This window comes from Peromyscus leucopus, chromosome 2, assembly GCF_004664715.2.
Source record: "Peromyscus leucopus breed LL Stock chromosome 2, UCI_PerLeu_2.1, whole genome shotgun sequence".
Taxonomy (NCBI): Eukaryota; Metazoa; Chordata; class Mammalia; order Rodentia; family Cricetidae; genus Peromyscus; species Peromyscus leucopus.
The window spans coordinates 137,306,543-137,550,335 of record NC_051064.1 but is presented as its reverse complement, the minus strand read 5'-3'; the positions used below and the strand labels follow the sequence as shown (position 1 = coordinate 137,550,335).

Below are 243,793 nucleotides of genomic sequence, written 5' to 3'. Positions count from 1 at the left end.
GCATATTGCTTACTGGGAGAGCATCTGCTTGCTAGCACACATGAGGCCCTGGGTTCAATCTCCAGTACTCGTGTGTGTGTGTGTGTGTGTGTGTGTGTGTGTGTGTGTGTGTGTGTGTGTGTGTGTGTGTGAGAGAGAGAGAGAGAGAGAGAGAGAGAGAGAATGCAACCCCTAACTTTGCATTGGATTTAACAGGCATAAATCTCATGAAAATGTTAAAACCCGGCAGGTGCGGTGGTGCACACCTTTAATCCCAGCTCTTGGGACGAAGAGGCAGGCAGATCTCTGTGAGTTTAAGGCCAGTCTGGTCTGTCTACAGAGCTGGTTCCAAGATAGCCAGGGATGTTCACAGAGAAACCCTGTCTAAAAAAAAAAGTTAAAACTCTGCTCTTCAAGACACCATTAAGAAAAGGGGCACATAACTATGATCTCAGCAACTCGGGAGGCCAAGGCAGGAAGATTTCAAATTCAAAGGGAGTCTGCCCAACATAGTGAGACCCTGTCTTTAAAATTTTAATACCTGGGGTGAGAGAGCTGCAGAAATGGCTCAGATGTTAAGAGCACCTGGTTCAATTCCCAGCACCCACGTGGCAGCTCACAACTGTCTTTAACTCCAGTTCCAGGGGATCTGGTACCTTCTTCACACAGACACGTATGCAAGCAAAACACTAATGCATGTAAAATAAGAATAAGTCAATCATTTTTTAAAAAGGAGTTCACACTGCTGTTGCAGAGGACCTGAATTCAGTTCTCAGCACCCACACCCACAAGTTCACAGCATCCTACCCATGACACCCTCTTCTGGTCTCCCAGGGACTCTACGTTCATGAGGACATAACCCAAACTACCATATACACATGTGAACATTGTTTTTGAAACTTACAAAGAACAGGGGTTGGGAGTGTAGCCCAAACAGAACAGTTTGCCTGGCATGCACAGAACCCTGAGGGTTTGTACCCAGCACTTCATAAACAGGTGTGATGGCACATGTCTATAATCTTAGCACTCAGAAGGTGGAAGCAGGAGAATCACAAGTTCAAGGTCACTCTGGGCTACATTCTGAGTTCCAAGGCAGCCTTGACTACAGGAGATTGTGTCTCAAAATACACATATAAATACTGACTTATATAAAAAAGGAAAATGAAAAATCAATCCAGAGTGGGGAGAACTGTATCTAGAGAGATAGTGTGTGTATATATAGATAGCTATCTTATATACATATATATCTTGTACAATTCAATAAATAGAATTTAGTTAAAACCACAGTGAGATATGCTGCCTTCAGAACTACCAGCGTGGCTAAAATTAAAAGGCTGACAGAGCCAAGTGTGGCCACATACGTGGGCAACAGAACCACCACACACTTCCACGTGGGGATGGAACGTGGTACAAGGCTTTCGGAAAAGTGCCTGGCATCTGGAAACTTACCCAGGGCAATGAAAGCCCTGCACAGAGGAGGAACTTGCACAAACATCTTTTCCTAACAACCTCCATCTGGAAACAACCCAGTGCCCATCAGCGGACACAAGGATAAATAAAGCGGCACAGCCATACCGTGGAATAAAAAGCAATGAGCTATGGATGCACGTAAAGACTTGGACCTCAAAAACAGCACACTGTACCCAAGGAGATGCACACACAACCTCCACGGTGTGAACTCATTCACACCAAACTCAAGAGCAGGCCCAGCTAATCCTAAATAACAGGAGGCCCATCCGTGGTTGCCTGGGGCTAGGGGAGGGAGGAGGGGGAGGGGACTGACTGCAGAGCAATAGTAGGGGGGTAGTTTGGGGGTGATGGAAATCTCATGGATCTTGACTATGGTGATGGGTATAACTATTTCTCTAAATTGTCCAAACTCAGGCTGGGAATGTAGCTCAGTTGGTAGAGCACTTATCTAGCATGTGATGCCCTGGGTTCTATCCGCAGCCCCACTAAATAAATATATAAACAAACTGTACCTAATGGTGCCTTTAATGTTAGGCAAATTGTAACTCAATTACAAGCAAAACAACTGTTGTCCTTTTAAACAGCGTCTCATGTGGCCCAGGCTGGCCTGGACCTCCTGACTCTCCTACCTCCACCTCCCCAACAGTGGAGGTACAGGGATGTACCACCACCACACCGTGTTCATGCAGCCTTGCACTAGCTCTCTACCTTCTGAGCTACACTCCCAGCCCAGTAAGAGTGCTTTTTAAAAGACAACACCGATCATATTTTGTATTTGTTTCAACAGACACACAAAAAAGTTTCAGTATTTCATTGTTTTTGAAACAGGGTCTCCTGCATTCCAAGCTGGCCTCAAACTCCTGATTCTCCCAAGGACTAGCCTGTATATCACCGTGGCGGGGCAATGCCTAAGTGTTCAAATGCTTACTGTAAAGTCCTGTATAACTTTTCCTCCCAGGTGAGTAAGGGCAGTTTGAAACCAGCAGCTATCCAAGAAAGACCCCACTTTGTCAACTATTGTGTTCTCTGGCAGGCCTCCCTGCCAACCTCGGGTGGGAAGCTGGAGGAAGGGCAAGACTGGAGCTGGAGAGACATCATGCAGAGGAGAGCTGCAGGCCGGTAAGGACAGGCTGAAGACATAAAGAGGGTTGCATGCCTGGGCAATGCAAAGTCATGGGTGGGCGCGTGCGTGGGGGCTCACGCGCAGGGGGAGGGGGGAATACCCAGCTTACTGGGAGCCGAACACCGGCCTGCGCTGCAAGCGTAGCACGCCATAAGTGTTGAGTCCCGGCACGTCGAAGCCTGGCGCCAGCCCGTGGCGATCCAAGGGGTAGAAACGCACCAGCTGCCCGTGCTGCGCCTCCAGAGACAGCCAGGCATCTGCGAGCGGCAGCGTGCATGGGAACTCGCGCGCCACGTGCAGCTGGAAGACGCGGCCGCGCACGTGGCGCAGGGCGAGCGATCGGAAGGCAGCAGGCACGAGCGCCTCCACGCGCGGCCCAAACTGGCGCAAGCGCAGCTCGCCCCGCGGCCCCGCGGCACGCACTTCGTAGAAAGTGCGATTGGCGAAGGTGAAGAAGCCAGAGAACGGGCGCGCGCGGGGCGGGGGCGCGGGGGCGCGATTAGCATCGCGCAACGCGCGCTCCAGAGCAGGCAGCAGCATGTCCAGGGCGTCGGCGACCAGGTCCTGCGTGGGTGGGCGCGGCCCAGCCAGCAACAGCACAAACCCTAAGCGCAGCGGTGGCACGAGTGCCAGGCTGGCGGCGTAGCCATCCAGGTCGCCGTCCTTGCGCGCCACTCGGTATCCGCGCCGCTCGTGGAACTCCCAAGGTGTGCCGGTTTCGCGAGCGAAGTAGCCGTGGGCACAGGCGCGCAGCGGTGACAGCAGTGTGGCCAGGCTGTCGGGCCGCAGCAGCCATCGGGGTCCTGCACCCAGTAGCGCGGCCGCCAGCCTGGCCAGGTCTGCAGCCGTCGAGTACATCTGGCCCGATGGCCGGTACCAGCCCAGATCATAGAGTGGCGCGGACCGGCCGCTGCCATAGAAGCCGGCAGCCAGGCGAGAGCGCACAGCTCCGGTCAGTGCAAAGCCAGTGTCGCTCATCCCCAGCGGCTCCAGGACCTGCTCAGTTACCCAGCGTTCGAAGTCGCCCTGTGCTGTGTGCGCAGCCAGCACATGGGCCAGGAGCGAGAAGGCCAGCGTGCTGTAGTGGCATCTGGAGGGGGAGAAGGGGGCATCGGGATGGTGTCCTGGATGTGATCGCCAGGACAGTGTGGTGGCACCGGGAGGGAAAGAAAACTACAGTCCACTATTTGGAGAAGCAGAGGGAATCTGGCCCAGGGTGGCAGAGGAGCACCAGCCGCCTCTGTCTGATGTGTGTTGTCTGTCCCCCAACTCCCTCCGCCCCACCCCCTCACCCACACCCACTCCACCCCCGCCTCGCCAAACTCTCAAGGCTACACTTCTTGTTCAGTGGTCAGCCCTTTATCTGCAGCCCATCCTGGCCTCAGTCTTTCTAGCTGTAGGATGGACTCTATTCAGTGATTCCCAAAACCCTGCTGACTGACACTGACCATCTGGGCAAGCACTTCCTCAAGTGTGGCTAAACTTCAGGGCACACTCCTCACCTGGTTCCTGGGTCAGCCACCAGGACATCATCCCTGAGCAGGCTCAGAGCCTCCTGGGTGCTGCCTCTCCACAGCAGCGAAGTGCCCCGCAGCCTTCGGGGAAGTCCTAGGGAAGAGCAGTGGTCAGACCCCTTCCCTAGCCCGCCACCAAATCACCTTTCCTCACATCTTCCCCGCCCCCTGCCGGCCATGATTTCCCCTTCCTGGAAGCAAACTCTTTCCTCTCTACTCGCTGGGATTGCAGGCAGGTGCCACGGAGACCAGTCCTTCCAAAGGCATTTAATATATCCTGAAATATTTCATATTTAGGCTGGCAAGATGGCAGCCTTTATCCGGCAAAGGTGCCTGCTTTTTATGCTTATTTCTGTAGCAGCATACAATAGATGTACTTTTCTCCTACTTATTTTGTATCAGTAAACAAAGAACCTCATTTAGAGCAGTAGTTCTCAACCTCTGGGTCGAAACCATCAGAAAGCCTATTTCCGATGGCCTTAGGAACTGAGACACCACTCAGTAGCAAAATTCCAGTCATGAAGTAGCAACGAAAATAATTTTATGTTTGGGGGTCACAACATTCGGAGCTGTGTTAAAGGGTCACAACCAGGGTTGAGAACCACTGGCTTAGAGCTGTATGGTATTTCATTGCATAGCCATTCCCCTAGTGATGAACATGTAGGTTATTTCTTCTTGTTTTGGTGTTTAGAGAGGGTCTCATAAGAGCCCAGGCTAGCTTTGAACTCACTATGTAGCCCGATGTGACCTTGAACTCCTGATCCTCCTGCTTCCATCTTGGAAGTGCTGGGCTACAGGTATGTACCCCCACACCAGCTCCTCTTGTTACTATAAACACTATACGGCGAATAACTGTGAACACACTCTATGCCACCCAGAGTGACCACATCTGCAGTAGAATTTTCTAGGAGTGAAATTTCTCAAAGGGAATATATACTTTTTTTTTTCTTTGTTGCTGGGGCTCAGCCCAGAGCTTTTCACACACCAAGTGCACACTGTACTGCTGACCTCTAGCCTAGGTGTGGTGGCAGCATTCAGGAGTGGGAGGCAGGAAGATCACTAGTTCAAGGTCGTCTTCAGCTACATGGAGTGTGAGGAAAGCCTGGATTATTTGAGACCCTGTCTCAAAAAGACGAGAAAATGATTGCAGTAAATATTTGATTTTCCTTCATACAGGTTTTATCCATTTGTTTGTTTATTGGGGGGTGTCTTAGGGTTTCTCTTGCTACGATGAAACACCATAACCAAAGCAACTTGGGGAGGAAAAGGTTTATTTGGCTTACACATCACAATTCATCGAGGGAAGCTGAGGCAGGAACTCAAACAGGGCAGGAACCTGGAGGCAGGAGCCGATGCAGAGGCCATGGAGGGGTGCTGCTTACTGGCTTGCTCTGCCTGCTTTCTTACGGAACCCAGCACAACTAGCCCAGGGGTGGTGCCACTCACAATGGACTGGGCCCTCCCATATCAGTCACTAATTGAGAAAATGCCCTACAGGCTTGTCTACCACCAGATCTTATGAAGGCATTTTCTTAACTGAGGTTCTCCTCTCTCAGATGACTTTAGCTTATGTCAAGTTGGCATAAAACTAGCCAGGACAGGGGTGTTAAATTTAAATCAATTTAAATTCCCTCCACTGGAGTAGATGAGGACATTGTCTCCATGGTTTCCCCCCAATCAGGGCACCCACTTTTTTTTTTTGCTCTTTGCCAATCTGACAGGAACAGTGTGTCTCAATGTAGTTTTCTTTCTTTTTTTTTTTTAAAAAAAAGAATTATTAATTTATTTATTATCTATACAGAAGAGGGTGCCAGATCTCATTACAGATGGTTGTGAGCCACCATGTGGGTGCTGGGAATTGAGAACTCAGGACCTCTGGAAGAGCAGTCGGTGCTCTTAACCTCTGAGCCATCTCTCCAGCCCCTCAATGTAGTTTTCATGTGCATGTGTGTTTTGATGAACAAGGGTTGGCATCTTTCAATATTCACAGAGCCTTCTCTGTGCCATGTCAGGTCATTCCCTGTCCTTCACCTGTGTCCTCTGTGGGCTGTGGCTTTCCACATGTTCTTTATATGTGTGTTCAGGGAGTCTGGGTCTTCACTATAGAGCTCCCTACCGGTCTTACTTGTTGTCTTGCCCTTGGCATGATACACAGATCCTGACTCCGTTTCTCTGCCTGATCTGTATTCCCAGGTTCAGGCCAGGCACGGAGCATGGCTGGTACAGTGCTCACTTAGCATGTGTGAAGCCCTGTGTTCCCCCCAACAACATACAGACGGGATGTAGTGGCACATGCCTGTAATCTTAGCACTCGGGAGGTAAAGAAAGAAGGACCAAAAGTCCAGGGTCATCCTGAGCGACACAGTGAGTCTGGAGCCAGCCTGGGCTACAAGAGACCCTGTCTCAAATAAAATGAGTCCCAGTGCTGGAGGGCTGGCAGCCAAAGCTGCTCTTCCCAAAGACTCAGGTTCGGTTCTCAGAACTCACCTGTGGCTCCAGCAGGGGCGGATCTGATGCACACCCCTGTGGACACCCGCACACCTACAGCATCTGTGGACACCCCCACACATGTGGCGTATACTCATGCACACACATACACACATTTTTAAAAGCACCCCAGGCTTCCCTCAGTTCTTTCCACCATGGCCACCACGGCTTGTGGGTTGGAAGTATGGCCATTCAGGAACTGAGCAGAGTCCTAATGGATGGGAATCTGTGTCCCGTGCCTATCCCCAATCCCCCCTGATGCGGATTGGCTCAGCTGGGCAATTCCGAGGCTCACCTGACAGCTGACTGGCCATTCTCCGCAGAGTGACAGAAGAAGGCCTCGGGAGGGAGCCCATCTCTTCAAATTCCCCCATTGGGCCCTGTGGTTCGGGGTCTTGGGCCTTGCCCAGCGGGTTGTTGATGGAGAAGGTGCTGGCATAGCGCTCCAGAGGGTCGTCCAGGGAGGCCACGATGCCCTCCTCCCACAGGCGGTACAGCATAAGCACGGGAAAGAGCTTGGAGATGCTGGCAATCCTGGGGTGGGGGGTAGGAGAACAGAGGGCAGCCTGTCAACCTCACGGCCCACTCCCCACCCTGGGCCCAGCCTCCAGCTCTTCATAGTCAAGAGTCCAGCCTAGTCTGCATCTCCAGCTGAATCCCCAGGCTCTGTAGAGAGCCGTGGATGTTTAGAATGTACCAGAAGCTGGGATAGGAGGAGCAGTTCTGCTCCTGCCCCAGGCTCGGCCTTTTACCAAGACCCTTTTGTACTGGGGCGGACCTGGATTTAGTGAGTCCTATCTCTCATTGACTGTGTGGCCTTGGGTAGGTTACTAGACCTTCCTGAGAGTTTGGCTGTTGGTTTCATGGAGTAGGAGATATGTGCGCACATGCATACAGGTATACGTGTGAGTGTGTGTGTGTGTGTGTGCGCGCGCGTGCGCGCGCGCACTCACAGAGCACTCAGCACGGCAGACAGGTGATGAATATGCAGTAAGCAAGACAAATAGAACCCTGAGCCGGGTAGCAGTGGCACACGCCTTTAATCCCAGCACTCGGGAGACAGAGCCAGGCGGATCTCTGTGAGTTCGAGGCCAGCCTGGTCTACAGAGCGAGTTCCAGGACAGGCACCAAAACTACACAGAGAAACCCTGTCTCGGAAAAATAAATAAATAAATAGAACTCTGGGTGTTGTGTCTAGCACCACAAAGGTGCAATATGAGGCTAAACTCCATCAGACCCTGAAGTCCCCACAGCATCCCTGGGATCAAATGTGTCCAGTGTCGCAGCTCTGAGGACTCTGCAGACAGCACCTGCGAGGAGAGGCTCTGGGAGTGCAGACAAGTGTCCCCAGCTGCTCCCAACTGGGCCATGGGGCTGGTTGTCACTCCTGGGTGGCACACTGAGAGGTGAGGAGATGGATCCTTTTCTCATTTGGCCTGTGGCCCCTGTGGTGTGACACTGGGCATTCATACTTCCTGGTTCTCTCTGGACCTCTGTCTCCTACAGAGTTATCAGGACCGAGCCATAGGCCCTGGCAGCTGGGACCCCAGCCACGATCCTCTTGAATGTCCCTGCCTCCTGGAGGTCACCCCACTCACCGGTACATAGTATACTCATTAGGGGTTCCAGAATTTGGATCTGAGCTGTTCTTCTTTCCGAAGTTCCCAGTCCAGAGCACGGTGTCGTTGTGGATGACAAGAGCGGACATGGCAGCCAGGCCTGGGGCCAGCATTGCCTTGCGCAGAATTCCATCCACCTTGTGGAAAAAGAAAAGGAGCTCAGAATGAGGCCCCTGCCTCAGCAGACCCACCTGTCCCCACAGCTGTCACCACCCCCCCCACAGTACCCTAGGAGGCTCCAGATCTTGCGACCCCAGCACCACGCCCCTGTGAGGGTCTGACTCAGCAGCCTCTCCCACCTGTTTTAGATAGAGGTCCCCAAAGGACTGTTTGTTTAGCGTGTGTATTGATGTTCGTGTGTGTGTGTGTGTGTGTGTGTGTGTGTGTGTGTGTGTGTGTGTGTGTGTTTCTGTTCATATGGGAGGGGTGCACACGTGTGCAAGTGATCTAGAAGCTAGAAACCGACATTGGGTGTCTAAATCACTCTTCATCTTTATATATTGGACCAGGGTCTCTCACTTGAACCCAAACTCACCAGTTCGGCTAGTCCAGCTAGCCATCTTGGTCTAAGGGAATCTTCTCTCCACCTGAGCACTGGGATTACAAGCAGGCCACACGTACCCAGCATTTACACCTGTGTAGAGAATCTGAACTCCGGTCCTCATTTTTGCACAAACCACTGAGCCATCTCCCAAACCCCTCTACTTAATCAGCTACCAGACACCTTGCCCCTCGGCTTTACCTGCCCTGTGCATCTCCCTAAGTCGGTCTTTCGGGGCTCAGATTCACTGGTATAGTCAAGGATCCCCTAGACATGCATACAAAGGGGGCACACAGCCCATGGCTGATACCGCAGTGCTCAGTGGGAGGAGGCTGCTTTGTCAATGAGTCCTGTGACCCTGGGTCACACATTATATTGGTAAATTGTCATGTGTTATTTGAGCTCACTGAGAAGCTGGTTGTGGAAGTGGGGTTATCTCCTCCACCATTTTGGACTCAAGCATGTTTGTCTCAAAGTGTCTCCCAAGACCCTTTGCCCGGGATGGGCTGCCTTCCCTTCTCCTGTAAGGGACTAAGAACAGCAACTCAGTCCAGGAATGGAAACAGTATGGCTTTGGCAACACTAGAAAAGACGCTGTCATTTATCTTAGGGTATAAAACTTCTGCGAACTTGCCACCCTTCTCCTTCTGCCGGTCCTCAGAGAGTGCACAGCTGCCCAGATGTTTTTGACCCTGACCCCCTTTGTCTCTCTTCTCCTAAGGTGAGTGGCCCACACCACATCTGACTAGCACCAAGGAGAGCCATCCTGAAGTGATGTGAATTGTGCCCTGGTGTGTGTGTGTGTGTGTGTGTGTGTGTGTGTGTGTGTGTGTGTGTGTGTGCTTGACCATATTACAGTGGCCTCTGTGACATGGGCTCTGTCACTCTTTCCCGTTTCCTCTTTCCCCACCTCTCTGTGTGCCCTGTGCTCACTGCACTGCCCCTGGGCCTTTTCACATGATGGCCCCACTGTTGGGAGTGCACACCCACATCCTTCAAGCTTCTATACATCATGGGGGGTCCCCTGCCCACATCTCAGCCTGGACCATGCAGGGCCCTGCCAGCCTCCAAGACCTTACACCTCAGCCCCACAGTCCCCAAAACTTTCCTAATTGTGGTAGTTTGAATGTAACTGGCCCCCATAGGCTCATGGGGAGTGGCACTATTAAGAGGTGTGGCTTTGTTGCAATAGGTATGGCCTTGTTGGAGGAAGTGTGTCACTGTGGGGGTGGGCTTTGAGGTCTCATGTGCTCAAGCCACACCCAGTGCCCCAGACCACTTCCTGTTGCCTGTGGGATCAAGATACAGCTCCTTCTCCATTCACCATGTCTGCCCGCATGCTGCCACGTCCTGCCATGATGGTAATCGACTAAACCTCTGAAACTGTAAGCCACCCAGTTGAATGTTTCCTTTAGAAGAGTTGCTGTGGTCATGGTGTCTCTTCACAGCAGTAGGAACCCTAACTGAGACACTAATCTTCACTCTTCCCCCACCCACCTCCAAGACAAGATTTTTCTGTGTAGCCTTGGTTGTCCTAGAACTCCTGCCTCTACCTTCTGAGTGCTGGGACTAAAGGTGTGGGCCACCACCCCAGGCTCCTAATCTTCACTCTTGCCCCTGAATCAGAAATATGTGTTATCTTAACTGCTTCCTTCACCTACAGACTAACTAGGAGTCCGTCCCTCCCCACCCCTTCTTAGAACTCACGATATAGCCCAGGCTAGCCTCAAACTTGTAATGATCCTCCTGCCTCTGCCTTCCAAACACTAACATTCTAGGCACAGAACAGGCACTCAAGAAATTCATGTTGAAAGCTGGGTGTAGTAGCTCACACCTTTAATCCAAGCACTTAGGAGGCAGAGACAGGTCGATACCTGTGAGTTCAAAGCCAGCTCAGTCCACAAAGCAAGTTCCAGGCTAGTCAGGGCTATTATGCAGTGAAAACATGTAGAAAACCAAAACCAACCAAGCAAAAAAGCATGTTGAGTGAAAGAATGAATGAATGAGTAAATGAATGAATGAATGTCACAGCACAGAGGGAAATCCCTCCTCTGCCAAGCTTTACCACATTCCCAGCAACCTCCTGGGCTATCTGTCACTAACCTTCTCCAAGGCCTCCTTCAGCACCGGGAGGGGGTGAACCAGAGGCACAAGCTCAGGGTGCCGGGGACACATCTTCACCGGGGCTGGGGTCACCGCTGGCTTCAAGGAACCTAGAGGGCGTGTCAGGAGGTGAGTACAGAAGACGTCAGGTCAAGGGCAAAGGGACATAGCAGAGGACAGGAAGGCTGCAGCAAAGGCCAGAGCCGTGCCTTGGAGGCCCTCCCACCAGCAGGAGGCTTCCCAGAAAATGTTCAGTCACGGGCCAGCCAAGGGACCAAGGGCCAAGGCATAGCGTCACCTTTAGGATTGAGTCCCTTCAGGTCTCAGCTACTGGTCCCCACCCTCCCTTCCTCCTGACAGGCTCAGCCTCGCCCATCCATCTATCCATCCATCCATCTGTCCGTCCATCTATCCATCCGTCCATCTGTCCATCCATCTATACCTCAAGCTAGTTTTGAATGTTTGGGTGACTTGGACTTGAAACCCCACTGGGGCTTCATGCCTGAAGCAGCAGGGACAGCTTATTCTGTTCCCAGAACTGAATGCAGGCATTGGTCATGGAGTGAGTCTCATCTGTCCTTGTCCAGAGAGTGGCCATCATCACATGGACAAATCTGGGAAATTAGCCCTGAGAGCACAAGACCTGAGGGAGGCTCCGATCCCAAGTGACTTGCATTGAAGAGAGCAGGTTAGACCAGCAGCAGAACTGCCAGTAAGGCCCCAGAACGTGAGAAGTAATCAGCTGGTGAGTTTGGTGTGTTTGTTTATTCCCTTGCAGTGCTGAGGATAGACCCCAGGGCCTTGCACACTGTAGGCAAGTGTTCGGTAGACACTAAGCTACATGGCTGGGGTGGTTTATTCCTTACACTGATAAATAAGTAGATGGTGGGGGTTTGGCCATTGGAGTAAAGTCTTGGATAGAGCCTCTGTCAGCTTGGGACCTGGGTGGGTCTGCCATCTGTAGCCAGACAGATGACACATCAAAACGTGTGATGACGTTAGCAAGTCTGGGTAGGGCCTGAACGTGCCCACATTTGGGTGGGGCTTGGGGGTTGCCACAGCATGAGTGTGGAGGTCAGAGAACAAGTCTGTGGAGTCAGTTCTCTCCTTCAGCCTTCACATGGGTTCTGGGGATTGAACTCAAGCCATCAGGCTTATTTGGCAAGCGCCTTTACTGGCTGAGCCATCTCTCCAGCCTCTGTTGAGCTTCTCAGGAACCCCGAGTTGACCCCCAGGCTGGATGACTTGTGAAACCCTGAATAGGATTCTCACTTTGTTTATAAGAGCTTGAGCGAGCCCAGGGAGCTCTTGTAACCCGGCCAGAGATGGACAGTGTGATGGGGAGTGAGGAGGTCTCTGCTCCTGAGTCGAAATCGCAACTGTCCTCCTTCACCCTCACGTCCTTGGCTGCTGCAGGCCCAGTGAGGACCCATGCCCTCGGGGTGGTTGCCATGGCTTCTTCACTCACCGGTCTGCAGCTTGGGGAGGTGGTACTGCCATAGGAAGCAGCCAGTCATGGCCACTGAGAACAGGAAGAGGAAGGCGCTGAGGGCCTGCAAAAAACATTTCTTTTTCCCTTTGAGGAGACGGGGCTGGTAGCAGGCCTGAAGAAGCAAAGATACAGGTCATGGACTCCAGGGTCAGCAGGAACAGGATGGTACCCTCATTGTAAAGCTGTGAAGCCTCCTCAGGGTAAGTGCCTCCTCAGCTCTCCATGCCTGATCTGGCCAGATGCCCTCACCCCACCTCACTTCACCTCATATGTGCTTATCAAGATATCCTGAGTCCCAGTGAAATGCCACCTCCTCCAGGAAGTCTTTCCCAACTCTTCTCGCCTGTGTCCCTCCCAAGGCTACACCCATAAGGGAGAGCAAATCGAAGTTCCTTAGTGTAGAACAGTGCCATACCTCCCCACCCCTCCCACGGTCAGCTGGCCTCCCTGATGGGAGAGCCCTCCACACCAGGGGCACCTGTCCACTTTCTGGTCTGCAGCCTTTGGTGTGCTGGTTACTCAGTACATGCCGGGGGTGTGCACAGTGCGGACCTTGCCACACCCCACTTCCAGGGTACCGGCCTCTCCCGCACCTCCAGGTTCCTGATCTTGAACCTAGGATAGAACACCCAGCAGGCATGCCTGAAGCCCCCAGCACGTGGGTACTGCTCAGTGTGGTGGATGGTTCTAGAAGACTATTCATAGCATCCTATCACCATGCCACTCTTCCAAAACAGGTAGAAAAGCCTATATGATGAACAGAATGAAGCTAGGACACCCCTGCTCCTGTGTGGGACCCCACAAGCTCACTAGTTCACTGAACTACGCTTGGGTGGGACCATTTCTTTGGTCTGTCATTGGTGCTTTTTCTGGGGTGAAGAGATGTTTGTTTGAGTCTCCCCAGGAAATTATATAACAGTGGTCAATCCATTCTGCCCAGTTCTCAACCCTTGAATCTGACAAGGTGGCTTATATCTAACAGGGTCTCTTCCTTGTCTGTGTCCTAGCAAGACCTTTTTCCTGAGCGGCCACCAGGCACGAGGCACTGTGCCAGGTTCCTGGGGTGAGGCAGGGAGTCAGCTTCAGGGATCTCCACCCTCATGGAGCTGCTACCCATGTCGTGCCTGCTGCCTGGGATTCTTGTGGGTGCAGAGCATCTAGGGCACTTAGCTTTCTGACTCGGTCATTCTCACACAGCAGTAACAGCCACCATATACACAAGCCGGTCCTGTCCTAAGAGTTTTATCGGCATCCCTGTAATTGACCCTTGTACCTCAACACAAGCGGTTACTGCTATTTTCCTGCCTCTCAGAAAATGCTTTGGAGTTAAAGCGTTTAACTTCTGTTCTGCAGGTTAAAAGACCAAAATTTAGCCCCATTGAGACCCTAGACAGCACTTGGGGGGCGGGGGCGGGGGGGGGGCTCGCTCTTCAGTGTGAAGGAGAGGATGGAATTCTCTGTTGAATTTTTTTTCATTTGATTGTTTTTCAAGGTTTCTCTGTGTGATGCTGGCTGTCCTGAAACTTGCTCTGTAGACCAGGTTGGCCTCGAACTCAGATATACACCTGCCTGGAATTAAAGGCATGCATCACCACTGCCCCAGCCAAATCTTTGTTTTTATAGCTGGAAATCCCACTGGGCTTCATATTTTTTTTTTTTTTTTTTTTTTTTTTTTTTTTTTTTTTTTTTTTTTTTTTTTTTTTTTTTTTACCTCTAGAACTTGAGGTCCATATAGAACCATTCTTTATTGAATCTCTTTCTGTGTGTGTGTGTGTGTGTGTGTGTGTGTGTGTATGTGTGTGTGTGTGTGTGTGAGGGCATGTGTATGCTGTGTACATGTAGAGGTCAGAAGCCAAAATCAGGTACCTTCTTTTATTGCTCTCCACCTTGTTTTTTGAGGCAGGGTCTCTCCCTGGGACATGAGGCCCAGTGACTAGGCAAGGCTAGCTGGCAAGAGGACTCCAAGATCTACCCGTGTGTGCCCCCTCAACACCAGGATTGAAGGTGCACACCACTGCACCCCGGCTTTTTTACGTAGTACTGGGGGTTGAACTCGGGTCCTTGCTTGTACATCAAGCACTTTACTGACTGAGTCATCTCGCTTTCTACTTACAAGTTTTCAAAGGCCTGAATCAACCCAAATGTCCTTCAACGATGAATGAGAAAACAAATTATGGTCCATGCATCCATGCAATGGAATGTTATATAGTCATGTAAAGAATAGAGGATTGATTTATACAGTAACGTGAATGAGTCTCAAATGCATGGTGCTAAGTGAAACAAGACAGACTCCGAAGGGTGACAGACTGCAACATCACTCCTACAACACCCCGAAAAGGGCAACCAACAGAACCCGACTTCGGCTCTATTCATAGCATCCTACCACCATGCCACTCTTCCAAAACAGGTAGAAAAGCCTCTATGATGAACAGAATGAAGCTAGGACACCCCTGCTCCTGTGTGGGACCCCACAAGCTCACCCTCCAGCTTTAGACAGACGACCTTGCCTCTCAGAGCCTGGCAACTGCCCCCCCCACCCGAGAGCTCAGATGATAGAAGCCCCCAGAAAGCTGCGCAGGAAGCCTGGACCAGTGAACGGTCTTGTAACAATAAGTGTTAGCATAGCAGCTATCATCTTTGCTGTGCTCGTTCCACAGAGAAACAGGCAAGGACAGAGGCTCTGGTGCCGGGTGCAGGTGAACCAGCCAGGGTGGGAAGGAGGGTGGAGTCCCTGAGCAGGTGGCTGGGGAAGAACCGGGATGCTGACAGAGATGATGTGTGATGTGTGATTTCCGGTTTGAGCCTCACCCGAGTCTTCATCCTCCCCAAGGCATGGAAGATCCCAGCTCCTTGAGGATTCAGGCCGGCAGCCCAGGAGACCCTGTGGGCAGGTAAATGCAAAAGGAGGTGGGAGCGGTGGGGAGACAGGGCCTGGAGAGATGGCTCAGGGGTTAAGATCACTGGCTGTTACTCCAGAGGATCTGGGTTCAAATCCCTGCACCCAAACTCACAATTGTCTGTAACCCCAATTCCAGGGCATCTGACCCCCTCCATGGGTACCAGCTATACACATGATAAAAACACACACACGTAGGCAAAACACTCATACACATAAAAAGGGGGGAGGTCCTGGGAGAAAGGGGGACAGAGAATAACTAGAAAAAGGAGTAAGATTTAAATGTTGGGGGAAGGGGGCCATTGCCGAGCTCAGAAGCCCCATCACAGCGCCCAGTTGTCCAGACCTGTCCTGGTTTTTGCACTGGAAGACCCAGATTCCCAAAACCCTCCTGTCTCAGACAAACCTAGACTGATGGGCACCATACCTACTCCAAATCTACCAGCAGACCCAAGCATTTAATCCCAGGTCTCCTTCCCAGCCTGCCCCACAACGACCTGCCCCAGACTCTCACATCTTACCCACTTCCAGAAGGATCCAATAGGACCCACAATGCAGGCCTTTCACAGGGTTCCCCGTGTTCCGAGAGACAGGAGAGTCCTTCTGGGTTCTCAGCATGGGCTTTACCAAATGCCCAGAGGCAACAGATGTGGCCCTCAATTCTCCAGTGCTAATCCCCCCCCCCGTGCTCCCCTCCACCCTCTGCCTACAGGATTAGCTCCCAGAAGCCCCAGCAACAGGGAAGCTGGACAGATGTGCCAGAGTAGTGTTGGATACTCCATGTGACCTCAGAAGCTATAGATGAGGGGGTGGGGGTGGGAACTCTCCCTCCGGGAATCTCTGTGGGCCCAGGGTAGAAAAGAGGTGACAACGGACAGCCACCAGGATCTGACCCACAGGCCTCTAAGACCCTTTTGAGTCGGTTCACCTGTCTGAGGAGCATACAGTGAGGCCTCACTATGAAATGTTCAGGAGCACCATTGTGACCTGGGAGTGGCACTCTCTTGGTTTCTTTGTAAATGAGGACAATAATAACCTCACCTAATTAAGCAGCAGGGTGTTGTAAAGCAAGAAGCCTGGGACCTGGCACCCAGGAAGGGCTCTGCCAAGGCTGGCTCTCATGAGCTGGCTTTGGTATCAAACCCCGGACCTGATCCTAAGGCTGATTTTAGATTTTTCTTAGTGGACTTTCTGGAATGTCAGAGGACAGCTTGCCAGAGTTGGTTTTCTCTTTCCACTGTGTGGGTCCCAGGGATTGAATTTGGGTCGTCAGGCTTGGCGGCAGCCACCTTTACCTGCCCAGCCATCTTACAGGCCCTGTCTGTGTCTTTGACCTGCACTGCAGTTGCACAAAGCAGAAGCTATTCCATCCACAGAAGCTGATGTCCAGAGAAGTGAAGTTCCCAGGAAGTGCCAGGGCTAAGGTTGGAGCACCGGAGCCCCCCTGGGAATCTGACCGACCATGAGGTCCTCCAGGGCAAGCATAGCATGTCAAAGCTAGGGCTGATGATCTGAGTCAGCTCTCTGCAGGACCTGCGAGCCTCCCCTTCGGAACACCCACCAGCCTTCTGCGGGGCTCCTCCTGGATACTCGACTTGGCCCAGCTCTGGAAGCAGCTATTTCTCACCTGCAAGCCAGGGTTATTCCCAGTTCAGCCAGAAGAGAATCCACACCATGTCATACAGAAATGTCACCACGAGGTGGCAGCAGATGTACATGGGTAAGATCTCGGTCCCAGCTTGCTCCTGTATTTTACTAGAGAATCGCTCTTCAAGTTCTGTACCCAAGGAGGATCTCTCTCTCTCTCTCTCTCTCTCTCTCTCTCTCTCTCTCTCTCTCTCTCTCTCTCTCACACACACACACACACACACACACACACACACACACACACACACACACCTACACACACACACACCAGCCAGGAAGGGAGGAATTATCTATCCTCTTTCTGCATGAGATATATCATCCTGGCTGTCTCTCCCTCTAAAGTATTTTCTTTTTAATTATGTATTTGTGTGTATCGGTGTATATAGCTTTGTGCACATAAGTGTAGTGCCCTGTGGAGTTCAGAAGAGGGCGTCAGATCCCCTGGAGATGGAGTTACAGGTAGCTGTTAGCTATCTGACATGGGTCCTGGGAGCCAAACTCAGGTCCTCTGCAAAAGCAAGTGCACCACAGAGCCATCTCTCCACCCCCTCCACCCCCCCCACCCCCCACCCCACCCCCGCTGTCTCTTGATTTTTGGGGAAATGTAAGTTCCTTGGACTGCACAGTTTAGGCTCCACCCACTGCAGGACCCTCGGGCCAGACCACAGAGTTCAAACCCCGAGGTGCTCCTTAGTAATGGTGTGACTTTGATCAGATACCGTCTTTTCTTGGACCTCGAGCCGTGCATGGGTGATAAAGACACTGCCCTAGTGGTGTGGGAGCAGAAGCTGAGTCAGACAAGAGTCACAGGTAGAGCAGGCAGGCCGCTGCATACCAGGAGTGCCTGAGGAAGTCACTGTAATTATCACTCTTTTGTGGGCCTCTTCTCAGCGGGGAGATAACATTCAAAACATGGGCTGGAGAGATTGCACAGTGGTTTAGAGTCTTGGCTGTTCTTCCAGAGGACATGGATCCAATTCCCAGCACCCACATGACAGCTCACAACTGTCTGTAACTCCAGTTCCTGGGGATCCAATGCCAGCTTCTGGCCTAAAGAGGTACCAGACACAGAGGTGGTGCATGTATACATATGCAGGCAAAATACTCATACATATTTAAAAAAGGAGAAGAAGATAGAATGAAAAGAGGTGTGATGAACTGAAATGAGTTTTCTAGCTGAGATTCCTAGCCACAAACACATGTGGGAAGTCGCATGGAAGGCCCTGGCTGTCACTCAGAGCAGTGACAGCTGTATGTTACTACATTCACTCGAACCAGGTACTGGAGGAAAAGTGCAGCATCTGCCCCTGCCACGGCGATCTGATGACAGAAAAGAGCTGAGAAACATGTCCAAGGAGGCACCGAACACAAAGTTCAAAAGTACAATTCAGGGCCAGCAAGACATTCGGTGGGGGCAGGCACGTGCTGCCCAGCCTGACGATCGGGAGTTGGAGCCTCAGGATGCATGCACACACATAAATAACTAAAGCAAAACGTTTTAAGATTCCTTTTTAAATGTATATGTGTGTGCCTGTGTGTGTGTGTGTGTATCCCACATGTATGCAGGTACCCAGGGAGACCAGAGAAGGGTGTTGGATCCCCTGGAGCTGGAGCTGCAGGCAGTTGTGAGCCTCCTGATGTGGGTGCTGGGAACTGGACCCAGGTCCTCTGCAAGAGGGGTGTGGCGGCTGATCTTAGTCATCAACACAACACCTGGGAAGAGGGACCCTCAGCTGAAGAATTGGCTCTACCAGGTTGGTCCATGGGTGTTTTCTTGATTGCTAACTGATGTACAAGGGCCAGGTTCACTGTGGGCGGCAGCATCTCTGGGAAGTGGGTCCGAGCTTTATAAGAAAGGTAGTTGAGGGCTAGATATAGTGGTGCACGCCTTTAATCCTAGCACTCAGGAGGCAGAGGCAGGTGGATCTCTGTGAGTTCAAAGCCAGCCTGGTCTACAGAGTGAGTTCCAGGCCAGTTCGGTCTATATAGTGAGACTCTGTCTCAAAAGAAAAAAATACAAAGAAAGGTGACTGACTGAGCCAGTAGGCAGGGTTCCTCCATGGTCTCTGCTTCAGATCTTGAGCAGATTCCTGCCTTGGTTTCCCCTGATGATGGACTGTAAGCCAAATAAACCCTTTCCTCCCCAGGTTGCTTTTAATCATGGTGGTTTTTTTTTTTTTTTTTTTTTTTTTTTAACCACATCAACAGTCTGGTGCTGGACTGGTTACCTCAAGAGAAGGAGAGAAGGTATTTGCTGTTTATTTATTATTTTGTGTGTGTGTTCATGTGTATGTTCACGACAAGTGTGGAGGTCAGAGGACAATTTGCAGGGGTCAGTTCTCTCCCTGAACCATGTGAGTTCTAGAAATTGAACTCAGGTTGTCAGGGTAACCTGGTGGGAAGTGCCTTAACTTGATGAGCCAAAGAGAGTGTTGTTTTGTTGTCTTCTTTTTGGAAATACTGGGGATTGAACCCAAGACCTTATATATCCTAGGCAAGTGCTCTACCACTGAGCTACATCCCTAATGCAGGAGAAGTTGTTATAAAGCAGCTTTGGCTTTCCTGGCTCTCTTTTACTTCCTTTCTCACCAAGTGATATCTCTATGTGTCTTTGTCTCTCTCTCTCTCTCTCTTTTTCTCTCTCTCTCTCTCTCCCTCTCTCTCTCTCTCACACACACACACACACACACAATGAGTTGCTATCTTCTTTGAAGTCCTCACAAAAAGCTACTGCTAGCATCACGTTCTTGGATATTTCCAGTACTGTGAAATAAATGAAGCTCTTTTCTTTATAAGTTCCCAGGCTTCGGGCATTTTGTGAGAGCAGCGGCAACAACAAAACCAGACTCACACACAGGGTGAAGACACATCAGCAGAGGCTAGCCTATTTCAGTTGCATTCAGTGAGGGTATTGGCAGTATAGTTAGACATGGTGGAAAAAGTAGAGTCATTCCTTCTTGTCCTGAGCGGCCTCCTGGAGAAGTTACGGCGTCTGCTGGTCCACCGGCGGCGGCGACTCATTTTATTCCATATGATGAACATCTGATTTTCCAAGACGTTCAGCTTCATCTCACTGAACAACAGCCGTTCAAGGACCTTATCCTGGAGGGCGAAGCAAGCATTCATCTTCTCCAGCTCTTTGTTGTTCATGGCAGTGTCGTTGGGAAAGAGTAATGGAGCCACCGCTGTTGGTTCGGCCACCTCCTAAGAGCCCCGTCAGGAGAAAAGAGTCAATTCATAATGATAATTCCTTCCAACATAGAACATCTGCTCCAGACCAGGTTAATTTTAATTTTCATCTTTGGGACAGGCTCTCATTTAGCCCAGGATGGCCTGGAACTCACTACATAGCCCAGGATGACCTTGGACTCCTGATCCCTCTGCCTCTACCTCTCCAGTGCTGGGGTTACACATGTACATCTAGTTTATGCAGTGCTGGGAATCGAACCCCGCGGCCCCCCCCCCCCCCCCGGGCTTCATGTATGCAAGGCTCTACCAACTGGGCTACATTCCTGCCCTCCAGGCCATGTAATTAATACTCAGGCCCTCCACCAAGGAGAGAGCATCTTTGCCATGATTTGTGGTTGGGAGAATTGGGATCCAGTGAGGGAAAGTCACTTTCTCATCACCCTACAGCCAAAACTTCCTTCTCCAAACATCTAAGACCCAGGGGTGTCTTTGTTTCATAGGAATGATCAGCAGTTGTAGAAGACATAAGTCCTGTGGGTCGACAAGATGGCTCAGTGGCTAAAGGTTCTGGCCAAGTCAGACCTGAGTCTGATCCCCAGGACCCACCCAGTGGAAGGAGAGAGCTGACTCCTGCAAGTTGTCCTCCCAACATGCACCGTGGCACAAGATTACCCACACACATTAAAGAAAATGTTAAGGCCCTTGGCATAAATTTATATGTGTCTGTCTCCAAAGTCTTCATTTTTCAATATCTTTCTGAGCATTTTGTCAGAATCAGTAAAACCTGAAACTGCAGTGCATCAGTGGTCTCTAGACATCCTCAGCATTCAGTCCTCACAAGTCCTCATGGGCCCCCCCAGTTTATAGTAACATCCCCCCCTTAATCCTATAAACTACCGGTCTTTAACAATTGCACACTTTTAACAGGGTGGTGGTGCATGCCTTTAATCCCAGCACTCGGGAGGCAGCGGCAGAAGGATCTCTGTGAGTTCGAGGCCAGCCTGGTCTACAAAGTGAGTTCTAGGACATCCAGGGCTACACAGAGAAGCCCTGTCTCAAAAACAAACAAACAAACAAAAAACACCAACAAAAAAACAGAAAGAAATACTTTAAAACTCTCTCAGGATGGTACCTAGCTCAGGTGGTGGAGAGTTTCCTTGGCATAACTGAAGTCTGGGGTTTGAACTCCAGCAGTATATAATCTAGTTGTGGTTATATAATTCCTATAACACCTATAATTCCAACATGCAGGAGACTGAAGCAGGAGGATCAGGGGTTCAAAGTCAGCCTTGGCTACGCAGTGAGTTGGAGGTCAGCCCAGGCTACAAGAAACCCTACCTCAAGAAAGAAAGTCAAAAGATGAGGGAAAAAATGGTAAATATCACACCAAATTCCCATCTTCCTCATGTTAACTTAAGAAATCAAATAAAGTGCTCAGGATGCAGCCCAATGGGAGAGCAGGGAGGGAGGGGCAGGGAAGGAGGGGAAGGCAGGGCAGAGGGAGGAAGGAAATTTCACAACTACAATTGAAATGTCTGTGAACGTCTCCCCCTGGGGCTCCCTTCCCCTGGTGTCACTTCCTCAGTTAGAGTCCTGAATTGGGTAGTTAGTGTTTTATACGGGTTTTTTTCCCTTTGCAAATGTGTATGTTGATGGTGTGTATATGTGTTTGCATGCTAGAATGTGTATGAGCATGTGTGTTCATGTGTGAAGAGGCCCCAGGCTGACATGGGGTGTCTTCCTCATTTATTCCCCACCATATATATATATATATATATATATATATATATATAATATATATATATATTTGGTTTTTCAAGACAGAGTTTCTCTGTGTAGTTTTGGTGCATGTCCTGTATCTCGCTCTGTAGACCAGGCTGGCCTCGAACTCACAGACATCTGCCTGGCTCTGCCTCCCAAGTGCTGGGATTAAAGGTGTGCACACTGCTGCACCGTGTGTGTGTGTGTGTGTGTGTGTGTGTGTGTGTGTGTGTGTGTATACATTTTTTTTAAAGATTTATTTATTTATTATGTATACAGGAGAGGGTGTCAGATCTCATTACAGATGGTTGTGAGCCACCATGTAGGTGCTGGCAATTGAACTCAGGACCTCTGGAAGAGTAGTCGGTGTTCTTAACCTCTGAGCCATTTCTCCAGCCCTATATTTTTTAAATAACTTATTTAACTTTATTTTATGTTCATTGTTGTGAAGGTGTCAGATCCCCTAGAACTGGAGTTACAGACAGTTGTGAGCTTCCATGTGGGTGCTGGGAATTGAACCTGGGTCCTCTGGAAGAGCAGCCAATGCTCTTAACTGCTGAGCCATCTCTCCAGCCCATCCACCCTATTTATTGACAAAAGGTTCTTCCTGAACCCAGAGCTCACCATTTTGGCTAGCCTGGCTAGCCAGCCTATTCTGGGGATCCTCTGTCTCCACCTGCTACAGTCTAAGATTGCAGGTGGACCGCCACACCCACTTGCTTGTAAGTGGGTACTGGGTACCCAATTCCAGTCCTCACATTTGCTCAGCAAGCACTTTGCCTACTGGGGCATACCCCTAGTCCTCTGGTGCTTTTTTATTTAATTTTTTAATTGCATTTTTAGATTTAGATTTATTTACTTTATGTTTATGAGTATGTATGTGTACCTGTGCATGCAGTGCCCAAGGAGATTGGGAGGGGGCATTGGATCCCCTGGAAGTGGAATTATGGATGGAGAAGCCACCATATGGGTGCCTGTGGAAGTCAGAAAAGGGAATTCAATCCCTGGAGTTATAAGCAATTGTAAGCTACCATGTAGGTGCTGGGACCTGAACTCAGGTCTTCTGCAAGAGCAGCAAGTGCTCTTAATCACTGAGCTATCACTCCAGCCCCAAATCATTTATTTTATGGGTGTTTTTGCCTGCATGTGGGTGCTGGGAACCAAATCTGGGTCCTCTACAAGAACAACAAATTACCTTGAAGGATGGACCATCATCTCTCTAACCCATTTGTTCATTTTAAAGAGGACACTATTTTGCCCTCTCCAAGTAACATCTGGCAATATCTGGATATTTTCTAGGTTGTGACAAATGGAATGGAAAGTGATATTAGTGTTTCCTAATGTAGAGGCCAGAGAAGCTGCTAAACAATGTCCCCTCCCCTCTTACACACACACACACACACACACACACACACACACACACACACACACGAACCATCCCACCCAGAGATGTCCTTACAGCACTTCCTAGGGTAAGACATCTGCTATAGTGAGGATCCAGAACATCTCCCAAAGACCCACGAGTTAAATTGAAGGCTCCATCCCTGGTGTATTTGAGAAGTGGCGGAACCCCTTAGAGAAGGACCTTTACAGGCATGCCTTCACCGAGGGTCATGGAACCCTGACTTGTTTTCTTTTCCAGAGCTCCTGTTCACTTCCTGGCCATATGTGCTCAGTTTTGCCTTTTCCACCCCATAACCCATCTGCCAGAGGGTTCAAAGCAATGGATCCACCCAGGCAAGAGTCAGAACCAGAACCTCTAAAACTGTGAGCCAAAAGAAACCTTTTCTTTCTAAGGTGACTGGTTCAGGTAGAGGTTATAAGTAAAATAAAACTAACTGACACAATTTGTGCATTTCTTATGTCTTCATTATTCTATTTTAGAAAAAAATTATACATTATATATGTACATGTATAGCCATTTAAAGTTTTTGCCTCTTGAGCCGAGCGGTGGTGGCGCATGCCTTTAATCCCAGCACTTGGGAGGCAGAGCCAGGCGGATCTCTGTGAGTTGGCGGCCAACCTGGTCTACAGAGCAAGATCCAGAACAGGCACCAAAGCTACACAGAGAAACCCTGTCTTGAAAAACAAAACAAAACAAAACAGTTGTTTCCACTTGAAATAATTGGTAGTGTTGTGGAAACACGGTGGAACATGGTGAGCGAGAGTCTGGTGTGGCCCCTATTTCACAGCTGAAGCACACCCTATTGAAGGGATTCATCCACCATCCCAGAGGAAACCACAGAGCAGGGACTTAGCCCAGAGTCTTAAATTCTTCAGAGACCTCATTATCCTGACGCCCCATTAACCCTCTCTGAGTCCCCCCACCCCCACCCCCGCCCCAGCCAGCTCTGCGTGTCCATAACCCACAGATGAAGCTAAGCACCCTCTCGCTCACCGTCTGGGGCTGGAAGGGAGCCCGACTGAGCTCATGCTTGACCAGCCAGTTGCTGAGCAATAGCAGAAGAAAGAGGAAGCCAAATAAGGCTGGTTTAGAGCTTAGCAGCCAAGCCAAGACTGCTCCTATCGTGCCAGAAGAGGCCAGAAAGGCATGGAAGCTCCTCAAAAGAAACATCAGCTCCCCCAACATGACGGCAAAGAGGGGCCCAGGCCCAGGCCCCTGCTGCAGTGCCCTCCATGACAGGAGGCAGGGCCACCCAATCCTCTGATTCATAACCAGCTCCCCCCCCCACCCTGGCTGTCGCATAACAATAAGTACTCCTATGTCTTAAGGGCCCACTGTGTGTCAGGCATCATCTCAGGACATGTTCATGGCAGCCGAGTGATAGAGGCCTCAGCAGGACCCCTCTCATTGAACATTTCTGGGGGCCCCTTGTAACAAAACAGCCAATGCCACAGACCACCTGCTCTCAGAATGGGGGAGATGGCAAAGAAAACTTATCCATAACATGGAGATAAGGCAAACAGACTGCTGTGTGCACTTTTTTTTTTGGGGGGGGGGACTGAGGATCGAACCCAGGGCTTGGCAAGTGCTCTACCACTGAGCTAAATCCCCAACCCGTGTGTGCACTTTTATAGTCACACTAGAACACTGTCAATAAGTCCGTGGAGATTTATGCTTGATTTACTTTAAAAATTATACTTATACCAGGCGGTGGTGGCACACTCCTTTAATCCCAGCACTCGGGAGGCAGAGGCAGGCAGATCTCTGAGTTCGAGACCAGCCTGGTCTACAGAGTGAGTTCTAGGACAGCCAGGACTGTTACACAAAGAAACCCTGTCCCAAAAAAAGAAAAAAAAATTATACTTACTATTTGTGTATGCATGAGTATGTGAAAACATTCCACCACGTGGGTCTCACTTGGGATCCGACCCAGGTTCCCGGCTTGTCAGCAATGCCTTTATCCACTGAGTGGCACTTTCTCCTTGTTTTTGTTTTTAGTTATATGTGTGTATGTGGAGGCTAGAGAACAACTTTGGCTATCATTCCTCAGGAGCCATCCACCTTACTTTTTCCCCTAAGACAGGGTCTCTCACCCGGACTTGGGGTGCACCAGTTTGGTTTGAATGGCTGGCCAGCAAGCCCGGGGGATTTCCTGTCTCCACCTCCCCAGTGCCGGGACCGCAAGTACACACCCCACACCTAGCTTTTCACGAATGTGCAAGGAATCAAACTTGGGTCCCCGTGCTTGCATGGTGAATGCTTTACAGACGGAACCATTTCCTCAGCCCTTAATTAGCTTCTTAATGTTGATTAGTGACCTTACTCTGTAAAGTTAGATACTAGCTTGCTAAGTGTGCTGGATAATTTATATTAACTTGACATAAGCTAAAGTCATCTGAGAGGAGGGAACCTCAATTTAGAAAATGCCTCCTTAAGATCAGGCTGTAGCCATGCCTGCAGGGAATTTTCTTTTTTTCTTTTCTTTTCTTTCTTTCTTTTTTTTTTTTTTAAAGATTTTATTTATTAATTATGTATACAGAAGAGGGCGCCAGATCTCATTACAGATGGCTGTGAGCCACCATGTGGTTGCTGGGAATTGAACTCAGGACTCCTGGAAGAACAGTCAGTGCTCTTAACCTCTGAGCCATCTCTCCAGCCCTTTTCTTTTCTTTCTATTTTTTTTTTTTTAAGATTTATTTATTATGTATACAGTGTTCTATCTGCATGTATTCCTGGACGCCAGAAGAGGGCGCCAGATCTCATTAGAGATGGTTATGAGCCACCATGTGGTTGCTAGGAATTGAACTCAGGACCTCTGGAAAAGCTAGCTGCCTCTGAGCCATCTCTCCAGCCCCAGGGAATTTTCTTAATTAGTGATTTATGGGGGAGGGACCAGCTCATTGGGAGGGGCCATCCCTGGGCTGGTAGTCCTGGGTTCTGTAAGAAGGCAGGATGAACAATCCAGAGAGAGCAAGCCAGTGCGCAGCTCCCCTCCATGGCCTCTGCATCAGTTCCGGCCTCCAGGTTCCTGCCCTGTTTGAGTTCCTGTCCTGACTTCATTCAGTGATGGACAGTGTGGAAGTGTAAGCCAAATAAACCCTTTCCTCCCCACGATGCTTTTGGTCATGGTGTTTCCTCACAGCAATAGGAACGAACTGAGACACTAACTTTTTTGATTTTGTTTTATTTTTTGAGAGAACTCTTTCTATGCAACCAGGCTAGTTTAGAACGTGTGGCCCTCCTGCCTCAGGCACCTGCGTGCTGGGATTACAGGCATGCGCCACCATGCCTGGCAGATGTCAACTTTTTAAAAGTGGAGAAGTTAGCTGCCCCACTTTGAGAATTCCCTGAAAGAATTGGAAGAATGATCCTTTAAAAACTTTTAAACACGATTACACCATTCTCTGTTCATTTACTTATTTATTGCAATACTGGGGATTTAACCTAGGGCCTTATGCATGCTAGGCCATTGCTTCATTATTGTGTGTGTGGGGGGGGGCAGAGGTCAACTTTGGGTGTCATTCCTTGAGGCATCCACCTTGTTTTTTGAGACAGGGTCTTCTCATTGACCTGCCCTCACCAGTTAGGTAGACTGGATGGCCAGGGATCCCAGGAATCTGCCTGTCTCTACCTTCCCAGCACTGGATTACAAGTGCACACAATTAGATCTGTCTCTTTTACATAGGTTCTTGGGATTTGACTGCTGTGGCATGTCTTTCCTATGCTGTGAATATGTGTGGCTCCCATTGGATAATCAATAAAGCTGTTTTGGCCTATGGGAAGAAAGCTTACAGCCAGGCAGGAAATCCAAGCAGAGATACAGAGAGAAGAAGGGCAGAGTCGAGAGAGATTTGAACCTACAGCCCAAGGAGCAACAAGATGTCAGCAGACCAGTAATGCCATGGCCAAGTAGCAACACATAGATTAATAGAAACAGGTTGAGTTAAGTTATAAGAGCTAGCTAGAAAGAAGCCATAGGTCATACAGTTTGTAATTAATATAAACATCTGAGTAATTATTTTATAAGGGGCTGTGGGACCACAGGTGGGAGAGATTCGTCTGGACCTCGGGTCCTGGCAGGATTGGACAAACTTCCAGCTACAATTGACCATGTCCTCAAGCTTGTACAGTAAGCACTTTACCAGAAGAATTATCTTCCCAAACCCCTCCCCACCTCTCCACCTTGCTACCCCACTGAGTTACACAATCACCTTGAATTCTGACTGAAGCCCAGGCTCACTTGCAAGCCAGTTTCAAAAGCAAGGACTTGGAGAGAGAATTGTACACCCACATTCACAGCAACATTATTCATAAATACCAAAAGATAGGCTGGGTGGCAGTGGCGCACGCCTTTAGTCCCAGCACTCAGGAGGCAGGGCCAGCTTGGGCTACAGAGCAAGATCCAGGACAGGCACTAAAACTACACAGAGAAACCCTGTCTCAAAAAAAGCCAAAAAACAAAAACAACAACAACAATAAAAAACAAAAAAACCAAAAGATAAAGCCAGGTGAGGTGGTACAGCTTGTGACCCCAGGTGAAGGCAGAGGATCAGGAGTTCAAGGCCATCCTTCACTATAGAGCAAGTTGGAGGCTAGCTTGGGATATTAAGGTTCTGTCTCAATAAAAAAAGAGGTGTGTGTGTGTGTGTGTGTGTGTGTGTGTGTGTGTGTGTGTGTGTATTAGTGAGGTGGCCCAGTAAACCTGTCGAACTGAGTTTAATCACTGAGACCCATATTGTGGGAGAGGAGAACTGACTCCTGCAGTTGCCTATGACCTCCATACCTATGCTACAGCAGGCATACACACACACACACACACACACACACACCTACCTCTCAAATTTTAAAAAATATTTTATTTATTTATTTATTTTTAAGACAGGGTTACTCTGTGTAACAGCCCTGGCTGTCCTGGAACTTGCTTTGTAAACCAGGCTGGTCTTGAACTCACAGAGATCTGCCTGCCTCTGCCTTCCCTTTGTTGGGATTAAAGGCGTGCGCCACTGTGCCTGGCTTGAAAAGCTTTTACAAATAAGGAAAAGGAATAAGAGCCAAATGTTTGAAGCCATCAACTCTGCATAGACAAATGAACGAATAAATAAAATGTGGGGAGCTGGAGATGCAGTTCAGCAGTAGTTTGCCTGGAGTGATGGTTAGTGTTAGCCGCAGAACCTAGACTCCCCTCTGGGGGAGGGGGTATTTTCACTCCATTAACTGAAGCGGGGAGACTGGCCTGCTCTGGGTTGCGCCTTTCCTGGACTCCTGGACTGTAGATGTAGAAAGGGAGCTGAGTAGCACGCACATTCATGGCTCTCTGCTTCCTGGCTACGGATGGGATGTGGCTAGCTTGCTCTAGCTCATGCTGCTGTGGCTCCCCCACCATGATGGTGTGCCTTGAACCAGGAGCAAGTTCAAATTCAGAGGCAGAAAGTAGAAGAGTGGCTGCCAGGCAGCAGACGGAAGGGAGAGCATTGTGCTTACATTTTGGGGCACTATGCATTTTAGATGGGAGAGCAGGGCTTAGCTAGCACCAGGCAGCCTCTCCCACACTATCAACCCTTCCCTAAATTGCCCTCATCTCTTCCCCACAAACTCATCTCCATTCCCTCAGTACAATTCTATCACAGTCACGGATGTTGTTGACTTTGGCCAGGTTAATATACTTCACACATAAGACATATCTTGTACTGTGTTTTTTCTTGCATAGCTTTTAAAAAAGGCCTATTCTGCCGGGCGGTGGTGGCGCACGCCTTTAATCCCAGCACTCGGGAGGCAGAGGCAGGCGAATCTCTGTGAGTTCGAGGCCAGCCTGGGCTACCAAGTGAGTTCCAGGAAAGGCGCAAAGCTACACAGAGAAACCCTGTCTCGAAAAACAAAAAAAAAAACAAACAAACAAAAAAAAAAAGGCCTATTCTATTCATATAGATCAGTGAGTTTCGACGGATTACTTACACCCTGTATCCTAATCACCCTAATCGCAGTGCGGAATTTCCCCCAACAAATCCCCCCCCCCCTACTGTTTTGCAGTCAAGTTCCCCACCTTGGAAGAATTAAATAAGTAAGCCACCTGTAACAGGGCCCCAGGCATTAGTAGGTCCTGGGACCCTAGCACAACCGACTCCATGGTGGAAAGTACCATTCAGGCTATAAAACTCAGCACATAGCACCATCTGCCAAAACTAAAACAAAGGCTTAATCCATCAAAGTCCATAGTTGTGGAAAATGTACTAACCTTGCTTTTTGACTTTGTAGTTCTACTTCTGGCTAACTGTTCTTGTTAACTGAAGTATGTCAACCCAGGAGATGGTTTTTGGGCTTAAAAGCTCACCCCAAGAAAGGCTCAGGTATACACTGGGATCCAAAACACCCCGTAGTCGCCAGCCAGCTCATAAAGATTTTCTATTAGCTTAAACCCATATCGGAGCAGTCTTCTCTGATGAATGCCCTCACAACACCACCCACACTCAACTTCCCATACATCTCAACATTCCACAAATAAAACATCCACCACCACAACATTAGAAAGAACTGACAGGTAGAAGAGGTGTGTGTTATGTGCCTGGAGATGAGGGACTTGAGGAGGCATGGTGGGGAGTGTGAATGTAGACGGTATGCTTGCTGAGCCAAGAAACGAACAAGGCTTGGCGGCAAGAGAGAGTTCGCTTTGACTCAAACCAGGATTTCTTCATTTCTCCCTATTTTATTACCATGGAAATTCGTGCACACTTCATCCACCCCCCACCCCACCCCCGTCCAAGCTGGGCGGTTATGAAGTCCCCCAGCGCTAGGGATAACCCAGGGCCATATACCTGCTAGGCAAGTGCTCTAAGGTTGAGTAACAGCGTAGCGTAGGATAATTAAGCGGTGTTCCCCTGTCTCAATTAGGTGGTAAGCCGAAAGCCAGAACCCTTGTCCTGCAGTTAGAATGAATGGGCTTAGTTGACTCCCTACCGCAGGGGGCGCTCTACGTCGGCCTCGCGCTCGGCGCTCGGGTTCCGCTCTAGCCTCCAGGACGCCGCTCTATGGCTGCGGGGAGGCCCGGCTGGGAACAGCTGCGGCTTTTTGTCCCGACGCGGCGGGAGCGCGCAGCGCGCGTGCGCACGCGGAGGCGTCGGGCTTCTCACGGACCGTGCGAGGTGCGGTGCGGCGGGGCTAGGCGGCTGCGGACCCACGGAGCGGCAGACCGAGCGGCCCCTGCGGCCCGCGGCGGCCAGGCGGCCCGAGATGTTGTCTGGGAAGAAGGCGGCGGCGGCGGCGGCGGCAGCGGCAGCAGCGGCGGCGGCGGCGGCTGGGACGGAGGCCGGGCCCGGGGCGGCGGGCGGCGCCGAGAACGGCTCTGAGGTGGCCGCGCCAACCGCGGGCCTGGCGGGCCCCACCGACGTCGCCACGGGGCCGGCGGGCGAGCGCACTCCGCGAAAGAAGGAGCCTCCGCGGGCCTCGCCTCCCGGGGGCCTGGCCGAGCCTCCCGGGTCCGCCGGGCCTCAGGCGGGGCCCACGGCCGGGCCCGGCTCCGCGACGCCCATGGAGACCGGGATAGCCGAGACCCCGGAGGGCCGACGGACCAGCCGGCGCAAGCGGGCGAAGGTGAGGCCAGGCCCAGCCGCTGGTCCCTGGGAGTGGGTGGGGGTGGCGGGGGAGGGGAGGCCCGGCCTTTGTGCGGGGACCTGGGGTCTCGGGCACGGGAGGGTGTGACCGTGATCTGCTTCTGACTGGGAAAGATGGCTTCCCGACGCGTTGGTCCACCTGGGTGGCTGGTGTGCACCGACATCGGGCGGCTTTGGGTCTGGGTGCGTGTGGGAGCTGGAGGTGATGCTCGAGAGTCAAGGAACACGAAAAGGAAGGGTTTTTTTTTTTTCTTTTGTTTTTAAAAGGTCTTGCTCTACGCCAGGTTTTAAAATTATTTTTCTCTCACAGTGCTCTTTTGGCGTAGATTTTTTAAAAAAATGGTTTATTGTCTGTGTGCTAGTGGAGATCATAGGACAATTCCCTCGAGTCGGTTTTGTTTTTCCACGATGCTCAGGAACCGAACCGAGGTGGTCAGGCTTGGCGGCAGACGCTATCTCCAGCCTCGGGTAGACTTTACAGATGTGGAAAGCGGATGAAGAATGCACATACCGTTTGGTCACGTTGCAGATGCAAATATTAAGATTTGATAAGCAGATAACCTCAGTCTCACACCTCTCTGTGCCAGATGGTGCATTTGGCACACGGCCAACGTTTTCGTTTTGCCAAACACCACTGAACGGGTATTGTTAGCTTCATTTTAAGAATAAGTAAACTGAGGTTTACAATGTAAAAGTTTTGACAAGGTGTCATTCAAAACAAAGAACCACCTGGGTCAGTGACATTGCCAAGCACACTGGTGTGGCTTTACTGCACGGACTTTGGCGTTTTCTAGAGAGATTTTGTTTGTTGTTTGTTTGTTTTTTCGAGACAAAGGTTTCTCTGTGTATGTAGCTTTGGAGCCTGTCCTGGATCTCACTTTGTAGAACAGGCTGGCCTCTGCCTCCTGAGTGCTGAGATTAAAGGCGTGCGCCACCACTGCCCTGCTTCTGGAGAGTTCTTAATCCGATAGGGAAAACTGGAAGTACATGTGGGTATATGTTGAATGCATGAAGTAGTCTAGGGATGTAGCTTGATGGCACAGCACTTGCCTAGCATGACCCAGGCCCAGGGTTTGTGTCCACAGCACTGCAAAATAAATAGATCAGTACAAGTGTTTAAAGTTGTTCGACTTAGGTGCCTTTTCCTTATACGTGTTTTCTCCTGCTGTACTTGGGAGCTGTATGTGCTAGACAGGTTTTCTACCACTGCACTGTATCCCCTTTTTATATTGAAGCTATTGAAGCCCAGATTAGCCCTGAGTTTATTTTGTGGTCTACATAGGGCTTGAACTTGTGATCCTCTTGTTTCAACCTCCCAAGTTACTGAGATTCTAGGCCTATCTTAGTAGGCCTGTGCTTGTTTTGGTTTTGATCTCACATCTTGTTATGTTGTGCAGTTTCATCTCAAACTCTGGAATGAACACATCCACCTAGGCTTCCAGAGTATCCAGGATGACAGGTGGACATCCTTGTGCCAGGCTGCTGTGTATGGTTTTTCTAAGTTGGTGGGATGAGGAGCATCTTGAGAGGAGTGTTTTACCAGAGAGCCCTCAGCTTCAACTACCTGCTTGAGAGATCTCATGCTCTCTGCCCAGTAAAATGAATTTGGAGGGAAGGCTTTTTTCTGTGGGCTTTCATCAGAACACGGAGTAGAAAGATGGAGTACTGGAGCTGGAATGGTTTCAGTCCAGATGGAGGAGAGGAAGGGCATAAGGAGGGTCAACCAAAACCAATTATGTGTGAAAATGCCATAAGGAAACCTAGCGAACATGCTTTTAAAATCCCCAAAACTAGAATCCTGTTTTTAACTTCCAAATAAAAAGTGCATGTGGTGAAGGCAAAAGACGTAAGTGGAAACACCCCCTCCCAACCCCACTCCCGCCCAGTACCCAGATAATCTGAACATATTTCAATCAGCCTGCATTATTTTTTGTTGTTTTTGTTTTATTTTAGAGGCATTAAAAAGCACAGAGGTTGATGACTTCAACCCTTAGAAATGAAACAAGGCAGAGCCCAGTAGGGTTCCGTTTTATCAATTCAGTTGAAAGTATGGCCAGAAACAGATTTGAGATCATTTAAAGCAGATTCGAGATCATTCATGTGCCATTGTTGTTTTTTAAATATGTATTCATAAGATAAATCAGCACCACAGTCAGTGTAGAACATTTTCACTGTTTCCCAGAGACATCTGTACCATAGCTGTTTTTTCTCATCCCCACCTCCAACCCCTGGCAGCTATTAGTCTGCATTCTGACTACATGGAGTTGCTTATTCTGAACATTCTGTATGGTGTCTCAGGATATGTGGCCCTGTATTTTTGCCATTATTATGGGTTTGTCATTTCTCCATTAGATGGACATTTTTTGGGGGGTCTCTACTTTTTTGCTGTTATGTATAATTTAGCTGTGATGTACAACATGTAAGCATAAGTTTTCAAGTCTTGTAGTACCTGGGATTATAATTGCTGAGTCATGTGTGAATTCTGCTTTTCTTTGATGAGGAAATGGTACCAAATGTTTTTCTAAAGTAGCAGCTACAGTTTCACCTTTTCATCGACAGTGTGTGTGCGCGTTCATTTTCTCCATATCTTTGTATTTAGCATTGTCTGTCTTTTACTATAGCCACCTTTGTGGATCTGAAATGGTATCTCATTGTACTTTGACATGTATTTTCTTAATGGCTAATGATGTTGAACATGGTTGGGGTCGGCTTTTTTTGTTTGTTTTTGTTTTTGTTTTTCAAGATAGGGTTTCTTTGTATAGTCCTAGCGGTCCTGGAACTCACACTGTAGATCAGATTGGCCTCAAACTCAGAGATCTGCCTCTTTTGTCTCCAAGTGCTGAGATTAAAGGCATGTGCCACCTTCACCCCTTTGCCTTTTGTATATGAGATATCTTTTTTTGTTGTTGTTGTTTGTTTTTCAAGACAGGGTGTGGTGATATTATGTCCCCCAATATATTGTCCACCTTGATAAACTTACCTGGGGTCAGAGAACAGAACAGCCGCTAGATAGACATAGAGGCCAGAAAATGGTGGCACACAGACCTTTAATCCTAGCATTCCGAAGGCAGAGATCCATGTGGATCTCTGTGAGTTCAAAGCCACACTGGAAACAGCCAGGCATGGTGACACAGGCCTTTAATCCCAGGAAGTGATGGCAGGAAGCAGAAAGGTATATAAGGCGTGAAAACCAGGAACTAGAGTCTTGTTAAACTTTTAGGCTTTTAGCAGCAGTTCAGCTGAGATCTATTTGGATGAGGACACAGAATCTTCCAGTTTGAGGAAACAGGATCAGCTGAGAAGTTGGCAAGTTGGCTGATCTTTCAGCGTTCACCCCAATACCTGGCTCCAGGTTTGTTTTTATTAATAAGACCTTGTAAGATTCGTGCTACAACAGGGTTTCTCTATGTAGTTTTGGTCTCTGTCCTGGATTTACATGACAGGAAGGGAGATGGTCACAGAGCCACACCGTCTAGACAGATAGGACAGACAGACCCTGGATGTTCCTCTACTAGACAGACCCTCCGAGTTCCTTTACTAGACCAAGCTGGCCTCAAACTCCCAGAGATCCGCCTGGCTCTGCCTCCTGAGTGATGGGATTTAAGGTGTGAGCCACCATTGCCCAGCTCATTTTTTTTTTTAAAGGACAGTTTAGGCCTTAAACTGGTCTTAAACTCGTTATGTAGTTGAGGATGACCTTGAGTTTCTGATCCACCTGCCTCCATCTTTAGTACAGTGCTGTGATTACTGGTATGTGTCACTTATACCCAGTTTTATTTGGCACTGGGGATCAAACCCAGGGCATCCCGTGTGCTAGGCAGGCACTCTACTAACTGAGCTACATCCCCAGCTCTACCTAGTCACATTCTTGGCTCATTTTTTAAAATGGGTTTTTAAATTGTTTTATAGCAAGATTTATTTATTTATTTATTTTAGTTTCAAAAGTTTTAAACTTTGATGAGGTCCAATTTATGTTTTCGCCTTGTTTCACTGCTCCCAGTGTTACACCTAAGGAATGTCATTTTGTCCCCTGATGTAGTTTTCTATCCATATGTCACTAACACTGTTCTGGTTATTGTGGTTTTGAAAAATATTTTTGAAATCAAGATGTGTGAACTCTGTGAACTCTTCAGCTTTGTTCTTTTTCAAGATCATGTTATTTTCATAGGAATTGTAGAACTACTTTATTAAATTCTTTTAAAATTCTCACCAGGCGATGGTGGCTCAAGCCTTTAATCCCGAAAAACCAAAAAAAAAAAAAAAAAAAAAAAAAAAAATAGAAAAAAGAAAAGAAATTTCTCGAGGACGTGTGTGTGTGTGTGTGTGTGTGTGTGTGTGTGTATGTATATATATGTATGTGTACGAACCTGTGCTTACGTGTTCGTGTTTGTGCGTGCGGGTTCATGGTATGTATGTTTGTGTAGAGGTAGAGGTTGATCAGTTGTCCTCAGTCATTTCTCTGAATTATTATTTCAGATTTATTTATTTATTATGTATATAATATTCTGCCTGCATGTATGCCTGCATGCCAGAAGAGGGCGCCAGATCTCATTATAGATGGTTGGAAGCCACCATGTGGTTGCTGGGAATTGAACTCAGGACCTCTGGAAGAGCAACCTGTGCTCTTAACCTCTGAGCCACCTCTCCAGCTCCTCTCTGAATTATTTTTAATCTAGGATCTTTCTCTTTCTTTGAGCCTGGAGCTCACTGATTTGTCCAGATGACTGACTGCAAGCCTCCAAGATTTTCCTTTTTCTGAATGTTACTGACTAAGCCATTGTCTTTGTAATTCTCTTGGGCTTAATTCTTGTTTTTCCTTCTCGATTAGCTCTTTTTTCTTTATATGTGCATATGTGTAGCGAGTGTGTGTGTGCTTACGTTTGCGTGCATGTGGAGGTTGGTATAGAGTGTTTTTCTTTATCACTTTCCACTGAGGCAGGGTTTCTGACTGAACCCCAAACTTTTGTGATTTGGCTTGTCTGTCTTACGTACTCCAAGGATTCCTGTGTCTCCTGAGCACTAGGATTACATGTGGGCCGCCATTCCTGACAGCCTTTTATGTGGGCGCTGGGGACTATGGTCTTCATTTCTGTTTGCTGTTTGTGCTTTTGTCCCAGGAGTCATCTTCCCAGCCTGTGATCACTTCTTAAACTTTCAAAAGGAACATGAGATATGTTTATTTTGGGGACAATAAGAAGCAAGGATGTGGGGCTAGAGATGGCTCAGTGTTTAAGAGCACTGGCTGTTCTTCCAGAGTACCTGGGTTTGATTCCCAGTACCCACATGGTGACTCACAACCATCTGATCCAGGGGATCCAATGCTCTCTTCTGGTCTATGTGGACACTGTATGCATGTGGTGCACAGAAACACTCGGATGTTAAAATGCCCATAGCAAAAAATAAATTAAAATGCAAAAAGGTAGCAGCAGCAAAGAGGTCAGAAATTTTACCCATTCATAGCCAGACTTGGTGACTAGTGTAAATCATAGCTTCAGTGGATGATTATCTGTTTAAAGAATAAAAGGTAAGCTGATGAGTGTGGCCAGCGTTGGGGGGGGGGGGAGTGGAAACAGGAGGCTCTCCAAGGCTTATTGACTGCTAGACAAGCTCCAGGTTCAGTGAGAGACCCTGTCTCAAGGGAAGAAAGCAGAGAGTAATAGAACAGGGCATCCATTTTTCTACTTTGGGCTTAGAATGTGCAGGAGTACATATACCACACAGAATTTTTTAAAAAAGGAGCTGAGGCCAGTTTATATAGGCTTTGCTTTAAGAGTTTTGAGATGTATACAGACAATATAGCAGTTTTGTTGCTTGGAGATTTGTCTAATGTGGGGGTGCCTCTTTTAAAATAGCATGAAATTACATAATCAAAATTAGGTTGAAGTTTTGTAAAGGTATTATTGAAGATGGCAGGTTCAACGCCTAGGCTCTGGCAGTGACCTAACAAACAGGCTGGGCCATCTGTCCTCAGTATTTGTCAATTTAAAGAGACAAATAATAGCAAAAGCCGGGGGGGGGGGGGGGGGGGGGGGAGGAGGGATACTCAAAGTGGCCACAGTGGGAAGAGAAACTAATGCCTGAGCTACGTCCTCAGTCTTTAATATTCTAAGACAGGATATTTTGATGTAGGCTGCCCATGAAATTGTTGGTTAGCCTAAGTACCTGGGTTCAAGAACCTGGGTGCTAGAATTATAGGCATATATCATCATATCTTGTGCACTAGTTAACTGTATTTTTGGATGAGTGTGGTGGTATTGTGTTCCCCAAAATATTGTATACCCTAATAAACTGATCTGAGATCAGACAGAAAAGCCACTAGATACTTAGGATAGGCAGTGGTAGCACTCACGCCTTTAATCCTAGCATTCCAGAGGCAGAAATCCATGTGTTCAAGGATACAGCCAAGCATGGTGACTCAGGCCTTTAATCCCAGAAAGCAAGCCTTTAATCCCAGGGAGTGATGGCAGAAAGGAAAAATATATAAGGCGTGAGGACCAGAAACTAGAAGCATTTGGCTGGTTAAGCTTTTAGCTAGTTAAGCTTCAGGCTTTCGAGCAGCAGTTCAGCTGAGAGCCATTGGGATGAGGACACAGAAGCTTCCAGTCTGAGGAAACAAGATCAGCTGAGAAGTTGGCCAGGTGAGGTTAGCTGTGGCTTGTTCTGTCTCTCTAATCTTCCCTCTCTAATCTTCCAGTGTTCACCCCAATACTTGGCTCCAGGTTTGATTTTATTAATAAGACTCTTTAAGATTCATGCTACAGATGAGGGCTATTTTAATTGAAACTTTAGTGTGTGAGCTTGATAATATACACACTGAAAAAAACTTGAAAGAGAGCTTGAGTCAGAGATATGTGACCAGCATTATGGTGTAAGTTACAGATTGGAGTAAACCTAAACTGACACTATATTCTTCCTTGAGGCCTTCTGTCTTTAATAACTAAGTTGGTTAGAGCCTTGTGAAGTTTGAAATCAATTAATTTCCATTAATGGTTCCAAATAGAGCCCCTGATTGAAATTCTCCTTGTATTTAGTTTTTTCTGGTATACTCTCCACATAGGTAGAATACAGAGAAATGGATGAAAGCTTGGCCAACCTCTCAGAAGATGAGTATTATTCAGAAGAAGAGAGAAATGCCAAAGCAGAGAAGGAGAAGAAGCTTCCCCCACCGCCTCCTCAAGCCCCACCTGAGGAAGAAAATGAAAGTGAGCCCGAAGAACCATCTGGTGAGTTGTAGTGACCAACCGTGGTTTGTTTTGTCTTAGAAATAAAAATCAGTTGTTTGTTCCTATCTTGCGGTGTTATTTATGTCTTCATCTTTGGCTTATATTCTGATTCTGGGGCTCTTTGCTGTGTGTCTTTTTATGTGTGTGTATACATGTATGTATGGGTACATGTATACATAGTGCTGCTGATAATTTTTTGTGCATATATGAAGAAAATGAAGGATGGTGATAGATAATAGTAGTGTATGTTGGCTAGAATTAGGAGAAAAGAAATGGTTAGAGAAAACACAGAATGTCAAGTCCACAGAGTCAGTCTTGTCGGCAACAAGTTGACTTCACAGCTTCAAGTTTTGGTTTTTTAGTGTTATTGTTTTTGTTTTTATTTATACATACTTGTTAGTAAAAACTTGTTTTCCTGATGAACATATATAAAAAATTCTGAAGCTAAAAGGACCAGGCCTAAGATTTTGTAATTTTTATTATTGAGCTTTCTAGTCAAAGGAATGGTATAAGAAAAGACCATGGGGCTGGGGAGGTGTTCAATCAGTTAAGGACTTGCTGTGCAAGTCCAAGGACCCGAGGTCAATCCCCAACACCTGCGTAAAAGTTGAGTGTGGTAGCACGCCCCTGTAATAGCGGTGTGAGGAGGCAGAGACATGATGACTGCTGAGGTGTGTTGGCCAGCCAGCCTAGTTGAATCTGCCAGCTCCAGGATCAGTGACTGTCTTAGAAAATAAGATGGAGAGGGACTGAGGAAGCCAGGCACCGTTGAACTCTGGCATCCTTATGCACACTCACACACCCAAGAGAAAGGGCCATGAAGAGACACTGGTTGCACTTCAGCTTCCTTAGCCCATGAATTGGGCTAAGATGATTGGGTTTATATCGTTATAAGCTTCAGACAGCCTTTAAAGAACTCGGAACTGTTGTCCGCCGTGAGCCCTAGCTTTCTGAGGATATCCTAGCCAGTTCTGGCTTGTTTTGGAGAGACAGTATAAAACAAGAGTCTTAATTAATATTTTGTGTTTTCTGCCCTGAATAACATTTCATTAGCTCATTTTGACTTTGGAAAATCATAGCGTTCCTCTCCTTGAAATGACTTTAAATTTCTGTTAGCTGCCCATACTTCGCCAGTTCTTTTACTTCTGTACCCTTAAAACAGGAAGCTCATTTTGGGTCACTTCTGCTCTCTTTTGTGTTCCTTTTAGAGTTAACCAGATTAAAATTCATTCTGACAGCTTTCAGCTTTGGACATAGCATCTTTTTATTTTTATTATCCTGGATGTTTCTCCTCTTTGGTGTCATTTTAAATGACTAGAACTTATTTTTCTAAAGCCTACTATTAATGCTGGTACTCCACTTGAGAGTATTAGAAGTCAATTGTTAATCTAAATTTAGGTTTAGAGCTTAAATTCTGACTAAAGCTCTTAAAAATAATGTATAATTGAAATAAAATATTATAAAAATACTTTCTGAAAAAGAGAAAGATTAAGTTCTAAATTCATTTCATCCCAGTATCCAGGGGTTTTCCTAAGACTTTCTTAAAATAATTTGTCAGGCAGCTCATTATTGGAAGGCTTCTAGTCTGGTGCCTTACATTTGCACATGTTCTTGAGGCAGCAGAGCCTTCTCCGTACCTCAGCAACACCTTCTCATTGTTGCATTTTCTTCCTGCCCTTCCCAAATCTTGTATTTAGCTTTCTTTGTTTAATCTGTATCTCCCTCTCTTCTTTTTATGCCTCCTAATACAGTCTTTTGGATTCTTATCTATAGCCGGAAGTTTTCCTGTGTCTTGCCTGACCCATAGTAGCTTATTAAAAAAAAAAAACAGAGGCTTATATTAATTACAAATTGTTTGGCCTATGGCTCAGGATTCTTGCTAGCTAGCTCTTTCATCTTAAATTAACTCATTTCTATTAATCTGTCTTTTGCCACAGCCATGGTATTACTGATCTGCTGACATGTTGCTCCTTGGGTGGAGGGCTAGTGTCTGCTCTGACTCTTCCCTCTTCTCCCGCTATCTCTCTTGGATTTCTCTCCTGGCTCTTATCCTGCCTTACCATAGACCAAAACAGCTTCTTTGTTAGCCAATGGTAGCAACACGTATTTACAGCATACAGAAAGACCATCCCAGGCGCTTATCTTTTTCCTCTGCCTTTGCTGGGCACTTGCTGTTGAAATGCTTGCTATAGCTCATGAGGCTACAGATTCTCAACCTAAGAGTTCTTAAGTATTATACAGTGATGATCTGATATGTCAGAGTTTGTTTTTTGGTGTGGTATTCTGTGGTCCCAGTAGATAAGACTTATCTTAAGTACCAACTTGATACATACTTTCTCTGTCCTTTAAAAACATAAACTAAGTCTTTGTTTTTATGTGTTTTTGTAAGAGTTTTATTACATACATATCAGGCCCTGGTCCTACAAAATGTGTTTTGAAGGGACTCAGGGTTGGAGGCACTGTCTTTACTCCATTATGTTGCAGTAATCCAGTGCTTTAGTATAAAGAAGGTGTCTTAGTATTTTTGAGAAAGGTAGGTTTTAAGTTAAGGAAATAACTAGAAGTTATGTTTCAATGTTTTAAGTGTTGCTTGCTTAATTTTATTCTTACCTACTTTTAAATTTGTTTACACAATTTTGCTTTGCTTTCTGAAGTGTTCATTTGAGGGGGAAGGCTTTGTTATTTATAGATGCCCAAGGTGTTCCAAAGATTGATCAAATGATGTAATTGGAGAAGTTCCTTTAGATGAGAAATTGGATAAGGAAGCTGGAAAGCAGATTGGAGCCTGGCTTGACTGGTAGTCTGATTGAAGTTACTCAAAGTATCCAGGTTACTTTGTTTTTGCAGAACTGGCATCTAAGCCAGGGCCTCCCCTAGCCAGAATTGTGTTCTACAAGTTATTCACTAGCATTTTCTCAGTCTCTCACTAGGTACTACACTAGTGAGAGTACGAGGGTAGTACTGAGTTACTTGTTGTAGAAAAGTCAGTCTGTAGAGGGAACTAAAAGCATAGAGAGGAACATTGGAGAGAGAAAAGTTTTAGGAGAGTTGATTTGTAATGGGATGCCTTTCTCATACTAAGTGATACTTCATCCAACCCCCATAGTTAATTTTTAAAAGTGAAAATAAGATATTTTGTTTCATGTTGTTTGATTAAATTTAATTTATTGGGAGGAAGTTCTTTATTTGGACTTAAACATTGCCCCCCTCCCAATTTTTTGACATTGCACTATGAATGACATTGTAGTCCTTCCTGTTAAGAGCATATGGGTAAATACAGATTTTTTTTTTTTTTTTTTTTTTTTTTTTTTTTTTTGAGACAGACTCATTGAGATCCACCTACCTTGCCTCCCAAGTGCTGGGACTAAAGACATGCGCCACCACCGCCCAGCTTACAAATTTTTAAATATTAACTGTTGTTTATATTTAAACCTATATTATTTTGTTTTCTTAAAATTTCCATGTTGTTTATATTTGGTTTAACAACTGATAGTTTTGTTTCATCTCCCAGTGTCTTTTCTATGAAGATTAAACTTTGTTTTTGTGACTGGAAACAAACTGCCTTTGGATCGTATGTATTGGTTAACAGTGGAGCTTCTGTAATAGAAAACTCATTCAGTTGACCTTCACCCTCCCCTGGGTTGATCTAGTAGAAATGCACTTTATTTGGAGCTTGCCTCAGCTTGTCTCATGTACTTCAGATCATCATCCCTTGGCGTTGGTCAGGCTTTACCCTGCTAGCTGCTCTGCTGCTACTAAGCCTTTGTGTACAAAAGCCTCACTTGTCCCATTCCACTACTTTACTATTGCTGACTTGATATTTTCAGTAGAGTACTCTGTTTTAGGAATATAATATTCTGTTTTGATAATAGAATATAAGTAGCTTTGTTGTGCATAGTTTGAGACATTTATGAAAACATACTTCAAAATAATAAGTAAAAGCACATTGAAAATGGGCCATTAGATGCTTTTCCAAGGCTTCTTCAAGTTAATGTGTGTGAGCTGTTTTCACAGAAGCTCTGCTTAAGCAACTGCTCAGTTAGATGGTTAGTGGATTGGCAGTTATAATCTATCTGTTAAGTATGAAAAGAATATTCTATCTTATTTACATTCTTTTTTTAAGCCAGGTGAAGGTATCTTTGCAGTAGAATCAGTTCTTTTGTACTTGGAATGTGTGTGTTTGGGGGGAAAGCTGTTAAATTAGCAAAATTTATTTATGTGATAATTGGTATAACAAAATTTTTGTGTGCGTTAAATAATTTGGAGACCCTTGGAATAAACTGTTGGCTTAAAAATTAAGTATCTTAATTCACTTTGGATTGTAAAGTGTAGTTCAGTAGTAGAGCATTTGCCTAGCATAACGTAAGGCTCTGGGTTTGCTCCCCAGAACTGCCAACCCCGTCTCCCCCAAAACAACAACAAACTAAAACAAAAAACCCCTCTAAAACAAAGCGCACATAAAAGGATATCCAGGAGCTAGGGAGATGGTTCAGTCAGTAAAATGCTTGCCTTGGAAGCATGAGGATCTGAGTTCAGGTCCCAAACAACCCAGGTGCAGTGGTTTATGTCTGTAATCCCAGCACTGGAGAAGCAGACAGGATTCCTGGGGCTTGCCAGCAGTCTAGATGAATCACCAAGTTCCAGGTTCAGTGAGACTCAAAATAAGGTGAAGACTGCTGGGATAGTGATAGATACCTTTAATCCCAGCACTCTGGAAGGTAGAGCCATATGGATCTCAGTGAATTCAAGCCTAGCCAGGACTGAAAAATGATGAAACTCACCCAACCACCCCCTCCCCAAAAAGAGGAGGAAGAAAGGAAGAGAACAGTTGAGGATGATACACATATGCACATACACCCAAAAAATAAAAAGTATACCCAACCTGGATTAGTAAAAATACTAAGTAATCTAAAAAATAAGTATAGAAAAGATAGGAGTAGAAGAATTTAATTTGTTTCAGTGACATTGGATCACAAATTCTGTTATAGCGAAAATATGTGACAAAAATGGATAAATATTTGATTAATTGATTATTCGGTGTAACAAAAATTTAAATGGTGGAATCTTGTATTGTGGGTTTTGGAGGTGGGGGGGGGGTTCGAGGACAATTTGTGGAAGCTAGTTCTTACTTTCTACTATGTAGGGCCAGGGATTAAACTCAGATTGTTAGGCTCGGCAACAAACGCCTTTACCCAGTGAGCCATCTCTCTGGCCCTGGAGAAGAGCTTGGTTTGTAATGGACCTCATATAGCCCAAGCTCATTTTGGTTTCACTGTGTTGAGGCCAAGGTTGAACTCGTGATCCTTCTGCCTGTACTCCCAAGGGCTGGAATTATAGGCATACATTATCACACTCAGCTGGTTTTCTTTACTTTAAAAGAAAAGGAGAAACCGGCAGTGGTGGCCCACGCCTTTAATCCCAGCACTCAAGAGGCAGAGGCGGGCGGATCTCTGTGAGTTTGAGGCTAGCCTGGGCTCCAAGTGAGTTCCAGGAAAGGCGCAAAGCTACACAGAGAAACCCTGTCTTAAAAAGGAGAAAACAGAGGCCAGTGAGATGGCTCATGGGATAAATTTCCTTGCTATCTGTGCAAGCCTGATGTGATGACCTGCTTAGACCTTCCTGATCTATGATAGTGAGTTCCAGGACAGCCAGAACTATGTGGAAAGACCCTGTCTTTAAAAAAACAAACCAACAACAACAACAACAAAAAAACCCTAGAGAGACTTGGAAGCTGAAAGTGTAGAGAGTACAGGGTTGGTATGTAATACAGAGGCGAAACTTTTGAAAAGTAAAATGGAGCTGGAAGGTGGTCCATGCCTTTAATCCCAGAATTCAGAGGAAGAGGCAGGTGGATCTCTTCCAGGCCAGCATGGTCTATATAGTGAGTTCCAGGACAACCAGGACTACATAGAAACATCCTGTTTCAAAAATAAAACAAAACAAACAAACAAACAAAAAAATTCAAGGTTAGTTAGTTATAGTTGAAGATTAACAGGGTTGAAAGTGAATTAGATACATTTTGGACTTAACCAAAATAGGATAGATAATGGAATTATTTTCTCTGATTTGTCAAATACAAATGGACTAGGCATTGTTTAGGTATTTATTACTTGTATATATTGTATATAGTTATTGTACTTTTGTATATAGTTTTTCTCATGTTAGGTATAACCTTTTGCTTTTTTTCTTTTTATTAAAATAGAAAAGGGGAAATATGGTGGTATTTTATTTGTACTGAAATGTGATTTTAATTGTATGTTAATAAATAAAGTTGCCTGGGGGTCAGAGCTATTAGAGCCATAGAAAGAGCGTTGCAGTGGTGGCACATGCCTTTAATCCCATAAGATCTCTGTGTGTTCAGGGATACAGCCAGCATTGGAGACATATGCCTTTAAGACCTGGAGGGCTGTACTTACAGGCAGTGACAACAGGCAGTGACAAGGCAGTCATATGCTTGGGTTTACAACCAATGAGAAGGCAGAACAGAAAGACTATGTAAAGACTTACACACAGCAAGTAGGTCTCTTTCGGAGAGCTAGGAGCACCTCAGGAGGAAGGGTAAGATTTTAGCTCTGAGCTCTGACCTCTTGGCTTTCTCTTTTACATTGGTTCTGTGTTTCTTATTTTAATAAGACGGTTGGTTACATTTACATTGCTGGAAATAAGGGCTCCTTCTGCTCTGCCATAACCTTTGGTGAATCTCTTGAGTCTAAGGCCAACCTGGTCCACAAAGCCAGTTCCAGGACAGCCAGGGCTACACAGAGAAACCCTGTCTTAAAAAAATCAAAACAAAACAAAAAGGTAAAATAGAGAAATTCTCTACACAAAATAAGATTTTTCCAAATGCAGTAGTTCTTTATTCACTTTATTCATCACACAACTAATTGTACAATTGTGGTCCTTTGTTGCAGGTGTGGTTCTGGAGTCTAAGAATTCAAAAATAAGACTAGATCCTCCACCACAGTATTCAATCCAAAGGACTACAGATGCTAGCAGCTGGCTTGGCTGTAGGAGTGAAGTGGCATAATAAAAGTATTGAAGGAAAAGTGTAGCAAGAATCCAGGAGTTCATTTTATTTTCTAAAGTGGTAGATAAAATTGTATGAAATTATTTATATCAGATATGTGTATAATCTGTTTTGAAGTAATCTTTTGTGTATTTGTAGAGTGTCAGAATCTATCGAGTGTCATATATATTACCTTGATAAGATAGATCATTGTTGTGAGACTGCCTAGCACTTGCTCTTGGTAGTTTTCAGTACTACACAGCTTTATTGTTATTTACTGTAGTCATCATGTTGTGTCATAGATTTTGGGTTTTTTTTTTTTTTTTTTTTTTTTTTTTCCGTGACAGGGTTTCTCTGTGTGGCTGTCCTGTAGCTGTGTTGGCTGTCCTGGAACTTGTTCTGTAGACCAGGCTGGCCTCAAACTCAGAGATCCACCTGTATCCACCTGCCAAGTGCTGGGATTAAAGGGGTGCACCACAACTTCCTGGCTGTTCCATAGGTCTTCTAGAAATTGTTTGCAAGCTAATGTTTCTGCCCCAGATTGGATTTTAGAAATTTTACATTAAACATGAAGAACTGATGTTTTTATGTGAAGTAGTTTTAGATTCTTGATTTTGAACTGTTAATTGCCTTTGGCTAGTAAGAAGAACCATCGAATCCTATGTTTGGCCTTAGAGAGATTACCCTACTTTCTTAATGAATGGGTTCATTTACTTGTTTATTTTGTTTTGATTTTTCAAAATAATAATAATTTTAGCCAATAGTTTTAGCTGAGCAACTTTATTGTTATGACTTTGACTTCTCTTTGCTACCATCATTTATTTGGTCTGATCACATGGTAATACAACAATGGGGTAATTTGAGGATTTTCCTCATTTGCCAAATGAGGCTTTCTGTGAAGAATCCATTGGGAAAATGTAAACTCTACTATTATGTATGAACATGTTGTATTAAATATACAGTTGAACTAGGACTAGGACAAATTGATAAAAAATGAGGTCAGCTTATAGCCTTGATAGATTTTTTTTTTTTAGAAACTGGAAAGTCATTTTTAGTACTTCATTGTCAAATATGTGCAACTATGAAGTAGAATAGAAAGCATCTAGTATGGAATGTTACAGTGGTATTTTTAATAGTGGCCAGAATAAAGTTTGATATTGTCCATTTTAAAACAGGTAAATAAGAAAAGTAGGCTTTGTTTTTTACTGCTCGACACACCGGAAGCTTGTAGCTAGGCAATATAACAGGATCTTATGTTTTCTTTGGAACATTTTTAAAACTTATACTATGAATCAAGACTTTGCACAAAAATAGGGAACAGGAAAATCCCTACTGTGGAATGTGGGTAAATAGTGTGTGAAAACAGTCTTTCTGTTGGTTTCTGAAAGGTTTGCTTTCCTCAGCAGCTTACTGTGGATGGACTTCTTACTTTGTCTCCATGGTCCCTGCTGCTTCTGACTTGTGGTCCTTCTGGCATCATGAAGTTCCAGGCAGATCCTGCTTTCAACAGAACCCCCTCTTAGTTCTAGACATTATGAAAGTTGCTTGTTTTAACTCACTTTTTCAATGATGGTGTAACTTTGGGATTGCTATTCCATTGAAACCTATGGATTTTATTGATATTGTTGCTCAAATACTGACCATGATGAACAGTGTTAAAAGGCCTCTAGTGTGCTTGAAAATTCTGGTTATTTTTGGCTACCTTTGTGAACCTAGTTTACTTTGTTTTACATTTATTCTAACAAGCATAGATCATTTATTCTGTACAAAATTGGGTCAGATAGGTAATAGGAAAGAACTGTATTGAGTTTATTAACGATGCTTTAGATTATTTTTACTATTTTTATTTATATGTATGAGTGTGTGTGTCTCTCTCTCTTTCTGTATACACATGTATATTTGGTTGCCTGAAGGCATCAGATCTCCTGTAACTGGAGTTACAGACAATTGTGAGTCACTTAATGTGGGAGCCCTTACCTTTAGCCTCTTGAATGTTTTTTTTGTTTGTTTGTTTGTTTTTGTTGTGGGGTTTTTGTTTTGTTGTTTATTTGGTTGGTTTTTTTTTTTTTTTTTTTGTGTGTGTGTGTGTGTGTGTGTGTGTGTGTGTGTGTTAAGACAGGGCCTTTCTATGTAGCCCTGGCTGGCCTAAAATTCAGCCTGCCTCTGCTGGGATTGAAGGCATGCCACCACCGTGCCCAACTTTTGAACGATGTTTAAAAAGTCATTTCTTAAAATGGAGATAGCAGAAAGTTAATACAAAATAGTGATAATCACTCTCAATTTTTTTTTTTTACATTTTTGTTTATTTTATGTGCATGTACCTATATGGCACAGAACAGGTCAATCCACCATGTGGGTCCCTTAGCTCAAACGGAGGTCATCACATGTGGCAACAAGTGCCTTTATTCACTAAGCTGTCTTTCTCTCTTAACTGGTTTGCTTTTGAAGTTATGGCTTTGTTTACTCTCCTAAGAGCAATCATATTTATTTATAAGCTCAAACTTGATGAGCCTCTTTCTACCTCCATGTAGTTTTAAAATCTTTAGATTCATTGTTCCTTCTATGTTGTATTCTTTAATTTTTAGCCATCTTTAGAATATTTCCGTTTCAGCTTTATCTCTTTCCATTTTATGAATTGTATTACCATTCTCCTGAATTAAAAGGGAATAATCTTTAAAGTCCTTTATCCTTTCTATGTCCTCCTATGCACAGCCTTTTTGATTTAAGTCTTGTCCACTTATTCATTTGTTACAAGTTATTATTTTATTTTATTTTACAATACTATTCAGTTCTACATATCAGCCACGGATTCTCTTGTTCTCCCCCCTCCTGTCCCTCTCCCCTTCCCTCCAGCCCACCCCCCACTCCCACCTCCTCCAGGGCAAAGCCTCCCCTGAGGACTGAGGTCAGCCTGGTAGACTCAGTCCAGGCAGGTCCAGTCCCCTCCTCCCAGGCCGAGCCAAGCAACCCCGCATAAGTCCCAGGTTTCAAACAGCCAAGTTACAAGTTATTTTACTTCACATATAAATCATTTTGTTGACATTTAATTGCATTTCCTTTCTCTAGGTCATTCTTCCTTCAAGACATGTTACAAAGTGGTTAAATTAAAACACAATTTGTTTTTTGTGTTTTGTTTTCTTTCTTTTTTTCTTTCCTTGAGACAGTGTTTCTCTGTATAACAATCCTGGCTGTCCTGGAACTCGATTTGTAGACTAGGCTGGCCTCAAACTCACTGAGATCTGCCTACCTCTGCCTCCCATGTGCTGGGATCAAAGGTGTGCGCCACCACCACCTGGCTAAAATACAATTTGTTTTACTGTGGTGTTTTTGTTTGTCTGTTTGTTTGTTTTTGCTAAAGATCAGTTCAAGGCCAGCCTGGAATACATGACAGCTTGTCTTAAAAAATAAAAAGACATCTGGGTTGGGGATATAACAGTGATGGAATGCTTGCCTACCATGTGTGAGGCCATAGGTTCAGGTCCCAACACTGGAAAGCAAGCAAGCAAACAAACAAACAAACAAACAAAACACTGTGGGTCTAGGCAGGTAGCTCAAGTGATAAATGTAGCTTTTCATTTAGTAGTGATGCAAGTAGAATCCAAGCTCTTGGAAGGGAACAGCAGGTAGGTCAGAAATTCAGTCTTCAGCTACATAATAGCAAAGGGTACATGAGATCTTGTCTTAAAAAAATAAAGCAAAGAAATTTTTTCTCAGCTCCTTTGAGAGGTGGGTAAATATACCACAAATACATTATGGTTAGAAAATAACCACATCCTTTCACTTCTAAACAAATTAAACTTTTAGGCCAAGAGCTAAATCTTTCTAAATCTTATTAAGCATGTTTTAGTTTTGTTTTCCATCAGTTCTATTTATTTGTTTTTGTTTTGTCAACAAAAACAAAGGGTTTCTCTGTGTTGACTTGGCTGTCCTGGAACTAACTCACTGTATAGACCAGGCTGGCCTTGAACTCAGAGATCCACCTGCCTCTGCTGCCTCCTGAGTGCTGGGATTAAAGACTGCCCATCTGTTTTCCATCAGTTCTTATGCTGTATATTACCTTTTGCATTCATCCTCTTACTTCTTTAAGTAATACCTTGTATTTGAAGTTGTGTCATATTATGAAAGAGCTTTTAAAAATATTTCCAGGATTTTGATAGCTTCCAAATTTCTCCTATATATTCTTATCAATTAACAGTATCTTTTTAAGAACAGAATTTTCTTTGTAGACCAGACTGGACTTGAACTTGGCATCTTCCCACTTCCGCCTTCCAAGTAGTTTGGGGTTATAGGCATGTACTACTATTCTTGGCTCAATCAGTGTCTTTATAAGAATTTTTAAAATGTAATTTTAAAAGCAGAAGCAAGAAAGACTGCCTTACCTTGTTCTTTCGTTATGCTTTGTAGCACAGTAATCATGATTAAGAAATGTATCTTTTTTTGTTGAGTACCATTGACAATAGAAAAACAAGAGATGAACTGCTTGTAGCTTAAACAAATTTGCTTGTAGTATGGCTTGTAGTTGGAGAAAAGGAAATGATAGAAACAGGAAGGATGGAATAATTGAGGCTCAATGGCCAGTTGAAAGTGCTTTTGCTTTTCTGTTAGTTTTGTTTGTTTGTTTGTTTTAAGTATGAAATGTCTCTACAATAAGAAACCTTCATTTTTGCCAAGTTAGGAACATCATTTGAGAGAGAACTGCTAATGTCAACTCCTCTCTCTCTCTCTCTCTTTTCTTTTGGTATTTTGAAACAGTGTTTCTCTGTGTAGCTCTGGCTGTCCCCTGGAACTCACTATATAGACCAGGCTGTCCTCAAACCAGGAGATCCACCCCTCTCCGCCTTTTGGGTGCTGGGATCAAAGGTGTGCACCACCACTGCCTGGCTTAAAATGTTATTCTTAAACTGTATTTGTTTACTGTTATGAGCCTTTTTTCTCTCTCTTTTCTAAGTATGATTTAATATTCTAATCAACTTTGGTTCTGTTGGGAATTAAACCAACAATGATAACTTTTTTTGCGGGGAGGGGTTGAGTCCAGGTTTCTCTGTGTAGCCCTGACTGCCCTGGAACTCGCTCTGTAGATGCCTTGAACTTCCTTGAACTCACAGAGATCTGCCTACCTCTGCCTCCCAAGTGCTGGAATAAAAGGTGTGTACCTCCACCGCCCAGCATTTTTTTTTTTTAAACCCACAATTTTAGGGAATAAAAGATCATGTCAAGAGTGAATATTTCTGATTTAAATTGTAGGGCCTGTGTTCTCAGGAATAGTTTGCAGATTAGGTTTAGCATTTGGATCTTCTCATCATGTTTATGTTCCCTAGGGGCTCTAAACAACAAATACATATTGTCTAAGCAGAAGAGCCTTCTAGAACCTAGTGGGTCCTTTAGACAAGCATAGGAAAATAATCTTTAATTAAAACAATGTCAGCACATTTTGTTGTCAAAATCACTGCTTGTGTTTCATAAACCTGGAACATTTTTATAAGGGCTGTAATTGTTCAAACTCAGTGCTGGACTCTGCTGTTGTATGGGTATAGTTTAAAATAAACTGTCTAATGTAGCTTGTCTAAGTTCAGATCACTGGGAGATTACTTTCAAAGGCCACACTGTGATCCCCCTGCAGTGTACCAGGGGCTTGGAAGCTCAAGATCATGGTGTCTGTCTTGGTGATAGATTGGAGAAGACAGTCTGTTAATGATATTTTCCGACTGAATTCAAAGCTTTGATTCTTGAAGTTCTACACAGTACCACTGAGGAGATTTTTTTTTTTAAAGCAAGGCTTAGTATATAGCTTAAGGTAGAAGTTCCCTAGGATGTTGCCTGAGTCCCTCCATCCTCCCACAAGTGTGTGTGTCTGTCTGCCTGCAGCTTGACCTCTGACTACATGGTGTCTTTACTGAGGAAGCACTGGTGTATTTAGTCCAGTCCTATCTACCGTGTATGGTAAACAAAACTACTTACATCCCCTGTTTTGATGAGGACAGGATTTTTACTAAGATTGTCGGTCATTTGCTTGTTGTCTTTTTAGATAGAAAACTAAGACTTTGATGCTGAATTGCTGCAGTTTCAGGTCCTGTAGCCCATGTCAGTCTAGCAACAGTTAGTTAAAAGACATTGGACTCCATCTCCCATCCCATCCAGACTTACTCACCAAGACTGGCAGCAAGAATTTAGGAATTAAAATACTATGTACTTTATTCTACTGCCTTTCAACAAGGATCAGCATGTGAAGTTGAAATTTCCTGACCAGAATTTGAAAGATGATGTAATATTCTGGGCCTTAATTCCAGAAGGAGCTCTCTGATACCGGTTTACTAGTTGGTGGTAAATTCTTGAGTCGCCAACTATTAGGCCTTTATGTCCAGATATTATCTTAATTTATGGAGTAAGGTCCCTGAGTTCTCCTCTTTCCTTCCACAGGGCAAGCAGGAGGACTTCAAGACGACAGTTCTGGAGGGTATGGAGACGGCCAAGCATCAGGTGAGGGTGGCATTAGATGCTTGCCACTTTAGCAAGAGCCGCCAAGTCAGGGAGTGATTGATGCTTGCAAGTGTTTTTGGCTATGGTATTCTCATTGTAGCCAGAAGCGCAGGGGTAGTGTAACCCACAGGGCAGAGTAGTATAAGTAGAGAATGTAGCCAGAACAAAGGCAAGCAGACTGTTGAAGTCCTCAGGCCGATCTCAGCCCTCCATTCTTCTTCATGTTTTTGAGGAGATGGCGGGTACTTTTCTCGGGAATCATGGGACCTTTAGAGAGAAATGTAGCACTAGACACAGACAAAAAGCCATGGACTCAAGTCTTAAAGCTGAGGTATTCTAGGACTAGACTGTAGGTGACATCTTATATAGGTATGATTGTTGATGTTGGGTATTTTTCCCAACTAATAGTATGCAATCTCTTTACAGTTGAATTATTTTGTTTCTAGGTAAAAATTACCCTTTAAAAAATTATTATACAAAGGGCTTTCTCTTCTCAGACCAAACTATGGATTTTTACTTCTAGGAAAAAGTAAAGGATTTAAGGGTCATCATTTGGAACAGTTAAGTTTGTTCCAAGAATCTGAAGCAACATGTTTGTGTTTCATCCTTTTTGTCTTTGAAGGGTGTGTGTGTGTATCTATGTGTGTGTGTCTCTGTGTGCCAGGGCCCAAAGCTGGTTTATTTAGATACTTGGATAAAATAGGAATATATATACTTACTGTTGAAGGCTGTCTACTCTCATTAAGTATAATTTTAAGATTATTTGTCTGTTAAAGTTTGTGTCTGGCAGGCTCAGGACATATTTGTGTTTTATTTTGGACCAGAGGTAGTTCCTTGGAGATACAGCAGTTGGTAATTAGTAGTCCAGGGGATTTGGATTGTTCAAAGTGGAGATCTTTCCATTACTGACCCAAGGACCTGCTTACCTCAGAGAATTATCTTTTCTCTTTCAAAGAGAATGCCTTTACTGAGTGATCAGGAGATCTTCCTTGAAACTTGATCAGGAACAGCCTCCAGAGTCTTAATCTCAAGGAAACCAAGTTTTGTTAAGTTTTTTATTTGTCTTATGAAATGTTCCTCTTTGGTTAAAGAAACAGATACTGTATTGCTGGTATAACAGCAAACTGTCATGTGGAACTGTAGAGCCAGGGACCTGAGTATTGCCAGGAGGGTGATGAATGTTGTGACTCCTCCGACCCTTTGTTCATGTTCAGAAGCATACACATGTGACATAATCGGAATTTTGTTTTGTGTTTCGAGACAGGGTTTCTCTGTGTAGCTTTTGGCGGCTGTCCTGGAACTCACTCTGTAGACCAGGCTGGCCTCGAACTCACAGAGATTCACCTGCCTCTGCCTCCTGAGTGCTAGGATTAAAGGCGTGCGCCACCACTGCCGCCCAGCCGACATAATCAGAATTTAAAACATGCCTAAGTGGTCAGCATTCTTCTCCAAATGAAGCCAGGTAACCCTTGAGGGTTTCTTGTGGTCAGGATTGTATCTTGGTTTCTTAAAATCCATGTTGATGGGTATCTTCTAAATCTTAGAGCTAGAAGGGAGCTTGAGGTCATCTTGTCTAGCTTCCTGCCTTCAAACAGTAGTGTCGTGTATCTCCTGTTTACAAGTTAGAACCTGAAAGAAACCCAAAGAAGCTTTATGAGTTGGCCAGCGGTAAACCAGCAGCTGTGAAGAGCCCAGTGACTTTGCTTCTTAGAGTAGAGACTGTTGTGTGGATTGATGGCAGTGCACTTGCCCTAAAGACAAACCGTGTAAGTAGGAGAACTCTGGACTTCGCTTTCTCCTCCTGTCTTCGCTCTTGCTGTTTTAGAACTATTGTAGGACTTGACACACCTGCTGATTTTAAGAAAAGACTTGTTATGTAGATCCCATCAGGCTTTTGTTTCCACTTTCAGCCTGGAATCTAGTTAATTTGTCTCTTTTATTTAAAAAGTAATCAGAGGCAAACATACATGGAGGCCTCCTTTCTCTAACTTCTCTGTTACTAGTCAAAATGCCATTTGCATCTCATAAAAATCAGGGCAGAATAATTTTGTAGCATAAAATACTTAAGAGTCCTACCTCCCTGCTTCCTTCTTTTCTAGTTGACTCACCCTGCAAAATCTAGGTGGTTCCTTTAAAAAAGAAGATTTTGTGTGTTTCCAGAGGCAGCATCAGATAATCAGAAAGGGCATTATATTTCAGTGTGATTGCAGTCTGGAAGGACGGCCGTTCTAGAACTTAACTGTGTGAGGCGGGGAGACAGGACTGAAGCAAGGCAGACTGGGGCTTTTTAAAAATGTAGAGAGCATCTTTGTAACTTTCTGAGTTTCTAGAATAATAGATTGTATTATGCACACCCAAACACAGCAGTGAAAAATATTCCAGAGCCAAGTGCTAATTACTTCTGAATTCTACGTACTATTGGTTTCTTAAACAAACAAAAGACATTATCCAAGTTGGCAGGTTTCCTGTAAAGGAGACTGATGTGAGTTGTGAGAGTTTTGATTTGTCTTGTTGGCAGTACTGAGTGCTGGGCTGTGCTCTTGAGCAGTCAACTTGAGATAGATAGATAGATAGATAGATAGATAGATAGATAGATAGATAGATAGATAGATAGTGTTCTTGAGCAGTCAACTTGAGATAGATAGATAGATAGATAGATAGATAGATAGATAGATAGATAGATAGATAGAGCGAGCTGTAAAAGCAATATTCTTCCTGATATGTTAATACCACCTTTTTAGTTTCTTTTATTGCATTTGTATAATGTTTTTGATTTCTGATTTAGAGAAGTACTTTGAAATTGCCATGTCAAGTAAATAACTTCTCTTAATTGTTTACATACTCCTCAGATGCCCAAAGTTAGCCAAGTGTATGAGGATTTTTTTTTCTTTTTTTTCCCCTAAGAACATTTGCATCTTGAACCAAATGTCATATAAAATTTTGGGGGATTTTTCTCCATATAGTTTTTCCTACTGTCATTGAAAAATTATCTGTTGTATAAGTGTTAAGTAATTGATCACTTTTTAAGTATACAGAATATAATACAGTATAGCTAGGAAAGAAAATGATTTTTGGCAGGCCAGAAGAGGGTTTTGTTTGGGTATGTGGTGGGGTTTTGCCATAGCCCAGGTTGGACTTAAATCTATGATCCTCTTGCCTTAGCCTCTGGAGTGCTGGCATTATGACACACACTGCCGTGGTCAGCTGAGAAATGGAGTTTAATGAGGATTTAAGAGAGATCATTCATTTTCATGTTTATAGTGTACACATGAACTATACAGGAGTAGCCTAGTATTTGGTTCAAGTACTAAATTGTAATGAGTAGATAACTTTTCATTAGAAAGATTTAAGTTATTTTGGGGTTTGGCTTTTGTTTTTTGTTCGGTTGTTTTGGTTTTGGGCTAGGGGCTAGGGACATCAAAGCTGTATCATTTAGAAAATGTCTGCCCCTGCTCGCACCTCCTCCTCCTCTCCCTCCCCCCTCCTCTCCTAATGTCAGGTGCCACCTGCAGCAGGGCAGTTCTTATCTGGTCCCTTGAGGAATAGTGAGTTGTTCTGACAATCTTTGATTTGGGATTGGAGGTAGTTAGACAGGATTGTTGATTTTTATTTAGAAATGTGCAACATATGGTTTTTGTTCTTATAATCTAGCAATATTTAATGTGTGGCCTCTGTCAGCACTGGTTAGTTTTACTTGGCCTTTTTGTTAACTATTAGTTTCTTTAAGTAGTGATTGTCATTTGAACGTCATTATGGAAACAGATCCCTTAGAGTAGCTACAGTCTTCAAGTTAAATTTGTACCTGCTGTGTTCTTAATTCTAGTCTTTACTAATCCCTTTTATCATTGCTTCCAACTTCTTGTTTTATGACCTTAAATATTAAATATAGGTACTTTTGCTTTGTTACTTACTATAATACTTTATGATATTGAATTCAGAAACTCTAAAATTGTACCATTTCTTGTCCCTTTCCTGTTTCTGGAGTAGAGGTTTGCTGGGAATTGGACCTAGGGCTAGCTAAGCACATGTACTGCTTCTGAGCTGCACCCACGCCTATCTGGCTGTTCAGATGCTGTGCTAGTGTTTTTAAGGTGTTGGGGTTGTAACCCCAGGGTGTGCCTGGCTTTCCAAGAATCCCTTACAAAGATGAGTTTACCCCCTAGCTTATAAAATATTTAAAAGCCAATTAAAATAATCTCAGAATAACTCACTTAATAAACTGTTGTATGTAGCAGCATTTCACTTGTATAGAGTGAAGTATTTCTAATGTTGCTGACAGAAAAAAGTCGATTCTTGGACCTTCTGACTTAACCATTATAGTCTGCTTAATTCTCTGCCTACTTGCCAACACTAGATAATAAGGACTGATATACCTGCTCTTGATGAGATTGTGTATTTTTCTGTTTTTGAGTTTTCAACCTTCAACTTTGCATTCCATGCTGTGATTTCAAATGCAGTCTTGTGACTATATTCTTTACTCCTGGCCTCTGTTAGTGTACTTTAACTTTTTTCTTTAAATTTTATTGTATGCTATCTATGGTGCTCATTTTAATTAGAATATAATTTAGCATTACCTATTTGATGAATGAAAATATTCTAAATGACTTGTTATAAAACAATTCATTAATAAACTTTAAACTTTGAGATGTTAAGCTTGAAATAGTACCTGAAATTTTAACCTTTGAGGCAAAATCAAAACCACAAACAAACACACTTTTAAGGTAGTATCAGTCTGTGAATTAAGCAAAGCTTTACAAAGCCTCCTTGGGCAGAAGAGGCCTTTGAGGTTTCGTCAACACTAACTAGTCTGTGCCCACTTGCACTGTTCTAGTGGTCCTCTGCTTCCTTTGCTAGGTGTGGAGGGTGCAGCTTTTCAAAGCCGTCTTCCCCATGACCGGATGACCTCTCAGGAAGCAGCCTGTTTCCCAGACATCATCAGTGGGCCTCAGCAGACACAGAAGGTTTTTCTGTTCATCAGGAACCGCACAGTAAGTATCTATGCCTTCCTTTTTTTCACTTGGATTTTGAAAATTGCCTATGACTTTTATAGAGAATATAGAAAACAAACATAGAAGGACAGAAAAAAATTTGCAATATTTTTATTCTGTTTATAACCATGGCCAGGGGTAAATTTTTTTCCTTTAGGTATTTAAGATTTATTTTTATTGGTTTTGATTCTCTGTGTACACACACACACACACACACACACACACACACACACACACGCACGCACGCACGCACGCACACACGTGCATGCCTGCTTGTGTGAGTATTTGCATGTCCATAGAAGCCAGAGGTATCAGATGTCCTAGAGCTGGAGCTGTACACAGTTGTGAGCCATCTAATATGGGTACTGGAAACTGATGTGTATAAAGTTTTATTCCTACAAGTTGGGATTCTATTTGCGTGCTTTTTTTTAGGATCCTTTTATACCTCATAAATACACTAAGAATATACATTGAAACAAAATTTGTCTTAACTCTTTTTTGGTGTGGGGTGGGGTGGGGAGGAGAGAAGTGCTGGAGATTGACTTAAGGCTGTTTATGTACTACGCAAGTGTTCTATCACTTGAGCCATATCCCCAGCTGGATATAAATTACTTGAAGCAATCACTTTGCCTTTCTCTTCAAAGCTGCACACTTAATTCTGTTCTGTCACCTGGCTTAACTTCTTCTAGCTTTAATGATTAAAGCTTTATAATATTTCTCCTGATAGTTGGACCATAATTTAACTATTAAAGTTAAACTTCCATTTTCACTTTGCTATAATTAAACTCTGACTAGTTTTAATGTGTTCTTGGTTCTGTGTCTAGCAATTAGTTACCTACTATGTTCATGATTCCCAATTCATTTAAATAGAATCTCAATTTGTAAAAACCAAAAATTTGTATACTTTTTTTTTTTTTTTTTTACCCACTTTAACAGTGGTTATACCTGGAAGTTGAAAATATTAGGAACATCTTCAGCATTTTGATGCAGATTATATACCAGAAAGGCTGCACTGTTAAATACTCTCACTGCCCCCATTGTTATTAAACGATGCTGTGCTATTGTAAGTCAAACCCATCTTCGGTTGCTTAGATTACTGAGGCTGATTGCCTTCTTTGCATTTATTAGTCATTTGTAATGCTATAATTTTTTGTGTTCTTTGCCAAAAAGTTCTTTAGCTATCAGGCATGGTAGCCTTGTCTTTAACCAAAGCACTTAGGAGACTGAAGCAGGAGGATCTCCTTCAGAGTTAGCGTAGGCTACATAGTAAGATCCTATCTCAAAACAAAACAAAATTTTTAAGCGGGCAAGATGTTATTTATAACATCCCTACCATTTCCTCGAAGTATCTACAGAATTTCTAGGTATTTTGAATATATCTCCGAGATGTCTTAAGCATGCTTTCTTTTAGCCACCACTTACTTCTTTAGTTGGTGCTACATTTGGATCACCAAGTACAGGATAGCTGAGGTGACGGGTACACTGGAGTTTTGAAACACAGGAGAGTCAGGGTAATTTAAATGAATGGGTGGCCTTAGTTTCTATAAATTGAATTTGATCTTCTCATGACTGAATTAGCAGGTCTTAAGCATATCAGTATTTGCTTTTAGGGGAAATTTTAGATAAAATTGCCATGGTTTTGTTTCATTTGAGGAGAGTTTTCACTTCTTACATAAATTTGAGTGATGGTTTTAAAAGTGATTTCTGTCTTTTCTGGTTCGTTTTCTGGGACACAAAGTCAAGATTTGATGAAGGGTTGGCTCAAGTTAGTGTTGAGTTTCTGGCTAGGGGTTGCTTTCTGCTGCAGTGATTGTATCTGTTCCCTGGCCTTGGGCTCCATCTTCTGTCTGTCTGACTTGATGGTTGAAGTAGAGCTCTGACCTGAGCTTTATCCCAGGGTGGAAAGAGGAAGGAGCTGTGAGGTGGAAGAGCTTGAGCAGTGTATATAGAGTGATTGCATTCTTCTTTGATTGTAGCTCTCCAAAAAATGGAGTGTCTATGTAGCTCTAGCCATAGCCCTTTGTGATTGGTTTATTTATATCTAACCAAATTAAATTCCTTGGTTAGAACTTAATCTACAAAACAGTGTTTGTTAATTTTTAGCAGGACTTAAATATGATGGTATTTATCCTGTTTTGCATTTTGTAAATATGTGTATGTGTATATATATGTGTGTGGCTATTCACTTTGATGGAAATTCATTGAGAACCATTGGCTATACTATAATCATTTCGTTCTTCATCTGCAGGCTTTGAAATAATTCGCTGTTCCTTTTTTCTTAAACATACTGCTCTCTTGGCTTCACAGTGTATTGATTTTCTCCTGTATCTCTGCCTTGTAGTCAGATGCTTCCCACCTGGCCATTATGTGACATCCTCTCCCTTCTTCTCCTCCAGGAGTCTTCTGTACATTGACTTCATTATCCTACTGCAGACCTTCCCTCCTCCCAGCTCCCTACCTTGTGTCTCCTCTTAGTTGTCTTAGAATTAGACTCATGGTGTAGTCTGTGTTTGTCTTCACTGGCCCCATTCACCTACTCATTTAGCTGTACAACCTAGAACTGAGGGATCATCACTGACACTTTTTAGCCCCTGTATACCTGAATGATTATGATTCTTATCTGCTCAGTATCTGGAATTACATAATCCCAGGTTTAAATCCTAGCTGCTTCTTACTGGTTCTTAGGCACTTTTCTCTAGGCCAAATAGCCTTTAGCTTCAATAATTTACTAATACTGTGCAGTTTTATGTCACACAATAGTTTCCTTGCCAGTACTGTAACTCTTGCTGTTTATATGAAAATAAGAAACTCATTGGTGGTATGTGTCTGTGGGCATGTAATACAACTTCTGTCATTTAAATACAGTTGCAGTTATGGTTGGACAACCCAAAGATTCAGCTGACATTTGAGGCTACTCTCCAACAGTTGGAAGCCCCTTACAACAGTAAGTGCTGTGTTCCCTGGAGAAGGCCTCCAGGGGCCTCCTGCTTTGGAAGGATTCTTTTTTATTGACATTATACTTCATCTCGTGATGTGCATAAATAACCCTTATAAAGTTTGTTTGTTTTCCTGATCTGTAAATTGTATTGATGCAGATTTCTAAATGCTTTCCCAGATCTATTGTTTCACTTATATGATTGGCTAGTTATCTGGTTTTCTTTGTTTTTACCATCATCAAAGTCTTAGGAAGTTTTTGCCAAAATATATGAATATTGTTCATACCTTGTAAAGATTTGTTCTCTATTTTATCTGTAATGTAATATCATTTTAAAAATGCCAGTTTAGCCGGGCGTTGGTGGCGCACGCCTTTAATCCCAGCACTCGGAAGGCAGAGCCAGGCGGGATCTCTGTGAGTTCGAGGCCAGCCTGGGCTACCAAGTGAGCTCCAGGAAAGGCACAAAGCTACACAGAAAAACCCTGTCTCGAAAAACCAAAAAAAAATGCCAGTTTAGTCAGGTATGTGGGCACATGCCTATGACCTAAACATTCAGGAGGTGGAATCAGGAGGACCAGTAGTTGAAGGTTAGCTTCATCTATATAGCAAGTTTGAGGCCAGCCTCAACTTCATGAAACTCTGTCTCCAAACAGCAATACATGCCCCTCCCCCCAAATTTCTGTGCTGAGCATTTTGTACTGTTACAGCCTAATAGTTCTGTGACTTAGTTTGCTAAAGGTATCACATGACCAAGGGTCACATGAGTTGTGTATAGTGTGACTTCACATTGGAGAAAGAAGAGTTAGAAGAGCTTTTTGTTTAAACTGTTTTAAGTATAAACATGTTTTTAATTTACTCTACAGGTGATACTGTACTTGTCCACCGAGTTCACAGTTACTTAGAGCGCCATGGTCTTATCAACTTTGGCATCTATAAGAGGATAAAACCCTTACCAAGTAAGGACTCATCTACCAAATGAACTAAGTGATTTTTAGTAATCCTTGAGGCCTTTGTTTAATAATCATGATGCTGTGACATTTTACTTTTATTTATAAGATTCCACTAGTGAAAATATTCCCAATCTCATAAGTTAAATTTAAAATAAGATAAATAAATGTATATTTCCCTGGATTTCCTGTTTGAAAGGCCTTAGGAAAAGATTAATTTCCAATTTTTAAAAATTGGAATTATGGTCGGGGTGGTGGTGGGGTGGTGGTAGTGGAGTGGCGCACGCCTTCAATCCCAGCACTCGGGAGGCAGAGCCAGGTGAATCTCTGTGAGTTCAAGGCCAGCCTGGTCTATAGGGTGAGATCCAGGACAGGCACCAAAACTACACAGAGAAACCATGTCTCAAAACTAAAAAAACTAAAAAAAAAAAAAAAAAAAAAAAAAAAAACTATTAGAAATGTGGAAAGTCAGTTATGCAGGCAGGAAGTTTTGAGGCTTTCCTCTTAGATTCTTTTTCCTTTCTAAGTATTTGCCCTTTTCATGCTGTTTGAACAATGTCTGCCAGGGACCTAAGAGACAAAGATGTTCTAAAAAGAATTGAATAATTTTCAGCAGAAGTAAAACCCTTGAAGAGAAAATAGCTTATACTATTACAATTGGGAGTTAGGTGAGCAGGCCTGCCAGAGGTTAGGCCACAGAACTTCCCATTCCTGGCTAATGCAACCCTTAGAGTGTTGAATTCATTTTTTACAAGTTTCAGACATTTGTTATTTTCACAGTTTCTACAGTTTGAAAGTAACTGAATTATTTAAGGCATTATGTTAAGAAACCAGAAATTTTCATGAGGGGGAAATATACAAACTCGGAACTACAACAAAATATTGTTATTTTTTTGTTCTTTTTTTCTCCCTTTTAGCTAAAAAGACAGGAAAGGTGATTATTATAGGTTCAGGGGTTTCTGGCTTAGCAGCAGCTCGACAGCTACAGAGTTTTGGGATGGATGTCACACTTCTGGAAGCCAGGGTAAGAACTGTACTTGGGATTAGAGACTTGACCTAATGGAAGCATGATAAGGGGTACCTGTTGCAAATTAAAGAATTGGACAATTTGTGCTCGCCAAGTACTGTAATGTACTAGAATATTTTGGGATACCGTGTAGTGGGTAAAGTTGTTCCTGTAGCTTTTACTTACATTATGATTGTTTGATGCTAGGAATCAAACTGAGCCTTGCACATAGGAACCAGATTTTCTACCATTGATCTATGTTTCTCAATAGAGTATTTTTGACAACAAATTTTTAGAAAATGATCAGTGAGTATGTGTAAATAATTTCAGATTATTTTTTACCATTAGCACTACTTGTCTGTGTCTTTTTCTCTGTTTTGAGATTTATAATTATGTGTTTTATGCATATATCTGTGTGGATATATGTACATGTGAGTACAGGTTCCCAAGGAATACAGGAGAGGGCATCAGATCTCCTGAACTCGATTACAGCTGGTTGTGAGCCACTCAATGTGGGTGCTGAGAACTGAACTCAGGTCCTCTGCAAGAGCATCCAGTGCTCTTAACCCCTAAGTTATCTCTCCAGCCCCTGTAGTTACCTAGCTTTTTAATTTGGAGTGTTCATAAACTAACTTTTTGTAGGAGACCATACGTTTCAGTGATATATTATATTGTTTGCTAGACGGGGAGAAGGAATTTTCTTAGGTCTTTTAGAAAAGACCTGGTAAAGCCCAGAGAATTGGTTATATTCAATATTATTCCTGGATCTGGAAATGGAAACTTCAGGTAGGAAAAGTTGGTGGCACATCACTTCAGAAAACTGTTATGAAAATGATTTTTATAAATTTAAATTCATAATTTTTTGTATTTTACCTTCCAGTGGCTTAAAGATTTTAGTTAAAAAAATAAAAGAACCCTTACTTCTTAGTAACCTAACCACTTTCAAAATTTTTGTAAAATCCTTAAAGTATTATGTATATTTCATTCAAAATTACTTTTCATAAAGTGTTAATTTTTTTTAAGTGCTCTTTTTTTTTAAAGATTTATTTATTTATTTATTTATTTATTTATTTATTTATTTATTATGTATACAGTGTTCTGTCTGCACATATCCTTGCAAGCCAGAAGAGGGCACCAGATCTCATTACAGATGGTTGTGAGCCACCATGTGGTTGCTGGGAATTGAACTCAGGACCTCTGGAAGAACAAGCAGTGCTCTTAACCTCTGAGCCATCTCTCCAGCCCCTTTAAATGCTCTTCTTAAATAGAATGTGGAGAAATAAAAATCATTTCCCCAATATACTGTTACTGGAAAAACCTTTTAATTTCAGAGACCTTTTTTCTATGTACTCTATCTACTGTGTGTTAAGAGTAAAGGAATGCTTTACGGGCCATTTGTGATTGTTCCCACATGGATTATAATCTAACTTGCAAGGTTTTGTTTTGCCTTTTTTGTTGTGTGTTTCAAGTTTGTGGAATACTTTGATATTTTCCATAATTTTATCACTATAGCTCAGTAAAGTTTTTTATCCCTAAAACCTTAATCGACAGACGTAACCCTGGGCCTCTTAAGGAGTAAATGCTATGTTACCAGTTTGTGTTCAGTAGACATGGTTCCTGGGTTGCTTGGGAGAGAACATTAGAGAAGTAATCCACCAAAAGATCCAGTTACAACAGCCAGTGTACCTGTAGTCCAGACAGCTTGGACTTATGTGAGCCCAGCAGTTTAAAACTAGCCAGGGCAACTTGGTGAAACAGCCCCATTACAGGTCCTCCCTCTCCCCATTGCAGGTGTTCCCTCTCCAATTACAGGTCCTCCCCCCATTACAGATGGTAGTGATTCCACTGCGAGCATCAGATCATGGTGGTAGAAAGTTGATGTTTAGTGTTGGATTTTATAAGCATGGAGTTTCTCTCTGAATGGGCCTTGTGCGTCCTGGACAGTTAGAGCAGCTGGGCAGGATGTGGAACTGTCTGACTGTCAACATTGTTTCCTTTCACATCATTTCTGACATTCATGCTTGTTGCTACCTTTCTTTCCCTCATCTTTTTTTTTTTTTTAAAGATTTAAATATTATGTATACAATATTCCTCCTGCATGTTGCCTGCAGGCCAGAAGAGGGCACCAGATCTTATTATCTATGGTTGTGAGCCACCATGTGGTTGCTGGAAATTGAACTCAGGACCTCTGGAAGAACAGCCACTGTTCTTACCTCTGAGCCACCTCACCAGCCCCATCCTTCATCTCTTTCTTTCCCTCATCTTGAGGTTATCATTGGTTTGTGTTTAGTGCACACGGTACTGTTTATTGATAAGTGTAAACTCAGAATAATACTTTTCTTGTTCTATTATGAAAGATTAAATCCTGGTATGCTGACTTACTGTGGTTAAAACAGAATAAATGACTTTGGTCATTTGATTTCTAAAAACAGGATCGTGTAGGTGGACGGGTTGCTACATTTCGAAAAGGAAACTATGTAGCTGATCTTGGAGCCATGGTAGTAACAGGTCTTGGTAAGTAGTTTTAGTTTGATACTGTGATACACAATCTAAGACAGATAGACCTTAAATTTAAACCATTAGTTTTATAATATACTGGTTATGGTGTTGTGTTAGTTTTCTTTGCCAGTAACACACCACAGACAGTGAGTCATAGGACACACCACAGACAGACAGTGAGTCATAGGACACACCAAAGACAGACAGTGAGTCATAGGACACCACAGACAGACAGTGAGTCATAGGGACACATTGCAGACAGACAGTTGAGTCATAAGGACATCTCAGAGACAAAGAGTCATACAGATACCACAGACAAATCATAGGGACATGTCACAGACAGTGTCATAATGAATAAGTTAAGCCAAGCTTGGTGGCACACACCTTTAATCCCAGCACTTGGGAGGCAGATCTTTGTGAGTTCGATGTCAGCCTGGTCTACAGAGAGAGTCCCAGGACAGCCAGGCTTCTTATACAGAGAAACCCTGTCTCAAAAAACCAAAAAGAAAGAAGTTTATTTTCCTTATAGTTGTACTAGGCCAAAGGGGCAGTGATCTGATAGACTTCTTACTGATGGTCTTGAGGTACTTAGGTCACATGGCAGGAAACAGGGCCTTTAGGTCTGTATGTGCCTTTAGTTTCCACCTTTCTAACCAAGGCTAGTAAGATTCAATGAAGGAACTATGATAGTTTGTCTTTTTTTGTTTGGTTGGTTGGTTTTGTTTGGTATCTCAAACACACAGAGTCCTGGGGTTAAACGCATGTGTCACCACATCCCGACTTTGCTTTGTTTTTTGAGACAGTTTCTCTGTGTAGCCTTGACTGTTCTAGAACTCACTTTGTAGACCAGGTTGTCCTCGAATTGGGAATTAAACTCCAGGCTGAGTAGTTGTTGTTTTTGTTGCTGTTGTTTTTGTTTTTTTTAGAATTATTTATTTATTATGTATACAGAAGAGGATGCCAGATCTCATTACAGATGGTTGTGAGCCACCATGTGGTTGCTGGGAATTGAACTCAGGACCTCTGGATGAGCAGTCAATGCTCTTAACCTCTGAGCCATCTCTCCAGCCCTCCAGGCTGAGTTTTGAGGGGGCAAAATATATTCAAATCATAGTAAGTCCTTATAGCCTATTAATAGGAGGTAAATTGCTAAATATCTTTTCTGAAAGCTGAAAATGTAAATTGTACAAGCCTTTTGATACTGGGTGTCTTTTTCTAATTCAAAGAAATTATCCTAAGGAAACACAGACAAGTGAACAATGTTGTGTTTGAATCATTTCCAACATGACATTGTTTATAATGGCAGAGCATTAGAAACCATATTAGAAGATTAAATTACTATATAGTAAAACATGTGTATCCACTAGCTCGATAGCATACATAACATAGTGTTTATAATGTATTACTAAGTTAAAACTTTCATAGAATGGGTTATAATTCTTTTATGTAAAGTCTAACTCTATACTCCTAAATTGTAGAAGGATCTGTAATAAAATGTTAACTTAGAGAATTATGAGTATTAACATTTAGGGTTCCTCTGTGTAGTCCTGGCTGTCCTAGAACTCACCCTGTAGACCAGGCTGGCCTTGGAACTCACAGAGATCTGCCTGCCTCTGTCTCCTGCGTGCTGGGATTAAATGCATACACCACCACTGCCCAGCTAAGTTAACATTTTTTGTTGTTGTTGTTGGCCTTACACGTTTCTTACTGTGAGCTTTAAAATAGAAGATGTGATCGACACCCTACATTTTCAGCTGTTTTATTCCTTTATTATTTTGGCTGCTGGGGGTCCAACTCAGTGCCTTAAAAATGGGAGACAAGCTCTAGTACTGAACTCAGTCCCTAGCCTTTGCTTACTTGACAGGTTGTCTCATTACATAGCCAGAGCTGGCCTTGAACACTCAAACCTCCTGCCTTAAAAGTGCTGCAACACTGACGTAGGCCACCAAGGCTGGGCTTAGCATTTTTTTATTTTCAGTAAAGAAATTTTGACTTTGAGGTTTTTCTTTTCAAGGATAGGCTGAATTTGTTTGAGTTTTTTTCTAGGAGGAAATCCCATGGCTGTTGTCAGCAAACAAGTAAACATGGAACTGGCAAAGATCAAGCAAAAATGCCCACTTTATGAAGCTAATGGACAAGCTGTAAGTTGATGACAAACAGAGCTTTTCAAAATTTCTGTGATTCAGTTGGAAATAATTTCAGGGGATTCTGTTACTGAGCATGACATGAATCTACAGACTGAGAAACAATTGGCATTTTTCTGACTATTTTCTTAACTCTGAGCAATATAGGAAGGGATGATGGTACGTGTGCAAATTTACATGTCTGCTTAGGCATTTGTCTGTAGGTATTTACTGAAGGCTGGCCACCTCGTTCATTGGCCCTGGCCACTTACTGAATTAAACCTGCTTCTTCATATTTGTGTGCTGTGCCTCCATCGTGTGCTTAAGCTCTGTGTGCTGTGTCCATCCACTTTGTACAGACTCAGGCCTCTGCCAGACTAGTATGCCGCCAGATGGTGATACTCACCCAGAAGTAGAGCAAGGTTAAAGTGTCTATGGTCAGAGGCCTAGGAGCTTCTTGTCCTTGATGTGAGAGTAGCAGGGACGTAGTGATTGGTCTGAGAAATGTGAGGGAGTGAGGCACGGTCAGGCAGGCTTAGGTTGCCCTGGCAGTCCTGATTTTGCAGGCACGAGTCAGATTCAGAAGTTTGTGTTTAGCAGAAATTTTGCCAACTCCCCTGTCAGGATGAGAGTCCTTTGAGACTGTAAGCATATTGTTAACTTTGTATTTTGAGGAAGAAAATTTTGCTATGTATTGGATATGTCATGGTTTAGCTATTGTTACTACTTGAGTTTTTTGTGATGATCTCAAGGGACATCCTTATTTATCCTAGCTGCTTTGGGTTTTTATGGCTTGATGTTCCTGAAATGCCTCGGGTCGTGTCCACCACATGTCCAGAGCTTGGGAGAAACACCTAACAAAATAAACAGGGTAGAATGAGAGAGAGAGAAGAGAAGAAGAGTAGAGGTTAACTTACTGAATTATTTGATAAAGGTCAGTAAAGGATATTAAAGTTGAGGACCGTTCTCTACTTCACTCTAGTGGGACTCGGTTGGAAATAACCCTCCTCCGTTTTTTATTATGGAAATTTAAAAATATTACAAAAGTAAGAAGAGTACTATAGCCGGGCGGTGGTGGCGCACACCTTTAATCCCAGCACTCGGGAGGCAGAGCCAGGCGGATCTCTGTGAGTTCGAGGCCAGCCTGGGCTACCAAGTGAGCCCCAGGAAAGGCGCAAAGCTACACAGAGAAACCCTGTCTCAAAAAAAAAAAACAAAAAAAAAAAAAAAAAAAAAAGAAAAAAGAAGAAGAAGAAGAGTACTATAATGAACTCCAATTTGTTTAATTTGTCCTGTTTCTGCTTTGGGGAGAGAGAATCTGAAGAATCTATTACCCAGAAGTCTATCAGCAACACTAAGTTGAAGCAGATTTGCTAAGGGTTAGGGAGAACCAATTGCTACAGAAGAGTCAAGGGGCAAGAGGGTGGGGGTGTGGGAGTGACTGGTGGGACAGGGTGGAGAGGGAGGGAGCACGTTTGTGAGATCAGAGTAGGACTTCAGTCTGTGTTGTAGTCTGGGCCTGAGGAAGGTGAGTAGGTGCAGAGGTCTCTGAGGGAAGGATGGAGCTCATCCTGGTGAGGCAAGAAGACAAGCTGCAGTGTAGGACAAGGCCTTGCTGTGGAGGTGCTGGGAGTGGAGTTTGGCGCAGGGGAAGTGACAGGATGAGATAGGTGTTTGAGGTCAGTAGCAGGAAAGAGCCTGGCCGGGGTAAGGAAACAAGGCACCAGTAGAGATACCCAGAGAAGTCCTTTTAGTGTAAGATAAGCTTTTCTGTGACTGGCTCCTGAGCCTCCTACCTGAGCTGCCCAAGTGCTGAGATAACAGGCCTGTGCTACCTAGTACAGATCAGCTGACATTGGTGTTTGCTGTGTCCAGGAAGAGACCCAGGCCCTCAGGCTTCTAGGCAGTTGCTCTATCACTGATCCTTAGTGCTCAGTGCTCTGCCTCTTGTGAGTTTGTTACTGGTGATTGCATTTCTGTGTTCAAGTTCTCTCTAAGCATGGTCGCCATCTGTCCTGACACAGTATGGGATAAGATAAACAGCTAGCATAAGAACCTAAGTGTGCAACACCAACCGTGTTATAGAAGGCTGTGTGCTGTGTTCTAGCTTGAGCTCCCCATCAGAGGTCCAGCCCTTTGGGGAGCATTTGATAGTTTGAACCAGGGATATGGTTTTTCCCCCATTTATTTTTTTAGATTTATTTATTTTATTTTATGTGTAGGGCGTTTGCCTGTATGTATATCTATGCACAGTATGTGTACCTGTTGCCCATGGAGGTCAGAAGGTGTTGGATCCCCTGGTACTGGAATTACAGATGGTTGTAAAATATCATGTGGGTGCTGAGTATCGAACCTGGGTCCTTTACAAAAGCAGCATCTGCTCTTAATTTCTGAGCCATCTCTCCAGCCCAGGGTGGTTCTTTTTTTTTTTTTCCCCCTTAGTCCATTTATTTGTATTTGGTGCACTGGTGTGAGGGTGTCATATCCTCCAGAACTGGAGTTAGACAGTTGTGAGCCATCATGTGGTGCTGGGAATTGAACCTGTGTTCTCTGGAGGAGCAGCCAGTGCTCTTAACCACTGAGCCATCTCTTCAGCCCCAAGTGATGATTCTTTAGGCATTTTAGTTTTGGAAAGAGTTCTTCGTGGCTTTGAGTTCCTCTTGCCTTATGTAAGAAGCCATGTTAATGTCTGTTTTTCTCTGTCTCCAGTGGTATAGCTCAGTGAGAATTCGGAACTACTGACCTGTAGACTAGCTTTTCACTTAAATGACAGGTACAAAGAACCTTGCTTGTATGCTTATTATTAAAAATGATGCTTTGTGCCTTTAGAAATATAAAGAGTTAAGTGGGTAAGTTTTTTTTTTTTTTCTTCTCTTTTTGCAGAATGGATAACTGTAGCTCCCATGTATTTCCCTAAAGCCACCATGGTCAGTACCCAAGAAACAGTTTGTTGCTTGGTGTTCTAGCTCAGGTTCCAATGCTTGTTAAGTTACATCTGCCTGATTTGTCAGCAAGATAGATGGGCCAGAGTAAGGGTGTGCAGTAAGTACCATGATTGCCTGTGTGACTGTATCTGCTAAGTCTCCTCTTCAGAGAGGGCATGGTGGTGCACGCCTTTAATCCCAGCATTTAGGGGACAGACTCAGGTGGATCTTTGTGAGCTCAAGTCCCGCCTGGTCTACAGAACAAGTTCTAGAACAGCCAGGGCTACAAAGAGAAACCCTATCTTGAAAAGCCAAGATTTTAAAAAAGAGTGTAGAGGGTGGAGTGTTACGGAAATCACAGGTAGTGTTGCTTAAGGACATAGCTCCATACCCAGCCATTTTTTGTTTTAAGAAACAAATGTAGATGGTTGTTTGTTGTTACTATTTATTTTTTGTATTTGTGTGTTATATATGTGTGTGCAGGTTTTATACATGTTTGGGGCGTGAGTGTACATAAGAGGTTGGTGTCTCCATCTCTCACTCTCCACCTTATTTTTGAGACAGGCTCTCTCACGGAAGCTGTTTTGGCTGGCCAGCAAGCCCTAGGGATTCTCCTGTCTCTGTCTCCCCTGTACAGGATTCTATTTTTATGTGAATTCCGGATTCATGTCCTCTGCTTGTGTGGCAGACACTTTACAGAATTAAGCATCTTATTCCCCCTGCACCTGTTGTTAAACTATTAAAAACATCCTGAGAACGCTCTCTAAAACAATAGATCACTATTCTGTGTGGTCCTCCATGGGCAGCTAGACTGTTGGGCTTCAGTGTTTGCCTTGACAGTGAAAGTTTTAATTGTTGGACATGTAAAATAGAACATTTGGAACTGGCCTTTTAGCAATGGATTCAATATTTCAATGCATTAAAAACACATTTGGGTTTCCCCGGTCAGTATTGGTTTGCCAATGTATGTTACTTGCCATTCATTTCCAATGAATGCTAAAGTTAATGGAGAACAGCCCGGCTTCAGCACTTGCCCCTACTTGCACTGGCAACGTTAGCATCACTGTAATTGCTCACCTGGGCAGAAATGCCTGGTTGCCTGTATAATCCCATAATCTGGTTGCCTCACCTAATCTCATAAAGCTGAGCCTTGGGTCTAAGTGGGTACCGGACATGCAGTCTTGTCATCTGGTGTCAGTCAAACGTGGCAGTACTCCTGTGGTTTGAGTTTGATTTGTTTGATTTTCTTGTTACTGTTGTGTGTTTTCTGTTCTTTGAGTTTTGCTTTTATTACTCACTGCTTTCTCACCACTACTCCCCACCCCGCCTTTTTTAAATTGCCCCCCACTCCCTGGCCATTTCTATGCCTTGACTTTCCCATTTTAGTCTCTGTACAGTCTGTTCCTTATTTCTCCAGCGGTTGCAGCTTCTAAGCTAACAGAATGCTTCTGTCATGCTATGTGTTTAAAGCCTTGATTTTACTGCTGTCATACAAAACTAAACTTGACGTGGCTGTTGGGCTGTTATTTACAGTTTATTTCTCCCTCTGCTGCACTGGTTAAAAGGACACTGTCAAGGTATTTTTTCATAATTTTTCAAATCATTTTCTCACTGTTTACAGTAACCCATTAAAAGCTTAACACAAATCTTTTCCTTTTAATGATCCTCTCCATCACACATTCACACTGGTTGTTGTTGTAGAGTTGCGCCTGTATGTTGGACTGGTGCTGTTTGAGTTTTTGTCATTGAAAGCGCATGTAAAACATCAGTTTTTTGTGGGGAGTGTGGGTGGGAAAGGGGGAAGTGTAACGAATCAAGCAGGCTGCTCAGAAAATAGAGGGAAGAAACAAAAGGTCAATTTGGTCCCTCTAACCTTGACAGTGTCCCTTTAAATATTTCTCTACCACCACCCTAGACCCAGTTACTGAACCTGAGTGCTGGGTGTCTCTCAGTATAAACTCCCTTATGTGACTGTCACCCTAACCACAAAGATTAAAGCTTGTCTGAAGCAAGCCATCCAGTTGGCACTAGAAGAGCTTTAATCTGTCCCATTTGCGTTCTTGTGTTTTGGCACATTGCGCCCCATGGTAGAGGCATATGTGGTCTAATCCCTCTTGCTAGAGCATCCTCTTGTAGGGCATTTTAGAAATCTGCATAGAAACACTCCAGGAAAAGCAGTCTTGCAAGTAACATTGGACAGCTGTGTAGAGTTTATATTCAAGTGTGATTGTCTCCCCTTTGGAAGGAAAGATTAACTGTAGAGTGCTAGGACCATCCTCTGTAGTACATTGCAGGGTTGCACTGGAAAGAGCAAGTTCCTGGGCAGAATTTCATTTTGAGTTACTCTATACAGGGCCATCACATCTCGGAGAAAAAGTAACTGATGAGCACTGAATGAAATTCATGACAAGAGGGTCTCTGAACAGCTCTAATAGGTGCAGTCAGAGCAAACAGGACCAAGAGCTCTTTCCCTGTGGAAATGGGTCAGCCAGATGCTCTAATCCCCCAGCCCCGGCCGGGGACTATAGCACTGCATAATGACACCAAGCATCTGAAGCCTGGTTCTCTACCTCCTTTCTCTCCACAAGCCAGAGTACTGGAGTTGAGATTTCCTTTGGTCTGGGAGTAGCTAGTTCTTGGTGAGAGCCTCCTCTGTCCTTGAGGCATTCAGCATGGCTCTGGTTGTCACTTGTATCTGTGGTGTTCACAGAACCAAAGCAGAGCTGCTTTGGCCCTCTTCCCCTTCTCTTTTAGTAAAAGTTACCCTGTTTTGACAGGTCGTCTTTGCCACACCAGTCGCCCATCTCATGGGGTTACCTTCAAGGGGTGTGGTCGAGTGCGTTCCTCCATTATATTTGCAAGTGCAAAATTGAAGTGGCCTCTTCCATGGTGATCTTGTCAGTAGTCACTTCGTACCAAACACCTCAGGCTTGGTGCTTACTAGAGCTTATTTTAGTGCTCTGTTTTCTCGTTCCCTATTTTAGGTTGATTGCAAAGTGAAGTCTGTATTTTAAATCCTCTTTCCCACCTAGTGCCCAGTCCTGGCAAAAGATGCTTCTCTTAGACGTGCTTTGTTGTCTGCCACTGTTGCTGTGAATCCAGCAGTGCAGATAGACTCCTCGGGCAAAGCTAAGATGTAACAGGGGTGATGAACTGATGCTGTCAGTAGGCTGCACAGAATGGTCTAGGTCAGTTGGAGGACTGCTTCGAAGTGTGTTCCCTTCCTCTACCACAGCAAGGAGCCAGACCTTGTGGTAACTGAGTTTATTCCTAGTCTAAGCTTTGACGTTCACCTCTGAAGCTGAAATCCATTATTACCATGTGAAAGAGAAAGGTGCTGGTGTGTTATTGTCAACACCATGAATTTGACTTCTGTTTCCTACATCTTTGAACAGGTAACTGGAGCCTCTTCTTCCCCTTTTGCTCTGATTTTGGAAGGTCTTCTGGTGTGTGGTCATAGTCTTTGTTCTCTGGGACTTTGCCAGTGTGTCCTTTGCATGTCAGCGCAGCTCAGCTCGGTGCACCTTGTGCTTCATGTAACTTCAGCTAGTGCCGCTGCAGGTCTTGTGCCTGTGACTGTAGGTTGAGTCCTAGCTCTGAGGGAACAAGTGGGAGAGAGGGAAATATTTCAGGCCTGAAACATCTCATATCTCATTTAAATGGATTTAACCACTTCATAGAAAAAGTCAAATCATTGTCCTCAAAGGTTTTCCTTTGAAATACATATTTTGCCCTCTTAAACTGTAGAACATTTTTGTGTGTTCATGGATGACTGTGCTTAGTTTGATAAGGACCAACTCTGCTATACTTCATATTTTCAGGTTCCAAAAGAGAAAGATGAAATGGTAGAACAAGAATTTAACCGATTGCTAGAAGCCACCTCTTACCTTAGTCATCAGCTAGATTTCAACGTCCTCAATAATAAGCCTGTATCCCTTGGCCAGGCCTTGGAGGTTGTCATTCAGTAAGTACTCTGAAACTTTATCATATAGTGAATTCCATTTACAGAGAGATCGCTATTTCTAAGTTTTTTCATGTCTTATTTGATCTAATTTTTACATATATTCATGTGAACTTTTAAAGTCTGAAGTCAGGGCTGAAGAGATGGCTTAGTGGTTAAGAGCACTGGCTGCTCCTTCAACCAACCTGGGTTCCTAGCGCCCACTGTGAGTGGTAACTCATAACCGTCACTCTCGTACCAGAGGAGCTGACGCCCCCTTGCCTCCTGCCTCTGCAGATGTTGCATGTATATGGTGCACAGACATACACAGGCAAACACTCATAAAATAAAAATAGATTTTAAAAAGTAAAATGAATTCCAAAGTAAAACATTTCAAGTACTTTTTAAAAGATAATTATAGACTCCCCAAGACCACTTTCAGTTCTAAGATGCATCACTTTACTGCGTGTTATTTTATTTAGGTCAGGAAGCAGACACAACCAGCTAACTTTCTTGTCTGAATGTTCCATAGTCAGTGGGTTTGGGGCCGCGGTGTTTGGCGGGTGCCTGTTTTGTGCTATGGAGCTGGCTGTGCAACCGGGCCACATGCATTGTCTCTTACAGGCTACAAGAAAAGCATGTCAAAGATGAGCAGATTGAGCACTGGAAGAAGATAGTGAAAACTCAGGAGGAGTTGAAAGAGCTTCTTAATAAGGTAGAGCTCTGCATTCATGGCTTCCATAGTCCAGAAACCGAAAACAAGGGGGCTCCTTTCACTTAGAAATGGTGAAGGCCTTTCTGGCCGTGGAGAGGAGTTGCCCGGCTGCTCTCCTTTCCCTTCCTAACTGCAGTGGATTGGTCAGCACTGCTGCTGCAGTCTGGGATTAGAGCCACATACCCCTTGATAAAGAAGATCAAGTCAGCTCATCCATCACCATAACTGTTTCTCTCGAGACACCAACATTTCTACCTCTGTTCCTTGAGGTTTCTGTCAGCACCTTCTGAGTCCCGAGTTCCAGATGATACAGATAAAGTCTTAGCCTACCAACTGCACAAGATAGCCACTTAGGGAGAAATGATTCATCAGCTGGGGAGGGGCAGGAACTCACTCCTGTTACTCTAGGAGCTCCAGGCACCTGTGTATAGACTGTGGCAAAGACTAAACATCTGTAGGCCAGGCTTCAATACCCTGTTGTACCTGAAAAAGCTAGCATTAGGAATGAGCACATAAAATTCTGTGTGTGATAATTTGACTTTTTACATGTTTTTTTAAAAAAAGGAGAGGGGCTGGAGAGATGGCTCAGTGGTTAAAAGCACTGGCTGCTCTTCCAGAGGACCTGGGTTCATTTCCCAGCACCCATATGACTGTTTTGTAACTCCAGTTCCAGGGGTTCTGACACCCTCACACAGACACACATGCAGGCAGACACCAATGCACATAAAATAATAATAAATTTTAAAAAAGAACAAAGCTGGGCATAGTGGTGAACCTGTGTTATTTCAACACCTAAGAGGCTAAGGCAAGAGGGTCTTAGGTGGAATATTCTTTTCCCTCTCCGTTGTGTTGGAAGACAAGAATCTATCTTAGTTATCTGATAGGGTTGTGGAAACCTCTGTTAAATTCTTTTTTTTTCCCCCAAATAACATGATACAGAACCAGGTATTCAGAAACTGCAAGAATCTTTCATAACATTGTGCAGGGAGAGCCAATGCCAAGGGCATTTGTTCTTTGGAAAAGAATTACACTGCTATCTAATACGAAAAAAATTGTTCCGTTTTTTAAGACAGGGTTTCTCTGTGCAGCTCTGGCTGTCCTGGAACTCGATCTAGAGACCAGGTTCACCTCGAATTCACAGAGTTCCACCTGCCTTTGCCTCCTGACTTCCAAGTGCTGGCTAGTATGAACATTTTTTTTTTCCATTTTTAGATGGTAAATTTGAAGGAGAAAATTAAAGAGCTCCATCAGCAATATAAAGAAGCATCAGAAGTGAAGCCACCCAGAGACATCACAGCTGAATTCTTAGTGAAGAGCAAGCACAGGGACCTGACCGCCCTTTGCAAGGTTGGTGCCATGCTATGCCGAAAAGTAGAGATGGGAACCCTGAGAAAAGAAAGAGCCTCCAGCCAATGGCAAGTGTCTGTACCTCACAAGCCATGGAGATTTAATGGCTCAGTACAGTGTGAGATTGGTATTTCCCGCATAGTTCTTATCCTGACATTTTAGGATGGTAATGTAATGCATGTGGAATTTCAAGTGAGACTGTGGTTTCAGTATCTCACATAGTGTCTCCTAGCACCTTGGCTTTCTTAGTCTCCTCATCTGCAGTATGGTATTCGGGATACATAGCTTGGAGAGTCCTTATGAAGGAAGCTTAAATGAACTGTGTTTCTAAGGAACCCCATACCAGGGCCATGAGAGTGCTGAGAGCTTCTGTGTTTTCACATCCTTACTTGGAGCATGGCCAGTGCTTTTACCATTTTCCCTCCTGCCCCATCTTATCCCAGATTCCTAACTTGTTTCCAAACACTCCTGAGGTTTGACCCCAACCTTAAATTGAATCCCACTTTGTACACATGATCTGAGCAGAAAACGTGTTGTATATAAACTAGGTAAATATCTGACCATTGAGGCAAAATCACATTCACTTTATTTTTTAATTTCTGTTAGGAATATGATGAATTAGCTGAAACACAAGGAAAGCTAGAAGAAAAACTTCAAGAATTGGAAGCAAATCCCCCAAGGTAAGGAAAGAAAACCAGACATTAAGAATGACAGCTTTGCTGTTTCCTTTTCGGTCTGGAAGGAAGACGACAAACAGTGAGTGTATGTGATGGTGGATGGGAAGTGTGTGTGAAGATGGTCTCTGTATCTAAAACTAGCCCTTCTCTACAAAACCTGATATTGAGATAAAGCTGACCTAGATGGAAATTGTTTTGGGGTGATTTTTTAAAAAGGTACTGTTGTTTTACACTTGAAAGATTTGGGGGACTAGGACCTTACCTTTTTCTATTGGGGTTCAAGCAGTGACAGATGCTCTCTAGATATAAGGGATAGAGCAGTTAGTAACACAGGTGAGAGCTTGTTCTGTGACTTGCATATAAGGCAGTCCCAGTCCCCAGCTGAGAGTTCAGATTGGCCGAGACCATCCAGGTGAGCTCATTGAGTCTTGTAGTGATGTTTTCGTTAACACTGTGCTCCCTTATTTTTCAGTGATGTATATCTCTCATCAAGAGACAGACAGATACTTGACTGGCATTTTGCAAATCTTGAGTTTGCCAATGCCACACCTCTCTCTACCCTCTCTCTTAAACATTGGGATCAGGTAAGATTTCTCGACCATTTATTGAGTTGCACATACTTGAGGACTATTAAAAACTCACCCTCTCCTCTTTCCTCTCCCTCTCTCTCTCTCCATCCCCCTCTCTTCCCCCCCCCTCTCTCTCGTGTGTGTGTGTGTGTGTGTGTGTGTGTGTGTGTGTGTGTGTGTGTGTGTGTGTGTGTGTGTTCTTGTAGACAGCTTCAGTAGGAGACAGCATTTGCTCACGCAAGCAGCTTGATGATTTGCCAAGCTCGCTTTGCCATGGGTTACCACCACAGTCAGGACATAGAACATTTCAGCCTGCTGCTGTGGTCCACTCCTGTCATCCCAGTGCTTTAGAGGCTAGGGCAGAAAAATTGAGCCCAGGGTCAACATGGCCAATATCAGGAGGCCTTTGACTTTAAGGAACCAAAACAAAAGATCATTATCATCCTGCTCTTTTGCAGTAAACCCTTCCTCTCGTCCTGCTTATCCTTGTTCTATGGTTTCACTGTAAGTGGTCTTTGTGTGACTGACTCCACTTACCTTGAGGCACCTTATCTCTTTGTTATTATAATTCCATTGTAGAGATAAACATGATTATTAAATCATCACTGGTGCCCTGATGGGGTTAGGTGTGTGTATGGGGTACTATTACTGAAGGTGCTCTGAATATTAATATTTTTCTCAGAAAAAAATTAATAGTGAACCGGGTGGTAGTAACACATGCCTGTAATCCTGGCTCTTGTGAGGGAGTCAGCCAGGTGTCTCTGAGTTCGAGGCCAGCCTGGTCTACAAAGCGAGTTCCAAGACAGGGCTATATAGTAAGACCCTATCTCTGACTCCTTCTTGCCAAAAATTTTTTTGAGTGAAATTGCTAAGATCTTACAGAAAGTAGTTTCTGCTTGGTTGGTTTTTGGTGATATTAGGGATCAAATTTATAGCCTTGTACAAACCAGATGAGAACTCTGCCTCTGAGCTGTTCCCCTGGCCCTTCTTCTACTTCTACTCATGTAAAAACTTCCAAACTGCATGCCAACCCCACCCCCCTTACATCTGTGACAGCCCATGTGCTTCACATCCTCAGAGATGCTCAGTGTCCGACCCGGAGGGTCCACCATTCTAGTGAGTGTCAGGAGTCTCTTCCTGTGCATCTCAGTTGCTCTGTGTCTTTTAGTAAATGTCTTCATGTATTTGGCCCCTTTGAAGAAAGTCTAGTTGTTTTCTTTTTGAAGAATTCATAAGAACTCATCTGTCAGATACATACTTACATTCTCTAGTCTTTGAAGGCTGACCCTAGAGTCTCGTGTGTGTGTGTGTGTGTGTGTGTTTGTGTGTGTGTGTGTGTGTATGCGCATGCTCTGTCGTTGTTACCCCTCCAGCTCCATCTGTCCTTGTTACATTCTGAAAAATTGACTTACCCGAGCTTATAATGTTTTAACATGTAATTCCTAAGAATTACAAGACACCCCAGAGAGTTTCTAGACTCAGTGGGATGCTTGATACTCTGTAGATGTTTGGGGCTTCCTTTTGTGGATGGGCTGCCTTCATCTGACTTGACCAACTGGTTTAGAAATCTTCCTCAACTTTAAAATCTGTCAGTTGAAAGACTGAAAATGGGCCGGGCGGTGGTGGCGCACGCCTTTAATCCCAGCACTCGGGAGGCAGAGCCAGGCGGATCTCTGTAAGTTCGAGGCCAGCCTGGGCTACCAAGTGAGCTCCAGGAAAGGCGCAAAGCTACACAGAGAAACCCTGTCTCGAAAAAAAAACAAAAAACAAACAAACAAACAAAAAAAAAGACTGAAAATGGACTTTGTTCTTTACAAGAAAATGTAATTGTGCACATCTATAATGCTGTTAAGAAGGTAAATGGGGTTGGGCGGTAGTTGGTGGTGCATGCCTTTAATTCCAGTACTCGGGAGGCAGAGGCAGTGACAGTTGGATTTCTGTGAGTTCCAGGACAGCCTGGCTACACAGAGAAACTGTGTCTCAAAAAAAAAAAAAAAAAAAAAAAAAAAAAAAAAAAAAAAAAAAAAAAAAAACCACGGGAGGGGGATGGGAAGAGGGAAATGAATCAGCTTTTGTGTTTTCTGGTCATCTATCTCTCCGTGGATGGTCTGAACTTGGTATTAGAGTACTGTGCTAGTAACTGTCTAGAGACAATAGAAACTTCTTCCTGGAGATGAGAGACATATCAGTGGTTTTTCCTCAGGCAGTTCAACTTGAATATGGAGTAACTGTTTAATTCTGGTCTTAAAATACTGTTTGGGGCTGGAGAAGTGGCTCAGCAGGTTAGGAGTACTGGCCGCTCCTACAGAGGAGGTGGGTTTGATTGCTAGCACCCACATGGCACTTGTCGGTCACTCTGGTCCCAGGGTATCCATCACCTTCTTCTGCAGACACTGTATGCATATGGTACATAAAACACATGCAGGTAACAACCATACACATAAAAGGTTTTTAAACTTGACTAGTCTACAAGCTTTTACTCTTCAGCACTGTCATACAGAACTTGATGCAAATGGCATAGTGTAAATTGTATTTAAAAAGTGTAGTAATAGGCCTTTGTTTTCCCCTGGCTAGGATGATGACTTTGAGTTTACGGGCAGTCACCTGACAGTAAGGAATGGCTACTCATGTGTGCCCGTGGCTTTAGCTGAAGGCTTGGATATTAAACTGAATACAGCAGTGCGGCAGGTTCGCTACACAGCCTCAGGTATGTGCCTGCTCTATAGGAAGGTAGAGCACCTTCCCTGAAACAAGATTAGTTTTTTTACAACTTTGTTTTTGGTAACTTGATTGCATGGTTCATGAGTGTAAACTTTTGTAAATGCCTTTTGTAAGTAGATGGCAGAGTGGCAGAAACTGCAACACCATGTTCGTTCTGGGTCTACAGAAAATGGGCCTGGGTTGTCTATCATACTTAAGAGGTGCCATATTCTCAGAATTCATAATTATATTTACAATGAATTGATCAGAAAGACATATGCATATGTAGTTATGAGCATTTGTATAAAAACATACTAGGGCTCATCAGCCAGCTCTTTGTTGGAGACCATTTTGTTGTTGTTGTTTTGTTTGAGACAGGGTTTCTCTGTGTAGTTTTGGTGCCCATACTGGATCTTGCTCTATAGACCAGGCTGGCCTGGAACTCACAGAGATCCGCCTGACTCTGCCTGGGATTCATGGCACCACCGCCCAGCTGAGCCCATTCTTTTGTGGAGTGTATTCTATGTTTTTACTCCCATTGTTAGTAAATCTGTATTGCTATTTTAAAAATACATTAGGTAAAATAATAGTGACATAATTCTGATGTCAACTCAGAGGTCAAGCTGAGCATTACAGTGAATTTCCAGAGTTTGAGGTTTTGTGCCTGTCTTGAAGTTGTCGTCCTTAGTGAACAGGTAACCACTTTAGTCCAGTATATCGCTAGTGTAAGATGGAGGCAATCAAGGGTTCCTTACTGACTGTGAGCATTTAAATCCTGGCAGCCTTAGGCTCACTTCTTCTGGTTTTTGTCTGAAAAATGAAGGAAATGGCATGTCTTTTGGTGCTGTGCTCACTTCCCTCATTGATGCCATCCTCATCACCAATAAAGTTTTCTAAACACTTTGTCCAGGATGTGAAGTGATTGCTGTGAATACACGCTCCACAAGTCAAACCTTTATTTATAAGTGTGATGCGGTTCTCTGCACCCTTCCCCTGGGAGTGTTGAAGCAGCAGCCACCAGCTGTTCAGTTTGTGCCTCCTCTTCCTGAGTGGAAAACATCTGCAGTCCAGAGGATGGGATTTGGCAACCTTAACAAGGTGATGTGCTCTCCTTCTGTCACCAGCCTAATGTTGAGTGTCCAGTAGCATCCGTGAGGAGTGGGGTCTGCAATGTAACCATAGTTACCCATACCCTCAGCTGTGAGTCCAGGCCTGAGCCCCCAGAGTTCATATACTCATCTGGTTGTATTATATAGTATTTAAGCACACTTAATCTTGCTATATAACCCCAAATCTACTAAAGGTCTTAAGTCGCATCATATATAATGTAATGGGGATTCTTTTTTTTATACCGAAAGTGGACTAGTAGTAGTCAGTAAGTCTTAAGTATGACCTGAAAGGACCAGCGGTGCTTACAAAAAGCCATCTCTCTGAGGCCAACTCATATGATTCCTTCCTGTGGTAGGTGGTGTTGTGTTTTGACCGGGTGTTCTGGGATCCAAGTGTCAATCTGTTCGGACATGTTGGCAGTACGACTGCTAGCAGGGGCGAGCTCTTCCTCTTCTGGAACCTCTATAAAGGTAACCGTTCGCTAGGCTTCTTTTTTTTTTTTTCATACTTCTTGAAACATACAGAATTAGAAATATTGGGAGTTTTCTTATTTATATGCCGTAATTTTTTTTCAGTAACTTAATATGCAATTTTAAAAAAAAATGCCTTCAAAGTAGTTTGAAGAAAACATAAAAATGAAGACACATCATAGCCAAAAGGGACAGGCCAGGGAGTATTCCTCATTCTGAGACTGTTAGATCCAGCCTGCCCTCAACCTTAGATAGATCACTTCCTTAAAATGTGTTTATGTTCCTATTTCCCATCCTATTAGTTTATATTTAATTCCTTCTTCAAGAAGAGAATGGAGAACACACAAGTGTTTCTCATGCAGCAGTTGTAGGCCACTGCTTACAGTACAGGCATGTTTCTCACCCAATGTCGTTCTATCCCTGGTGAAGAGGTGTTCCTACACTGAGGTGGTGCCATGCTTTTCCCCAGCTCCATCTAGGCCATCTGGTCCTGTCAATACCTCATGGTACTCCTCCCCACCCCAACATCCCTTATTCACCACCTGTCCTTGTCCAGGCCACTGTCACCTCCCTGTCATGCTGGCATCCCTGCTTCTGTTAATTGCGTTGCATTTGTTGGTTGCTTTGTATTGTAAAAGGGAAATACAGATTTCTTACCAAGGCTTCCACTAAGTCCCTTATAATATTCCCATCTTCCCTGTCTACTCTGCTCCCAGCTTTGTTCGGAGTGTCTGTGCATTTCTCTTTTTTCACTGGCTCGCTTTGCTCAGCTTGAATGTATTTGGAAGAAGCCTTTAGGGTATACATTCCTATTGCCTAGAATCTGAATTAAATCCCTGTATTCTCTTTCCTCTGTCCTATATTGTCAACGCTTTATCAAAGGTCATGATTCTATGTGTGTGTAGTTATTCACCTGTTAACTCTTGTGATTTGTATCTTTCATACCCCCAGGAACTAGGTAGCCCTGGGCTGTCGTGCAAGCTTATTATATACTAGCCAAATGATGACTGAGGACAGTGATAGGTATGAAGGGTCGGAGCCAGGTAGAAGGGATGTTGCCATTGCTGTGGAAGCACCTTAAGTGGCCAGGACCAATAATTCTATACCTAAATACAGAATGTTCCTTTTGACTCCTGGACGTCATAAGCAATGGAGTGCCCATTGATCAGTTTATGGGGACAGCATTCAGAAAAATAGCTTGTATCCAGCTGTGTGGTACTACATGGCTATTGACATTTGACAGCACCGAGAACAAAGCAGGCCTGATAGGAAAAAACCTGGAATTGTCCCTTCTGTTTCCTCAGCTCCAATACTATTGGCCCTGGTGGCAGGAGAAGCTGCTGGCATCATGGAGAACATTAGTGATGATGTGATTGTTGGCCGGTGCCTGGCCATTCTCAAAGGGATTTTTGGTAGCAGTGCAGTACCACAGGTATGTGAGTGAGTGGACAAGCAGGGATCCAGCTTACAGCTGAACGGAGGTTTGGCTTAGTTGCAGTTTGCAGCTTAAGTCCTTGATCAGGACATTTATGTGAGAATGGAGGTATGTGCTGAGTGGGCCTGAATTTTAATGTTTGGAACTTTAAGGTAGGTATTCAGCAGACTCTAGGACATGACCCTGAGAATGTCAGTTGCTAGCTGCATTTCTTTTATATGTAGGGTCACACCACAAGCAGCTGAGCTTGGTGAATACACTGGGGAGTTTTGTGAGAATTTCTTTGTAACCTATTTTTTAGGGCAACTGCAATACTTTTAGCCCCTTGTAAGACTCAGGTGAATTAATGAAAGAGTAAGGTCAAGTGCTGTGTCATAGAGGAGGAAACAACATGGATCCTTGTGTCTCTGCATCCAAAGCAGCAGCATCCGTCACCTGGCTCCCTCACCTTGCCTCTCTTACATAGGTCTTGCCTACTTTTCAGCCATGGCTGGTGTGTCCTGCTATCAGTAACATGGTTCTCCTATATCTAGCCCAAGGAGACTGTGGTGTCGAGATGGCGTGCTGATCCCTGGGCCCGGGGCTCCTATTCGTATGTGGCTGCAGGATCTTCTGGAAATGACTATGATTTGATGGCTCAGCCAATCACTCCTGGCCCCTCGATTCCAGGTGCCCCACAGGTGAGAAATTAGAAAGAAAGAAATCTGTGTCTAGACCTATTTGGTGAAAGACCAAGAGCTTAGGGTAGAAATGGTATCTCTAGTCACTCCATCCTTGGACACTTTGCTCAGCTTTTCCCCCTTTAAAAGTCCTATTGGGACTAGAAAGACAGTTCAGCATTTAAGAATGGCTGCTGCTCTTCCAGAAGACCCAGTTCAGTTCCCAGCACCTACATTGGATGGTTCACAGCCTCCTGTAACACCAGCTCCAGGGGACCTGACACCTTCCACCTCCACAGGCACACAAACTTTTTTTAAAGACCTACTTTTAATTGTACCTAATTTTGTGGCAGCTTGTAGGGTTGCAGAGGTCTGAGTCACTAGGGCCTTGTAGAGCCTGCTTGGGAGTCTTATGTAGACTATGCTAGACCTTGTCCGAGTATTTTTCAGTATCACAACCCAAAGGCTTGGTTATGCTCAAACACATTCCCGCTTAAGGAGGCTGTACTCGTTGTGGCTCAGAGTTTAGGATGTCCTGTCAATCTTAGCCAACAGGTACTACGTGAAATAAAACTAGAATGTTTGAGCATCTATAAACTGATCAAGAGAGACTTGGGTAAACTAATGGTGGAAACAGATCAGCCTTCAAAAGTCAACAGGAATTTGGCAATTCAAACACAATAAATTACTTGCTGATTTTTCTCCCCACCTACCCCCCAAAAATAGCCAATCCCACGACTTTTCTTCGCTGGAGAACATACAATCCGGAACTACCCAGCTACAGTCCATGGTGCTCTGTTGAGTGGGCTTCGAGAAGCAGGAAGGATTGCAGACCAGTTTTTGGGAGCCATGTACACTCTGCCTCGTCAGGCCACAGCAGGTGTCCCTGCACAGCAGTCTCCAAGTATGTGAGACAGACGGTTCAGAAAGGCGACCCAGTGGACGTGTAATCTGCCGTGGAAGCAAGCTCTTCTAGCAATACTCCATCCTACTGAGGAACTCTGTCATCAGCTGCAGGACTCCTACTTTGACAGCAGAGGCTGGCTCCTTTGGCTGACAGCACAGAGAGGAACTTACCCATTAATTTGGAATTATGTCTCCATAAAGACTGAGACAAGCAAGTGCTGTGAGATAACCTTAGTCTATTGGTGTTTGGCTTTTTTTTTTTTTTTAATATATTTTGAGAATAAAACTTTAAAATAATTCTATGTGAAGATTTATTTAATTATGTGTATGTTTTATCAGTTTAGGTATATGCACTTATGTGGGTGCCATGGAGGCCAGAGGCATTGGATCCCCTAGAGCTGGTCACAGGAGGTTGTGAACCATCCAGTCTGTGCGCTGGGAACCAAACTGAGGTCCTCTCAAAGAACAGTATGTGTTTTTACCACTGGGCCATCTCTCTCCAGCCTCATAGAAAATTAGTTTGATCTTTTGGATTAAAGCTTTATATACATAATACACAAGTGTTGCTCCCTTGGAAATGCCAATCCTACCTTGGACAATAGCACACATATTTTCTCCACAGGTGTAAGAAGGAAGCCATGTAAAAGACAAATGGTTTGGTCAGGTCCCAGGGCTCCTACTGAGTTACACTGACAGCTCCTCTTGTTTTAAGGTCCTAGGTTTCCCGTGTTTGCCTACATGTGTGTATGTGTACTACACACATGCCTGTGAGCTTCCTTACAGGCGCTAGGAACCAAACCTGGGTCCAGTGCTCTTAACCATGAAACCATCTCTCCAGCCCCATTATAATTTTTTTTTTAATACATGGGATCTTTTTAAAGATTCATTTATTATGTATACAGTGTTCTGTATCCCTGCAGGCCAGAAGGGGGCACCAGATCTCATTACAGGTGGTTATGAGCCACCATGTGGGTGCTAGGAATTGAACTCAAGACCCCTGGAAGAACAGCCAGTGCTCTTAACCTCTGAGCCATCTCTCCAGCCCTGCCCTCCTCAATAATGGCAGCGTATTAAATGGGAGGCTCCAAAGGGATGTTTCTTTCACTTTTCATGTACTAGTGCCCATCTGTGTTGGCACAGAGCACCTTGTAGTTGAACTGTTTCCTTCTCTAAGGCTGGAAAGTACTTAGAACCCTAGTCTAATCCCCGCATCTCAAAACTCTTCCTCTAGTGGTGTGTGAAAAAATGGAATGGGGCTTTTCCCCTAGTTTCACTGAGTGACAGCAGTAGGGGAAAAAAAATTGTTGAAAACATAGTGTTAGTGATGGAAAGGTGATTACTGCTGCGGTGGAAAGTGCTAGAAATACTCCCTAAGGGACCTAGTATCACTAGGGTGTCTGCTGCAGTCAGTGGCTGATGCTTTAAGAGTGCGGTTTGGAGCCAGGTGATGATAGCACACATCTTTAATCCCAGCACTCAGGTAGAGGCAGGAGGATCTCTGTGAGTTCGAGGCCAGCCTGGTCTACAGAGAGAGTTCTAGAATAGAACAGTCAGGGATACACACAGAAACTGCCTCCCCCCCACCCCCACCCCCCAAAAAAAAGGCTGTTTGGAGACAGGGTTTCCTTGTATAGCCCTCGGCTATCCTGGACTCACAGGAGATCCTCTAGCCTCTGCTGGGATTAAAGGCACGTAATTTGAGACACTTTCTTCTTTTGGTTTTCCAAGACAAGGTTTCTCTATATAATAGTCCTGGCTGTTCTGGAACTCATTCTGTAGACCAGGCTGGCCTCGAACTCACAGAGATCCACCTGCCTTTGTCTCCTGAGTGCTGTGATTAAAGGCGTGCGCCACCACTGCCCAGCGAGACACATTATCTTTGACAACACATAAGCCTAAAAAGAAAATAGAGCAAAGAGGCAGCTGCTGTTTTTAACTCTGGTTCATTCACTTAGAAAAGTTTTAAAGCATAAATTATTTGCTAGGTAAAATACTTAAATTTGTGAAACTTCATGCCAACAGCACCAATTCAGAGATAACAGCTATTTCCAGAAATTATATTGACAAAATTGGCATCACTGACTCAAAGGAGCATATGGAAATGAGGGAGCTTTATTGGTTACAATATTGTGCTGCAGAGCCAACAGAGAGCATTACAGCCTAAGGACACATGCAGACAGGCAGCTTCAACTATACACATGCACCCAAGGAGCCCTGAGCCACGGCCCGTGGCTGTGCCCTGCTTTCCAGAGGCAGGTTCTGGCCTCTCTGGTCCCATACTTGGAGCAGGAATGTAGAAGCTGCTGCATCTAGACTCCAAGGGGCAGAGGTGAAGCCAGAGCCACCTGCCTGGGCAAGTAGGTGTGGACCAACAGAGCTGAGGCCCCAGCAAAGGGCCTATCATGCGTACGTTTATTTAAGGGCTATCTTCCTAGCCCTCCCAATCTTTAAAATACAAAAAATAGACTTTATTCTCTTAAAAATACATTCCGTTCAATACATGTTCTGAGCTGTGAAGCAGCAGGAAAATAGGACCTCTTTCCTATGACCTTGGTTGAGGTGTTGAGGAGAACCCTGTTCCCCATTCAGGGTGTTCAAAAGATAATCCCTAAAAAGCAGCTCTTACAAAGCAGTCTTTGTCAGAAGAAACCCATGCCGACACAGGTGGCCAGGGGCCAGCCTCTGCGTCCCTGCTCCTTTACTGACCCACTAAATCTAACAACTAACACTGCCCAGGACAAGAAGTCCACTATTCGTCTAGGCACCAGTCCCTGCTGCATGAGAGGGATGACTGGTATGCAAGCTTGCCTGTAGCCTTGGCCCCACACAAATCCCTTTAACTCATATGCTGAACTGTTTCGCTGCCACAGGAACAGATTTGGCACAGCTCCCTGCCTGCCACCCTGCAGCTTTTCTTCCTGTGTCAGTACCCATGGCAGGTAACAGCAGCAGGTGGAGGACACCAGCTCCTGGCATTTAGCCAGCTCTTCATCCTCCAGCCAGGCAGTTCTAGAACCAAGTTCCTCTACTCGGAATTCTCACAGACACACACCTGCTGGCTCAGTTTAGCTGTCTACCCAGACTACTAAAGAAAGCACTTGTCATAAAAGTGAGTCTGTTGTTGGGGACTAAGGGAATATTTGGCTTGATTAGACAACAGTTTGACTATGGGTCTCCCTTCTATTTGGAGGCTTCCTCTAGCATCCAATTTGGGCCCAAAGGTTACATCTTGGTGCTTTTTTTAAGGACTGATGTGCCTTCCAACCTTGGAATCATAGCTAGCCTATTAATCCATGTGAAGCCCAGAGGAACCAAACCCTCCAAACTTCACTTGCTTGGTATAAACGTTGTCTGCAATGCTGAAGGCATTTAAAAATAAAACCTACTTTACCGCGGTTCTACAAAGTGTGCAGATTAAAGAAATAATATCCTGAAATAATTGTTACAATCAAATGCTATTGCACTCAGATTTTCAAAATGGCAGCCCACCGCTGTCCCTTTTCCACACAACATCTTGAATAGCAGCAGGTGTTGGTACTGCTAAAATGTGGAACGATCCAGACTTTGGCACCAGGAGCTACAGCACCAGAATCCGGGGCTCAACACCCAAAGACAAAAATTATTGTCGAGATCTTTTGAGGCAGGGCTTGGTGCCCCTGTTTTATCAGCAGAGAAGAGCCACAGACTTAATTTCTTATACTCTCCAGTGGACCACCACAGAGGTCTGTTTCCTTTGAACTCTTAGGGCTGCCAATTGGTACAGGAGAGTGGGGGGACGGAACTACAAGTGAGAGGTTGTGCAGCTTTGAATGAAGGAGTTTCTGGCCAGTGACCCAAAAGCAGCAGCAGGAACAGATCTTGAAAACACTATCTTAGTTGTACATCAAGTTGGGATGTGGAGGCAAGACACATGGCAATGCCCTCGGGTTAGCAAAACTCCATTAAAACAGAAGTGCTAGAGAGCTGTTCCTGTCCCTGGGGTTTAAAACAAAAAATAAAAAAACAAACAAGTAGATCTCCCCACACCCTGGCAGGATGGCTGAGTCTGATGCAGACTTGGGCAGGTGAGTGCCAGTGTGTGTGCTGAGTAAGGGTAGAGGAGACTACTTAGTCCTCCTGAGGATGTCCTGAGTCTTCTCTGTCGCCAGGGAATTCACAGGAGAGGCACGGAAACAGGAATCAAACAGACTTGTGTTATAGAAAGCACCTAGCTTGAAAGCCAGGAAAGGTGGCACTGGGAAACACTGGTGCCACATAGACCTGAGACCACGCAATCTAATCCCTTCACCTCAGACTTAAGACAGGCCTTACAGAGTTCATCCCCATGACAGAAACACGAGGAAAGGAGAAAGAAAGTATAAGACCCAGAAGACAACTGAGGGCAGAAAGACATTCCCCAGACTCCTGTGGATACCACCTTCCAAAAGCAAGAGTCAGCTCACGCAGAATGGTGAAAACAAGTTTGGAACACCAAAATTAAGGCCTTCGAGGTCATCCACTCCAAAGAACTCATTTTGAGCTGTGAAGCAGCGGTGGCAGAACTTGCCTAGCATGCCACATCCTAGGTTCAACCCCAGCATGCACTTGTGTACAGACATGTGAGCAACAAATGAAAAACCAACAAAGAACTCATCTTAAAGATAGGGGAAACTGAGGCTCCAAGAAGACAATGATTTGCCAAAGATCACAGAGCAAGGAGTGACAAAGCCAGAAGGGATGGGAAAATGGCTTTCCAGACTCCTAGTCCAGTGACAAGGCAATGACATCCACTTCACATAGGTAGCCATGGAGGATCCCTTTGAACAGAAAGAATGCTTCAAAAAATTCAGCAACAAGCAAATAGTTAACTTCCCCATGTGGCTGGTATAAGGAGATAAAAGTTTTTTTTTTATTTATCTGCCTTCCTAAAAGGCTTAATGCACTTTGAACTGCATAAATCTGTGGCCCTCAACAGGCAGGTATTGGCTTTCCTCCAATGAAATCACTGAAATAATGATCTACTCGTAGATACCAAGGGCTTGCTTGTGTGGGAACGGTGCGTCAGCAGTCAGCATGGTAAAGTGCGAGGCCTCCTCCACGGGATGGAGGAGGAGTGGGAGAGAGCAGTCAGTCCATGCCTTTCATGGAGCTATTGCTTTGTGGAGTGACTAAAGGAATTGGCTTGTTCTTGTTTGCTTTCCCATTTGCTGGGCACTTCCTAGAAGGCAGAGTATGCTGGGTCAAGCCAGCTCAGTCTAGGGATTTTCCCAAGATAAGAATGATGAAGTCAGCTGAAGTTTTCAGCCCCCAACGAGAGCAGAGGTGATGCCAGCAGCAATGTTGGTGCCCAGGAAAGGAGATGCATGAGATCTGCATGAGATCTGTCTGTTTCTGATGCCTTTGGAAGGTGAGCTGAGAACTGAAGTTGGAGGATGGTATCATTCCATTTGGTATCATGCTCTGCCTCCAAGAAACTGGTTAGCCAAAGGCTGAGTCAGGAAGCTTCAGCGTAAAGGTGGTCCCATAATCATAATTACTTAGAGGCACAGCACAGACCCTTTTTCTGTTTCCAAATTCTCAAGAACTCAAAGACAGGAATGTAGGCCCCCTAGATGGAAATGATGGCTGATGGTTCTTGGGTGGTCCCTTAGGGCAAACAAGGAGCCAACTGGAAATGGTAAGGAGACAAATCGGCACGACTCCATAGCGAAAGGGGCTGGGCTTTGATATACAGACAGCTCACCAAGGAGCAGAGAAGAGCGCTTTTGGCTGCCTCTATGGTGGTGGGTTTCTGTCACTTCCCATTTTGGGGTCTGAGAGTGGTCCATGCTTCCTTGGGGGCAGGGTTAGGAGAGAGGACTACTCATGCATCAGGGAAGGCTGGGCTTGAGTGACTGGTTTGTAGTCTGATCCTATCTGGACAACTGGCAGAAATTACCTGAGCCATAGCCTGGCTCTCTACAGTCTCCCAGCCAAGGCCTTTGTGTCTAGCCTGATTAACTGGCCTTGGATCTTTCTCAGGCCAGGAAAGGGGAGGAGCTGAGAAGCAGGAGGAGGGAAGAAAGCAGACGTCACCTAGCTGGCTCAGTCTTCCTCAGCATATGGCCTGGCCGGCTGTAGTCGCTCCTCAGCCCAGACTTGCTCAGACTCTGGCAACCCCTGCTTCCCAGGCAGTTCAGAATGCTCCAGGGCGTTGTGCACTCGCCTGCTGATAACAATTGTGCCGTCCTCCCCTTCCTCCTGTGCCAATGAGCAACAAAAATAGAAAGTGAGCTGCAGAGAGTACAGGAGGAACGAGACACCCCAACCTTCCACCCTGGCAAGCTCTCCCACCTGGGATAAACACTACATAATAACTGTAGGGTTTCTGTTGTTGTTTGTTTGGGGGGTGGGGTGGGGGTGCACTAATCAGTATAAAACCCTTTGGAAATAACTGAGGAGACCAAGAGGCTCACAACTGACAGAAGCCTATTATAGGCCAGAGCCCAGAACAGGAACATGGGACCAGGATCCCCAAGGGGCAGGTGTGAAAGCCTCTTTCTTGCTGCATGGCAGGAGCATGCTGAAGAGAAAGTTAGTTATTTCCACGTATGATCTGTGAAAAAGCCACGCGCCTTCCTCTTCTGTCATTCTGTCCCTTGGCTTGTGTCTCCCTGGAAACTCAGCCAAATCTTTAGGACCCGAGATAGGAATCTTTCTCCCTACTCTTAGAATTCTGCCTTGCTGATGGTATTCTTTGTCAAAGAGTAATAAGTATGAGCAGAAAAGGCAGGCAATCAGGGTAGAGAGGCATTCCTACAGAGGAATCTTAGGTCCCAATCCGCACTCTTTATTCATCTGAATGACCTTGAATAAGGCACTCTGTGACCTTCATCTTTACTACTCACATGTGAAACTAAGGACAGTACTGTTCACAGGGCTGTTTTAAGGGACACTGGGTGAAGCCAAGTGTCAATCTAAAAGATTGACAGGCTTATCCAGTTAACCCAGTTGCCTGCCTTTTAAAAAAGTACTAGTATGGGCTGGAGAGATGGTTCGATGGTTAAGAGCACACTGCCTATGCTTCCAGAAGATTTAGGTTCAATTCCTAGTGCCCACATGGCAGCTCACAACCGTCTGTGACTCTAGTCCCAGGGTGCTGACACTCTCCTGGCCTCTGTGGTACCAGGCACAGACTTGGTATATAGACATGCATGCAAACAAAACCCCCATATGCACTAAATAAAATTTAATGTGAATTTTAAAAAGGTACTAGTGTGTCTAGAGGCAAGGCACTTTCATGGTCATGGGGACCAGGTCCAAGACACTCCTGGGGCCTTCTCTAGGCTCTGTTCTGACACTCTGGCTCTCCAGTCAGTTGGTTCTGGACTCATCTGGATTCATGAGCCATAGGGAAGCACTCTCACACAGACAATACAACGGGTCAGGCCTAGCTGGGACAGAAGAAAATGACATTGGGTGTAAAGCTTCTAGAGCAGGTCCAGGGTCAGCTCTCATTCTCCCTAGCCGCTGGCTGCCCAACAGGCAGCAGGGCAGGAAGAACCTGTTCATTGCCATCCCACAGGCACCCAAGAGCTTCCTGTTCACTGCTCGGGAAGTCTCAGGCAAACCAAGGAACAAATGCCACTTTCTCTCTGCCTCCCCTTCCCTGTGGAAGCAAATGAAGAAGACAAGCTAGACGAGGGTTCGGAAAGCCATGCTGCTTTTTGCCAAACTTACCTGAGACTCTGTCCCCAGCAATCCTAGGCCAAACAGATCAAGGCTGAGGGAACTAGAAGAGGAAGGAAAGTGAGACTCACCATGCTTGCCGAGTGGTTCCAGGAGACAGCAGTGGTGGCGTCTCCTATCCGATTCCTCCGGGTGAGAACCTCTGATGCGGTGAGGCTACTTTGGGTCCTTCTAGAGGAGAGTTCAGGAGCATCCCCTGCATTTCCTACCTTTCGAGTGCCCTGTTCAGAAGGGAGGGACCTGGGCTGTTCAAGCTCTAAGAAGTCTGTGGAAGACCTCTGTGTGTAGGCATTGGTAGATTCCATGTGCCTACCTACTCGAGTTGGGGTGTCTTCTGAACATTTCAAGTCTCGCTTACTCTTCCAAGCATTCCGCACAGTGACGTGTCTGGTATCTGAAGAGCCTACCTCTGAAGAGGCGCTATGGCTTTTCCACCTGATTGTCTCCGCTGGGGGGGCATGACTATTCCTCTCCACAGAATCTGATGGCTTAATTAGAATGCTGCTCCGAGAGACCACTGTCTCCGGTCTATTCTTTGGAGACCCATCTCCCATTCTTTCAGCTTCTGTGAGCTGCAAGGTGATGTCATGTTTATGAATAGAGAGCTCAAGGGGGGAGCTGACATGGTTGCTAACTGATGTGAGCTCTGAGGGCCCCACCTGGATATTGCTGGTGGAGGTATGCCTCTCCCTTGGGGCCTCTCCTGGGATGGCTCTAGGGCCACTGCTGTCAGAGGGGTAGATGGTGATGCTGCTTGTCACTTTGCTTGGCACAGGTTTAGAGGTGGACCTCTGCTTCTCCAGGACAACCTCAGATCCAGATCCTCCCATGATTTTTTTCACATCCTTATCAATGATAACAGGTTTTATAATCGCTCTAGACCGCAGGGCCTCTCTGGGGCTGAAGGGCCTTTGGTTTTTCACCCCAGCACCATTGGCATCTGGGAATTCTACAGCATTGGAGGAAGCTCTGGTAGATTTCACAGATTCGTTTTCTATTGCAGCATTTTTATTATTTTCCAATAGGGCAGTTCTAGGTCCCCCTCGGGACTTGGCCTTTTCTCTAGAGTTTGGCTGTTGTTTGGGCTCTGGCTCTGGAGTGATAGTTGTGCTCACCAACTTGGCAGTGACAAGAGATTCTATGTCCAAGTCTTCATCTGAGTCCATCTTCTCTCTGCCACTGGATTTGATCACACGGCACCTCAGAGCTTCATGCTGACTGCTGTCTTCCATCACAACTGCTACAGACTGATCAACTCCTTCTTTATTTGGCGTTGAAAAGCCCTGAATGATATTTTCTTGGCTTCTTAAACTATAAGGATACTTTGATAAAGTAGGAGCTTTAGAATTTGGAAAATTAGCATCAGCTTCCAGTCCATTAGCAGTCTTTTTGCCCTTAGGAATCCCTTCTGAGGAGGCTCTCTGAGAGGACAGAGCTCCAGTGGCCTTAGAACAGCCCACATCTGCAGCCTGAGTTACCTGACTTCCACTGACAGGCATCTGTCCTCTCTTGCCATAGTGGGCCTCAGAGGTGATCTCAGAAGTCTTGTCGCCTCTACCCACTGTATCATTAGGAACAGATCCATGGGTGGAGTCACTAAACGTTCGCGTTGTCTTCTCTACTTTCCCCTTCAGTCCACTCTCAGCGCCTGGCTTGGGAGTTCCCTTCCAAACTTTACTGTGCTCCTGGGCAGCAGGGGGGTAACGGCTAAGCACCGATGGCTGTTCCCTACTCTTTTTCCCTTCACTCTGAGAGGAGCCAGGTACAAATCGGTCTTCAGCTCTCTTTGTCTCCTGAGGTCCACTGTCTGCACCCACTCCAATGTTGGAAGCTTTTGCTGCCCTTCTGTTGGCGAAAATAGGAGAAGCAGCCTGCTTGTTGCTTAGAGAATAGTTTTCATTATTGAGTGCAAACTCCCTGTTCCGGATCCTTTCCCGCTTATGTTGAGGGGACAGTTCCCGGGGTGTGTGCCTGGACATGGACGCCTCACCCCCATGACCTCTGAACTTAGTCCTCTCATGCCTGCCTCTGCCCAGTAGGAAAGCATCTTCCCCTTCTATGTCCCCATTTCCTAACTCTTTCTGTTTCTTGACTTGCAGCTTTATCTCCTCTAGCTGGCTAGCTAAGATTCTGTTTTTATTCAGTTCAGTTAGGTAATTATCCTGAAGGTCATTGTTTTTAGCCCTCATTTTCTTAAGCTCTTCTTCCAAAGATTCAAAGTGTCTGATTTGTGTCTTGAGTTTCTGAATCTCTTGGTTGAGGTCTTTAACTTTGTTATCCTCCTGGTTCCGATTCTTTTCGTTTTCTGATTTGTCTCTGCTTTCATTCTCCACCTGCTTTAGGTAGTCCAGACTGCCCTTCCTTCTCAATTCTTTGGATGGCAAGGTGGAGGAGATGCCGTCCTCAATGCGCAGGTCACTCCTCTCCGAAAGAGTAGAAGCATTCCTCGTGTGATCTCGGCTCATTTTCTTGTTCTGCTCCAGTTTTTGAGTAAGCTCTTTTATTAGTTTCTCATTTTCTTTGTCCTTTTCATTCAAGTATTTTCTCTCCTTTACGAAGCTCAGGGTCAATGATTTTAGCTTTTCTAACTCTGACACTAAGCTCTGCTCAGTTTTATCCAAGCGGTCCTCTGAAGACTCCAGTTCTTTCACTTTGACTCTGAGCATTTCCAACTCAGAAGAGATTTTCTTGGTCAGATTTCTCTCTTCATTCAGGCTCAAACAAAGCTGGGAACATTCATTCTTGCTCCTGCTCAAGGCCTCCTCCAGCTTCTCTAACTCAGCCATTCGTTTCTGAAGCCACTCGATCTCAGATTTTAGCTCTCGGGTAAGGCTTTCCTCCTCTTCAAGTTTCTCCTTCATCATATGACACAGGTCCTCTGCTCTCTTAATTTCCTCATCTTTACCTTCAATCTTCAGTACCCGCTGACGCAACACCTCAATCTCAGCCAGCATGCTGGAGTTGCTGCCCTCCGCCTGAATCACCTTGTCCTGGAGGTCCAGGAGCTCATCCTCAGCTTTCTGGAGGTTTTTTGTGGCTTCCTCCAATTCATCGAGGCGGCGGCTCAGGCTCTGTAACTTAAACCGCAGATGGCGACTGGAGGCAGCATCCTTGTAGCTGGCCATGTCTGCCATGTCTACAGCCAGCCAAGGTGGACTGCTAGAGGCATCCAACTGCACTGGAGAAACTGGTTACCTTTCTCTTGGCATCCACAACCTTCTTTGGCAACTGAAGACCATTATAAATCTACAGAATGAAAGCAGAAAACACATCAGTAAATTTTAAAAAATGCATGTTAGTTTGATTGTAAAAAGAACTCAAACCTGCAGCCCTTGTACAGAGGACACAGCAGCTACTCAAAATTTTAATGGATCAACTTGAATAAACCTGCAAAAATCGTCTGTTCTTCATGGCTGACAATGAGCTAATATCTAAGCACAGCATGGCATTAGAGTGCAGGGAACCCCAATTCTCATGGCAGAGTACAAGGACATCCACCACATGCACGATCTCTACCCTTTCTGTATTCATCAAAAAACAGAGCCTTTCTTCCTGAGCTGTAAAGTGAGCAGTCCTCTCTACCAGTGCCCTTGTGAGAACATGTGGTGAGCTCTTGGTAACAACACACTAAATAATCCTGAAGTGGGAGGAGGGGAAGGGGGAGTGCAGACCAAAGGAGGAAAGAAGTCATATTTGAAACAAGTTGGTGAAAGAACCTTACATTAAAAAAATACTGCCCCAAACAGAATAAAGTTAAATCTGCTCCCAGACATAAAGATACAAAAGAAATTGTCTCAACCAATTGGCTGTTCTAATGAAAGATCTGACACCGGATCATTTATAAAGAATGACCAGATGAGGTTCTAGAAGCTGGAAAATGCAAGCTCAGGCCACCAGCAGGTTCTTCTATGCCTAGGAGACTATCTTAAGTCTTTGGACTTGAATGGTGGAAGGACAAAAAAGGTTAAAAGCCCTTCTGTAAGGGTGACAAGTCCATCACCTCTTGGGAGGATTAAATTTGAACAAGAGTTTCCTGGGACACACAAACATTCAAATCTTAGCAACAATCTTTGAAGAAACAATTAAACCTTAACTGAGTGTCAAGAAGAAGACAAAAGACACCGTATGGTGATACTTAAGAAGTAAGCTATGGGTTGGGGATTTAGCTCAGTGGTAGAGTGCTTGCCTAGCAAGCACAAGGCCCTGGGTTCGGTCCTCAGCTCCGGGGAGGGGGGGGAAGTAAGCTGTCTATCTAGAATGATAGACCCCTCAAATTTACCAATCAAACATGAGTGAGTTAATGAACTCTTGAGCACCATCAATGAAGTGGAGAGAAGGCATGGGCACAGCATATCCCAACACTACCTCATGCCAATCTCAAGCTCACATTCAAGGCTATAAAAAACTATTGTGATGGCTGGTGTTAATTGTCAACTTGAGAAAATCTAGAATCACCTGTACATGGGGGTGGGGAGTTGATTAGGTTAATTGCTGCCCACTGTGGATGGCCTTTCCTTGGCAAGGCTCCTGGACGACAAGAAAAGAAGAAGGAGGAGAAGGAGGAGGAGGAGGAGGGAGAGGAGGAGGAGGAGGAGGAGGAGGAGGAGGAGGAGGAGAAGAAGTAGTAGTAGTAGTAGTAGTAGTAGTAGTAGAAGAAGAAAACTGACATGATACCACAGAGAGAAACTCAAGAAACTCAAGGCCTCCCTGCTGGGATGAGGGACAAAGCAAGAATGTCTTCTCTCATCATCTCTTTCAACATTGTACCAGAAGCTTAGATAACATAATTAAGCAAGAAAATAAAAGATATGCTGACTGGGAGGAGAGAAAAAACTTTGAGGATAACATGTCTGTCTATGTAAAAAATTCAAAAGAATTAGCAAAAGAAAGTCCCCTAAAACAATTAGTGGTTACAAGATGGTTGCAGACTATAATAATAGATAAATAGATAAAAATTTCAAAGCTGATTGGTGGTAGCGCATACCTTTAATCCCAGCACTTGGGATGCAGAGGCAAGTGGATCTCTGTGAGTTCAAGGCCAGCCTGGTCTACAAATCGAGTTTCAGGACAGCCAGGGCTACACAGAGAAACCCTATCTCAAAAAACCAAAACCAAAACCAAACCAAACAAAATAAAAAATCCTCAACCACTTCTCAGTGTACCAACAGTGAGTAAGTGGAATTGGAAATTAAAGAACAGTATAATTTTTATTAGCACTATAAAAAATGAAATATAGATATAAGCCCAAAAGGTACATCTGTATTTCATATATACTTTTTGCACACTGTAAAACTTCTGACCTAAATAAGTTCATGCTCACTGGTGGGAAGACTTAATATAGTCTGGATGTCAGTTCTACAGACCCAACATACTCACAATCAAAGTTCCCAACAACTATTGTGTGGACACTGACAAACTGATAAAGTTTTGGTAGAGTCAAATGACCAGAAGAACTAACACAATATTGAAATTAACAAAACTGAGAACTGATGGATGATACCTAAACTAAGAAAATTATCAGTCAAGGCAGTATGTATAAGAAAAAAATAAACAGATAAAGGAATAACACCACCCAGATACTGTCCACTGATCTCTAAGAGCAAGACAATAAAACAGAGCAAAAATAGTCTTCTCTATAATTGTTGATAAAACCAGACCCATAAGCATAGTCTTAAGTATAAAATGTAAAACTATCAACTCCTAAAAAATTAAAAAGGAGAAAAACCAGATGACCATGAGTACAGTATAATCTCAGGTACTGTCCCAAAAGTACAATCCATTAAGGAGAGAACTGGTAACCCAAGTTTGTTAAAGTGAAAGACATCAAGACAAGCCAAAGACTGGGAGAAAATAACTAAAATATATTTGATAATACCAGGAATGGTGGTGTACACCTTTAATCCTATAACTTGAGAGACAAAGACAGATGGATCTTTGTGGGTTCAAGACCAACCTAGTTTACAAAGTGAGTTCCAGGACAGCCAAGGCTACAAAGAATAGACTATTATCCAAAATAGACCTCAGTAAGAAAAACTTGAGTGAAAGACCAAAGGACATATACAGATTGCAAATAAGCACATGGAAAGATCATGTTGATTTAGAACTGGAAAAGAGACAAAGAGACAGACAGACAGACAATATACCATAAGTCGGGCATGGTGGCTCATGCTTATAATCTCAACACTTGGGGGGCTGAGTCAGGAGGACGGCACCTTGAACCAGAGGCCAGCCTGGGCTACATAATGGGTTGCAGGCCAGTCAGGGCTACACAGTAAGACCCTGTCTTGTGGTGATATTTTATTTGTGAACCCCAATAAAGTTTATCTGGGGATCAGAGGGAAAAGCCAGCCACTATATTAAACATAGAAGTCAGGCAATGGTAGCACACATCTGGATCTCTGTGAGTTCAAGGTCACACTGGGAACAGAGCCAGGTGTGGTGACACACACCTTTAATCCCAGCACTAGTTACCCATAGAGGTCTGGAGGTCTTAACAGATAGACAGGAAGTGATAGAGCTGGGTGGAAAGAAGAAGTAATGTAGCTGGGCAGAGAGAGGAAGTAAGAAGGCAGGGCACAGAAAGGATATAGGTGTGAGTATACAGGAAGTAGATCTCTCTGGAGGCTGAGGAGTTGGTAAGGTGAGGTTCACTGTGGCTTGCCTTTTCCTCAGATCTCTCAGTTTTCACCCCAATATCTGGCTCTGGGTTTTTTTTTTATTAATAAGACCATTTAGCAATTTGTGTTACACTCTGTTAAAAAAAACTTTAAAGGGAAAAAAAGTGAACCATAATACATAGATGTTGGGTGATAGCAATTATGACCTAAATAAAGATGAGTCAAAATGCCATAGTTTTTAAAAGGCTCCTGAAGAGAAGAGTGGGACCAGGAAGACCAAACAAGAAGCATTGTGGTGATCCAGGCAGATACCACTGTGGCTAGCAACAGAAGAACTGACAAGTGGCCAGAATGCTGGTCATGTGAAGGTAGAACTCTCCATGCTTTTGTTCCTGGACTGCATGTGATGTATGAGACAATGCAAAAAATTAGGGATGACTCCAAGGTTGCTGGCCTGAATTTTCAGGACAGTGCTGTCCTACATTCAATACAGTTGAGTGCAGATAGAACAGTATGAGAAGGAAGATCAGTTTAAAACATTTGTGAGAGACTTAGTGGTCATCCAAACACAACAGAGGCCACACATACACAAGCACAGAGAGGTCAAGGGAGAGGTGGTCTCAATGTAATCTGTGAGTCAACAAAAACAGATGGCTTATAAAAGTAATTGACATTGCCAAGTAATTGAGTGAACACAGAGAAAACAAGAAATCAAAGGTCTAAACCCCAGTATTTTTGTTTGTTTGTTTTTTCAAGACAGGGTTTCTCTGTGTAGTTTTGGTGCCTGTCCTGGATCTCGCTCTGTAGACCAGGCTGGCTCACAGAGATCCACCTGGCTCTGCCTCCCGAGTGCTGGGATTAAAGGCATGTGCCACCACGGCCTGGCTTAAACCCCAATATTTTATTGGTAGAGATGAAGAAGAGCAAAGAGACAAAGCATCTGTGAGGCAAATGGAAAACCACAAGCGTACACAGCATGTGGTGTCATGGAAGCCTCCCAAAGCTAAAAAAAAAAAAAAAAAGCAATGATCAGCTGTGAAGTAAGACTGACAAAAATGGAACTATCAGGACAGTAATGTCACAGTATCACCACTGGGGCTGAAGAATGTCTCAGTGGTGAGCCATTTTCTCCAGCCTATATGAAAGCCTGGGGTTCCATCTCCAGCACCACATGGGAAAGTGGCAAGTGTCCAGCATTAAGTAACAGGAATGGTATTGGAAACAGTGACAGAATCACTGAGGATTTGAGTCATTGAGAAATTAAGGACAGTGACATGGTGAGTGACAGCAACAATGAAGATACTGCTGTAGTCTGCGGAAATTAGACTCAAAGCTAATTGGAAAGGCAGCAAGAGCACAGTCTGAGCTATAAGAGAAAGTCCCGAGTCTATAGTTAAACTGACTCTCGACAATCCAACAACAACCGCAAGTGAGGCTTGAAACACCAAATGCCTCTGAAGACTTCGGGCCGCTGGCCGCACTACATGGGCAGAACCACCAGATGGAGTCTGTGCACAACCCTTACAGAACAGCAACACTTGGGAGAAACTGCTATCACCAAGGCTGGCTCTCTCCCTCCCATCCATCACTCTGCTCCACTCTCTTGGTACAGCTCTTTCCTCTCATCTAGGCTTTTTTAGACTCTCTCCTATCTTTCCCTAGCCTACATGCTTCCACACTCTCCAAAACTGGAGGGGCAGGGGAAACTTTTCTTTGGGCATTTGTTTAGTGGCGCAGCAAAAGCCTTACCTATTTATACACAAGGTGGGGGGTTAGGGACTCAACTAATTTTCTATATTCAGTGATACAAAGGCTAAAGGGTTGAAAGATTTATACTACCATGACAGTTACTGGGAGACAAACGGCACCATGTGTCTACAAAGTGCCTTAGAGTAGTGTGTCATTGTAAATATGCTTGTATAATAATGTAAAGAGATGACTTCATATGATATAGCTCAATAATGCGGGTTTTTGGGTTTTGTTTTTTGTTTTGGTTTTGGGTTGTGTTTTTTTTTTTTTTTTTTTTTTTTTCCCCAGACTGGGTTTCTTTGTGTAGCTCTAGCTATCCGAGAACTCACTTTGTAGACCAGGCTAGTCTCAAACTCAGAGATTTGCCTGCCTCTGCCTCAAGATGTTCTAGGATTAAAGAAATATAGCACCATGCCCAGTTCAATAATGCTATTTTTAAAAACACACACAATTGGGCATAGTAGCATTCCTGTAGTTCCAGCTACTCAGAACTTTAAAGCAAGAGGATCCTTTAAACTAAGAAACTCAAGATGAGCCTAAAAAACATAGTAAGGACACCATACAAAAACAAACCAAAACCCAGCCTATCCTCAACTATCACTCTCAACACACTCCCTTTTTACTAGTTTATATTGCACTTATCATGAACAAATCTCTTCTTTAAGAGGAAATTATAACAGTTAATACTGTCAACTTGACACCCTTTGGAATCCAGAGACAAGGCTCCAGGCAAATCTGTGAGGGACTGTCTTACAGATGAACTGAAGGGAAAGCTCACACTAGAACTGGGTGCCACCATTCCGAGGGTTGGTCTGTGGATTCAGTGATCAGCCTCCTCACGAGGATTCTGGGGCCTTCACCTCCTCACCACGATGGGCTTCCCCTTCAGAGTGCAAGCCAGAGCAATCTTTTCTCCCTTAGCATTTTTTGTCAGGATATTTTATCACAGAAACAGGAAAAGTAACCAAATTCTATCACACTGCATGAGGTTCTATTTACTCAGTCTATCTCTCCCTATTGCTTTCTTACTTGTATTCTGAATTCTCAGTACCCAGCAGGGAGCCTGGCACACAACAAATGCTTTAAACTTGGTGACTATGAGCGGCTGAATGAACTTCCTAATGATTCAATGGCTGGCCAGACACTGGCCATTAACAGAAAACATTAAATAATGCCAAGGAACTGTTCATGGATTACAGAGGAGGAAATGGCTAGCAAGAGTGAATCCAGATGGAACAGAATATCAGGTCCTGGGGTAATGTTCTAAAAGATCACACCCAAGCCCTGCACCACTTGCTCAGTGTCTCGGCCACCATACTTCCCTTTATAGCTTGCAGGTCAGTGCCTTTGGAAACAGGGCCAAACTACTGAAACCACTCCTCACAGGCTGCCTAAATATCACTACTGGGCCAGATAAGAATGTAAAATATTTCTGGATCTTCTTCCACTCCTTAGAATAGGGTTTTAAAACCTCCAATACACATTTCTTTTATTTTCTTTTTCTGTTTTTGTTTTTTGAGACAGCTTCTGAATAGCCCTGGTGGTCCTGGAACTCACTCTGTGTGTGGTGATATTTTATCTGTGTACCCAAATAAAGTTTATTTGAGAATGAGAGGAAAAAGCCAGCCACTATAGTAAACACAGAGGTCAGGCAATGGTAGCACACACCTTTAATCCTACCACTGGAAGGCAGAGATCGTCTGGATCTTTGTGAGTTCAAGGCCACACTGGGAAGAGAGCCAGGCATCGTACATACCTTTAATCCCAGCACTAACCATAAAGATCTGGAGGTCTGTACAGACAGACAGGAAGTGACAGAGCTGGGCAGGAAGAGGAAATGAGAAGGGAGAACAGAAAGTAGGTCTCTTTGGCTGAGGACCTCCAAGTGGTAATAATGTGACTGGCTTCTTTCTGCTTCTCTGATCTCTTGGTTTTAACCCCAATATCTGACTCCGGGTTTTTTGTATTAATAAGACCATTTAGTACTTCGTTCCACACTCTGTAGACCAGGCTGACCTTAAACTCATGAAGATCCTCCTGCCTCTGCCTCACAGATTGCTGGGATTAAAGGTGTGTGTCACCATGCAGCTAAATACACATTTCTTATCTAGAGGAAGGTGGGGGTGGGGGGGTTGGTGCTATTTCCAGGGCTATTTACAAAGAGATGGGGTAGATTCTTCTCTTCCTAATGTTTGTCTGCTCCCTGGGGAGAATTCATTATTTACTAAATATTTATGAAACACTTAATATACCCAGGCTTTTGTGAAGTGCTAGAATAAAAAATTAGAACATCTTCCTGTCTTGAAGAAATCAGACAGACATAGCCAAAAGTAAAACAATGGTTTTTAAAAGTAAAGCCTTCTTCTCTACAGGCATAATGGCACTCTCGGAAGTTCCCAGCGAGCAGGAAGATCAAGAGCTCATAGTGAGCTCCAAGTGAAGAAACAAGGAAAGGAAAAAGGGGAGGAGGAAGCAAAGCCGCAGGAATTTCCCCTGACCGTCTCCTATGATGTCATGGACAGCCCCCATGTACCTTCTTACACCGCTTTTCTTCTTCAGCACACTTGACCCCATACATATACCCCAGGAGATCAGAAGTGGCAATTAACTGTACCTGAGAGCAGTATCTGGGACAGAACTTGTCCACGTTAAACCTTAGAAAAATCACAGAAAAGTAAAGGGAAGGATGAATAGTCTCACTTATTTGTGTTTTGTTTCGACAGAGTGTCACCCTATACCCAAGTGGTCCTGGAACTTAGCATGTAGCCCACAATAGCCTCAAATTCACAATGTTCCATGTGCTGGAGTCACTCACAGGCCAGTCCCATCTCTTAAAGTCAGTGTCTCCCACATCAATATCTACCTCAGTTCCAATTAATATTAGAAAGATACCAACTGTCTTTCACTTGGCAGCTCATTTCTGCCAAACTTTTTAGAACAAACAAACAACAATAACAACAAAACAAAAAACCAGGGCCTCTTGTATCTCATGCTGGCCTTGAACTCAGTATGTAACCAAGAATGATCTAGAATTTCTTATCCCTCTGCCTCTACTTCGCTAGGACAACTGGTATGTGCCATCACAACTGGTTTATGTGGTGCTGGGGGTTGCTAAACAAGCACTCTACCAACCTAGCTACATCTCAGCCCCTTAAACCTGTTTCTAAGTAGCTCTATCTAGTACTTTAGAAACTTGCTCTTTTTCCTGTCCTGGCAGATCAGGAAGGTCTGAAATAGAACATAATAAATCCTGCCTTGCCCCTTCTCCCAACATAGCTGCCATGATTCATTTCCTGTTCCCAACAGTCATTTAATGCAGGGGTCGGCAAATGTCTTCGAAATTTGACATGAAACTATACAGACTTAGATTGGAAGTACTTTAGGTTTTGTGAGACTAAAAGTGCCTGTTCCAACAATTTTACACTGTAGTGTGAAGCAGTCACACTACAGTTGAAACATAGCCATGCTTTAACTATTTTACTTACAAAGTCAGGCAAGGGGCCTTCAGTCCAGAGTGTGGCATCCCCTGATGCACAGTCAGAGCACTGTTTTTAAACAGTCTCCTCTGAACCACTCCTAGTAACCAGTCTTAAAGCCTGAGGCCTTCCAACAGTGTATCTTAACACCACTTCCTGAGTGTGTCTATTTCATTACTGGGTTTTAGTGAGTTTTTTTCCCCAGAATCATAAATTCATGTACTTTAGACTCACAAATCTCAGGGTTAGCACCTCGGTAGCACTTAGAAGTTCTTCAAGGTGGAAAGAATCCAATGCATAAGTTGCTTAGTAAGCATCACCCAATTCTCGTCCAAGCACTTCTAATGACAAGGACATACACTTTCCCACCAGACAACTCATTCCATCTTTGAACAGCTCTAAGACACTACTTTTCAGCCTCGAATGTCTAACCACATTGTATAAATCTAATACTGTCTGACTCTTCCACCAGTGTAAAGAACGTGTTTGTATGTCATCCACTATCTCATGAAGAGTTCCTTTTTGTCCTTATGACAGTCTTTTGCATGAGTGGGTTAACATGAGAAGTGTTACTGAGATTTTTCTCTGTACCCAGTCATTTCCATGACCACTGCTCATGCTCCAAACTTTTTTTTTTCAGACCTTTCTCTATCCATCTCATGCCAGCAGTGACCAAGACCACTAGGTCCCTTAGTCACTCCTGCTCATGTTCTAACTTCTCTCAATCCTAGTTCATTGATGCTCTCCATGGCTTTCATGGGTGCCACCAATAAAGACTGGCTCAAAAAACCCAGAGAGAGCAAAAGGAATTGGTTGTTATTCCAAGTTTCTTTAATCTATTTGTTTGGGTATACTTCTTTTTTTTTCCCCCCCAGAGCTGAGGACGGAACCCAGGGCCTTGAGCTTGCAAGGGAAGCGCTCTACCACTGAGCTAAATCCCCAACCCCTTGGTGTGCTTCTTAAAGGTAAGTCAGCCACCATCTCAACTGAGAAACTACTTTCTCAAAAGGGGAATGTGATATGAAGAAAAGGACCTAATTTGAAACCTTAACCTATTATTTGCTGTTTGAGTGAACTTGGAGAAGTTATTTGGCCTCTCAACTCACTTTCTTGCAGTTTAATAAAGCACTAACCTCACAGTTAGAATAGGAGCTAGGAAGAAAATATATGACAAACAGGCCTGACACAGTAAATAGGTTAGACCAGCTCCTTAAAGTTTTGGGCTTCAAGAGTGGACTACACCCTGTCACTCTGGCTCGTGGGCTAATTAAAGAGAAAACATGTAAAGTGCTTAGCCTGGTTTTGCCTCATATATGGTTCACACAGGCATCAACCAACACTGATGGTGCCCCCTTCACTTGCTAGGGTGGAAAATTGTACAGGCTTCAGAAACCACCCAATTCTACTGGTCTGCTAGACATCACTGTATAATATACTTACCATTTAAGTAATGGGAGCTTTCCGTGGTGACTTCTTGTTGCCCTCCCCACTGCCTGCTGTCTTGGAAACAGTCACTGTCTTTCACTGATAGCTGTCTCTTGCCCTAGACAGATATAAAAGAAGTAGGTAAAGCATGAGTCACACCAAGGCTGAGCTGACTCAAAGATCTTCATGTATAGTCCAGCATCAGAGAAGAAGCAAAGTAAGAGCTATACGTATACCCTCGCTATGAAGGAAGCCACCTATGTCTCTGAAGCAGAATTAGGCTCCATGCCACTTCCCCTTCTATCAGATTATATGATTCCCAAGCCAGATTGTCTTTACTTAAATTAATAAATCTCTATTTCCCAATATTCCCAATATTTATTACATCTTGCAGCTGGGAAGCACCTCAGAAGTCATCTAAATGCTCACACGAGGAAGGAAACCAGAGCTTGGAAAAGGTGAATCATACAATGACTTAGGAGTGAAGCTGGAATTATACTAAAAATAAGATACTTGGAAGACAAGCAGAAAATCCACTACATCCTGGGCATTATGTTTTATATATGTGATAATGTCACTTACTTATAATCTAAATCTCAAGAAGTCAAGTGATTTGTCCAAAGTCTTATAGCTTACTCAGTAAACAGTCAAGACAATCTCAAGTGGGGGGGGGGGCATTTCACAACACTAACCCTCAAAAGTCATAATTGCCTTTTGACTCAGTCTTCAAAAGGGCCCTGAACTACCCAATATCAATTAGAGCTAAAAGTAGAGTTTCTACAAATGGCTCTCTAGTTTTGAAGGGAATGGCTTCCTAAAACAAAGCTGAAGAGCCAATCAATCTGAAACTTACTGCTGAAATTAGAGAAAAGTTATGGGAGGTAGAGGACTTTGGTCAATTCTTCCTGTCTATCCTGGTCTTGAAGAATGAAGGTGGCTTATAGGTCAACACTAACCCAGGATTTTGGATATAGTTTCACATTTAAACATCCTCTTACTTGAACCATAACCATCCCTATAGACAACCTTCTGGCCTCCTTCTAAGACTATTGGTCCCTTTAAATCTGAACTCCACATTCCTAAAATTTATACATACCACAGAACCAACTAACTGCCTCTATTCTCTTAGAAAGCTAGCACAGAAACAGAGATAATAGTTCGTTGTTTGTTTAACAACTTAAAAGATGACAGTAAAAGGAGTACCTGAAGCTACAAAACAAAAACCTGAGAGTTGGCTAGGGGTGTAGCTCAAGGCAGAATGCTTGCCTAGCATGCATGAAAGCCCAGAGTTTCAAACCCCAGCATAATCTGGGCCCACAGAGGCCAGAAGAGAACATCAGATCCCCTGGGACTGGTTCTGAGCCACTACGTGGGTGCTGGGAATTGTACAAAGGTTCTCCTTGAAAGCAGCCTTTGTTCTTCACCTGCCAGCCATCTCTCCAGCCTAGAAAGAATTTATTTTTTTCAAAGGATCCATACCAAAGGAGGACAGCATCCCAAGGATGGCTTGCACATGGGGATTTCTCCTTCTACCATGTGGGTTCCAGGGATTAAACTCAGGTCATCAGGCTTGATGGAAAGAAAGTGTCTTTACCTACTGAGCCCTCTGACCAGCCCAAGATGACTATAGTAAATACCAAACCCCAGTGCTAAATTAAAGCTCCTTCAGAGAGCTTTCTGCTGGCCCTGCCAGTGATATAAATGGTAAATTCAAGTCTGTCTTCAAAGTGGAGGTGAAAGAGAGAGTCCTTACACAGTATGAACAGTTCACCAACTGCCTCTTTTCCTGAGGAGTAAGCAAGTTCCAGACAGGAAAGACATGCCTAAGGTTACAAAGCGTGTTAGCATGAACATAGTTGTGTCTTTCTGTGTTCCCATAATTCTTCTGTAATGAATAAAAATACCATTAGAGAATTCTGCTTCCAGCATGACTCTCCCAAAGATTACAGCTATAAACTGGATAAAACAGAAACAACCATCTGAAGTGAACAGAAACTGGCAGATCCAGGAAAACTCAAGAAGGGACTGGAGTGGGTTCCAGCTGATGGTATCCAGCTGGAGTTCTAATTAAAAAGCAAATCTTAGGCTTCTGTAGGAATCAGGAGAGGCTGGACCAGCCAAAGGATAATGGGAAATAGGAAAAACAAGAGCCAGAGAAGGAGAGGGACCCAGCTGATTGTGCAAACTTGGCCCTGCACTGGCTAACAACCTGAACTATGCTATGCAAAAGGCAGAATCCAAAGACCTCAGTTCAAGACAAAAACTATAAAATAGAACTGCACCCCCTACAGGTGTGATGGCAAAGACCGCAGTTTGATTAACTGTGCTAAAATTAAAAACACCAACAGAAAATACTTTTGCATCCAAATGTGTAAGATATAACCCCAAATTATGTAAAGACTTAGAAAAATGAAACCTAGTAATCAAAGGCAATCAACAGAATGCAACACTAAGATAGAGCCATGGTTGAAATCACCAAAGACAGAAAATACAAATTTAATGAAGCAAAAGAAATGTTCAAAACTAAAGACAAATGGTAAATTTTGGGAGAGAAATTGGACATTCTTTAAAAAGTGGGAACTTAAGAACAGCACTATAGTATCTAATTTTTAAAAATTCACTAAATAGAATTAAAAACAGAATGGAGTACTGGGGAGGTGGCTCAGTGGGTAAAGTGGTTGTTACACAAGCATTAGGATCTGAGTTCATGGTTATCTTAGGTATCTTAGCGATCGATCTCCAGCCCCTATAAGCAAAAACCTAGTGTGGTGATACACACCTGTTACCCCATTCTGGGTAGTTGCTGGTTAGCCAGTCACCCAATCAGAGTTCCAGTTCAGTGAGAGACAATCTCAAGAGCAAGGTATAGAAGAAGACACTTGAAGTTGACTTCTGGCCTATACACATACATACATGCACACATGTACTTTTGCATAGGCACACACACCCATGCACATAGGAAAAAAATTTTAAAAATTAAATAAATCCCCAGGCAATGGTGGCTCACACCTTTAATCCCAGTACTTGGGAGACAGAGATAAGGATATCTCTGTAAGTTTGAGGCTAGCCTAGTCTACAGAAAGAATTCTAGGACAGACAGGGCTACGAAGAGAAACCCTGTCTTGAAACCATCACCACCCCAAGAAAATTAAGTTAAATAAATCTAAAGCTTTGGAACAATAAACAGAACAGAATGGGTAACAGTGGGAGTTGGTAAAACATGGAGCAGAATACACGATCTGAAATAAGACTAGGTTATCTGGCTTCCAGAAAAGCTACCATCAGACCCTTCACCAGAGTGTACAAATTAATTAATTTCTATTGTAAGAAAAACTGGTAACAGAACATCCAATGACTTGAGATCAGAGTTGCACAAACTATTACCCAAAATTTTATTGGACCAGGTCACCTTCATCTACTTATTAACCTCTAGGAGTCACCCAGATAAAAGCAAAATAGAAAGTATGAAGGTGGAAAATAAAAGGGCAGGAAAAAAATTTAAACAATGTCCAAAGTAGCTCCATGGTATACTGGGAAGCAAAGGCAGTTGAGTGTGAACCCCTGTAATTGCTGATGCAGCACTCAGGACTGTTAGCAAATAGAGCTGAGACACTTGAACATGCAGTCTCTTCACCAAAACCCAGTATATGGTGGGACAGGTAAGCCTGAAGCCTCTTGTTGCCAGATGCTTGGTGAGAGTCACTCCAGAGTCACTAGAGTTGCTGAGGCAGGCAACCTGAGTTTAGATTAATTTTTAAGAATTACTTTTTCCTGTGTGTGGTGTTTTATATTCGTGTGCAAAGGTATGTGTGCTTACGCAAATGTGGTGTAAAAGCTGGTGAAGCAGCCGACCCAAGTGCAGTCACTAACTTTACATATTGAAGTCACTGCATGCTGGAGCAGGACATCTTAGGCAAACATGGAAAAATTAAACCTAAGTTGCAGGAGGCATGTCATTTTGGTAATTCTGCCTTTTTCCCTAATCCTGCTCACTCTGCCACCTCACAAGGGAAAAAAGAGAATCCCGAGTAAGACACACCTTCAGTGGCAAACACAAATGGCAATCCATGTTCTGTTACTAACATACATTGGGGCCAGAAGTCTCAGATACTCTCTAAGTCTCAGTTTACTCATCCAACAAAAGGTTCCACTAAATAATATGTAGCAATGACCTAACACTCTCTTCTGACCTCCAAGGGAGGGTACCGGGCATGCACATGGTGCACATACATACAAGCAAAACACTCATACACATTTTAAAAAGGTAAATAAATAAAATATGGTACAAAATTTTTGTTTGTTTTTCAAGACAGGGTTTCTCTGTGTAACAGTCCTAACTGTCCTAAAACTCAATTTGTAGACAAGGCCGGCCTTGAACTCACAAAGATCCGCCTACCTCTGCCTTCCAAGTGCTGGAATTAAAGATGTGCACTACCACCACCCGGTACAGTACAAATTTTTATGAATTTTTTTTTAGTTGACTAACCTAGAGACACATACTCATAATCCCAGCACTTGAATTACTGAGGTAAAATGATGGTAAATTTAAGGTCACCCTGGGCTACACATAGTGAGACCCCATCATGTCACCACAACAAAAAAAATTTTTCAAAAAAACTGGAGCTGGAGAGATGGTCCAGCAATTAAGAATGCATACCACTCTTATAAAGGACACAAAGTCAGCCCTCAGCACCTACATCAGGCAAATCACAAGCTCCTTCCTATTATCCCAGCTCCAGGGGATCTGGCACCCCTGGCCTCCAAGGGCACCTGCACTCACATGCACATATTCACACACAGATGTACACCTATACACATAACTAAAACTAATAAAATATTTTTTAAAACAAAGGAAGTGAAATCTGTTCCAATATGTGAGATCCCAGGCTCATCCTTGGCATCTCCCAACAGCCACTAACATTTGGGGTCAGTCAGATGGTTCGGCAGGTTAGAAGTAATTGTCAAACCTTAAGACTTGAGCTCTATCCCTGAAACCCACATGATAGAGAGAACTCCTAGAAATTGTCCTCTGACTTCTACATATGCACTGTAATAGTGAAAAAAAAATACTTTTTTTTAAAAATCTGAAGTGCAAACTGGGTCCCTTAACCTCTCTAAGTCTGATTATCAAGGGTTGCAGCAAGAATAGCAAAAGTAGTTAAACAGCAAGTCACAATTACCCTAAGGAAGGGAAGAAATTACAACTGCTTTTAATTACCATCAATTTTCGTAATAACTGTAGTCAGTTAACACCATCATACATTTTTTCTTTTTGGTTTTTCGAGACAGGATTTTTCTGTGTAGCTTTGGTGCCTGTCCTGGAACTCACTCTGTAGACCAGGCTGGCCTCATAACTCAGAGATCCACCTGGCTCTGCCTCCTGAGTGCTGGGATTAAAGAGGTGCACCACCACCGCCCGGTTCATACTTCTCTTTTAATGAAGAAGCAAAGGCTCAAATCACACAGCTGATGAATGACTCTCACACAGGTTATTCTGCTTCTCCTCTGGGGACTTATCTCAAATTTTGACCACAAAAAAGGCAGTCCAAACATCACAGACCATGCAGATGACAGCAGTTATTGCGTTCATTTGTTCATTCACTCAAATAACAACTAACTTCCTATGGATTCTGGAGCTCTAAGGTCAACACCGAGGATGAACAGTGAACAGAAACGGTCCTTGTCTTCATAGTACTGAGAGCAGACTGTCACAGGAGAAAAAAAAAAAAGGAATCTTAAAGTATATATAAATCATATGCACTATGACTGAAGAGAAATTATCGCCAGGTGGTGGTGGTGCACACCTTTAATCCCAGCACTTGTGAATCAGAGGCAGGTGGATCTCTGTGAGTTCCAGAGCGAGTTCAAGGACAGCCAGGACTACACAGAGAAACCTTGTCTCAGGAAAGATTGATTAGCAGTTAAGAACACTTGTTCTTGCAGAGGACCTGGGTTTGGTTCCCAGCATCCACATGAAGGCCCACACTGTCTATAACCCCAGTTCCAGGGGATCCAAAACCCTCTTCTGACTTTCAAGGGCACAAAGCACACACACGGTGCACAGACATACACGCAGGCTAAACAGTCATATACATAAAGTGAAATAATCTTAAAAAATAAAAAGAAAGGGGTGGGGTGTGAGGAAAGAAAGAAGGAAGGAAGGAAAGAAAAAGAGAAGAGAAAAGACATTTTTTTTGGTCACTATTTCTACGCCCAGCAACAACTGTCTTTCATTTCACAACCTCTGAAGAACAGCCTTTTGTCTCTATTCCACACTTTCTCTACCCTGTTTGCTGCCCAGGCAACACACCACAGTGGAAAGAGCACACAGTCAAAGTCAGAGGAGCTGGGTCCCAACTTTAATTCAGTTATACAGCAATGTTGAAGATTAAACTTTACCATCTCTAGTTTTCGATTATATATAGAAATCATAGCTAAATTTCATAAAACTGCTGTAAGGACAGTATAAAAATAGACATATCACCAAGCCACATACAGCTGGAATGTTTTTCTTTACATATGAAACGTCATGCTTTAGGTTAGACAATAACTTCTTTCTTAGTAGTATGTTCATTTACACAACTGTACTCTCTCACACACACACAAGATATTTAAAATTTGCTTTAATATATGGGATGAGGGCTTGAGAGGACACACAGAAAGGGAAGGAAGATGAAAGCAAATATGAACACAGGATGGAGCTAAGTATATGGAAATATGATGAAAAAGACTGGCCATGGTTCCCTCCTGTTGAAACTGGGAGGGAAGGAATTCATTAGGTGGTAAGATGTGGGCTGGCTAAGTGGTGCAGGCCTGTAATCCCAACTACTTGGGATGGACTACACGTTCAAATCCTTAATGTGATAAAAAATGAGGTCTGTCTCAAAAAGTAAGGCCTGGAGAATGGTTCAGCTGGTTAACTGTTTGGCCAGGAATTCAATCCCCAGCACCCACATAAGAAGCCAATGTGACCCAGACCATGAGGAGGCAGGACATACACATATAAATGTAATTTGTAATTGAGGCCAGGCAGAGTGATGCACACCTCTAATCTTAGCACTTGGGAGAGACAGGCAGGAGGATCTCTGTGAGTTTGAGGCCAGCATGGTCTACATAGTGAGTTCCAGGACAGCCAGGAAAATATAGCCTCTGTCTCAAAACAACAAAAGGTAATTTAAAAAAAAAATTGTTAGCAAGTTTAACCAGAAATAAATCATACCTTCTTTTTCTTTTTTTCTTAGGCTGGAGAATCAACTCCTAAATATGGTGATATTTAAGACCGTTTAGAATTTCATCTACACCTAAAGTTTCCACCAAGAGTCCTGTTTATTTTTATTTATTTTGGGAAAGGAGGTAATCAAGAATCACCCCAGAGTCTTGGACAGATATATATGCTAGGCAAGAGCTGCATCAGTGAGCTACATCCCCAGGCCTTGAACATACCAAATGAGAAGACTCATACAATTAAGTCAAACTGATGTAAAGACAAATGGAAACTTAGTAACTAGTTCACACACTATTCATTGGGGTATACTGTTGGGATAATCTTTTTGTACACTTTGTAAAGATGTGTCTCTATTTAAACTTACCTACCTTCTGATTGGTTTAATAAAGAGTTGAATGCCAACAGCTAGGCAGGAGAGGCTAAGTGGGACTTCCAGAGAGAGACAGGAACTCTGGAAAAGAATCTGAGGTACAGGAGATTCGCTAGCCAGACAATGAGGAAATTGGACATACAGTACTGAGGAGAGGCCATGGATTAATATAAATGGGTTAATTTAAGCTTTAAGAGCTAGTTGGGAACAAGCCTAAGCTAAGGCCAAGCTCTCATAATTAATAAAAGGTTTCTTTATCATTATTAGAGAGCTGGTGATCCAAAGAAAGACCTGTTACAATATATCACCATTTCTACTGCCATATCTCATTTCTCAAGTATCCATACAATAATCATACCTGGTCCATTGTCTCTTATTCCCATGGAGAATATGGTACTCATCAAGCATAATAAAACATGCCTACAGTCCCAGTTACTTAGGAGGCCAACGCAGAAGGATCACTGATATCAGGAGTTCAAGATTGGGGTGGGGGTGGGGGGTGCTCAAGCAATTAAGAGCACCTATTTTTTTTTTGCAGGGGACTCAAGTTGAATTTCCAACACTCATTCATATCAGGTAGCTCACAACAGCCTATAACTCCAGGTCCAGGACGGACGGGGAGACACACACACACACACACACACACACACACACACACACACACACACCCCTATTAACTCCAGGACCAGATGCTCTCTTTTGACCTCTGTGGATACCAAGCACATACACAGTGCACAAACATACATGCAGGCAAAACACTCATACACATACAATATAAATAAATCTTTGCCTTTTTTTTTTTTTTTTTTTTTTTTTTGGTTTTTCAAGACAGGGTTTCTCTGTGTAGCTTTGTGCCTTTCCTGGAACTCACTCTGTAGCCCAGGATGGCCTCGAACTCACAGAGATCTATTTGCCTGCCTCTGCCTCCCGAGTGCTGGGATTAAAGGTGTGCGCCACCAAAGCCCAGCATACAATATAAATAAATCTTAAAAAAAAAAAAAAGGTATGACCAACTGGGGCAACATAGCAAGGCCTAGAAAAGTGGTTCTGAGATACACTATTAGAGAGATGTTACCCTGACCTAATCTCTGCAGTAGGTCAGTGGCAGGGCAAAAAGGGCAAAGAATCAGGAAAGGGCAGCTCTAGATGAGAAGAACCTAGTACACTGTAAAGATTGGACTGAGGCCCTATTCTAAGTATAAAGATACTTTGAGATACCAAGGAAATTTGATTATGAAACTAAAATTGATAGCCGTACCATGATTACATTAAGAAAATGCCCATATTTGCAAATGGATATGGAAAAGCAGATGAGATTTGCTTTGAATTTCCTCAAAAAGAAAAAGGAATGTGTGAAATATGGCAAAAATCTTATAAAACTAATTATCTAGATATATGCAGACTCACTATATTTGCCTTCCTGCTTTTGTTGTTTTGTTTTGTTTGTTTTTGTTTTTCAAGACAGGGCTTCTTTGTGTAGTCCTGGCTGTCTTGGAACTCACTCTGTAGACCAGATTGGCCTCAAACTCTGAGATCCACCTGCTTCTGCCTCCAAGTACTGGGATTAAAGGAGTGCACTACCATCTAGCAAAGTTCTTCATAATTAAAAAAAAAAAAAAACAAAAAACAAAAAAAGTCAAAAACTATTACAACCACAAAAATGTTTAGCAGTGGGGCTGGGGATTTAGCTCAGTGGTAGAGCGCTTGGCTAGGCGCAAGGTGGGGGAGGGGGGATTTTTAGCAGTATCTATCAAAGCAGGATAAATAACCTACCAATTCTATTCCTTTGCATATAAAACCAAAAGAAATACATCCACCAAGACATATACTAAAGCAAAAATGTCCATGGCAACTTTCTCACATAGCCGAAGTGGGTATGATCCCAAGTATCTATCAACAGTAAAACCAAAAACTATGGTATATCCACACAATTCAACAATTCAATATTCAATAGGATGTTGGGGGGGGGCAGTGAGCCAGAATCAAAAGAATGTAGACTGTCTGACTCTATATAAAATTAAACAAAGCAGCCAGGCCTACTGAAGTATAACTATAAACTGAGCCATTCAGGAGGCTGAGGCAGGATCTCTGGTTCAAGGCCCCCCTAGGCTACAGAGAGAACTCAAGGTTAACCTAGGCAACTTAGTGACCCTTTCTCAAAATAACAGTGAAAAGTAACAGGGGCTGGGGAATATACTCAGTGACACGGTGCTAGACTAGCACACTCAAGGCCATAGGCTCAATTCTAGTCCTGCGACAACCAAGACAGCGCAAAAGCCAGATTTACCAGCACAGCACTTACTCAGTCCTGTAACTGTCTGTTTGTTTATCTCCTGTACCAAGCCCCACTCTTAGTCTCTGAACATACCTCTTAGCTATTCAAGAAAGTAAGGCAAAAGGATCACTTGAGCCAAGAATTCAAAACTTGCCTTGTCAACATACCAAGACCCCATCTCGGAAAACAAAACAAAAGAAATAATATACCTCCTATTGCCCAGTGCTTACACCGTATTTTATGGTTCAGATGTCCAACTTCATAGTCACACTCACACACATTCTCAGTCCTCAAAACAATCCTCTCAGATTCCAAGATTATCAAATCCATTTTATATAAGAGGACACTGAGGTTCAACTTTTAAATAATTTGCTAATTTGAGGCAAGCTGATCCCAACTAGAGAAGGGCTTTCACTGTAGCTTTTCAGGGCCAGAAGAGAGAGAAATGATCACTTCCTCCACTCTGGCTTCCCCAGATGAAACAGAGTAGCCCTCTAGCTGTGGCTGCAAGCTTTTCTTGCCCCCCTGAGAATCAGCTTTATAGGTTACTTTATTATAGTTTTGTTTAGTTGTTTTTATTTCTTTTGGTGATGATAGACATTGAATGTGGGACTGTGCACATGCTAGGCAAATGTTCTGCCACTGAGCCACAATTCATTTTTACTATATTTTAAGAAAAAAATAAGGCCAGTCCAGGAAGAAAAACTCCAAGACTTCAAACAGCTATACTCATAAACTTACATTATGTATAAAGCTAGAGAAATTAGAGTAAGACATGTTCCAGCAGGAAGGTACATTCCCACCAGCCCTCAGCAGTCAACTGGTTTAGAGGACACTTGTTTTACTTATGCCTATTGTTTTTTCCACACCATTCTAAATTCTTCCAAGAGTTGGAGTGACATGCTCATGAGTCTACATTCCCTCCTGTACAATGACATAAAGTACCTAAGTCAAAACTAAGCCACAGACCATGTTTTTTCTAAATTCTAAAATTAAAATTAGTTACTTAGCCAGCTATTCTCCAATGAATAACATAAGAAATGCTAAGAAAACAAATACCAAGAATACTAACACCTACAATGGGCATAAATTTAAATAGCACTCAATGAAGGTGTGCTACATGAACAGTAACTGGGAACTTAAAATCAATTAAAAAAAAAATACTTGTGGGAAGTAAAATATCTAGGACAAGAACCAAGAGAGTGGGCACGTGTGTAAACAAACTAGGTTCTAAAACAGTTTTACCAAAACATGCCTAGTCTGCACAGGTTTTAAGTACCATATACAGTACCTACAGCCGTCTGCCACAACCCAGGTAAACACACTAGAGCAGAGCACAGCATGCATGTTCACTTTCTCCTCAGGCCACCATCTAAACCAGCAGCAGCTCACCCTCATCTTCCCTGACACCCCTAACAATGTTCTGCAGCTGAGCCACAGGATTGTAGGAGTTAAGCCAAACAGTCCTAAAACTTAGGAGGAAATGAGCATGCCACCTGACACTTTTCTGGCATATAAGCCGATTAGTTTGAGTTATAAACATGACTGCAAGATTCCAGTATGATGATGAAACTGCTCTTTCCTACAAACTAAAAATAACTACTTTATTAAAACAGGAGCATTCCCCAAGTATTTCTGCCCTGTCAGCAATCCAAAATTCTATTTTCCCAAATAATTCATCTAATCTATATATAGTGTCTTACTGGACCCAAGAATCCACATTTCCCCTACGTTCCCATTCCTCATCCTAATGCTGCCCTGTGAACAGAACAGTCCTAAACACCTTCCTACCTCGTGCATTTTAAGTTTCTATTCCAATAAACAATTATGTACCAAGTTGTGGCTCATGTCTTGTGTTGAGCAGCAACTGGAAGAAGAGCTGAGCTGCAGCAAACCAAAATGAAATGCAAACAAAAAATGAAAGACAAGACAGGGCATGACTGGAAGTTGGCAAAATGCTTTTTATTCAGACAGGAACAGAAAACACTCCACCCACCTAGAAGAATACAAAGCAAAAGCAAACAGTGTCCAGTACAGAGCTAGACTGTGCTGCATAACCTTAGAACACAGCCATCGAGCCTGTTCTAGAGACAGATGTACCCAAGTAGCTCTGAGTACTCTACAAGAATTATGAAGCTACCCTAAGTTGAAGCAATTTTTGCACTGAAAAAAACTACCATAGTTAAAGCTAAACAGTTAAGTTTGAATTGCAGATTTTTCTAGTCATACAAAGCTGAGAGGCTCTCCTGAGAAGTAGTAATTACAAAAAACCAGAAAGCTCTCAAGCTCAGTCATAAGTCACCACTCCTTTTCCCAAAGCAAAAGCTGACTAGACTTTGAACTTCCTTGTTCTTTGCAACTGGCATCAGAAAAATGCCACAATGCTGTGCCACCCTATAAAGACCTAACAAGGCATTTGTTATTAAAACAGTCACTTGGGACACACATTAATGCACTTCCTACAGATCCAAGTTTCAAGTACTCTTCCCTAGTTCTTTTGCTGCTGTTTGGTTTTTATTGTGGTGATTGGTTTGTTTGTTTTTTCTTTTCTTTTTTTTTTTTTTCTTTTTTCCTCCGGGAGACAGGGTCTTATATAGTCCAAGGTGGCCTCAAACTCACTATGAAGGTAAGAATGACCTAATCCTCCTGCCTCTCTCCTGAGTGCTGGAATTACAGGTGTGAATCACCACACCCAGTGTATGTGTGTTGGGATAAATCCAGGGTCATGTGCATATTAGGCAAGCTCTCTACCAACTAAGCTACAATTTCAGTCCCTGTGGCTCTTTTAACATTTTATCATCTCAAGCAAAACTAAAAACAGGTTAGCTATAAAATCTATACTCCCAGAAACACTTCTCCAAAAACAAAACAAACAAACACTTAGCCTCAGACAACCCAAGAAGCATCATGAAGTTCCAATGCAGAATCCGTGGCCTCCCGGTCTATAGTCTATCCACCAAACTGCAGAGCCATGGAGGCCAGAGAATGGTATAAAAGCTGAAAGGTGACAAAGATCTCAGCATGACCAAACAGAAGAAAAAGTCACATCAAGGCAAGGTTAAGCCACTGGAAGTGATGAGGCAAGTAAGGAGGAGAAGAGACCCTGCCAAGATAAGTGGGCCTGGGCAGCCAGTAGGGAGTCTCAAAGAAGCATCCAGAACACACAAGGAGAATGCAAAGGACTTCAAGGCACCTCAATCCACTCAGAGCACTACCACATCCTCTAAGGCAACAGGACCAGTGGCTCTACAGGGTACAGCTATGGGGGGGTGGGGGCATGAGAAGAAACAGAAGTCAAAATAAGGATTACTTTGGGTCTCTCTGGTATTCTGTAGAAACTTTCTTCAAGATGTGTTTTTTGCGCGCGCGGGGGGGGGGGGGGGGGATATTTCTGTGTATGGGTATTAGCCTGCCATACATGTATACCATGTACATGCAGTGCCTATAGAGGCCTGAAGAGGGCATCTGTTCCCCTGGAACTGGAATTAGATAGTTGTAAGATGCCTTGTTGGGCTGGTTTTTCTGCTTAGTTCTAAATAGTGTATTCATTTTGCTTGTACCATTTACTGCATTTACTTTCTTTTACCTTCTTTCCTCAGTCATTTACCAATGACAGTCAGTCTTGCAAAGAGGTCTGATGTGTCAAAGGTACTAGAGTTGGAGATCTGGATACTTAGGTCTGACTTTAAGCCTCTGTTTCCTCTGGAACTTATTTTCCCATCTTCACTTATTTAAAATGGCAAGGAATTCTATTTATGTCTCCACAGACACCAGGCACAGAAAACTCCTATATGATTAAAGGTGTGCGCCACCAATGCCTGTCGACATGAAAACTCTTAAACAGATTAATAGCAGAGTAAGGAGATTAATTCGGGGTAAGGAGACACTTTTAATTTATTTTGAGGTTGTTTGTTTGTTTTGTTAGTTTTGAGGCAGGTTTCACCATGCAACTGTCCTAGAACTCTATGTAGATAGAGCTGGCTGGCTTTGAACTCAAAGAGATCTGCCTGCCTCTGCCTCTTGAGCATTGGGATTAAAGGTTTACACACACACTTGGGAATGCTTTCCTAAAGCATTAAAAAACTAGATGACTCCTATGGTGGTATTTTATTTGTACTGAAATGTGATTTTCATTGTATGTTAATAAATAAAGTTGCCCGGGGGTCAGAGCTATTAGAGCCATAGCAAGAGCGTGGTGGTGGTGGTGGTGGTGGTGGTGGTGGTGGTGGTGGTGGTGGTGGTGGCGGCGGCGGGGCACACCTTTAATCCCAGCACTTGGTAGAAGAGCTAGGTAGATCTCTGTGTGTTCAGGGATACAGCCAGCATTGGAGACATACGCCTTTAAGACCTGGAGGGCTGTACTTACAGGCAGTGACGAGGCAGTCATGTGTTTGGGTTTACAACCAAAGAGAAGGCAGAACAGAAAGACTATTTAAAGACAGACACGCAGGAAGTAGCTCTTTTTCGGGAGCTAGGAGCACTGCAGGAGGTAAGATTTTAGCTCTGAGCTCTGACCTCTCGGCTTTCTCTTTTACATTGGTTCTGTGTTTTTATTTTAATAAGACAGTTGGTTACATCTACAGACTCCACCAAAGAAAACTACATACCATCTTTATTCCAGTACTTAGACTTTGGGAGAAAATAATTTCTCTTCATTGACTCTCAGCTTCTCTGATAGAAGAGAGGTATGTATTTTCACTCTAAAAAGCCCAACTTAGGAGGAGCTGACTATACAAGACAGTGTCAAAGTCAGACTTTCCCGAGGGCCTGGCATAGCCCTGGCAGAGAAGCTTCTTGGCTATAAGATCTCCTACAACATAACAGTAACCGTGGTGCTGGGGCAACAGTATACTTCCTTCAACAGTGTGCCCACTGGAATGGTAGCTGTGACACTCTCACCACCCAGTCCAACATCTACAGACAACTTACATTTGCCATGGATGATTTCACTCTCCTCAAATTACTTATTATTTACCTTCTCAGTGCCCTCATTCAGTTTAGTCTCTTACTAAGATATTTGCATGTTAGAGGCTTAATGATGTGTGATAAACTCTTTTTTTGGGAGAGGATGGGGGGCTGGGTTTTTTCAAAACAGGGTCTCACTATGTAGCTCTAATTCACAGAGATCCACCTGCCTCTGACTCCCAAATGCTGGGATTAAAGGTGTGCGCCACTTATGCCTGTCAAAAACTTAACTATAGGTAAATAACTGGAATTTTCAATGAACAGAAAATTCAGGAGGTACCGAATGTAAGCAAGTTTTTGTTTTGTTTTGTTTTGTTTTTGATACAGCACATCAATCTACAGACAATTTGGCCTTCTCTATTCAGAGATTTCTCCTTCCCAGGTATATGGCTAAAGTAAAAATTAAAATTTATATGGGGAAAGAGGACAATGGCTTTTTTTCCTCCTATGATATCAGTACATCTTAAAATAGAGTATGCAATAGTCAGAGACTAAAGCCAAGACTTAAATCTCTATAAAAGTAAATATGAGATCCACTGTACATTATAAAAGAATGGGTCTTAAATAAGCGGGTACTGCATTGTAAAATAAAAAAAGTAAATAAAAGAGAATAATAATTGAAAAAAAAAAAAGCAGGTACTTGCCTGCCCACCCATTAAGACCAGGGTAAAGATGACTTCTACCAACAAGAATACAAAAATAAGCCAGGCAATGGTGGCATGCGCCTTTAATCCCAGCACTTGGGAGGCAGAGGCAGGCAGATCTCTGAGTTGAGTCCAGCCTGGTCTACAGTTAGTTTCAGGACAGCCAGGCCTACACAGAGAAACCTTGTCTTGAAAAAAACCAAAAATATGGGCTGGAGAGATGGCTCAGAGGTTAAGAGCACTAGCAGCTCTTCCAGAGATCCGGAGTTCAACTCCCTGGTGGCTCAGAACCATCCATAATGAGATCTGGTGCCCCCTTCTGGCCTGCAAGCATACATGCAGAACACTATATACATAATAAACAAACAAACAAATAAATCTTAAAAAGAAAACCAAAAATATACAATAATAATTTTCAACCTGGTAAGATAGTTACCTCAGTACTTATTAGTATTACAAACTTCCAGGTACCGTCCTCAAATGTTCTTAAGTGTTATCTGTGGTGGAGTCAATACATTTTTAATTTGCGTTCTGATAATGGAAAGACTACTTTTTTTTTTTTTTTTTTTTTTTTAGTTTTTCGAGACAGGGTTTCTCTGTGTAGCTTTGCGCCTTTCCTGGAGCTCGCTCACTTGGTAGCCCAGGCTGGCCTCGAACTCACAGAGATCCACCTGGCTCTGCCTCCCGAGTGCTGGGATTAAAGGCGTGCGCCACCACGCTGGGCTCATGAGCTTTTTTTTTTTTTTTTTTAGAGAAAGACTACTTTTTTATGTTTTTAAAATTACATTTATGGGAGAGAAGGAACTATGGCTTGTATATGGAGGGCAAAGGAAAACTTGTGGGAGCCATGTCTCTCCACCAAGTAGGTCTCAGGGATCAAACTCAGGTCATCAGGCTTGGTAGCAAAGTGTCTTTACCCACTGAGCCATCTCATCAACCCAAGACTATTTTTATGACACTATGCAATAGCCAGGGTGTGAAAGCACACACCTTTAATCTCACCACTCAGGAGGCAGAGGCAAGCAGATCTCTGAAGTTAGAGGCCAGCTTGTTCTACATAGTGAGTTCCAGGATAGCTAGGGCTGTTACACAGAGAAATCCTGTCTTGAAAAAAAACACACATACATAAACACACACATGCCCGCGCGCGCGCGCGCACACACACACACACACACACACACAGAGGGGGGGGGGTTTCATGCGTGCATACAGACACCAAAAACAAAAAACAAAAACTATGCAGTAGGGCAAAAATCACTGCAACTCAACATGCACCTAAATACACATCTTCTGCATCATACAGCCTATAATGTAATATGTGTTCAAAAGTTGGCATACAGGCTGACTTTCAACAATGCCAGATCTACTCCCTCATTTTAGTAGTCATTTTTGAGAATAAATACTGGCTCATTTCAATAAACAGTGGTTCTCAACCTGTGGGTCACAACCCCTTTAGGGTTGGATGACCCTTTCACAGAGGTCGCTTAAGACTATCAGAAAACACAGATATTTACATCTCATAACAATTCATTACAGTAGTAAAATTACAGTTATGAAGTAACTACAAAAATAATTTTATGGAATCACCCCTACTGGCACACACCTTTAATCCCAGCACTCGGGAGGCAGAGACAGGCAGATCTCTGTGAGTTCGAGGCCATCCTGGTCTACAGAGCGAGATCCAGGACAGGCACCAAAGCTATACAGAGAAACCCTGTCTTGAAAAACCAAAAACAAAATAATAATAATAATAATAATAATAATTTTATGGATGGGGTCACCACAACATGAGGAACTGTATTAAAGGGTTGCTGCATTAGGAAGGTTGAGAAACCCTGGTTTAAAGTAATCACCTCCTCTTTTACCTACTAAAGTAACTTCTGAGTCAATTATTCCTATTCCTCATTCCAAGAAACTTCCTTTCAGTGACTAAGTGGATTCTTTTCTTTGGGGATCACTTACTGGCTTCATCCTGGGTTCTGTTCATAATCTCAATGAGAAGTCTTCCATATAATTCTATTTAAAATAAGATCCTACTTAAAATTAGCACTCCTACTGTGCACAGTAATCCCAGCCCTCAGGATATTGAGACAGTAAATTTGAAATCAGCCTAGATTCTTAATGATTTGAATCTGGATATTCTCCCTGACAAACTTGTTCAGGTCTCTCTGTCCCAGCTGCTGGTACTGTTTTGTGGAGGTATGAAGATTTAAGACATGAGGCACTAGTAATAAGCCTTTGAAGGTTATAATACAGCCTAATCTATGTTTCATAATAAGCCAAAATATGAGATGTCACCTCAGCTCTTGCCATCACAGGTAGAAATGTTACTGTGGCCATGCTTTTCTGGCCATGAAATACTGTATCATCTGAAATCATGAGCCCAAATAAACTTTTTCTCCTTTAAGTTCATCTGTCAGATATCATAGTGACAAAATAAGTAAAAATGAATTCCAAGCAAGTCTGGACTATAGCAAGATCCTTCTCAAAATATTAGTAATCATAATAACAACAAAAAGCATCTTTCTTAACTTGATGCTTGCTCTTTTCCTGTTTCATTTTTCTTCATTGTTCTTAGCATTTCCTAAGATTTAATATTTACTTACCCCCCTCACTAGATTGTAACTCCATTAGGAAAGGGGTATCCCCACTACTACTACTGTATTCCTAATACCCTCAAACAGTCCTGGAAAGTAACAGGTGCTCTTTCTAAATGTTTATAAACATAAGACTATTTCAGAAAACAAACTATGTTCTTAATCTTTCATGCTGTTTACTTTACTGGCCTCATTCACTTGTTAAACTCTAGGCAGCCACCTTCCTGCTTTTGCTGGTGACAATGTTTAGCAAAGTGAATCTAAGGACTATTCCAGAAAGGGCCCTGACTTTCACTACTCTGTGGTGATACAATTTTCTCCCCAGCTGAACTACAACAGAGGTTCATGTCCAACCTATAGAAGTTTCCAAAGGACTTACATTCCACAGGAATGACTTGTCTCCTACTGTATGAGAAGGCAATTGCAATGCTGGGAACACCAATGTGAGAGATCCAAGTCTCAACAAAAGCAAGACAGCACACTGCAGCAAAGATTGCTGCATTTTATTCTGCAGTTGGCCAGCCAGACACATCCTGCCCAGACTTTATTAACATTCACTACATGTCCTAGTTAGGGTTACTATTGCTGTGATGAAATACCATAACCAAGCAATTTGGGGAGGAAGGGTTTATTCCACTTACACTTCCAAGTAACAGTCCATCACTGAGGGAAGTCATGGTAGGAATCTGGAGGCAGGAGATGATGCAGAGGCCATGGAGGGGTGCTGCTTACTGGCTTGCTCCTCATGGATTGCCTGGTCTGCTTTCTTTTATTTTTATTATTATTATTATTATTATTATTATTATTATTATTATTTGGTGTTTTTGAGACAAGGTTTCTCTGTGTAGCTTTGCACCTTTCCTGGAACTCACTCTGTAGCCCAGGCTGGCCTTGAACTCACAGAGATCCGCCTGCCTCTGCCTCCCAAGTACTGGGATTAAAGGCGTGCGCCACCACTACCCGACCTGGCCTGCTTTCTTATAAAACCTAGGACCACCAGCCCAGGGATGGCCCTTCCCTATCAATCAATAATTAAGAAAATGCCTTACAGCTGATCTTATGAAGAATTTTCTCCATTGAGATTCCCTCCTTTCAGATAACTCTAGTTTGTGTCATGTTGATATAAAACTAGCCAGCATACTATGTATATGTCTATATTCCACCTGTGGGCAGAAATGCCTTGTGTAGCACATACTAAGGTCTTTCTATGTATCACCATATCCCTCAAAACAATCCTGGGGCTGGAGAGACAGCTCAGTGATTAAGAGCATGTACTACTCTTCCAGAGTCCAAATTACAACCAACTGTAACTTCAGTTCCAAGGAATGATACCCTCTTCTGGCCTCTATTCACATGTACATACCAACCCACAGGCAGGTAAGCAGGCGGGCGGGCGCACACGCGCGCGCACACACACACACACACACACACACACACACACACACAAGTTTTTTTTTTTTAATTCTGACAGGTGTAGTGGTCAGGAAGCAGAGGTAGGTGAATTTCTGTGAGTTCAAGGCCAACCTGAGCTATGTATTGCATTTGAAGCTAGTCTGGGCTACATAGAGACCCTGCCTAAGGAAAAAAAAAGTTCTGACAATACTATCCTCATTTGATTGGAAAATCAAATCTCTAAGGTTTAGCAATTAGCAACTAATAACATGGCTAAGATTTAAGTCCAGATTGGAACTTAAATTCTTGCTTTCCACTTAAATATTTTAACCCTAAGCCCTCCTCTTTCACACTCTCCATACTAAGACTGCCAAAAAGAAGACATTTAATAAATGTTTATTGAATCTATGAGAGCTGAAAATGATCATTTTAAAATTCAAACTCAGAGTGATGCTTAGGATCAGATTCTTCAGTTCTAATTTTACTTTGGGGTAGTGAGGTGTGAGAATCAAGCCAGGCAGCCTGGATTGAATAGCAAAACCTCTCAAATCAGAAACAAGAATGGAAGGAAGGAGGAAGGTAGACAAGATAAGACCCAAACTCATAAAATTCCCTTTGAATAGTAAGTAGTAACAGAAAAACAGCTTTTCCAGTTCAAAAGAAAAGACTGGGCTTATTCCAAAATTGTACTGAATATAATCCATTATTATGTAAGTTGGGAAGAAATGTTTTTTGACGGGTTTTGTTGATTGAGATGCAGTCTCAATACTTTACCCAGAATGGCCTTAAATTTGTGGACTTAAGCAATCCTGCCATCTCACTGGCCTAAGTGCTGGAAGTACAGGTATATACCACCAAGCCAGAAGGGAATTTGGATATAAAATAAGCCACCCCATAAAAGGAACTGTGATTTGGTACACTGAAAGAGAGATGGAAAATAAAATCTAAGCTTAAATTATTAAATTTAATTTAAGCTTAAAAATGATAAATTCTCGGGCTGGAGAGATGGCTCAGAGGTTAAGAGCACTGCTTACTCTTCCAAAGGTCCTGAGTTCAATTCCCAGCAACCACATGGTGGCTCACAACCATCTGTAATGAGATCTGGTGCCCTCTTCTGGCCTGCAGGGATACATGCAAACAGACCACTGTATACATAATAAAAAAAAATCTTTAAAAAAAAATGATAAATTCTCTTGCTCTTTCATCTAACAATGGTACCCTATAGTGTGAATTTAACAATACCTATAAAAACACAATTATAATGTTATTATCAAGTGTGCACTGAACCTTGATAGTAAAGCAAAAACCTACTAAAAAGACACAGCCCACAAAGGCCAAAATTACAGCCCCACTACATCTGAAGTACTGACATAAGTATCTGAAATTCCAACTCATTTGTCCTTCAGAAAGGATATGGTTTACTCTTCAACTTTTTTTCCCCAGTGTTATCTCTCCAACAGCACCAGTGGGTCTCTCAATAGTCAAGACTGGGATGTACATCTAATCACATACTGTTTTATTTTTGAGAAGGATTTTCAGCAATAGCCTTACAGCATACTAGGGATGGAAGATGATGGGAACTGCACTTCTCTATATCCAAATAATAATTCCCTCCTTTCATCTTATGGCTTTTACCCTCTTGAGACATCAGTTGTCAGATCTATTAAATTCGGGGGGGGGGGGGGGGGGGGGGGGACAATGACAACTCCAGATGACTTCTGAAGCTCTCCTTAGGGTAAGACAATAAACACTATCAGCATACACCTAATGTTGGGCTTATTCTTTTATAAGCATGTAAATAAAAAATCCTTCTCAAAAATAAAACAGTATGTGATTAGATGTATATTATGTCAACATGTCAGGACTTAAGTGACAAGCTAAGCAATTAGACTTTGTTCTGTATCTTTGTGAATACTTCTTTATAACTTATTTGTATGTTATAACTTGTGTGTTAGATCTGCTTATTCAGTTAACACTAATGCCTACTGTGTATACTTGAGTTCTTTGAAACTTACAGCCTAGATCACTTACATAGACAAATCTAATTGGATTGTTACATGATTTATACATAGATACAAAAACACATTCTGAAAATGAATGGGAAGGATCTTTTAAGTGATGTATCTTTAGGAAAGAATTCCTAATTAGGATAGAATTCATATTATTAGTAGATGCTTAGTAGTTGGGGTTTTTGGTGTCTAGAGATGGATGGGTAAAGTTGAAGGTAGTTGTTGAAATATTTTGCAAGATTTACTATCCTTGCTATAAACTGAGTTTTGTTTGCGGTAAGTCTTAGTCTTTATTTAAAATATAAAACACGGTCCTAGTAGCTCCCAAACAATTTCTCTTTCTGGTTTTAAAAAACATTTTATTGCTTGATTCCAATCTCAATAGTGTTATCAATAGGAAAGAGTACTTTGAGGCATTAATTAGAACTGATGTTTTCTTTTCATGTCAGTGACTTATTATCCACATACTTTATAGGAAAATGAATGTTCCGAGTTATATTGAAAACAGATTCAGTTTTGTAAATGTTACTGTTAATGTGTTGGAGCAGGGCTTTCCCATATGAGGTACACGCTGCACTTATTGGATGCACCCTTGCAGATGCAGCCCTGGACACATAGGTGGTAGGAGCATTGGTCCTCCTACAGGAGGTACATTTGCACTCTGCCTCTGCTGGAGCCCATGCAGATACAAGCACCACCATCGGTGGGATTCATTTTAAGTCCTGTTGTCCAGAGAGAGAAAGCAAGTGGTAAAGAGATAACTGGGCTAGTAGAAGGCACTTTCTTAAATTTGAGATTATTGGATGTCGTTTTATGACTGGCTGACTTGCTTTTTTATTTATATGCTTATAAAAGAATAAGCCCAACATTAGGCGTATGCTGATAGTGTTTATTGTCTTACCCTAAGGAGAGCTTCAGAAGTCATCTGGAGTTGTCATGTGTCCCCCTCCCCCCACCCCCCGCCCAGAATTTGATTTAATAGATCTGACAACAGATGTCTCAAGAGGGTAAAAGCCATAAGATGAAAGAAGGGAATTATTATTTGGATATAGAGGAGTGCAGTTCCCATCACCTTCCATTCCTAGTATGCAGTAAGGCTATTGCTGAAAATCCTTCTCAAAAATAAAACAGTATGTGATTAGATGTATATTGTTATCTTCTTCCTTCCTTGGACAGTCTGGTCTCATTTGGATAAATTCCTTCATGTTACACCTTTGCCTAGGCATTCCCCTTGCCTAAAATGATTTGCTAAATAATCAAATCTATCCAAGAAACAAATCAACGTTATCTCTTCTTCAGTAGAATGTTCCATTCTCATTAACTGCTCATAAACTCTTTCGTTGTTGAGTATCTTCTGTCATTTGATACACATACACACACACACACACACACACACACACACACACACACACACACACTTCACTCAAAGATCTTTGTTTTTACACCACGGTTTTAGTATTCTAACTACAACCCAAACTTAAAATTGTAGAACTGTAATCTTCTTGTAATTCTACTAATAAGACATTATGAACATACTATTATTCAGTAAAGCTACACTGAAAGAAAAAAGTGAAAAGCAATGAAACAAGAGACTCTTCAGGATTCAGCAAGTTAAAGGTTTTTGATTTGTCTCTGCTGGGTTAGTTTCATTTGGTTTTCTTTGAAACAGCATCTCCCTATTTAACCCAGGCTAGCTTCTAACTAGCCTTCTCCTGCCTCAGCCTCATAAGTGCTAAAATTGCAGGCATAAGGCTAACAGTGAATAGTTTCTTACTATCAAGCACAGACACACAGGTGTGGTGGTGCATCTATCTGTACTCTCAGCACTTGGGAAGCTGACCCAAGAGGATTTTGAATTCAAGACCATCTAAATCATCACCATCACCAACATCAGGCTGTATCAATGGACTGAATCCTTCAGCTGTTTTATGGAATTCAACTTGGATTCATACATCACATAAAGTAACACTACTGTGTAGCTGATATTTTCTCCAGTCCCACCCGGACCCAAAGCTGCTCAGACCCAAATAAACACACAGAGGCTTATATTAATTAAAACTGTATGGCCTAATGGCTCAGGCTTCTTGCTAGCTAGATCTTACATCTTAAATAAACCCATTTCTATAAATCTATAATTTGCCACATGGCTCGTGGCTTACTGGTATCTTTACATCTTGCTTCTCATGGCGCCAGCGGCTAGCAGCGGCTCCCTGTTCTGCCTTTCTCCTTCCTCCTCTCTAGTTAGAATGTCCCACCTAACCTATTCTGCCTCACCACTGGCCAAACAGCTTTATTTATCAACCAATCAGAGCAACATATTTTCACAGCATACAAAAAGACACTCCCATCATTCCCCCTTTTTTTCCTATTCAAAAGGAAGGTTTTAACTTCAACATAGTAAAATTACATATAACAATAACAGTTATCAAGCAAGAATTATAGTTATAATATCTAGTCTATTTATATTTGGCAAAATTAAAGAAGTTATCCTATCTATCCTATATTTGTGAGTCTAAAATTTCATATCTAATTTACCTTTTATCATAACCAAAGACAATTATAACTAGTCTTCAACTACATCAAAGACCTCAGAAGGATATAATATTACCTAAGAAAACAGGAAGAGCATTGTAAACAACTTCCAAAACCCTGGAAACAACAAAGACAGCTGCCTGTCTGGACAGTCATCCAAAGTTCCTCTGCAGCGTTGGGACATCCATCTTCAGCCCATAGGCCTAGTCTCTCAGCCACTTTTCTCTGTGTCCTGTAGAATGTCTGGCAGTCTCCTCTGAAAAGCAGGAACCTGAAGGACCATCTCACCTTGCAAAATTCAGTGGTCACGTTCCTATGGGTCCTGCATGTTCAGTTGATACATTTTGTCAAGCAGTCCAGGCAAGAACAGTTTCTTGCCCAAATGGCTATTCTTGCCAAGAAGAAGATAAACTCCATATAGAGTCTTCAATGCCCATCCTCCTCTCTGAAGTAAACCAGTCCTGCTAGGAGCAGACATATCTCACTGTCCAAGTTTTTAAAAAAAAAAAAAAAAATTAAGTGCCATATTCTGTAGGTCTTTGAAGTGTTTGAAGATTACCTATCTGTCTGAAATATATCTATATATACCTAGAAAACTAAATTAACATAACTATAAGTTTGATTATCATAGAAGACTAATTATTAATCTGTATTTATTTTCTTTATCAACCAATCAGAGCAACATATTTTCACAGCATACAAAAAGACACTCCCATCACTACTGAATCTGGTTATTACTTTCTCCTACCTCATGACCTACCATATCCCACCAATCTCTCTGATCCATCTCACTCTCTGCTCCTAGATACCTTCAGCTAAACCTTAGTGTCTTCCTAATATCATTTCCTATGGCTTCTATCGCCTTGTAATTCAAGTCACAGGTCAAATGTCATTCATTTCCTCAGATTTGCCTTACCTGATGATGATCCTGGCTAAAGCTCCTCTCCTAACATGTCTAAGTGAGTTAAAAACTTTTAGTACCTATTTCCAAAATTACAAAGTAATTATGTTGGGGAGGGGTTGGTTGTTTGAGAGTTTCTCTGTGTAGTCCTGGCTGGCCTGGAACTCAAAGATCTGCCTGCCTCTGCCCCCCAAGTGCTAGGACTAAAGGTATGTACTACCAACCACCTGGCCTACTGGTGTAATTTTTTTTTACTGCTTTCTCTCCCAAAAAATTTGTAAACTCTACAAAGATAAAGACTTGGTTAGTGTTGTTTACCCCTATATCCAATGCCCAGAATACTCTATGGCATACAAAAGGCAGTCAATAAATATTAACCATACCAAGAATGTATTTGTTCACTCTTACCCAACACTGAAGTTTTCCTCAAGAGCGTTAACACTGTTTTCTACTTGTCTATTCCCCATACTTTCCATAGCACCTAACAGATTAAATGTATGGGAGTGACTAAAATTTTTAACTACTAAGCCAAGCTTTCTGTTATAAAATCCTCCACTCCACTGGCATCTTTAAGTCAACAAATACTCATTAAGTACCTACTATAACCCAGGCATTATTCACTAAGTATCTACCATAAGTCAAGTTAGGCTGCATTCTAGTTTTGTTGTTATTTTAAAATTTATTTATTTTTGTATGCATTGGTGTTTTGCCTGCATGTATGTCTCTTATCAGAGGGTCAGGTCCCCTGGAACTGGAGTTACAGGCAGTTGTGAGCTGCCATGTGAGTTGTGGGAATTAAACCCAGGTCCTCTGGCAGAGCAGCCAATGTTCTTAAGCCCCAAGCCATCTCTCCAGCCCTGTTCGGTTTTTTGTTTTGTTTTGGTGTTTTTAATGCATCTTCCTCGTCATTGATATTCTTTTTTTTTTTTTTTTTTTTTTTTTTTTTTGCAGAGCTGAGAATCAAATACAGACCTTCATGTATGATAGGAATGTGCTCTACCACTCAGCTCTTAGCTCTAGTATTCTGAAAGATCTAATACTTGAACGTAAGACAAGCCCGGAACTTTCCCCTAGTCCCAGTCTGGTGATCTCACATTTTACTGACCAATGGAATTGTAAATTGTTATTGCTACCTGCAGGGCACCACTTAAACACAGTGGTATTTTTTATGTCAAGAGACCACAGTGACGACTTAATTGTCCAATTACACCAGTATCTCTTTAGTTATTGTACTTCCTTTTTAAGATTTGTTTTATGTCCATGAGTGTTTGGCCTGCCCTGTATGTCTGTGCACCAGGTGCATGCGGTGAAAACAGAAGACAGAGAAAGGACTCTGATCACCTGGAACTGGAGTAACAAATTGTGAGCTTCGAGGTGGATGCTAGGAACTAAAAGAACAGCAACTGCTGAGCTATCTCTCCAGCACCTAATTATTGTACTTTCAAAGAATATTTCTTAAAAAGTCAAAACTGACACTCCTAAGAAATCTGGAGGCATCTGGACTGAAGAACTTTCTTTCCCCCCCAAGACTGGGTTTCTCTGTGTAGCCCTGGCTGTCCTGAAACTCACTTTGTAGACCAGGCTGGCCTGGAACTCACAGAGATTCTCCTGCCTCTTCCTCCCAAGTGCTAGGATTAAAGGTGTGAACCACTATAACACTATTTTTCTAGGTGTGGTAATATAGTAGTTATAGTAGATGGCCTTCATTCTAGGTTATACATCTGAAGTTTATCAAGTTGTTCAGGACAAAAAAAAAAAGTGTCTAAATTTTTTTCCTGTGAGGGTAACTTTTAACACAGGTTTAATATATAACTAGACTATAACTGATTCAGAGAATACTAAGAGGACTCAGAAAACATTAAAATATAAGAAATATTGACAAAGGGGGTAAGGAGTAGGAAAACCTTCTCAAAGCCAAAATAGCTAACAGGATCAAGCCCATTCTTCCTGAGCAGGAAAACTAAACCATAGGACTGTAGTGATAATGTATCTGAGAAGGATTTTGTAAATGCATGAGGATTTTGAAAATACAACTCAGTTATTACTGCTGTTGTTACTTAAGAGTATGTTAAGAACTTTAGTTAATCAGAGCTACCAAAGTAGTAACTCATTCAGGCAAAGATAATTGTCCTATTATCAAAGGACAATAAAGCCATTTGGTTAAGAGTAGAATATTCACATTGTCTCCAAGTCATTCCACAGATTTCTTACAAAGGAGAGTAGGTACCTTTACATGCCTGCCTTTTATGACAAAAGAAAAATGCACAGCATCATCATGCTATAATACATCAAAATTTCCTAACACCCAAAGTATCTAAACATGAGAAAACAATGAGCTAAATAAATCCAATTTATGGGACAAATGACCTGGACTTAAAAACAAAATGCTGCTAAAGAGACACACAAAAGTTTGGGAAGGCTGTTCTAGATCAGGGATCTTAAAGCTAAACTTTTTTTGGAGTATCAGTCCTGAACAAGCAAGAGACTCTAAGGCTCACAAAGCTGAAAATCCTTACACCTTTAAACAAAAAGTTTGCTGACTCCAACTCTAGATTAATAAGAGATATAACAATCAAATATAACAAAAGATCTTTAAGGTAGATCTTGGACCAAAAGAAGTCCTAGAGAACAAGGGGTAAGTTGGATATGAACAAAAATAAAATAGTATATGAATGCTAAAGTATTTATTAGTTATTAATGAATAATGTATGCAACTTTCTTCCAAATGTTTCAGGTTGGGAAAAGAGTATATATAAAAAGCAAACATATTAACAAGTATGGAATCTAGGTCAATGGTTCTCAAATTTTTAGATCTCATGTCTCCTTTACTTTAAATCATTAATGAAGCTGTCAAAAAGCTTTTGTTTTTGTAGGTTAATCTATCTATAGTATATAAAAATTAAAACAGAAAACCTTAAAAACATGTATTGGTTTTAATAACATTCAATAGAAATAACAAATTTTAATAAAAACTAACTTTTTCAAATGCAAAATAAAATCAGATGAAGAGAATAACGGTCTTACTGCAGTCCTCGAGCCCTCTCTAGTGTTGGCTGCTGCTCTCTAAAAACTGCTTTTCTATGCAACCATTTTAACGTCTTTTGTTTGAAGTGGACGAAGAAAGTCCTACTTCAGACAATGTATTTTTAAAGTATTTTAATAACCTTTTAAGATAATTAAGATATATTTTTCTTTGCTATTGTACCAAAACTTGACAGGTAGTAGCTCGTAAAGGTTAACTGTAATGTAGACTCTAAAACCTAATAATGGACTTTTAAAACTCTGTTACTTAAAATTCTTTGACCAGTTTTTCACTTTGAATCAATCTTTTACCTTTGTAAAAGCTCATATTGGTTATTTGAAAATGCTGATTCACTAAGGTAACAAAAACAAAACAAAATACAGACCTTTCACAGTGCATTCCATTTTCAGTATCAAAACACACTGGGATTTTTTTGGTTTGGTTTAGTTTGGTTTTTGGAGACAGGGTTTCTCTGTGTAGCCCTAGTTGTCCTGGAACTCATTCTGTAGACCAGGATGGCCTTGAATCACACAAATTGGCTTGCCTCTGCCTCCTGAGTGCTAGATTAAAGGTGTGCACTACCACTGCCTGGCTAAAAAAAAAAAAAAAAAAAAAAAAAAAAAAAAAAAAAAAAAAAAAAAAAAAAAAAAACCTGTTAATATTGCCAACGTCTTTTAAAAACAAGTCTAAGTTGGATATGCTGCCAAGCTCCCAGAAACAAAAGTTACCCATAATTCTAATTTTTTCTTGGAAGCTCAAATTGTATCCTTGATAATAAATACGGTCAGTTTCCTTTATAGTAACAAGTTACATTTCATTCATTTTCCAGATGAAGTTAACCAAAGGTCTAAGTCTGAACATCAGTTAAACAGTTTAACTACCTTTCAAATAAAACTGGTGTTTCCGAGGCCAGCCTGGTCTACAAAGCAAGTTCTAGAACATCCAGGATGGTTACACAGAGAAACCCTGTCTTGAACAACGAAAATAAATAAATAGATAGATAGATAGATAGATAGATAGATAGATAGATAGATAGATAGATAGATAGATAAAAATTTTAAAAAAAACGCACAAAATTGGTGTTTCCCGAACAGAAAAATGTTACTTTAGCAACTGCAGTAATGGTTTTCTTGATGTTCATTTAACATAGGCAGAAAAGCTTCACAAGAACTTTCCATCACACAAAATAAAATAGTATGTACTCATCACCTGGATACACACCTTAAAAGGTGGTGCATACCTTTAGTCCCAGCACTCGAGAGGCAGAGGCAGGGGGATCTCTGTGAGTTTGAGGTCAGCCTGGCCTACAGACGGAGTTCCAGGGCAGTCAGGACTACACAGAGAAACCCTGTCTCAACACACACACACCCCAAAACAAAAAAACAGTATGTGCTCAATGATCAAAATATTAATAAAACTGATATTTTTAGTGTTTTATGAAGGACATTTGAAAGTGAAACTAGAATTCTTATTTTGCAACATATATTTCATGAGCATAATTATCACCAACACAAATGCTGCTCTTTTGATGTGAGCTAAGGCATAAGCAGAGTTATTCACCATTAGCTTTTGTGACAATAATAAATGTTAATGTCTTGGCATTAATAAAATAGTTTTGACTCTCCTTCACAGGACCTTAGGGATCCCACAAATCCATGAGAACTATTGATGTGTATGAAAGGCTTATGGGCTCTCACAATACTACTTACTCAACTGTTTCACTTTAGGAAACTTCAAAATACAAAGTTGGGGGCCGTTAGTGGGAGCCTACTCTAGTTACAGCACCCTGAATGTTGAGACAAGTTTAAGGCCAGCCTGAGTGAACTAAGTAGAAAGACTTTGCCTTTAAAAGAGAAAAAAGGGGGGCTGGAGAGATGGCTCAGCAGTTAAGAGCACTGACTACTCTTCCAGAGGTCCTGAGTTCAATTCCTAGCAACCACATGGTGGCTCACAAACATCTATAGTGGGATCTGATGCCCTCTTCTGGCATAAAGTTGATAGAGCATTCATATACATAGTGGATTAAAAAAAAAAACTAAAAAAAAAAAAGGGAAATAAGCTCAATATCATTAATCGCTAAGTAAATCAAATCCCATTTGTGTGGCTATAGAAGAAGACATACATTACAGCAATACTGGAAAATGGAAACCTCTGTACTATTAGTGTAGAAATGACACATACACTGAGAAGGCTGTCAGCAGTTCCTTAAAACATAAAACAGTGACTGTAGGACCCTGTATCTCTAGGTATGTACCCAGGAGATGGGAAGTTCCTAATAAAAAAAAAGTAAAAACAATCCAAAATAGAAACAAAATTGGGGGGGGGGTGCTGGCGGGGGCGGCGCACACCTTTAATCCCAGCACTTGGGAGGCAGAGGCAGGTGGATCTTTGTGAGTTCAAGGCCAGCCTGGTCTACAGAGCAGATCCAGGAAAGGCACAAAGCAACACAGAGAAACCCTGTCTCGGAAAAAAAAGAAACAAAATTGAAATTTTCACCAGGCATGTCTATAATACCAGAACTCAGGAAGAGAGGTACATAGGACAACAAATTTGAGGATGGCATAATTATATAATTCCAAGCCAATTAGGGCTATACTACATAGCAAGATTCTGTCCTGGCCCCACAAAAAGCATTGTTATACAATAAAATTAGACATTTAGTTCTAAAAATAAGTACCAATCCATACTGCAATAGGGAAGAAATCTTTTCAAACACTACAGTAGTCAAGCTTAATGGTCCACTCTGTAACCCCAGTACTGGAAGGTAAAAAGCAGAGGATCAGGAGTTCAAGGTCACCCTCAGCTCTATAAATCAAGTTTAAGACTGGCTTGGGCTACATTAAACCCTATCACAGAAACTAAAAATAAAAAACAACACCCCCAAAACTAAAAGAAAATACTATACCAAGTCAAAGAGGTCAAACATTTTCAAGCCTGAGTTGACAAGAAGGGAAAAAAGCAGACATTTATATGAAATGTCCAGAATAAGCAAATCAAGAGAGACAGAAAGTGATTTATAGTTTAAGAGTGAAACATGGTGAAGAACAGAGTGACTGCTAGTGGGCATGTGATTCCTTTTTGAGATGATGGAAATTAGATGTTCTGAAATTAGATAGTAGTAATGGCTGCATAACTCAGAAAATATATTTTTAAAGACCACAGCATCAGGCCTGCTCTAGCTGCTGAGGAGGCCTAGGGCCAAAAGATTCCAAGTTCAAGTCCTGCTTGGGCTATAGAGTACGTCTGTGGTCATATCTCAAAAAGAAGAAAAATTGATGTAGCTCAATGGCAGAACACTTGCCTAATATGAGGCCCTGGATTTGATCCCTAGCACAAGGGGACTGGAGGAGCAGAGAAGAAAAGAAGGGGGGGTGGGTAGGATAAGGAAAGAACCGGACACAGTGACACACACTTTTAATCCCAGAACTCAGGAGGCAGATGGGTCTCTGTAAATTAAAGGCCAGTCTGGTCTACATAGCCAGAACAGCCAAAGTCACACAGTGAGACCAATCTTTAAAAAAAAAAAAAAAAAAAAAAAAAAAAAGCGAGAGGAAGAAGGGACAGACTACTGAATTGAACCTTTAAAATGATGAATTTTATGGTGTGGGAATTATGTTACATACCATACATATGAACAGGAGTTAGTTATTGTTTTAAGACAGTCTTTTCTATGTTGCCCAGGCTGGTTTCCAACTCCTAAACTCAAGGGATACTCTTACCTGCTCAGCCTCCTGAGCAGCTGGGACTACAAGCACAGGCCAAACTACCTAGCTCTTTTCTTTCTCTTTAGGCATGCACACAAATCCAAGTAGAGTTCTTACTCATTAATTCTAAGGTTGGAAAAATAAAAGTATCGACACAAAGTGAAAGCATCAAAGTCTCAATGTATTGAGTAGCCATGCACTCACTGTAAAGTAGGAATACAGAGGTAAACACTCTACTCCTATAACCCTTGTAGTCTATTATAAAGACACAATTAAGCAGCTAAATACAACACAATGTGTTAAGCACAACAAAAACAGATGAGGAAAGTACAGAAGAAATCTACTACAGACTAGTAAGGGTTTCCCACAGATGATGGCGACGAAGCTAGATGTTGGAAGGAGGCAGAACTTACCACCAGGAAGATAATGAGAGGGAAAGTGCAGTCCGTGGACTGGTGCCATGTGTGTGTAATAATGACATTTAAAAATGTGACAAACAATTTCTACAAGAGTCTACATAAAACTTTCATGATGAAACTTAAGCTGATTTTTTTAGAATAAATGGAACTTAACTGTATTCTCTAAAAGCAGAGAACACTAGGTAAATAGCTCAGTAGATAAAGCACTTGCCATGCAAGTCTGATGATCAGAGTTCAGATCCCCAGAACCCAGATAAAAGCCAGATGCAGCAGTGCAAGCAGCTAGAATCCCAGAGTGTACCTACCGGGAGACAGAAGAATCTAAACACTGGGGCCAGCTGGCGTGGCTTACTCAGAATGAAAGAGATCCTATCTCAAACAAGGTGGAAAGGCAGACTTACACCCAAAGGTTGTCCTCTGACTTTCATACATGAGTCATGGCCCTTGCACATCCACATACATTCTCGAACATGCACACAAACAAACAGACATACACACAAACAAGAACGCAAATACACACAAGCCACACACACATACACACACAGAGGTTCACAGGGACTAGACTTGAGAGAAAACTAAAGAAATGATGAGAAGTAAGCAAAATATAACTAGAAATGCAAGTATTTAGTTTAGCAAAGTTAAAGTAACCCAAACAGATTGCTGAAGTAGTACTGACTAACTGCTGGCGATGGTATGACTTGAGAATGCTAACTAGCTTTGTGTCAACTTGACACAAACTGGAGTCATCTGAGAGAAGGGAATCTCAACTGAGAAAATACCCTTAGAAGACCAGGCTAGCCGGGTGTGGTGGCACACGCCTTTAATCCCAGCACACGGGAGGCAGAGCCAGGCGGATCTCTGTGAGTTCGAGGCCAGCCTGGGCTACCAAGTGAGCTCCAGGAAAGGCGCAAAGCTACACAGAGAAACCCTGTCTTGGGGGGGGGGGGGGGACCAGGCTAGAGGAAAGATTGTAGGGCATTTTCTTGATGATTTGATGGGGGAGTGCCCAGCCCATTGTAGGCACCGCCATCCTGAGTTGTTGATCCTGGGTTCTATAAAAAAGCAGGCTGAGCCGGGGCAGCAGTGGTGCACGCCTTTAATCTCAGCACTCAGGAGGCAGAGGCAGGCAGATCTCTGTGAGTTCGAGGCCAGTCTGGGCTACCAAGTGAGTTCCAGGAAAGGCGCAAAGCTACACAGAGAAACCCTGGGGGGTGGGGGGGGGAGAAGCAGGCTGAGATAGTTATCAGAAGCAAGCCAGTAAGCAGTACCCCTCCATGGTATCCGGATCAACTCCTACCTCCAGGTTCTTGCCCAGTTTGAGTTCCTGCCTTGACTTTCCTTCTGTGAACTGTAATTAAGGATATGTAAGCAGGAAAAAACAAAAAAAATAAAAAACCCTTTCCTCCTTAAGTTACTTTTGATCATGGTGTTTCATCACAGAAACAGAAACTTTAAACAAGATACTTAGGTAGCATTTTGTTTCTTCCAAAAACTACTATCTATATTATTTCTATTGTTTTAGCTAAGCAGAGGTGCTAAGCATATTTTTTTACCATAAAAAAAAAAAGCTGTGGTGGATAAAAACTCACGTACCAAACAATCTATTTGTTTATCTATCCTCATTTAATTTTTACAATATACCTGAAATAAATATAAATATCTCAATTTTAACATGGAATTCAACATCAGAAAGGTTACTAAAAATCAGTAACAGTCCACATGACTACACCCATACATTCTGATGGAGACCATAAACTTATCACATTTAATTCTGCCAACAACCATAAGAACTATGTATAATTAGAATTCTGATTTACAGGTCAAAAACATAGGTTCAAGAAAACTAAATTTTCCTTAGAATTTAGCATTAAAAGCAGAACTGAGATTAAATCCAGGGCTCCCAACGCTAAAGCTCTCTCTTCCATTTATTTCACCTGCCCTCAATTATTATCAACCTAATCCAATGTGCTTTGATTCTTACACACCCTGCATGGCCAGTGAACGATTCAGGAGTAGCCTCTCACACAGACTACTATAACCACATACATCTCCTGAAGGCATTGTATAAGACACAAGAGAAAGCTACAGCTGGACAAACCCTACAACTGAATTCTTCACAAGAGCCACAAGCCTCCAATTCTATAGTCTAGAACGTGGAAGAGATGCAACGGGGAAAAAAAATCTTCTCAATGGAAATGAAAAGGGCAAATACAACCGAACCCAGTTACAGCACTGCAGAGATCATGCAGCGCACACTGCAGCAAAGTCATGTGCTGGCAGCTGAGAGGGACCAAAGAAGGAAAGGAAAAAAAAGAAAAAAGCCTAGAAGCACTTGGATCCTACAGTTCGAAGAAGCTACAGAAAACTGACAAAACACAGAAGAGTAGAACTCAGTTCAAGCAGTTTAAGAGTGAAAGCCAGGAAACAAAACACAACGGTATACTAGTGGTAGGTAGCTCACGTCCTCAATCATTTTACCTTTTTCTCCAAGTAAGCTGTTTTCCCATGCTCAGAAAAGTCAATGATCCTTCAAACACTGTTTCTCAGTTTGCTAGAATAGGATATAGGAATGACACAGCAACATCCTCCCCACACCTCCTATGAAAGTAGGAAACTAATCAAATAGCTGGAATAGCTAGGAATGATCTTCCCTCTCATTCCAAACAGCACAAGTTTAAACTGAGGACATAGCTCTGTTGGCAGAGTGCTGACCTAGCATGCATGAAGCCCTGGGTCCCATTCTCCACAGTACAGAAACAGCATAGTGGCACAAACCATACTGTGTACATAAGTAGAGGTAGAAGGATCAGAAGTTCAAGGTCATCCTCTGCCAGCCTGAAAGGAAGGGGGAAGGGGACAGTAACACAGATTACTCTCACATATACAACAGAGTTATCTACTACAGAACTCATTCCAAACCTCCCCCAATTCACTTTCAGATTAGAATTTAAGAATCATTTAAATTTTAGTCCTTTTCATTTTTGTTCTTCTGTACTTAGACAAGTCCCTTCATGGGTTATTTTTTGAAAAAATAGGACTAAATAGACTCCAGACCCTATGTCTTTCACAGGAATATCATTTGAAGGAATACTAAAGTACTGTGAAAGCTCAAAAGCGTAATGGAGTAACTAATATTTATTATTTACTGCATGACATTCTAAACCCTTCGCATAAACTTGTTAATTCCTCTCACCAAGCATATGAAAAGATATTGCTGTCCTCCTTTTTCTTTCTTTCTTTCTTTTGGTTTTTCGAGTCAGGGTTTCTCTGTGTAGCTTTGAGCCTTTCCTGGAACTCGCTTTGTAGACCAGGCTGGCCTCAAACTCACAGAGATCCCCCTGCCTCTGCCTCCCGAGTGCTGGGATTAAAGGCGTGCACCACCACCACCACCACCACCACCACCACCACCACCACCACCACCACCACCACCACCACCACCACCACCACCACCACCACCACCCCGGCATGCTGTCCTCCTTTTTCTAGTAAGTAAAGGCCAAGAGAAATAGAGCTCCTTTCCCAAGTTCACACAAACATTGCTTGGCAGAGCTGGAATTCAAACTCAAGCCAGCAAGTCAATACATTTGGGTATACTACTAAATTAATACACATGTAATATAAATCATGTTAGTGTATTATGGGCACATGATTAGGACTCAATAACCTAATTGAACATCCAACCAATATTTGAATTCTACAATTTATTTTCTAAGACACAAGATCTCATTCTGTAGTCCAGGCTGATCTGGAATTCATAATGCTATCCTCCTATATCAGCTTCCCAAGTGCTGGGTTTACAGGAATGAGCTACCACTCCTAGCTGAATTCTACTTTATTCCCACTACATTATACCATTTTTTTTCAGTCAAATTAAAATGAGACAGATAAATTACATCAATCAGTGGATCAGTGGCTCTGGAGTCACAGAAAGCCATACACACGGTATATCATTTAGTGACAATATGTTCAATTGACTGTGCTTCAGTGTCCTCATATATAAAATAGGGATAACACCTATACCACAGAGAATTTAAGAATTAAGTTCATTATAAACTCAGCACAGTGGCCAGCACATGGCTAAGTGCTGTAGTAATTGTAGTTTTACTCTTGGCCCTCTTACCCATTCGCCATGAAAACAAGTATCTAAAAATTTTGCTCCAAAGCAATCAAATCATCCAGATAGGTATATGTGCACTGGGTTTCAAATATTAGCATCTCCATTCCCTGGCACTATTTTTTAATTTTGTTTGTTTGCTTGTTTGAGTTAGTGTTGGAAATGGAACCCAGGGCCTCATAAGGTTGCACAAATACTCTTATCACTGAGCTACACACCATCCCCTTAAATACTGATTGCCTGCCTATGCTAAGGGCTATACATGTGTATACACACACACACACACACACACACACACACACACACACACACACACACACACACTACAATATATACAATAATGCTACTTACATATGCATCTTGCATTCACAACTTATTTTATATCTTTTTAACTTTTTTTAGATTTACTTATGTTTGGGTGTTTGTCTACATGAATGTCTGTATATCACCTGTATGCCTGGTTCTCGAAGAAGTCAGAAGAGGGTGTCAGATCCCCAGAAACTGGAATTATAGACAGTTGTGAGCTGTCATATGGATGCTGGAAACTGAATCTGGATTATTGCAAGAGCAGTAAGTGCTCTTAACCACTAGGCCATCTCTCCAGCCCCTTCTTATATTTCTTACATGTAACAATACTACTGCAAATTTATCTCTTAGAACAGAGGTTCTCAACCTATGGGTCGAACCTCTTTGGGGTTGCATATCAGATACATTATAATTCATAACAGTAGTAAAATTACAGTTATGAAGAAGCAATGAAATAATTTTAAGGTTGGGGGTCATCACAACATGAGGAACTGTATTAAACAGTATTAGGAAGGTTGAGAACTATCTTTTTTTTTTTTAAGATTATTTATTTATTATGTATGCAGTGTTCTGTTTTGCATGTATTCCTGCAGGCCAGAAGAGGGAGCCAGATTTCATTACAAATGGTTATAAGCCACCATGTGGGTGCTGGGAATTGAACTCAGGACCTCTAGAAGAACAGCCAGTGCTTTTAACCTCTGAGCCATCTCTCCAGCCCTGAGAACTATCTTAGAATAAACTGTTGGGGTTCTTTTTTTTTTAATAACATAATTTTCTATTGATTCTTTGGGAATTCTACATCATGCACCCCAATCCCACTCATTTTCCAGTCTTTCTATATCCACCCTCCACTCTTGTCACCTCCCCAAAAGAAAATAAAAAATTTTAATTTTTAAGAAAAGAGAAAAAAATGTCTCCCAGACCAGCTCCTCTATCAATCGTAGCCTTCTCTCATACCAGTCACAGCTGTTGCATCTCCAGTTCCACCCTACTTGTACCATTCTGTTCCTCCATCTTTCCCACCTTTCCATCATATACTCCTTCATCGTAGTCTGTCCCTCCATCTTTCCCACCTCTCCATAATATACTCCTTCATCGTAGTCTGTCCCTCCATCTTTCCCACCTCTCCATCATATACTCCTTCATCGTAGTCTGTCCCTCCATCTTTCCCACCTCTCCATCACATGTTCCTTCATCATAATGGCATTGGAAGCCTATATATGCTGTGGTATGTCATGCACTATATACCCTTTTGCCCAAACAACTTTACTTGCAAATGTTCATTGCAACGAATCATTGGTCTGGTTCAAGACCTCTGGCTTCTGCTACACCAAAACTCCTCTTGGATATCCTGCTGTTACCCAGAGTCATGGAGGTCCTATGGCTATGGTTCCACAGGACCGGCTCCTTCACACATTGCAGCAGCTCACAGTTGGGGTAGGCCAACTCAAGGCCCTGAATCCAGGCCTGGGTAGTAGCTAAGTTAGTCAGTCAACATCTTCACCGGTGCCATCCGAAGGGCAGGGCCAGCTCAGTATACCACCGGGACATCAACATGTCTTCAAGTGGCAGCCCAGACCACAGACATCCACATGGCCTTTGGTGGTAACACGGGCCAGTGACATCAACATAGACACTGGCTGCAGTAGGACCATGGACCCAGACATGGATCTTGGGAGCTGCCTAGGGTGGATACCACCATGGCCTCAGGTGGCTGTGCAGGCTCCTCACATTGACCTGTTCCTCACTGCTGTCACAGCTCTAGTTCCACCTCTCTTCACCAAGAACAAACTGCTTCACTTTTCTTTTTCTCCCTTCTCTCCATCACATATTTGTTCATTATGGGGGTGAAGCAGGTGCTTGGGTTGTTTTTTGATTTTTTTGATTATTTATTTTTGGGGTGTTGGGGATCCAATTAAGAGCCTAACATATACTAGGAAAGGGTTTAACCACTGAGCTCACAGCCCCAGCCAAATTCACATTTCTGATTAGTAAAGTAACCTTGCAAGTCACTATATTCAGCTCAACAAAACATCTCCAAAAAGTAATAGTTATCTTCTTAGAAATCATTTACTCACCAAGCATGGTGGGTACACCTTTGATTCCAGCACTCAGAAAGAAGAGGCAGGTGTATCTCTATAAGTTCCAGGCCAGCCTGATCTACAGAGCCAGTTCCAGGCCAGTCAGGGATACACAATGAGACCCCCATCTCAAAAAAACAAAAAAGAAAAAAATAAATAAATCTTTTTAAAGAGCTTATTTGCACCCTCTTTTAGAACATTTACTTAATTTTATGATATCGAACACACAAAACTTATATAGAAAAATAAAAATCATAGACTTTCACTTAATTTGTTGGAGCAACACTTAGCAAATGGAATGATACAATCATTAAACTGCATAAAATGAATATTTGGAATTTTTTAAATGATGGGTCTAGAGGACAGCAAAGGACTAGAAAGCGAAGACTGTCCCCTTCTCCATTCTATGCATTGCAGAGTATTCAACTAGCAAAAACAAGACAAGAATATTCATCCAGAAAAGGGTTCATTTTGCATGAGTGAGAATACAGAGGGAATGTTGGAAGGAAAGATTAAGCATCTGCAATTTGAGGCTGGAGAGATGGCTCCACAGTTAAAAGCACCAGCTATTGGACCTGAGTTCAATTCCTAATACTCATACTGGGTGGTTTGCAACCACCTGTAACTCCTTCTCTGGATACCTATACTCGTGTACATACCTCTCTATCTCTCTCTCTCTCTCTCTCTCTCTCTCTCTCTCTCTCTCTCTCTCACACACACACACACACACACACACACACACACACACACACACATACACACTCTTTTTAAAATAATAACGAAGTGTAAAGAAGTGGGACTGAGCTTTCTAACACTAAGGCAATTTCAGTAAACAATTTGTGAGTAACTTTCAATGGTAAAAATGAAGACAGGTAAGTTGGAAGAACTGTGTGGCTACAGAGTACAGCTTGAATGGAAAGACATACAAGCGAGTTCTGGACAGCTCAAACATTATGTCTTGGGCACGACCCAGGCCAGTGTTTCCAAGGGGAATGATCTTCAAAAACCACTTTCCCAGAAACTGGGCCCTGAAACATTCTTTAACTTAATTTGCCAAGACTAGAAATTTGCTGAACTATCAACAGTTTGTTTATGTCCATTTGTTTGTTTGTTGAACTAGACATTTGTTTTTAATCAAGATTTGTTCAAAGTCCTACAAAAAAAAGACAGAAGGAATATTATCCAAAAGATAAATGAAAGCCATATGACTAGAATTAGAGTGACAGATCATAATTTTTTTTTTTTTTTTCCGAGACAGGGTTTCTCTGTGTAGCTTTGCGCCTTTCCTGGAGCTCACTTGGTAGCCCAGGCTGGCCTCGAACTCACAGAGATCCGCCTGGCTCTGCCTCCCGAGTGCTGGGATTAAAGGCGTGCGCCACCATCGCCCGGCAAGATCATAATTTTTTTAAGTCCCCCTTTCATACACATACAGCAGTAGTTCTCAACCTTCCTAATGCTGCAACCCCTTAATACAATTCTTTATGTTGTAATGAGCGCCAACTATAAAATTATTTTTGTTACTACTTCATAACTGTAATGTTGCTACTATTATGAATTGTAACACAAATATCTGATATGCAGATGGTCTTAAAGTGACCTCTTGGGCTTCAAAATAGAGTAATCTAAAAGCCTAACTCTTAACAGTTCCTCCAGGGACATTTCTTAAACCTCACCGGCTTCACTTTCCTCATCTGTAAAACAGGGATAATAGTGCCTATTTCATGAGGCAGTTGTAAGATTCAAGTCTTAAACATGCTGAGTAGCTATTATACAGCAGGTTCTAAAGAAATGGTAGATATATAATATACTGCAGTAGCAAAAGTGGAGATTGTTTAATAAGTATCATAAGCTAAGCAATCAAGCTGAACCCAAATTTTATTGCTACACTGCTGCTAATATACACAGGACAAATTCTAGGAAATGAAAATAAAAGGAGAGACACCAACCCACCCAGGTCTGGAGAGATGGCTCAGCCCTTGCTTGCTGTTCTTTCCAAAGGACCCGTGTTTGTTCCCAGAACCTACATGGAAGCTCACAGCAGTCTATAACTAGTTTCAGAGGATCTGACACCCTGGGAAGCTGCCTTTTTTCTGAAAACTGAGTTGAAAAAAAATACATTTAAAGGGCCAACCAGATGGCTTAGCACGTAAAGGCACTCACTACCAGGTCTTATGACCTGAGTCCAATGCACAGAATCCATATGGCAGAAGGAAAAGAACCAACTCCCAGAAGTTGTCCTCTAACCTCCACTCACACACCACAATATAGACACAGACATACACATATACAAAATAAGTATTTAAAATTTAAAAAAAAAGGGGACAGTGTGGTGATATTGTGTTCCCCAAAATATTGTACACCCTAATAAACTTATCTGGGGTCAGAAAACAGAACAGCCACTAAATATAGAGGCCAGAAAATGGTGGCATGCATGCCTTTAATCCTAGCATTCCAGAGGCAGAGATCCGTCTGAGTTCAAAGCCACACTGGAAACAGCCAGGTGTGGTAACAAGAGCCTTTAATCCTGGAAAGTGATGGCAGGAAGCAGAAAGGTATTTAAGGCGTGAGGAGCTAGTTAAGCTTTTAGGCTTTTGAGCAGCAGTTCAGCTGAGATTCATTCGGATGAGGACTCAGAGGCTTCCAGTCTGAGGAAACAGGATCAGCTGAGGAATTTGCAAGGTGAGGTGGCTGTGGCTTGTTCTGCTACTCTGATCTTCCAGCATTCACCCCAATACGTGGCTTCAGGTTTGTTCTTATTAATAAGACCATTTAAGATTCGTGCTACAGGGCAGTGCTGGAGAGAGAACTCAGTTGTTCTGAGCACATACTTTTTTTACAGAGAACCTAAGTTTGGGTCCCAACGCCCATATCTGATGGCTCTAACTCCAGCTCCAGTGATTCAATGCCTTCTTCTGATCTCCAAGGTTATATATACATTTATGTGCACACACTGACACACAGATAGACACACATATAATTTAAAAAGAAAATAAATTTTTTAAGCTGGGGATATAGCTCAGTGGTGGAGTACCTACCTAGCCTAGCATTCGTGAGCCCTAGGTTCAATCTGTAATATCACAAATAACAATAAAATGAATAAATATAAATAAAACCTTTTGTTTCCAGATTAATCCCAGGGTGATTTCAAAGAACCTAAATATTCCTTTTTTATTTTTATTATTATTATTATTAACATTTTTTCCTTTATTTTACATGCTGACCACAGCTTCCCCTCCCTCCTCTCCTCCAATCCCCCTACTCCCATCTACCCAGCTTCCCCATCCACCCACTCATCTCCATTCAGAAAGGGGCAGGTCTCCCATGGGCTTAAAAATAGCATAGCATACCAAGTTGAAGTAGGACCGAGCTCTTCCCCCTGTATAAAGGCTGGACAAAGTAATCCAGCATGGGAACAGGTTCCCAAAAGCCAGCTAAGCACCAGGAACAGGTCCTGATCTCACTGCTAGGAGCCTTACAAACAGACCAAGCTACACAACTGTCACACACATACAAAGGGCCTAGGTTGGTCTCATGCAGGCTCCCTAACTGTTGGTCCAGAGTTCATGTGCTCCCACAAGCTCAGGTCAGCTATCTCTGTGGGTTCCTAGTCATGACCTTGACTACCACCCCCCCACACCCCCAATCATACAATCCCTCCTCCCTTTCTTCAGGAGGACTCCCAGAGCTTAGTCCAATGCCAATCTCTGCATCTGCTTCCACCAGTTACTGGATATAAAGGCAATGACAATTAGGATAGTCACCAATCTGATTACAGGAGATGGCCAGTTCAGGCACTCTCTCCAACATTGCTAGGGGTCTTAACTGGGGTCATCCTTGTGGATTCCTGGGAGTTTCCCTGACACCAGGTTTCTCCCTAGCCCTCCGTCCAGCCCCCTAACCAACTCCTGCACCCAGCCTTCGCAACCCACTCTCTCAAGTTCCCACCCCCACCCCCGCACTCCCCCACCTCCGGTTTACCCAGAGTGGAGTTAAGGGGAAAAAAGCACAAGAAGCCAGGTGTGGTGAGAATAGAGGTTTCCAGCCCTGAGGAAAGTGAAACAGAAAGATCAGAGACACACAGTGAGAACCCTTGCAAAGAATTTGAAGTATTAACTTCAGTTAACAATCACAATTAGGAGCTGGAGAGATGGCTCAGAGGTTAAGGGCATTGGCTGCTCTTCCAGAGGTCCTGAGTTCAATTCCCAGCACCCACATGATGGCTCACAACCATCTGTAATGAGATCTGGTGCCCTCTTCTGATGTGCAGGAATACGTACAAGTAGAATACACTGTATACATAATAAATAAATCTTAAAAAAAAATCACAATTCTCAGTTTTACCAACCTCAGATCTTTTCTTTTCTTTTTTTATTTATGTCATTTAGTCCTATCTCTACCCTCAACAAAATCTCTCCAATATATCCCTGTGTTTGTGTGTCCTTATGCATAAGCACATGCATGTATATGGACATGAGCAAGTCAGTAATATATTAGAGGCCAGAGGCACATATTGGATGCCCTACTCTATCACTCACTGCCTAATTTCTTCATACACTATCTCTCACTGACCCTGGAGCTTACTGTTTTTCTGCTAATTTTCGTGTCTTCTGCTCTTTGTGCTGGGGTTACAGATGACTATGGTCACACTTGGTTCTTTTCTTCACATGGACGTTCACTCAGGTCCTCTTATCCCATTGAGTCTTCTAATATATCCCTTTATTTTTCCATTCCACCCCTAAGTTTATGCCTCAGTAGTATTCACACTCAAATTTTTCAATTAAGATATAATTACATCATTTCCTCTATTCTCTTTCCTTCCTCTAATTCTTCCTATGCCCACCCCAAATACCTCACTCCCTTACATTCCAGTTTCTTTAAAAACAAAAATCAACTTTAACTAGGACTGGGCATAGTGGCATGTGCTTGTAATCCCAGCACTTTGGAGGTTAAAGCATGAATATTTACTACAAGTTTGAGGCCAGTCTGTGCTACACTGAAAAATAGCAGGCCACCAAAGGCTACACAGTGAAGTATCTCAAAAAATGGAAAAAAGAAAAGAAAAAGAAACAAGGGACTGGAGAGGTGGCTCCAGATGACCACTGGCTGCTCCTCCAGAGGACCTAGGTTTGGTTCCCAGAACCTACATAATGGCTCACAACTATCTGTCACTCTAATTCCAGAGGATCCTACGCCCTCTTCTTACCACAAAGCACATGAGATGCACAGACATACATACAGGCAAAGCACCCATACACATAAAATAAAAACAGATCTGTTTTTTAAAAAGAAGTAAATTTTAAAATTCCTATTAACTCTACTTAACACCTAATAATAAGTCTATAATTCCAATTAGATCATGTCACTGCCTAATTTATAAACTTTCAATGGCTCCCAAAAGTTGACAAGATCAAGCCTAAATTCTTCAATGTGACTACTGATGTTGTTCACTGCCAGACTGGTTAAAAATCTTACCTCCTGATAGCCTATAACTATATCAGACAGGTCTTCCCCAGCCCACCAATGACACAAAGTTTACCCCAATCTCAGTATCTTTGGTTTGCATTGCCCTATTCTGAAACCCTCTTCTGTCCCACTAACTCAATCTACCATGTAGAACTTGGTCTAACTGCCTTCATGAAGTCCCGGGACTAAACTTAGTAAACTACAGACTCGTTTCCAGACAAATCAGCAGCACAGCAGACTCTACTGTATTCACTCCTCTCAACGGACTTCCAAAGGACACTAATGTACATTTTCCATAAGGGGAATTATGCATTATTTAAAACTGCTTTCCTCTAAGGTACCTTTTTCTCTTATCTGCTTTTAATGTTCCATCTTTTACAGTGATATTAGATGCTTCTCATCTTCATGTCCTTATTTGGAAAAATAAGCTCTTGAATGAGGCTGGTTTTTGGGCCACTAGTCTACATACTTTGTTTTGGTTTTTATACACAGCTCAATACAGTTAAGGAACTGTTTCAAAACTAAACACTGTCTCCCCATTTAGAAGTTTAAGAGCCATGTGTGGCACTTCTTTTGTCTTTTGGTTGTCCTATACTAATTATCCCTGGGTTGAACACAAAACCAGTACCATAAACAACAGATATATGTGAATCCTGGCTTTTAAAATCTGATGTGACACTAACCAAAGCCATAAGTGAAGTCAGTTCAGTGTTCTCATCTTCTCTCCTCCCCTGAACACAAACTCTATGTTTCTAGACTATTCCTGTTACCTCACAAGATCACTAATTGCACTCCATTAACTTTTATTATGACCTAAAAATTTTATCCTTGGTTTCTTTAGCATCTCTTCAGTCTCTCTCCCTGATCCTTTAACTGTCTCACTATGCCCCATCTATGTTTTTTAATCACATTTCTTTTTATATTGGAGATTGAACTTCAGCCATGATATGCACACACTCCACACCCCAGCACCATATCTTGCGTGAGTGTGTGCATGCGTGCATTCATTCCTGAGAAATCTGACCAAGTGTGGGCCTCCAGCACGCTAAGCAAGCACTCTACTACTAACTGAGCTGCACCCAGTCTCCCTCAAAATTTTTATGGTTACTTTCAAATTGACTTAGAATCTAACCTCAAAAGTGTTAGTTAACCTAGACATCAATCAAGCGTCAAAAGACCTTAAAAATGTCCAATCTTATCAAATTATATTAAGAATATCTCATGTTGCTCTACTTTACAGCTGTGGCAGAAAGCACAAAAATCAAGTATTTCCCACCCGGGCAGTGGTGGTACACACCTTTAATTACAGAACTTGGGGCAGAGCCAGGTGGATCTCCGAGTTCCAGGCCAGCCTGGTCTACAGAGTTCCATGCCAGCCAGAGCTACACAGAAAAACTTTGAATTTGGAGGGAAAAGAAAAAAAAAATTCCTGCCAGGCCTGGTGGCTCCCACCTGTAATCACAACTGCTTGGATTACCAAAGAAGGAGGATCACAAGTTCAAGACCCTAACCATAACCATAACCCTAAGTAACATTATATAGACTGAGCAGGCACATATATGTATTTAAGGTTATGTATGTATTTATGAATGTATGTATGTAACAATAACTAATTAAAAAAAGAGGCCATGAATGTGAAAGAGAGCAAGGAAGAGTATATAGGAGAGTTTGTGGGGAGGAAAGGGAAGAAAAAATGAAGTAATTATATTATAATCTCAAAAAATATATAAAATTTTTTTAAATCTAAAAATGATATTCTTCCTATCCCAGGGAAGATGACAAAGAATTGATTGTGTTTACTAGGAAGAAATGATCTTTCATGTACACAGTTGATGTTCTGACTTGAATAGTAGTGTTCAAAGGTATATTTAGGACTCCTGCTGGACACTGACACCTTGGGCAAACTGATCTTTCGAATCTATACAATGGAAACAATATAATCTATACCAAGGGAGTCACACATAGAAAAACGTTATCGGAGCTGGGCACGGTGACACACACCTTTAATCCCAGCACTCAGAAGGCAGAGGCAGGCGAATCTCTTGAATTCAAGACCAGCCTGATCTATAGAGTGAGTTCCAGGACAGCCAGGGATACACAGAGAAACTTGTCTTGAAAAACAAACGAACAAACAAGATTTGACCATCAGTAGACTATAATGTTTCTTTTTTATTTTTGTTTGAGAAAAGGTCTCCCTATATAGCCCAGTCTAGCCTCTAACTCACAAACCACCTGCCTTAGCCTCCAATTGGGATTACAGTCCTATGCCACTAAACTCTCTTAAAGCAGAGATTTCTATTTATCACTCAATTATAAAATGTCTACTAGGCTAATCTGCACTCAAACTGACTCAAAGAATGTACACACTATTACACCTTTAATACAGAAAACAGTAACTACCAAGAAAGTTTACCAACATTCTATAGCTTTAAGATTAATTAATTTTTATGTGCATTGGTGTTTTGCCTGCACTTACATCTGTGTGAGGGTGCCAGGTCCCCTATAAATGGAGTTACAGACAGTTGTGAGCTGCCATGTGGGTGCTGGGATAAGTACCCGGGTCCTCTGGAAGAACAGCCAGTGCTCTCAAACAGTGAGCCATCTCCCCAGCCTCCTGGATTTAAACAGATCGGACTAGCTGAAGATTTTTTTTTCTCTTTTGGGAGGGAGTCCGGGTGGGGGTATATATTTGTTCATGTGAGTATGTGCAAATGTTTGTGCAAGTGGAGGACAGAGGTCAGCACTGTCTTTCCTCAATTGCTCATCTTTCTTTTTGGAGAGAGTCTCACTATGACTATGTAGCTCTTAGCTGATCTGGAATTCAGTACACAAACCAAGCTGACCTTAATCTCACAGAGATTAGCTTGCCTCTGCCTCCCAAGTACTAGGATTTTTTTTTTTAATGGTATGTATGTATCACATGCCCAGCTCACTTCATTATTTTGAGACAGGGTCTCTCATTAAATCTGCAGCTTATCAATCAGCTGGCCAACAAGCTTCAGGGATCCACCTATCTCTATCACCCCTGTGCTGGGCTTTTACATTGGTGTTGGCAATACAACCTCAAATCCTTATGCTTTCAGAGCAGGCAGTTTACCAACGAAACTATCTCTTCAACACCTACTTTGTTTTTTGTTTTAGCTGTGTATGTGAGTTCTTGTGTATGTGTGGAGGTCAGAGGGTAACCTTGAGTGTTAAGACCTCACTTCCTACCTTGTTTGAGACAAGGTTTCATTTGCTCCTACAGAATCCATGCTGGCTGACCTGAGAGCATCCAGGGATTCTCCTATCTCTGCCTCCTATTTTGTTGAAGGAGCACTGGAAATTACACATGCATGTTATCATGCCAGGCTTTGTATAGGTTCTGGGGATCTGAACCTAGGTCCTCAAGCTTGTGTGACAAGTGCTTTACCCATTGAGACTTCTCCTAGCCCTATTTTTGTTTGTTTGCTTGCTTGCTTGTTTGAGACATGGCCTCACCATACAGCCCAAGCTAGCCTTTAAATCATGATCTCCATTTCAGCCTCCACCCCAATCTCAGTTTTGAGATTACAGGCACTTGTCACAATATCCAAGAACTCAGAATTTTCATTATCAACAGGACCAATAAAATACTAATCAAAAAACAATTCAAGATGGGGACAGTGGCACACACCTTTAATCCCAGCACCTGGGAGATAGAGGGCAGGTGATCTCTGTGAGTTTGAGGCCAGCCTGGTCTACACAGTGAGTTTCAGGACAGTCAGGGCTGTTATACAGAGAAAACCTGTCTTGAAAAACCAAAGAATAATAATAATCCCAATGGGATACTACCTGGTATCTCATTTCAGTTATCTAATCAGAACGTCTTATACAAGCACAGACCAAGCAGCACCTTTCCCAGTAGAAAACTCTGCTTTGGGATATAATCATTAAATATTTATGAAACACTTACTCCATGTCATACTGTGCTAGGTATTAGGGATACATACACTCGAGAACAAAACAAATGACTTCTTTGCTCCTATAGAGTGTAGTAGGAAGACAGGTAATGCTCTTGCAAGCAGGTGTATCATTATAAATCATAATAGGTCCAGTGAAGAAAAGCAACAGAAGCCAATGATAGGGAATAGCGGGAAAGGACTAGCAAGACAGGGTGATGAGAAGGATCTCTGATAATCAACATAAGCTCAGGTACTTGGGAGGCAGAGCAGGTGGATCTATGAGTTTGATGCCTGCAAAGAAAGTTCCAGGTCATCCAGAGTTAGAGGGTGAAACCTTGCCTGGGGGGGGGGGGGAACGACAGGATAAAAATAATTGCTGCTGGATACCAGAGTTCAGATCCCAGCACTAACTTAAAAAGGTTTCACAAATGCCTGTAACTCCAGCTCCAAGAGACCAATACCTTCTTTTGGCCTTTGTACAATTCATATGGACACACACACAATTTTCTTTCTTAAACACATACAAAAATAAATCTTTAAAAAGAGAAGTGAAAGGTCAGCCTGGTTGACAGAGTAAGTTTAAGTTTAAAGCCAGGCAACTTAAACACTGTCTCAAAATACAAGGTGATGTCATGTTCAATCCCTAGTACCACAAACACAACAAAAAAAAGGTATGGTAGGTTTTTAAAGTTTTATGCAAGTTTTTAATAACACACACTTAAAATATGACTTGGTCAGGGCATGGTGGTACATGTCTATAGTTCTATAATTCTAGTACTCAGGCAACTAAAGCAGGATAGTAATGAGTTCAAGGCCAGTCTGGGATACATAGCAAGTTCAAGGCCAGTCTGGTCTGCAAAGCAGAGGGGGAGATTGGCAGAGCACTTACCTAGCATATTCAAGGCCCTGAGCTCAATCCCCTGCAACACATACACTAAGTATTTCCTCAGCTACACAGTGAGTCTGAGGCCTGGGCTATATGAGACCGTCTGAAAACTCAGATAAATAAAACTGTCCAGTTTAAAACAGAAAGAGAGGGGCAAAGGCCAAGTATGAAGTTCTTAAATAACAAACTAAGTGATGGAAACTTTGGATCACATATAAAGGAGAGGAGTGGCCCAAACAGTAAATGAATACAAAATACTATACTTAAAAAGAATAAATGCTGAGTATGAGAAGGGAAATGTGCAATAAAAGATGAACATTCTTTAGCATTGAGGAGGTATCTCTAGGAACTAAGAGAATAGACGAGAACAGCAGCAGCATGCCCACTACATTGCAGCTCAAATTTTGACATGGTGTGTTCAAGTTTATTCTTTTAAGATATCCCCCCATATACCAGAGTGTAATGAATAAAGCTTCAACCTGCCTGACCTCAAATACATAGTCTGCCCCTCACAGGGTCTGGCAGTAACTGCTCTTGAGCTCAGCTCCCTCATGTATAAAATGAGGATAATAACTACTTCACAACTATGAAGTAAGCTACTATAATTTTCTCCCTACAGTCACCCAAAATGTTGAGTAGTCTGGAGGGTATTTTAATTTAATTATTATTTCCTAATAGTATATATAGAGAGGGTCAACAGTTGATATTAACAAAAGTTTCTATTCTCAGAGAAATTCGCAGATGAGAATGGAGAATTGTACAACAGAAACAAAATGAGAGAGAGAGAGAAAAAGGAAAATAATGAAGTAGAAATGTGGTTTCTTCTAGATTCTAGAAGCTCTGCAAGGAAGGTTTTGGCATTTCCTAATACAGAGAGACTTAAACTAAAGCAACCTGAGTCAATTCAGTAACTCAAGGAAGTATAAGGAAAAAAAATCAGCAGACATCTTCCTAGCAAGCCATAGTTTTCTACCCAATATATCGTCCCCTTTGTGTAAGGTTAGCTAAAATAAATCAGAGATCAGCATTAAGGATAAATTAGTTACAGGTGGGAAGGTGAGACTTTCAACCATTCCACAGCATCCCTACACTTAAGTATTATGTGGACATGTTACGTTAACTATAACATTTTAAGCATTTATTATGTATACAAGCTACACTTCAAAGAGTTTTACTCTTAATAAAACTTTAAATAGTATTAATTTTAGCAAAAATATATCCTTGGGCCTAGAAGTAACTAAAATCTACTTCCTCTCTTATGTGCACCATTAAATATTTAAGATTTCCTTATTTCCTACCAAGTTGGCATACAGACTCTCTAGTATTCATTCTGATCTCATAGTATAAAATCTAAGCACAGAAACCTCCTAATCTTCCTTGGGATCAATCAGTTATCAATTCCTTAAAGAAAAGTTTAAAAGAATAATGGTAGTAGTGACTTCACAATTATACAACACTATACCTTTGTCAAAGTTCAAACTATATACCTAACATTGGTCAATTATATCACATATAAATTATATATCAACAATATATAATATACTCATTCAGCAAATAAATTTACTCTGAGTGTCTATTATGTGCATCAAATTTTATAACAAATCCTTCAAGTTGGATTATCTGAGTCCTACAAGTAACATGCTTTACTTAGTTGGTACTGTCCCAAAACTGTTGCATGAAAAGCTTTCAATTTCTGGATCCTGAAGTCACCTTAATGGTGTAGCCTCTACTGCAGAATCATTACACCTTTTCCACCAGCGTCTATTATATAGATGAAATGTATAACCAACTTAGGCAATCACTGTTTTAATACAAATGTTTCCAACATAAGCAAAGCATTAAGTACCGACTGTATACAGTACATATTTTTATGTAGCCTTTGTATCAACACCCCCAGAGCATACTGACATCACTCTAGGGTCCAACTGTGACCCAATGGGCTGACTCAAAGATCTAGAAATTAACTTTCTTGTTTCCCAAGGCAGCATACAATTGGAAGTAAGTGTGGAACAAATAGACTTGATTTCAAATTCCAGAGCCACTTCTTACTGGTTATATGCATGAGCTTGGAACAGTCAGGTGTACATTCTGATCCTCACTTTTTTCAACTAGCACTTCACAGACTTATTGAGACTATATAATATACTCGCCACCTAGCAATATTATTGAGTAGCAACTCAACATTATTTGTTCCCTTTCTTGATCTTCAGGCTTTAAAAAAAAAAAACCATGAAGGCTAATTAACAATCCATGTTATAGGATCTAGATAGAGGGGAAACTGTTTAAGAGCCCTTCTTGCTCTTCCAGTAGACCAAAGTTCAGCTTCCAGCACACATGTCAGGCGGCTCGGAACCATAACTGCCTATAACTCCAACTCCAGGGGGACCTGGCCTTAGAGAGCACCTGAACTCATGTGAACATTCCCATACACAGGCACACAAAAATAAATAAATCTTTTAAAAAATCCTTGTTATTAATGAATGGTCAGCTGTGAACCTACACTTCCTGCCTTCATAGTCCAATCCATCCCTTACCCATCCCATTATTTCTAGTTTTTCAAACTTTAGTTGCTATGTTTAGAAAAGTGATTTAATTTTAGAAACCTGGAAAATTCTTCTGAGTAAATTGAGCAAAACCTTAATCTGCCCCAAGGGGAAATTCTGTGCAAAACAATTATTTCTAACAAGAGAAGAATTTTCTATGGGGGTTACAGAATTTAACCACAGAAATGCCACCAAAGCTGCACACAAGTGACAGAAGGCAATCTGGAACATACTGCACAGATTTTCCAAAAGGAAATATCCTCCCCTCATCTGGGGTTGGTAAATCTTCCTAGGTGATCTGAATTCTTCCCGGCCCTGTCACTAGTCCAGATCTTTAAGCCAGAACCACAGCAGTTGGTAAAATGAAATACCCTGAACAAACCCCACTTCTCAAAAAATATCCCCCAAACGGCAGTGAGATCCAGGGAGTATTTTCTCCTCAATGGACAGAAAAGCCACCACGAGGCGCTCAGAAGCACAATCCTTTCCCCCAAGGTCATTCCAGTCAGTGAAGGTGCGACTGAGAATCTGCAAGCTCCCCGGTAAAGAACACTGCGGAGATTTTTTTTTTTTTTTTTTTTTTTTCTTTTGGAGGTGTGTGAAGGGGGATGGGGGGTTGCCTGCTCTCTTCCCCTCTCCCACCCCGAAGTGTGAGCACCCGCCTCGGCATTTCCGAAACAAGCCACAACAAGCTCTGCAGTGTTAGGAAAGGGGCTGACGCGATGAAGAAACAGATGCTCCAAAGCAAGATGGGTCTTTCTCGGGCGGCGGAGGCTCCTGCGAGGTAATTAGCAGAAACCGCAGGCACCTCGGAGAGGTCCCCACCGGGCTCCGGAACCCCCCAGCCCCGCCGTGCCGTGCCCGGGACGCCGGCTTCCCCTCGCTCGTCGCCTCGCCAGCCGCAGGCCAAAAGCGGCTCCCGAAACCGCACTTCATTCCTGCGCTTCGGGAAGCCATGGCTCCCTTCCCCGCCGGGCCGCGCGCGGGGCGGGGTGCGCGCTGCGGAAAGTTCACCGCGGCGGCGGCGGGAGGGGGCCGGCGGCTGCCCGAGTGCCCCTGCAGATTCCACCATTAATTAGTCCTCGGGACTGTCGACTGGCAACTTAAACAAAGCGAATGCCTCGAATTCCTTCCCGGGCCGCGGCGGTCTGGCCGCGAGACGGAGCAGCGCGCCGGCGGGAGCCGCGCGGGCCGCAGCCCGGGCCGACAGCTGCGGACGCCCCGGGGCCGCCGCGGGCCTCCCTCCGCGTCCCCCGCGCGCCGCGTCCCGCACACCGGCCGCGGCCCTTCCTGTCCGCTCACTTCCTTCCTCCCCGCCCGCCGCCCCGCGGAGCCCGGCTAGGACCCCGACGCCTCCCGGGCCGCCGCCGCCGCGGCCGCGCTCGCCCTCACCCGGCGTCTCCTCAGTCTCCTCAGAAACGTCCCTCCCCCTCCTCCTCCGGAAAAAAAAAAAAAAATCTCTGAGTCTCTCCCTCCAACTCTGGCCACACTCTCCCGGGCTGGCCCGCCGGAGACCTCCCCTTCCCGGCTCCGCTTCCAGAAGCCGCGCGCACTCCCTGCCGCCCCGGGACACCCCGGCCGAGCCCCCCCCCCGACACACAAGCCGAGCCCTCGGGCCGCCCGCCGGGCCGCGCTCCCGCCGCCGCCTCACCTCTGCCGCTCCGGCCCGCGGTCCCGCCGCCGAAGGATCCGGCGCTCCGCTCCCAGCAGCCGGCGCCTGCTCAGGCTCCCCCAGACTGACAATGAGGGGCGGGGCCTCGTGTGGCGTCAGCGTTCCGGGGGCGGGGCTAAGTCGAGGCCACGCCCCCTAAGCCTTTCTTTTGCCCTCCCACTTCCAAACCCAGGGGTTTGAACCCAGCCAAGTTTTCATGGCCTTCCTAGCTAGGTGCTGGGCTCCGGGGGTAACCTGACTTGGAAGGCAAGACTGCATTCAAAAGGGATGCCTCTCAGAGACGTTGGGATGGTGCAGTGAGATCATCCGTGCACAGCGATTAGCCCGGGGCCCGAAATGGAGTAATCGCTCAACAAACACCACTGTCACTTAGCAAGAGTGGAGAAGGAACTGGGCGTGGCTCAGAGGTCATGAGTTCTAGTCCCACTAACTCCACGTTCATTCCTCTTGTGCTGCCAGGAAAGTCCTTTCCTATCTATATTCCCTACTTTCAAACAGGAATCGGCAGTGGCCAGATAGTCTCAAATAGTTCCACCAACGCCTTCTATGTGCAAAGTACTAGGGCCCAGAGAAAGGCGAAAGGACTTTGCAGGTAGCCCAGGACCCACACCCAGCAGAGTACAGGCCACAGTCAGAGACATTTCTCTGTGAATGCCCTCCCACGCGCTGGCACCCAGCAGCCTGCACAAGCCGGGACACAGATGGGCTAAAGGCTGCTTCCTCTCTGACTGCAGCAGTATGGTTGGTCTCTGGAGACGCCTCTTGTGTAAGCTCTTTATTGCCTATGGAACAAAGGCCAAATCCGTGGCCTGGTATGCTCACTTCCTACCTTCATACACACACTCTCTAAAGTTTACCCAAACTTCCCTCGGCACACCCACTGCTTTCCCACACCTGGCCTTTTGCTCATGCTCTGTCCTTGTCCCCTCTCATCTCATGTGCGTGTCCTCCTAGTTTCCCCTAGGCAAAGCCAAGCCTCTAGGCTCTCAGTACCTGATGACATTGACTTGAGCTCTCACAGGATCATGGACAAATCATAACTTGTATCCGGTTGACCTCCAGCTGGGTGTGGTGGTGGCACAGGCCTACAATCCCAACACTCAGGAGGCATGTGCATCACCAGTTTGAGACCAGCTGGCTAAGACTAAGAGAACATGCCTTTTAAAAAATAATGCCAGGCATGGCCATGCACACCGGTACACAAATGCTGAAGAGGACAGGCCAGCCTTTGGGGCTGGGGACAGAGCTCAGTTGGTCGAGTATTTGTCTAGTATGCACAATGCTCTGGCTTTAAGCACCAGCACTGCATCAACTGATGTGGTAGCACAGTCCTGTACTCAGGAGGTGGAGACAGGAAAATCAGAAATTCAAATGCAAAGCCAGGCAGAGTAGCTGGCACACGCCTTAAATTCCAGCACTCAGGAGACAGAGACAAGTGGATCTCTGTGAGTTTGAGGCCAGCCTCATCTATATAGTGAGAGGACAGCCAGAGTGAAACCCTGTCTAAAAAAAAAATGGTCCAGTGGTTAAAGCATTTTGCAGAGGATCCAGGTTCAGTTCCCAGCACCACCCACATGGCAGCTCACAACAATTTGTAATTCCAGTTCCAGGGGATCTAATGCCCTTTTCTGGCCTTGGCAGGTACCAGGCACATACACGGTACACATACAAGCATGTAAGCAAAACACTCGTCCACATAAAAAAAATTGATAAATAAAAATAAAATTTTGAGGGATTTTTTGTTTTTGTTTTTGTTTTTTGAGACAGGGTTTCTCTGTGTAGCCCTGGCTGTCCTGGAACTTGATCTGTAGACCAGGCTGGGCTTGAACTCAGATCTGCCTCTGCCTCTAGAGTGCTAGGATTTAAAATAATAAATTTTTTTAAAAGAAAATTAAGGTCATCCTCAGCAACACAGTGAGTTTGATGTCATTCTGGGCTACATAACACCCTGACTTTAAATAAATAAAATTTCCATTTGTTTATTAGTTATTTCTGGGCATGAGAACCCACACGTTTGTGGGACTCAACTTGTGATGCCACAAACCCATTTCCCAATTCATAGGCGTTCACTAAGCCTCAGTCCCTTCATCTGTGAAATGAGAATAATCATATGGTCCTTGTGTTATTTGTTATCTTGATTCGACAAATTAGCTCAGTGGTAGAGCACTGGTCTAGCAAGCGCAAAATCTTGGGTTCAGTTCCCAGCGACAAAAGAGTAATTAATTAATTAAATGTGATAAGTCAAGCAGAATGATACATGCCTGTAATTTCAACACTTAGGAAGGATTGTGAGTTTGTGTCTATCTCGGGTCACACAGTGAGATGCTGCTTCAAAAAATAAGTAAGCAAAATAAATATGACATTTTATAGAAAGCACCAGGCACAAACAGTGTGGTTGTCATTCTTATTTTCAAAATTACCACCATCAGTGATATTTCTAACATCACATAGAATTCTTGTGATGATGCACCCAGTCACCAGGATGGTGACTGTAATCCCAGGAGTTCAAGGCCAGATTGGGCCATAAGACATTGTTAAGATCCTGTCTGAAAAAAAGGGGGGGGAGGGGAGAGAAAAAAAATCCACCCAGTCATTCCATAGGGGAAGACCTCAAGGGTTAGACATAAGGAAGAGGTTTACTGAAATTACCCACTGGAACAGGAACCAGTCCCCAGTCTCCAGACCCCAGGTGGATTCTGCAGGCCCCAGGGCATCAGTCTTGGCACACCTCCCAGCTGACAGCTGCAAGTGCTCTCTGCAGGTTCTTGCAGCAGAGTGACCTGTGTCTGCTCGGTGCCTCCTCACAGAGAGATGGATATGTGCTAGGCTGCCCTTGCTGCCCCATGGTCTTCCCAAAGAACCACAACAAGGCACTGGGCATTTCCAGAACACCAGCCGGTGGGAAGAGGGGAAGGGCTTTGGACTTCTGATTAATTTCCTGTGTTGCAGATAGGGCAAATAGTTGTCCTGAAACGCCTGGGCTAGTCCCCAAGGGCGCCTAAAAATTGTGGTTTATTTTTAGAACTAGGAGCTTCAAGAATGCTACTTCCCATGAAAACTAAGCATGATCACAGGATTGCTTCAGATACAAAGGGCCTTTCCTAAGTCCCTCTATCTGCTAAAATGCTGGCTTAAGATACTGCTAACATTCGGCAGGGAGAACCAAGCAGTACAGGGAAGGGTCTGCAGGCCTCTGAAGTGTGCATGGCCCCATCAATCACTAACTCATTCAAGGCAAAAGCTTTGGAACAGGACAGTTCAGGAGTGAAATGATTCCACCAGTTATCAGTTATGAAACCTCAGATTTCCAAATCTCTGCACCTCAGTTTCTCATCTCCAAAATGAGATGGCTGTTGTGGATTGAATGAAACAGTGTGTGGAAGAACTCAGTTAAAACCTTGGCACTCCGAGGAAGAGAGAGAGAGAGAGAGAGAGAGAGAGAGAGAGAGAGAGAGAGAGAGAGAGAGAGAGAAAACTCAGGAGTGTTAGTGGGAACTGAACCCAGGGCTTCATGCATGCTAAGCAAGTGTTCTACTATTGAACTATATCCCTAATCTGCTGCTACTGTTTCACATTCTTCCTCCCAATAAGTCTCCCATGTATTGGCCTCCGGGCTGGAAGGACTCAACAACAGTCCTGCCCTCCAGGAGCCCTTAGTAAAAGGAACAGGGTGGGTTTGTCTGAATAGACAGGGGCAAGCGTCTGCTGAGTGTTCTTAACTGCAAATGGCGAGTCACAGAAGCACAGGCGTACTCGAGGCCTGTGCTTTGTAGTATGTGCTTAGTCTATGTATAGGGAAAATCCAGAGGCAAGAGGAAAACGTGAAGAGGGCCTCCACCTTTTTTTTTTTTTTTTTTTTTCATTACTTTTGTTTTTTCTGTGTGTGTATATATATAGGAACTTTAAAAAAAAACTGACAAAATGCTAAAAGGGAGGCAAGTGGATGAAAATACAGCTGCAAACACATCGTCTGAGGGGCTCTGTGCCAGCTGTGAATAGTGCCATAGAAAGTCTCAAAGGTAGCTGGGTGTGGTATCACAAGCCTAGAATCCCAGCACTCCAGAGGCAGAGACAGGAGGATCAACTCAAGGCCAGCCTGGGCTACATAAGACCCCTTTTCTAAAATAAAAAAATAAAAGGTTCTACAAATCCCATCTCATTTTCTGTGGGGCCCTAGTAAATGTTTCTAAAGATAGCATTCTTTGCCTAAGACCCGGATACCAGCAACCATATATTCATTCATTCAAAGTAAGAGCTTCATCCCAGAGAAACACTGAGAGTTGAATTTTAGGAGCTGGGGCTACAACTCCATGTGCACATACATGCTGAGCCTTCGAAAGGCCTGGGATTTGACGCATAACAGGCATACAAGTGTTTGGGGCCCCGTGTGCATGGTTGGGGGGGGCACAAATCCTCAGCTATACCATTTACCAACTTCAGTCCACCAGTTCAAATACTAGTCTCTTCTGAAATCATCCTCACAGACACAGCCAGGAAAGATCTGGGCATCCAGTATCCCAGACACACTGACACATAAAAATTAGCCCTCACACCGTGGGATGTGTCCCTTCCTCCCTCCCAAAGAACAAGCTGTCAGCTCTTGTGTCTTGTGTGCCTAAACTTGCACTTTCGTTTTCCCCCAATGATACCTTCCTGCAATTTAATTTTTTTTTTACAAGCAGCACGTATTACTTTGTCATCAGAAAATAAGGCAGTAAAAGCATATATAAAAAGAATGCTAGGCAAGCTAGGGTTGGCTCACCTTTGTTGGTTTGCAAACAGTAAATTATAACGCAATAATGAACGAGGCCGGGAGCAAAGTCTCATAGGAATCATGGAAAGTGAGAGTCGGGAGGAACAAAATCACCCTCCACCTGGCTGCTGGCCTTCAAATCGAGTGGTTTTATGTCCCTCGTGTTCCCGGGCTCCCAGCACTACAACCATTTCACTCATTCATTCTACAAGTACCTATGGCCTCTTTGGAATAAACTAAGAGTCATGATGAGCGATGAGTGCGCTGCACCAGCTATTTCATAAGGTTATAGGAAGTCTTTATTGCTCTTTCTAAATTAGGAAAACAGGGTTTAGAGGTAAAGCAAGTCAGACAGGCAAGGTCACTTACCCAAAATCACACATTTACTTGGACCTAAACCAAGAGAGGTGCAAAATCAACGGCTGGGTCCTGGAGGCTGACGACATAGCTCAATGGTAGACAGCTTGTCTAGTGGGCACAAGGTTTAGGAATCCATCCTCAGCACAGCTCTCCGCCTCCACACGGGAGGAGAGCTTGAAAAAGTCACTAAATTCCTCATCAATTCCCCCACCTCCTTAGGATAAAAACATACAATGACACCTTATGCAAATTTAGTACTTTGTATGTTGTAGTGGAAAAGAAATCCATTATCCCGGCCCTCTAGGGACTGGGTGTCACTCATCTCTGGCTCTCCTGCTTGCTCTCCTCCATCAGTGTTTATCTCCAGGGCTGTTTAACCCGTTAGCACATACTTAGGACCATCTTCCTTGCACAAACCCGCTTCATTCTCCTCCCCAACCCAGTCTGGGACCTCCTTGAAGACAGGAACGATGCTGATTCATTCCTGGTGCTTTTCTACCCTTAATGCAGCATCTGGCACGCATCTCTCATTCCTTCACTCCTTTATTTATTTCACAACAAATGGCTGAGTGTTTAATGTGTCAGTGCTACACAGTCTGCCCGTTAGCAAAGGTCCTGAACTTTGGGACTTCTGAGGTGGAGAGATAGGGCATCGAATACAATTGTTTAATGATATTAGCACTAAGTGTCACGAAGAATCAGGCCATGGGCTATGAGGGATACCGAGTAGGGACCTAACGGAGTCTCGGGGAGTTGGAAGACTCCTTTAAGAGGACATGGCCTGGAAGCGCAGAGAAGTTCACACAGCTGGTAAGGGGGAAAGCTGGGACTTAAGCCCGAGAAAGACCGATTCCAATGACCATGCTATACTAGAAAAGCACCGCCCTTTTATGTCCTCCATCTTTTTCTTCCTTGTAATTGGTGAAAAGGAATCGCGGTCTGCCCATCACAGTAACCTCTAGGTCCGGAACTGTTTTTGAGGTCTTCACCATCAAGAAACTAAATCTCCGGGCGCCAAGAACAAAGTTAAGGCTCAAAAAGACACCCGGGGTTCTAACGCCAGCGGGTCGAGCAATTTCCTAGCGGTGCTGTGGACCACTCACCTACACACCCTCAGCACGTCGCCCCCTCCACGAGAGCTCTGGCCAGGAGCCCTCCCTCCCTGCGCCCCGGCAGGCGCAGTGGCGCCCGCAGGATCCCGGCCACGCGGCTGCCGCACTGGCGCAGGGCTGGGGCTGCGGCAGGGGCGCGCAGCGGCGGTGACAGCTCGCTGCAGCCTGGGACGCCGCGATGCTGCAGCTCCGGCTTTTCCCACCCACGGGCAGGGCGTTCCCGCCAGCCGGCTTCCTGCAGCCGAAGGCCGGGGCGGAGGGCCCCGGGGCTTGGCAGGCCGGGTTCCTGGCTTTCTCTGCGTTTCCTGAGCCGGACGGCCGGGGGATGGGACCCGCGGCACAAAGCTCCTTCCCCGGAACGCGGCCAGGAAGCCGCGTCCTTGTGAACTCCGGGTTCTCCTCTGCCGGGAACGCGCGAGGAGGGGGGGTTGGTGTGTGGTGACAGTCCTTGCACCGGGACGGGAGGCCACACACTTATCCCAGGGAGGCAGAGCCCACAGTGCGGCCAGATTCCAAGCCCCTGATGTCAGCCGGTTAACTCCATCTTTCGGATGAGAACGCTGAGGCTGACAAATGAGGGAGAAGAGCCAGGTTGCGCATGAAGATCAATGAACAACTTATAGGATGCCATTCTAACTCAAGTCGTCCTGCTTATCACAATAGACTTTACCCACTGGGCCAGGAATCTGACAACCAGAGATCATGTGGGTTCTTCATCACACAGCTATGTAACTCAGCTAGGAATTTGACTCCAGGCTCCCGTTTCCAGACCTCAGGCCATCCCATTCATTACACTGCCTCCTAGCTCTAGTTCTGTAACCCGGAAGACTAGGACCTTATCTCTTTTCTCATGAGTCCTCCAAATGCCCACAGAACGCGGCACAAAGCAGTTAACTCAAAAAAGACTATGGGACCCAGCACCCAAGCTAAAACTTGGGGCATCAGCCTGACTCTTTCCACAACCTTAAAAACTAGTGAAAATTCAATCTCTCTTGGATTTTTTCCAATCATGGTGTTCTCCATATTTCCTTCTCTTGTGGACAAAAGCCTGGTTTAAACTGCAAATGTAAAGCCAGTAGATGGCTTGTCCTTAAAATGTCTGCCACAAAATCATAAGGACCTGACTTTCTCACCCCAGCACCCACAAAAAAAGCTGGGTATGGTCGGGCATAGTGGCATATGCCTTGAGTTCAAGGCCAGCCTGGTGTACAGTTCCAGGACAGCCATGGCTACACAGAAAAAAAAAAAAAAAAACCTGTCTCAAACAACAACAATAAAAAGCTGGGTGTGACTGTCCAAGCCTGTAATGATATCACTGGGAGGTAGAGACAAACAGGTTCCTGAGGCTCATTGGCTGGTCAGCCTAACTAAACCCATGAGCTTCAGTTCATTGAGAGACCCTCTCTCTAAAAATATAGGTGGTGAGTGACTGAGGAGGGATGTCGACTTCTGACCTGAATGTGTATGTGCACACAACAAACACAATTTTTAAAAAATGTAAATGTTCTCTCTGTGTGTCAGAGGGGCTGCAATGCACACACTCTGTGGAGGACAGAGGCCAACATCCTCAACTGCTCTCCACATTATTTTTTTCTTAGGACTTGTTTTGTTTTTTAAGTTCTCTCTCTTTCTCTCTCTCTCTCTCTCTCTCTCTCTCTCTCTCTCTCTCTCTGTGTGTGTGTGTGTGTGTGTGTGTGTGTGTACCTGAGTACATGTGTCTTTGGAAGCCAAGAGAGGGTGTCAGATTCCCTGGAACTCCAGTTACAAATTTTTGTAAGCTGCTATGTGAGTGTTGGGAACTGAATCTAGGTCCTCTTCAAGAGCAGCCAATGCTCTAACCACTGAACCAACTCTCCAAGCTCACCCCCTCATCCTTTTGAGACAGGCTCTTTCACTGACCCTAAAGCTCCCTGAATCAGATAAGCTGGCCAGCCAATGAGCTGCAAAGATCCATTTCCCAGTACCAAGACCACACTGACACAAAAACACTGGACCTCCCCAGCCAGCTCCTCAGCCCTAAATGCTCATTTTTACCCAGGGTTCCTCGCAAGCAAGGCAAGCCCATTTTCCTTTTCCTTTCTTTTCTTTTTCCCCCCAGTTTTTCAAGATGGTTTTGGTGCCTGTCCTGGATCTCGCTCTGTAGCCCAGGCTGCCCTCAAACTCACAGAGATCCACCTGGCTCTGCCTCCCGAGTGCTGGGATTAAAGGCGTGTGCCATCACTGCCCGGCTCCAGTTTTCCTTCTTGTGGCCAGTCTTCCTCCATATATACATGAACTGGACCTGTGTCAGCTATTCGCTAAAGATGCTTCCCCTTCATGTTTAGAGCGGTTTCGGAGAAAAGCAGCCCAGACTACATTTTTCCAGCCTTTCTTGCAATTACTATGCGACTCCTTCCTACCAAGGGGACAGTGGCGAGGATGACGGGGCACCACATCCGGGCCAACGTGGTTAAGAAGTATGCATGTGCTCTCCCATCTGCCAATCGGATGCCAACACCAGGGTGACCTTGGAAGCCACATATGGAACGTGGCAGAGCCTGAGTCAATCTGGGTTTTATTCCATCCCTCCAGTGTTCAGGGAATACATTGGAAGAGCTTCATTTTTTTTTTAACCTTTTCAAATATGTGTATACATTTTGTGTGTGTGCATGTGTGTGTGTGCATGTGTGTGTGTGCATGTTTGCGCACGTGCGTGCGTGCGTGCGTGTATTTGTGAGGTGTGTTCACGTGTGTGCAGGCACAGGTGAGTATGGAAGTGCATGGGCGGGTGTTCGTATAGAGTCCTAAGGCTGATGTCGTGTATGGTGATATTTTATTTGTACTGAAATGTGATTTTGTTTGTATGTTAATAAATAAACATAGCAGAAGCCGGGCGGTGGTGGCGCACACCTTTAATCCCAGCACTTGGGAGGCAGAGCCAGGCGGATCTCTGTGAGTTTGAGGATCCGGCAGGCATGGAGACACAGGCAGTTACATCTATAGTAACTGTATCTCTCCTCATCACTCCCCACCCTAAGTGTTGAGGCAGGGTCCCCCACCGAACCCAGGCCTTGCTGGGTTTGCTACACTGGCTCTCTGGCTTGCTCTGGAGATTCCAACCCCACTTCCATGCCCTGGGATTCTAGGTGGGCGGAGTTTGGGAAGGACCTAAACTCAGGCATGTGACAATCACTTTACCCACTGGGCCACTGGAAGAGCGTCCCTTTAGTTAGGCACTAAGGATGTCGGGGCTGGTCTGTATCTCTCTATCATAATTTCATGAACACAGAGTCAACTTGGTTTCACTGTTCTAGCCAGCGGATGCTGCTCGGAGACACTCACCCTTGCAGACTGTGACCAGCTGCCTCGGCTGCTCAGAAGGTCTCTATTCATCTCATAAATGTCTTATGTCCTGCCGATTCCAAAAAGGGTTTGGAGGTGGTTTCCGCTGTGGCCTAAAGACCATTTGATCAATAATTAAAGAGTAGGAATCAAGGAGTAATGAAAGCCTGGGCAGAAGGCCAGAGGAGAAGGAAGGAAGAAACATGAAAGTCTGATTACAGCAGCAAGGTGATGGAAAGTTTTCTAAGGACAGAGACTGCAGGAGAACCCAAACCGTGGCTCTGAGTTTCCTGGCAGTCAAAGCAAAGAAGGAAACAGGATGTGTTTCCAATTGTATAGGAAGGTAGTAAACGTGATTAGGTGCACAGACCCTGGAGACAGCGTTATGTTAATTAACTTTTTTTTTTCCTGGTGCCGAAGACTGAATTCGGAGCTTTCTGCCTGCCAGACAAGTTCCCTGTCATTAAGCTATGTTATTCTGAAACCCAGCTCTCCTACTTACGCGTCACATGACTCTCAGTCATTCTTGAACTTCTCTGTTCTTTGGGGTCGTTTGGGAAGATTAAACAAGCAAAGCAAGTGATGTGAGGCTCTTACAGCAGCCTGGCATGAGGAAAATCGTGTAGGAGACTTCACTTTCCGGTTGGCAACATGCATCTAACACGTGCATGTGAGGTTCTGGACTCTGTTTCCAGGACCTCCCCTCCCTCCCTGGAGACGTTTTGCTTTGGGATGACTGGAAGCGTCCAGGCCAGTGACTGGGGAGAAGCTCGTGTTTCCCCGTACTAAATTCTCCCCGGCAGACGTCACACAAACAGTGGTTAGTGCTGCCAAGCCGACGACTGCTGTGCCTTGTGTTAAGTGTGTCCCTTGGTGGCTTTTGGCCCAGTTCTACTTACTGGATAATTCTAGGTGCTGGGGAAACTCGGGCTCTAAGTGCACTGACCTAGCCATAGGCCAAGTAAATGTCGATCCCTATGTTAACTTTTTCCAGCCTTGGTTTTCCCGCCCATACAATGGGTGAATAGCAAGTAGGACCTACCTACCTCACACAGCAGCCATAATGAACACCTGAAAGAGTGTACATAAAGGGCTGGGTGTAACTCAGCGGTAAAGCACTTACCTAACATGTATGAGGCCTCAGGCTCAATTTTCCAGCAGGACAGAGAAAAAGAAAAAAATAATAATGTAGGGGCTGGAGAGATGGCTCAGCAGTTAAGAGCGCTTGGTGGATGAGCATTAAAACCTGAGTTCAGAACCCAGCACTCATATTTAAAAAAAAAAAAAAAAATGACTGAGGTTTTCTGTTTGCCAGACTAGCTCCAGGTTCAGTGAGAGACCCAGTCTCAAGGAAGTAAGGCAGAGGAGACTGATAGAGCAGCTCTATCAGTTCTCTGTGCAAAGTACAGACGTGCACATCTTCGCGCACAGGCGTGCACGCACGCGCGCGCGCGCGCGCACACACACACACACACACACGGACACACAACTTACACACACACAAAAACAAAGGAAAAAGGAAAAAGGAGGGATCTAGACAAGCCGTTTACTGCAGTAATTGGGGTTTGAGGCAACCTTCCCTGCACACATACAAAACAAGAAAGAGAACACCAAAATGGAACGGAGCTCCTCTCCTTGAAACCTGGCCCAGGAAAGCCATTCTGCATGTTTAAACAAGGGAACAGACACAGCGCCTTCCTCCAGAAGGTGGCCCTGGACTGACCAGCTCTGGTTCCTTGCCTTTGGCTAGAATTCCCTTGGCCCTAATTCCATGTGGTGTCAGCCTGGGGCTGACCTGGTTTGAAACCCACCCTGGCTTGAAGAGGCACTCCCAGAGTGCCCACCTACATAGCCAGACTCTCTGAGTGATAGACAACTTGAAGGACCCCCTTCTTGGGTCTTCTCTGACCCCTTCCCCCAGAACTGTGCTGCGCTCTACAAACACCACCTTGTCCAGCCCCTAAAACAGCCTGAAAGGTCGATCCTATCCGCAATCACATTGTATTTATTATATTTTATTTATTGTTATTGTTGTATGTGCATGTTGTGTGTGTGTGGGGCTGAACATGTGCGAAGCTTAGGGAACAACTTCCTGGAGCTGGTTCTCTGCACTTGTAGGTGGGTTCTGAGGAGCTAACCCAGGTCATCAGGTACCCGCTGAGCCATCTCCATAGCCACATTTTACAGATGCAGGAGCTGAGGTGTGGATTACCAAAGCGGCTTGGCTGTGGTAACCCAGCCAATAATTAGCAGAGTTGGCACCTGAAAGAGATGCTTACCACAGGTATGTGTCCTAACAGACTGCCCTGCCTCTGCCCTCCCACCCACCTGCCCCCCATGATTTGGTTTTGCTCTTTAGCCGATCTTTCTCCCTAGATAGCTACTGCTATCAAGGATCTTCTAGGATATACCAGGTGGAGCAGTGATCTCCTTAGGCCAAGGAAGCCCCCGACCCTGTGAGAACAGTCACCTGACCAAGACAACAGTTTCACTGAGGTGTCTAGGGGCCTGTGGGAAGGTCTGGGTGCGGGGGGAGATGGAGGGAAATCAGCCCCAGCCGTCATCTCCCCCGTCCAGCCTGCAGCTCTTCGCTCAGCTTCTTGGTTGGCGTCTCTGTCTCCAGACTTTTCCACCTCCCTTCTTATGTCCACACAGCTCAGCACCGACCCCACCGTGCCATCCTCTTCCGAGTAATCTTCAATAGCGCCATGTTCCTCCCAGGATCAAGTTCAGAGCAGATAGCTTGCTTGAGTCCACAAGGCCCAGCCTGCTTCTCACCCAATCCTCCCTTTCTTCTAGGCCTGCTCCCCTCCTCCCCCTCCCCCACCCGTTCAAAGCTCCCGGCCTTCCAGCCTTTGAACTTACAGTCCCCTGTGCGGTGTGAGATGAACAGAAGTCTGATTGGACTGCAGGGTCTGAGCTGAGCTGTGGAGCGGTCAGACTCATGAGTGGCCCCTAGAGAGATGGTGATAGAGACTTCTGCCCTCTGGTAGAGCTTCACTCCTGGTGGCCACCAACCACCTAAGAAAAGCACCAACAACCAGCCTCCATCTCCGTGCAGAGCCCGGGAAATAAGAACCTCATCTTGCATACCGTTTGGTGTGTTGATAGCACAACCCTCTGAACCAGATGCCGAGAAGGTCCCCAGCGGCAAAGTTTTCCCACCCCGTTCGCCGGAGTCTGTCTCCCAGCTTTTACCATCGCCTTCTGCTACCTCCGTGGTCAGGCCAAATTTGCCTCTGTGAGTGTCTACCCTGCGTACAATGACCTTAGTGCGGTCCCAGAACAGGCAGAGGCTTGCACCTGCTTGTTGGAGAAAACTTGTGCCAGAGGAAGGCAGTCGCCCACCCTTCTTTCTGCACTTTTCCCTGATGCCTCTGCGCCACCTGGTGGACAGATAGGGAACAAACCAGGATTTCGGAGGAGGCCCTTGCCATTCTCAAAACTTCATGAGGGCAAGATGTTCCCAACTGGGTTCTATCCTCTGATGGGATCTCAGATCTGTACCAGCCCCTCTAGGCACTAAGTTCCTCTTTCAGGAAAAGGACAAGAAGGGAATGGGTCCCTCCAGCTCCGACACAACCAAGGCCCGTGTCTAAAGTTACTCTGTCTGGTGCTGGAGAAATGGCCCAGTGGTTAAGAGGACTGGCTGCTTCTCCAGAGGACCAGGGTTTGATTCCCAGCACCTACATGGACCAGGGGACTCGATTCCTCTTCTGGCCTCCTCAGTCACTGTGTATACAGGCAAAACACTCATATACATTTTTAAAAGAATCTTTAAAAACAAATCAAAAGCAAAGCCCAATGTGGTAGCACGTATCTTTAATCCAGCACTCAGGAGGCAGAGACAGGCAGAACTCCATGAGTTTGAGGCCAGCCTCATCTACACAGCAAGTTCCAAGCCAGCCAGGAGTGCACAATGAGACCCTGTTTTAAGACAACAAGGACAAACAGTCACAAAATCAAAGCATTTGATCCCAGCCTGTTCTTAAAACGAAGTTTGTAGCCGGGCAGTGGTGGCGCAGGCCTTTAATCTTAGCACTCAGGAGTCAGAGCCAGGTGGTTCTCTGTGAGTTCGAAGCCAGCCTGGGCTACAGAGTGAGTTCCAGGAAAGGTGCAAAGCTACACCTAGGAACCCTGTCTCAAAAAACCAAAAAAAAAAAAAAAAAAAAAAAAAAAAAAAAAAAGGAAACAAAACAAAACTAGGTTTGTACCCTTGCCCAGTTCCTTCTCTGCTTTAAGCCTGTTTCTTAAGCCCACAATTGGCACAATATGGTGATATAACATGGTGACTGTTGCTAGGGAGAAATGATATAGCCGGGCGGTGGTGGCACACACCTTTAATCCCAGCACTCACAGAGGCAGAGGCAGGTGGATCTCTGAGTTTGAGGCCAGTCTGGTCTACAAAGCTAATTCCAGGACATTCAGGGGTACACAGAGAAACCCTGTCTCAAAAGGGAAAAAAAAAGAAAAAGAAAAAGAAAAAGAAATGATATAAGGTCTTTGAAGACTACTAGTGTAAACCACAGTGCCTGGCTAGTACTGGGTTAAGGGTGTGGTTGGGGGTGAGCACCCAACCCCTGAATCTGTTCAAGGGTACTTGGAGGGCACACCAAGGTGTCGAGTAAGTGAACTGTCCAAGTGTGGTTCAGGAAAGCAGGGCTCCCAGCACTCAGGAGGTAGAGGTAGGAGAATTTCTGTGATTTTGAGACCAACCTGGTCTACATAGTGAGTTCCAGGACAGGCAGGGCTACATAGTAGAGAGACCCTGTCTCAAAAAACAAAACCAAACCCAGAGTGGTTCAAGGAGTGGGATAAACTGGGAGCTAGTGATCCTGTTCTTAGGCCATCTCACCTAGATATGAATACAAACCTCAGTCTACCTGTCTGTAAAATGGGGATGACGTGGTTTCCTCTTCACCGAGTTGGTGGTGGTCATCGAGGTAAAGCATCTCAAACTCATGAGCTGCCTCTGTGACCTGGGTGACCTGACTGAAGGTGACCCATGTGATCTTTAAAATTCTTTCTCTAGGTCTGGGATCCCTGCTTCGGCCATTGAAAATAAAATATGGGATTAGCAAAGCAAATAAATGTGCCATCCACCCTAAGGCCCTTCAGTGGAGGACCGCTCGCCATCAGGTGCTTACCAGAGACTGGAAAGAAGGCACTGTCCCCTCCCGTCCCTCCCAGCCCTGACTCTGGTGACAGGAAGCTGTCTGGAAGGGCACCTGAGGGCATGGAGGGGGTGGGGCACAAGATAGGCTGGTGGAGGACAGGCTGTCTGCCTCTCTAATCTGTTTCGTGTACTTTGGTCCCCAGATGGACTCTGAACTCTGTGAGGGATCTGGGGGCCATCTGGGGACAGAAAATAGCCAATCAGAAAAATAAAAAGGATCACAGGTTGCCAACTGGAAGCCCAAGGGCCAGACCTTGTTCTGTAGTTGGAATGGTCACCTGTGTGTGTTTTGGCTTGCCACTTAATTAGTTCCAAATGAGTAAGTGGTAGCCTCGTCCCATTCAGTGATCTCCCCAGTGTCAGGGACAGTACCAGGTGCCAGCCACCCTGTGGCTGATAGTACGGTCACTCATGTGATATTAAAGAATGAACTGAGTCGGGGCTGGAGAGATGGCTCAGAGGTTAAGAGCACTGCTTGTTCTTCCTAAAGGTCCTGAGTTCAATTCCCAGCACCCACATGACTGCTCACAACCATCTGTAATGAGATCTGGTATCCTCTTCTGGCCTGCAGGTGTACATGCAGACAGAACACTGTATACATAATAAATAAGTCTTTAAAAAAATAAAAATAAAAAATAATTAAAGAATGAATTGAGTCAAAGAACAAGGGACTGGAACCCCGGGGTTACCAAACTTGTGTGTTCCCACCGCTCTGTGTGTATGTGTGTGTGTGTGTGTGTGTGTGTGTGTGTGTGTGTGTGTGTGTGTGTTTGCATCTGCATCTGTGTGTCTCTATGTGTGTGTGTGTGTGTGTGTGTGTGTCTGTTTGCATCTGCATCTGTGTGTCTTTATGTGTGTCTATGTGTGTGTCTCCAGGTGTTTGTGGGTGAACATACATGTACCTGTGTGTGGAGGACAGAGGTTAACATTGGATGTTGTGCTGTATGATATTTTGTTTGTGTCCTGACAAATAAAGCTTTGCCTGGAGATCATAGGGCAGAGCTAGCCACTAGTTAGCCATAGCGGCCAGGCAGTGGTGGCACACCTTTAGCTCCAGCACTTGGGAGGAGGAAGCAGGAAGATCAGGAGTTCAAGGCCACCCTGAGCTACACAAAATTGAACCAGTCTAAAAGAGAATCAGAGCCCTGTGGTGATGGAACATGCCTTTAATCTCAGCACTAGGGAGGTGGAGACAGGAATATAAGGCGGACGGAGACAGGATCTCGGCTCCATTCGGTTTGAGGATTCATAGACGTAAGAAGTTTCTGGGGCTGCTGCTCTGCTTCTCTGATCTTTCAGGTTTCATCCTTGGTATCTGCCTCTGGGTCTTTATTGTTAGGATTAAAGGCGTGAGCCACCACTGCCCGCTGGGTCTTTACTGTTAAGACTAATGAGGATAGTGTTTCCGTGTTGTTACTCAGGATGTCATTCACACGATTTTTTGAGACTAAGTCTCTCACACTTGTACCTGGGTTAGGTTAGCGGGCTGGTCCTGAGCCTGGGGGATCTGCCTGTCTCTGCCTCCCCAGGGCTGGGATTACAAACACTCAGATCCTCATGCATGCACCTCACATCTCCCCAGCTCTACTGCCTTAAATGGCACACACACAGTCATGTGCCATTAGGGCCCTGGCCCATCCTTTGGGGCTTCCGAGTGCAGACTGGCTTCAATTCTGGCAGTGTGATACAGGGCAAAAGACTTTGTTTCTTGGGGCTTTAGCACTTAATCTCAAGTATAACAACAGGGCTGGCTTCCCTGGGCTGAGTGGTTAACGTTTATAAAAAACGCTTAAGGCATACCTGGGCACACAGTCAGAGCTCAATAAATGCTAGCTATTATCATTAACCACTCACTGTCTGGCTGTATGCCAGGTACTAAGAGGACAAAGATGGATAAGTGGACCTGCAGGGCTCAGAGTCTGATGGGGATCATAGGGTGAGGGATGTGCAATGGAAGGGGGCTGACCTTGAGAGGGGCTGAGGTCACCTGTGTCCACAGAGCTCACACATTTGCACTACCTTCAGGATTCACATCCTGGAGGCCCAACGTCTGTTGCTAATTAAACTGTAGGGAAGGAATGGCTGAGAACGTAGCTGAGTGGGCAATCATTTGTGGGAAGCCCTAGGTTATGGTTCCAGCTGGGGGCGGGGAGGAATAAACAATAAAGAAACTGGCCAGGGAAACCAGGCTGTAATGCTGTGTACTTGCAGTCCCAGGTACTCAGAAGCCTGAGGCAGGAGTTCAAAGCCAGTCAGCCTGGCTAACATACAAGGATCAGGCCTTTTGAAAAGGAAAAAAAAAAAACAGTAAATAAAGATGCATTTTTAAATTTTTCTTTTAGTTTACATACATTGGTGTCTTGCTTGCATGTATGTCTGTGTGAGGGTCTCAGAGTCAGAGACAGTTGTGAGCTACCATATGGGTGCTGAGAATTGAACCCCGATCCTCAGGAAGAGCAGCCAGTGCTCTTTACTGCTGAGCCATCTCTCCAGCCCATTTGGTTCTTCTTGAGACAGGGTTTCTCTGTGTAGCCTTGACTGTCCTGAAACTTGCTCTGTAGACCAGGCTGGTCTTAAACTCACAGAGATTTATCTGCCTCTGCCTCTGCCTCTGCCTCTGCCTCTGCCTCTGCCTCTGCCTCTGCCTCTGCCTCTGCCTCTGCCTACTGAGTGTTGGGATTAAAGGCTTGTGCCACTATCAACCAGCAGAAAGATGTAATTTTTAAAAATAAAATTGATTGGAAATATAAATAAATAAAACCAGGAATGGGGGTACACACCTGTAATTTCTACACTTGGGAAGTGGAGGCAGAAGTTCAAGGCTAGCCTGAGCTTTATGAGACCCTGTCTCGAAAACAAAAACAAAAAAAGAAATAAATACTTTTAAAAATAGTAAATGAAGCCAGACGGCAGTGGCACACGCCTTTAGTCCCAGCACTCGGGAGGCAGAGCCAGGCAGATCTCTGTGAGTTTGAGTCCAGCCTGGGCTACAGAGTGAGATCCAGGACAAAGCTACACAGAGAAACCCTGTCTCGAGAAAAAAAAAAAGAAGAAGAAGAAAGAAAGAAAGAAAGAAAGAAAGAAAGAAAGAAAGAAAGAAAGAAAGAAAGAGAGAGAGAAAAGGTAAACGAAGAGGTATTACGGGGGAGGGTTAGTGGAGGGGATATTCATTTGCTGTAAGCACTTTTTTGTCTTGTTTTGTATGTTAGTTTTTTGAGATAAGGTCTCACTATGTCGTCTTGAGTGGCCTAGACACAAAAGGTCCTCTTAACTTCTGTCATTCCATGCCCACAGGGACAGTGTGCTTTTAAAACATAAACTTGGGTTTCTATGAACCAGGGACAGGACTGGCACCAGGAACCCTCTGCCACACTTGCAGACGCCAGGACTTAGCAGAATCTCATGCTGGCTGAGGCCCTGCCCTCCCAGCGACATCTGGTCACACTGGGTGTGTGTCTGTGACTAAGTGTGAAAGAATTAAGAGCATGCCCAGGATGGGAGGTGGGAGGAAAGAGGATTGGAAGGAGAAAGGTCCTCAGTACCGGCTGTCTCTATAGTCATAAGAAACTTTGTTTGCTTATTTGTTTATATTGATGGGGATTGAACTCAGGGTCTCATGAATGCTAGGTAAGTGCCTAACCACCAAACCATATCCCAGCAGTCAGATTCTACTATTTATTTATTCGTTTGTTTGTTTGTTTATAGATAGGGTCTCATGTACCCCAGGCTGGCTTCAAACTCACTATGTAACCCAGGATGACCCTAAACTCCTGGTTTTCCTGCCTCTACTTCCCTAGTGCTGGGATGGCGTGTGGGTCACTCCGTTTGGTTTATGTAGTGTTGGGGATCAAACCCAGGGTTTCTTGCAAAAGAATCTATCTCTCTGTTTACCAAGCTGCGTCTCCCGCCAAACCTCACATTAACTTAATCTTTTGTGGCAGTCTCATTACATAGTTCAGGCTGGCCTCGAAATCATCCTGCCTCAGCCTCCCAAACTACACTTCCAAGCTCACAAGTATTTTGCTTTATTTTATTTTATTTTTGTTTTTCAAGACAGGGTTTTTTTTTTTTTTTTTCCCTTTTCTTTTCCCTTGTGTAGCCCTTGCTGTCCTGGAACTCACTTTGTTCCTCGCTCGAACTCACAGGGATCTTCTTGCCTCTGCCTTCCAAGTGCTGAGCCTAAAGGGGGGCACCACCACATCTGGCTTGGTTTATTTTCTCTTATTTAATTTTAATTAATTAATTTTTGAGACAAGGTCTCAACATATATCCCTGGCTAGGTCTTGAATAATATGTAGTGTTGGTTAGCTGATCAGACTATGGATTCTTTTACCTTAGCCTCTCAAAAGCACAGGCCTGTGCTAGACAAGTTTATTTTTAATGTGTCCTTCATGTGGCCTAGTGAATGCAGCTGTGGGAGGAATGTGGGCAGTCCTCAGATAATAACTAGGGCCAGCCGGCCTGGGATAGAGGAGATCTTGTTTAAAAAAAAACAAAAGGCCGGGAGATGGCTCAGCAGTTAAGAGCACTGGCTGTTTGTCCAGAGGACCCAGGTTCAATTCCCAGCACCCACATGGCAGCTCATAAATGTAACTCCTGTTCCAGGGGGTCTGACACCCTCACACAGACACACATACAGGCAAAATACCAATATAAATTATTTTTAAAAAAGAAAAAAAAAAAGAAAAGGCCAGCACACCTCTCTCCTCCTAGACTGGCTGACCCTTTACCTTACACCTTTTAACTTACACAGTGCAGGGACTGCTGGAGGGTGGGGGCTGTCTGGAGGATGGGGGTGCTGTCTAGAGGATGGGGACTGTCTGGAGAACCAGGGTTGTCTGGAAGACCGGACACTGTCTCTGGAAGATGAGGGCAGTAGGGGCTGGATTAAGACAAGCTAAGTCACCAGATCTAACTTGACCCCTTGGAGACCTCTTGGTAAGTCTGGTGACCTTACCAGCCATTTCTTCTCAGCTATGGCTTCCCATCTGATCCAGTCCCACTTGCTGCTAATCCTCACACTAGGTGTAAAGACAAGACATTGAGCAACAGGATTCCATCTATCTATCAGTCACTCACTCATTCAAACACATATCTATACCAGCCCTTGTGGCTGCCAGTGATCAAAGGGAGAACATGGCAAATAAGACCATCACCTTCGAGCTGCACTGCACCCAGGGTGCACATACATACATGCAGGCAAACACTCATACACACAGAACAAAATAAGACTTTTTTAAAAAGTCAATAATAGAAGTTGGTAAGATGAAAGCCAGCCTGGTAAAGGCAGAAGCCTTGGAAACCTGAGTTCAATTCCTGAAACCCACATAAAGGTGGAAAAACAAAACCAACTCTATGAAAATGTCCACTAACTTCATATGCACACTATAGTACACACACATTATGCACATACACACATGCATACAAGCACATACACACCATGCACACACATACACACATTCGTGTACACACACACACAGACACCATGCACATACACACACACCATGCACATACACACACACCATGCACATACACACACACCATGCACATACACACACACCATGCACACACATACACACACACACATACCCCATGCACATACACACAATAATAATGGCTATTTTTAAAGCTGCTAAAAAACAATGCCAAAGAAGGGGCAGAGATGAGCTGGGGAAATGGGGCAGCCTCTCTTTTTGAATAGAATCTGCAAACTCAGGCCCTTGAACTGCCTGCTGCCTGTTAGTACACAATGAAGAAAGTTTATTTACATGCCATCCAGGCTGTGTTCATGCCTCAGTGGCAGAGATGGAGTGACTTGGAGAGCTGGAAAAAATCACTCTCTGGCCCCTTTACAAAGCTTTGCAAGGAAACACCATGTCACACCCACTAGAATGGCGCCAATAAAAAAAAAAGACAGACAATAACAGGAGACACGGGATGTGGACAGACTGGAACCCGTATGTACTGCCACTGGGAAGGGAAACCGGTGTGGCCACCCTGGAAAACAGTGTGGCCATTCTGCAGGAGGCCAAACACAGCTGTCATCCGACTGGTCTAGTCCACTCCCAAGACTCGAAACCTATGTCCACACCAAAACTTGGACTTGGATATTCACAACCTCCTTTGCAATAGGTGAAAAGCAGAAGTAATTCAAACACCGCTCAACTGATGAATAAAATGTGGTATAGTCACACAATCCAGCAATAGTAAGAAATATAACAAGTTGGGTAGTGGTGGTGCACACCTTTAATCCCAGCACTCAGAAGGCAGAGACAGGTGGATCTCTGTGAGTTCGAGGCCAGCAAGGGGAGCTGGGGAGATGGCTCAGGGGGTAAAAAGTGCTTACTGTACAAGCATAAAAACCCAAGTTCGGGGGCTGGAGAGATGGCTCAGAGGTTAAGAGCACTGACTGCTCTTCCAGAGGTCCTGAGTTCAATTCCCAGCAACCACATGGTGACTCACAACCATCTGTAACGAGATCTGATGCCTCTTCTGGCCTGCAGTCATACATGCTGTATACATAATAAATAAATCTTTTAAAAAAAAAAAAAAAAAAAAAACCCAAGTTCAATTCCTGTTCCAGGGGGATCTGATGCCCTCACACAGACATACCTACAGGCAAGACACCAATGCACACAATAAAAATAAATAAATTATTTTTAAAAACCAACCCAAGTTCAAATCCTCAGCACCCACACAAAAACCAGACATGGCCACAAATTGAGGGGCTGAGATAATTAGGTTACTGGCCAGCCAGCCTAGCCAAAGCAGAGAGGTTCATGAAGAGACCCTGTGTTAAGAGAATAAGATGGGGCTGGAGAGATGGCTCAGAGGTTAAGAGCACTGCTTGCTCTTCCAAAGGTCCTGAGTTCAATTCCCAGCAACCACATGGTGGCTCACAACCATCTGTAATGAGATCTGGTGCCCTCTTCTGGCCTGTGGGGATATGTATAGACAGAACAATGTATACATAATAAATAAATAAATCTTTAAAAAAAAAAAAAAAAAAAAAAAAAAAAAAGAGAATAAGATGAAGAGTAGTAGAGGAAGATACCCAAAGTCCTTCTGTGACCTTTGCATGTGTGTTCATGGGCATATGCACTCACACACACATTTATACACATGCATACACCACAAACACAAAGGGAGAGGGAAGGAGGAAGGGAGGGAGAGAGGGAAGAAGAAAGGGAGGAAGGAAGGCAGGAAGCAAGCAAGGAAGGAAGGAGGGATAGAGCCTACTAGGCTAAGAGAAGCCGTGAGCACGCTGAGTGTCCCTGCCTCAGAGAAAGGCTTCACAGCCTCAGACACTAACTGCTTCATTCTAGAGGTGTGGAGACACAGGAATCTCCCAGCGCAGGAAGCAGGGTTTACTTAGAAAGCAGACTTTGGCCGGTAACCAAGAACCTGGGTGTAGTGGTTTGCACCTGTAGGTTAGCTATGTGGAGGCTGAGGCAGGAGAAGCTCTTGAGCCAACCTAAGGTTCAAAGTCAACCTGAACAACACAGTGGACCCTTGTCTCAAAACCAGTTCCTGGTCCTGTTGTCAGAGGCTCTGATTAAGTGGATCTGAGACCAGGGATCCAGGACCAGTAAGCTCGGGAGTGATTCTGAGTAGGAGGTCCAGGAACTGAACTGTGACACATCAGCACAAACTTCCCTGCTGGGTCTGCTAGTTACCCTCCTCTCCCTCCTGGAAGCCTTCTCCTTCCTCTCCTGGCATCCCATATTCTGGCTCTCACTCCTCTCCCCGAGGCTGAGGCCTCATGGAACACTCCAGAAGCTCTGCTCTGGCTGTCTCACCTGGGACTGTGCACCCTGCCTTCCTCTGCTCTGCACCTTCTCCCCAGAGGCCCCGTGGCAGCTCCTGTCCCTGGTCCTCCCACCAGGGCTCAATTCTTGTGATGCTGTCTCTTAACGAAGCCTCCTCCTAACCACAGGCACATTTCTTTCTTGCCTGTGCAAGATGAGGAGGAAGAGAAAATGAGAAAAGGGACACAGAGCACATGAGGGTACTTTAGAGGGGCTATTATTATTATTATTATTATTATTATTATTATTATTTTATTGCTACCTGTGCTTGAGTAGGTCAATTCCTGGATCTCCGAAATGCTAGGTCCTTTTCATGTCAAGGGCTGTGTTAATTTATGGTATAGTTATTTATCATCTCCATTTTACACTCAAGGAAAGAGAGATGAGGAAGGATTTAGAAATGTGCACACAGCTAGAAACTGACAGCACTTGGGTTTGAGCTGAAGCGTCGGTTCTCAGTTTCTCTCATTTTGTTGTCGTTTGTTTGTTTTTGTTTAGTGCTGGGATCCAAACCCAAGAACTCACAGTACTCTATCATAGAGCTGGGTTCCGAGACCCCAGCCCTAGGTCTTGTGGATATTTTGCTTTTTCCTAACATATTTGAAAATTATCTTTTGTGAATATATAATGTGTGCATATGAGCTTGCATGTGGGCATGTGCTGAAGTCAGAGGACAGCTTGTGGGAGACAGTTCTCTCTACCATGCGGGTTCTGGGTACCAAACTCAGGTCATCAGGCTTGGTGGTAAGTATCTTTACCCACTGAGCCATCCTGCCAGGCCCAGTTTCTCCATTTTTAATTGTAACGTTATACTGGCACCCATAGCCATGAGGAGGCTCACTGTTATAACAAATGGTAGGACATTGGGCATGGGGCTGGTGTGAGGGGGGTGCTCAGTGGGTGTTGTAACCCGAGTTAAATCGAAAGTCTAGACATCTGGGCAGAAGGGGAAAAGAAGAAACACAAAAATGTTTACTACTCTTGAAAGGCTGGGGAGGTGGCTCCGAGTATTTGCTGTCCAAGTATGCCAACTCAAGTTCCATGCCTGGAACACATGTAAAAATCCAGATGCAGTGGTGCATGCCTGCAATCCTAACACTCCTGCAATCAGTCAGGAGGTGGGGACAGAAGAACGTCCCTGGAGCTTGTGAACCAGGAATATGCAAGGCAGAGGTGGAAACAAGGGACACCCAGCCTCAAACAAGGTGTAAGGCCAGGACTGGCACCTGAGGTGGTCCTGTGACATGCCACACCTTTACACGTACGTCACATGCACACACATATAGAAAACAATAGGTAAATGAATAATTCTGTAAAGTCATCACTGCTCACTACGTCTCATGCTTTTTATTTGATAAGACTCCACATCTTAGGAACTCTGATGACAATGAGTTGTAAAAAAAATAATAATTCAGAAAAAAAATCAGAATGGGCAGAATGGGGTGACCCAATCAAAGCTTGATGGGTGGGTCCAACACTTGTCAGTCTTCTTGAGTGGCATGATGGTGGGTTTGAACTTCTGAAAATTATATGCTAGAGATAGAGAGAAGGATAAAGGATGCAGAGTAGTTGATCTGGTCCCGAGTATCCCTCTCCCCGATGCCACCTTCTGAATTTCTTTCCACGTCACTCTACGTCACTAGTATCACTTTCCTTATGGACAACCAGGACCCAGTGGAAGCAACTGGGTGTTATTTTCTAATCAAGAAGCTATAGCAGATGGTGAGCCCTCCATTCTGACCCCAAATTCTCTCTACTTCAAGTCATTCATCATACCCACTCTCCACAGTCCCATATAAGATCCCAGGTAGACCAGAAGGCCTTCCCTCTGAGCCTGCTAGAGAATAAGACAGTTCCTCACCTCAGTCCTGTAGCTTAGAGTTCTTCCAATCCAGAGAACCATGAGAATATTATGTTAAGGGACATTTTCAGTCCTGTCCCTTTTCACACAATGGCCTAGCTTTAGGTGATTCAAGAGTCTGAAAGATGCTGGCAGTTGAATACAGAACAAGTCTATTGATAATAATCCAAGACCCTAGATAGTACACATCAATCCAAGTCCCAGAGAAACAACAATAATTTAAAAAGGCAACTTTCGTCGCATTATAGGACATAACAATGAACAAGAGTCACCCCCAAATCCGACTAGGAGGCCTTCCGGAAGTGGACCACTTTTTGAAATGCCTGTCGAAAGTCTTCATTGAACACAGTGTAGATGATGGGATTGATGAGGGAGTTTAAATAACCCAGCCACGTGAAGAAGTCAAAGAGGGCCGGGTGGATCCAACAGGAGCCCCTGCAGATGGGGAGGACCAGAGACACCACAAAGAAAGGCAGCCAGCAGATGATAAAGGCCCCCAGAATGATACCCAAGGTCTTAGTGGCTTTCCTTTCTCGAGCTGCAGAGATCCTCTTGCGTTCGAGGATGCTATCAGCAAGCTTGATTTTCACCTGGTTGAAAAAGAGAGGGGAGCCGGCTGTGTGTGAGTGGTTTTCGTGGAGGCTGGGGTTGAGCGAACAGAGTGAAGAGCCCGCAGAGCCTGTGATAAGCTGTGCCGTAGTGAAGCGCTTCCCATAGAGGGAGGGTGGGTTCAGGATGCGACTCCGGGCGGCCGCATAAATGCGGCCGTACAGGATAATGAGCAGGATGGATGGGATGTAGAAGGCCCCACAGGTGGAGTAGATGGTGTAAGAGATCTGAGAAGTATTCACCAGGCAGTCGGACATCTCCTCGTGAGCTGTGGCCTGCCTCCAGAAGAGCGGTGGGATGGAGATACAGATGGAGATGGCCCAGACCGCCGCAATCATGGCTGCTGCGTGGCCTGCGGTCCGGCGTTTGCTGTACTCCAGGGCATCGGTGATGGCCCAGTACCTGTCCAGAGCAATGACACAGAGATGTAGGATGGAGGCCGTGCAGCATGTGATGTCAGACGACACCCAGATGTCACACAGGATTTGGCCGAAGTTCCAGGTGCGCGTGGTAGTGTAGGCTATGCTGATGGGCATGACCAAGACAGAAACCAGGAGGTCGGTGGTGGCCAAGGAGCCAATGAGGTAATTGGCCGGGGTGTGGAGCTTCTTGGTGAGTACGATGGTGGTAAGTACAAAGGCATTGGAGAGGACAGTGGCCAGTGTGATGAGGGAAAGGATCACCACGAGGGAGATTTTGAACGCCTGCAAGACCTGTGGGTCCCAATCCCCTGTAGCATTCAGGGATCTGTTGGAGGCCTCCTGGGGAAGGCCTTCTATGGACTGGTTTGGCAAAGACATGCTCAGTGTTGCTCTCTTCCCACAGACTTCTACACACACGGCTCCCTCCTTCACTATTGTCCCACCGAAAGAGCCAGGTCATCCTTCGGCTGCACAATTGTGGAGGCCATACATCAGAACAGAGCACAGAAAAAAGATCTCAAGACATGCCCAGGAAAGAACACCAAGGCCACCACTAGCTGCTTCTGGAAGCAGACGAACCCCCAGGCATCTTGAGGTTCTGGAACTTTTCCCAGCAGATGCTCCAGCCCAGCAGACACATGATGGATTTGTTAGACAATTACCAGGGTCTCACAGGAGGATGGGCAGAGTGCTGGGGTTCTTGCCTTTGGCATTCTAGCTCTTTTCAAGTTTAACGAAAATTTCCACATTTCCTCGTTCATACTTAGGAAAGATTCTGGATATCGGGGCACTTCCAGAGAACTTTTAAGAGCTTATAAACTGGAGACAAGAAGTAGCAGCTGATTCAGAGGTGTGCCATCCACAGCTCCATTTTCCCAGGATCCTCCCGACACGTCATTGGTCCTCAGCGTTGGTTCTATCCTGCTGACGGCTTTGAGTCTGACCAGACAAAACATTCCCGTTACCAAGACCCAAAGAATGCATGAGCTAGGAGAAGGCAAAACAAATGGGTCACTGCTGGTTCACGGACGTGGAGACGTGTTCGGAAGCTCTGGGGTTTGAGAAAGAAAGAGAAAGAAAACAAAAAGTAGAGTTAGATTCTAGAAAGAGGATTCTGAAAGCTGAAACGGGAAGATGAAAAGGATACTGCTCCATGCTGTCCCTGGTGCTGTGAACTTGACTTTCTCCAGATCGAGAACATGGCAGAGGCGGTGTGCCCCACCCACACAATTCCCAGGGTGGACAGAGTGTCCTAGATGTTGGAAGTATCACACACACATGAAGTCAGCTCTGTAAACTCAATCAGAGAGCGTCACTCTATTTATGCAGCAAATGGAAGCTAAACTAAACCAAACTGGGCCTGGGGGAAAGAAAGGCTGCCAGAGAGAACACCATGTTGTCACCACACACTGTCTAAGGGTGGAGGGTGACCTCCTTCCATTCATCTGACTTTCCAAATTTCCTAGAGTCCCCACAAGTGACCTTTGTGGGAGATGGAGGAAGGGGACGTGTAGCTAGAGTTTTCCTGCCTTGCCCACAGTCAGGACAAATCTCTGTCACCCGCCAGTCTCACAGCCGCTCAGACCCAACCAAGTAAACACAGAGACTTATATTGCTTACAAACTGTATGGCCGTGGCAGGCTTCTTGTTAACTGTTCTTATATCTTAAAGTAACGCATTTCTACAAATCGCCACGTGGCTGGTGGCTTATCGGCGTCTTCACATGCTGCTGGTCATGGTGGCGGCTGCAGTGTCTCTTGCCTTCTTGTTCTTTTATATCTCCTCTCTGTTAGTCCCGCCTATACATCCTGCCTAGCCACGACCAATCAGGTTTTATTTATTGACCAATCAGAGCAACTTGACATACAGACCATCCCCCAGCACAGCCAAGTGCAGACCATCTCAGACACCTGCACTCAGGCCCATGGTCCTAATCATCCTCTATGCGGACCTGCTGGGTAACGCCACAAAGAACCCAAGAAGGGCTCCCACAGGACATACAGAACATCCCACAGCAGGGACGGTGTTTTTTGGTTTTTCAAGACAGGGTTTCTCCGTGTAGTTTTTGTGGCTGTCCTGGAACTTGCTCTGTAGCCCAGATTGGCTTCGAACTCACAGAGATCCACCTGGCTTTGCCTCCCGAGTGCTGGGATTAAAGGTGTGTGCCACCGCCGCTCAGCCCAACAAAACGTTTCTTATTAAGTAAAGACGTTAACTGCTGGTGTCTGCTGGGTGTCACGAAGCAGGTGCAAAGTGAGAGCACTGAGGATCACAGCTGGGTCGGAGTTAGTATCATCTGTCTGAATAGTGGCTTCATGGAGAACCACAAGGCCACGGCTGGAACACTGGTGTGCAAAGCACTGGACTATGTCTGGAGCAAGGACTCCCAGGACTACCTCATGAGTATGAACTTCTAGGGCCCAGCTGCCGACTGGGGTCTCCCCATTGCTATTATCAATGTCATGAAGAAGTCTCCAGAGATTATCAGTGGGTAGATGGCTTCAGCCCTCTGTTACTGTTTTTTGACATTCATGAGATTTGCCTACAAGGTACGACCTGGAATCTGGCTTCTGTTGGCATGCTGTGTAACAAATGGAGTAGATCAGCTTATTGGGGGGTGGGGGTGGCTTTTCAACTATGAGATGAGTAAGCAGGCATCTGCCTAGCAGTGCAAGGATCAGCTCTTGAAATGGGCAGTGCCTGCCGAGCGGTGGTGGCGCACGCCTTTAATCCCAGCACTTGGGAGGCAGAGCGAGGCGGATCTCTGTGAGTTCGAGGCCAGTCTGGTCTACAGAGCGAGTTCCAGGACAGCCAGGGCTACACAGAGAAATCCTGTCTCAAAAAACCAAAAGGAAGGAAGGGAGAGAGGGAGAGAGGGAGGGAGGGAGGGAGGGAGGGAGGGAGGGAGGGAGGGAGGGAGGGAGGGAGGGAGGAAGAAAAAAAAAGGGACAGAACCCTAGACACTGCTGCAAGCCACAAACATCAAACAGGCATCTAACACGGAATGCTGTCATTAATAACCATGCCAACGTTATAGACTAGGTGAGAGTCCCTGGGCCAACTCTGCTGCCTTACCAATGCTAAAATGTATTTGTCTTCATCAAGTAGTTCAAAATATGCAACTCATTTAATAATCTCGAATGATTGTTTTATCTATAGTAATCTGTAGTATGTGTATGTCATCTGTTGGGATTTGTGTAATACATACCTAAGGGAACAAAACTTTATAACTATAAGCACTTACATACTCAAAATTCTTGACTTTTCCTTTAATGACTAGAGTATATCCCTCAGTTGGCATGTCTAGACATAATTTCCAGTGGTAACAAGTATCAGTATTTTCCATAGTGGGCAGACACAGATCTGTAACTTAATGGCAATAAATGATTTAAATATTTGCTTTAAAAAAGTTAACTGCTAAAATTTAAATCCTTGAGTATTTTTTCATGATAAAAATTTATTTCCAGAAAAAGAATTCGACTTTATAAACGGAAACTGGATGTTTGGCCCCATGGGTTAGTTGGTTTGTTTTTAAGGTTTATTTTTCATTGATTGATTGATTCATTCATTCATTCAGTGAGTGTGTGTGTGTGTGTGTGTGTGTGTGTGTGTGTGTGTGTGTGTGTGTGTGTGCAGTGCCCTCAGAGGTGAGAGAGGGCATCAAACCCCATGCTGGAATTACAGGCAGTTGTGAGCCAGCATGTAGGTACTAGGAACCAAACTCGGGGCTTGCCCAAGAGCAGCAAGTGCTCTTAACGGCTGAGCCATCTCTCCAATTCTCTTCTTTTATTGTTTGAGACAAGGTCTCATGTATCTGAAGTTGGCCTTGAACTTGTTATGCAGCTGAGGATGACCTTTAACTTCTGATCCTCCTGCCTCCCCATCCAGAGCGCTGGGATCACAGGTGTGTGCCTCCACATCCAGTTTGCACAGTGCTTGGAATGAACTCCAGGCCTTTGTGTGTGCTAGACAAGCACTCTATCATCTCTGTTACATTCTCAGGGCTGGCCTTCCCCAGCTGTTGTTTTTGAGACAGGGTCTTGCTGGTTGCCTGGGATGGATCGGAGCCTGAAACCATCCTGCCTCTGCCTACTGAGTACAGAGATTACAAGCGTGTCCCAGCATACCTCTGACCTCACCCCTACTCCCCACCACAAACCATGAAAACCATTTTCGTGTCTCTTCCGTGTGCTTCTGAATTCTGGGCTTAAGTATTTGCGATGTTGAGCAAATGGTTGTTTTGGGAAAGGTCTTTGGGCCTAGGTATGGATGATGAGGGTCAGGCAAGGCTGAGGACCATCAGCACAGACCCATCTGACATAATCCCAGCAGAAGCCCACGGGCATGGGACCCAACTGACAGCCCTAAATGCTATGGTGATGGGGGGGTAGTATTGGGGATACTCAACCTCACAGGAGTGCTTTCTTCTTTCTTTTTCCTGATTTGTCTTTGTTTTTGTTGTGAGTCAGGGTCTTACCTTGTAGGATCTGGATCTTCATACCTCCACCTCCCAAGTATTGGAATTATGGGTGCTGCCACCATGCCCAGGTGTGTGTGTGTGTGTGTGTGTGTGTGTGTGTGTGTGTGTGTATGTGTGTGTGTGTGTGATGTGTATCCATGTATGTACGCATCTGTGTGAGAACGCAGGTACACCTTTGCCACAGTGTGTGTGAAGGTCTGGGACAACTTCGGGGGTCAGTCCTCAACTTCCACTTGGTTTTTGAGACAGCATCTCTCTTTTGCTAGTCATTTTTGCATAAGGCAGACGACCTGGCCCACAATCTTTGGAGGACTTGCCTCTTCTCATCTCCCATCTCACTGTAGGAGCTACTGCACCTGGTTTTATGTGTGTTCTGACATGTGTGCCTCATTGACATAGTGAGTCCCAGGCCAGCCAGAGCTACATAATGAGACCCTGTCTCAAAAAACAAAAGAACAAAAATAACAAAAAGCGGCCAGGTATGTTAGTACTTGACTATAATTCCAGCAGTCTACAGATGAAGGCAGGGAGATTAGGTGTTCAAGTCCAGCCTCAGTTATATCACAAGTTTGAGGTCAGCCTAGGTTGTATGAGACACTGTCTCCAAGAAAGGAAGGAAGGAAGGAAGGAAGGAAGGAAGGAAGGAAGGGAGGGAGGGAGGGAGGGAGGGAGGGAGGGAGGGAGGAAGGAAGGAAGGAAGGAAGGAAGGAAGGAAAGGAAAAATAACCATCCCCCTAAACAACCCTAAACTCTAAACTCCAAAACATATTCCCAAATTTGAGAGATTATTATTATTATTATTATTATTATTATTATTATTATTTGAGGCAGGGTCTCACTATGCAGCCCTGACTGGCCTAGAATTCATAATATAGACTGAGCTGATCTGAACTCACAGAGATGAGCCAGCCTCTGCCTTCCTGATGCTGGATTAAAGGTACACCCAGCCTGTTGTTATTATTATTATTATTATTATTATTATTATTATTATTTCGGCGCTGAGAACTGAACCCAGGGTCTTGTGCTTGCTAGGCAAGCGCTCTTCCACTGAGCTAAATCCCCAACCCCTATTATTATTATTATTATTATTATTATTATTATTATTATTAGCATTCTTGCTATGTTACAGGTACTGAGCCAGACCAGGGCCTCAGTCACTCAACCTGTCCAATGGGCAATATATCCCCCAACTTACAATTTAGCCAATGGGTGTTCAGAGAGATGATGTCACCCAGCCGGAAGGAGGACTGAGTCCAGAGCTCTCCAAATCTCTACCTGCCTTCAAATTTCACAATCCAGGAAGAAAAGCCTCAAGGCAACAGGTATGGCCGCGGGGGTCATAACTGACAAAATAGTTCTCCTGCGTCCTCCTGCCCTGGGCTCCGTTCCAAGCCTGCAGCTGCCTTCCCTTTCGATGGCTCACACAGATGATGTGAGGTCAGATTGGGTCCTTAGGATCGTCTTTCCTGCAGACAGGCAAGGTGGACTGCTACTGTCATGTCCCACAGCAGGCTGGTGTGGCTGCCCCACATACTCAGACATTCCAGCCACTCCCTCAGGGAGAGTCATGGGCTGGGAAGGCCGAAAGGTTGGTAGGCAGGCAAGCCCTGAGTGACATCTTAGGAAGAGGGGACAAAGGAGATGGCTTCTGTTAGGAGCTTGCACTGGAACTTTTCAAGGAAGTGACGTCATTCTAGAGCCTTTCACTTTTCCCTTTTCCTTCCTAAACCAAGTAGGGAGACTCAGTCCTAATCCTTCCATCTTTGGAGGCATGGACTACAGATCTACAAACAACTGCCTTTCTCCATCGCAGCTCAAATATCAAAATAGAAATACAAATAAGGATGACCACTGGATGTTGTTTTTACCCAGGAGATGATGGAACTTTTTTTTTTTTTTAAAGACAGGGTTTCTCTGTGTAGCCCTGGCTGTCCTGGAACTTGCTCTGTAGACCAGATGGGCCTCAAACTCAGAGTTCTACCTGCCTCTGCCTCCGAGTGCTGGGATTAAAGGCGTGCACCACCACCACTGCCGGACTTGAGGGAACAATTTTTAATCTGATCAAGCCAGTGTGTGAGCAGGTGAGACCATAGGAAGTGTCACCACCTGAGAATAAAGCCAAAGTTGGAAGTGTCCAGTAGACACAGAGTTCTTATTGTCTCCAGACGTGAATGGTATGGTGACCACCCAAGGACCTGTGCTCCCATTTCTGTACGTGCTTGCTCGACGGACAGACAAACGTCTATGTTCACAAGCTAATAGGAATGTGAATGAGGTTGGTGGTCCCAACTGTAAGATCAAACACCAGAAACAAATGAACTGACCCTCAATGGGGAGACCTGCATACCCCCAACACAGAGTCTATAGTGTCCTATTTTTCATTTCACTTTATTTGTGGTGTGTGTGTGTGTGTGTGTGTGTGTGTGTGTGTGTGTGTGTGTTGAGACAGAATCTCACTGTGTTCCCAGGGTTTTGTGTAAGGCAGGTGAACACTCTACCAATTGAGCTGCACCCGAGCACTCTTTATTCTTTAATCTGCACACACAATATGTGTACACACACACACACACACACACACACACACACACACACACACGTATACATACATATATACATATACTACTTTGTAGGAAATAACATATTTGTAAACAAAGAAAAAAGGTCTAAAGATAATAGAGTCAACAGAAAAAGAAGCTGAGAGAGAGATAGAGATAGAGAGAGAAAGAGAGAGAGAGAGAGAGAGAGAGAGAGAGAGAGAGAGAGAGAGAGAGAGAGAACTGCCTGGGGAGAGAGCAAGAAGCCCCACCCTCGGCTGTCCATGATGACCTCCTACCAGGAACCTTCACTGGTGCCAGCTCAGTCTCCTCCAAGCTAAGTCCCAGCAGGCCCTGAAAAGTCACACAAGCCAGATTTTCAGTTCTTCCCAACAAACATTCCCCACTGGAGAATCTGAAGCAAGCCCCTTTACCTCCTGGCCCCTCCTCGTCTGTCAATTAGAGCAATACCACTTTTCTCCCAGAATCCTCCTGTGGTTTGAGCAAAGTCAGGACACCCTTGGCAGAGGGACTGGCACACAGCAGGGGTCCTCCCCCAGCCTTTAATCTAAGCTTCCTGCCCTAGGCTCTGGAACGGTCCTTTCAGAAGGGTCTTTAACTGAGTCATAAAACCTGCCAGAAACAAAGTGGATGTGTGAGTCTCATGGATCTGCAGAAGCCAGTTCTCAGCCTTTTAGAGGCAAGGGGGGGGGGGAAATCCAGGGCTTTCTGATCAAAGATTTGTTGCAGCAGAATAAATCCCCCACAGAGGAATTCATGTCTGCTTTCTCTGTGGTACGGATGAGTGAACCCTGGACAGGGAAATAGGTCTCCACAAATCTGAGCACTTTCCATTTTACAAAAGGCTTCCATGCTGTTATCTGATTCCACTCCCCATCCTGTGTGGGACCCCCTACAGTCAGAGCTCTTCTCTACCAGAAAATCAAGGTATCACGAATGAATGTTTTCTAGGGATGGAGAGAAGGTTAAATATATGTGATTTAGACAGAAAAATCTTCCCATGACTATGGATCTCTCTCTCTCTCTCTCTCTCTCTCTCTCTCTCTCTCTCTCTCTCTCTCTCTCGTGTGTGTGTGTGTGTGTGTGTGTGTGTGTGTGTGTAAGTGCTAATTTTAAACTTTAATCAATATCTTGAAATACAAATAAATAAGTTTCAATATCTTAAATGATAAAATCTGGAAAATGGGGCTGGAGAGATGGCTCAACAGTTAAGAGTACTTTCTACTCTCACAGAGGACTCCACTTTGGAACCCAGCACCCACATCAGGCAGCTTACAACTCTGGGCTCCTCAGGCATCTGCATTTATGCATGTGCGCCATGCGTGCATACACACACAATTAAAGAATAAAAATCTGCCGGGTGGTGGTGGCACATGCCTTTAATTCCAGCACTTGGGAGGCAGAGCCAGGTGGATCTCAGTGAATTTGAGGCCAGCCTGGTCTACACAGCAAATTCCAGGATAGCCAAACTATTAAACAGAGAAACCCTGTCTTGGGGAAAAAATGGTTGGATAGTTGGGCATGTCTTAGCACCTGGGAGGCAGAGGCAAGGAGATTTCTGTGAGTTTGAGGGTCAGCCTGCTATATAGAGTGAATTCCAAGATAGTCAGGGCTCTGTAGAGAGATCCTATCTCAAAACAAAACAAAACAACAACAACAACAACAACAAAAACCCTTGAAAATGAAAGGAAAGATAGACACATTCTTTATTCTTTTTTCCTTTCCCTGCCCCCTCCTCTCTCTTTCTTAGTGTCTTGTATCCCAGGAGGGCCGCAAACTCACGATGTAGCCATGTGCACTGTGTGCCCCTGGGTCAACCCAGGCTAAGCAAGCACTCTACCAGCTGAACTACGTGCCCAGTCCCGGTAGGCAGATCCCTGGCCCAGCACTTCCACACCCATCTGCCCAACAAACATGAACAGAGGCTTGGGACTAAAGCTTAGAAACTGAGCACTTGCCTGGTATACAGGAGGTCCTGGGGTGGATCCCCAGCTCCGAAAAATAAAAAGAATACACGAATGTCCACCAAAAGATGTAAGATATATGCAAAAGTTGTTCCTAAGAATTCACTATTCGTAACAACCCTAGATGGAATCTACCTAAATAGACAACACCAGAAGTGATTGATAAGTAACTGTGGTATAGCCATACAGCATACAGTATGTCAGAGAACGACCCCAGACACTCACAACCACATGGATGAACCTCACATTAGGTCAAGAAGCAGCCAGATACCAGCTGCAATGGGACTTTATAAAGTTCACCAGCCTGCAAAATGATCCCCTTGGTAAGGACAGGATCCAGTGTGACTTTCGTTTTGTGTTGAGACAATGCCTTGCTATGGAGCCAAGGCTAGTCTTGAACTAACCTGTGCTGATCCTCCTGCCTCAGCCAGTCACTACTGCCATGGTAGTTGAGAGAGATACCCTGGCTGGGTTTAGAATGTGAATCTTAAAAAGGGAGGGAGCCTCTGGGGGCGACACATGCTTTGTTCTGGAGCTGTGAAAATTCGCCATGCCATGAGCTTGGGTTTGGGGAATATTTGCTTTTACATCTCCCCAAACTAGGGAATATTGGTTAGATGCCAAGTGGCCAAAAGAGCACCCAGGCCACCAGTTCTCTATATAGGTCACGAGCAGATCTCAGGTTCATCAGCTGAACATCTGTGCTGTGTCTTCATGTAGAAAATGAAGACAACAGAGGTCCCAGTACCACACAGCTGGCTGCTGTGTGTGAATGGGCTATGTGTATGGGGGGAGTGTCAGGTGTCTAACAAACGCTCCATCAATTGTAGCCACCGTGGCCCCCAAGTTATCTGCTGCTTTCTCTGCCCTCAATACCCAGAGTCAACTCTGGTAGAAAAGCCTGACATGGAAAGTCCCAGAAATAAATAATTCCTAAGTTGTAAATTGTGCAGTATGATAAGATCTTGCACAGTCCTGTTCAGACTGGCCCAGGGCCGAGTCATCCTTGGCCTGGCACAGCCATGCTGCACACGTGTGTGAGCTCACTATCTGTCCATTAGTCACCCGGAGCTGTCTCCACTGCAGACCGACTGTTCTCTTCTCCTAACCCGTGTTCAGGTGTCCTTTGTGCGGCTGGAACTTTACACTGGCGCCTCTGTCATTCACCTGCTTCCTTCTCATCACTTAGGCATTTAGTCACATAACTTAGAAAAAAGGTTTTTTAAGACAAGGTCTCACTATGTAAGCTCTAGCTGTCTTGGGACTGGCTCTCTAAACCAGGTTGTCCTTGAACTCACAGAGATCACCTGCCTCCCCAGAATCTTCTTTTCAACTAAATATCTGACCATGTCACGCCCCTAACACCCCCCTGGGGCTTCCAGGGCTCTTTCACTGCTTCGTTTAAGAGACTCACCATGGCGAGTCGCTTCCACCTCTAACACGTTCAGACACCGTTTGCTGTCATCTTCATACTCCAGCCATGCATAGCTGCCTGTTTTTGCAGCAGGGCTACCTCCTACTCTGACCCTGTGTCCTCCTGTGCTTGGAAAATGTCACTTCTTCTGCCCTCTGGTTGTCCCACTCCAAGCCACCCTATGGGACTAGGCATACTTGTAATGTCTTCCCTAACCTGCCTGCCCTGGGCAGCCCAGGTGCCCCTCCCCGAGGGCCCAGCACCATCACTAGCCACATGAATTCCTTGAACACAGGGGCCTGGTCTTATTCCACCCATGACTCTGACAGGAGACAAATAAATGTTTATGTCGGCGGGGGAGGGGAGCACCCAGAGAGATGGCTCAGTGCTGAAGAACCTTTGCTGCTCTTGCGGAGGACCCAGGTTGGGTTCCCAGCGTCCATGTTAGATGACTCACGAATGCCCATAACTCCAGCTCCAGGGCATCCAATGCCTCTGAACCTCCTTGAGCACCTGCATTCGTGTGCACATACCCACACACAGACACACAGTAAAAACTAACTTTTAAATGTTTACGTCAAGTGATCAGACGAGGAGTGGCCTGGCGGAGGCAGGGGTCCCAGGCTTTAGCTTGGCTCTGCCACTAACTCTGTGTAACTATAAACCACTTCCTTCTTTGGCTCTTGAAGTTCCTCAAACTTCAAGAAGAGTGTTGGGCCGAATCAGAGACTCCCCTGGGGAGTATTAGAAGCACCTAGGGAGCTTTTGTAGAACAGAAATGGCTGGGTCTGACAGCACAGGCCGGTATAACCCCAGGTACTCAGGAGGCTCAGGCAGGGAGATCAAAAAAGTTCAAGGAGCCAGGCCTTTAATCCCAGCACTTGGGAGGCAGGAGGGTCTCTGTAAGTTTAAGGCCAGGTCTACAAAGTGAGATCCAGGACAGGCACCAAAGCTACACAGAGAAACCCTGTCTCAAAAAAAAAAAAAAAAAAAAGTTCAAGGTCCAGCTGTGGTAGTGCCTGCCTTTATTCTCAGTACTAGGAGGTGGGGGAGGGGGGATTGGTTGTGTGTGTGTGTGGCAGAGGCACGCAGATCTCTGAGGTCGAGGCCAGTCTGGTTTACAGAGTAAGTTCCAGGACAGCCAGGGCTACACAAAGAAACCCTATCTTGAAAAACCAAAAAACAGACAGACAAACAAAAAAGGCTCAAGGTGTGTCTGGATGACAGAGTGAGTTCAAGGCCAGCTTGGGCAACCAAGTGAGACACTGTTTCAAAATAAAAAAGGAAAAAGGGTGATGGAGATTTAACTAGATGGTAGATTGCTTGCTTTTGCTTTTGAGAGGTCTAGGGTCTGAGTTCCAGCGTGGGGCTGTGTGTGTGTGTGTGTGTGTTTTGAAACAAAACAAACAAACAAAAACCAAAACAAAACCCACTGATTATCTAGCCTCATCCCCCAGGGAAGAGCCCAGACACTGTAATTTCTAAAATTCCTCAAGTGTTTCTACAGTGTGGCCCAGCTGGGGTGACATCGAGATACGGTCATCACTGATGGCTGAAGATCGATAAAATGTCCCATACAGGACAGACCTGTTTTCAGGGCCTTTGAACCAGTTAGAGAAGCAAAGTTCAAATGTTCTTCTTCTTGGTTTTGGACTGGGATGTATGAGCCCTCAACAGGCCAGAGGCCACTGTGAACAAGCCACAGCAAGAGCCTTTGTCACTGGTGGTTTAGTGGATTCCTGTGTGTGGGTAAAGTGGGCAGCGAGGTCTTAAATTCCCTCCATCTGCCTCTAGTACTGCCCTTGCGGCAGGATCAGTATACCATTTACAGATACAGATACAGAGTGGAAAGATGAGCAGCTCAAGTCCATGCATGGCACAGCTGGATTGAGAGCCCCAGCGGGGGAACACCACAAGATTCAGTACTGAGGCCACTGCACAGCTGGAATGAGAGATCCAGTTGGGGAACTCCAGAAGACTCAGTACTGAGGTCACTGCACAGCTGGATTGAGAGATCCAGCTGGGGGAACACCACAAGATTCAGTACTGAGGCCACTGCACAGCTGGAATGAGATCCAGCAGGGGAACTCCAGAAGACTCAGTACTGAGGTCACCGAGCACTTGAAATGTAGACACTGACAAGTGACTTGAGTGCAAAAAGAACACCTGGATCCCAGCTCTTGTGAAGCTGAGGCAGGAAAATAGAGTTCGAGGTTAGCCTAGGCAACATAGTGAGACTGTCTCAACACACACACACACAGACACACCCCAAGGGCTGGACAGTGCAGCCAGAACCAGTAACTGTTAACAGGGTGCTATCACCCCCTATGGGTCACTTAGGGATTTTGTCCTCTGAGAACTGCGGTTCTGGTCAGGGGTATGGGGCAGACAAGGAGGCCATGTGGGTGGTCAGCCATAAGGAGAGCTTGTCAGGAACTGTCTTAAGCTTCCCATACAGACCGTAGTTATCACATTCTTTTCCTATTGTTGTTTCCCAGGGGAGGAAACTGTAGTTCAGAACTCTGTTCCAAGCTAGGATGACATTTTAGGACTGGGATTTGGGTTTGCCTGGCTCCGTGCTCACCCTCCTAAAAGGTGTGAAAGCCTGTCCAGTTTTCCTTGCTCTCCACACAAACTGCTGTCCAGTACAGGCTGCAAACAAGCAAGGCCTTAGCCAGGCCTAGCGGTTCGCACCTCTCACTCCAGCACTTGGGAGGCTGAGGCAGCTCGAAGGCAACCTGGGCTGCATAGGAAGACCTTTATCTAAGAAAAAGAAGGAATTGGAAAGGGGAAGAGAAGAGAAGGAAAGGGAAGGGGAGAGGACGGGAGAGGGGGGAGGGGAGGAGAGGGGAGGGGAGGGAGGGGAGGGGAGGGGAGGGAAAGGGAGGGGAGGGGAGGGAGGAGGGGAGGAGCTTTACTCCAGTATGCTCTCCAGGGGGGGTCTTCTCCCACCAGGCCTGTTTGGTAGATGGTTAACGTCTTTGTTCAGCACTTGGCACAGCCCAGGAAAGGGTAAGTGGTGTCCGCAGCATGTCTCACACTGTGCCTGGAGCGGGCCTGGCTTGCTGCAGGTGAGACCACTGGGACCAGGCTGCACGGTGCACACTGAGCAGGGTGTGCAGGGGAGGGAGGGTTGGGCGTGGAAGGGGGTGGACACAACACAGTTACGCCAGCCTGGGATTTGCAAAGGACCTAGTGGGGCTTTTCGGAATCATCCAGTCCAACTCCCATGCAGTGTTGATAAGAGGACGGGCTCAGCAAGGGTGAGACATTCCAGCAAGTCACATAGCGAGTCACAGGTGCTGTGGATATCACTCTATGTAAATAAAACACTGATGGCCAATGACCAGGCAGGAGGTAGGTGGGACAAGGAGAGAGGAGAATTCTGGGAAGCGGAAGGCTGGGGGAGTGAGACTGCAGCCACCGCGAGGAGAAGAGCATGTAGAGATGCCGGTAAGCCACCAGCCACGTGGCAAGCTATAGATTTATAAAAATGGGTTAATTTAAGATAAAAGAACAGTTAGCAAGAAGCCTGCCATGGCCATACAGTTTATAAGTGATATAAGCGTCTGAGTGATTATTTTATAAGTGGATTGTGGGACTGCGGGGCTTGGGGAACCTGGAGAGAAGCCCTCCAGCTACAAATGGCGCCCAACGGCTCGAGTTTCCACCTTAAACCTGAGAATATTTAATAACCAATTCTAAACAGAGCCAAAACCAGGTTCCTGCTTCTTGTCTCATATGAGCAGCTAGACGCCACAAAACGCAGGTTTGAACACTGGCGGGTTCCTGGCGGGTGCGTTTGACCGGCAGTATGGCGAAAATGAGGCATCTGCCAGCGGCAAATTAAGCTGTGTGGTAGATTTAGTCTTTACTAGTATTTTAAAAAAAAAAAAAAAAAAGAGGTTTCTGGGCTACATGCTGCTTTGATAAAAGCTTAGACCCACTATTTCTGAGACTTGATGACTCCCAGAGCTGGCGGAAAACGTACCACTGCCATGTTGGGAAGCTAAAATGGGCGGAGCCAGCAGCCACAGCGCCGTTTCAGGCTTACAATGGTACAGTTTAAAGCAATAGGCTCAAGGCTCAAGGTAATATAAAAAATAAGCCACGTAACGATGGCTACCACACAGAGAATCTGGATTATGTTGTCTTTGATATTCGTAACTGAAGAAAAACATTTGATTACAAAAGCTGTTGAGTTATGCCAAAATGTATATTTTAAAAGTACCTTGACTTCAAAATTTGGATATAAGGATATGTTACTTTGGAAAAGAAGTTCTGCTTTTGTCTCCACAGAAAGCCAGAGGCTGTGGACTTGTTCCAGATTAAGATACATCAGGTTTCACCAGCCAAGACCCCCTGAAAGGTCTCCGATGACACCATGGTCCAGATGATCCAACATCCAGACCGGTTTCAAGGCAACTGGTTCACACAATACAGCCTCACGGACTACCCCATAGGTCTAAAATTTTCTTTGTATCCCCATAAGATACAGCGCCCCCCTCCAGCAGGAAGTAGTAAGAGATGCTATGCCCAAATTCCCAAATATACCAAGCTGGCTTTAGAGGTGGAATTGGCTCACTCCCCCTCTAAACCCAGACATATTGCTTTAAAAAAAAATGGTTAAAAGATTCTTGTGTCCCAAATCAGAAGAGCCCTCTGGTGTGGGACAGAAAAAAACCAATATTTTTATTTAAAACAGGTTGATTATAAATGTGATCTCTTTCTAAAAAAGAAAAGGGGATATAATATAGATATATAGGAGGATATGGAGATGATAAGATAAAAGGGTAGATTAATGAACCTACTTTTAAAGAACAACTTGTTTAAAATGTTTTACATTGGTATAGATTTTAGTTTATGTTTAAAATGTTTTACATTGGTAAAAATTTTGGTTTATTGATACAAACTTAAAGTTAATTTTGTTATACTGTATATATATATTTCTATTCTTGTTTGAGGTATTATGTTTAACTCATTTAAAATTGTAATGGATGATTAAAAATAGATTAATAATCAGTCATCTATGATAATCATATTTGTAGCCATGTTAGTTAAGTCTTCTAGGTATACATAGATATATTTCAGATAGATAGGTAATCTTCAAACACTTCATAGACCTAGAGAATATGGCATTTAAATAACTTAGAATTCTGTTGACGTGAGACACAATTGCTCCTGGCTGCACCAATTGATCCCGAGAGAATGTTGGGCTTCTAAGACATTTCCATTTGGAAGTTTGTCTTTTTGGCACAAAATGGCCTACTGGGCAAAGAACTGCCCTTGCCTTGACGGCTGACAGTACAAATGCAATGCTGTCCTTTCTGGACAAGCGGGACACAAGGAAAGCGACCACTGTACTCTGCCAAGACAGGGTAAGATGGTCTCTCAGAATTCCTGCTTCTAAAAATGGTCTGTCAGATACTCTAGGCCTGTAGCCAATTTGAATGCACCTACAATGCTGAGAAACATTAGGTGACTGTCCAGGCTGCCAGCTGTCTTGGTCTACTCTTGCAAGATTCCCGAAGTTGCTTGCATCCGTCTACCATTTCTCAGGTACCATTATGTTCCTTCTCAGGTCTTTGATGTGGTTGAAGGCTAGATAGTCGTATTTTCCTCAGTTATGATAAAAGATAAGTTAGCTATAAAACCTTAAACTCACAAATATAAGATAGATAGGACATCTTCTTTAATATTGTAACTATAATTCTTGCTCGGTAATTGTTTTGTTATATGTAATTTTACCATGTTAAAGTTAAAACCTTCCTTTTAAAAAAAAGAAGAAAGCGGAAGTGCTGTGGATATCACTCTATGTAAATAAAACACTGATGGCCAATGACCAGGCAGGAGGTAGGTGGGACAAGGAGAGAGGAGAATTCTGGGAAGCGGAAGGCTGGGGGAGTGAGACTGCAGCCACCGCGAGGAGAAGAGCATGTAGAGATGCCGGTAAGCCACCAGCCACGTGGCAAGCTATAGATTTATAAAAATGGGTTAATTTAAGATAAAAGAACAGTTAGCAAGAAGCCTGCCATGGCCATACAGTTTATAAGTGATATAAGCGTCTGAGTGATTATTTTATAAGTGGATTGTGGGACTGCGGGGCTTGGGGAACCTGGAGAGAAGCCCTCCAGCTACACACAGGTACAGACCAGTCTCCTCAGGGTTAGACTCTCACTTGCAGAGTGAACCTGACATGAAGTACTCAGGGCCCTCCTGCCCCTACTCATGCCAAATGCTTCTCATGTTTACAAGTGCCAGCGGCCCCCCCTCCCCGCCCGCCCGCCCCCAAGCAGGGGCAACTCTAATAGCAGACAAGCCAGCCATTCAGGCCTTGTCTGGAGCTTAGCCTGCCTCCTCTCCTCACCCCCAGATGCTGCACATCTGGATCTCTAGAGAGCATTCGAGCTCATGCAGGGAGTCTACTCTTCTCTTTGGCTAAACAAGATACTAACAGCAGGGATATTTTTCCTGGAAACCAAACAGGGAACTGCGGTGTTGAAAGGACTCAAACCCACTAGCCGCCATCTGCTGTCCCTGCTGGGAGGCACGGGCAGCAGCGATTAGGAGCTAACACAGGCTTCGGAGTGAGGTAGCCCATGGAATCAGACAGACAGCTTGCTTCCCAGCTCCGTTTATTAGCTCTGTGATCTTGGATCAGCCTTGCTGAGCCCGTTCCCATTCAATAACTCCCGAGGGTGTGGACGACACAGATCTGGCACTGACCTCAGGAGACTTGCTGTGACCCCTGAAAAAACACGTTCCGTATATGGGATGACAGTGGCAGAAGTCATGCCAGGAGCCCGGGAAAGCAACAGGGACAGGTAATGTGCTGTCACTCTGAGACACCGCTCTGAGAGCGTTTTCGAAGCACGGGACTGAAGCTGGAGAACACTTGCCTGTAATCACCCCAAGTCCTTTTCACTTCCTGCCACTTACCTTTGCAAAGACCACGTGGGCCAGCCCCTTCCCCTCATACCGTGTATATGTACACAGACTCATCGAAGCCCCGCCTCTTAGCTGAGGCCTGTACTTGTGAAGACAATGATTCTCTTGCTTCTCTAAGTTTCCCCACAGGTCACTCCCACTACCTAGAATACCTTCTTTTTCATTGTATTGTGTGATGAGTGTGTGGTATGCGTATGTGCACATGTGTGTACCTGCCAAATGAGGAGACTCTCTTCCTCATTTCCTTGAGACAGGGTCTTTAGAGGTCACCATTCAGGTTGGGCTGGCTGACCCGTGAGCTCCCAGGATCCGCCTGTCTTGGCTCCCCCAAATGCTGGGGTTACAGGTGTGCACAGTCATGCCCAGCTTTTTGACATGGGTGCTGGGAACTTGAACTCAGGTCTTCAGGCTTGTACAGCAGTCCTTCTCACCCACAGAGCCTTCTCCCTCTCCTCCAAAGAATGCTTTCTGGAAGTTTCCCTGGACCCCAGAGTAGAACTGATCACTCATTGCTCTCTGTTGTCCTAAGTTTCTTATGTAGACATTACATATGGCCTCCCAACTGTCCTCACTTGCTGACTTCCTGGGTCCCCTGACAGACTGGAATTCTGGAAGGGATGATACATGTGTGGTGGGGCCCCCTGTCCTTCCCCTAGGACAACCTTCAGGACTGGTTGCTCTGTCTCCCCTTCATGAAACTTCCTCTTTCCTCTGTGCCAGTCTCACTCTGCGATGCACAGTCCGTCCCTAACACAGAGCCTGTCCCTAACACAGAGACGGTCCCTAACACAGAGCCCGTCCCTAACACAGAGCCTGTCCCTAACACAGAGACGGTCCCTAACACAGAGCCCGTCCCTAACACAGAGACCGTCCCTAACACACAGCCCGTCCCTAACACACAGCCCATCCCTAACACACAGCCCGTCCCTAACACAGAGATGGTCCCTAACACAGAGACCTGTCCCTAACACAGAGACGGTCCTTAACAACACACAGCCCATCCCACGCCGCAATGCAGAGCTTCTTGTCTCTCTTCTCCGCACAAGACAGACCAGGGACTTGGCTTTGTTCATAGCTGAACATTTTGAAGTTGATACAGGTGATCAGTAAAAATTTACTCAAAGAATGGATGAAAGAATAAGACAATTTTACCCTCCTTGGCCTGTTCCCTCATCTCTCATAATCCAAATGCCTTTGGGTGATTCTATCTGAAGGCTCCATAGGAGTTCCAAACTCAACCAAGTTCTCTCACCCAGCCTATAACTTGGCTGCCCTCATCTTGCTGATCAAACCCAGGGCCTTGTGGATGCATCCTCGTGCCTCTGCCTCCTGAATGATGAGTTTGCAGGTATGCACCACTAGGACCAGCTTCTTAGTTAAATGGTTTTCATTGTTTGTTTTGGTCAACTTGTGGGTCGCTTTTCTCCTTCCACCAAGGGGTTCCCAGGGATCCAACTCAGGTCACCTGGCTTGGCGGTAACAGCCACTACCTGCTGAGCCATCTTCTCGGCCCCTCTTGATCTTTTTTTGGATGGGAACTGAACTCAGTGTTTCACGCACACTAGGCAAGCACTCTGCAACTGAGCCCCAGCCAAGCACCCAAACCGAGAATTCTTTCTACGGTTTTCCCCTGGCCTTTCACCAGCTGTCTCATAGAAAGGCAGAAGCTGAGGCTCACATGAACCAATGGCATAGTGGAGAGCCTTGGTTTTAGCAGCCCAGGTATCTCATGTCCTGGCAGCTCTCTTTCCTCTCCCCACGTATTTGGGACATTCATTTACCTTTGATTGGGCTACTCCATCTTTCTGGAGGCACAACATCTCCTCTGCAGAAACCACTTCCTCTAGGAAGCCCTTCCCTGGTCACCCGGCATGAGACTTTCAGCAGAGTCACATGCAGCACAGACTGGCTTTCCACTAACTCTGCAGTCGGGAATGATCTTGAACTGCTGCCTCGACCTCCTGAGTGCTGTGATTACAGATGTGCATCATCAGGCCCTGTTTTCTGCACCACTGGGGATCGAACCCAAGCCCTGTGCATGCTAGGCAAGCACTCTACCAACTGAGCTCCACCCCAGCCTCCAGATCGCTCTCTTTTAATCCCTCTCCTGACTCCAAGTTGATTTGTGCTTCCTCCTGCCTATAGCGAGAAGCTCCCTGAAGATAGACCTAGTCCTGCCCCACTCCAGTGCCTAGACCACCTGCAAACAATCTAGAATAAGTCTTTTTCTAAGGCTTAGAAAAAGTACCCAGAAGAAATGAGCAGTTTTGTGGCTGGGGCTGGTTAGGGGTTTGCCCCCCCCTCACCCTGTACATGCTAATAATAATAATAACAACAACAACAATAATAGAAAAATATCAGTCTTCCTTCTTACTTGTTTTTTCTTTTTTCTTTTCTTTCTTTCTTTCTTTCTTCCTCTTTTTTTTTTTTTTTTTGAGACAGACTTTCTCTGTGTAGCACAGGCTGTCCTGGGACTCATTCTGTAGCCCAGGCTGGCCTCAAGCTCAGAGATCTGCCTGCCTCTGCCTCCTGGGATTAAAGGCGTGCGCCACCACCACTTGCCTTTTTCCTTTTTTGACAGAGTCTTATTACGTAGCTCAGGCTGGCCTCAAACTCAAGATCCAACCACCTCTGCCTCCTGGGTGCGGGAATTACAGGTCTGATGCACCCACCATCCCTGGCTTTTGCACTCTATAATCCTCGACGGCCCCTGACCATCCAGGATAAAATCCCAAACCCTCACCATGACCTGCAAGTCCCTCACCGCCTGCGCTGAACCCCATCATCTCTTTGAGCTAGCCTCCTCCCCCCGCCCCTCCCCCAGTCGCTACCACACCACTTCTACCCACACACAGCGGCTCCCAGCCAGTTCACTCCTGCACTCATTTGGGCACTTAACACTAGCTGACACTTTCCGCTTATCTGTTTACTGGCCATCTCTCCACTCCACACCCCCGCCATACCCACATAACACATAGCTCTGTCTAGCTCATCACTGTATCCCCAGGGCCTGACTAGTGGCTGGCTGGCAATAAATGGATGGTTTGCCAGCCCAAGAGTGCTCTAGGCTGGAGACATCCACCTATGAGTCACGTGCATAGAGGTGGTAACAAGAGCCCGAGGGAAGGTGAGATCACCCAGGGAGAGGGTCTACCATAAGCAGGGAGGAGGGCCATCAGAGCACCTAGTCCCTGGGCGTAGGAAGAGGAGCCTGCGGGGGGGGGGGGGGGGGGGGGGGGGAGAAAAATAGTGTTAAGTTGAAGGACCTCAAAGAATCCTGTTTCAGAGACAGCATTAACTGCTGGGAGAGAGAGGAAGTTAAAGTGAATTGGGCTTCCTGGATGCTGCGGCTTGCTGACCTTGAGGTCTGTGGGCCTGATGGAAGCCGTCTGTGCAACGAGGGCATCCTCTCGGGGCTGGGAATGCCAGTCTCTGAGGATCTGTATTTCTGTTCGTGTTCATATCACCCTTGCCAAAAAGAACTGCTTGCTATCCATCCCAGGAGAAAAGGGAACACAGCAGCCCCACTCTTCATCAGGCGGCTGGCAAATCCAAGGAGGCATCTTTGTGTTTCTGGCCTTGTAATTAAATGAGGAATAGGGACATCCAGGGCCTACCACTTACACCTGCTGCCCTGGACTCCAGCTTCCCGTGGAGCCCTGGTCTCTTGGACAAAGCCCACCGTCTGCAAACCAGCCCAGCTGCCCAAATGACCAGCTTGCTGCTGTCATAAAAGGTCCCTTGTAGGGAGGGCTGAGACTCTAGTCAGTGTCACTGGGGTTCAGAGGGAAGCACAGACTCCGCTGTGGTTCTCAACCTTCCTAACGCTGTGACTCTTTAATACAGTTCCTCATGTTGTGGTCCCAACCATAAAATTATTTTCATTGCTACTTCACAACTGCAATTTCGCTACTGTTATGAATCGTAATGCAAATATCTGTGTTTTCTGATGGTCTTAGGTGACCCTAGTGGGTCGTGAACCACAGGTTGAGAACTACTGCTATGGAGCGATTCCAAAGAGATCCAAGTCTGACACTACAAAACAGGGCAAGGAGGGCGGAGCCCCTGCTGGGGGTCAGATGTTACACTAGGCAACGATCCCATTTGATTTTGCAAAGCAAACCTGCAGTGTGGACATTGTCATCCTCATTTCATAGAGGAGGGAACCAATTCTCAGAGGTCCACCGGCTTTCCGGCGATTGTACCGCTAAGTGGCCAGGCTAGTTTACTAATGCAGCCAGCCTGAGAGTATCAGGGTCTTAATGCCTGAACATCCCCAAACCTAGCCAAGGGGTTTGAGTCTTATATTCTCCAAGTACTGTAACTTTGGGCAAGATTTCTTCCCCCATTCCTCCCATCTGCCATAAAGCAAATCTCCTAGAGCTTCGCAGTTCTGATGTTACCGGAGCAGCTAGGATTTGCAGAGAACTTTACTGTGGATAAAAAAGCATCCACGGCCTCTCTCCCATTCCCACCAGTCCGCAGTGAAAGGGAAGCATCCTCTCCATTTGATAGATGCGCATACTGAGGCTTGGAGAGAAGCAGTGACCTGCCCAAGGTCACGAGCAAGTCAAGGCCCTTCCCAAACCCCAGCTCCAAACTGGACGCTCCCTTAAGTCCCCTCCCAAAGCGGTGTCACCCCGAGACCTGGCCGGTAGAGGGCTCCCCCGCTTCCCTCAGCTGCCACCGGGGCCACCTGGGGGGAACGTCTCAGATAGGGCCTGGGGGTGCAACTTCCACCCCACGGGATCTCCTTAGAGCACCGGACACTGAGGACGTGCTCCCGAGGTCCCGCAGCTACCTTCAAAGACTCCCTCGGTCCACCCTCGCTCCAGACAGCGACCCAGCATGCTCTCTTCGTCCCCGATGGTCCTTTGGGACCTTCTGTCCCTGCGCATCCCTCACGTCCATCCGAGAGGCGTACAGAGGCGGGATGCCGGGTGACAAGGATCTGCTCTGTTGGGACCCGCCTGGCCAGGCTCAGCCCCCCGAGGCTGCGACGCCCGGCTGCCCCGGGCTCCCGCGCTTACCGGCTCCCCGCCGGCAGGTACCGGCCGACACTGCGGGCACTCCGCATCCCCGCGGGCAGCAACCGGGCCTCCTCACGACCCTGCTGAGCTCCGGGCGCCGCCGCCCTCCGCGCGCCTGCAGCTCGGGCTCCGCGCTCCTGCCCGCGCCCGCTTGTGCTCCACGCTCTGCTCTGGGGCTCCTCCCCCGCTGGGCTCGCTCCCCACTCGGCCTCCCGCCCACGGCAGGGGAGGTCCGCCCGGAGCCCCTGCCCCAGCCCCACCATGGGAGGACGCCGGGGGACCCAGTTAGAGGAGGCCCACCTGTAGGAAGGAACGGACTGTCCTGGGAAAGTGGACCGTGCCTAGACTCCATCTATACCTCACTGCGAGTTCTTCACAAGCTGGGTCTCCCGCCCCCTACCTTAAATTTAGCAAATACTTATTGATCCGCTTTATGTCTGCAGGGACTATGCACTGGGGTTAGAACCATTGTGCACCTCCCGCCCCCACCTCCGCCTCTTGGGGCTCACATTCCACTGGGGTGGATGCAACGCACTTAATGAGATGTCAGATGTTTCAGGAGGGAAATAAAGCAATAAAGGAGGTGGGGAGCGGGGGGGGGGTGTTGTAGGTGTGGGGGGAGGGGGCAGGGGTCTCACCGGGAAAGTAGTCTCCCAGGACAGAGAGGAGGTAGGAAGCGTCCTGGCCACACACTAGAGGCAGAATGGGTACAGTCAGTTTCCTGCTGGGCAAGTTGGGTGATCCCAGAGTTAGGGTAGCAGATCGAGTGGCAGCTCCCCTGGGCAGCGTTTAGCAGGTGCAGAGAGCCAGGAGAGAGAGGGCTGACTTCCACGACAGGAACAGCAAAGACTCCTGCAGAAGTCCGAGCTCCGAGTGGGTCTCGATCAGGTTCCACACAGCTTGGGTGGACCTGGCCTCTGGTGTCCTTGCCCACCGTGTCTCCTTATTGTCTGTATATACTCAAGCCTTGCCCCACTACGCTGGTTATGCCGTCTTGATGAATTGATCCTATGAGCATTATTATGAAGTGACCCTGACCCTCCATCTCCGGTAACAGTTGTGTCTTTAAGTCTCCTTGGTGTGTGTGTGTGGAGGGCGGGGTGGGGGGTCGGGAGGGTGCAGTGCATAGGGAGAATCTGGAAGTACCTACCAGCACCCACACAGCTGTTTGACATCTGGCACACCAGCACAGTGAGAACTCAGCAGCTATTTCACATTTTGCTTTCCATGTCCTTCTATGTCCTTCTATTTGCACCAAATTCTCTGCCCACCTGGCCCTCCCCTCCCCTCCCCATCCCTTGCTCTCCTGGTCTATCATTTGTGATTGGCTTAGAGCCTCCATCTCTTACAATCTCTTTTTTGGAAGGCTGTGATCAATGGTCATTAATAATGCAGAGGTTCTTTTTGTCTTAGCGCAGATCTCAGGCAAATAAATCACTGGCATGAATAGATAGGAGTCCTTGGCAACCACACCCCAGCCTTCTCTCCCCTCCTTAGGCCCTTGGCTCTTATCCAGCATAGGAGATGGGAAGATTGAGCAATGCCAAATGTAGGTGGCCCTTAATATAGGCTGTGCTACCAATGTCCTGGTTGAACCATTATGGAGGAGCAGAGGGTCCTGATACATAGCTCCTCATGGCAGCTGCCAGAGTCCTTCCCCAGGGTCTTGCAGTTTAAAAGTACACACTTCAGAATAGATAGAGACATGCCATGAAAAAGACACTGGAAAAGCTGCACTGGATGCCGGGCAGTGGTGGCGCACGCCTTTAATCACAGCACTCAGGAGGCAGAGGCAGGCAGATCTCTGTGAGTTCGAGGCCAGCCTGGTCTACAGAGCGAGCTCCAGGAAAGGTGCAAAGCTACACAGAGAAACCCTGTCTCAAAAAACCAAAAAAAAAAAAAAAAAAAAGAGAGAGAGAGAGAGAGAGAGAGATGTGAGCAACATAGCTCAGTTGGTAGAATGCTTGCCTAGCATGTACAAATCCCCGGGTTTGGGGCAGGAGAGATGGCTCAGAGGTTAAGAGCACTGGCTGTTCTTCCAGAGGTCCTGAGTTCAATTCCCAGCACCCACATGGTGGCTCACAACCATGTGCAAATGAGATCTAGTTCCCTCTTCTGGCCTGCAGGCAGAACACTGTATAATAAATAAATAAATAAATATAAATAAATAAATAAATCTTTAAAAAAATTCCTGAGTGTAACATCCAGCATCAAATAAACCAATAGTCGTGCACAGACCTATAATCCCAGCACTCAGGAGGAGGAAGGAGGCTTAGAAGTTCAAGGTCACTGGCAATATATATATATATATTGAGTCTGAGGCCAGTCTGGACTCCATGATGGTAAAAGGATGATGACGATGGTGACGATGATTGTGATGATGATATGATGGTATGAAGATGATGATGGTGATGATGAAGATGATAGTGATGATGATGATGATGATGATGGTATAAAGATGGTGATGATGAAGAAGATGATGATGATAAGACAGGAAAGAAGGATAAACCTGAGGCAATGCTTTCTAGTAACATCTGCTTAAAAAACAGCCCAGGATGGTGACATTGGACAGCTGGTTGATGGAAGTGGCTAGGTCTGTGATACTCAGGTGGGCATTGCCAGCAGGACCTTTGTAGTCCCCATCATTGCCAGCACAATAAAAAAAAGGGAAGAGAGAAAATGAGAGAGAACCCTGGGGAGGGGGCACAGTTCCCAGTTAGCTTCCTGCCTTCTCCAAACTGCCCTCCCTAAACCACCTTCCTGTGCACAGGGTTCGGAGCCTCTGGCTAAAGCTTTGGCCTCCCCAGCTTCTCCCATTGTCTCCCGAGAGGCCCTGTTTCACTTGGCATCCAAGTCTTCTCAACCTCTTCTGTCCCTGTACCCCGTTCCTTCACAGCTGGACCTGGCTCATGTTTTTCTGGCATCTGGAAAGCTCTCCCTCCCACTCCTACCAGTAGAACCTCCTCATTGACAGGCTTTTCCCTGCCTTCTTGGTACCAGCCACACCCTCCAGGCTAAGCTTAGAAACTCCTTCTCTGTGTGGTCCTCGTATTCCTCATGCACAAGAGAGTGGGTCACTCCTGGGCAGTTTACACCAGAGTGTGGTTAAGCGTGCAAGGAAGAACCCTCTGACTTTGACTCTTGCCTTTAGTGTTCCAGGGCTGTATGACTCTGTATGTATCTTCCCAGTCCTGGGAACGTGGGTGAGTTTGTCTGCATCATGGTCTTGGTGAAGATTGCTTACCTCACAGGGTTATGCATATGAAAACCACATTGAAGTCGCTCAGTACCTGCCAGCGGGGAGCCTCAGGAATGTCTCCCTCACTGTTACTGTAGTTGGATTCCGAACATCTTCCACAATGTGATGAGTTCCTGGCAGGGTGAGTTGAGCCTAAGTCATCTTGGAACACCCAGTGCTTAGTCCTACTCTGGCACACCATAAGCATTCACTCAAAGCCGGATGTGGACCGCTGGATAAATAATGGAAGAAGAGGGCTGGGGATACCACTCAGCTGATAGAGTGCTTGGCTAGCCTACACCAAGCCCTGGGATTGATTCCTCAGCTCCACACAAGCCATTCATGGTGGTGCAAGCCCATAATGCCAGCACTCAGGAGGGAGAGGCAGGAGGATCAGGAGGTCAAGGTCATTCTCTGCTACATACTGAGTTCAAGGCTAGCTTGGGCTCAAGAAGAAGGAGAAAGAAAAGAAGGAGGCGGAGAAAGAGGAGGGGGAAAGAGAAGGAGGAGAGGATGGGAGGAGGGAGAAGGGAGGAAGGGGAGGAGGGGAGGAGGGGAAGGGAGAAGGGGAGGAGGGGAAGGGAGAAGGGGAGGAGAGGAAGGGAGAAGGGAGAGGAGGGGAGGAGGGAAGGGAGGAGGGGAGGAGGGAGAGGAGGAGGGGAGGAGGAGAGGAGAGGGAGAGAGAAGGGGGAGGAGGGGGAGGAGGAGAGGATGCAATGTGGGGAGGGGAGGTAGAGGAAGCCACCACTCGGCCATTCCTATTCACTACAGTCCCTCTGCTTCAGAGGTGGCAGCCTGACTTACCCTTTTCTGAAGAGTGCTGAAGGACTCTGGTGTCCGGGAGCTGGCGTCTGGGGCAGGCTTTGTCACCAGACAGGCTGTGCTTTGCAGAGTCTTCAGAAGGGAGCTGTCTAGACAGAGGGGACATGCCTGCCGGGGAGGAATGGGGACCGCATGGGAATCAGAGCCCAGGAGAAGGCTGTCCAGAGAACCAGGCTTCAGCTCTCCCCTCCTCTTTGGGGCTTAGGACCTGCCCCCAGCAGATGAAGTGACTTTATGTGGCTTTTCCCTGGGGACAGCAGAATGCTTCAGCATAGCCCATCATGCCAACCACTCTCCCTCCTCCCCAGAACCCTATTAGAAAGGGTTTTGTGTTTCTAGACCACTGATGAGAGAAGCACAGGAAACAAATGGCCTCTCTTGCAAGGCCAGAGACAAGACTTTGGTTAGATCTGCTCCCCCAGGAATCTGGTGTCCAAATAGCTTTTCTTTTTCAGTATACATTGCTGTGGTAATTGGTATCGGGTCATCCAGGAGACTTGAGGTCTGCTGTCTACTCCCGGGGAGTTCACAACCCGAGGACAGAAGTGAAGTCTTGCTAATCTTTGTATTCCCAGCTCTGCCTGGCAATGTAGTGAATAAATTACAGACTGTCAAAGCTGGAAGGTTCCAGTCTCTGCAGTTCAATAGCTCACTGAGACCTGGGAGCAACCCTCAGTAAGGTTAGGAGCTTTGGATCCCGGAGCCAGACCTCTTGGTTTGATTCTCAATTTTCCCATTTCCTAGCTGTGTAACTCTGGGCCGGTCACTTACCCTCTCTGGACCTCAGGTTGTCTGAAATAAGGGAAAATTGGGGGAATGAACTGAGATCACCCATGCATGAGATTCATCAAAACACTTAGCACATAATTCATTCAGTTTGCCTGATGGTTAGTGAAGGGTGACCTGGTTACTCATCTAGGATGCACTCATTGCTTCCCAGCTCTCTGCCTGATGCCCTTTTCAGCTTTCCATGGCTTCTGTGTTCACCAGAGTGTGCTCAAAGGAGAATGGAGGTCACATGGGAGCAGCTCTGTGCTTGTGGCTTGCTGTCATTGTGGGCAAGTGCCTCCCCCATGCCTCCACTTCTCTCTTCAGCCTAGGACAACACAGAGGCTCCCAATAACCAGCTGGAGTTCCCCCCCAACCCCCACCCCCACCCCCCGTCCCCTCCACGGCAATTTCCTCTGGGCCAGACAGAGTGGGCTGAGCTGGCCAGAGCCAACCGGAAATTCCAGGACCCGAGAGAGGTGGGCATGGACAGCCACAAAGATGGCTATCACCTCCAGCCAAGGCGTGAGGCTTGGCCTGAGCCAGCAAGAGGCATCAGCAGAGCAGAGCGGATTGCTGTTTGTTTTCCTCTGCCTCCACTTTTAACAAGAGAATTTAATTAAGAGCTCTATGGCCCTCGTCTGGGGAGCAGAGATCCCAGGGGCCAGCCTCGAGGAGACTGGTAGTTGTCGGGAGAAAAAAGCCTCCCTTGACTCAGATAAACCTGCTGTGAACTCAAGCCTCCGGAGAGAGGAGGGGCGGGGCGCATAGAGAGCAACGAGTCTGACCCCAGGACAGAAATCTTTCCCTACAGTAACTAGAGGAGTGTTAGACTGACCGACGATTGATTGATTGATTGACTGATGGATTGATTGACAGGGTCTCATGTAGCCCAGGCTGACTTCAAACTTTCTAAGTAGCATGGATGACCATGCACATCTTTGATCATACTTCTAGAGTTCTGGGACTAAAGGGCCACCCTGCCTGGTTTTAGGTGGCGTTGGGGATTGAACCCAGGGCCTTGTGCATGCTAGGCAATCACTCAACCAACTGAGCCATATACCCAGAAGTGTTAGATTCCATGGTACAATTTTTTTTTTTTTTTTAAGTTTAAACCAGCCAAGGAAGCAGGCAGAGCTTGCTCTCCCAAGTGTCTCTACTCACATCTTTCAGGAGAAAAGAATGTCGACAATACTCATTAAGGCACAGCAAAGCAGACTTTGTTCAGGGTCATTGTAATAGACAAAGTACCCACAGCAAGGGAAGGTTGCAGTAGGGAGAAACACCAATGTATTTGTCACACCAAATGTATTGTGGACAAGTAGAGTTTATAACCAAGGGACAGAGTTGGGGAGGGGGGTGTCTGAGGAAACAGGGTGAGGAGGATGCTGGCCCAATCCACCCAGCAGGATTCTTGCTGGAGACAGGCCAGGAAGACATCTCCCTGGAGATGAGGGAGAGAATAAGAACCAGATAGCAAGGATGACCAAAATCAGATAGGAGGATGGGGATATTGCCCTGGGAACTGTCTTAGTTAGGGTTTCTATTGCTGTGACAAAGCATTATGACTAAAAATCAAGTTGGAGAGGGAAGGGTTCATTTGGTTTACGCTCCAGCATTGCTGTTCATCACTGAAAGAAGTCAGGACAGGAACTCAGACAAGGAGCTGGATCCTGGAGGCAGGAGCTGACGCTGAGAGGATGCATGGAAGGGAGCTGCTTACTGGCTTGCTTCCCATGGCTTGCTCAGCCTGCTTTCTTATAGAACCCAGGACCACCAGCCCAGGGACAGCACCACCCACCATGGCCTGGGCCCTCCCCCATTGATCACTAAATGAGAAAATGCCTTACAGCTGATCTCACGGAGGCATTTCCTCAGCTGAGGCTCCTCCCTCTGATGACTCTGGCTTGTGTCAAGTTGACACACAGAACCAGCCAGGACAAGGACCTAAGCCATAGTCTGTGCTAAAGGTGGATTTTACAAGACAGGGCGTGGAGGAGCCTGGGAGGGGGTCAAGCATCTGAGTAAGCTTTGGTTAAGCAGAGACTCTTGGTTATTTTAACCAGTAGTATTGAAGTAACTTTTTTCTTTAACCAAACTGTGCCCAGCCCAGTAGCACACACCTATAATTGCAGCATCCAGGTTGCGGAGGCAGGAGAATGGAGAAAGAGTCAAGGCCAACCTGGGCTGAAGAGTGAAACCATGTCTTCCCTGGGGCTGCTGCGGCACAGAGGAAGTCAGAGGATCGAGTTCTGATTCCAATGACCCTCCCTTCGTCTCAATATCCTAATCTGCAAAACGGAGAGAGCTCTGCTGCCCCGCACGGTCCGCCTGCAAAACAAGAGCAGTAATGCCTTCCCACAGAGTCACAGGAGGAACATGTGAGCTGGGGCCGGAGGGAGGCAGAGTATCAGAGAGAGAGGAAAACCGGCTCAGGAGACAGGACCGACTGCGAGAGGACCCCACGCTTCCAGGACCCCACGCTTCCCTCATCCCACGCTTCCCTCACTCGGCTCTGTGACTTGGGCAGGGATGGTACCTCTCGGAGCCACAGTTTTTCATCTGAAAAAGGATGGTGTTTGTGCCTGTTGTTACACGTGGGTACTGTGAGAGGTCAATGAACCAGGAAACAGAAATGTCTCCACCTGGGCCCTCCATGGGCACCCATTAATTTCATTTGGAGGGTCTGGGGCAGGGTGGGGACACAGAGTCTTATGTAGCCCAGGTTATTTATTCAACCTGCTGTATAACTAAGGATGATCTTGAACCTCTGATCCTCTCACTTCTACTTCCTAAGTGCTAGGATTACAGACACGTACACCAGGCCTGGTTTATACAGTATGGGGGGTTGAACCCATGGCCTCCTGCATGCTAAGCAAGCAAGTACTCTACCAGCTGAGTTACACCCCCAGCCCCTTATAAAATGCCAAATTAGAACCAGGCATGGTGGTACATGGCCATAATCCCAGTCCTTGGGAGGCTGGAGCAGGAGGATCACAGGTTTAAGGACAACCTGATCTACATGTTGAGATCTTGTCAAATGAACAAAAAGCCAAGATGACTCAGCAGGTAAAGGCACCTGCTGTCAATCCTGCCAAGCCCAAAGACCTGGGTTCAATCCCCAGGCCCCACTTGGTAGCAGGAGAAAACCAACTCCCAAAAGTTGTCCTCTACCTCCACACACGTGCAATGATGTGGGCACACACATACACAAATAAATGCAATAAAAGTTAAACAAAACCCAAGTATTTAAGGAGCTGTAGGTACAGGGGTGTAGACTGTTGGCAGAGCGTGTGCAAAGACCTTAGTCAATTCCCGGTACCAACCAAAGCAAGCAGATGGGGGTATGGGGACAGCACCAGCATGATGGCCTGAGTTCAACCCCAGACCCACATAAAATAGCTGGATTCAGCTAGGCAGTGGTGGCGCACGCCTTTAATCCCAACACTCAGGAGGCAGAGGCAGGCAGGTCTCTGTGAGTTTGAGGCCTGCCTGGTCTACATAGTGAGTTCCAGGATAGCCAGGGCTACATAGTGAGACCTTGTCTCAAACATACACACACACACACCAAACAAACAACAACAAAGTGACCCCGTATTTAGAAGGTAGTGGTTGATCAGGCTTCTGTGTGCTGTGGAGGGTATGGGGTGGATAAAAATGAAGACCTGGGCTGGAGAGATGGCTCAGAGGTTAAGAGCACTGACTGCTCTTCCAGAGGTCCTGAGTTCAATTCCCAGCACCCACATGGTGGCTCACAACCATCTGTAATGAGATCTGGCACCCTCTTCTGTGTACATAATAAATAAATAAATCTTTAAAAAAAAATAAAGACCTGTCATGAGGGGGTCAGGCAGGAAAGACAGGGCCTGACAAACATTTCTGAGATGCCTCTAGGTCTTCACAGCTCCATCAGAGCCTTCCACAGAGGCTAGGGGTCATCAAAGTCAACCCCTCTCTCTGACTTCTCTAAGAGCAGAGTTCATTCAGTGCAACAGATCAAGCCAGGAAGTTGACAAGGCTTGCCCTTTCTCATGTTTTCCTAACTGGGAGACAGCACTTAATTCCTTAGTTAAGCTAGGCATGGCAGCACACCAAATAACCCTAGCACTCAGGAGTTCAGGGCCATCCTCAGTTACATGAAGAGTCTGAGCCCAGCCTGTGCTACATGAGACCCTGATTCAAAAAACTAACCCTTCACCAAATAAATAATAAATAAATGAGTAAATAAACATAAAAGACCTTCGTTAATCTTAGCACCACCTGCTGAAAGGGTTTGTTGGATGCCTGGCACTGCCTTGGGGAGTGTTTTCAATATGGCATCTCATTTAACCAATCCAGGAGCTCTGTACTTTATATCCCCTTCCTTCCCCACGCCCCACCATTTTTTTTTTTTCCGAGACAAGGTTTCTCTGTGTAGCCCTGGCTGTCCCAGAACTCACTCTGTAGACCAGGCTGGCTTCGAACTCACAGATCCACCTGCCTCTGCCTCTCCAGTGCTGGGATTAAAGTTGTGCGACACCACCACCCAGCTTATTTCTCCCATTTTAAAGGTGAAGAAACAGCCCAAAGTCTCAGAGCTAAGAAGAAAGGACAGGGTCAAGATCTCAACATGGGCAGCCGGCTCTGTGGGCCTGGTTACTTGGTCTGGGTGGATTTCTCCAACTAGAAAACAGATTGGTAACATTCGACAGGTAGAACTGTGGAAACAAACATGGCCAACGCTTGCTTGAAAGCACTGTGAAAGGACAAGCGTGGAGGATGGGATTGAGACCACAGGACCAAGCCACGGGAGAGTCCAGGAGTTTGTCCTTTTCCTCCTACTGCTCCTCCCTAAGGCTGGGACACCTTGAGGCTGGCGCCCTTCTGCTGTGTGCATGTATGTGCGATCTCATTACAGGGAGGCATGTTCTTCAGAGCAGTTTCTTCTCGTGTACAATGGGACAGAGGGAAGCAGGGCCGGCTCTGTAACCCACACACCTTCCAACTTCACCTCTTGTTTTGTTTTGTTTTTCAAGACAGTGTTTCTCCATGTGGTTTAGGTGCCTGTCCTGGATCAAACTCACAGAGATCCACCTGCCTCTGCCTCCCAAGTGCTGGGATTAAAGGCGTGCGCCACCACCGCCCGGGTTCCGACTTCACCTCTTAATCCCATCCTACAGCTCCACGGGGATGAGGGTGAGCTGAAAGGCAGGATTTGACCCTTGAGAAAGCCACAGGCAAAAATAATAATAATGCATGCCATGAGTCCTACTTCCAAATTTAACCTTCAGATGCCGAGGGGAGAGCTCACTATGTTGAACTCATGACACAGCCAAGGCTGACCTTGAACTCCTGATCTTCGGCTTCCTTCTCCCAAGTATTAAGATTACAGGTGTGTGCCACATGCTTCATGCCACGTGCCTTGTGCCACGTGCCTAACATGTCAGGTTTGACTTTCACTCATCAGACTGGAGAGATTTAATAAGGTTAGTGATGTGCAGTATTTGCAGTCATATGGGGAGATGCCCTGGACCCTACCAGGACAAGTTAGAGCAATCTGTTTGTTTGTTTGTTTGTTTGTGTGTTTGTTTGTTTGTTTGTGTGCACAAGCTGACAGCTCCATCAAAATCTTAAACAAGAAAGGCTTTTTAACAACTCTGCTGTAAAGTTACATCTTACAGAAATACCATCACACATTTGTAAAGATCACTTATCATTGTGGGGAAAGATGAAGGGGGCCTAGATGCCTCAAATTTCCTGTTGGTTAAAGAAATAGGACATCTAATTATTAGCTACCATAAAGCAATAAGCAATAACTCAGTAGAGCCAGGGATGCTGGCCTTGAACTCACAGAGATCCACCTGCCTCTGCCTCCCAAGTGCTGGAATTAAAGGTGTGCACCACCACTGCCCAGCCATGGCAGCTCTTATAAAGATAAGTATTTAACTGGGGTGGCTCACTTTCAGAGGTTCAGTCCATTATCATCATGGCGGGAAGCATGGTGGTGTGCAGGCAGATGTGGTGTTGGAGCTGAGAGTCCTACATCTTGCAGGCAACAGGAAGTTGACTGAGAAACTGGGCAGTATCCTGAGCATAGGAAGCCTCACAGGCCGCCCCTATGGTGATACACTTCAGCAAGGCCAGACCCGGTCCAACAAAGCCACACCTCCTAATAGTGCCACTCCCTTTGGGATCATGGGGGCCAGTTACATTCAGACTAAAACTTAACAAAGTGGAGTGTTTATTTACTTTCCAGGAGGGACTGAATCCAGAGTCTCACACACTAGACGAGGGCTCTGTCCCTGCGCTACACTCCAGCAAGTCTTTTAATCCTGACATAGCATGTCACTAAGCTTTCAGGCCCTTAGACTTATCCACTGCCCAGGCAGGCCTTGAACTTGACATCCCCCTCTTCGGCCTTCTGAGTTCCTGGGATTCCACGACAGTGTCACCAGGCATTGAAACCAAAGCCTTTCTCTCATCAGCCACCAGAGAACCTCGCTCAGCATCTCCAAAGACTCGGACTCCATCAGCTGCTGGATTCTATGATATGATAAAACTAACACAGCACTGCTCAAGATTCAGCTCCACATAGAGCTCTTGCCTAGCTTACAGAGGCTCTGGCTTCCTTCTGCCCTTCAAGAAGCATTAAACAAGAGTCTCACTGAGTCTCACAGAGGAAAGAGACTTCCTCAAAATCATAATGCCAACGGCTCCTTCCCCTGAGTCAGTGGCTGTCCCTCCTGTCCCAGGGCCTGGGAATACAAAAAAGAAAAAGCCTCCCCCCTTCCCACCCAGCCTCCTCCAGAGTGTACCAGCTGTGAGTACCACAGAATGAAACCTCAAACATTCTAAAGCCCATCCAAACACATTTCCTCTCTTGCGGAGGAAGAGCATCCTTGAAGGAAGATGCTAAATTGCCTTAATTATATTTCTTTCAAAGGCACAACGTACCCATCTGCTTTCTTGGTAGGGGGTGAGGATGCATACTGAGCACAAATATAAATCAACCCAAATACAAACACAATTAGCAGGCCAGGCCTGCCCTGCTATCTTGACTAAGGGTGCTATCTTGAAGAACTGCCCCATTGTAGGGCTGCAGTTCAGTTCAGCTGAATTACTCTTCGGGGTTCCAGCTGGCTGATTTTTTCTTCTAATTTTATTTATTTATTTATTTATTTATTTATTTATTTATTTATTTATTTATTTATTTAGTGTGTGGAGGGGTGTATGAGCGTGGGGGGGATAAGGGTGCATGTGTATGTAAGGGTAGGGGTGTGGGGGGGGGTAAGGGTACATGTGTATGTAAGGGTAGGTATGAGTGTGTGTGTGTATCAGTGTGTGTGTGTGTGTGTGTGTGTGTGTGTGTGTGTGTGTAAGGGTGGATATGTATATCTGGGTGAGTGGATGGGTGTGTATGAGTGCAGGTGTGTGGGTGCCATGGGGCATGTGTAGAGGTTGAAGAACAAGTCACAGGAGCTGGCTTTCTCCTTGTACCATGTGGGACCAGGAGATCGGACTCAGAGAATCAAACTTAGAAGCAAACATCTTGACCCACCGAGCCATCTTGCAGACCATGGAGCTGACTTTTGACAAGAAGTGAAGAGTGGGTGGCGATCCCCATGTTGGGCCTGGGAGGGGTGACAGGGGCAGGACCCTGGCCGAGACAACAAGACTGGACAGTCATGGAGTCACTGGAACTCCAGGAAGACAGAAAATTCTAGAAGAGACCTTGAAATGGCAAAGTAGAAAAAACACAGAAGACAGCTCAAACCCTAGCCCAGCCACTTCTTAGCTGTGTGACCTTGGGTAAGATGTATAACTTTTCCTGGGTTTTCTGGGGACAGAGTGATAGATTGAAATGAACGGTAGAAAGGGACTATGTACACAGTTCTCAACACCATGAGTGATTCAGTGATTGGCTTGTTAATTATTCTTTTTTTCCCCCATATGTAAAAGTAAAGAGCCTTTATTTCAAGCTCTGAGCTTGGTCTCTCTGTCTGCTGCTAATCATTCTTATCAGTTCTGTAGCTCCTCCAAGGTCTTCCCCTTGCCTGCACACATTGATAGGTAGGGTCCTACCACAGAGCTGCACCACAATCATCGCTGACACTCTGTCTCCTTATGTTAAAAGAGAAATGGCAATTTGGAACAAGGAAAGCACCTGAATCTGTATCCCTGAAGGAAATATGCATGACCTGGAGTAAGTGCCTTCACCTTGTTGGGACTCAGTTTCTCCATTTACAATGAAAAGTCCAAAGGATGCTTCAGCTCTGGCCACTGGTGCTACCTCAAGCTCTGATACAATCAATAGAGAGAAAAGTCCCAATACTCGCTTGTGACTTAGAACACAAGAACCTGGATCAGGAAGAGATGGGCTGCGGATGAGGGTGGTCCACTGAACAATGCCCATTTTCCTTTCCTGCAGGCAGTGAAGACTCTCCACGGTGATAGTAGCTTCTATTTTTTTAAACCCACTCTGCACCAGGCACTGTGTGGGGGATTTCACACTTGGAAAATCTTCTATCCTTGTCATACCGCTAGAAATAAATGACCTAATTTTAAAGAAGAGGAAACCTATTTGGAGAGGTTAAGTCTCTTGACACGGAGGCAAATAGTGAAAATGGGATTTATATCCAGGTAGGTCTGGCGTCAAATCCCTGTGCGTGGGGAAGTGTGGATGAGAGTCTGGATTTGGTCAATGTCACTTGCTACAGTGGATTGAAATGTTACACTGGACCCCATTTATAAACACGCTTACTACATGTTTATCAAAACTTCCTTAGGGCTGGAGATACAGCTTAGGTGGTAGAGCACTTGGCCAGCATGCACAAAGCCCTGGATTCAACTCTCAGCACCGCATAAACCAGGTGTGGTGGTGCATGCCTGTTATCCCAGAACTCGTAAAGTAGAGGCAGGGAGATAAAAAAAATGCAAGACCATCCTTGGCTACTTAGAGAGTTGGAAGCTAGCCTGGGCTATATGAGACTCCATCTCAATTCTTCTGTAGCCCTGGCTGTCCTGGAACTCACTATGTAGACCAGGCTGACCTTGAACTCCCAAATCCTCTCTCTCTCTCTCTCTCTCTCTCTCTCTCTCTCTCTCTCTCTCTCTCCCTCTCTCTCTCTCTCTCTCTGCCTCCCAATTGCTGGGATTAAAGGCTTACACACACCACACCTAGTAAGACAAACGAAAGTTTAAATTAAAATTTTTATTTGTCCTTTTTTCTTTTCAAGGTTTTATTTATTTTTAGTAACAGCATGGGGTTTAATAGGAAGACACAGGGTAAGCATTTAAAATCATCTCTCTTTGAAAGTTATTTGCATTTTCAGCCAGTGGAATGGCTCAGCAGGTAAAGACTCTTGCTGCCAAGCCTGACAACCTGAGTTTGATCCTCAGGCCCCACATGAGAGAACATATTCCCATAAATTTCCTCTAACCTCCACACACACACATGCTTGAATCCACGTATGCACATAAAATTGTGTGAAATGTAATTTAAAAGAAGATTACTTGTTTTTCAGTAAAAACTCCCAGGATGCACTCTTTTGGAAGCTGTGGTGTAACAGTGAACTCCAGCCCCCACAGACCTGCATTCTTGTGAAACCATCGTGTCGTGATTCTCCCTTCTTGGAGTTCTTACCCCTTCACGGTCCCCATCTGCTTCAGGCTCACTTGGTTCACAGGCATCAGTTTGTAGATGTAACCAACCATCTTATTAAAATAAGAAACACAGAACCAATGTAAAAGAGAAAGCCGAGAGGTCAGAGCTCAGAGCTAAAAATCTTACCTCCTGCAGTGCTCCTAGCTTCCCCGAAAGAAAACTGCTCCCTGTGTGTCTGTCTTTAAATAGTCTTTCTGTTCTGCCTTCTCATTGGTTGTAAACCCAAACACATGACTGCCTCTTTACTGCCTGTAAGTACCGCCCTCCAGGTCTTAAAGGCGTATGTCTCCAATACTGGCTGTATCCCTGAACACACAGAGATCTACCTAGCTCTTCTACCAAGTGCTGGGATTAAAGGCATGTGCCCGCTGCCACCGCTGCCGCCACCACCACCACCACCACCACCATGCTCTTGCTATGGCTCTAATAGCTCTGACCCCCTGGGCAACTTTGTTTATTAACATACAATGAAAATCACATTTCAGTACAAATAAAATACCACCATATTTCCCCTTTTCTATTTTAATAAAAAGAAAAAATGCGGGCTGGAGAGATGGCTCAGAGGTTAAGAGCACCGACTGCTCTTCCAGAGGTCCTGAGTTCAATTCCCAGCAACCACATGGTGGCTCACAACCATCTGTAATGAGATCTGGCGCCCTTTTCTGTATACATAATAAATAAATCTTTAAAAAAAAAGGGAAAATTTATTTAAAAAAAAGAAAAGAGAAAAGGCAAAAGGTTATAACTAACAAAAGAAAAACTATATACAAAAGTACAATAACTATATACAATATATACAAGTAACAAATACCTAAACGATGTCTAGTCCATTTGTATTTGACAAATCAGAGAAAATAATTCCCTTATCTATCCTATTTTGGTAAGTCCAAAATGTATCTAATTCACTTTCTAGCCTAATTAATCTTCAACTATAACTAACTAACCTTCAACCGGTATAGGTGGCGAGAACAGTGAACATTCACCATGGGGGGAGAATCACACCAGCCCTCACCGTCCCGAAGGCCAGGGTCAGTGGTAACCTCAGCGGCCCCTCCCGAGTCTACAACCAAGATGCTTGCCTGGATGAGGTCTGGGCTGAAGGAACCATTTCCATACTCAGGAGGGAGCTGGCAGAATTGTTTGTGGGTGACTGGACTGAGGCACTTTATCATTTGCTGGCTGGGAGATGGACTAGGGTCTTGCCATGTGGGCCTTTTAAAACATGGCTACTCCACTGGAATGTGCAAGCTGAAGACATGAGCGCCTTCTCTTTCATTTTTCCTGAAGCTAACGTATGTCTCTTTTAGTCCTGGAAGACTACGTAGTCAGGGCTGGAGGAGAACTAGCCTAGCCTTCAGGAAGCCTGTGGTTCACCCCAGCCCAGTATAAACTGGCCATGATGGTTCATATAGGCAAGCCCAGCACTTTGGAGGCAGAGGCAGGCGGATCTCTGAGTACAAGGCCAGCCTGGTCTACAGAGCAAGTCCCAGGATGTTCAGGGTTACACAGAGAAAGCCCGTCTTGAAAAAAAAAAATAGTAAAGGAATACAAGGTCATCTTTAGCTACATATGAAGTTCGGGCAGTCATGGATGGACTCCAAGACACAGACAAACTGAGAGTCACTCACTTTGCTTGGTATTTCATAGTGTTGATGGTAGCCAGCCTCAAAGACGCCCTCTGAAACTCCTTAGCTGCTTTTGAATGAAGGAGTCATTATTTCCACCCACTGGCCTTTGGTGAAAGTTAGTCCTGTGGATATATATATACAGAGTCTCTGGGGAGAACGCATCACCGTGGTGGAACGGCTTGAGAGAGCAGGCTGGGCTTCAAGCAGCACCCATTTCATCCGTGAATTGCTTGAGATAAAGATAACTAGCACAATAAATAAAATTTACAAAATAGCCCAAGGTATCTGCAATAAACATACTCTGAAGCAATGATATTTGACATCTGATATTAATTTAAGCCACAGGAACTGTAACCATCTGCTGGTTGTAGCCTTCGTGAGTAACTGACTTTTAGTGAAATCACAGGGAAGGAGGGACAGACTGTCCCCATGTCCATGCCCTGCTGCAGGCCGTGGACCCAGGTGACACTCCTGCCTGGACTCCAGTGAGTCACTAGATTGAGCTGTGTGAGAAGTCAAACCTTGGAGCGCTCTGCGAATTCCCAATGGCTCATTGTATTGAATAGGCCAGATGTTTGGCCGAATGTGTGATGCTCTCCCAAGAGCACCCGGGAAAGGAAGTCTTGCATTAAAAAAACCAGCAAGAGACGCATGAGGCACTGGGAGACTGGGCTCTCTGGTTCTTGGCAGCTTGAGCATGTGAAATATGCAGCCTAAGTAACTGGTTTCTAAACCATGGTAGACTTCTTCCCTACACCTTGCTGTGTTTCCAACAGATGGCCCGTCCTCAAACAGGGACTTCATTAAGGAAGACCGTCTGCCCGAGGGCAGCAAGCATGGGAAAGGCATCTCCCATGCAACTGTATTTATTTAGTGTATTGATGGTCAAGGCTCTTAAGGGGAAAGAAAGACGCGGTGGTGGAGGGAGCCGTTGGCACCCAGAAATGGAAGTCTAGGGATGGAGGATTTCAGGTGCTACTGCGCCAGGATGAGAGATTCTGATTTCTCTGCTTGAGTCATAAAACCTGAGTGCGAGATGGGAGCCGGGGAGGATGCTCCCAAAGGGAGACTAGGGCATTTGTATCTTCCTCATCCTTATCTTCATCATCGGCATCAGTGTCGTCGTTGTCTGGGACAGGGGCCACATCTGAAGCAAAGCCATGAGGACGAGCTGGGGCTGGCTCAATGATACTGCCCTTCCCGGGCATAAGTGAAGCCCTAGATTCTATATCTAGTTTAGGGGGGGGGAATAAAACTTAATGTATTAATTGACCTGTTATTTTATTTTTTCGAATTACTTAGAATAGAAGACATCTGGCAAGGGAACCAAGTGAAACTTCATGTTGAAATTGGACTATCTAAATAAAAATGTGGGGCTTAAAAATAAACTTTATTTTCTTAAAATATTATCATGGCTGACAGATTTGACTACACAAAAATAAATGCTTCTGTATGGCAAATGACACAATAAACAAAGTCAAAATGACAAGATTTGGGGGAAATATGTCTCCACAAAACAAGGGATTTAGACTGAGAGTGGGTTGGGGGATGGGAGTGGGGGAGTGGGGTGGGTGCACACCTTTAATCTCAGCACTCTTGAGGCAGAGGCAAGAGGATCTCTGTGAGTTCAAGGCCAACCTGGTCTACAAAGCAAGTTCCAGGACAGTCAAGGCTACACAGAGACACCCTGTCTCAAAACATCAAAATTATTTAATTAACTAATTAATTAAAGCCAAAGGAGAAACAAAGCCTGGAAGCAGCCTGGAGAGTCTTGGTACCCAGAGTCTGTGTATTAGTTTCCCTCCCCTCCGTGGAGTGTGACCGCTACTACAGAGAACAACCTCTGTGTGGGTGACCAGGGACAGGAAGTAGACGTTAAATGAAAAGATCAAAGTGCCGACGAGTATCCCTTATAGGCACAGCACAAATGCCACGTGCTGCTGTGTAAAATGGGAGAGACAACACACCTCACATTTGGTGTGGGAGACACTTCTGTGTCCTTCTGTGGGACAACCAGCTACCAAAGCAGAGTGGGGGAGGGACAGCCATCTAAGAACCCTCCTGTGTTCTTCTGCAGCTTTGAATTATGTTCAATGTTTCATTGTTGTTTTGGGTTTGGTTTGGTTTGGTTTAGTTTGCTGTGGGATGGTCTGTATGTCAAATTGCTCTGGTTGGTCAATAAATAAAACACTGATTGGCCAGTGGCTAGGCAGGAAGTATAGGCGGGACTAACAGAGAGGAGAAAGGAGGGAACAGGAAGGCGGAGGGAGTCACTGCCAGCTGCCACCACGACAAGCAGCATGTGAAGATGCCGGTAAGCCATGAGCCATGTGGCAAGGTATAGATTTATAGAAATGGGTTAATTTAAGCTATAAGAACAGTTAGCAAGAAGCCTGCCATGGCCATACAGTTTGTAAGCAATATAAGTCTCTGTGTTTACTTGGTTGGGTCTGAGAGGCTATAGGACTGGCGGGTGACAAAGATTTGTCCTGACTGTGGGCAAGGCAGGAAAACTCTAGCTACAGGCTGAATCCCAAAAGGTTAGTCCCAGAGGGAGGTCCAACAGCATGGTGTCCATTGACCTGCTGGCTTTCTTGGTCTGATTTGTTGTTCAATGAAGGGAGCGGGGATGTAGCTCGGCTGGTAGCATGCTTGGCTCAGCTGGTAGCATGCTTGGCTCAGCTGGTAGCATGCTTGGCTCCGCTGGTAGCATGCTTGGCTCAGCTGGTAGCATGCTTGGCTCAGCTGGTAGCATGCTTGGCTCAGCTGGTAGCATGCTTGGCTCAGCTGGTAGCATGCTTGGCTCAGCTGGTAGCATGCTTGGCTCAGCTGGGAGCATGCTTGGCTCCGCTGGGAGCATGCTTGGCTCAGCTGGGAGCATGCTTGGCTCAGCTGGTAGCATGCTTGACTCAGCTGGTAGCATGCTTGGCTCAGCTGGTAGCATGCTTGGCTCAGCTGGTAGCATGCTTGGCTCAGCTGGTAGCATGCTTGCACAGCATGCACGAGGCCCTGGTTTTGATCTCCAGCACTACATAAGACAGGCATGGTGGCGTATACCTGCAATTCTAAGGAAGTCAAGGCAGAGTCAGGCTGGCGCTACAGTGCAGCAGCAGATCACTTGCCTGGTACATGTAAGACCATAACGTTACACCTTAGCACTTTGAAAAGAGTGTCGGGATCTCAGGGAGCCGGTCTTCAGTCCTTCCTCTGCCACACGCTAAGGGATCCTGGGTACTGACGCAACCTCTCTCAGCCTCAGCTTTTCCATCCGAGTACAAAGCTTGTCTCCAGAGAACTTTGTGAATGGCAACGGTCCTGCCAGTGAGCCTAGTGCACGGCAGACCTCAAAACCCACTGGCTTTGGGCACAGTGGGGCTGTGGCAAGGGGAGATGGCTGTATCCAGCCACAACAATGGCTCTAACTGTCCTGTGGCCCACGGTTGAGGGACGGACTGCAAGAGAGGGCAAGGCGTTCCTGTGGTGACGTGTGGGCCTGAGTACACGATAAAGCACTCATAGAGCCTTCCTTTCAGGAGGACCGCTCAACGGGCTGGCTCAGCAGAGCCACAGGCAGGCAGTCTGCCATCTTGAAGCTGAAAAGCCAGAGAAGGATGGCTGCAGCCAATGCAGCTCTAGGCCCTGCTTATAAAAATAACCCTCCAAGTCCCCCATGGGGTAGAGGCAGCACCCCGTCCTGTTCTTCACACCTCAGGTGGGATTCACCAGGCACAGTCACTAATTATTTCAGAAATAACTGCGGCTGCACTTGCCACCCTGACAGCTGAGCCTACAAATGCCCAGTTGGCTGATTTTAATTATTTTTTTTTCATGGAAACTGTTGCACTTGTCAATCACAGGCTGTTATGCAGGTTGTCTAGTGGTGAGTCTGACTTCAGGAGAGAGGACTGTACCTCATCCTGGCCCTCAGGCTGCTCCCCGGGGCAGCCTCGAAGGAGAAGTATCACCTAGAACAAGCTGCTCCTGGGCTCCGGTTTGCTAACTCACAGAAGAGCTGACGGGTGGGGAAGAGGGCCTGGGTTTGCATCCAGGCTCAATTTCTTGGCCCACGGTGTTGAGCAAGGTCATGCAACTTGCTTCCATTTCTTCATCCTGGCCACTGGTTGTGATTGGAAACATCATCTTGTAGCTTCAGGGAGCCACACTGACTTCTGGAGGCCACTGACAAATGAGACCTTAAAGGAAGGCTACAGTAAAGGGCTGTCACCTCTATGCTCTCCTCTCAGGTGCCATAAACACTTGGCGGCGGCTGCCCTCCTATGGCCCTCCAAGCAGGCCAGAGTAGGGCCCAGCGAACCTGTGGTTCCCTGAGCCTCCAGCACTTCCTCCCCAGTGTGTGAGGTCTGTTGGTCGGCCTCACTGTTCTGAGTTCGCAAGGCAAGTCTGAATGTCAGTTCAACTGAAAAAAGAGGGATGGGATACGAAGTACAGTGCTAGAGAGCAGAAGGAATTTTCCTTTTGCCCTATGTGTTCATTAAGCTGTTGACTTGACACAACATAAAGTCACCTGGAAAGACGGTCTTAATTGAAGAATTATCTAGAACAGGTTGACTTATGGGCACAGCTGTATGGGATTGTCTTGATTGTTAAATGATGTGGGAAGATCCGGGCCACTGTGGGTGGCACTATTCCCTAGGCTGGAAGGGGGAGGCTGGTGGGGTATGTGTGTGTCCTGTAGAGGAAAAAGCAGCCAGCAGGGCTGCGGGCATGCATTTCATTCCGCCCTTGACTGTGTGTGGTGTGTTTCATGCCCCTGCCACTGTGGCTTCTCTGCTGTGACAGACTAGAACCAGGAATGATAAGCTGAGTAAGCCTGACTTAGACTTTGTATTGCTGTGAGGAGACACCATGACCGCTGCAACTCTTATAAAGAAAAACATTTAATTAAGGGCAGCTCGCTTACGGTTTCAGAGGTTCTGTGTCCATTATCATCATGGTGGGGAGCATGGCAGCGTGCAGGCAGATGTGGTGCTGAGAGCTGAGAGTGCTACATCTTGCATCCAACAGGAAATCAACTGAGACACTGGGCGGTATCCTGAGCATAGGAAACTTCAAAGCCCACCCCCACGGTGACATGCTTCTTCCAACAAGGCCATGCCCACTCCAAAAAAGTCACACTTCCTAATAGTGCCTCTCCCTTTGGGATTATGGGGGCCAGTTACATTCAGACTATGACAAAGCCCTTTCTCCATTAAATTGATTTTTGTCAGGGAATTTTATCACAGCCAATGAATGAAACTGGAACACCCAGGAATGACTCAGCCCTCAGGATCTCCATTCCCAAATCTGGCCGTTCCCAAATCTCCACAGTCAGACGATTCCCTTGTCCTGTGCAGTAGATTCAATACACGGTAGTCCTGGCAGCAGCTCACTCAGCCTGACTGGGAACACGGAGAGGCTCAGTAACTGGACCCTCTAGCCTCGCTGTCTGGAGTCCAATCCCCATTCTGCTTTGTGACCTTGAACAAGTGGCTTCACGAACCAGTAATTCCATTTCCTATGTGAAAACTGAGATAACAGTGCCTACTGACAGGCTGTTGATTTAAGAGAGACAGTGTACGTCTGTGGTCTACTAGGTTCCAGGCCCACCACCTGCTGTGGGATGGTCTTTCTGTACACTGTGAATGTATGTTGTTACCATTGGTTAATAAAGAAGCTGCTTTGACCTGTGGCAAGACAGGAGACACTGCAAGCCACTGCCTGAGAAGCAAGATGTAATGGAACTCTGGTAAAGCCATGAGAGACGTGGCAATACATAGATTAATAGAAATGTGTTAATTTAAGATGAATGAGCTAGTTAGTAATAAGCCTGGGCCATAGACCAAACAGCTTGTAGTTAATATAAGCCTCTGTGTGTTTATTTGGGACTGAACAGCTGCAGGACACAGTAAAACTTCCGTCTACACCCACCCACCACTGGGCCTCTATGACTACACCAGCTGATTACAAATAACCTCTGGTTATTTTCATGTTTCCCTACCTAGAATGCAAACTCCCTGAAGGCAAGAATTGTGTCTGGTTTATGCTTTGCACAAAACAGACATGAAAGATATAAATTAATACGTAGGGCTGTGGCTGTAGTGCAGTTGGTAGCATATATAAGGCGCTGGGTTTGAAACCCAGCATTAAAATTCCCGGGATATATCTGATCATCTCTGAGGATGTGGGAGTCCCTTAGTAACAAAAAACGGTTACAGGTAGCTTTGCTGAGTAGCCACTGATGCCATAAAGGTATGTGTGTGTGTGTGTGTGTGTGTGTGTGTGTGTGTGTGTGTGTGTGTGTGTTTCGGGGATGGAACCCAGGCTCTCAAACATGCAAATACCTGCTCTGCGATGAGTTATGTTCCCAGTACACGACACTGGGCTTTCAGCTGGGAGTGTTAATGACCTTGCTCACGACCCTTCTTCCCTGCTTCCAGCTTTCTCCTTACTGTTACGGATTGGAGACTGAGTCTCACTATGGCCTGGAACATACTATGTAGCCCAGATTGGCCTCAAACTCACAGCTACTCTCCTGCGACACTCTCCAAATGCTTTAATTCCAGACACGAGGCATCGCCACGCCTAGCTCTCTCTTTCTGATTCCCCCTGGTGTTTTAATTCACAGACAGAAGGAGAAAAAAAAGTAAAAGCATGCCTGAGTCCTGAGACTCCTGCCTCAACCGAAGCACAAGCCATCTTTGAACTCCTTTTCCCTGAGAGGAAAGGAAAGCCTTCTCTTCATCATCTGTTGGCCTTTCCCTAGCTGGTATAGTTTTCTTCCTTCCTCCTCCCTCCTTTCTCCCTTCCTCCCGCCCTCCCTCCCTTCTTCTTCCTTTCCCCACCCCAACACACACCAGAAGAAATTACTTCTAGCATCTTCCTTTCCCTCCTGACCAATTACTTAGCTGGGCATCCTATAAAGTAAAGTTTACACCACTAAATCGTTTCCATGGCAACCGCACACCCAGAATCTCTGCCTTTAAAGTAATCATCTCCCCCCCCATTACAAAGTCAAGCTTGCCAAAAAGTAACTTTTATTTCAAGTAAAGAGACAGGGAGAACCTAACAAGGTTTGTAAAGGAAGATAAAATGACTGCACCAGCTAGGGTCCCTGGGTAGAGCAAAGAGACCATTCCTGGAGGGAAAAAAAAAGTCTTCTGTAAATCAGTCACAGATATTCACATTTTACTGAAGTCATTTTAAGTCTGCATAAGAAACCCAGTGGATTGTAAATACGATGGGGAGCCCTCGTTACCGCGCGCTGCCCCTGACGGGCTAGACACTGGGCTCGGCACTTCGTGTCCACGAACCGCGTCTCCTTTGACCCCGATTACATTCTGCAGAGATTTTTGCTCACAGCTCTTACAGCTGCTAAGGGCCTGTGCGCCTGAGAAAACTGATTCAGTCCCCAATTAACTCCTCGGAGCTGCAGCCTTCAAGCCCAGGCTCCAAACAGCAGCACCAGCTGTCCCTGCTGCAAGGAGAGGAGGCCACGGTCTGTTGGGCCAATCGTTAACTCAAGCTTCAGAGGAGAGGCCGGCCCATCGCTCTCTCACATACAACTCAGGACCAGGGAGGGAAAGCTACTGCCCACACCATTAGGAAATTGCCAGGGCAAGATCTGAACCCATGAGGTTTCACTTCTTCCTTAATCCATTTAAACTGCTGTAACAAAATGCCCTAGACTGGACAGTTTATAAATAAAAGATTTATTCCCCGCAGCTCTAGAGTCTGCAAAATCCAAGACCAAGGCCCTGGCAGACCGGGTATCTGGTGCTGTCTGGCTTCCTAGTCCACAGAAGATAGTCTTTTTCACTGTGTCCGCAAATGGGGAAGGACAATGGAGTTTCTATCGAGCCTCTTTTATAAAAGGCACCAATCCCACTCCTGAGGGCCCCATCCCTATAAGGTAATCACTTCTCAAAGTTCACATCTCATGCCCGAGGCTCTAGGCTCCATCTCTAGCACCCAAGATAACCCCCAGCATATATAGGTAAGTGCAGGTGTGGGGTCAGAAGACACCACAGCCAGTTCTCTCCTCCTGCCGTGGGATCCGGGGATTGAAGTCATCGGGTTTGTGTGAGAAACTCTTTCACCTGCTCGGCCATCTCACCAGCCTGAGAATGAGGCTTCTGACCTAAGAATTTAAGGAGCACACAAACACTCTGATGGAAGCGGCCCCAAAGCATTCAATCAGCAGCACACTGCCTCCAAGAAATGCTGCCACAGAGAACCGAGGAAGGCAGTCTCTCCTCAGTGGACTTGGTCTGAGTGGAAAGTTCTGGGAGGCTCTGTGCTGGGCCGGGTAACCCCGTGCACTCAGATGTCATTCTTATTGTCGTGCTTTCCTGACTTGGAATTTGCACATCTTTCCAACGGTTGAGGGCAGGACTTTTTTTTCTCTCCCTTATCTCTTGTCCTGGCAACAGCGTATGTTTCTTGATTGGATGTGCAGAAGATCATCCAGAGAACTGTGCCCCAGAAAGAGTAGGGTCCTGGGGCTCCCCCGGCTTTTCAAACACAAAAGGTCTATAGACTAGTCAACTCTCAGGCGACATGAGTCATGTTCAGTGGAGAAGGACGACGTGAGCCTGGGAAAGCAGACGGTACATCCTGGAGGCAGAAAGAGAAACAGCTTTGCCCAGAGCCAGCCAAGGCTAAGTCATTCAGAGCAATCTTACCGTACTTCCAAACCAACCCGAATCAAGCCAGTTTGTAGAGCCCGGGGTGCTAGCACATGCCTGTAATCCCAGCACTCAAAAGGCTGAGGCAGGAGGAGCAGGAGCTTGAGATCAGCTCGGCCCTCCAAATGAAACACTGTGGGGAGAGAGAGGAAGGGAGAGGAGGGAGAGAGACAGACAGACAGAGATAGAGAAACAGAAAGAGAGAGGAGAGGAGAAGGGAGAGGGGAGAGGAGAGGAGAGGAGAGGAGGGAGGGGGAGAGAGTGCATTTTACCTATCTCCAAATTTTTCCATGTTTTTCTTTGTGTGCACACATATGTGAATGTGTTCCTGTGTATGTGCACATGGGCACACATGTGGAGGCCAGACGTCAGTGTAGGTTGTCTCCCTCAAGTGCTCTCTGCCTCATTTTGGAGACAGGCTCTCTCACTGAACCTGGAACTTGCCAATTCAGTTAGCCTGGCTGGCCAGCAAGCCCCAAGCCCCTCCTGTCTCCGCCCACCAGCACTGGGGGTCACAGGTGTCTTGGGGTTACCAGGGTTATGCTGCCTCACTGGGCTTTTACGTGGGCACTGGGGATCAAACTCAGGGCTTCCTGTGGCTTGTTTTGTTTTGTTGTGGCAAGAACCTTACCAACTGAGCCATCTCCCAGCTCCACGCATCTCTCAATCTCTCTCTCTCTCTCTTAAAATTACATTTAGTGTCTGTGCACATGTGTGCATGCACTCACATGTGCCTTTGTATCATGGCATGCATGTGGAGATCAAAAGACAACTTGCAGGAGTCAGTTCTATCCACCATGCAGATTTTTTGGTTTTTTTTTTTTTTTTTTTTTTTTTTTTTTTTTTTTTTTCCGAGACAGGGTTTCTCTGTGTAGCTTTGCGCCTTTCCTGGATCTTGCTCTCTAGACCAGGCTGGCTTCGAACTCACAAAGATCCACCTGCCTCTGCCTCCCAAGTGCTGGGATTAAAGGCGTGCACCACCACCGCCCAGCCACCATGCAGGTTTCAAGGACTGAACTTGGCTTGCCAGCACGCACCTCCACCCATGGAGCCATCTCTCTGGATCCCACACGTTTATTATTGTCCTATGGTGACGTCATAATTTCCAAGACTGGTCTATCACAGGGACACAGGGTTACAGAAGGGACACACTGCTCTGCCAGAGCAGTTTCAAGGCCTCCCTGCAAGGATACAGGCCTTCATCAGCTCCACCTCCCTCCCCCTGTGTCCCTTGCCACTGCATGGACCCAAGTAAACCGAGGAAAATGGCTGTCTGGTAATCTGCTCACCCATTAGGGCCACAGAGTGAGATCTTGTCTCAAAAGCCATGAAGGAAAACAAAAGAAGAAAGAGAAGGAGAAATGGGTGTATTCCTGGCTATTCTAAGCCTCCTGTGACACCTCAGTGAGCACAGGGGTGAAGTAGTCAGCCTCCACCGAGAACTGTTGTGCCTACATCGCAAGACCCCCAAGCAAGACCACCACAGAGCCGATATCCGATGCAAAGCACACAGAGGTTTATTGATAACAAGCAAGCCCTGGCTTGGTCCATGTCCAACACTCATCACAGCAGGTGGAGGATGGCCCTGAGACCTCAGGGTGAGGGGTTTTTAAAGAGAAAAATCACAAGCAGGGTGGTATAAGCCTTGGCATCATATATATGGGTGAGGGTGTGTAATCTTTGAATTTACTATTTAGGGGTGACAGTTATCATTTTTGGGCAGGCCTAGACAAGTCCCAGGCTCTGTCCTTGAGCTGCCACAGAGGCTGGCTGGCCTAGCACATTCACACTGACCCATGCACATAGCTCTAAGTTGGTGAGGGGTCCCAGACAGTAAACAGCTGGCTGAACCTTGAGCAGTCAGAGTATGTGCAGAAAGGGAGCTACTGCAAGGACTATGTCTTGTTCATGGCCCTCCCAGAAACTGCTTGCTCAAGTCTCAGGAAACTGAAATTGAGGCCTGATCTCTGAGAGAAGACTGACAGCCTGTTATGGCGTCTGCTTGGTCCTTTCAGAACAACTGAGCAGAAGATTGGCAGCGGCTGCAATGTGGCACTCTCTTCTCATAGACATCAAATGGGCAGAGGTGGCACACACCTTTAATTCCAGAATCCCGGTGCTCAGGAGCCAGAGGCAGGAGGATCTCTGAGTTCAAGTCCAGCCTGGTCTAAAGAACAAGTTCCAGGACAGCCAAGGCTACACAGAGAAACCCAGTTTTGGAGTAGGGGAAAGAGAGAGAGAGAGAGAGAGAGAGAGAGAGAGAGAGAGAGAGAGAGAGAGAGAGAGAGAGAAAAGAAATTAAATGTGGGGAGTGGCTGAGTTGGAAAATGGACTCCTAGCTTCCTGAAGTTGAGTGGCTAACATGACACTGAGAAACTGAAATGGGGGCGTCTTAGGGTTTCTGTGCTGTGAAGAGACACCATGATCATGGCAACTCTTAGAAAGGAAAACATTTCATTGGAGCTCGCTTACAGTTAGAGGTTTAGTCCGTTATCATCATGGCAGGAAGCAAGGCAGCATGCAGGCAGGCATGATGCTGGAGAAGGAGCTGTGAGTTCTACATCTTGAACCTGCAGGCAACAGGAAGTGGTCTGAGACAGTGGGTGTGGCTTGATCATATATGAGACCTCAAAGCCCACCTCCACAGTGACACACTTCCTCCAACAAGGCCACACCTACTCCAACAAAGCCACACCTCCTAATAATGCCACTTCTCCTAATAATGCCACTCCCCATGAGTTTATGGGGGTCAATTACATTCAAACTACCACAGGTGGCTAGTACTGTCCCCAAAGAAAGGACTTGAATTGGAATTATCAGTCTAAAGGAAGGGCATAGTGGCTGATGCATTTAATCCCAGCACTCAAGAGGCAGAGGCAGGAGGATCTCTGTGATTTGAGGCCAGCCTGGATGGGCTATGTAGAGAGACCCTGTCTCAAGTAAAATAAAATAAAAATTTAACCAACAACAAAAAAGCAATTGTCACTCTATCTGTGTGTGTATGGGAGTGTGCACACCATGGTGCTTGTGTGGACATCAAAGAACAACTTTCAGGAGACAGTTCTCTCCCTCCGTCATGTGGGTCCCAGGTACTGAATTCATGCTGTCAAGGTTGAGGGAAAGCACCTTTGTCTTCTAAGCTATTGCCCCGGGCAATAACTGGCTTTACAGTGATGCTGGGATAATGGAACTTGAAGCCAACGCTCAACAATAAAGAAAATGAAGAAGGGGAGTATGCTAGATGGTTTTGTGTCAACGTAACATAAGCTGGAGTCATCTGACAGTAGGAAACCTCAGGCTGTAGGGTGTTTTCTTAATTAGTGATTGATGGGGGTAGGCCTGGCCCATTGTGGGTGGTGCCATCCCTGGGCTGGTGGTCCTGGGTTCTATAAGAAAGCCATGAGGAGCAAGCCAGTAAGCAGCACCTCTCCATGGCCTCTGCATCAGCACCTGGCCCCAGGTTCCTGCCCTGCTTGAGTTCTTGTCCTGACTTCCTTCAGTGATGGACTACAATGTGGATATATAAGCCAAATAAACCCTTTCCCCCCCAACTTGCTTTTGAATATAGTGTCTCACTGCAGCAATAGAGTAAGACAGGGAGCCAGCTCCTTGGATTCCTTCCTATCATGAATCCCTCCTAGAGTTCACTCTGTGTCCAGTGGGCCATTGACCTCACTGAAGACCAAAGTTTAAACAGATGTGGTGCTGGGTGTGAAGGATCACACCTGTAATCACAGCACTTGGGAAGCTGAGGCAGGAGGATTGCTCTGAATTTGAGGGTATCCTAGGGAGTACCAGGTCACCCTGAAATATAAAACTAGACCCTACTTATGAATAAATAATAAATAAAAGTGGTATTTATGGCTTCACGGTGGCAGTACTCATCCCATGTCTTCCCTGGGTGGTAGGTTCAGGGTTTTATTAGTGTGCTCTGAACAGTAAGGGGTAGTTATACACACTTCTCTTGTGTAACAGTGTATTTTACAATTATTTCAAGTTGAAAAAAAAATCAAATAGCCGAGTATGGTGTCAAACACCTTTAACCCAGCACTATAAAGCAGAGGTAGGTGGGTCTCTGTGAGGTTGGCAGCCTCCTCACACAGCTTGGTCCAGGCCAGTCAGGGCCACATAGTAATAGTCTGTCTTAAAAGAAAATGGAAAAATGGCAGGGGTCAGGACAAGATGGCTCAATGGTTACAAGCACTTGCTGATTTGGGTCCCAGCTCCAGGGCTATCCCACATCTTGGGCCTCTGAGGGCAACCGTAGCACACACAAGTACACATACTAAAAAATAATAAAAACCAAATCTTCTGAAAAGAGAGGAAGTGAGCATATGTGTTAGGTCTGGGGTGTAGCTTAAGAGAGCACAGGCCAGGCATCAGTCCCCAGACTGTCCTTCTAAAGACCCAGCTTGGGGCTCCCCTGTCCCCACCCTGGCTCACGGTACCCTCCCAGGTCTGTTTCCATTTACCTAAAATGGGACCTCTCCAGGGTCCCTTCTGGTTGTAATAGTGTGAAATCTGTAGAAGTCTTTGCCACAGCAGGGAGAATAAGAACCTGAGTCTGACAGCCCTTGGGAACACCTCCCCGCTCAACAGCAAAAATGTATTTCTGTCTTGACATTCCACAATGGAAACTTAATTGCTGATAAGTGGCTGGCAACTGGTAGATGTGATTTGAGAGCTAAATCTATAACAGGCTCTGGGAGTGCCTGCTGAATGCCGGGCTCCTGGGAGGTGAAGGGGGAACCTACATTTTAGGGCACAGGGCATCAGCTTGGCTAGGGAACCCTGGGGCCAGGGATGGCAGACCCGCCCTCCACGTCCCCTCAGCAAGAAGTGGTAGCAGAGACAGCAGGTGCCAGCAGGCCACTTCTTCCCAGGCACTGTGCTGATTGCTTTCCTGGTCATGTAGTAACGTGGACAACGCTGTGGGGAGACTCGGGGAGGGCCACTGCTTTAATTCTCATGACTGAATGACACAGATGAAATCATCCCCCGACTACAGAGGAGAAACCAAAGCACTGCTGATTGCCCAAGTCAAATCATTATGGGCTGGAGAAATGGCCCCAAAGTTAACAGGGCTTGCTGCTCTTACAGAGGATCAAGGTTCAATTCCCAGCACCCACACTGGGTGGCTCACAACTGCCTGTGACTGGAGCCCCAGGGGATCAGAAGCCCTCTTCTGGCCTCCACAGATATACTCACACACACGGCTTGCACACACACATTGGCCCATACACACAAATAAAAAGAAATCTTTTCAAACATGGTTAATGTATGGTGGAGCTAGGACCCAACCAAGCAGCCCGGCCCCAGAGCCCAGGCTCTCACTTCCTGCACTCCACTAGCTCATCTCGAAGGATCACCCCGAAAGGGTGGCAGTTGTTGTTTCGTCTTAAGGATGGTGACCAAAACTCAGGTAGATCGAGTGACGTCCTTAAGGTTCATAGCATGGAGGTGGCAGAGGCAGGATCCAACTGAAGGTTTATTTGTGGTCAAAACCCCTGCTGCTCACTGTCAGTCCATATTGCCTCCTTTGGTGAGTTTGTGACCAGCTCTCCAAGGAGCCACTGAAACAGACATTCCAGATGTCCTCTCAGGCAAGACACATCTTTGTGCTGGAGCGGTCACTGACTCACTGTGACCTCAAGCAAGTGCTCCCAAGTCCCCTTTGTGAACAAGATACTAGGTGAGCCCTCTGGTTATGGCCAGGTCATATTCAGTGACACAGGATGAGTACAGAAGGGCTTGAACTGCTTCTGGCTCCAAGGACAGAGGTCTCCAGGGTGGAGCTGCCTGGAAGCTTGGATTTGAACCCCTGCTTGGGGCTGGAGTGCTGGGGTGCTTGCCTTGAATGCACGGTACCCTAGATACAATCTCCAGAGCTGCAAACCAAACCACAGAAACCCTAGAAACTTTTTTTTTGAGACAAGATCTCAAGTAGCTCAGGCTGGCCTTGGTCTACCCTGATCCTCCTGGTTTCACCTCTCAAGTGCTGGGATTGTAGGTGTGCACTATCATGCCTGGCTCAACTACCCCTCACCTCTTCTCAGAGGAGGAAGATGAAGAACCGGGGTGGTGGGAGACAGTTCCACTGGTGTCTGTGGGACAATGACTGCAGATGTGGTGTGATGACAGAGGACAGAAGTGTCTTTCTCACAATTCTACTAGAGGCCAGACACCCTCGTGAAACAAGGACTGGATCCAGCCAGTATACACATCCTGTGTGGAGTTAAGGAACTAGATGTAGACTCTCCCCAGGTGGCTGTTTCCTAGTCTGTTCACCCACACAAACTCACTAGACCAGATGGTGAGCACCCCTGAGGGGATGAGAGCCTGGATTCAAATCCCAACTCAGCCCTTATCCACGTGAGCAGCTTCCTTTTTCCTCCTGTGCCCCAGTTTCCTCATCTGTGAAATGGGAACAAACTAGCACCCGTCCTTACCTGTTCTCCAGTGTGTGGTCAGAGTTCATGTACTGATGCCTGCAAAGTGCTTAGAACAGTGGCTGGGTGGGGGTGGGGTGAGGGGCGGGGGCGGGGGCGGGGGCGGGGGCGGGGCGGGGCGGGGCTGGGCTGGGGCGGGGCTGAGAACAGCACTGTGAACCGGACCGTGCATCCCCCATGCTTGACACAGGAAATGCTGGCGAGAACAGGTGCCTTCCACGGGGATGGCAAGACGCTGGAACAGCGGTAGCCAGGGAACAGCGGTAGCCAGGGAACGGCTGCAGTCGTGGCCAAGCGCACAAGTCTGCCGGGGACCTGGCCACACTTGTGTGACCCTGCTTCTTCCCAGAAGCAAGTCCGCTATTTCTGCTCTCTGTCCGGCCTCAGTTGTCCCCTCTGGGTATTCCCTAGGTAGCTGCTGTCTAAAAGCAGAGCATCACAGCAATCCTTCTGGCTCAGCCTCCTGAATGCTGGGATTAGGAGCATGAGTCACCACACCTGGGTCTTTTTTTTTTTTTTCCAAATTAGGAAACTGGGGCCTAAAGAAAATTTAAAATCTTAAATAAAGTAGGAGACAGGCAGAGCCAGGATTTGAACTCAGGCTTGCTTCATTCTAGAGTTAGGTCTGGGTATCACGGAGTGTGAGGCTGTTTGGAGACTATGTCAACCAGCTTTTTACCGCTGTAATAAAATACATGATGCAATGATTCAGGTTACTCATGATGAAAAGAATTCCTGCCTGTCCTGGAACTCCTTCTGTAGACCATGCTGGCCTTGAACTCACAGAGATCCGCTTGCCTCTGCCTCCAGAGTGCTGGGATCAAAGGCGCATGCCACCACACCAGGACGAAAGAGATTTCTTCAGCCCACAGTTTTGAAGATTCAAAATTCAGGATCAGATAGTTCCATTTGGTCTTTGGAGAAGGTACCATGGAATGTCAAGGCAGAGTACATGCTCACATGGGGAACCAAGGAACCAAGCAGGGCGGGAGCCAGGCTCACTCCTTCAATGAGAACCTCCCAGCAAGAGGCAACTTCATCCTTTTCCAAAGCAGAGACCTACTGATTACTCAAGAACCCTACCAGATTGACTGTCCCAGCTTTGATCATCTTTAAGAGCAGTAGGAGCTCCAGCAATTGAGAAGCTGAGGCAGGAGGATTGCTATGAGTTTGAGGCCATCCTCAGTGGAAAACTCTATTTTAAAAATAAAACAATAGAGAGAGAAGGAAAGGGGAAGAGAGAGGAGGGAGGGAGGGAGGGAGTGAATGAGCATGCCAGCTAGTAGAGCACTTGCTTAGCATGTATAAGGTTCTGCATTCAAACTTCAGCACTAAAAAATAGTTTAAAATGATAAAAGAAATTATATAGATTTGGGGGCTAGGGAGAAGGCTCAGTCAGTAAAGCGCTTGCTACACTAGCTTAAGGACCAGAGTTTGAGTCCCCAGAACCCATTTAAAAAGCTAGACAGGGTAGTGTACACCAGCCCAGATCAATGCAAACAGCCCTGGTTAGCTGATGGGGAGGAGAGAGTAGGAACTCCACCCGGAGCTGAAAGCCAACACTCCTGCTTGGAAACTACTTTCCTCCTCTCAAAGGTCAGTCCTCCCACAGGACCACTTTCTGTTGCCTGCAGGTCAAGATGTACCTTCTCCAGCACCATGTCTGCCTGCATGCCACCATGATGTTAATGAACTAAACCTCTGAAAATGTAAGCCACCCCAATTAAATGTTTTTCCTTTATAAAAGCTGCCATAGTCTAGGTGGGTGGTGGCGGCAGCACATGCCTTTAATCCCAGCACTTGGGAGGCAGAGCCAGGAGGATCTCTGTGAGTTCAAGGTCAGCCTGGTCTACAGAGTGAGATCCAGGACAGGCTCCAAAACTACACAGAGAAACCCTGTCTTAAAAAATTAAAAAAAAAAAAAAGAGTTGCCATGGTCATGGTGTCTCTTCACAGCAATAGAAACCCTGACTAAGAGAGAAGTTGGTACCAGGGACTGGGGTATTGCTGTGCTAGGCCACACCAGGCTTTTGTTTAAAGGAATATGGACCTTGGGACTGGATTAGAAAAGCCATTGAACACTGTGAGTGCTACTTAATGGGCCAGGCTAGTAGGAGCTGGGAAAGACTGTGAGGCCTGGCTCAAGAGGTTTCAGAGGAGAAGAATTTTAGTATGTTGCCTAGAAATATTTTTTGGTGAAGAATGTGGATGTCTTTTGCCCTTGTCCAAAGAGTCTGCCTGAGGCTAAAGTGAAGAGATTTGAATTCATTCCATTGGCAGAGGAAATCTTAAAATGGCCTACTATAGACTCTGTGTGTTATTAGCAGTAACTCTAATGAAGATTTATAATGAAAAGGAGCAAGCTGAGCAAGGAAAAACACAACATGTACAATTTGAGAAGAAAAGAAACACCAAGAAGTTGATTGGAGCTAAGTCTTGTGTTCAAGGAGATAAACAGATTAAGAAATGGAATAAAGGGAGTGGTGACCTCAGGGCAAGAGCCTATCCAGCTAAATTTCTAAATTGTGAAAAGGAATTAAAGAGAAGTTTAGAGCTGGGTGTGGTGGTACACACCTTTAATCCCAGCTCTCAGAAGGAAGGGGCTGGCAGATTTCTAAGTTTAAGGCCAACCTGACCTACAGAGCAAATTCCAGAATGGCCAAGCTTAGGCAGTGGAGGAAATCATCAAAAACAGAAAGCTGGTGAAGATATAATTGAATGAGGGGTACATGTTCCAGCCCCAGCAAGCAGCAGAACTTGGCCGCTTTGACCACATGGTTCTGGCTTTAGAGTCAAGGACAGAAGAAAGGCATTATGGAATCTCTATCTGCAACTAAAGAAAGCCTCTGAGGCCAGGCCATGTGTCAGATGTCCTTGAATGGAGGCATAAAGGGACCATTACTTGAAGCTGTGAAGATGAAGCCTGGACTGCCTTGGAGACCCCAAGATGTTGTAGGTACCAGAGCTGTGGGATACCTGCCCAGGAATGCTGCTAACAGGGAATGGAACCAGCCCAAAAGAAAGAAGCATGTTGCAGTCAACAAAGCTGAAAAGAGTTGGAGATCTGAAGAGTTTTGACATGAGACATGGAGATGCAAAGTTCAGAGTTTGTTGTTTGTTTTTTACTCTTTTGGGGGGCCCATCACCCAGCTCGCAAATAAATCACACACAGAGGCTTATTCTTAATTATGATTGCCTGGTCTTAGCTTGGCTTAGTTTCTTGCCAGCTTTCCTTAATTTAACTCATCCCATCTACCTTTTGTCTCTGGGCTTTTCCCATTCTCTTACTTCTGTAAATCTTACTCTTACTCCATGGCTTGCTGTGTAGCTGGGTGGCTGGCCCCTGAAGTCCTCCTCCTTTGGCTATTTCTTTCCTCCCCCAGATTTCTCCTTCTAATTATCCTCTCTGCCTGCCAGCCCACCCATCCTCTCTCCTTCCTTGCTATTGACCATTCGGCTGTTTATTAGACCATCAGGTGTTTTAGACAGGCACAGTAACACAGCTTCACAGATTTTTAACAAATGCAACATAAAAGTAAACCTTAAAATAATATTCTACTACAGGAGTTTGCTCAGCTGGTTTTTGGTCTTGCTTTGGTTCAGTATTTCCTCATTGTGCTCCCTTTTCCTATGCTTTGGGACAGTAATGTATATCCTGTGCCATTATATGTTAGAAGTATGTGATCTGTGTTTTTTTATTTTGATTTTACAGGGGATTACAGTTAAGAGATTGCATGAATCTCAGAAGAGACTTTAACTTTGGACTTTAAAACATTGTTGAGACTATGATAGACTATGGGGACTTTTGAAATTGGACTGAATGCATTTTGCATTATGATATGGTTACAAGTTTATGAGGGCCAGGGAGTGGAATGTGGTAGTTTGAATGTATTTGGCTCACATAAGTTCATAGGGAGTGGCACTATTAGGAGGTGTGGCCTTGTTGAAGTAGGTGTGTCACTGTGGGGGTGGGTTTGGAGGTCTCCTTTGCCTTCAGGTCAAGATGTAGGACTCTCAGCTCCTCTAGCACCATGTCTGCCTGCACACTACCATGTCACACCATAATGATAATGGACTAAACCTCTGAAAACGTAAGCCACCTCAATGAAATGTTTCTCCTTTTTAAGAGTTGCCGTGGTCATGGTGTCTCTTCACAGCAATAGAAACCCTAAGACACGGGGATGTGTGGGAGAAGGATAATAGACAAGATGACTCAGTGGGTAAAGGCAGTTGCTGTCAAGCCTGATCACCTGAGTCTGATCCTCAGGGACCACATGGTGGAGGGAGAGAACCAACTCCAGAAAGTTGTCCCTTGACCGCTACACAAGCATTGTGAGCCTCCTCCCATCCCCCACAGACAAATGCAATTTTTAAAAGAGAAAAGGGAGAGTTGTCAGTGTATTAAGCTGAGGCAGGGGGTAACCTCAGGGAATGTGGTTTTGATCTGGGATGAGGGGAGACCCTCTTCTCTCTCACTGTCTGTACCTCAACTTCCTCCTCAGGGCTCTGCTTGGACACTGCATACTCACCACTGACACTGGCACTGGCTTGTCTCCTAAGGACATGAGTACAGAGACTTTTGATCTAGACTGCATGTGAGTTTTGTGGTTTGGACAAATATCCCCCAAAGGCCCGTGTGTTGAGATTTAAGATGCTCATGAGACATATGACCCATGAAGTTGCGCAAAAACTGAGTGTAACAGTACTTTGCAATGAGCCCAGCAGTCCTGTGGGATGTAGAAGCTCCAACCCTTTGCATAGCGAGGCTGTCTGAGCTCCTGGACTCCTGTGTTCCTGTCACTTGCCCCCCCCCCACTGGAAGGGCACAATCTCTTCATAAATGGTCCCTGCTTCTTCTACAGCGGTGTGTCTCTGCCCAAGTCTTTGCTCAGAGACACAAGAACTGGTACCGTGAGGGACTGGGTTGGGCATTAAAACTGAACAGAGTGCAGAAGCAAGCTCAGGGTCCTCAGAAACTGCAGCCTGAACCATCACAGAGGTCCATGCCAAGTTCTGGTGGTGGTACGTGCTACGTACCAGAGGTACACCCAGCCACCCAGGGATCACTCAGAGAGGCCAGCGGGGGGAGCCAAGACTTGAAGGAGAGGTAGAAATTAAGTGAGCCAAGAACCAGGAAGCTTTAATGGAAGTTAAGGAAAAGCATTTGGGCAGAGAGAACTGCATATGCAAGCACTCTGTGGCCTTGAGAGAAGGCCAGAGTGGCTGAAATACCACACTCAGGAAGACAGCAGTGCCGGGGAGGCTGGAGGGGTCAGGCTGGGCTTCAGAAGTCGGAGTGAGAGATTTTCCTGTTGGCCTGAGCCACCATGTGCTTAAGCAGGGTGTGATTTCTTGGCGGTAGGGCCCATGCCAAACTGCAGTGACTCTCTGCCTCTGCCACAGCCCCAGTAACGCTGTAGCCTCTTGGCCCCTTTAATCCATTTTAGCCTTTCTATAACCTACGTTCACACTGGTGCGTGTGAGTTTCTGGTTCATGTAAGCAGCTAAGATGGCCAGTAACGCTGTAGCCTCTTGGCCCCTTTAATCCATTTTAGCCTTTCTATAACCTACGTTCACACTGGTGCGTGTGAGTTTCTGGTTCATGTAAGCAGCTAAGATGGAATCAAAGAGCCTGCGATTACAGCCAGCTATCAGAAGAAATCAGGCCTATTCGGTAAACGGTGACCAGCAAAACTGACGTGGCTTGTGTGTCTTTTGTCATTCAATAAATTCAAATGATCTGACATAGTAAAAAGACATAAACGCTGCCCATCTATGTTCCCAGCATAACACACTTATAGCAGTGATTCTATACAACACATAAATCCCATCTACGGTCTTACTCCCAAATCTGAACAGCTTCTGCTTACATACTGTGTCATGGTGCTCTGTCTGGTCTTTCTTGGAGGGGACAGTTAAGACAGAGTGGCTATGAACTTGGTACCTTCCCTCCTCAGCCTCCTAAGTGCTGGGATTCCAGGCATGCACCAGCACATCTGCTTTAAAGTTTTGCCGGGGGTTGGGAGGACTGGAGAGAGATGGCTCAGTAGTTAAGAACACTTGCTGCTCTTACAGAAGACCCAGGCTCAGTTCCCAGCACCAATGCAGGGGGCAGGGGATTACCACTGCCTGTTTATCACTCCAGCTTCAGGTGATCTGCTGCCCTCTTCTGGTCTCTATGGGCACTGCACACAGTGCACATAAAGTCACACATAAATAAAATAAAAATAAAAATAAACAAATCAGCAATTCCCACCACCTGAGGTTAGTTTAGACTTTAGTCAGACTCTCCCCCGAAACAGCAGCACTTAACCAGTGAGCATTGAAGGTACTACCAGTGCCTTTATCTAAACAAGCACGAGCCTCCTAGTCAGGACCCGGTGGATATTAGCAACCACAGGTGGAATTTGGAAATAACCGTCATGTATTGTGTTGCTTTGATAACCTTGTGGGTAATAAGAGCAGCCAGCAAACGGATCCGAACACTCTGCCTGAGGCCAACCCAGGGCCCAGCTGCCCATCTTTCGAAACGCAACAACTTGGAGGTGTTGGTGAGATTGCCCTACTGAACAAACTGCTCAGCTGAGATCCATTCAGGAGAGGATTCAGAAGCCTACAGTCTGCAGTCTGAGGAAACAAGATCAGCTAAGGAGTTGACAAATGAGCAAAACAGGACCTGAGGACACAAAAGAAGGCGCCGCCCAGCCCCCGAACCAGATCACCAGAATCATAAGCCTACCCTACACCGACTGGGAACAAGGTAAGTCCCCATCTCCGGACTGGCAGATCAGGTCTCTAGCCCCTAGGCCATACCCATCAGAGTCCAAGGGACCAGACAGCTACCTTTCCCTGCTTCCACAAAAAAAAAAAAAAAAAAAAAAACTCCTATGAACCTAACAACCACTGAAACCATAAGCATACCCTGCACCAATTGGGAACAACTACTCCCTGAGACAGAAACCACTAACACTGATCGGACTAAGCTCCTCCCGGAGAAACAGAGCCCAACAGCACCAATTTGACCAAGAACTCCTAGTGGACCAAGACTATCAATTAGAACAAGAAAGGCACCTTCAGACACAGACACCGCCTACACCAAGCAGAGGAAGAGATGAGTAGATGCCAGTGCAAAAATACAGGCAACAATGTAAAGACCTATATGACAACATCAGAACCTAGCGATTCTACACCTGCAAGACCTGAACATACCAAGGCTGAAGAAGCAGAAGAATTCAATCCTAAAAA

The 243,793-nt window shown here is 45.0% G+C and overlaps 5 protein-coding genes and 1 pseudogene across 10 annotated transcripts; 2 read left to right on the top strand and 4 right to left on the bottom strand.

Annotated features, from left to right (window-relative positions):
- Nucleotides 1–743: 743 nt before the first annotated feature.
- On the bottom strand, nt 744–13,445 carry Lactbl1 (lactamase beta like 1). Its single transcript, XM_037203352.1, has 8 exons — nt 13,342–13,445; nt 12,907–12,943; nt 12,305–12,440; nt 10,837–10,946; nt 8,172–8,329; nt 6,869–7,107; nt 4,075–4,180; nt 744–3,662 (listed from the first exon to the last, which is right to left on the bottom strand). Exons 1-8 carry the CDS (start codon nt 13,443–13,445, stop codon nt 2,678–2,680), a joined length of 1,875 nt encoding a protein of 624 aa, XP_037059247.1. The 3' UTR covers nt 744–2,677.
- A 6,285-nt stretch (nt 13,446–19,730) lies between these two features.
- Nucleotides 19,731–24,478, bottom strand: Tex46 (testis expressed 46). Its single transcript, XM_028875408.2, has 2 exons — nt 24,220–24,478; nt 19,731–20,075 (listed from the first exon to the last, which is right to left on the bottom strand). Exons 1-2 carry the CDS (start codon nt 24,409–24,411, stop codon nt 19,761–19,763), a joined length of 507 nt encoding a protein of 168 aa, XP_028731241.1. The 5' UTR covers nt 24,412–24,478; the 3' UTR covers nt 19,731–19,760.
- A 5,832-nt stretch (nt 24,479–30,310) lies between these two features.
- Kdm1a (lysine demethylase 1A) lies at nt 30,311–83,803 on the top strand. 4 transcript variants are annotated; one of them, XM_028875404.2, is made up of 21 exons: nt 30,311–30,810; nt 37,888–38,053; nt 51,477–51,536; nt 56,391–56,524; nt 59,390–59,468; nt 60,323–60,415; nt 61,324–61,430; nt 63,845–63,926; nt 65,958–66,052; nt 70,524–70,535; nt 72,780–72,922; nt 73,523–73,613; nt 74,826–74,960; nt 75,567–75,640; nt 76,110–76,221; nt 78,781–78,913; nt 79,817–80,004; nt 80,372–80,486; nt 81,791–81,918; nt 82,455–82,601; nt 83,307–83,788. In XM_028875404.2, exons 1-21 carry the CDS (start codon nt 30,451–30,453, stop codon nt 83,490–83,492), a joined length of 2,640 nt encoding a protein of 879 aa, XP_028731237.1. In that variant the 5' UTR covers nt 30,311–30,450; the 3' UTR covers nt 83,493–83,788. The 4 variants fall into 4 exon arrangements, with proteins under 4 accessions (XP_028731237.1, XP_028731239.1, XP_028731238.1 ...); XM_028875406.2 differs by lacking the exon at nt 51,477–51,536 and having other exon boundaries at nt 30,312–30,810; nt 83,307–83,803; XM_028875405.2 differs by lacking the exon at nt 70,524–70,535 and having other exon boundaries at nt 30,313–30,810.
- Luzp1 (leucine zipper protein 1) lies at nt 70,238–157,574 on the bottom strand. 3 transcript variants are annotated; one of them, XM_037203085.1, is made up of 4 exons: nt 157,483–157,574; nt 104,476–104,578; nt 91,265–94,439; nt 70,238–72,554 (listed from the first exon to the last, which is right to left on the bottom strand). In XM_037203085.1, exons 3-4 carry the CDS (start codon nt 94,325–94,327, stop codon nt 72,549–72,551), a joined length of 3,069 nt encoding a protein of 1,022 aa, XP_037058980.1. In that variant the 5' UTR covers nt 94,328–94,439; nt 104,476–104,578; nt 157,483–157,574; the 3' UTR covers nt 70,238–72,548. The 3 variants fall into 3 exon arrangements, with proteins under 3 accessions (XP_037058980.1, XP_028731243.1, XP_028731245.1); XM_028875410.2 differs by lacking the exon at nt 70,238–72,554 and adding an exon at nt 85,414–89,705; XM_028875412.2 differs by lacking the exons at nt 70,238–72,554; nt 104,476–104,578 and adding an exon at nt 85,414–89,705 and having other exon boundaries at nt 157,483–157,571.
- Nucleotides 157,575–181,363: 23,789 nt separating this feature from the next.
- Htr1d (5-hydroxytryptamine receptor 1D) lies at nt 181,364–205,450 on the bottom strand. Its single transcript, XM_037203084.1, has 2 exons — nt 205,317–205,450; nt 181,364–183,976 (listed from the first exon to the last, which is right to left on the bottom strand). The coding sequence occupies exon 2, from the start codon at nt 183,301–183,303 to the stop codon at nt 182,179–182,181; it is 1,125 nt and encodes a 374-aa protein (XP_037058979.1). The 5' UTR covers nt 183,304–183,976; nt 205,317–205,450; the 3' UTR covers nt 181,364–182,178.
- On the top strand, nt 185,268–185,591 carry LOC114697146 (annotated as a pseudogene).
- Nucleotides 205,451–243,793: the final 38,343 nt, after the last annotated feature.

What these genes read in the sequence shown, in the direction of transcription:
- Lactbl1 (XM_037203352.1), bottom strand. Translation starts at nt 13,445, where the DNA reads ATGGGTAGCAGCTCCATGAGGGTGGAGATCCCTGAAGCTGACTCCCTG. An exon ending in GGTGGCCGCTCAGGAAAAAG is followed by an intron (nt 12,944 to 13,341) that starts GTCTTGCTAGGA and finishes GTTCTATCCTAG; the next exon opens with GTTCAAGATCAGGAACCTGG. An exon ending in TGGAGGTGCGGGAGAGGCCG is followed by an intron (nt 12,441 to 12,906) that starts GTACCCTGGAAG and finishes TTGCTTCTTCAG; the next exon opens with GCCTGCTACCAGCCCCGTCT.
- Tex46 (XM_028875408.2), bottom strand. Translation starts at nt 24,411, where the DNA reads ATGTTGGGGGAGCTGATGTTTCTTTTGAGGAGCTTCCATGCCTTTCTG. An exon ending in CTCCCTTCCAGCCCCAGACG is followed by an intron (nt 20,076 to 24,219) that starts GTGAGCGAGAGG and finishes CGGGGCTCTTAG; the next exon opens with GAGGTGGCCGAACCAACAGC.
- Kdm1a (XM_028875404.2), top strand. Translation starts at nt 30,451, where the DNA reads ATGTTGTCTGGGAAGAAGGCGGCGGCGGCGGCGGCGGCAGCGGCAGCA. An exon ending in CATGGTAGTAACAGGTCTTG is followed by an intron (nt 63,927 to 65,957) that starts GTAAGTAGTTTT and finishes GTTTTTTTCTAG; the next exon opens with GAGGAAATCCCATGGCTGTT. An exon ending in CTTCTGGAACCTCTATAAAG is followed by an intron (nt 80,487 to 81,790) that starts GTAACCGTTCGC and finishes CTGTTTCCTCAG; the next exon opens with CTCCAATACTATTGGCCCTG.
- Luzp1 (XM_028875410.2), bottom strand. Translation starts at nt 94,327, where the DNA reads ATGGCAGACATGGCCAGCTACAAGGATGCTGCCTCCAGTCGCCATCTG. An exon ending in GGAACCACTCGGCAAGCATG is followed by an intron (nt 89,706 to 91,264) that starts GTGAGTCTCACT and finishes TCATTGGCACAG; the next exon opens with GAGGAAGGGGAGGACGGCAC.
- Htr1d (XM_037203084.1), bottom strand. Translation starts at nt 183,303, where the DNA reads ATGTCTTTGCCAAACCAGTCCATAGAAGGCCTTCCCCAGGAGGCCTCC.